The 288,358-nt window shown below is 38.1% G+C and overlaps 5 protein-coding genes across 16 annotated transcripts in view; 3 read left to right on the top strand and 2 right to left on the bottom strand.

Moving 5' to 3' along the window:
* nectin1b (nectin cell adhesion molecule 1b) overlaps positions 1 to 8,272 on the bottom strand; it is a 162,115-nt gene extending 153,843 nt beyond the window's left edge. For 8 of the 9 annotated variants that reach the window (XM_085183979.1, XM_085183985.1, XM_085183982.1 and 5 more), the window contains exon 1: positions 7,392 to 8,272. In XM_085183979.1, coding sequence (XP_085040105.1) covers positions 7,392 to 7,443 — 52 coding nt within the window. In that variant the 5' untranslated portion in view covers positions 7,444 to 8,272. Of the gene's footprint in view, positions 886 to 7,391 lie in introns of those variants that run through there. The other variant, XM_085183980.1, reaches the window with a different exon arrangement.
* A 70,772-nt stretch (positions 8,273 to 79,044) lies between these two features.
* On the top strand, positions 79,045 to 80,569 carry ttc36 (tetratricopeptide repeat domain 36). Its single transcript, XM_085131319.1, has 3 exons — positions 79,045 to 79,218; positions 79,425 to 79,613; positions 80,227 to 80,569. Exons 1-3 carry the CDS (start codon positions 79,113 to 79,115, stop codon positions 80,493 to 80,495), a joined length of 564 nt encoding a protein of 187 aa, XP_084987445.1. The 5' UTR covers positions 79,045 to 79,112; the 3' UTR covers positions 80,496 to 80,569.
* Positions 80,570 to 80,607: 38 nt separating this feature from the next.
* On the bottom strand, positions 80,608 to 85,366 carry LOC146503711 (F-box only protein 40). Its single transcript, XM_085131320.1, has 4 exons — positions 85,342 to 85,366; positions 85,122 to 85,154; positions 83,144 to 85,009; positions 80,608 to 81,532 (listed from the first exon to the last, which is right to left on the bottom strand). The coding sequence occupies exons 2-4, from the start codon at positions 85,122 to 85,124 to the stop codon at positions 81,350 to 81,352; spliced, it is 2,052 nt and encodes a 683-aa protein (XP_084987446.1). The 5' UTR covers positions 85,125 to 85,154; positions 85,342 to 85,366; the 3' UTR covers positions 80,608 to 81,349.
* A 56,117-nt stretch (positions 85,367 to 141,483) lies between these two features.
* On the top strand, positions 141,484 to 262,331 carry cntn5 (contactin 5). Of its 3 annotated transcripts, none has more exons than XM_085131036.1 (24): positions 141,484 to 142,068; positions 175,834 to 175,951; positions 192,395 to 192,601; positions 202,416 to 202,539; positions 202,650 to 202,825; positions 210,915 to 211,010; positions 214,635 to 214,838; positions 219,883 to 219,985; positions 225,872 to 226,053; positions 230,621 to 230,757; positions 230,918 to 231,047; positions 233,508 to 233,652; positions 237,416 to 237,543; positions 237,924 to 238,099; positions 239,520 to 239,640; positions 242,223 to 242,381; positions 246,051 to 246,200; positions 246,871 to 246,941; positions 253,341 to 253,575; positions 253,660 to 253,769; positions 253,861 to 254,044; positions 254,208 to 254,320; positions 255,007 to 255,175; positions 255,641 to 262,331. In XM_085131036.1, exons 2-24 carry the CDS (start codon positions 175,897 to 175,899, stop codon positions 255,742 to 255,744), a joined length of 3,279 nt encoding a protein of 1,092 aa, XP_084987162.1. In that variant the 5' UTR covers positions 141,484 to 142,068; positions 175,834 to 175,896; the 3' UTR covers positions 255,745 to 262,331. The 3 variants fall into 3 exon arrangements, with proteins under 3 accessions (XP_084987162.1, XP_084987160.1, XP_084987161.1); XM_085131034.1 differs by having other exon boundaries at positions 237,924 to 238,111; positions 255,641 to 262,330; XM_085131035.1 differs by lacking the exon at positions 141,484 to 142,068 and adding an exon at positions 161,047 to 164,045 and having other exon boundaries at positions 237,924 to 238,111; positions 255,641 to 262,330.
* Positions 262,332 to 274,128: 11,797 nt separating this feature from the next.
* Positions 274,129 to 288,358, top strand: part of arhgap42b (Rho GTPase activating protein 42b) — a 78,703-nt gene continuing 64,473 nt past the window's right edge. Inside the window, exon 1 of one of the 2 annotated variants that reach the window (XM_085131039.1) lies at positions 274,129 to 274,493. In XM_085131039.1, coding sequence (XP_084987165.1) covers positions 274,340 to 274,493 — 154 coding nt within the window. In that variant the 5' untranslated portion in view covers positions 274,129 to 274,339. The remainder of the gene's footprint in view (positions 274,494 to 288,358) is intronic. The other variant, XM_085131040.1, reaches the window with a different exon arrangement.

Below are 288,358 nucleotides of genomic sequence, written 5' to 3'. Positions count from 1 at the left end.
TTAATATCATGAATTTCAGTTACAGGAGTAAATGTAGTTCAAGCACAACACAGCTCACAGCTTTGCTTTTAACGCATACAACTCGAGAGTTTAAAAAGGTGCACTGCTGATAAAGACTCGGGCCGTTACAGCTCGAGATAAAGGGATAAACAGAACCCCTTTGCTCGCTCTGGGGTGGGGCGAGTGGTTAGATTACTCACCTACCCACCCGCCCGCTTTTCACACACACATTCAAACACCAAATCTACTGATACCACAGTAGCCTGCATTGCCAGCTTAAAAAGAGAGAGGACATACAGGAAGGAGGCGGCGGAGGCCATTTGGCACACCTGACTTTCTGAAAACAATGCAACACTGGAGTGAAATTCAGCCAGGCTTGAAACTGAGGAATCAATAGCAGACTGCATTAGTTGCTTTGGCATAGACCCTGCTAACAAACTGGAAGGATCAATGCCAAACTGCAGGCCATCTACGTGTTTATCTTCACTGCTCTCAAAACAAAATTGAACTATGTGCAGAAAAATGAAGAATTTCTACCACAAGGTGGACCTCAGTCTTATTAATAATGAGAAGTATTGGGAAATCACGCGTCACCTGTGAGGCCATAGGAGAAATAAGAGACACGCACACATATAAGCTATATAAATCCTTCTGAATTGAGCAATAACCTATAAAATTGATCATAACGGGGAACAGAGCAAAAATAAATGAAAGACAGTGAGAGAAATATGAGGTGACCTGTTATCAGTCATATTCTGACAGTCTGTCAGCACAGGACTAGGGCACTAAGGAGCTTTACGCCAAGCTGCAGCACATTGGGAGCTTAACTATATGTCAGCGAGAATAAATAAACCTGTGTTTGTATTTTCTATGCAGCCCCCCTTTCTTATAGCACCACCACCACGGTTGCTGGTCCCCCCGCCCCACCCCATTTACAACCACGCTGTTGCTTTGAAGCACAGTCAGCTCCCAGAGAGATATCAGTGCGGAATATTAAATGAGCGAACACCATCACTCATTAAATAGGGAAACATTTCATGAAACAAACCCCCTTTTGTATCAAGTGCTAACCAAGCCGACTCTCAGCACGCACCGCTCTCAAAGGCAAAGCGAGGAAACAGGAGAGAGAGAAAAGGGGAGAATAAAGATAGAGGGGGGTACACCCAAGTTTGCAGAAAGTAAAAAGATAAAAATGTAAAGTTCTGGCAGGAGATCAACTCTGAGCCTCGCGAAAGCTTCTGCTGTGTCACAATGACGGAAATTCCTCACTACTTTACGAACCTATAAAGACTAGAAACACTGCTAAATATTAGAAATCCTCTATATTTTCATTTGAATGTGCTCTGCAAGCCAATATTCCATTTCAGCCTGACCCCTGGAGGTATTTATCAGCGGATGGCATGTGCAGTGGGTGAGCTGGAAGGCTTGTAATGAGATTGACAGATATGGTTTTTCAAGGCAGTTTTTAGTCAGACGTTGGAGGCAGCTTGTGCAGACATTCACTGTGTTAAAAGTTGACCTGTCTGAGTTCACGATTTTCATCCCAATTTGCTTTCAGCGGGATGGAAAACCCATCTATTCAGCCGCAAGTGTTTCAAAAACAAAAGACATCTCTAACGACACAAAAAAGCTTTTTTTTCCACCACTATATTTAGCGCTGTGATGTCAACTCCAACCCTAGCCCCAAACCCCAACCCCAAATATAGAATTTATTTTTGTTATTAATTTTTCTGTGAGAACAAATAAAAAAGAAATCCATATTTTGATAGAATAGGGTCAGGCTTACTGTTCATCGCTGATGGTGACTTTAACCTTACAAGTTAAGGTAGGAAACTGTGGCAACTGAAAAATGTACAAACCCCCCCCCCCCCCCCCACATTACACTTAAGATAAATAGAGAAATACAATTTTAGTATTTATTAGTGACATTATCAAGCTGAGGCAAAAAAAAAAACAAAAACCCAACATCATCAGAACGCCACCGTTTCCAGGGAAGAACTTGTAGCTAATATTTAATTTATAGCCTCCACTTGTCTAATGTGTCAGCCAACTGATATGTCGGTTTGACCCAAGACAGTAAGAGGCAGAGCTGCAGGCCAGCTCTTGTCAACAGAGCACACAAGTCAGCACAAAATTCAACTGAGTGGAACAGCAGAAGACATGGCAACAGTATCAACTACTCCATCAACTTTTAAAACGAGTCCAGCTGGTATAATTCACAAAGCAGGCTTGTGAGTAAAATACAAAAGTGTCTGGCTTACAGAGCTGGACAATATGAGCTCACAGCCAATGAAACAAAACCTAAAAGCTGATCAAGTCAAGTGGGTAACAGAACAGACTGTGTGCACTGTGACACTGTCTGTGCGTCCACCTGTAGCACTCTAATCATGTGTAAATTTGGGAACCTCTAAGCATCAGTTTTCCCCTTTTTTCTTCAAACTCAGCAGGTTGTTCACCGACTGGTTTCCAGTAGTACTCTGCACCCTAATGGAGGCACACCATCAGCCCAGGTGCCTGTTGTAAATTGACTTCTTCAGGCAGTCACACTGGGGGGGCTGGGAGCTGTGCTGATCAGATCTGCTTTATTTACAAGTATACAGCCTTAGTGAAAAGATCAGGAATTATCCACACTCTCAATCCCTGATCAGCCCACGACTAAATGCTCTAGTTGTAAACCCAGTTGCAATGAGCAATGAATGGTACTTCCATATGGCATCTTCTTTAAAACCAATGAAGCAGAAAATACAAGAAAGGAAAAAGAAAAAAAACAAAAAAGACCCATTAAAAGGCTGCACTCCCTTCACAACAATTTTGAAAAACAGAAATGGATGCAGATCCTGTAGAGAAATAAATACAATTTTCTTTTAACAAAAATGACAGATTACAGGTAGTAACTATAGTAACGGAGCACTGAAGGGAAAAAACGGTTCAGAGAAAATCTACAAGCTATTGGCAAGCCAAGACGGTGTCTCGTGAAAACAGCACAGACTGTCAGAATCCTTCCAGCATCTGAGATTATTTACTTTTTCGTCTGTGAAGATTTACATCTAGTCAGCAACCATAATAAGCCTATCCTAAGATGCTGCAACAGCAATCTGACAAAGAGTAAAGAAAATATGGAACAAGTATAGTTAGTCAATTCTCATTCTCAAGATCAGAACTGGAGTTTAACCATTTAATCCCTTGACAAGGTTCAGCTAAACAGAAAGAAAACGACTGAACAGATTAATGCCAAATCAGAAAAGCTGAGGGCTAGATTTGATCCCTTTTATTGATTTCCCTTTCCTTCACTTTGCTGATACTGCGATCCGACTTGAAACAGAGAAGCATTTCAATGATTTAAAGCATAAAATTGCAGCTGCAGCTTGCTGATAAATGTGTTTTCCATCCTGTTTCTATATGGTGACTGTCTGGTGTTAAGACAGCAAAGGATGCAGATAGGACACCTGACAGACACTATACACCAAAATAAAGACCAAATAAAACATTATATATGATACTGAACTGCATGTTCTTACAAAACAGGCTATCTGGTAACTTTAAACTGCTGTTGTCTGGGACAAACGCTACTTGTGATATTTGAATAAACGCCTCCTAAAATAGCTTCATTCAGTGACTGGAGCGCAGCTCCAAACTATTTCTTTATCAGAGAAACATGCAAAAGACTGTAACGTCCTAACTTGGGGCCCTGAAACATAACTACAATCCTATATGTATGCTATTAACTCCAAACAATTGGAAAGATGAACTTAATTTAACATTCGTTCAGTCTTTATTAGTATTTGTGCAGTCATCCGCATGCAAGGAACATTCTATTTTGCCATAACCTTTCCATTATTTAGGTTCAGTGCTTATCATCATGTTTTATTCATCAGTTTTGTGACACACAGACTCTATGTGAAGACCACAGGGGCTGGAAATGTGCATCATGAACTAACAAAGAAAAGAGAAAATGTGCCTCTTGTCCTCGGCAGAGGTGTATAGAGCGATACTTTGAAAAAACAAAGAAATATCACTTGTTTGAGAGTACCTCCTGAAATTAATGAAGGGCCATTCAATTTCCATAATGACAGCAGACACACAAAAAGAATCTACCCTTTACAGGGACATTTCATGCAGTGATTTGAGAAGGATTTGCTAAGGAGATGACAGCACAACCCCAATGAGCTAAACACAGTGAGATGAAGTTTGAGTGGCCAAGTGCCTCCATTAGTTCTTCTGGCAAAAGCAAAGCTTAATCTCCTGTCAGCTCCCCTCAAGCTACTCTCCCAGGACTCAGAGTGCTCTCACCCATCCATCACCTCAGCGGGGACCAACGGGAGACTCCCCAAAGGAGCGAGGATCAAAGCAATTTGCATTCACACCGAAACCATCAAGGCCCAACAATCCCACAGTGACACTCTCCATTTCATTATATCACAACTGTCACCCAAATGAAATGCAAAATGTCATGGAGCGGCAATTACGGTTTTCTTCAAAAGAGCATTTTAACTTAGTTAAAAGCTAAAATGCTAATTACAATGTTCCACAGGCTAGCCTGTATACCTACCTCCCATGTCATAAAAAAGGAATTATCCGCATGGCTGTTTCAACACTCAACATCAAGCAAAGACTTCAAATCCATTTATGAATTTGCCTGAAATGTTCCCTCGACCCCCTGACTCCCCAATCAATCAATCAATCCAACTGAAGTGCATGACATTTCCAAACAAAAGTAGATTTTCAGTGTACTTCAAATGAGTCAAATACAAGCTGCTGCAGCAGCACAGCACATTGCCGTTCGTCACAAGTCAAAATGAAGTCTGGTGTGTCAGGCTTTGATGATGAGCTTGCACATAGAAACCAGGTAGTTAGCTGCTCGACTAATCTGTGACGGATGAAACAAGAAAGCCGTATATCAAGAAAAAGAAAAAGGGCAACATCGAGACTTATTCATGTGTCTCATGGGACATTATGTGAGAATCAAATCAACAAATAAGCACAGTTAAAGGTCACGGACACAAGACGATGCAGCTGTGTAGTGCCATCACAAGAGTAGCTTATGACTGAACACTGTAGACAAACACGGAGAAGAGAGCTGAACAACAGGGGTCTGCAGCAGAATGATTTTAGCTTTCATGCTGCCAAGTTATTACAAAGATTAAGATTCACAGCCACATAATTTCCAATCCTGAATAATAGCACATTCAAACTTGACACTCGTCCACCATTCATAGTTCATTTCCCAAACGTTAAATCCAACTAAGATGAGGAATTAGAGCTCGGAAATCCCCTTATCCCACCACTCAGAGTGATATCTATATGGGTTCCTACTGCACCGGGGCCAAAAGAATGGAGCCAAGCCATAAACAACCACCTGGTTGCTAACTGCATTCACACTCAATTAAATATCAGTCTGGAATACAGGAGAGACTGAGTGCTAATATACGAACACAGGAACAGAGCTGCTGTTATTATGCACAGATCCATTATTCTCAATCTTCCTTTTATTTGATAATCTATTTGGCGAGCGTCTCAGAATATTTCTGTGTTTATGAATTTGGCACTGCTGGGTTTTCCACAAATGGTTATTACCAAGCACAAATGGTTTTCCCTCGTGGATAACTGCAACAGGGGTTGCTGTGACTTGCATTTGTTAGGGCCTTTCCCACTTGTTTGTGCTTTAGTAATGAGGAAAGAGTCTGGAACATGTTGTACATCAATTAGACCATCAAAGCTAGTGGGCATTTATGGCAACGCCCTTTAACCTCAGGGTGAAGGAGCAAATCTTTGTTTTTGCGTGTCAAAAGAAATGGGTCCAAACAGATGCTGAAACACGAACTTTCAAAGCTGTTCTCTTCACGAAGATGTCGAAACACATTAATAATGTATTCACTTTGGTTTTAAATAAATTACAGCAATAAAAAAAGAGATAGGAGCAAAGCATTTTCATATATTTCTGATTACGCTTAGAAAACCTTTCTTGCTTTGCTCAAATAAGACATTTCCAGGACGCTTTAGGTGCACTTTTCGAGACATTTTTCCACTCCCTCCATTGAACAGCTTCAAAAGATTTCTACCGTGAATCCCAAGGGAACCAGTTAATCCTGATCTTCTCCACAAGCAAAGGGATCATCTCAATATAAATCAGACAGGGCTTTTGATCAAAGTATTCAATCAGTCTTAAATGCATGGAGCCACACGGAGCCTCACTGCGAACAAGGTCAACATCTTGGTTGTTCTCAAGCTCAAAGGAGTTGAAGAAAACAGGATGTGCCAGAATATTTCTCTAGTAAAGACTTATTAAGAGCTATTAGGCTCAAAGGGGATAACCAAAGTAAGAGCTCCAATATATTACATCGAGTAAACACGTACAACCTGAAGAATGAGGGTATTAGTGCCCATCGAAACTCTGGTGTGACCTTTTTTAGACCACACTTGACCTTCTTCCATTGTTTACTTAAATTGGGGGCCCTTACAGAGTTTATCAGTCTAGGATGTAAACAGTTTGGTAAATCTTCAGCTAGGCCTTAAAGCCCTCTCTGCATAATTAACCAAAAACATGAACACACATGCACAAATATGCGTTCCAACTAAAAGATTGTTAATAATGACACACCTTAAAAATGAGTCAAATACAGTTCTTAGGTATTTGCTTAATGATCAGCCCCACTTTGGGGAAGCTTTAATGCCAGGGTGATCAATGTCAGAGTATTGCTTCAATTATTCACATGTTAATTCGCTCAGCACCACCACCCACTCCAAAACACAAACTCCCAGAAGAATTGGTTTCAGTGTGACAGAGAGTTAAACGTCACCACGAGTCATTCTTCTGAAAATATGATTATTGGACAAGGAAACTACAAAACAAAGCCCCCAATGTGTCATTCGGAGATTAAAATGTGGGAATTAAAATTGATCCTAATTATATTTAATTATTGTAAGTACTAATTATTTACTATTTTAATAAATCAGCTAACAGGCAGGCGCAGAGGATAATATGTTTCAATTATCATTCCAGTGCACTCTGTGTCTCTGCACTCTGCCATTACGATGAAATATTGGAAAAACTTAAAGGGCTGCTGGCCTACATGGCTCGCATTTATCGCCATCTGCCTGCTGCCGGGGTAAGTTCATTTTTTGGCAACTAAATAAGTATTCTGCAGCCGTTTTGGATTCAAAGGCAGACACCACTTTACATTATTTTCCTCACTCCTGTCGCACATTTTGTTGCAAAACATAAGCCATGCAGTCTTATCAATCCACACATTCGTGCATTTGTCTAATCAAGTCTGTGATTACGGGAACATCATGCATCTCTCTCTCTCTCTCACACACACACAGAGAAAGCAGGGAGCTAATGATAAAATAAGGCAGACGATTCACTGCTGAAGTCTATTTCTACGGCTTACCTTGAATGTTCAGCGCCAACAGGAGCGCCCATATCCCCACATACACCGCCATGGCACCTCAACTATCCGGATCTGGTCTGATAACCTGAGAGTAGATGGATAGTGCTCACTCGACACAACACAGACCCCGCATGCAACTTCTGGAAATCCCACTTCGGTCCAAACTAGTCTACCTCCCTTACACAGCAGTAGGAGACTTTCGCAAAACTAGAGGATTGGTGGTGCGCTTCTCCGTGCCAAAGCATCAATTTCTCGTCTGCGGCGATTCCCTGTCTGCCAGAGAGAGTTTGCACTAAGGAGAACCTGGCTTGGTCCCCAAAGCGAGATCCAAGCAGCTGTAGAATTGCTGTTTAGGCGAAGAAGTGCTTTACAAAATAGCAGGCAAGAACAGAAAGGAGCGCTGGGTTCTTATCAAAGAAGCTCTTCCAGTTTAACCATATAGCCTTTGTTGCTCCATCCACCGCAGCGCCTGCTGAACTCTCTCTCCCCCCCCCCCTCCAGTATTGTGGAACTGAGGTAAAGTGGGCGGGAGGTCCTCGATCGATGCTCTACTGGGAAGTTTCCAACACTTAAGAGTTCCTCCGAGGCAATGTTGTTTCTCTTTCCACTTCCTTTGCAAAACTAGCACAACACCTTGCAGATTAGTGGGAATGGTCCCTGTTTTAGTTCCGTATGTCCCGGTTCTCCCGGTGTGCAGCCACGGCCAGCTTTCAGAAATCAGCACACCAGGCCGGCGAAGTTGTTGCAACTCCAGAAATGGTGGGATGCGCCCCCTTTTCTGGTTCTTTTTTTGGATGAAATACAGTGTGGCTTTATCCTGCTGCGCGTACCGCCCCGCTGATCTGCCACCACAGTATGTTGCTGACTATCGCTGACGCTTTGGGAGAGAGATCGGGATCGGATGACGTTGTGCAAGGGAGGAGCTTGGATTGTCCTGCGAAAAGCATCGCCTGGCATACTGCAGCAGGCAAGTAGCCCCTACTCGGGGTGCTCTCAACTTTTTTTTGCATGCCATGTGGTCTCATATATGGCACGATTGGAGCAGGCTTTAAAAATGTTCGCAGAGGAGTAAAAAATACAACTGCTGGAGGATAGATCTGTCGAAAAGACTGAGTGGGGATGTGGGAAGACAATGGCACAACCCGTATAAGTATACAAAAGTGGAATAATCCAGTGCACGCACTACTCATATTGGAATCCCCTTAGGGCCAACGGAGCCACTGAAACTATTGACACTTGGCGAGGCGTCTGACAGGAAAAGAGAAATGCGAATCAAAATAAAAACTTTCAGTGAATACATGGCTTACATATTAAAACTATTTCTTAGCTCATAGTATCGAGGGAGCCAGAGAATTCATCCAGTGAAATTAACAGCCAAATGAATCCTATTTCTGTCTTTGTTATTGTCTGTTTTGCGTGGTCTAGCAGACTGAAACAAACCAGTATCAAAATCAAATTTGATTTATTTCCAGTGGCCAAAGGTGAAGCACATATTTTGAGGCTCATCTCATAAGGCAAAGCCCAATAAGACTTACCCGTCAATTATTACACTTTCAACTTCAAATTAATTAAATAATTGAGAACGTATATTATTTTTACAAGTGGGGAATACCCATGAATCTCCTCAGTGACGCCCACAGAAACCCCAGACCTCAAGTAAACCACAATTTTAAAAAATAAGCTGGGGCAGTGAAAGCTGAATTATGATCCAAAGTTATCCATGCATACACTGCTAGTGATGTAATGGCTCCTAAATTAAAAACAGAGGAAGTGACACTAGAGGAATCTGATTTTACTGCAAAAAATGACTCACCATGACTCTGTGTGTGTCTGGTGGGGTGGGGCTAGAGAGCTAGTTTATATCATGAAGCAACTGTGAGAGCTGACTAACCACACTCAGTAAACCTTTTCCTTTCCGTGTTCCATACTTTCTCATCCCACTCTCAGGAGCAACCAAACAGGAAGGTACTGGCTGTAAATGATTTTGGGGATGAATGTGATAACACTTCCCTCTTGTGGACAGAAAGTCTTTAGATAATTACAACAGATCAGGAGTAACATGGTTAGAATTGCAGATTCGACTGTGTTGTTTGAAGGGTGCTGGTTTGCATGTGGTCCAAATCCTGTCTTTGATCATGATCTAAGATCAGCTCCACAGAATAATCTGCAGAACAGCAAGAGAAATTGTCTGGCATGACAAAAGAATACCGAGCCAACTGCTTATTAGGGTCAGAGTGGTGGCGACATTATTCATTCTGTATAAAATGGAAAACTACAAACAACAAAAACTATTCTCTCTAGGTGTACAGTGTGCAGTTTATATGCCTGCAGTTCTGTTAAATGTAATAAGAGTAAGACAAGGCATTTCCACAGGGAGCATGCAGATAAACTAAAAAGTTGACATTCTGTTTCGTCAAATAGAAAGAAAAACAAAAGACTCGCTGCTAAAAATTCTGCACACATTTCCTGTGGTAATGGTTTTTACAAAATGTAATCATGCCATCAGAATGTACTGTGTAGTTCGCAGCTAAAATGTTTCGCTGACTATTGATGAGGTGCATACTGAAGGTGGAAATTCATGGGTATCACACGAGATAGCAGGAGTATTTTCCAGGGTTATGAATAAAACATGCAATATGAATTAACAATGTCAATTTAACATTACATTTTACCATTGGGAAGATAATCATTTAACTTAATATACCTTGAAAGGTCAGAGCAGCAGCAGAAGCCTGGAGGTATATTGTAGGAATTAGTCTAAATCTGATAGACCTGGAAAATCTGGATTTGGAAGGGAACATAAAATCCTTCCCTTCAAGGCCAACTACCTTAACTTTGCCCTTGAGCAAGGCATTTCATTACTGCAGGTGGCTAAACTTGCCAGCTTGAGTGTTTGTAGCTGTGTGAGTCGAAACTCAGCTGTCAGAAAGCTTCCACACTTGGAACTTCCTACAAGAGATAACAGTTTAAAAAAAAGCAACAAAAAAACCTCCGGATTTGCCCCTTGCCTTTGGTGCATTAACTCCGATGCCCCCTTCATCGAGCGGCCGAGGTGATTGATTTACAGGCAAGCTGATGAAATTTGATACGCTTATTCTGAACTACTGCTTGTGTCAGAGCTCAAGGCGAGGTTTGAGCTGCTGTCGAGACTTAGGAACTGCCCTGCATAATAATTTATGTATGGAGCTGAATCAGAAAAAGTAGCGATGGCTAAAGTACTGAGTAGGTTCAATAAAGGTAACATGGAAAAAGTTTCTCCACCAAATAAATGGTGATTCTTTTTGACTACAGAGACAAAATAATTGACATTATCACAGAATTTTAAAATTGGATATATATTGAGAGGCAGTGATTAATTCAGCTGGACTTTCCAATAATTTTTTCAGATTTAAATTTCACAAGAGTATATAAATGGACAATAGTTCTTAAAACTTGCATGTAAACAATGTAGGTAGTTGGTCCTATATAGGAGTGTGCATTCTGTGAATTTTGGGCTGATACCAACAGCCAGTCTGGCCACTAGAAGATGCTGATAGTGGTAGTTTTCAACCATAGATGTTAGTCAGTTCAATCGTAGTTGCCAATATGTCAGAGCAGTCAATACCAGTGTTCAGTATTGGTGCGTCCCTAAGGTTTTGTTTCTTTTATGTGTTTTTTCTCAGTATCTTTGTTATCCTTTTTCATTGTTTACCGTTATTTAAAAGTTTTTAGAAATGACTTAAAGACCCCAAAATTCGTATTCATAATGTTATGGATCAAAATATGAGGTAAAAACATTCATTTAACTCATAACCACCTAATGATATTCAATTTGCCCCAATTTCACATTTAAAACCATTGAAAAACAAATCATTCACTTACATTGTGCCACAGATCAGTACACTATGCACAGGGTGTGTTGCGTTTATTTAATGCTCCAATCCCAAATACTGTCGGCACCTCAGGAAGTGATGCAAACACTGATTTATACAGCAAGACATGTGCCGTATTCGTGACCTAATGTAGGCTGTCACAAACTTGCAATTGTGAGCACAAAAAATATGGCAGCGCATTGGCAATGTGCTGATGAGCAAAACAGAATCCAGGTTTTCTGCAGTCCGTAATAGCATGAAATCTGCATTGGGTCCGACCCAAGTCGGCTTCCCTGGAGAGCAGACAAGTCTTTTGATCCAAAGCTGTTAGTTTGCCTGGCCTGAAAAAACCATCTGATGGAGACATTTTTGCCTAGAAGCAGTCTGAACAAAGGCAAATCTACAGTGCTGCTTTAACATGTGGAAAACTTACATTATATTGTAAAGTAGGATCCGCATGCAGCCACACAGGCAGGTATTCAGGCTGAATACAGCATACTGACATCTGGAAATAAAAAACGCACCTGCTAGGCATCCGTTAACTGATTTCCGTCAAGATTTAATACTGTTCAATTATATAAAAAAGAAGCTTATTGATGCATTACATGATAAAATACTTGAGGGGACGATGACTTCAAATCGACATTCTCTAAGCAGAGATGTCCAGGAGGGTATGTTGATAGACAGGTCATAGTGATTATAAATCATTTGTATGTATGTGTATAAGGACAAAAAAGGCAACTTCCAGAAATCTGTGCTACAAATAGAAAGAAAATACACATAGAACAACTCACTAGTTGAACTTACTTAAAATATAATTCATACATGACCGTAATAGAAAGTTTATATTCATGTGCTCTAAAAATGTCACACACCAACACAACATGAAAAAAAACATAAGAGGAGAAAAGCTAGCAATGGACATATGAGGCAGCTTATATGTTTTAGAAAAGGTGGGTCAATCTTATAATGTCTTTATTGACAATGCTTCATCTAGTTCTTCAAATATAAACCAATGGGAGGAGAAAAAGCATTCTCTGGTATGACAAGCATGTAATCCAAATCACTGGGAAAAAAAGACTTGGAGACTTTAGTTCTCAGCTGAGAAGCCCAGAGAATATCAAACAAGTTTTCTGATATGAAATATGAAGTTAAAGCTGAGATATTTACTAATATGTTTTATGGAGGTCAAAGAAAATGGGGCAAAATAAAATCCCAATAGAGAGAAAAGGGGGCATTACAAGATTTTTCAGAGGAATAGAAACTACAGCTCCTAATACCAACCAAAGTTTTCATTCCTATGAAAAATATGGTGAGTTTTCTTTGTCAAGCTAAACTCAGTATTCTTCCATGAGGTTGTAAATGTGGCAAGCTTTACCGAAATTCATTTCAAGCATTTCATATTGTGTGTGCCGAGCAGGTATTCAGCCTTTTATTTATGAATCGCGATGTCTTCCATTTACTAGACAAGAAAGGCTGATGTAATTGTGCACGTGAATTTGCCAATGTGTCCACAGAAAATATAGACTTTGGATTATTCTTTCCTTCAGGGAACATTTAGGAAAATGCCAGCGTTTCCAGCTTAAAGAAGAAATCAATCTCGAACAAAGAAGGCAAATTCATATCCTCTCGCTCACCTAGGATGAGTGAATAGTTGGCAAATGGTAAATGGCAAAACAATGTATCCTGTCACAGACACAAAGTAGAGTGGAAATTATACTTTCAATTGGGTTTCCGAAGCAAACACTTGATTTTTAATACTAATATCCTACATATTACTTACTCTAAAATAGGGCTGCACGATTAATCGTTAGAAAATCGCGATCTCGATTCATACTTATGTGTGATCTCATTTCCAAATGACAACGATTTAAAGGAGAAAATCCGTCCCCGTCAACCACCCAAACATTAATAACGGGAACCTTAAACAGCGCTTCCCTATACCCGTCGACCTCCCGCAGGCACAAAGAAATTACGGAGGCTATTACTTATAACCTGGCTAAAGATATGGCTCCCATCAACACTGTGCAAAACGAGGGATTTAGGAAAATGATCAACATCCTGGACAAACGCTACACAGTGCCGTCCCGCAACTGTTTTAAAAATGTTGCACTACCTGCTCTACACACGCAGTGTCGAGCAACGATGGAGACGGAATTACAAGCAGTACAACATTTTGCGGCAACGACAAAATGTGAGACATTTATTGTTTTTATGTTTATTTATTGTTTTTATGTTCAGTCTCAACTGTTACGAAGTTGATGTGCAGTTAATAAGTGCAATAAATATTTATATTGGAAAAGAAAATCGTGAGAGACTCGTGATCTCAATTCTAAGCAAAAAAAATCGTGATTCTCATTTTATTCAAAATAGTGCAGCCCTACTCTAAAACAATATATATATATATATATATATATATATATATATATATATATATATATATAAATAAAATGATTCTAACTTTAAACAACCACAATCTGCTCCACATTTGTCCCTTAACATTTCTTATTGTCTATTTATTCTAATACTAAAAGCTATACTAATCCATTTACGGCTGACTTTTCTGTCTCTGAGCACTAGATGAAGCTATGTAGAAGTGTTGTGGGTTGCATTATCTTTGGGAATGTGGATCCAACGGCTACGTCTCAGCACGAAGGCGCTTTTGCAGTGGCAGCAGGATAAAATCTCTCTGCTCTGAGGATAATGAGATGGATCACATGCATGGCAGCACTTGCTAAGTTACATGGCTTTAACTATCTATCAGCACACTCATTTTCAAGCCACTTCTGCCTCCTATAGCTTAGATAGGATGTTTCCACTTTGACTGTCTGCCTTGTTAAAATGTGGCTCTTTCTGCACTTATACACAAGCGACCTGACTTCCCCCGACATGAAAACTAAATTATCATACTAAGGGTGCTATCAAGCGTCCCTAAATCACTTGTGGTTCCATAATCACGGCACCTTCCTGATGGCAATAAGCCACATTTATTTCCCTCATCAGTACTAAAAATAGGCGAGGTTTAGCATAACTGTTTCATCTAAAGCTGTGGAAGGCAGGTTACTGTCAATGATGTCCATGTGCGCCAGACAGGGATGATTTGCTTTCAATCCAATCATTTCAAATTGTAAATAGAAACGGCCTCATTTGCTAATGGCCGAGCATTCATTTTGATATCCCCTGGTTCTGTATGACAACCTTTTCATGCCAAAAGCTTTTCAATTTTTTGAATTTTGAAGAATACCCATTTCCCTGAATTGATTGCTGAGTGGAGAACGAATTGAATCCAGCCTTTGTGGCAGCATTTAAAGCCGCGGTTTAGCACATGTGCTTTACAAATTTGCAGAAAATGCTCCGGGCCTGTCCTGTCTGATAAAAAGACCTAATATAATTGACATCCTTCTTGCTCCTATACAACAAGGATTTGCTGTGTTGGGAAAGAAAAAACAGCCCCTGTTGTGCTTTAAAATTCCGTGTAGAAAATGGTCTCCATTAGACGCAGTATACCACAGAAATATTTAAAGACAATTTAAAACCAGTTACACCCACAAACTACTCTTCTAGACCCATTATCTAGAGAGCAAAGGAATCAAAGTCAAAAAGTGATGTGAAAAACTTTCACAATGTTGTCAAAGTACAGGCTACATCAGCAATTTTACAAAGTGATAATGGAAAGAGAATCTATTTCCGTGAGACTCTGAGGAGGACACCTGAAGGTGACACAGCTGCTCTGTCACCATGCAACTATCACAGTCTCAATCCTCCAGTCGAGATGCTTGATGAATCAGCGTTAACTAAATTTCTTGTTTATGTAATTATATTGTCTATCATCTGCTGTGCCACCTATACTGGGATCATTAAATTAGGCCCCTTGTTGAGTGAATGTTTCCAGAGCATTGGACCTCCAAAGCATAATTCTTAAATAACAAATATCAGCCAGTTTACTTTGCTGTTATATCTTTGACAGGATACCGTTTATGTGTTTTTCACTGAAAGCATCCACATACACATACTTGGGCATAGACTTAATAAACCTATAAAAAAACAGACAAAATTGGGCAATAAGAGAGAAAGAACTGGATTTATAAGAAATATTGTTTTCACTGGACTATGTAAATTAAAGCAGAGTAAATGTACACAAACCTAGATAGGACATTTTGAATGCTGACTGCATCGAGCTCAGGATATTCCCGACTATTGCCTGAGGCGGGTGATTTCATTTTATTTCAAAGGAATACATCATTAAAAGTGTTTGCAGAGAGACATATGCTTTATGCTGGTGCCTATTAACTTCTATTTATATTTCATGATTTATTTACCAGGAACTTATTAGCATAAATTTATCAGGGAGAAATGACACAAAAGACTACTTTTGGTTTTCCACTAATGTAAAAAAAATACCAGCCTAAATAAACTGACACTTCCAAATATAAGAAGTGTATGAAAATGATCTTTTAAGCCAGTCACCATATTAGGTAGGGATCATGAAACAGATACCACAGAGGTAAGAACGGTGTACAATGAATGTTCTACTCTTTTTGTTGTTTTTCAGAACTTTAACACCACGCTGTAGAAATGTAGCCTCAAGCTGTCTTTGCAGCATACTCTTGAGCAAAAGTGATAGAACTTTACTTGAATTATAAATAATCTATCTTCGACACAGAAGCATACCTTAATGTAAAATCAACATGTTATAGCTTTAAAACCGCAAATGCGTTATCACCATGCGTTCACCTTGTGCATATGTTACGACAGACAAACTCGCTGCGAGCAAGGTTTCTATATGTAAAACTTGGGCTGTTCGATATAACGATATATATCAGATATATAAAAACGTCTATCGTTTCATTTTATGCTATCGTTTGTTTCGTGGTGTCGCAAAATAAACTGTTTACGGCAATATTTTTTCATCGTTTTGATGGTCACTGTAGTGGCTATATTAATTTCTTAAAGTTCTCTCTTTCTCTTTTATTTAATATAACCACACTACAGACGGACAAGTGCCCGTTTTTATGCTGTGCCATTAGCAACAACAACGGTAACAGCATCGCGTGTCCGCTTGTTTATGTTCCACATAAACTTTTCACAATAAAGCTCAAGATCCTGTTGATACTTTTCAAAATAAACTGAATCACGTGAAAGAGCAGATTATTTACGGATGAGAAGTAAAAAAGAGCCGTCAGGTGCTAAAAAATAAACCTTAGACTCAAACGTTAGAACAGGCTTTTCCCCGCAGCACGCCGTGTAATAAATACTCACAAAGAAAACGGCGGCCGTTACAACTTATGTCTAAAAAAGTACAGTTTCATGCATCACTTAAAACACTCGACTCCAGGTACAGGACGCACAGCTGGAAACACTTCCCACAAGTCGAGCTGCCCGAGATTCACAGAATTTACAGAAAATGTTACATTTTTGTGATTTATATCGTTATCAGGACGATAGAATTCTTATATCGGGATATGAGATATTGGTCATATCGCACAGCCCTATGTAAAACTACAAAATTATATGTGCATTTTAATGATTATTATTTTCATTTTTCTATATTGTCGTTTCTGCATTTCAAACAGTATCAACGTATTTGGTGTTTGTCGTACAGATATGGGATTTTAAGCAATGCATTTTCATACCAGGGCATCTAATAATGCCATTCTGTCAGTTGCTCATAAAGTGTCTTTTGGCTTGAGTGCTTCGATCCATTAGCTACAGTAATATTAGACATTGAGAGATAATGGTCCTTTTTAAAAGTGTGATAAAATCCACAAATCCACACGAGGAGGTTGGAGGGGTGCCAGTGGAGTAAATCAAGGAAGTCACAGTTTGTGTCCATTTGGGAGCTTTTTTTTTTTTTTCATCTTTGTTCTACTTTCACTTGCTGCTTTGTTATGTTTAAACACTAAAAACTGCTTGATTACATTTTGGAAAAGATTTCAGTTTTGGTTAGTTTTGGTCCAAAACATTAAGACTGCTTTTTGGAAAAATGCCACTTGCCTAGTGCCTTTAAACATGATTCCAAGAGGTGAGAAGTGGATGAATGGAATGAGAAAATAGACTTTCAGTAATCAGATATTTTACATTAATAACAATCTGTTTTTTTGTGCGTGTAGTGCTTTTTAAATCCAGTGTTACAGAATACAAAAACACAGAATACACAAAATCCACTACAATAAAATCATAAGCACAGCAAATGAAGCTTAAAAGATTAAAATTAAGATGAAACTCTAATGATAAGTGATAAAGAGTGTATCAATTTAAGCAAAGCTAGACTATCCACCTCAAGTCCAATTTAAAAATGTCCAAGTCTAAAGGTTATAATAAAAGTTAGAAGAAGAGTCCTAAGGCAGCATGCATCTCCTCGTATATCTGCATGGCATCAAGCCACAGTCTAATCTCTCTCTTTTGCTTGTCTCGTTTTACATTAATAACATCATCAGGTTGGGCAAAGGTAAGGTAAAGGCATAATCTGACTTTTTAGAGGCTGTCATCTTGTAATTCATACACATAATAAGGAAGATAGACAATATCTGCACTCCATAAATACTATTAATGCTTTTAACAGCATGGCAGCAGACAGAAACTAATTTCACTCCTTGTGTTCTTGCAGATTTCAATGTGATTTTCTGCACCGGCATCAATATTAACAATTACAAAAGCCATCAGATGTGCACCCAAATTCAATCAATAGCTCTTATGTTTAGCTTTCAGGAAATGATCTGCATGCAGGAGATATATTTTATTTTGCCATTTCAGTGGTATTATTATCTTGTGTAGGGATGCACCGATACCAGCTTTTTGGAAACGAGTACGAGTACTTGCATTTCAGTACTCGCCGATACCGATACCGAGTACTTAATAAAAACATGATTTAAATTTGCAGATAACAGCTTTAGTCCTATAATTTAACAAAAAACAAACAAACAAGGGACTAGTTTGGAATTAAGAACATTTATTTAAAATGAACAGCATGTTGTATGCAACATATTACAGAATAAATAATTATAAAAAAACACGGTGCCTGTGATTAACCCCTTACATGCCGCTCAAACATAGACAGGTCTCAGACCGTGGTATCGGGGGACTTTTAATGAGTATGAGTACTTTAGAAAATGTGGTATCGAGGCCGATACCCTGCATCTGCATCCCTAATCTTGTGTTAGGGGTTGGAAAGTCAACATATAACAAGGAGAGCAAAAAGTTAGTTTGTGCTCATCTAGCCAAAACTTTTAAATTAAAAAACAACAACATACTTGTAAAAATTAGCATGTGCTGCATAAAACATTTTAGCAGATATTCATTATGCCAACATACACAGTGCGTACTCCAAACACAACCACTCACTTCTGTATTAAAACATGTTTGTAATACAACACGTGAAGTGCTATTTCGCTCTTTGAAAAATGTAAAAAATATTGCAACTTATACTTGTAAATGCTACTGTGCAGAGTGTGTGGAGTTGAAGTGCTAAGTAAGATGGAGAAAAAAAGAGTAAAGTGCTGCAAGGAAAGTATTATATCTGGAGATCTTTAATTTCAGTCTTGTGCTTCAAAGGCCTGCTCTGAGAAAATGAGAGAGTCTGTGAGTGACCAGTAGGCTATCAGCAAATGGGTGGGCAGTGACACAGGGCTCATCATTGGTGCTATTCTGGAGGTGCACACAGGACAAAATTACTCTGTCTGTCTGAATAAATTCTAGCTGTAGGCAACAGGAGTTAAATAATATATTTTATTACAGCTGAACCATCAGAAAGTCATGGAACTTATATAATTATAATTTATAAAATGTAATAAAAACCACCAAATGTAACACATTTATCTATTTATTTTATAAAAGATCAGGAAAAGCACATTTTATTTAAGAGAAGGGGGGAGAAGGCTGTTTATACCTCAAGTACTAAAGTGCATCTTGTTTATTTTCATATTATCACAGAGGGGGCAAGGAATCAGCTCAAGATCAATCCCGTTTAATGCTTATGTGAGAGAAACATCTGGTTTTCAATTAGATATTTAGCAAGCCCCGCAATAGGGAGTTACCTCAAAGTAGCTGTAATGTCACCGGGCCTGCAATAATGATGTGGCTAATGAGCCTATCGAACAACACGTGGATGGAGAGCTGAGCCTGCTGCAGTATCTTAAGATAACTCTGCACAGTCTGTTTCTCCTGATAAGGTGCAATCTGATTCAAAGAGATCAAGCGTGCTGCAGGAATATAAGTCATCTAACAGAAAATAAACCCCAGTCAACAGCCCCAGATTAATAAATCCACCTCCCCCAATCACAAAAACATCATCCTGTCATGTTGGTCTCATATTCCTGTTTGAAACCTCAACAGTTCAGGAGCCTATCTCTGTTGCTTTTTGCCTGCATGAGTTTGAATAATACCCTCTGAGCATGCCAGGGGGTTATCAGCATTCACCTCCTGGTAACAACCTGTCTTATAAAGTTGTTGTGTAAAAAAAACAGTTTGTTTGGGGTTTTTTTCAGTCAACGTAGCAACATTTGAGAATACAAAGATAACTGAAATAAAAAAAAATTGGATCTGCTGTAGCTGATAACACTTCAGGATGTGGAAATTGATTATAGCCTGTTTTCCTCTGCATTTGGATTTTGCTGATTTAACTAAAATCTAGGGGAAAATACTGTAGAAACGGATGGATTTTGACCCGATAACATCCTGTATCTGTGATAGTCAAGTAGCTCAGTTCAAGGGCCTCTTTTGGGACAGAATAGGAACTGAAGGCCAGCTGACGAAACTGAAGCATCACAACAAGGCTTTAAAGCGTATACTATAGTTGTTGTTGTTTTTTTATTTTGCCATTTGCCGGAAGAAACTCAATTTCTATGATCAACACAGGACTGCAGCAGAACAAGTAGAATGGTGATGTTTTCACTGACTGATGCTACACTGCATCTCTCTTCAGGCATGCGTTTGACACAGGAGAAGTAAGTGTCCCTCAGGCTTGAAACATCAGGAGCGTAAAATGCGACAGTTTTCACATCAGCCTGATATTATGGCCTGATAATAGCCTATCATAGACATGTGTTGTCTTATTTGCACTGATATGAATACTGGTTTTAAAAGCCCAAAATGGAGAAAAGAGTATAATGCAGAGGAAAAAAATAAACGGTATGAGGATCAGCAGCAAAAAATTTGCAGGCTCTATTTAAAATGCTCATTTTTTCTCACTGCATTGATCTTGATTTGTCTGAAATAATCAACTCTTGAGATAACAGCGAGATCCAAAATAAATTTTGTTTGGCTTATAAATGAGCTTGCACATAATCAGAAATTTGTTTCAGTGATCAAATTCAAGTCTCAGCTCCTAGTATTTTATCTCCTGCTTTTCTCGAGTTTTTCTTGCTTTTCTCAAAGTGGACAAGATAATTTGTCTTATATTGATTTATTCTATGGCTCCTTATTTCTCCTAAAGGGGCGAGGAGGGTGTTCAGAGAAACAGGGAAGAATCCAGTAATCACCTAATAAGAATATCATTTATTTCTGATGGAACAAAGAAAATACCATTGTGAGCAGCAAAATTTTCCTCTGGGTACTAGGCTCACTCATCCCAATTTACAGTTGTTTTTTCCCCACAAGCATTCTTTTTTTCTCTTGACTCTTTCTAAAAAGTTGAAAGTTGCATGACCCATATTTTCACAACAGCCACGTTTATGAGGACAATAAATAGATTCTCCCGTTAACTTATTTCTACATTAGCAAGTCCTCCTTCTGCTTTGCCCGACAGCAACCTATCCCACTGAGCTGCCCATCACTGGCAACTTGCTAACCACACAGGCGGTAATAGGGCTGCTGATTATCTTGATGTAGAGGTGAGTGGCTAAAACCTCTTTCCTGTTAGAGAAGTTGCCACTACCTTTTTAAAACAGACTCTACTTCTTAGTAAAAACAATGTTTTAGACCCTGTATGATAAACGCAGGCATCCTGTCTGTGATAATTGATTGAATAATTTGCAATGCATCATGCTGTGTTTCCAACTTGTTGAACAGAAATGTGCATTTAATGCCTGGTACTGGCATAAAGGGAAATTGGACCATTTTTCTGTAAACACAGAGAACTGTGTTCCCTGATGGACGATGAACATTTTGTCCTAATGCTTGGATGAAATCTAAAAAATAACACTATTTTATCATTCTTGTAAAATGAGAAATATTGGAATTTATCTGAAATGATTTGAGAAAAAAAGAGAGAAATAGAAGAAAATATTTGTAAATGTAATTTCAGTGCATTTCAATTCAGGGCCTAAAGCAATGTATGAGGTAATACACTGCATATACATTACATAAATGCTTATAGTGTATAAAAGGCAATAGTAATTGTGTAAGTGAAAAATACTGCATAACGTCTAGCAAAGTCCTGTAAGTAAAATAAAACCGTGCTGATTAATGAAGCAGTAATTTTAGCTGCTTGTGTGTCTGCAGCAACAATCTATGTGGGTACGACTATATATCTTCTCAAAAATGGCAGGGTCTTTTATTTGGAAAAAGTAAGGCCCATGTAGAATACTAAAGATTTTATACAGATGTCTAAAGGGAACAGTAGACACCGTTTACCTCTAACGATAATAAAAAGTAAAGTGGGAGAGATTCTAGTTTGAGAAACAGACAACAGTCAATAATAGCTTCATTAAACGGTACATGTAAAACACCAGCATCCATGTCAGCAATGAAGACATCGCTCCTTGATGCTAGCACTTGTGCAAAGAAAAGACCTATGTCAAACTGACCGATAAAGGAAAAAACAATAACATAAGCAGAAGAACAGACAGTGTACAGAGGATGATCCAAAGAAAGTGACAGGCAAATCTAGGATATTTTTGAAGTGTTTGGATAAAAATCTAAGAACATTTGTGAGTCACAGAACACCAAAAAGATGCTGGAAGAGTGCTTGATGCCATCTTTCAAACAGGGCGGAGGAAATGTGATAGATGCTTTGGCTGCAGTAAAGTGGGAGATTTATAAAGGATGAAAGAGATCTTGAACAAGGCTGTAACTTCTTTTTTTTCTATGCCATCCCATGGAAACCTTTTAACTGAACCATTTTCCTCTCATAATAGAGCAACAACAACCATTTAAGCTAGAAGAAGTGTTTGATTGCTTGATGAATATGGTTGTCATAGCAAACAGAAAGCTGAAATAGCTACAGGGGTCCTACAAGCCTGCCACACTCTGGTCTGAGGTTCTTTTTGATGATAAGCCAACCTGACAATATTTTTACTGCCCCCATAGAAAAAGGAAGAAGCCATCACACTGACTTGATCAAACAAGATCTCAAACATCATTTCACTGCTGGAGACAGGATGGCTTACATTTGGAAACAAAATCTGCTTCGTGACCTTTAAAACCACAAAGAAACTAAAACAGGTATGAGTAAAGTTAAAATTCGCATTATACGAACCAACAGGAAATAATAAATGCTGATAGCTTGGAAAACAACAAATAAAACAAACATAATTGCAAGATAGAAAAGTGCAGTTATTTTTGAAAATATGAGAGAATATTATTGAAACACGTCAGTGCTAATGTATCAGTCTAAGGATCAACATGTACAATTAAATGGGCATATTCTTAAAAATATATATCTATAAATAAATACAACTGATTACAATTTTCATGTTTTATCCTAATTTCAATTATCAGCTTTAGTTGCTAGTGAAGCTTGAAATACCATCTTTTACTGAACAATTATTCTAATCACAATTTATAACAATATTTAAGTAAATTGCAGCAATGTTTGTAAAAGCTTTGCAAAGTGCTGTACATTTCACTGCAGCAATGCTTTGATGAGTACACACCGTGTGCTTATGTGACATGCTATTTGAAGGAGAGGGAACCTGAGGAATCGAAGAAGGTGATGAGCTGCTGTCTGAGTTAAAGCCAGCTTTTGGATGTCTAGGCTATATTATCTATTTGGCCACCAGAGCACAGGGCTGTGCTTGTGGTGTGATAACACACGACCCACGCATAAAACAGGCTTAGTCTCCTAGAAAAGTTCTTTAATCAGCCTGATGCGCTTAGTGAGCAAAGACTGTGGGAATTGAAGTGAAGAAACTCAGGTCAGATAATGAGACTTACATCTGTAACATAGAGAATGTGATTTCCTTGAATCCAGCAGAGGGAGAAGAAAAGCTCATTATCCTTATCACTTGTCAGAGAGGCGAGATATCGATATTATGCATATTTTGTGAGGCTCTTGTCGGAAATTAGCTAAATCCCTCTTTTTTTTTCTCCACAGTTTGCATTTTATGTGTCCATTTTCATATTTCACGCCTTCAGATGCACGAGGCCACTGTTTCAATTTGTCTCTTGACTTCGTCAGTGTTCTTCATTTTTGCAGCCTGTTCATTCATTTCTGAGAAAGCTGATAGTTAATTGAACAGCTGGATGATAATCATGTGTGTTGCAAATTCTCCCTGGAGACCATCCTCTCCCTCTGGAAGGGAACGGCCCAGTATTTTGTGTCCTCCCAAGCAACAGACAAAATAAAATGTGATGGATGTGGGGGAAGATAGGAAAACAGTTTATCAAACCACGAACACACATTGCAACATGTAATTATAGCTGACATTGATTAGTGCTTAGATTAATCATTGCAACAGTCTGAAGCGATTTCCACATTCTCACAGAAACCTTTTCATATTTGAGAAAGATTCCCTTCCATGAATTGAGCTTGGTTGCAGACTTTTCTGTATATTTTGTATTTTATTCATGTATTATAATAGGAAAGCTGTCACAGTTTGAATTTTCTTTATGCATGAGAGGCTACGGATTCTTGAATAGGAAACTATCTTTTTATTCTTTTCTTTTTTTCTTTTTTTTTTTTTACAGAGGTCAGACTGTGGCTCCAGCTACAAAACAGCATGCCTGGAGCAGTTACAGTGTATGCTCAAGGACACCTCAGTATCTCACATGCTTGCTATTATAGGGGCTTGAAACTATTGCAGGGGTGTTCTCCTAACTTGCTATTATGCAAATTTGCCGAGAGACAATGTCATGGTCACTAGAGTCACATCATCAACGCTTGCTGTAAACAAAATGCAAATAAATCTTATGTGTATGCAATTGGGTAATCGGACTTTTAGTGATGCAAGAATGGAGGGCGTCATAAAGGGTCAATCAGCAGCATAATAACAGTTCATGTACCATAATTTAAGCCCCCTTCTCGCTGATTGGAGCGTACCTTTTAACAAGTACGGGATTTAAAGTTTTACACCAAAGAGTTTCAAAGTAATTTCTGGTTGTTAGTATGTGATTAATGTTATGTTACATTCACAGGCACAGTTAGAGAGCCTGGAACTTCAGATAACAGCTTAACAACAGCACTCGCACAATACTTTATAAATCCATTGACACAGGGTGTAATTATAAACTACGTTTCTGATTGTTTGTCTCACCTCTTTGGGGTGGAAGTCACCTTTATTAAACAAAATAAAAAGGCTCTTTTTGTTTTTATTTACTTCAAAAAGAAAATTGGGTGGATATATAGTATATCATCAGTGCTGGTTGCCCTACAGTTTTGTTGAGTTCAAACCTCCATTTGGCTTTTGAATGAATCTTTTGAATGAATGCATTACAACCCACACTCCTGCAGTGCAACACTCAAACACAACCTGCAGTCTTTAAAGAAAATGCCTACTGCGAAACCTGATTTGGGAAAGTGCCAAAGAATTCGCTTAATTTTTTTTTTAGAAGTTTAAGAAAATATAATCACTGTTCCAGTAATGTTCCAGCTCAGGAACTGAACCAAATGATGCTTAGCATGCTGGTCTGAGAGAAATCAAAGCCTCTACACTGTGAAATGTTATTTTTCATCTGTTCCTGCTTTTATTAATTCATGAAAGGCACCATAATGAAACAGTCTGAGAAAGCTACAAAAAGTGCTTAGTGTCTGCTTTAGCTGGGGTTTTGTTTGCCAGTAAAAATACAGTTCTTTTTACAACACAGTCAACACCTAAGGCTCTTCACAATGCAAATGCAGCTTAAAATCAATGATGCATGTGTAATGGATTTCCTACATTCGAAATAACTGACTGAGCAATGAGCACTATGTGCATCTGGTGCAAAGGAGGCGATGCGTTTAAGTCCATTTGGGACACGGGTCGTTCATTTTATTTATGCAAAAAAAAAAGAATAATAAAAGAAATACAGACAATGCAGAATTACCGGGGAGTGGAGCTGGAATATTCTTTATTGAAATAGCTGTGCCCGAGACTGGTTAGACGCCAACGTAGCGCTCCCTTTTAGCATTATATAAGAGATGTCAAGGCTGGCTTAGCTAACACTCCTCCTGATGCTGCGAGCTACTCATGCTTGTTTTACATCCTGTTATGCTGCTGTGAGATTGGTCTTTAGAATCTCTGGAGACCAAGTGACTTTTCTTGTAGAGGTCAGTGCCTTTGCTCTACATAAAAAATTATATAATGTATACAATCACTTGCTTGTCAGCATGTGTTTCTGTGCCAGTGGTTGCAAATAGCTTTTGTTTTAAGTACTTAGCAAATGAAAATGACATGCAGCATTTGCTATTTCTCTCAACTGGAGCCTCAATGTTGCTCTCAGAGAAACTGAACTGCTTGTAACAAAGACTCTTTCCTTGTGTAGGCTTTGTGGAGTGTTCCAGTTACAGTCATGTCTGCTGCTTTGACATGAAAGAAATGAAGATTATGAGACTAGAGCATATGGGGCAGCAAATATGTCATTTCGAATAAAGACGGCTCTAGTGGGGAGATCATATATATTTATGTAAGTGTATGTGTATGTATGTACATATAAGTGTGTGTGTAGGTGTGTGTTAATTCAGTAATGCTGTCAGATTCATGCAGTTTGAAAAGAATCCTGCACTCAGAGCCTGTCACAGACTCCTGGTGTGTTTTTATATATGAAAGTGATATCAGAAATGGCAAATGCTGCTAAAGACCTTCTCATCTACTCTACGCATCCTCAGTGTATGTGCAGATACTGTGGATAATGTATTACCTTCAGCCAGAGTGGCCACTTGAAGTCTTTGTTCTTAGTTTTAACATTTTGAACCATTTCTTGAACAACATGCTGAATAACATTTTAGGAGAAACAGCAGATGTATCATTAAATATTAAGGGCAGCAGAGTTTTTGAAGTTTGATTTAAGTTTTTAGGTAACTGGGTGAAAGCCTGAAAGGATCAAAATGAAAATGATTCCCAAATCCAGTTTAGGCACTAAAGTCTCTCTCTCTTTCTTGCTCACCTCACTTAATAAGAGACAATCTTTCTGCAAACAATTGCAGTCTGACTTGCATTGACTGCAATCCCTCTAAAATTTTTTGCAAACGATTGTTGTCTGGTTTATAAATGCAGACAGACTGACAACATGTTGCCATCACTCTGAATGAGTCTTTGTCAGTGAGTGCAACTTGAATTGACTCGATCCAACTGGCTGCCAGCTGGTTTTATTCTGGCTATATGACTAAATGTTAGATTTTTGTTAAATGTGAGTTTCTGTCTATGTAGACAGCAACAGATATGTGATTTTATATGATATATCCCATTTAATTGCTATGTTATCACAAACAGATTGCATGTAATTACCAAATTGAAACCATTCAGACTGATATCAAACTGATAGCAGACCTACTCCGGCTTGTGGGAAGATTTATGGCAGGTTTTAATGACAGTGTTGGTATTTGATAATCTTATTTTGTAGCAAAAAATTATAAAAAAAAAAAAAAATCACAAAATGTTAAAAATCACAATGATATCACAGTGTGAGTGAAGTATCGTCAGAATATCGTGTTGTGGAATGTCTGGTGATTCCCACTGCAAATATATATTAAAAAATATAGTTTGGATAAATTTCAGGTGACTTTTTTGCCTGTTTATAATTGAAAAAAAAAAACTACACTATAGCTTACCTAGATGAGAAATTTCTAGATTCCAGAGTAAGGATGATTTTCTGGCTGCAGATGGCATCAAAATTAATCACGTTATTATTATTATTTATTTATTTATTTTCTAATTCTGCAGCATGCAATCCTGTCCTCACAACTTCGCATGTTTGGATTTCAAGCTCTTGGTACCGAATGGATTAATACATAAAAGTCAACTCCCACATCAGCCTGAAAAAACACAACTTCTTTGATGCCAGTGAGCTTTTACACTGAACATTTTCAGAGTCTGTGGGAAGCAAAATATCTCTTTTGTTGACATCTGCTCTGGGTGAGGAAAAGGATAGTGCTTAATGTCATGTGTGTGTCCACCGCTTCCTCCCCGTAGAGAGCTAAGTAATTTTATGCTCTAATTCTTTCCTTTAAATTAGGCAGGAGGCATAAAATATGAAAAAGACAGAGATATTTTAAGAGGCCATGTGATTTGTGGCATAAATACTTAACATCCACTTCAAATGAAACATTTTATTATGTCACGTGGGCAAATAATGTTCAGCTCTGACTTGATTAAATACGATAGTAGTCTCTAATGTGTTCTTGATCCTTTATTTACCCGTGAAATAAGATGTGATGCAGCCATTGGATAATCTGCCAACTGGTTTTGCATTAATCTGGATGTAATGCAATATTCAATCCCCTAACCATTTCTGACAAAAATGAAACCAACATAAAAAATTAAGGGCTCGTCTTATTACAACAACACCTTTAGTAGAAGGGTGTTGTCATTTTAGTTCTCATACATGTTTCTGTTTAATTATGACACTGGGAAATTACAGTACTGCTATTTCTAGACGAGTAAAACCACATTTTTTAATTACTGTTTATCTTTGTTTTGGAGATGTTTTCACTTATTATTGACCTCATTATCTGTTTTTACAGTTGATGGTGTGTTTATTTATCTAAAGGTGTCATATCCAACATCTTCTCTCTTTATTTTGCCTCTTATTTTTTCCCGTTGCGACATGATACACTTGAAAAAGCCTGTTTCACACCTTCTTTCTGTATCATAAGCAACGCGTTGTCGGGAATAAATTAATCGTTGTCAAATATACACTGTCTTCACCTTACCTACCGACATTTATGAGGTGTTATTTCTCCCATGTATTAATAAATTGCGTGCATGCAATTCATTTCCCCTAAGGCACCTTGTCGTTTTTCTCATCTGAACGAAGTGACTAGGGCAGTGAGCTATATAGGAGATATATTAGTGTCCAGGAGCAAAGCACCGAGAGGGTAACGCCTGTCTTGGTGATTTATTCCAAATCCGAAAGCCCTGCAGGAACGTGTTGTCAATCCCACTGGCATCACCTTAGGGTCACATCAAAGCACTGAGATGGAAAAAACAGAGACAGTTGTTTACAAATTCCATCGCCTGTTTTGTTCTTGGTTGGAAAAAGGAATTAAAAAGTAAATTGGGCTGCTAGTATTAAATATGAAAAGGAGATTGCATGTCTGAGAATCACAGAGCTTTACAATTAAATCAATCAGTAATGTTTGATATTTTTTTTACATTTACATTTTACAGCTAGAATTTCTTAATGCTTTATGGTGATTTACTGAAGAGTATTTTCACGCATATAATGGATGTGTGCTAGATTAGGCAGGATATAGTGATTTGCAGAGATGAGCAATTTAAAGGATGGCATGCTTAAACACATATTATAAACTAACAATGCAAACAGGATATTCAGTTCACCCTTAGAGTCACAGTATGCCCTTATTCATCATGCTTGAATGCTTGAGTCATCACATTTTTTTTTCACACAATGATACCTAGGGGTCAATGGGCTTATTAATCACCACAAACAATACAACAGTGCCTCAGCATTACTTTTGCTTAAGTCACCACAGCTTAGTTTAGAGTCAAAACAAAATGCTTCAATACAAAGTGCAACTTTAAATAAGGGTTTGGCTGACACAGAGCTTTCAAAGGCAGATAGAAATCGTTACTATGTTTGGGCCCTTTTAGTCGAATTGTTGACTCGCAACATTCTTTGGATGTTATATGTTAATGTGATAACAGGAAACCCTATAAAATACTGTTATTGCTGGCAGAGGATTTCTTCTATTGCATCACGCTTTGCAGAGGACTCCCCTTTGAGTCTGTCTGCTCTGTGGGAGACAGACTCGCATAGAACAGGTCAGAGAGTTGGCATACAGAGTGCTCATACAGAGGTGTGGCAGGTAGCTGGAATCCAATTTTCAAGTTATCCAATTAATTCTCAGACTTTTCTGTTGTAAAGTATAAAACAGACACAAAACCCCACAAATTCTTACTTGGCCAAATAATAGAGTTACATTTATACAGTAATGAGCAACTTTATGATAGGCTACTTTCAATTTATTTAAAAAAAATAATGAGGATGAGGAATATCTTTATTATATTTTATTTTTTTGGCAAATATATTTATAAATAACCTTTTGTCACCTCGAAAGATGAGACCAGTTGATTCCCATAGCTTTTTGGGGGGATGGTCTACGGGGAAGTTAGCCAGCAAACTATCCTGTTAGTAAATGCAAAATAAGGAAAATTTAACTTACAGTGGAGGTGCACTGTTCCATTCAGTTACACTTACATAGTGAAAATTTACAACAACAGTCTCTTCAAAGCATTTTATATTGTAAGGTAAAGACCCTACAATTCTAGACATAAATACCAAGGGTCAAGAAGAGTCAGTTATTTATGTGGGGATGAGGAGAAAGCGAAGACAGAAGAGAGACAAGACAAATTGTAGAAAAAGCCCATGTTTTATGATTATTAATGATTAAATACAATAGTGGTATAAACACACAGGAAGTGAAAAGGGGCTGAGGGAAGAAGAACTCCTCAGTACTTCATGGGAAGCCCCCAGCAGCCTAAGCTGGTTCCACAGAAGAGGAGCCTGAAAGCTAAAGGCTCTGCTTCCCATTCTACTTTTAAAAGTCTTAAGAACCACAACTTCACCCCAGCTCTATATTTCGAGAGCTGGTGTGATTATGATACTAACAATAATTAATTTACAATATTACAGCCTACAAGTAAGATTCCTCACAGTGAACTAGGGGCCAATGCAATGTCATATAAAGTAAATGTCTAGTTAGACACACTGATTTTTAGGATCAAGTCCACTAACCTCAGTTTCGTGTGAATTTAGAAGTAGGAAATTAGAGGTCAAGGATGTTGCATTTTCTAAACCCCATCTCATCTTTCTCATCTATTTTTCAGTGGTTTGCTGTTTGTCTTACCACTGAAGTCACACAAAACTAATTCATGAACAATTTCATTGAACATTAATGTTGACTGTCTTTTATTGGAACAAAGTGTATTATACTGGAGCCTGGATACAAGATGTCACATCATGTCACACAAAATCTTATCTACCCTTAATTGGAAAAACTAACAGCTGGACAGGGCAGGTTTAAAAAAAAGTGCCTCTTTTTTCTGTTTTTGTGCTTATTCTGCCACTACAAAATTCTGGAAATGTGAGGTGATGTTGGTCATAAAGATTAAAACCTCTTTTTTTAATCATAAAAATTCATCACAACTGTGTGTGGTGTTTATGGCAACTGCACATATATATTAACAGCAGTGGGATCCTGCTTAAGCATTCCCCTTTTTGTCATCTCTGGCTCACAAATATGGAGTGCAGTATTGATTAAGTTTTACTTAGGACATATAACCAATCTGAAAATGCTGTGAGCAGGACACAATACCAGACTGCAAGCAGTAACCAGTGAAAGTCAAAGCTCAGTTGGCTTGGGAGGATAATTGATGAATTAGTCTATGCTGAGGAAAGCTGGTCCTGCTATATAAGTTTTAGGATAAAGTCTTAAAACAAGACATATGTATAAGATAAAAATACAATGTGATGTATTATTTTATTTATATGCCGTTACATGTAATCATACATGAATTTCAGCATTTAGAGACATGGCCTAATGTGGGAAAAATAAACCCAGTGCACAAAGTAGTGTAGCGAGGCAAAGGAGTCAGCGTTATGCAACCCTTGAAGACCCCCTGGTCACACACAATGTTATGGAGACAGTGAACAGTGCAAAGCTTTGGTGAGCTTGCAGTTACAGAATCAACATACAGAGTTTTCACATGCTGTAAATCATGGTAATAAGATTAAAAAAGAAAAAAAAGGGAACCGCATACAGTTTGTTTTAAATATGAAATAATAAACCTTGTTTATGTTTTAAGTCATCAATAACTGATCCACTTGCAAACCACCAAAGGAAGGGTACATGCCCCACCAATTTTCCACCTAAAACACCAGCTGATATTATCCTCCCATTCATTCCCATACTGTAATCCCAGTGGGAAGCATTCATTCCAGTGCAGTTTATTCATAAGGACAGGCAAGTGCCCCATGCATTATAAATAGAACTGAGCTCTCAGCCCTCTCAGGATCTGTCTGCATTTCGCCGGTCACTACAGGTTTGCACTCTAAAATGTAGCAATATTGCGAACACATTAACACATCTTAATAAAACAGAAAACAATGAGTTTTGTTTACTGTTTTTCTCAATTACAGATTAGTGATGCTTGATTCGACAATTTGCTCGCTGTCTGTGGATTTCCAAATTTCAGTCAATATACAAGTAGTGACATTCACAGTCTCGAAATTATGTTTGCTTTGCTCACATAAAAGGAGATTTACTATCGGCCCTGTTTATGTTTGAACTACCTCTGTTGGTAATATTTTCTAGTTTTGCTCCAATGATATGATGAAGAACATTAAAAAAATAAAATAAACTCATCCAGAATTCTATTAGCATTTTATCAGGCAACACTCCAACATTACAGCCTTCAGTATAAGTGACTGCCTTTGATGCACACTATCTCAATCTCTAATTTTCCCGCGCTGCTAAAGAAAAGAGAGAGAAAAAAAGGTTCAACTCCAATCTGAAGCAAAACACCGGGCTTTTCAGAAAAGCCCCTTTGATTATTTAAATTCCACCCTGTTTCTTTTAAATGCCAAAAGCTGGTTTTAATCTTCAAGCATATTTTATTCAAATGGTCGTGTCACCAGGACCCTCCTTCTCTATCAGACCTTCAGACCTCTGAAAGACTCCTTTGTGCTGCGTTCTGTGATTTAAACTTTGATACTGAGTCAAACTGATTGCACCATGAGAAACCAAAGGTGATTATCCTGATGGACTAGATAGAAAAATGTGGCCTATTATGTGTGGTGAGAAAAGGTTGATTAAAATGAGTTTCGAGTGAACTCTGCTTTTTTTTCCGAACCTCTCTTTGCCTGATCGCGTATAGCCTAACGCCTTCTAAGACTTGAATAGCTCAGACACACTTTATATTTCCAGATTATTCACCAAACTGGACAATAATTGAAGTATGTACAACTTGATCAGTCATTTAAACTATTCAGCATGCCTTCTGGCAATGTTCTTGTAGATGATTTTTTTTATATCACAAATGAATTCTGCAATGTTAGTGAAAATACCACTAACCTCCTGAAATGCAGAAAGAAATTTGTTATCATTTTGTGATCATTCCTAAAAAATGTGTGGATGTAGTGCTATTTTTGCCACTGGACATTCACGATGGAAAGGGACCACTTTTTTGTAATGATTACAATATTTGTAGTCTATGCATTGTACTTACAAGTTCCTGTACATATCGTTGGCGGATGTCCGACCTTGAGCATTTGAAACTATCCTACACAAAGCCCCTGTGTCCACAAATAACTAATATTCAAGTGACTGCTGGTCCTCATCGACTTGAAATCCGATTTTGACATGAACTTGTGTTAGTTAGTCATGGTATCTTACTTTTTGCTGTACTATTTTCTAGTTTCTGAAACAAAACTCCTGTGTCATGTATTTCTTATTGTTTTGATTTGGTAGTATATAATTAGGTATATGATTTATTCCAAGTGGTGATGAATGTTGACAAAATAATTCAATTTCTCACTTGCTTCCTCATTAAAGCTTTGCAATTCAGCTAAATGATTTATTTACTCTACACTATCAATTTTGTTGCTGCAAAATACATTTTACTCCCTTTCACTTCTCAGAATTTTATTTCATATTTTTTATTTATTTTTTCCTTCCTGAGATAAATAACGGCCAAAATGCATTAGTGAGATTTTCTATCATGAGTAATACAGAGGAAGTGCTGCCCCTAGCAATGTCAGAGTAAGTTACAGTCATCCAGAAATAGGTACTGCGGATAGGAGGTGAACATGTCATCCCGACTTAGGTCAAGCCAACAGGAGCTCTGCAGAAAGAACAAAAGCAGCCTAACTGCTTCCCACAGCCAAAGAAAACCTTTGTTTTATGTAGAAGTCTATAATCGCAGCTCATGTGATCTCCAAGCTGATCAAGGTTTCAAATGTCTTATCATTCCCAGACCACGTTTCAAGGGGCATCAATATTTCTCAGACTGGTAAAAAAAATGGTGACATTACATTCAGACATTTTACAATTACTTTTCCTTATAGGTGTGAAAAGTTACAAAAAAAAATGTAAGCCAAATGATATATTCACTCTCATTTATAAAATGGCTGTGCGATTGCATCATAAATCTCCCGACATCTGCGACTGACAACATCATGACGGTCCACTGGAAAACTGTCCAAACAGCCAGATTAGATAAAGATACCCAAAACAGAATTATGCCATGTAGAATTTCTATCAACTACTAAAACATGCAAAATAGCTAAAATTTTCCTCAAATATCACGAGACATATAGGACTCAACTGAAATTGGTTTTCCTTGCCTTTAAAATGCATTACGTTACAGTTACATTTACACAACTCTTGCAGTTTATTTATTGCTTTTAAATGTAAAAAATGCCAAATAGGTGTTACACATCATTGTAGCAGTCTCGAAAAACATTCGAAGATCAACTTACAAACTGTAACTTACCAAAAGCTAGTCATGAATTGACTCATTGACTGTGCTTTTGTGCTATACAATGACAGCGATGTCTCCACTTTTTTAAAATGTGTATTTTGCTCAAACATTACAGCAGTCACATAAAAATATGCTGCAGGTAGTTATTATAGTTATTATAGTTTTATGACGTAAAAATGTATCGATAATTCAAAATTACACGTCGAAGCACTGTGCGATGTGTTTTCTGATTCAGGGGATATAAAGTTCCTGCTTTTAAACACTGCCAAAACATATCGCTGCCATCCATCATGATCAGAGTGATGCACAGGTCTAGACCACTAAAGCTAGTTAGCTGCTACAGGACCAATCAAAACAAGTATTCAAAAGTAACTTTGTTAATATAATTACATATTTCCATCCATCGTTATCTTAGGAGGGGCTGGAGCCTATCCTAGGGCGAGAGGCTTTACTCTGTACAGATCATCAATCATATTATTGTTTCTATTGTTTCTTTCATTTTGGTAGTAGTAATAATGGACATTTGTATTGCTTGGTTGAATGAGTTGCACTTACGTCACACTAGATGTGATATTTACATTGTTTGATGCTGTGGATGCGATACATCCACATGGACTACTGTTAAACTTGTGCCTTTCTGAAAATAAATTAGATTCTTGTTTTTCCTTTCCAAGACACTGAAGCATATTCCCCGGCCAGCAACCCATGTGTGGGCTGCCTAACTCATCTAGTGTGAAAATCTGATGTGTTAAAACTGACACAGTGATGGTTAGAGTAGTATGTTTCTCTAGCAAATAAGCTCATGTCAACTTAAAAGCAAAATCAGATGTATTTGTGCTAAAGTAGTCCCATGTCTAATAAATTTAGTTGAGACAACAACGTTGTCACTTTGTTTAGAAATACAATTAGGTGTTAAAATCCACTGAAGCTAGGATCTGAGTGCTTCCAATATGGCTGCCAGAAGTGCATTAAATCACCTGACACTAGAGCACAGCAACAAAAACGAAGAAATGCCAACCTTACTTTATTCTCTCATACTGTTGTCGAATATAATCTTCCAGCTGTAAGTTATTCAGCTAGAAAATAACAGCCACATGATCACAAAACCAGACCCCCTTTCTCCCCTCTCTGTCTCTGACAGCACAGATGCTCAGATGGGCTGGGCCCGGTCATAGAGTGTCACTCACAATCAGCCTGTGAGTGCCAAAGTGCATTCATCCAGAAAATGCCAGATTCCACTATAATCATTTTTTCTTATTCTATCTCCATCTCTTCATACCTTGGCTACCTCAAATTCTGAAGACAGGCTATTGAAAATCTTGACCTTCAGGATGACAGTTATCACTGCTCAGAAATTTGTGTGCGCTATGAGTTTGTGAAGTACAAATCCTGAAACACAGTTTACTGAAGCTTGCAGATATGTTCGGCATTATTTGACTTAATGTTGATGTTTGCCCTCAATATTTACATTATGAAAACAACCCCTGGCAATACTTCTCTGTGACGTTTGTCTTTATTTTGTTGTTCGCTTTTATTTATAGTGCCATATAAGTGTAGTGCAGATCCCTCGATCAAAGTCACGATAGCATCATTAGTTTGAGAAGTCATTCAGTGGAAGTTTACTTATAAGCTATTCCTCTATGTCATTATATCTAAGGTCACAAATCTGTTTGTTGAAAAAGTCCACTTTTACCACTTTATTTGAAATAGGTTGTCATGAAAAACCACAGAATGGGCATACATTTATACAGAGATTCCTCATTTTTAATGCAATATTAGTACATGTAACCAATTTCATGGGATGGGGGATCATATTTAAAACCAGTTTGGCATCACTGGCAAACCTTCTTTCAGAGAATTCTTGCAAGGAATGGCAGCTGAGAGGACATTTTTAATGTGATTATGGGTATGACAGTGATGCTATGAGGCAAGGTTTGCCTGTTCTGACTACATCTAAAGTACTCCCTGAACATATATACTCTGTATATTCCAATTTTTCCTTACAGGGTTACTTTGTGTACCTTTTATCCAAACCTCCTTCAGAAAAGCACTGTGTCTTAGCAATGATCTCATTAACTCTAGCTGTATGAGCTAAACATTCTGCATTGTACTGATACACTATTTGAAAACAAAGGACATTAGGAGGGCAGGGTCTTTCATGTTTTTGCATGGATAAATTATTGGAGAACAGTGTGTTAAGCATTCTTCCAAGGTCATTTCCTTAAAAAAAAAAGGGGGGGGGGCATTTAAAATGCATAAGTCTTGAAACCAAACAGATTGCAATGATCTCTGCAGCCAGGCGTTGCCATGAGTGCTATCCATTCATGTTTAAATGGCCAGTGAAGATGCATGCTTCTTTATGTGATGTCAGGAAGTAACCCCCAGCAGTTACAGTGTGCTTAAGACTAAACCGATGATGCTCCTGCATATTTGATGTTGAATATCTGATGGGAAATGTGAGGATAAAAAAACATGTCTATGCCTGTAACCCAGAATTTGATCAGCATATTAATGCAGGAAAGTCATTATATTTTGTTGGCAATACCTCAAGGCTGGACATCTAATGAAAGAAAGCAACTGACCTTCCAGCCAGGCAGAATCATGTTTTACCAAAACTGGGGAGTTCACTATCAGCATTAAATCTTAAAATAAAATTATGTTCATTTACATAATTAGAATCTGGATCACCGGAGGAGTCTATCCGTGCAATTTCCTGTTTAGTAATATGTGCTGAGGGACATCAGAAACCTCCACAGAGGACAAGTAAGAGGTATTTTAAAAGGGAGATGAGGCACCATGCTGCAAAGGCTTACACACAAGTTCAAACTGAGGAGACACCTTTCTGTCGAGAGGATGCGATTTAATGCAGCTGCTGGGGAGAAATATACTGCCTGCCACTTGCAGTATATAACTGCTGTGTAATTTACCACTTCTTATCTACCCATGTCGCACATGCTGATCGGGGATAATGGCAATGTTTGATGAGGCAGCCAAGAGAGCAGACTGCAGAGTCATAAGATAATGTACATCCTTCACACAGGCCCCATGTGGGGACTGTTTGTTTTTGTTATTTATTTATTTATTTTAAAATCAGACAACAACACAAGAGGAAACGCCATTTAATATCGCTATTCACTGATTGCTTTGAGTTATCGGCGATATTTTTTACAGATTTATAGACTTGCCTCAATCTTAAACTACATTTTTGAGTGGCTAGGATAAAAGAACATGTTCTTTTCTCTACCCCGAGGAATACTGTGCAGCGGAACGAATCCCGTATCAAATCACGAACAAGGTTTGAATAGTGATTGTGTTTGTAACCTTAAAATGTATGTAAATATATTTTCACAGGCAGGAAATAGTAGAACAGGAAGTCCGCTGAGTTATTGTGGAATAAGAACAGGAGGGTGAACTAAAAGCCTTTCTGTGCTGCATTTTGATGACAGTTTATGTGAATTAGAGTAGGCCCACCTTTTCAAATATATAAATGAAATTAATTAATTCCTGAGAGACAGCCATATGGCTCTTAAAATAACAAGCCAGTGCACAATTTATCATCCCATTAAAAGTGGGCAGATTCAGGGCAGATGTTATTAAATACATTATTTAATAGTGCTCATCAACCTGGACTGACTTGCTTTGTCCCATATAGTGGGGAACTATATAAAGTCATCCAACTGGTTTATGTTAGCATTGTCAGGCGAATGAGATTATATGCCACTGTTATAAGCATGACTAAAAAGCAAGAAAGGTGTTAAAACCAGTGAAAAATCACAGTCCAAAGACATGCAGTTAGTGGCATTAGGTTAATTGGTGAATCTAAATTGCCCATAGGCAGTGTTGGGGAGTAACGGAATACATGTACCGCCGTTACGTATTTAAAATACAAAATATGAGTAACTGTATTCCGTTACAGTTACCATTTAAAAAGGTGGTATTTAGAATACAGTTACTTTGTTGAAATAAATGGATTACACGGGGGTACTTTCCTGTTTCATATTGTCAGGGGTCAGGACTGTTTGGGTTTTGTTTGACAGCTACATTCTGTTGTTCCAGGTGGCAGCGTTACGGTTGCCATGGTTACAGGGTGACACGCTCTCTCTCTCTCTCTGTGTTTCCTGGGTGAGAGAGCGCCTTTTTGTTGTTGTTGTTGTGCTAAGCTAATAGGCAGAAGGCTACAGGTATAGCTCTAAAGAATGTAGCCTCATTGTCCGTGCTGCTGGGAGAATGGACGGCCATACTCATTGTGTGTCTGTTAGCGCGAGGGGGGAGAAAAAGGTGAGTGAAAAAGTATGAGCAGTCATTGAGCAGAAACGGGAGCTGGAAGCATGTAAATATAATAATAACCACTGCAGCCAAGAAGAGTGCCTGATGAGCCCAGTTGTAAGTAAGCTATTAACCCTTTAAAGCGGTAGGAGCAGGCACGCTCTGTTTTGTGTAACTATTTTTAAATCCCGGTAGCTCTACAACCACATAAGCTAGCTAATTGTTTTTGCATATGAAACCCGAGGAGTTGTACTTACATCTTATGCCATCAGCTTGCCCTCGGTCACAGTTTCCTTCCACATATAGCTTTGCAAAAACTGCATAAAAAGCGCTTGCAGCAACAACAACATAATATTCCAGAAACACGCTTTGCTGATCTGATCAGCTGTTCATAACACTTCCTACATTGGAATAGACTTTTGCATGTCCGCCATTACCTGCCCGAAACCGGAAGTGACGTCATTTTCGCGGAAATGTAGTTTTTTTTACCATCAGGGCCTCATGAACCTATACTGGTGTTTTTAAAAGTTATGTTTGACTTTATGACTTTCTGTGTCGTTTCTGGGATGCTTAGAACTCAAATTGCACTGCTGGAAATAGTTTATTTTGATGCATATGGTGTTATTTTGCAAATTTGCAATATAATATTTATTTTCGTTTTTCCTGCAGTATATAAAAATTGGTGTATTTCAAAAATAAAATGATGAAGACACTCAAAATAAATTTCCTGTGGTAGGAAACTATTTTGTGCAACTTTTTTGTATTTACAGTTTTGAGGGATAAGCCTCTTAAATTTCTCTAACTAGAAATATGTGTTAAAAAAGCAAAAACGATTTTCAATTTTTTTGTAGTTTATTGCACTTTTTTGCACTTTATGTAATTACTATGCACTTAATGCATACATATTATTAAAATCTGGGCTATAATGGTTGTATTGATGTATAGCAACTTGAAATGCTCCCAAAAATGGCTCTACAGCATGTAAAAATATAATATAAGCTCTGGCGGACTTGGTTCTATGGTAGGTCTTAAAGGATTAAAACTTGACTGTACACCGTGTTCGTGTTTTCCTCCGAATCAATAAGTTCCGTTGGAGCAGCCTTTCAATGCCTCTCTTTGCCGCTTGCAAGCAAAGTTGACCCACACAACAAAGTAAAGCTATTTTTCGGCTACGAGCCCGACATGGAACCCGCCGTATTTGTCAGAGGTCCCTTTACTACGGGTTCGGAGCCGCGGGCCTTCAGTAATAGTAATAAATCACAGCAATAGTACATTCACGTAGTGAATGTACTATTGTTAGCATGATAATATATTAAGTAATCCAAAGTATTCAGAATACGTTACTCTCATTGAGTAACGTAACGGAATACGTTACAGAATACATTTTGGGGCATGTATTCTGTAATCTGTAATGGAATACATTTTAAAAGTAACCTTCCCAACACTGCCCATAGGTGCAAATGGTTGTCTGTCTGTTTGTTTTAGCCCTGGAAAGACTGATAATCTGTCCAAGGGTGTATCCCACATCTTGCCCTGTGGTAGCTGGGACAGGCTCCAGCCTTAGCAACCCTGATTACCCAGATTGTTTGCAGACAAGTCATTTTTTGTCATATTTTTATAATATCATAAAGTATAAGTAAAAGTATACCTTAGAAAACACATTCAAATGATTATGCCGTACACGTTCAATGTATTGCTGTTCTGCTGAACTACAATGATGAAAAAACTATTGAGATCCTTGTACACGGTGTGGTATGGAGGTGAAGATAGAATTGTATTGTAATCATTTGGAAACCAGGAATCAGAAACTACAACAATACACTACAAAGGAATTACAGCTGCTTTCCAATATTCCAGAGCAGAGCCAAGAACAGAAAATATCACACTGACAGCGGGGTGGGTACTGGTGCGATATAAAAGGAATTTTTAAAACTGGGTACAACATTTCCAATTCCATTCCATCACTGTTATCACAGGTTTGTCATATTTGTATATCATGTCCCAATACTCTTTAATCCCTTGTGACAAGGTCTGCAAAATGTACTTTTTTACATTCCCTCTTATTTCTTCAAAGAGGCACACAGTCAGAGTAAGAAGCAGAAACTCTGACTCTCATGTATTGATATTAGACATGTTTTGTTTTGGTTTTTTTTTTTCATTTCTATACTGCAGTCGAGAAACTAAGAAGACAAATCTTGAAGTTTGTTTCTCATTTTATGTGTAGTGACAGAAATCATGGTTTCAGGAAAGTTTTACACTTTGGTTGGACTATACTGGGCAAACCTTCCTATGGGCTGTCACAACCGCTTGCTTTATACCTTTTTATAAGTTCCTCTGCAATGCAGGACAACAACAGAACAGTCTACCCGACAGCAAAAGCCTTCTAAAGGAAAAGAACAAGGAAGAAATTGAGTGAGCGCTCTTACCGGCTAATTTGACGGACACTTGATGGTTTAACTCACTTCAGGCATGTACGTTGTTGCTCCTCTATTTTCAAACATCATTTTCCTCTGGTACTTCTTTGGAAGGGCACTCTTACCATTTCACTGGCTTTATGCCAGCAATTATGGTGATGACTAAATAACATCATTTGTTTTTTTAACATGATCAAGTCACAAAAGTGAGTTCTCCAAATTACTCTTCTATGCCGGTACAGTGAACATTAAGTTAATACAGGTTAATACTATAGACGCATTGGACTGGTCCCTCATTTTCCAAGCATACACCACAGCAGATAGAGTCACATATTTGATTTGGCACAGGCTTTATATACCAGATGCCTTCCCTGACGTAATCCTCGGGTTTAAGTGATCCTGGTTTTGCGTCTCCTCCCCTCCCAAAACGGATCCAGGGCTCTTTTGCAAGTTAGGTAAAAATGTTAACGTCATGGAGTAACTACATCATTGCTATTTCACATAGCAAAATGGGTACAAATAAACACACAAGAATCAACTTAACAAATGCGTATATATGCTCAATTTACTGTGCAAAATGTTTTCAAACCTGAAAAGGTGCAGGCAGTTACCACGGGAGCAGAAACACTTCATGTGCTAAAAAAAAGCAGAAGTGGTTTTCTTCAGGGCTGAGAAGATGAATCTGTTTTATCCACTTTTATCCTGGCTGTATACTAAGCAACAAAATTGCGCCCAGATATGTTATGTGTTTGGGTTCCACTATTCATCACTTCAAACACATCCTCAGCTCACTGCCAATATAGTACCTCATCCATGATGCAGCTCAACAGTGTGACTGCCCCCAGGAGCCAAAGCCAGTGATTTACTATCTAGCTGTATTTTGTCTCACTTGGGTGCACTCCGCTAGCCTCACTGTTGCCCTGTCACAAGCTGCCTCACCATATTTGTAATTCTGTGTAAACCTGTACCTGTGAGGTGATATCTCCGACGCATTCATCAGAGGACAGTCTAATCTGCTTCTGTCCTGTCTTGCTCTCCACAACAATGAACAATATGAGTGTGATGAAGCAGAACCAACAGAAAGTTGTTTTTTTTTCTTCTTCTTTTTTTAATATGTGATTTAGTTTTACCATTAGCTGAACGGCTGAGCAGAATAGTCAGGACTACGCTAAATGTCCTGCTGACAAGTCGAAAACTGTGATTATCCCTTTTAACACTTCTGAAAACGTAATGGGTTTAACTATTTATGAAAAGTGTTGAGTGGCTTGAATGCCATTAACTGGCAGCACAGACGCTTTTTCTCATTTCACCCTTTGCTTTTGTCTCCCTGCCTTTTATGCTAACTGGAAACCCAAATGAAAACATGAATGAAAGTGTAATAGGGGTTCTGCCATCTGTACCTGCTGGCCAAATGGTCTTTGCAAAGGGCATTCTGTACTCAAAATGAGAGATGCACGTTTGAAAAAGCCATTTCATAATTTTACACGTGGACTTTGTTTAATAGCATTTGTAAGTAGCCCCTTTCATTCTTACTTCAAGGGGCCAATTTAAAATTTGATGTAAAGATAGACGTTTTTAGGAAATCCATTTCTGAATAAATTAAACTTGAATGTTGCAAAATACTTGGTAAACTGCACACAGTCTGCTCATGTTTACCAACCTGAATGGTCTCTGATCACTTTATACCAAAAGATGCCACAAGGCCTCAAGAGGGAAAGAAACTGACAACGTCTAAAGTAATCGCTCTAGGCAGCAGTTTTGGATTTCACTCTTTAGTTTTGATTTATTTATTCCTGTGCTTGGAGAAGAGTTCGAGCTTCTGAAGCTTCTCGTGTTCCTTATTCCTGATGTTGTTATCACTTGGTACACCCTGGTGCATTTGTCACTACGGCCGTCTTTCTCTGCTTGTCCACCATTACTCTGTCTGGCTGGTTAGTGAACACCAGCTTGTCTGTCTGTATCTGGAAGTCTCACAGGATCTTAGCTCGGTCACCCTAGGAGGTGTATCCCATATTGACTTTGGGATTTCTAGGCCATAGTTGGGACAGGTGTTCCTATAGACCAGGGGTGTCAAACTCAAATACACAGTGGGCCAAAATTCAAAACTGGAACAAAGTCGCGGGCTAACGTTAATATTTATTGAAATATATTTATTGAAATATATTTATTCCTCCAGATATAAGAATGAATCTTTTCTTATGGACTCAAACACGTTTTGCTGAAAAACTGAATATGGAACAAGCAAAGCTTAATACTAAACAATATATATATTAGCTGTATAATACCAGTAGGCCAGCTCTGATAGTAATTTGGTATGGCTTCGCGGGCCAAATGTAATTAGGCTGCGGGCCAAATTTGGCCCGCGGGCCAGAGTTTGACACCTATGCTATAGACTATTCTAGCTGCTTGGTTATGGCATGCCATGTATGCCCTGCCTGCTAGCATCTTGCAACCTGGTGTTATGTGATAGACTGTCTCAGGGGCATCCTTGCTCCTGTGTGGTTCCTGTGCTGCCATGATTGTTGATTTTGTGCTGTCTTTCAGCCCAGCTCTGTCCAGCTATTGGTAGAATTTCTCAGTATCATCCCCTTCTTCTATCTGCTGGTGGTACACGGCATGCAGGTATCCATCCTCTGTAATGGTGCCTCTTCTTCTTCCTTTTCTTTTTTTGGGTTTCTGTTGCCTGAGGTATTCACAAAACATGAGCCAGTCGTGGCCCTCTTCCTGATGTACTCATGGATCTTTGTTGTTTTTTATCTTGGATTATGATTCTTATGTCTCATCCATGCATGGTAAGGAGCCTCCTTGTCTTGCGTGTGTGTAAGGTGTAACTATGAATTTTGCTTTATTTGTTGTTCAGTACTGTAGAACTTTTCATTGCTTGCTATGTTCAGTTCTAATAGAGACATAAAGTTTGTCAGGTCTTGTACATCAAGCGTGATATGAGTCAAACACTTGACTTTTTTCTTTTAAAAGCCTCACATTATGTCCAGCACTCTCTTTCTAGTTTCACACCTGTATACTAACATATTAGGCCATGAACTGTTGAGTCATAAAAACCCAGGTAATAAATTAAATTGTGTTACTGGTTTCTGAATAACTGAAATGGATATTCAATCTGCAGTTCCTACAAAACAGAGCAAACACGATTTATCCTGCCATTTAGATCTCAGTGTTTTTAATCAGTCAGACTGCAGCCTCCCCACATAAGATGACGTCCGATACATCTCAGGGCAAGCAACTTACATGGATAAAGTTTTGCACCAATAAAAGATAAATAACATCAATATTTTTCCTTTGCCATTAGCTTTGCATCTGGCAAAACTGCTGGCGCAGATAAACAGATTTTCATATTTCAAATGAAAAACAAAATACATTATTTCATGATTTCCTCAGCCCAAAGTGCAGTGCATCATAAATCATGTCAAATTACTAAACTATAGATTGTGCTCAAATCAATGAGGCAGCTGCATTTACACTGCATATTCAGTTCTTAATATGCCTTTGTCCTATTCAAAACTAAAATGAAGATGCACTGTGTTCAGAGGCAACAAATAAATGGAGATATAGTGTTATGAAGAAACATCCACTGACCGGTATCCAAAAATATACCAGTATCCATTGTTCAATCAATAATATTCTTTTTAACAGGGTCAAAACAAGCTGAATGATGTGAAATTAAACAGTTGTTAAATATTCTCTTTCCTTCTTCATGAGCTCAACAGCATGGATGATTTTTCAGGAGTTTGGAGTAATGCTAAGATATCGGTAGCTTTGAAATGTGGTTTTAAAAAAAGAAATAATCATATCACTAATCACTCAATATTCAGACACTTTGTACATAAAGTAGGAGATAATGGAATAGTTAGAAATATCACTGTGTTTCTCTTGGATGACCTAAGGTTTACTGTCATAAATGCTTCATTAAATCTTTTTTTTCCCTTTGTATCATAAAAAGATAAACCTTGTAGAAGCATGCTGTAAGTCTGAAAATGGTACAAACTCTGTGAATTCAAAACACTAAAGGTCCAAAATGTTGACTACCCTTGGCTCTTCACACAGAGGACAATCTGAGTAATAACAATAATAGCAGTAAGATATGTAATAACAGTAATACCAGTATTTATATGGTAAAAGCCAACATGTTAGAATATGAGAAGCCTGTGGAAAGAAAATTGCGTGTTCCTGTGGAGCATTTTAAAGTTTCATAATGCCCTTTTCTTTGAGGCTGTATGCAAACTTCGACCCCATCTTCACTACCAAATTTTATTTTCAGATTTAAGAAGATATTTCTTGATGACAGGTTCTGGTATCATGGATCAGTGCTATTCAGACTTTGAGTGGCTTCCTGTGAATAACCAGTGCACAATAGAAATAATGGAAAACAACATCTCTCCTTGCAAACTGTATAAGGGGATAGTAGCCTGCCACATGCTGTGCTACCTATACACACACACACACACACGCACACATACACACACACACACACACACACAACCCCGTTCAGCTATCTTAGTGAGGACCTTCATTGACATAATGGTTTCCCTAGCCCCTTACCCTAATCCTAACCATTAAAAATGAATGCTTGTAACCCTGACACTAAAACCACATTTTGAGCCTCAAAAATGGCTTTAAATGCCTTCAAATTTGAGAGGACCAGGTTGTGTTTCCTCACAAGTGACTGCTGGTTCTCACAAGTATAGTAGAATGCAGATTTCGGTCCTCACAAAGATAGCTAGACAGGGACACACAACCCACACACATAAATAAATGCAGATATTTTTTTTTTTAAAAAGCCTAAAACATGCTCGTTCTTATTGTCCTATAGCCAGTGAGTGTAGTTGTTATTCCAGTGACAACATGTCCCATATGCAAAGCTTTTCTTTTGAGTTCTATTTTAATAATTAAGTCTAGCTGAAATGTGCATCAAATACAGGGACTTCAAAAGCTTCACATAGCTGAGATTTTAAATCATTTTTTGCTGAAGTGCTAAACTTCAACTACAAAGGAAACACAATGAGAAGGCAAACAAATTATTTCTCCACAGATAATGTCTTTTGATGGAGTTCAGAAAAACTCAGCTAAAAGCTCAAATTTGAGCAAAACTGCATACACATCTCCCGATTATATGACGACCACTGATTCATGCTGACAATCAAATGTTAAACTTGTTCCTCTACAAAATCTAAAGCCAACATCTCTGTGGGAGGTGACAGGAGCAGAAAATTGATAAACAGTGTTGTTATATGATTGCGACTGACTATATTAAATAGCTGTCTATCACACATGGGTTATGTTTACACGTTAGTTTCATTTAAGCTGTACTGACACCCGCATAATGACTTTATTTTGTGTTCTACTTATCTGGAAGCTTGGCGAAACAACGTAATGATCCTTCCTCACAAATGGGGAAAAAAACCTCCAAACAAACAAAATTTTAAAAAAAAAAACCCAACCACATAAGGCAGTTTTACTGGGTAGCAAATATTTCAATATAAAGTATAAATAAATAACTGTTACACAAATGTTTTATTTTGATGTTAATCTTGCTTACTGACTTTGTAAGGCTTTATCTTCAATAAAAAATAAAATAAATTTATGGGACGAACAAGGCAAAGAGTACTGGTTTTCTCTGTAGTTACCTTTCAAATTCTCCTGGGCCAACTGCTGATGGGTAAACAAGCAATGAAAATGATCAAAGAATCAAACGTATCATCCCATATGAATCAAGCTTTAGAGAGTTGTATTTTGAGCGTGAACAACTCCTCTTCATATTCTCCTGGAAGCCAATAATTCTTCATTTTTAAAGAGCTGAATAGAAGCTCTTGCTCTCGCGGTTATAAGTGGCCTGGGATGTTAAAATGAAGACCTTCATCCTAAAAATCAATTTACTGTATGCTGATGTGAAAGAATCTCAAAAGTAAAATAAATGCATTGCTTGTCTCTTATAATGAAGAGTCTGGTCTTTCAGTTAGTCCTTTTCAGGTAAAAGTTCAACCAGGTTCCTTCAGCCAGCATGATTTTTATGGTGGTTATTACATTAACTTGGTTCGGCTAGAACGATGTCAATGCAGACACCAAGAGTCACATTTATACATTCATATTGTAGCAGCACACAAATAAGCTACTTCCAGTCCTTGCTCACAGGGGCTTGTGCGATTGTTGGGGTTTACCTTACAATATAAAGCATCATGAGGTCTCTGTTGTTATGATTTGGCACTATATAAATAACATTTCATTGAAAACTGAATTGAATTGAACCTTTAAAGCATTTTTTTTTAATTGCATTCAAATAAATATACCCAAAATAAATATATAGACTGGTGCTTCTCAATCTATGGGTTTGCAACAATCTATCATTATCTATTACCACCTAGCTATTATTAAATCCTTGGATTTTGTGTTTAAATTGCACAATAAAATTATGACTTTTTATTATTGTTGGGAAGTTTACACACTGTGAATCAGAGACAGACATCCAAAGGGAAGACCTTCAATGAAAGCAAAATCCAATGAGGACTCTCACATGGAACTGATATGAAAAGATTTCCAGTGATAAAATAATCATTAGCTTTATTTTTTCCATAGCAGAGATTACAATAACAATGTGTTAACTTTATTTAAACATTGTTAATCACACTGCAGCCAATTCAGACTGCACACAATTAATTTGACTTGAACCGAGCAGCATTCAGACAACCTATATGATTATAAGTGTTAATATTTGAGGCAGATTAGGTGCAGATTAAAGGAGAAAAGAAACTAATATTGAACTAATCTAGTGGTTTATGTGGCCTTGGCAGAGCTACGATCTATGCTTTCCAGTTTTCTTCTTTTGCAGGGCTTCGGGGTTTTGTCAAAACACTCAGTGGAGTCGCTTTGAAAGACATACTGCTATATTGTTCCTTTTTTCCCCTCTTCCAACCACTGCATCTTGGCTCTTGGTTCCTACAAGGTTACTTCATATAATTGCCTGACTACAGGCAAGTCTTCTAGATATCTCTGAGGGTTACATGTGTCAGCAAGTTCATTCTCTTTTCTGTCACATTTAACAGCCTTCACCACATTCTCGGATATCACTGACAAGTTGGGGGCCACACAAATTAGTGACCTAAATGCCATCTTTTTCTGAAAGTAACCTGATTTATAGGATTAGTGTTTACTTTGTCTGGAACAGTATTCCATCTTTTAGTTACCTCTGTCAGTTAAAACATACTATACATCTGCTAGTATAATATTTAAAGGGCGTGTAAATATTTGCGCTGCTCAAAGAAAGTATGTGTTAAATAAGGTTAGTGTATGACTAATTAAATTCCCTTGTCATGTTTTAATTAAGGGGAATGCAGCAGCTTTAGTAGACCTAAAGTATATATGCAATGTCATGAGAGGACTGCCCCTCTCAAAGATAAAAAGGCATAATTAAAAAAATATACTGAAATAAAATGTAATACTTTTTTGTTGTTAAAAAGATATATAAAACATATAAAAAATAGATGAAAGGAAATATAAATAGGTCAAACAAAATGACAGGCATTCAGCAAATGTGTACAGCTGTCCCTGCCTTCATGATATTCCTGTTTCGTATGCTAAATGTATATAAGAGAGACTACTTAAGGACAGATTAATTAAAGATGAATCTAGTCCTAGATATTTTAAAAGAGCACTTTTGCTTTGATTTTTTGTGACCTTTTTTCCATTCAGATGAATAGAGGCCAACACAATAATAGTACGTCTAAATCACAGTCACACTTGAAGACCCCCCATCATAAAACTCAATTAGTCAAATTCAGTGAGTCTCCCACTGTTTCCATCATAAAAGTACTTCAGTATTTCAGCACATCTAACAACAGTGTATTTTCCGCCATACTTTCTTGATCACATCCAGACATTCAAATTTGCCACACCAACACAATCCTGACAACGGGAGCTGACAGCGCTAAGAATGAAACAGGTGAAAATTAGCAGAACATCTAAGCATGCACTTTCATCACAGAAACAGTGCTTTAATCTCAGCGCAGATGATGTTTATGCTAGCTTTGCCTCAAACCACTTTTCATCTTATTAGCTTAGATGGAATTTTTTTTGAAAGTGAGATCTCAAAAAGGGCTCCCGCAGGAAAACGACAAAACACTGCACATCAAAAGAAGGAAAACGACAACTTATTTGACACATCATTCAGGTAAAAGCTTGCTGCACTCAGGTTTTGGGAAAAAATAGTTGGCATAAAAAGTGTACGCACTTTCAGGCTTCAGTCACAACCATTGGAAGAGCACATTTTATCTGTGAGCCAAGTTACTGCTGTGAAACCCATCTTTATGGAAGATGACCACTCGTATATTTATTTTGATTTATACCTTTGAAATAGAGAGATGGAAGATAGATTTCTGGCCAAAGTTAGATGAGATAGCCTCATACAAACGTGTAGCAAAATTTACCCCCCCCCCCCTTTTTTTTTTCTTTTGAGATATATATCATTCAATAAATCTAGATCTTTTGTTCTTGGCAGCTCCTGCACCATCTTTCATTTTCAACAGCAAATCCCAGACCCTAATCTTCTCTCCACATTTGTCATTCTTTTTAATAAGAATCACACATACACATTGTCTGTTTGATGTGCCACACAGCCTTTGTGGGGTTTCGCAGGACGTGACAAATGAAAGAGAAAGTTAAGCATCACAAATGAGGACATACTATTGTTCAATTTTGCAAATTTCTTACAAGAGCGCTCCAATAAGCTTTCCAAAAAATATACATATATACGGCTGAGATAATACAGGACCAATAAGGGCTTCTTGGATTGGAAACTATAAAGGGAAAAATGTATTTCAAATAACCTTTATCTTTCACTGTCAAAACTGAGACACAGTCAATCCTTTGAAGTGTAAAATTTCCCTTAGAGTGTAAACAACTCTCTCCCATCCATGACGTTTACCTCTCCTCTTTGTGCTTGCAATTTTCTACATGAATAAAGAAGCTGTGCCTTTCTCCCACTGGCTAGACCCTGACTGGAGTGCAATCTGTTATAATATCAACTCAAGCCCCTATTGGCAAGCACCATTAGCCACCGCTCTCATTTGCATATTTAGTACCATGGTACCATTCATGTACCAATGGATGGCATTGCAATCAATTGTGTAGCAAGACGATTAGTGTTGCTGCTGTTCTTTACATAAAAATTTAACTCTTAACTGACCCTTACAATCATCCCGTAAGTTTAGTTATCACTGAAAGGATCTTTTCTAAATGTGAAACTGAATCAAATCCCCAACTCTTTATTTTATTATTGCCAGGGCTCATCCTTAGCTTGTTTTGACACAACTTTGCTCATAAAAGATAGCTTATTCCTTTTTAACAATCTTGCAGGCTGTAAGTGAAGAAAGCTGTGACAGCGTGTAAAAAGGAAATGCCTCTTCCTCTGCCAGTCAGCTTACTACCCTGATAGCTCTACTGCACTATAGGTAGGGAGGCTGGCTTAAGAATTCACACACATCCCTGTCATGAAAGATTGAGCATGTGGGAGTCATTGAAATGTATTCATGCTCACAATGTAGAAGAAGCACGGGGCCACAGTAATGGTTGTCAGGGGCTGGTATGCCTCAGTGAACTGAAGACGACATTTTCTATCTCACTGGCTTCAGGGATGTTTGAGTTATATAACCCTGCAGGAAGGCACAGATGAGAATATCACATGTGAGTCTAATAAAATGCAGCATTTAGTCTGCGTGTCGTGAAGAGACTCAAATAGTCCGAATGATTAAAAAAGATGTTTTGTTGCTGCATCTGTAAGAATACGCTAATTTCATACAGAATCACAAGGATTATTCCACGTGTCTCTGTTTGCTTCTAGTTGAGAAACTAAATTGACTGACCGATGTTAAAACACAGAAGCATCTGGGAACTTTTGCTATATTATTACTGTAAACCTTACCTTAAGCTTGGGGTATGTTTTGGCCATATGTGGTTTAGACTTTGTGGACCAGCACAAACCTGTTTAGCAGTCAGAGTTAAAGAGATCTCAGATAACGGCTAATTTATCCTTTGCAAGAGTCAACAAATTCTCGGCTGAGGGTTGCTTGTCATTTTCAGAGATGCAAATGTTGCAAAAATGTGATTAATAATCCACTTTTATTAATGAGGTTTAAGGAAGCACATAATATCAGTGATGTATTTTGAAATGAAATAGTCGAATATGTTACTGAAGGTCATTTTTTGTTTTGGAAGGGCTAAAAAAAACCCTATATTATTATAAAGATATTGACAATCAGTTTACAATTTCCCAAGCACAATATCACTGTGTCCTCTAACTGATGAGAGCTAATGAGTCCTTGTTTATTCAACACCTAAAACTGTGAGTCCTTGGAGTTGTCCTGACAATTGTCCTTCTGTTTTCCTACATGAAACATCCAAATATAGTTTGCTTTAGACTGCTAAGCATGTTATTAAGCCAAATAAAAAAATATATATATTCTTACTTTTGGACTGAAATAATTAGCCAATCATTTGAGTAGTCAACAGAAATCTGATTATTATCCGAGTCCGACAAGCCAGCGGAGATGTCTTGTGAAACTTACTGAGAAGTATTATTACAATATGGCTTCCCCACGGCTAACATAGTAATTGTACTCGCTTCTGTTCCTGTGTTACATATTTGGAGAAGTTTATTAACAGATAAACCAACTACGTTTGCAATACTGGATTGGATTTAGCTACAACTGCCGGTGGTGATGGCTTTAGATTAAATTTCTGCAGTTTAGTTCTTCTCTCACAAATTAAGGTTTTCAGATATTCCCAGCATCTCCCACTGTTGGAATATGGGAGCGGCTAACAGTGGATCTTAATCCTAGCTTGAAGAGAGCGCACGGCTTTAATAAACTGTTGAAACATTAAACTCATTGTTGCTTTATGAAGATGTGCTGTTAAATATTTAAACCTTAAAAGTTAAACTGTGTGCTTGGATGTTTCCCTGCTACTTGTCTCTTCTGTGCTGCTACAGTCTGAATCTCCCTGAATGGCTTTGTCAGTGCAAACATTACCCTGCCTGGTGCTGCCGTGCATTTCCTTAAGTACACATTTAGTCACCTGAGTTTCTCTGAACATTTCCATTGCCCCATCCCTGAACCTCCAGGGCAGCTCTTCAGATGTTACATGTTTTGCATAACCTTTGCTCGTTTAAATAAAACTAAAGTAGTTTCACTTTGGCTTACTGAAAAGGCAGAAGACCTTTTTCTTCTATTTGATTCTGTCCTGTTCCTTTGAATCAGAGTACTCCAGACCTTCGTCCATTTTTTCCCTTTCTCATGTGAAATGTCTCATTATGCTAACCTATATAACTCTCATGAGTTATATAGGTTAGCATAATGAGCAGGGCTGCTGACAAATGAAGGCATAATCCTACAGTTAAGGGAATCCCCGCCTGAGTGTTACAGCTTAATGTTGCTCCTATCAGGAGGACAAACAATCTAACATAAAATGACCTACGCACACACTTGCAACAATAAATTACTCTTATTATTGTTGTTTAATGTAGTAATTAGAAGCAGTATCACTATTCATTCTTCCTCCAATTGCATCATGTAAATGCACCATGTGTAAATCCTCATCAAATCTAATACTGTAATAGGCTAGGCAGCTGGGTAGTGCTGATGGCCAGAATGAGGTCAACTGAAAAAAAAAAGGAAAAATGAAGAAGACAATTGAACCAATCAGAATCAGAATCAGATTACTTTATTAATCCCGAAGGAAATTAGGGTTACAGCAGGCAGCACGCTAATGGCGCATGCGCACTTACAAAGGAACCTCTGACCAACTTTACACAAACATCACATTGGGGAGACATGTCAGAAAGGTAGGCTGATAGGAAAAAAACAACAAAAATACATAACATGAGGTAAGAGGAGGAGAAAAAAAACTCCACTCAGACCGAGCTCCTAGTGGGAGAACAGTTTGATAACAGAAAAAACACCTCAGCACAAAAAGCACAGGACTATCAATACACCATAGAAACACAAGACAAGCAACAGGGGCGGGTAAAGGGTAAGAGAGAGCCGGTGTAGACAATGCATCCGGTCCTGCAGCATGTCTGCGCTGGTCCAGTTGACTGCCATCTTCCCCAGTAGGGCACAAAAATCGAAGGCGTTTGGAAAGGGAGGGGGGATCAGTGTGTGCATATCAGTGTATGTGTGTGTGTGTGTGTCCAGAGTTCGGCTGAGACAGTGTCCTTCACCCTGCTAGGCTAAGTAAACAGTCTTCCAGCCAACCCAGGTGGCCTTGCATGGAATGGGGGGAACAGTCTAAACACAGTCGTTATCAGGGTGTTTTGTTCAGCTCCAGCCTTGAGACCGCAGCTGACGCCGAAGGGGTCTCCGCATCAAGTGATGATGGTTTTTACTTTAGTGCGAACAACTCATATGAATTTCAAAGCTGTTCTAACAGTCCAACACTGGTCTCTCAATCTCCCGTTGGAGAGCCGTGAGCTTTCTATGATGTTATCCAAACTTACGTTCCGTGATGTTGTCATTCTTTTTGCTCAAAGAGCAGGTTCTGAGAACTCACGATCGCAGTGCACTTCCCCAGGATGTGATCGAATTTGCGCTCAAAGGTGTTATTCGAGCTAGCCCCTCCAGATGTAATCCAGTTTTTCACTCAGAGGTCTTGTTCTGAGTATTCACGGCAGCCGTGCGTTCTCCAAGATCTTCTCCGTGCTGCACTCAATGAGCCCATTTTGAGAAACTCATGCCTCGTCCCATCATTTCAATCTCAGCGGGCAGCCTTGTGGGGGTTTGAACAGCCGGTTCCGCTTCCTTAATTCTTCGATAAGCCAGGGCCAAGCCAGCTCCGATCAGCAAAAACCCTGTTATCATGGTTCCAAATAGGTAGATATCTTCAGCAGTCAGGCTCACCCGAGCCCAGACTTCTCGTTGAGAAGGGGTGTCAATTGCATTCAGAGACCAGTTGATCAAATCCATAATTCCTCTTTTAGGTTTTAGAGAACAGACTGTGAGAGAGTGTTCAGGGAAAATGTGGAAGACCTTTACTGGGTTGGGGTCCTAGGCTCCTACACCTCACACCAACTTTAGGTTAAAGCAACCCTAAAGCAAACCTTAAAGCAAGGAACTGCAAGAAATCATGAATTTTGAAAAATATAACATGAAAACAGCACAAGAGAGCGATCAGACGGGAATATTACGAATGTATGAACGTCCCAGCTTCTAAGTGCAAGAGTGCAAGATGCACAGGGAACATGATGTTTTTTTCTCATTGCTTTGCAACTATAGCCTGCAAGCACTGTGGCTGATCTAACAATGATACTAAAGTCACTGACAAGGACGTAGACAAGGGACGTCATGATTGTTGTGCCTTTTCTCATGAACAGCGTGTTAAAGTTTGATTGTCTCATTCAAAAGCCAAATGGGGCAATCTGCTCTAAATAAGACGTAAATAATTAATAGCCAAGTACATCCACTGAAACCAGGGGCCTGAAAACACCAGATAAAAGTTCACATTCATTCAGGTCATCTATTATAGGTGAGTGTGTTCTTAGAGTGGGTTTCTGACAGTAGGTTTCTGCATGAACACTTGATGAACAGGACAAATTAAACTTTGGGAACACCCTGAACTGTCAGCTCTTTTAGGGAGAGATAGCTTCTAAAAGCTTGAGAAGGTAACTCCAAATCGCATAGAATCTTTCTTTTGATATCAAAATTCAGTGATGTATTTCAGGATATTTATTTATTTATTTTGCTCTACATCACCTTTTTTTGGATTCCAGTTGATCAACTGTAGCATTTATGAACATTCTGCTTCTACAGTCAGGTTTCCAACATTTCTTTTTTTTTTTTATCTACACAGTGCCATCATTTCATGCTACACAGCTCACAGAAAGTTTATTTTAAATTCTCTGCAGACAGTAGGAGAACTCAAGTTTCTGAATCTTCCTGTTATTCACTTTGCCTGAAATAGCCCAGAGATTAATTGCAATCATGAAGAAATCTCTCCCATAGCAGGAAATAGAGCACTTTTGTGTGAGTCAAACCTGTGATGCCATCAGGCTTTAACAGCATAGTTGCTCATTAGAGACAAAAATGCCAAACATTTTTAAAGTGACTGCAAGAATGCCAAGGGCAGAGTCTGGGAATAAAGGAATATTCATTTGATACAATAAAACAGTCAAACCTGCAGACTCATAATACACACCACAAAACTGTGGCAACCCAGCAAAGCATCCACAAAATGCTAATTATTGGGCCATGACCACAATTACCACAATGCTAACTAGCTTTTATAGATTTTGATTAAAATGAATTTTAAGGACTGTGAGAAATATGTATGAAGGGAGAAGTAATGGAGTAAAAATTGACTTTGCTTGACTCCAAGTTAAAATGCATTGCCTGCAAGCTTTCAGGCATCAATGGATGAATCATCAGATTAGCCTTGTACACTAAAATGTTCCACATGGATAAGACCCAAAACAGGAGAAGAGTTGAACCTCTGTGATGAAAATGATTATTCACTATTCATTTCGACAACCGAACAGTGGGACATCGACACATCTAAACTCACATCACGTTGCTTTTACAGATTTTTTTGACATTTCTTTTTAGGGTTTTTAGCTGTTCTGATTTCCAATTCTTTTTATGAAGGAAGTTATTATTTTCTGGGATGATGAAGTACAAATTAATTGCATCAAATCTTGAAATCTTGGCGCAAATATCCAATAATGTGCAAAGCACGTGCACAGCACAGTCCAAATCAGTGCAACAACTGTTGAAGTCAAACTGATTCACTCACACTGTAATTGTTAAGAATGCGGTGCAGAGATGGTACAAATAGGTCAGCATGCTCGGGAATCTTAAACTAATGCTCTGAGAGTAGAGCTGAAGTGAAACAATTCTCAGGTGAAAGTGCGACAATATGGAATCTAATGGCATCCACATAACTGCTGGACACATACTTGACATTAATTTACCAGGAAACATATTTGTAGCTCATCATGGAAGACCTTCAGACAAATGGAGGCGATGCATCATGTATGCCATCAAAATTTTCTACATTATTATAGAAAATGAATCATCATTTCCCATAAAATTCTAAAATAGTATTAGTAGTATAGTGTTGCATTTTGAGTGATGGTGAAATCAGTGAATGAAAGGTCCCACTATTACACAACAGAAAACTAGACATGTGAACTCTGGGCCTTCCTTTCAAGGATTAGCTGTCTGAATCCTGTGCTTTATGATCAAACCATCAGTTGAATCCACTACTTTGAACACCTGAAGCACTTTTGCATGTTCTTTTTAATATTGCAATAAAATATTGCCATCTTAAAAAAATATATAGACTCACTACAGTTTAAAAGCCTGCACCCTACGATTATCTGCCACAATGCCTGATCTCCAGAGGACTACTCTACCCCTCACTCCTCACCTAATGATGCTTGGCATATATTCACTGAATTGGATATATTGCATGTTACTTGAACTTTTCAGGTTATCTGTATTCCAGTGAACCAATGATGTTCTTCAGTCTCGCTTACTTTTACATTCATCATGCACATCTCAAACCTTGAGTTCATGAACACTTCACCAAGCAGCAACTTTATTTCTATCCTTTCTCTAATCTGAATCTGCTAGGGTTTTCAGGTGCTTCATTGCGATCAACACGGGCAAAAAGGCAAAAAGGCCAGACAGGGCAACAGGCAGACCCTCCCTGCTTCTAAGAGGACAGGGAGAGTTGTTCATTATAAGTCTATAAAACTCTATCCTATTTCTCAACTCCTCCAAAGACCTTCATAGACTTTGAGGGGATTTCAAGAGATGATGGGAAGTGCCTGGGCAGACACTTCACATCATCTTAAACATGGTTATTTGTCATTTACAGGACCTTTACAGCACTCTTCACCATTGCAATGACTGCTACAAAATAAAATATTACATATTAAACAGGAATTGAAGGGCACAATGTGAATAAATGATCAGTGAATCAATAAAAGACCAATTCCACCTAAATTCATGACTTTAAGTTGTGAGATTTTACATCTGACATTTCCTTCACTAACAAAATGCAAGACACTAGATTTAACTCATCATTACTGCATTATGCACGATGCTTGTGCAACCAGGAAATCAGATGTATCAGAGGAAGCAGGGAAGCAATTTTCAAATGGCACAAGCCTAAGTCACTGCAACGGCTTCTTAAACCAACTTGTGTGTTAAACTTTGCAACTGATGACTCCACTAAAGTGTCTAAAGAGAAGAACTATTGATTTGTGTTCACTATCCAAACAAATTTAAATCTTTAATTAGCTCAGCGGCACGAGGCCAAATGTAAATTAGACATTTGACTTGTGATTGTGTCAAGATGTTGATGAAAGGTTCCAATGTTAGCTTCTGGCGGAAACAGCATGGTCTATGGTGAAAATAAATCTGATTACTGAAATTGAATTGCAGGTTTCGTGTGTGTGTGTGTGTGTGTGTGTGTGTGTGTGTGCGTAAGAGAGCGTAAGGGGAAAGAAGGGAGAGCAACCCAATGCAATCTAATGCACTAATGCAAATCTAATGTCACTAAAAGCTAAGTCATTGCTTATCTTGACTGTAATATTTCAAGTTTAAGTACAGGAAATACATTTGATCCAGTCTGGGGTTTAATCTCAGATAATCTCAAATAAATAATGTTTCCTACAAAGTAATCTACCACTGGCTGCTACACTCCCATTTTGGCTCATTTGCTGTGTTAATGTTATTTTTGATTGGCTGACTAAAGACTGTTAACTTGAATATCTTACATGCCACCTTTGTAGGCATGTGCAGTCATGTGCCTATAAAAACACTGACTTATCAAATATTTAACTCCATTTTTAAAATATGTAATAAAGGTTTTTTGTTTTGTTTTTTACCGTGGCATGATAGTCCAGAATGTGATGAATACAGACATTGCTCACTCCACATCACATAGTTACTACAAAAAAAGCGTGCTTTGTTTATTAAATATAGATATTAGATATTAACTTTATTCATTGTCATTGTACAGCAAAATTAGCTAGCAAGACCACAAAGGTGCACAATGTGCAAGTTACAAGAAACATTGAGGGGGTGCATACAAAGGCATCATAAAATGAAGAGACTGCTTCTGTGTTTAGAAAACTGTGCAACTTTTGTAAATCCCCCATAATATACCTATGAATGCTAGTGGAGGATTGTGGTGACATGTTATTTTACCCCATTTAGTAAATCTGCCCCTAACTTTTAGTAGGTTATCTAAATGTAACCAATTACCTAAAATCCAACCAAGTATTTCTGAAGTGCTTGCGTAGCCATACATTTTTTTGCCAGAACTTTACCAGTGAGTAAAAGCCAAAGTAAAATTACAAGGCGAAGTTTTGAATATACTGTTTGGTGCTGTTTGAAGTCCTTAGCTTTACAGAGAAAATCTGGCTGCTTCTATTTTTTTTAATAATCTGTTTTTCTATTGAAATATTAATCCACTTTTGGGACGTTTTTAACAAAGGACTGGGAACTTCCTGTATGAACCTGCGTGATAGAGAAGTCTAAGGAGAAAAAGCTTACTGTGCATTTATGAGGTCACCAGCCTGATGGATGCACCTAGGACTAGAGGAAGAGATTGAGAGTTGCACTCCTAGGCCCTAGCCTGGAGACTTCAATGGATTTTATACTTTTTGTGTCTGTGAGTCTGCTAGGGTCCACTTGGGTCGCTGTGATATAAATTTCATCATCAAACAGTGAGCGTGAGGGTCCACGTGCCTGCCTAGGGGATCTCCTTGGGCAATGGACTGCAGGCAAGAATCACAATCCCGGCCCACTAGGTTGCTTTGAAAAAAAAAAAAAAGTAGTGTAGTGCTCCCTATTACCAGACCACGTGTCATGATTTTCTCCTGGACACTATTAGAATTTATTTGCTTCTTATACCGAGGCAATTCTCACCCTCTTTTTAACATTGAAAAAAAGCACACAAAAAAAAGGTGCTTTTACATAAAAGTAATCTTATTGGTGCATGACTCATCAACCAGACAATCTGGTCCTAAAAGGGCACATGTATAGGCAAACCAGTGAGACTGAGTAAACCTAACTGAGCAGCATGTCACATTAAAGGCAAACGGGGACTAAAGAGAAGAGCAAGTTTAAATATAAGAAAAAGGTGAGACTATAAGTAGAATGTGAAATGACTGTACCACACAAGAAACACAAACAAACCGAAAAACTAAAGCTGAATGAAAAATATTACAAAACCAAAACTTAAAATAACACAAAAATAGTAAAGCTACAACAATCTTCTTGTCCTAAGATGGAAGGCAAACAATAAGAGAGAAATATGACCATCTGCAAAGACACAGATACTCATGGCCAACTGATAAGTGTCAGTTTGGCAAACAGTAGCTTCAGATTCAAACAAAGAGGAATGAGATTGAAATGGTCTTTCTGTTTGGACAGGATTTCACAAACATCAACACTCTGAATGCAACTGGAGGGCATAAATCTGGGGGTCAACAAAACCGAGTAAAAAGCTAAATATCCTCATGAACGAGAATCAAACTAAAATATAAGACAAAGAACAATATTTATATACATATAAAAATCCTGTAAATAAATCTATTTATACCATGAGATACCATGACAACACTACCCTAACTTGCCATTTTGGATTGCCCCAAGCAGCTGACTGAGCTAATTTCACTCCTTTGCTTCATGTCCTGCTGAGAAGAAAGGTGAGAACTGATAATATCTATATCAACACACACTTTTAGTAAACTACTATATGAAACCCAGTATTACAGTCTACAAGACAAGTAATTGCAAGTTGTGAACAATTCTGATTGAGGTTTTCTTTCTGACAGTCGTCCTCTCTGCTATTTTTACCTTCCATAAACTGCCACTTAAATAATACTCTCAAAATAAACAATAAATAATAGCCCTAAATAAAATGTTTGGCCTTATATATTTAGCTTTCAGGATCAGTCCATCAATCATCAATGAATGAGTAAAATATAGGAACCCTGCGTCTCCATTACAATAAAAGTAAGCAAAAAACCCCAAAACACACAAGCATGTCACAGTTTTAGAACCCTCGCTGTGAAAACGACGTGTTTTGTGTTGTTTGCAATCCTAGCTATTACACATTTTAATGTGAGGCAAAGTTACTGCTTTACACCCTTCATGGAGCCAACACCTGTCCACAAATGACAATATACAACCGGCAAGTAAATGTTATCTGACACACTATTAAAGCACTTTACAACTAAGTGCTGTTTTGACATGAAAACAACCAGACCCAGCCACTCAGCCCATTTAATCAAACCCCAAACCCTCAGAGGTTTAATAAATGTCCCTGCCAAGTTTCATAAATGGGGGGATCAATTATAATTGATTCCACAGTCTGATACATTTATTAAAGTGACATACATTTATTCATGTGCTTACCTGTTTTGCCATCAGCCCCTGTTTGCGGGGCATGAGCTGACTACCTCATACTTTATTCAAAGTATCACTTTCAGATTTTTGTTACACTAAAATAATTTCTACAGCGCCAAGGTGGATTCAGCAACATGCAGAGGAGCACTTAATTTCTCACACTGGTCAGCCAATGAGACGTCTCTATAATTTGCTAACTACATGATATGTACTGCTGCATGTGTCACAGACAGATGAGAAATGGAATTTCTCTTAAGAGCAGAATAAATTAGTTCCAGGGTGTCACCTCCTGTCACATTAGGTGGCATCCCACGCAGATGAAACCTGCCACTCAGCTGAGAAGGGCACAATCAGAGATTATCTCATCTTATCTCACCAAGGATGCCACCAACAAACTGAAATAACGCCTGAGTAAAAAGCCTCTCGGGGGCTGACTAGTAGATGTTTCTTTTCTTAACAACTTCAAAATTCTGCTCATTGCATCATGTCAGAAAATGTTACCACATATGCTTGTTTGTCCTTTTTTATGGTTTTGTGTGTGACAAAAGTCTTGCTACAAGTGAGTCAAGCTACTTGCATCTCAAGGACACCCAGTCTAAGGTTTGTTAAAGAGGGTTGATTTAGAGTAAAGTAAAATCACTCAAAAAACACTTTTTGACAAAGGGGATACCTACCTAAATACCTAAAGCGACATGACACAGACCATTCTCTCCTACAGTACGACCCTCATTTTTATTAAAATGTGTGCTAATTCAGTCTCTAATCGACCAGCCAGAAGCTAGTTTTCCACAGCAGTGGAAATAATGAAAAAAACTACTCATTATCATAATTACAAAATAATGTACAGATAAGCTACAGTGATAGAATTCCAAAGTTAATGGAGTCGCAAAGGCCCAAGCCACAATAAATGAAAAACTGCAAGCTGACCTGTTGGTCAGATAAAACCTGGCAATGTAGCATCAGTGGTGGCACAGAGATTGAACTTTCCTCACACTTTCTATGAAAGAGAACTGGCTGCGTTTGACTACAGGGAAATAATTCCAATAGTGCTGTGCAGTGATCACATTTACATTTGTTGTCCTTGATGCCTCACCTTCTCTGATTCATTGTACATAGTCCTCTAACTTTTATGTTGCTTTTTCTGCAACCGTAGTCCTCTGGCTCTTATTGCAGGGTCACTTGCTGCTATGCCCATTAACATTGTTAATTGTTTTTAAATGCGTGTCTGAACGTATGTTGCAGAAGTTGTTTCTGCCAAATCCAAGTGGTCCTTCATTAGTGTTTCAACACTATGCCATCATCAGGAGCTTTAAGTTAATTATGCCAATATTAAAATGTAACTTAATGTAACTTAATTATGTGCATAAGTCTATTTTTGCAAAAGTACTGTATCCAAAGGTCTCCCAGATAGGCCCACCTAAATTTCCCTTTTACTGATTACTGCTACAATGGTGGTATTTGCAGTCAAGCTCTGAGAACTCTGAAAGAGAATCAGACGATGGATTTTCATTGTTGGAAACCTAATTTGAATCAGGTCTGCTGCATAAGCATTGACTTCCATTACAGATAAAAAGCAAAATGACAAGAATTTAATGAAGAAAAAGTATCAGCTTGAAATTCAGAAATATAAAACTATCCCTTTCTTTATTAAATAACTTCAGAATGTTATGTTTTAGCATTGCTGTGTGATTCATTTCTGAAAGTATTCAGTAGTTATAATAACTATGTGCTTACATATTCTGTTCCTTAAGTAAACTTTGATGTGCAATATATGATTTACTATTAGTAAAGACCAATTATATAATCAGTTACTACACACTGCCAAATATGGAAAACAGTGAGTCGTTTTTTTATTTTAAAAAATGCGAAGTAGAGCACAAGGTGATGCTTGGCTGATTTTCAGTTTCTTCTTCCTTCTTCTTTTTTTTCTTGCACTTGACAGTGTACCTTTTTTTCCCTTTTTTTTTTTTGCTGTGCACATGGCAAGTTGTATTTTCTCTATTTTCACATCTCCAAACAGAGTACACAAGACAACTGTGAAACAGATGGTTATTTCTCCGGGAGATTCGCTGACCTTTGAAAAACAGACTTGTGACTGGAAGGACTACAGTTTGAATTTAAAAGAAGATTGGAAACTAAATAAGGAAATGTCCTCCTCTCCTGCATAAGTAATGCCTAGGTGCTCATGGGAAAGACAAAAAGTATCCAGTGCAACTTCTGGAGCTGCTTGTTGGCAGATTAAAGGGTTGAAGATGTGCACCTAATTACATGAAAGTTAAATCATCTTCAGTGTTGCCCTCAGTCATGCCTAAATGACAAAATAGTTTGTCGTTGTGTTTAAAAATGACTTATGCGAGTATTCTGCTAATGTGGCAAGTCACACCAAATGACTTGATAAATGTTGAGAAAAGTTTGTGGTTTGGCAACCAAAACTAAATGATTAGGGTTAGAAAAAAAAAAAAATCACAGTTAAAATAAATCAACAGTGTAAAGCCCACTGTTCTGCTCTGTCCCTTAAAGCTTGCATCATGCTTTAAGGGAACATGCTGGAGCATTTTATACACTGATCATGAATTATTTCTCAGACTACCTTGTGACATACATTAAAAAATATATTTTAATGTTAAGTAAAGCATAATATATTGATATATAACATCCATTCGAAACATCTTTTGTAAACAATTTAAAATCATTGGAGACTGTCCCTGTTGTCATAGCAACAGAGGTGGAGGTACACCTTCGACAGTCTGCCAATCCATTAGAAAACAGATTGGAAGAAGCTGGAGTGCCTGGAGAAAACCCATGCAGGGACAAGGACCCTCCTGCTGTGAGGTAACGTGGCTAACCACTGCACCACTGTGCTGCTGCCCACATAACACCATTTTTTTTTTGTTTTGTTTAACTGTTAACTAAACAAGACGTAAAAGCATTTTTGTTTATGACTATTTAAGCAAACTGCTTTTGAGAGTACAGTCTCCAATGTAAAACAAAAAACAGCCTAAACAGGACAAGTTGCTCGCTGGAAACTTACTCTGATGTAACAGTTGAACCAACAGTAGCAGCAGAGGCTGAGTTTGTAAAATCACTGGGCTTTATCGCACAGGTCTGGCTTGTGCCTTTTATGATCGTCTCACTCCTAAAAAAGGTTAATGGTGTGGGACGTGGCACTGCTCTGATGATTAATTAGAGTTGGACTGAGGTCAGTGCCTCAAACCTGCAGCAAGAACTATAGCTCATAACAAACAACTGTATTTACATGGGAACTGCAAGTGGGCGGACAGCTCCAAAAAGACCTGCGCCACATGAAAACAGAGCAGCCTCCAGATACAACTGTTATGAGTCACTAAAGAAGAGACCAGCAAATTTGCCATTAATGCTTTTCCTTTTTTGTTTCTATTAATACCTTGTTGACTTATAATAATGGAAACTACCTTGGAGCTTTCAATTACCACAATAAAACCTGAGATCTTGCTCTGAGTGATAAGCCCTTGGAATACTCTAATGTGGAAAAAAGAAATCAAATGCAGCTTCAGCTAGACGGTGATGAAATGAAGGCTCAGTGCTGTTGTATTGCTGAAGGTGTAAGAGAGGCATCATGTTTTATTCAGTCTCCGTGCATGAACCTCACAGACTGTATCCCTTCAAGTGACCAGCAGCAGGCCCAGGAAGCTCTGTCTTTGGGCTCCATCCTTTGGTCAATATGCATAACTGCATCAGCACACAGGCTTGTTAAGGCTTTCCATAGCACTGAGTAGTCTCGGTGGGAAATAGCAATGAATATGATCTATTTCACAGTTACTACTTTTATGTATATTGTGTATTTATTGCAAGTTTCTGAGGATAACATAGATTGAACAATATTGCTTTGAAATGAAATGTTTCTCTGAGTTCTATACAGCTATGCCCAGTTTTTCAAACAATCCAGCCTGACACATTAACTAACCGTTTTTGCACCCGGTGAACTGGCTGACAAGAAGTAATCTACAAACCATACAATATTGCGCCCGATTAGATCTCACACATCATTCCAAGGGACTTTTCATTTTCCAAATGAGTTATCCCGCCTGCACAAATGGTGTAGCCGCATGACATCAAGTGTTAAATAAGCTTTGGACCAAGGCTATCCATTCTACTTTGTGGCTAAACTGTAATGTCTACTCCACCATAAAAATCTTATTTTCTATGCAATTCAGGTAAATGATCTCCAGGGATATTCATGTGCCTGTTTAACTTTCTAAAAGGGTACTTTAAAGACATGCAGATGGCACCTTACAAAGATCAACTAGACCTTCTCAAGTGCATCCTGGCATGAGAGCAGTTGACTCTAAAAAATGCATGAGAAATGTGATGGTAGGATGATGTGTGCTTTCCAGGGAAAACTGCAAGTGGAGCACTTTGTATTTATTTTCTGCCTCTGATGTTAAAGGTACAATGTAATACATTGTAGATAAACACTGGAATCAAACTGCAATATTCAGTATCACCAATCTTACCTTAGACAGCAACAGAAAATATTTGCTTGCATACATCTTCTAGCAATCTCGTTCTGTTGTTACTCAATTACAGTAATTTAGGAATGACAGAAGCTTCCGCTTACGTGTTTTGATTCTTAAAGGTGCGTTGCCCCTTAGATTAGATCTTTCAGAATATTTCTGTCCTTTCCTTTTTCAAAATAAGCACCTATATAAGTATCTGCACTGTTACCAAATTCAAGCAAAATCATGAACTGACAAAATATCTAATTGTGATGTAACTGTTTAATATAACACTGTTTATTTCACTGTTCCACAGTGAGAACCACAGAATATTACTCTTTCTGCTAAAGAAACCCTCAGCACCAATCAAAATGAAGCGAGTCTTCAGAGTGCAGTGAAAAACTCTTACTCATGTTTATAAACCCAGACAGAGCTGTCAGATGAGCAGAGGAGTAACACTGATTGAATAGTGTTATATGTGTTCATTGTCAATGCGGTGGAGCGAGCATAATACCTGTTTTATAGAGGAATACATTTAATAGCAAAATGTAATTTTCTTCACGAATGCAGTTGATATTTTATCATTAATGTGTAATATGAAAAAAGAAAGAAACGCAAACACAGTATAAAAGAGAATACACCCCAAATATACTGAAAATATTACAGTACAAAAGGAAAATAAAGACAAAGCATCTTTGTTGCCAAATTTCGAGACTAGAAGTGAATTTGTGGATTATGTGTTCATCTATCATTTATATTTTTCATGGACAAACTGTAATGATATTCCTCTTTGAGACACTGCCTCTAACTATGATATAGTGTTTAATTCCCTGCAGATATCAGACTCACATGCATCAGCTGGAATTGATGTTACCAACTTATCAAGGTTTATTGTTGCCAAAGAAAATGCAGCTACAGAGCTTAACACACTTAACACACATCTCTGTCTTTCTAAGAAGCAGAGTGGTTTGGGTATTGTTTTTGTCACTGATTTAAACAGGGCTTGGACTTTTGGAACAAAAGGTGGCATTTCCCTCGCTCCCAGTGGATGAATTTCCTCACTTCCCTTTGAGCTAAATACCTTGGTTTGAAAAGAAGAAGCCAATATTACTTAGTGAACCTCAGTGGAAACCATTTTTAAGCAACCAAAACAGCAGACTGCAATGCATATGGTACTGCATTACCGATTTCCAAGGTAAGTAGTTAAACTATCCCCTTCCTTAGCATTATTGGCAGTGGACCTTTGGGTCACATGAAGAGTACCTCTATGACTCAGTATCCCAAATGGCTGTGCTTCTAGTTCCCTGACTTAGTCACACAATTTTGTATTTTGGTGATTTGTACAAAAGCCTGAAATGTTCTAAAATATTGTAATCTAAAACCTTGTAACCATGAATTTGGATAGATGGATGGATGAGTGGATACTGATTGGTTGTTTTGACTTTATTTATATTCATACATGCATTGGAATGATTTGCAAATACATGCACTAGCAAATACTAGTGCATGTATTTGCTCTTTTGTACTAGCACGTACAAAAGAGCTCTGTGCACTAATCTAACATTAGACATCAATAGAAAAAAAAATTGAATACATCATTAAGCACTGGTATGTTTGTCTCTCAATAAAGTTAATTATTTAGTGACAAAAGCTTCCACTCATGTTCTTTGTTTACTGTCCCTTCTATATTCTAGATAGATTACACTTTTAAATTGCATGCTAACACTGTACTAATTCAAGTGCATGCATTCACATGTGTTAAATTTCACCTTAAAGACACACATCTGTGCGCATGCACTATGACTCCAAACCGAGATCAAATTTCACTCAACATCTGCAAAACAATCCCAGAAGGGTTGAAATGTGCATTAGCCTGGGGAAATCTGTTGGAATGGCTCACCTCACTAGTTTTAGTTCTGTCCTAAAGTTTCAGTGTGTTGTTTTGTATCAACAGCTGAGATGTACACAACAACTCTCTAACAAAGCAACCTGTTCCTCTTAAATCCCACTGTTTTTTCCCCTAGTAAAAACCATAAATCATCCTTGGTTCGTTATGACAGTTCCGGCCACGCTCCACCACTTTACTTTGGGAAAACATTACAGTTACATGTCCAGATATCCCGAATCCTAAAATTGCTATTTGGATTTAGTTTTTCCTCTGTGCCTCAGTTGATGCAATCATGATTTTAATCATAGTTGGTTGGTTGGTTGGAAGCATGAGGGAATGTGTATGCCCAAGTGAATCTAATTTTGTTTTAAAACTCAAAAGATAGAGTTGCATTTAAAACACAAACCATGATGGTTCTTACAGTTAGTGTATGCCTTGTCCAGCATTATATTACAATGTCAATTCTACCATTTAAAAATATATAGTCTGCCTATTTTACAGTCAATAATGAATTAGGCCTGGCAGTTTAAAAGTCGAACGTGTGATATACGCTAATAAGCCACAATATTAAAACCACCCCTGTATACTGTCAAAACATCTCCGACCTGTTTGTGTATAGATATTTGACTTCAAATGATGTCTTGTGGTGTGTGACAGACAGCATTATTCAAAAGGCAACTTCTGTGGATTGTGGGAATATCACACTTGTTCCAGCAGTCTTTGAATGCCCATGGTCTGCAGGATCTGGAGAGTTCGATCGCTGCCTTGAACTCTTTGTCGTGTTCCAGTTTTGTAGTGGGATGGGACATGTTGCTAGTTGAGGAAGCAAGTATTCTGGAGGGACATAAAGCAGTGTGCTTGGACTACAACAACTTTCAGGTAGCTGTTCCATTTCAAAGTACATTCATATAAGTGTCAGGCCCCAAGATTGTTACAGCACACTACAACAAGGTGATCAATGTTCACATCATCAGTTTGGGGTTTTAATGTTTTTACTAGCCCATTTATAAATGACATGTATCTCATACAAGAATCACTTGGATGGTAAATGTAATGCATCTCAGCCTGATGGAACCAGTGCAGTGACAGTTCCAAATATATTAATTTGCATAGTGGAGATGATGTTAACAAGAACCTGGCTAACTAATGCATATGCTTAAGGATTAAAATTTGCATTCAAAATTACTATTGTGTGCCATTTTTGTCAAGTTGCAGCAATTGCAGTAAAGATCTGTCTGCATCACACGTCAGTCAGAGAATAAATATATGTCCACGAGTCCATTGACATTTGCCTATGAAATACAGCATTGCAATATTTAAATCTAAACATGCAAATGGTTTGTTTTCTTAGAATCACCCTGATGGTAGAGAGACACAGTCTATGGTTACTTTTCAAGGCGAGGAGTCACATCAGTCACACAAAGAGCCATCAGGGTCATACTATTTTATCCATTTCCTTATCCATCCACATTCTTAACAGCTTATCCAACTTGCTTTGCAAGAATGCTTAAGCTTATCCTAGCTGTCAGTGGCCATGACGCAGGTTACAATCTGGACAAGTTGACACTTTATCCACATCTTCAGCATATTTAGAAATCACCATTTAATCTAACACATAAGTCTTTGGATTCATCAGTTTGGGGTTTGAAAGTTTTGAAACTAGAGCACTCTGAGTAGCCTCTTTGAATAGAAAAACCAAACCACAACATCAATATGAGCTGGTAATAAATTATAATGAGCTTGAATATGGATTCCCATACTTGCAGCACGTTTCACACGTTGTGGGAGACATCAGTGGCGCCTGACAGTGTTTCCACATTGAGCCTGGCTGAAACATGAGGCAAACAGAAGGAATTTCCACATCGGAGCATGTTTATTGGAGTTTTTTTACAAATTCACAAAAGGTCGTAGAGTACACAAAGAAGAGTGGGTAACTTGATTGAGAACATGGACAACCCATTATAATGTTCAACAAAAGGGCTTTAAGCTGTGAAGTGTTTTCATATTGGTGTTCAGTATTTTGTGCAATTTACAAATTTAAAAAAAATGACAAAGGTGGTGGCTAAATTGGGTAGCCATCCATTTTTAGCTTTAAATTAAGCATACAGGATTCAGAAATAATGGATAATATTTTCCCAGCAATTCTGAGACAAGACGATGTAGTACTTATTGTGCTGCAAAGATTTCCCATAAAAGGCGTACATTGTTTATTTACCTAACCCGTGGTACCACTGCATTTATTCCCTAACTCTCCACAGAGCAGATTATTTTGTTTTAATCCAGCTCAGAATGCCCCTGCACAGCACGCAACAGCCCTTCGTCATCATAACAGGCCAGGTATCGACACAGAGGCCCCTGTTTACCTCCATAGGGCAGAAGGATTATGAGCACAAGCTTTGATGTCAGATTTACAGACGGTAGTGGAGCAAAGCTAAAGCCTCTCACAGTTATTAGGTTATCCAAGTCAATTTCTCTACCAGACATTAAAAATGAAAAAAAGCAGAAGAAAAGAAACATTTCTTACACAATTTTAATCATCTGTATTTAGCTGCTCAGCTAAACTCAGTGGATATCTTGTAAAAAACAAAATCTCACTGGTGGTGGAAATTTCCATTTCACTAACAATTAATGAGCATTCGCTTTAATTCCCTGTTAGCGCACCAGTTAATGCTGCTCCATTATTTATTCTCTGCTTTTACAGTCAGATTTAATCTACTGTCCTTGCAACTGCTCAGAAGAAATACAAAGAATGCACCCACTGCTGTTTATGTGTGGATTTTACCGCAGTGCTGCCACTGTTGGTCAATGCATTTAGATTATCTGGCAATTTCCCTGTTGGCCTATGCCAAAGACACCACCATCCTCTGTCTGGTAATACTGTCAATGTGTTTCTCTATTGACATAATCAGGCTAAGTGGTGCTGATGCAATGACATTTGTGGTAATAGGAGACCGATAATCTGCACACAATTGCCTTTCTGCTTTTGCGCTATAAGGGAGACCATGGGGAACACACCATGGGTCTGCAGAAAATCTACTTCTTACTGAGTGACCGTGGACATGATAGCCCAGCCCTTACTCTTTAACTTGTATTACCCTGTGGAAAATGGGAGTCCTGCAGGATCAAGCTATGTGTGCTGACTTGGTGGAAGGAGAGCAGGAGGCCCAGCTGAAATAAAAGCAGCAAGAGCTCTCTCAAGTGGTTAAAAATGAAACTTCTCTCAGTTCAGCAATCAAGCCTTTATTTCTCACAGATTCCCCTCATCTAAGAAAGTAACCATTCTGCCTAAAGGATTTAACTTCAGAAAAAAATGCGGAAGTATAACAGACGTTTAAATCCAGAGCCCCAACTGTAAGTATTTGAATGATTGCTTTTCTTTCTTTCTTCAGGGTATGTGCTACAGCCATTCTAACTGAATTAAAATGATAGATATTAAGTACCAAATCTAACCTTTAATTTAAGCATATTTAAATCAACATTCAAAGAAGTGGGAGACAGATCGTTTTGTCCAAAATGTGGAAAAACCATTATATAATCTGCAAACTCTTTGCAGCCAATGCCCTAAATGTTTAAAGCATAAACAGTATATGCTTAAAAATTTTCTCCCAGTCACTGCAGCCACTTTAATCAATGACATTCCACCTCTTTACCCTAAAACAATCTTTAGTCACTTTAAAAACAGGAAAAAAACTCCCTAATAATATAATGTTATCAGAGAGTTTCTGGAATCTGTGCACATACAAAGCTCTTATATACTTCTGCATGCATCCCATTTCCTTGATCAGCAGTGAATTGAAAATGCTAGTGTGCCAGTTCTACTGGCAGCTTTTTAAGCTCAAGCTATCGTGAGATATTCTTGCTTTCGATTTTATTTCATCAGTCTACAGAACTTTGTTCCAGAACTCTAATTCTGTATTTTTTGGTATTTTTTAAATAAACCTTAGCCTGACCTTTCTGTTGTGAGGTCTCCCAGAGGTAGTCTGCCTCTTTGGCTCAGGTCATGAGGTCTTTTCTTGATCACTAATAAATAGGCAAATACGTACGCCTACATCATGTAGAGCCTACAGTAGCTCTTGCCTTGCAGCCACAATAGTTCACACCATGCATGATTTTGTACATTTCATTTCATTTTTAATACATTAGCTAAAGGGTAAAACTTGTGGATATTCTTTGAATAGAAGCATGCAGCAAAATCCTATACTCCTAGTTGATTATAAATATGTCAGCATAATGCACCACAACAAGAATATCAGAAAGAAGTGTTTAGCTACAGACCTCAACTCTGAATGCCACAGGATCTGTGTGCCAATTGAAACAGCCACATCATTTGAGTAAAGTAAGATTCACAAAGCTAAAAATGAACCAAAAATGCAGTTCATAATAACCGAGGACCCCCTATCAAGACAAACATTGTGTTTCAACTACTACAGTTCAATGTCAGATCTGCCTTATCCTTTTAAAGGTACCAGAAACTCATACCTCCACAATCTCCCTCTTGTTCCAGATCACTGCTGTCAGTAATTGGAAACCACTGGAAAAGGCTTTGAGCTGGAACCATTTTCATCTCTGGGACTCACTTACAGATATTTGTGGAGATACTTGCAGTTACTTTCTAAGCCAATGAGAACCTTGACAAGCCACAGTGTTTCCATGTTTGATCATCTGGGTATTCCCTGCTGCCGTTATCACCCATTTGTAACACAACGGCACCTCTATTTGAAGCTATTACTTTCGGTCTCCCTATACCCGAGTTTGCTCGGTGCTCTTCATTTCACCAATGACAGCAGCAGTGACATTCTTTTGATACTGTAATCGTTTTCCTGCAGGATGGGTATAACCGTTGGTGAACAAGGATGTGCACTACATATTTTTTCCACTTTTAAGAGCTGAGTGTCCCTGATCTGATTTTAGACCAAATGAAAAATGTGCGTCTTATGCTTGATTATCACCTTTTTTATTTTGCTTTTATTCTGGCTAAACAGCCAGCCCATAGTGATCACAGGTTGTTTAGATGTCACAGGTAAATTACTCATTTACAGGAATTCAGATAGAAAAACAGAGACATCAACTCTGTGACATTTCCAAAGTTAAATTCAAAATCAAAGAGCATACAACTGGCATTGAGAGTATTTGTAACTGAATCGATCATTTGGTGGTAGCCCTAACCTTAGATTTTGTCTTTAAAAAAAGGTGAATAGTTTGTGATGTGCCAGTTAACTATTTTTTTTGTTCCTTTTGCGAAGAACTGAGAAAACAGCTGTGACATTCAGTACTCTTTAAGGCTGTAGTACAATTTTATGAACACGCTACAAACTAGAGTTCACTCTTATCAGCTGTGCATCTCAAACTGTGGTGAATTCCAGTTTCACTTCAGCAGTAAGTTCAACTACACCACTCAGTGCTCCTGTCTAGCAGATGTACTGGAGCAGCACACAAAATAGCAATAAAAGATCAAGATCAAGTTAGTTTTATGTGTTCAAAGCTTATTCATGTTTATCAATAACAGATACAGTTTGGCTTTAATTTTCATCTGTACACTTTTTGAATTAGCTAAGTTTCAACAAAGGGGTTTGATCATAGCTGATGAAGCTTCACTATCCTCTTTGCAACTTTGTATTTGTAAGACTGACTATAACAGTTAACATATCACTTCATGACACCTCTTTAAGATAATTACTGTTATCAGCCCTGATAAATCCACTGAATCTATTGGGAGAGTGGGTAAATGGCCATGACCTTAGATCAATATGACAGTCAAAAACAGAACTGAGCATGCAAAATAAAGTTTACATTGCACATTTTAAACAACTGCACCACCTTTCACCCCCCCCCCCCCCCCCCTAACATTTCTATTTCTGTAGAGTGCGCCAATATCTCCCACACAGCGGCTCCATTGAGCATGTCAGTAGAAAACAATTCAACAGCAGAAATATTGCACTTTCAAATAAGAGGTTCTCTGTTATCACATATCCATAATAATTATATACATCTTATACATCGTATAGGTTTCAAATATTTGTATTTGTCTTCTTTATTATCAGTAATATAGTAATCAGCCCCAGATGGTGCATATCAAGCCCTAGTGTATAGTTTTACTTTCCCAGTCTTGTTTCTGCAGTCAGTTTCAGCCGTGTTCCCGGGTGTTTGCATATATGATTTCTCATTAGCACAAATAAACTGCTTGTCTTTTTAAATTCAATCTGCATCTCTGCATTTTGGGCCTCACTCGTTAACACTTGATAATTCCTCTTTCTATAAATGCTCTAAGAAGACAAATATTAAACTGAATACTTATACTTACTAAATACTTACTGAATTACTAGACAATTTATAGCATTATTAAAACTCGGAAAAAATAAACTATATGAAGTAAAATAATAAAGTATATTATCTGTCATATCAGTATGATATAAACTAATAAGGTCATAAAAAGGAGCAAAATCCCACCTTTCACTATTTATTGCTTGAAAATGTCCAAAAATTTGTTACATTTCTCATTTCATCACTGTCCTACAGTTTATCTCTAAGTATGGCTTAATAGATGCACTATATGTTGAAAATGGGCCTACCATCATTTGCTGTAGTTATAGGTAAACAGGGCATACGATCAAATATGGTGGCGCCATTTTTCATTCCTCAAATTTCACCAATTTCTAGGAATCCTATGCAAACAAAACCTATTTCAACTTTTAGAAGAACTATTTAACCATGTAATGTGTTAGTTTCATCAACTTACCACAGTTAGTTTTGATATTATGACCTTAGGTGTAGGAGTAGTGGAAAAAGAAGACATTTTCTGACACCCAGAAAAGGTTTGCAATGCTTTGGGCAACTGTTGATGAGCCAGATGCATACTGCTACTTTATTTCACATAGTCTGAATTTTTCTGATTGGCTTTTGCTGATTGTAGAACTACATTGATTTTTCCATTTAGTTCTACAGCCACAGACAGACGCGTGATGGAGGCCAATTTTGATGTCTAGTTACCAAATTGTTCCTGTATGCTGCAAATTGAGATTTATATATTATCTTGACTATTTTGGAGAAAAATGTACAATATCATTATTTGAAATTTGGATAACTTTAATTGGACTTCTATGATAAAAAGGGGTTAAACTGTGCTGTACTAAATATTGCAATCAAGGGAGTTTTTCCATTTTTTGATTTATTTTATTCACATTAAGTGTATACAAAATATAAAATATTTAGCAGGATAGAAAAAAATCCATCAGGGTTGCATAAAGTTATGGTAATTTATTACTGTGCAGAATGAATATTTTCCTTTTATCTCTGCTGCTTCTCTTTGTGAAACATTGAAAAATGTATTCACATGAAACTCTGAGCAGGCAAAATCTCCCATTGGTTACACTGTTCATACTGCGACAAAGGTTTTCAAAAAGGTATTGCTTTGATCGAAGGGGGTCACAAACCACTAATGTTTTTTTTTTATTTGCTATGTTTTATTTACAGTATTGGAAATGATAGTTTATATTGCAAAGTACAGCAAATTTCTGCTATTGATGTTAAACGATACTATAGGGCAGGGGTCACAGTTGGCACGCGAAGGGTTAACTGATGGCACGACCGTAGCTGGACTGGCCATCAGGCATACGGGCATTTGCTTGGTGGCCCAGTGACTTTTTTTTCAACTTTGTAACGGTATAAACAATGAAAGGTGGTGGATTGGCCAGATGCTGGCCGGTGTGTAAAAATAACTCAGTTGTTTGGTGGTTTCTATGGCAGAGCTTCCACAGATTTAGTAAAATTAACAAGTGGTGGAGGCCAGCAGGTGGATAAGGGAAAGGGGAGGCAGGAGGAGGAGAGACCGAGGCAGCCGCCGGTCCGAGTGTCAGGTGAACTGAACTTCAGGTAAGAAGTTATGACCTGCAGTCTATCTGGGTCAGATATAAACCAAGTTTAGGTGTAGTTTATTTTTTTGTTGCTCTGACTTTTTACAGTCAGTTACAATAACTTGTACTGCGTACTAGCTAGCATGACGGAGTTTCTATAGAGCTGGGCGGGTGCTATGATGTGACTGAAAGTGAACTTTATTTTATTCATAAGGTTCGTTAGTAGAGTTGCCAACCGTCCCGTAAAAAACGGAATCGTCCCACATTCAGAGAAATTATTATGCGTTTCATGTTGAGCTGAGAAGGGCCGCAGTTTGTCTAGGATGGAAAAAGACACAAAGGTGGATTTATTCTGTCGTTACGCTGCATAGCTGCCTCTTCTTCATTCTCCCCCCTCTCTCTCCTGTTGCTACAATGCATTTTTTGGGACTTTCAGGTGTATGGACCAATGTTTTATTTTCTGATCAAACCAGAAATCTTTAATGAGCAGCTAGATTTGTCTCGCATTAACTGGCTGAGTTAATGCCAGTTAATGCAGCATCGAAGCAGCTGGAATCCATAGCTGTGCGTGTTCATGGAGCTTGCATTTTCACCTGCTGGACATCACTACCTGACAAGTTTAACTGTCTTCAGAACATTGCAGAGGCCTTATTGACAGTATTTGGCTCCACATATCTGTGTGAGCAGATTTTCTCTCACATCAGTGTCCTCAGGTAGCCGTCTGAATGCTGGACACTCGGAGACCTGTGTCTCTGAGTGGGAGACCAGAGATCAGATTAACATGTGTGTCTCTGTATTAACAAACATGCCATATTGGCTTAGTTTATTTTTCTTATCTTTGTTGTGAGGAGACCATAAATAGCATTTGTATTTTCTGTTGTACAGTTTATTTGCTGTTATGGAGTTCTTGTTATGGATTTGTTTCAAAATAGCTGATAACTCTTTGCTGATAGCTGCCAACATCTGCAAACAAATATAATTCTATAAAGTGGTTCTATATATTGTGTAACTGTTCATATAGAGCGTTATTAAATTTATTGCTAATGCAATCATATGGCACACTGACTTCTGAGGAAATTTTAAATGGCACTCGCCATCAGAAAGGTTGCCTACCCCTGCACTAAACATATGGAACCACTAACAGAAAAATAAAATAAGAAGTCACTAACACAGAGATGAGGACTGAACACAAGACAGAGGAGACAGGAAGGAAAGAGAGACTAACAAACCTGAAGAGTAGAGGTGCAAATAATAAAACAACAGGAAAACATGATCAATCAAAGTGGTAATGAAATTCATGAACACAAGGAAACACAAAAAACTATTTAACTATTAAAACAAACAAACAACAAATATAATCCACTTTCAAAACTAAAAGAAATTATAAACCAACCAAAACTCCAAACTCTGTGTCACTGGCCCACACTGCTCTTTTGCCAGTACATTAAGTACCATAGATTAGCAGAGCTTGTATTGCTCAATTTAGTATTTCTGAAAGCCCTTTGATGACAATTATAAATGTTGAGAAGGTCAGAACTGTAGTAAAACTTTTGTGCCCCAATGTGGGTACATGTGGTTAAAGGATCATTACTGTGGTACCAGCCTGTACTACAACTGAAGGTTCTGGGAAACTTTCGGTTGTACCACTTTACAGCAACTTTACCAAGTACCTAGACTGGATTGGTACGTATATAGTACTTTTGTTACTCTAATTAAACACTGAAAGTTCTTTTTACCTTATCATCTACACATTCATAGGGCTTCAATTCTATGCCTAAGCATCTTGTTTAACATGTATAGACTAGAGATAGCACAATACCACTTTTTTATGTCCGATACCGATATCATATATTTGGATATCGGCCGATACCGATATGAATCCGATATAGTGTGTTTTTTAATCAATAAAACAGTTTTTTTTAATATCTTGCTGCATTTTGTATAAGTTCAAACTCAAGTTTAAAAACAAACAAACACTAAAGCTATTCTGTTATACCTGTATGTAAAATACTTTGAACAATACTGATCAATCTAATAAATTAAACCTACTCCATCTTTCCTATTCTGGTATTTTAAAGAGTAAGCAACCTAACTAATAGGGCTGCAAACTCCCAGCAAAAAATAAAAATAAAAAATAGGGAACCACCCCCCACCTCATGATGCTTGACCGATGTAATCAACTTTAATTTGATGCAGTGTGAAAAAAATGCACAGAAATCAATAATTTTTCAAGAATAATTAAATAGATTCAACATCCTTCTTCAACAGAACTGCAGACTGCACAGATCATACCTTCCAAAAGGAAAAAGTACTATAGCTTACTAGGGTATATTAGACTTAATAGTCACTATATACAGTAATGGACTTCTATACATTTTACATCAGATTAAAACTTTGGGTGTAAGATTCAGATAATTATTTATTAAAAGCTAGACATTTTAAATAAAAGAAAAGTGTGTCTTTGTGCCCCCCTTTTCCCTGTTCATGCCCTATCGGCCCCCCTGGCTAAACTTTGCTAGATCCGCCCCTGCACAGTTACCAGCGGTCAGCGACATAGAAAAAGATCCTGGTGTAGAAAGTAATATTAAATAAATTCTAACAACAGCTTATCAAGCTTAAACGTGCTGCTGTTGTTCAGCCGCTGGTTTCCTCTTTCTGGCGCGAAGTGGGCCAAATACAAAGAAGAGAGACGGACTCGCGACAGAAAAGCCGATCAGCTGATCATTAATCAGTTTCACGATTGAAGTAGCAGCAGGAGGAGAGGGAGGGAAAGAGGCAGTTGCTCCATATATCGGTTGCTAAGCTTAACGCTGGAACGCTTTACAAACATTCAGAGATGAACTTACACACTTGCTTTACTTCTCTCTGGGATAACTTCCTCGGAGATGAAACGCCGGTTGGGTAGCGAGGCTCAAAATGCTGAACCAGACCCCGACAGGTCTTGCACCCCACAGCTGCTCTATCACGTGATGCATACTGCTCCGAGTGCTACGGTTATGAGCTGAGTTATGCCATGTTGCAAGTTTTGTGAGGTGCTTTTTTGATATTTAATGGATCGGATTACATTTTTTATTTCTCTCTGATATCCGATCCAGTAATTTAGGTCAGTATCGGACCGATACTAATATCGGATTAGTCCGTCTATAGTATAGACTAGCATAAATGCATCAGGGGCTATTCGGGGTATATTATCTTTTGCAAGGATGCTTCAATATGCAAACTGGAAGAGATGGGATCAAAACACCAACCTTATGATTAACAGACAACCCACTGTACTTCTTGAGTTACACTCACCACAAACATGTATCGGAACTTGTTGAAATTGCACTAAATGCAAACGTTTACATAGCTTCTTTACATCAAAAATGAGTTATTATGCAATTGTTTTATTTCTCTACGCAGTAATTTGAGATATACTAAGAGAAGTACTAAAATAAAGTATAAATGATATGATAAAAGCAGCACAAAGGAGCAGCAATGATATTAATAATCACATACAATAAAGCAACATTTTTTCTTTAGAGGTATAAGAGCTCAGTTACCTGTAGAGAGCACAAGGAGAGTGATTAACAGAACCATCATAGATATTTTTACTGATGGTTCTCAGTTTTCAAATACGCAAGTTGATCAATGTGTATATATACTTTGGTGCAGACATTGCTAAGTGCAGGAACATCTGCAAGCAGTAGGGATGATAGGCAACTATAGCTTCTGATCTGTGTGGTTGCGGCATCATCTTCCTTCCTTCCTGTATTACTGTGTTTTTAGTACCACAAACAACTTACTAGAGCTTTCTGAGAAACAACCTCTTGCACAAAATCCACAAACACCCAAATGTGTCTACGCAAGGGTCTCATGTTTTTTACATGAGTTTTTTTCTGTGTTTTTGAGACTAAAATCAAATTATCAGTGGGATTTGATTTTCCTGGAAAAATTGAATAAATTGAATAAAATGAACAGTAAATTTTGGGGCGATAAATTGTTCAAAAATTTAGCAAACCAAAGGAAAATAAAAGCACTCAGTATTTGTTGTAATGGTTATTATTTTATGATAAAGTCCTATGGCCAGCCACTTTATTAACTAAATCCTGGTCACTTAATTTGGCACACCTGTGTGCATTCACCTGTGGCCACTTTATTGGGTACACCTACAGTCTTATAAAGTAGCCACTTTGCCACTCGTGGCAACAGTTTGTGTGGTTAATAAAATGGCCCACCATGGATAGAGTATGCTTATGGGCAAATCAAACAAGCAAACAAAAACTATCATATAAAACATTTCTAGGGTTATTCTGTCTCCTTCTACCAAAACAACAAGAGTCAAATGAAGCCAGGCCAACTGTAGAGTGTTTTATAGAGGGGTTGAAAGAGACACTAAACATATGTGAACGTGTCATGATATAAAGCAAACACATACAATCATGATAAAAATGAATCTTGATAATATACGAACTGTAATAAAAGTGAACAATAAGAGTTTTTCCAATGTTCACAGACCTCCAGTTTATTTTGGTGTACTTTTGTCTGTGCTGTGCGGTATGCAGTTTTTACTGGCCTGCATTTTTTAGTTAACAGGATGCAGATGTATTTAGTGCCAGAAAATCTCAAAGTCCACCTCTGCTTCCGCCCCCTTCTCTGATTGGCTGATAGAAATGGCAAAGGTTAGGGGAAGAAGAAATCTCTGTCCTGCTGTAATTTTGGTGCAATGATTTTTTCTTCCTGTCTTTCTCTCCTTGTTTTGCAGACACCAGTAAGACAGTAAGATGGCCTCGGCACATGACAGAGCTGTACTCCAGGCTATATTCAACCCCACCACCCCCTTTGGAGACATTCCCGGCGTAAACCAAGAGGAGGAATTAATTGATGATGGTGAGAATGAGCTTCTGACTGGTGTGTCTCAACATATCATGTCACAGTATATTTAATTCATTTGAACACATTCCTTTTCTGGGCTGCGAAAAACATGACATTGTAATCCAAACTGATTTCCGAGTGACATTTCTCTGTTTTCCTTTCCACGGTACCTGTCAATTGAGTTTGAGTCCTTTTTCAACCTGTTTATCTCCTCCTGCCAGACAGTGGCTTTGACAGAGAGTTGCTGAAGCAAGTGAAAGAGCTGGAGATGCGGGGTGTCTCAGCAGCAGAGACTGGGGATTTACAAACTGCGCTTCAGCTGTTCAGCCAGGCAATCCAGATCCTTCCTCAGCGAGCCTCTGCCTATAACAACCGGGCACAGGCCCTGCGACTGAAGGGGGACACAGCAGGTATGTGCAACAAATTCAATAATAACCCTTTCCAGAGATGCCACGGTGTGCCAACTTATCAGACTGCCGAGTCTAAGGCCAGCGTGAATACCGGAGCTTTGTCTAGCTGATGCACTTTGTCAACAGCGATGGTGCTCTGAGAGTGTGTTGTTTGGTTGCTTTTACCTGCTGCCTGACATAAGAAGGGCAGGTTTGTAGGCAAAAATAACAGTCCTTGACTCACTAACAAAACTGACTAGCACTAATGACTAGCATGTCACTAGCAAAACTAACTGCATATTTCTAAAAGAACGTCTATTCATCTGAAAGTCATTGTTAAGTGTTGTTGAACCAGTAGAACAAGGATATTACTAATACATATAAAGCTTTTGAATGGATAACGTTCGGTTATGAGCAGTTTACTTGAGTATGACTTTTTGTTTTTTCCTCATTATTTGATTTCCACAGTACTTGAGAGAAAAGTAGTTCAAGCACATTTCAGCTGTGTTTATCAGAATGAATTTCTCAGTAGCCTGACCCAAAGCCAAAGCTGAGTATCTTAGAACATCATGGCCTAAAAAAAAATTCAACTTTCCAGACATGTGTTTGGTTCACGGTGTTGTTCTCTTCGCAGGAGCCCTGGGGGATCTGGACCAAGCGATTGCTCTGAGCGGCAGCACTGGGCGTACTGCCTGCCAGGCGCTGGTGCAGCGAGGCCTTTTACATAGACTAGCACGCCAGAATGATGAAGCCAGAGCAGATTTTGAAAAAGCAGCTGCACTTGGAAGTGAATTTGCTCGACAACAGGCTGTGGTCCTTAATCCATATGCTGCCCTGTGTAACAAAATGCTGTCAGAGGTGATCAGCAAACTGCGCAACCCTGAAACATCTGACATGCAGTGATGTAAAACATTAGGTGTTCGTCTTCTCTGAAAGTCTGAAATCAATAAATTAACCTTTTTATGATGTTCTTTAAATTCTGTTCATTGTGCTGCTTTAAAAAAAAAGTCCAGAATCCAGCTAAAAATCACATTTATTCACACATGCAGATCACACTTATTTCAAACAGAGTTGTTCTCATCACAAAGCAGGCACTGTTGTATTTTATTAAATATGACACATGCAGCATGTGATGTAATCTCCAGCATTAAAATGCCAAATCATACCATTTGATACAGATGGGATACTTAAGTTTTTATCCACTAGATGTCAGTCTTGTCATACTGAAACAGTCATCAGCGTTTCCTCTTCCTCGATTTTTCTTTCAAACATTGCCTTTCACCATAAGAATGAAATATGCTGGAACAAACAGCACTTGTCATCTCAGTCATGCCAAATGGTTCATCTAATATCAAGAGGATGTTCCCCAGGCAAAACATGCCGAAATGCGAAAATTCGAAATGTGAAAAAGTCTTTTAGCATTCATGTTTCTCTCCACACTACACTGCATGACAAGATCCATCTCAGAGAATTTTGCACACCAACGAGAAAAATGATCTGAGTAAATGCTTAAAAAAAAAAAAAGATGATTACATCACCAAGATATCCTGTTACACTAAATTATTCTTATTTCTAATATACGACAGATTGTCTTTCTGCAGGGCTTTAACACACTGCAGCTCTGTTTTTATACAGCAGCTCTACATGCGGAGGCTTTTTCCACTTTTCAGATGAGTGCATACATGTTACGTCTCAGTGATTTCAAACAAGGCATAACTCGTGTTGTGGTCGGCCCGCTGTGCTCTGAAACGTGAGCATTATCTTTTATGCTTCAGTTTCCCATGTTTGTCTCTGACCTCTCCCAGGCAGGGTAAAGCCACCGGCTCAGTGCGATCTTCTCTCTGGTAGAAGGAGCAGGTTCCCAGGTGATTTGACATGGAAGGAATATCGCTGAAGCTCCATCTGTCCACAGAGGAAAACTGAGAGCTGAATTTCCAAACCTGTAAAACAAAGAGGCAGAATTGAAGGAGGTGTGGGAGGCTGTCATGGCATCTATCAACTGTTTTGCAGCTACAGTATACTGCGATGAGGAGGAATGTATTTTTAAATACCATGGAATCTAGATCACATAATACTTTTATCCCATGTTAGGGCATGGTGTTATTTCTGCTTTGATCCGTGACAAATGTATACAAATTATGCAATTCATCTGAGAGCAAATACCCAGCTGTTGCTTACACAGTCTTATTAACATCCAATGTTTCCATGAATGATCACATATCTGACTTGTTATGGTAGCACTCTGTTTACTGGCAGCAAAGCCTCAGGCCATTCCACATCACTGATGTCATCGGCATGCTCTTTGTCTCATGATCACTGCAGTACAGAGATAGTCAATGCAAAAATATACACACGTGTATTGATAGTGTTTTTTGCTTCATTAGCTCCAGCAGAGGGGCTTTGATCACACGTTTGTTAGCAGGAAAACTACTTAGTGTAGCTAAAAAATTATGAAAGCAAGTACAACCAAATTACAACTGAAAAATAGATGTCTTATCTATCCCACCTTCATTTTCACTGCTCACCAACAACAAGTCTTTTTTTTTTACCAGCGTATTTAATTTGATCTTCAACAAATCTGGGACATTATAGTTGTGTTCTCAGTCAAACGATTTTAATTATTTCATGTTGTTAGAACTCCCTAGCTGCCAAATTCAGGTATTTCTGTAAACTACCAAAATTCTTTAATAATAATGATAAGCAGGCATCTACAGAGCCTGAAAAAGTTCTGCACAGCTCAACGTTTGTCCTGAAGAGATGGCACTTTAATGAAACATGCATTTAAATTTCCACAGCTCAGTGTTCATAAATCTGAACCACTTAAAATGTGAACCCTTTACTCAGTTCTAATAATTCCAGAGAGGATTTAGTTAATTTCCGGCTCCAGTACCAACAGGCATCCTTGTGGGGTAGTGGCCTGAGCCACCAAGCTAGCTAACTGTGTGACTTTAACCGGGGTTCAATTCTAGTTGTCGTAGGTGAACCTCTAATAATGCCCAATTACAATCGCCTTATTTTTCTTTATATGCTATGTAGTGCTATTTTTTTGTTGTTTCTTCTGTTGCTGTTAATTACCAAACCATTGCTTGGACACCAACGTCAGGAAAGAAAACTAAATTTCATTTCCTTGTGGTTCCTGACCTTAGAAGAAGCTGATATTTTGCAAGGACACAGACAAAGGCAGTAAATCTCCAGGGTCTGATTCAGTGGGAACTCAATAACTGTTGCCAACACAACTGCGGCTCAGTTTGTAATATTGTTAGAGAGGACTATTGAGAGTCAGGAGTGTTTACAGTGCAGCTGCTGTCATACTGTATGAATGACTCAGATTTTCCAGTGAAAGTTAATAGAATGATGCCAGGTACTAAAGGGAAACTGATAGAGAAGTTTGACATGATGTAAATAAATAGAAATGGTAAAACAATATGGTGCACACACTTATCTGTGAATGCAATCAAATTTACAGGTCAGGGAATAAAGTGACTATAACAAAAAAAAAAGCCACATTTGCAAAAGAAAACCAATATATCTAGATAAATAAGAATACTTGCTTTCTTTTGGCAAATCCAGGAACTTCCTTCACTGGAGTGTTTCTTTTTCTCCCACTTGAGGGAAACCATCCCTCTCTCCTGCAGCAATGTGGCACACACCTCTCTCAATAGATGGGAGACTTGGGACAACTGAGACAATGTAAAACTGTCAAGGTAACCAGCAATATGCTGAATGATCTCCAAAGGAAGGCTGCTTAGGGGATCCAGATTTCGTGCATCATTCCTTTGAGGACTGAAGGTTTTCCCACCTGCACAGAGTGATGAATTGGCTTTTGGTTGGAGTACCAGAGTGCTGCCATCTTTGGAGAACTTAACTATTGCTTCCTGACCTGTTGGGTGAAACCTCATCTGGGTGAAAGTACAACCAAGGTATGCTAAAGGGCAACGCTGCTGAAACCAGCCGTTTAGAGAGGCTTGTATGTCAGAATGCACGTTCTTGAAGTGAAAGCAGTATTCATCACGGCGAAAGTAGTGGCCACACATGTAGCTGAAGGCTGAACTTGTTTTGTTGTGTCTTCTAGTGACAGATTCTGCTTCGATGTATAAATAAAGACGACAAGGTTTACCTGCTACGACATCAGCTAAGGAATCATCTTGCTTGAAGGGAGCAGAAGAAAAGATGTACGTTTGTGTTCCTATATCTGTGTAAAGACCATCTGTCGACACACTCTCTGAGATCGAATGTCCCTTCAGTTCCTTTTCCAGGGAGCACAGAAGTGTTGTGCTAACCTCTTCACACTTTGGAAGATTCTCAATTGAAATGCCCAGATCTGAAGTGTCAACACTCTGGTGTGTGGTTTGGGCCTTGCGCGAGGGGTCTTTCAAGTGATTGCGCTTTGCTCGATAGCTGGTAGGCACATTAAATGTTCGGACGCTTTTCACCTCAATAGGCTCCAGACTCCCATAGACAAAATCCTTTTCTCTTGGTGTGCAAGCAGCAAGTTGCCCAAAGTTAATCAGCATTACCCCATTGTGCACCAGATACATATTATATTCTGCAATGTTGACTTCTTTGCCTAAACGCTCAAGGACCCCATCTTGCCATGGTGCAAGGCCAGTGGCACCGTCCATGGTTCTGGCAGTTACAGGACATTCTCCACCCTGGTGTATTTCTTTCTGACTCTTTGATGATTCTTGGTCCTCCTTTTCTTTTCCTTTTTCCCCCTTATTCAGGTTTTTGATGGTTTGCTTGCATCCCTCCTTCTCCTTATTGAATATTTTCTCCCAAGAGCTATAATTTTGAATACTTGTCACATCCGTGCACTTTGCCAAAGTATCTCTCTCCTCTTGACTCAGTTCTTCGTCCAACTTGCCGTTTTCTGTATATTCACCACCATCTAAAGAACAGCAAGCGTTATCTGCAGGACTGTTGATCCCAGCAGCAATGTTTTGCACGGCAGAATCCTCCAATATCAACTCGGGAAAAATGTTCTTCATTTTGATTGATTGAAACAGCTGCTCTTGGTCCCTATGAGCCATAGCAACATCAAGATTTTCCTCAGTGTTTACCACAGGGTTTTCAGAAACATTTCTATAAAAGGTCAGGTCAGTTTCTGAAATAGGCCAGCGGTTCCACTCCTGAGAGCAACAGACCAAGCTGGCAGGACAGACCTCTAAGTGTTTGGCCAGCCTGTGGCGCAGCATGGTGAGAGGACAGCCATAATAAACATTAAGGCAAGGGACTAGCTCATTAGGACAGAGAAGCTGGTGTTCTTCTTGCTTGCACATGTGGAGGCTTGCACCACAGTTTTTGTGACATTTTACGACTATGCATGAAACAGAGGTCTGCGCAGGGACTTGACAGTGGACATTGTAACACTTGTCACAATGCTTATGATAGCCCATTGGCATCTTCATGCTTTTTACCTAATGAGAGAAATAACCCAGCACAGAAGGTAGTAACAGTAGTAACAGTTTCAAGTAGAGTAAGACTTAAAAATTTCTAATAGTTTTAAAAAGTGAAAATTACTTTACATACCATTTTGGCTTAAGAACACAGCAGTGTGATCATCTAAGAACAAGTTAAACCAGAAACATGTTTACAGTCACATGCTGACCAAAAAACTGAAATTCACAACTGATAAGTTGAATTATATGTTCAGGTTAAAAAGAAAAAAAAATATGAAAACCACAAATCTCAAAGTTTTTCTTTGAAAAAAAGCAATAAGAGTGGAGACAATAAGAGAAATATTTCTCACCCTTTGTTCCTTTGTTCACTGGCACCTCTGAATAACCTCTGCACTGTGTCTGGACAATATAAATAGACACAACAAAGGGGCAGACAGGCCAGTGGGACGGGGCACCATTGTCGCACAGCCATTAAGAGCCAAGGTCAAGTTACAGTCTCTACCACTGCTTCACACTGAGAGGGTGATAATAAAAGCAGGTCCTGCACATTCTTAAAAAAAAGTTACCCTGTGCTTAAAAACATAAACATTTCAACTTGTCTGATTTACTGAGTTTCTAACACTCTAATGTTAAAACTTTATAATTCTATTCCCACTGATTGAACTTATTTGTTTTGATTTCCTTTCAAAATAACATATTCCATAACTGAATGAGTAAATGACTTAATAAATATTTTTTAGTTGATTTTATAGATGGGTGGCATCTAAAATACCAAATCAGTTTTTAGATTCATTAAAGTTTTTTTTTCAGTGATTATTTAATTAATCAAAATTTGAACAATGCAGTGTGTTGGGTTAGGTTAGGCTCATGTCATGTCTTCCACTAGGTGTCACTCACACACTTTCAGAAACTCTACCAATGTTTCGCCAGCCAATTCTTACTACATATTAGTTGCATTTACAAAGAGAACAGAACATACTGTGTAGAGGTTTTCTGTCCCATCTCAACAGAAGGAGATAAAACAGGAAGCCAAGGCCGTCACTTAGGCGCCGTAAGATAGAAAGAATATGGTTTAGGCTTTATGGCCCTGGGAAGAAGCTATAAGAGTAACTGTTAGATACTTCGAGATGTTGCCAGACACCCTCCTGTGCACATCTCCTGTCTCTCCTCCATGCTCAAAGTGTTGTATGGAATAATGAGAATCGTATGGAATAAAGAGATTGTTGATTGAGCATTTATACACCGAGTGTTACTCTTCCTTCAGCCCAAAGATCAAAGAATTGGGGTATTTAACACTATACAAATTTTATTGATGTTTTTCGAGGCTTTTTGAACTGGAAACTGATGCAGTTGTGGGAAACATGGTTCTGTCGGGAATCATCTTCATGAAACAAAACACTGGTTTAATAAATCAAAACTAATCCACTCTAAAAGTCTAGTAAGCAGTAGATCCAAATAGTGCATATTTGAAAATGTTTACATTGTTGACATACATGGCAGCTCTTATTAAAAAAAGTAAAGATCTGGTTTTCTGTGTCACCTCCCCCATTCTCTTTCAGAAATACTGTGCTATGGTACAAATTGGGGGACATTAATCTTGTTAACTAACTCTAACTAATTACACTCATTCAAAATGAGACTGGTGGAACTACCCTTTTTTATTTAACAGCATCATCCTATAAACATCTACTGACACCTGTTTTCCACCCTTTATTAAATGTGCTGTAGACTGAATTTCACAACTGGCATCTGGAAGTTTGGAAGTTTATTTTTTCTTTCCACCTGGCACAGATTACAATGCACAGCTTATCAGAGGCAGCTGGTTCACTCTCTATAGGCTCTGCAATCAGCATACATTACATCGAGCAAGAGACAGAAAGAAAAAGAGAGAAAGAAAGCCTACTCTAAGTAAAATTACTTTTTGCAACAGAACAGCAGCACAGCTCAGACTGGAGTTAGATTAGTTGATTCATGTCTGAAAATTGCTTCCAGTTGAGTGCAGAAATGATTTATCAGCTTTGTAAAATTGCTTGAAAATTTACTAAAACTCTTTTAAATAAAATTCAATCAAATTAAAACTTTGATCGTTGCATTGTTCCCCAGCATTTAGAGTAAGAAAATGCTTTTTATTTTGTCTCTGCACATTGCTGGTGATGTGATTTTCTGTGCTGCACCGTGGAACGACCGGAAACTGTAATTTGAAGGTTAAAAAAAATAATTTGCATAATCCAGTCTGTGTTTTCAGTCACATCTGTGTTTTTAAAAACAAACACCAGGTTTAGATATTTTGATTTCTGGCATAAAGTTGGTGGAAAAAATAATAAATCAACACCTTCCTCATTAGTGTTTATTTAATATATGCCCGAAGCCAGCAGCTGGTTATGGTAATTTAGCATAAAGACTGAAATAGAAAGACTGGCTCTGTCACAATATCTAGCTATTGGCACCTGCAATTTTCAATAATTGCCACACTCTCTTCACTATCTTGTTCTTAGTTGAATTTTTTCCCTTCTTGATTTTTTTTGCACAGATTTTCACACATGTGTAAGATAAATGAATTTTAATTTTAGACAAAGATAACCTGAGTAAATGAACTTTTTAAACAGTGAGTTCATATATTAACTGAAAGACACCCAAACCTACCTGGACCCAGGTGAAAAAGTAATTGCCCTTAAATCTAATAACTAGTTGGGCATCCAGACTTTGACTAGACCACTAATTAACACTTTTTCAAGGCTTTGTAGTGTCTTTGTTTGTTTGTTTCATTTTTTGTTTTGTTCGTTAGTTTTTAAAGTTTTTATGTGACCAATGGGAAAATTAAAAACAACATCCCAATCATGTTTTCAAAAAATGTAATTTTCATAGTCTCATCAGTCTCTTCTTTACTAATGGATGTGGTCACTGTCAAAGATATAATTTCCAATGACGCAGCTGGAAGGCAGCTGTAGAATGGGCCCAGTCAACATAATTATCAAAATTGCATTACATGGCATGCATATGTATTCATTACATTTAATATTGGAAGTATTTTAAAAATGTCACTATATGTTTAAGTCATGGTTCTGCCTTGTGAACCAAAGCCTAATTTATGCAGTTAAGTTTTTCTTATGAACTGAATTTTAGCTGCACATGCTAAGTCAGTTTGAACTGTGCTCATTAAAGGTTTTCTAAAACGTTTTGGTAGTGTTTGGCATACCAGTGTATTGTACTTCCTAACTGTGCTGTCATTTATGAAAAATGAGCACAAACCGCACAAACTATGTCACAGTTTGATGTTTGACATGCAGCACAGCACTATAAATTGAGTTAACCAAGCCAAGCAAAAAATAAAACAAAACATGGTGCTTCAAAGTAGAAGAAGGAGAGAAGACAAAACGATGAGAATATTTCCAGGACTTTGGACCTCAACAGCATTATCAATACTTTGTTCAGTAAGAAATGTTGAAAAATATACACTAATATGTGACCTTATAGTATCACCCCATTGGAGCGCTTCGCTCTCACACTGCAGGCTTACCTGTTGTTCCTAGAGTATTGAAATGTAGAATGCGAGGCAGAGCCATCAGTTTTCAGCCCCCTCTTCTATGGAACCAGCTTCCGGTTTGGATTTGGGAGACAGACACTATCTCTACTTTTAAGATTACGCTTAAAACATTACCTTTTGCTAAAGCATATAGTTAGGGCTGGACCAGGTGACCCTGAATCCTCCCTTAGTTATGCTGCAATAGGCGTAGGCTGCCGGGGGATTCCCATGATGCATTGAGTTTTCCTTTCCAGTCACCTTTCTCACTCACTATGTGTTAATAGATGTCTCTGCATTTAATCATACATGTTATTAATCTCTGTCTCTCTTCCACAGCATGTCTTTTATCCTTTCTTCCTTCTCTCTCCCCAACCGGTTGCAGCAGATGGCCCCGCCCCTCCCTGAGCCTGGTTCTGCCAGAGGTTTCTTCCTGTTTAAAGGGAGTTTTTCCTTCCCACTGTCACCAAAGTGCTTGCTCATAGGGGGTCATATGATTGCTGGATTTTTCTCTGTATGAATTATTGTTGGGTCTACCTTACAATAAAAAGTGCAATGAGGCAACTGTTGTTGTGATTTTCAGCACTATATAAATAAAATTGAATTGAACTGAACGTTTAGACATCTTTGTGAGGACAGAAAATTGGCACATCACTATACTTGAATTTGAAGGCATTTTTGAGGCTCAATATCTGGTTTTAGTGTCAGGGTTACAATTAGGTTATGGTTAGGTTTAGGCTAAGGGATAGAGCTGGGCCTTCATTTTCGATGGTTAGGGCAAGCAGCTTGAGAAAGCATTATGTCAATTAGATGTCTGATTAAGATATGAAAATAAGTGTGTGTGTTTGAGAGATATATCTAGAAGCTAGTCCTTTGGAAATAATTGTTGAATAAGTAATTTTGTAAATGAGTGTGCTTGTTTGGCACGGTGACCCATCCAGTCTGTCTGTGAGGATCTGTTGTTAATTGGAGTCTTGAGCATGGAACTCTTCTGTTCCATGCTTATAGGCTTTACAGTTGTCTTCATATTACTTTAGTTACACTAAATCTGTTTTAGGCTTGTGGTAGACAAGTTGAAGAAGATGATCCATGTTTATAGCATAAGCTTTAATAAATGTGTCCATCACCCAACTCCTGTATGTTGTCCATCATGCAGATGAAAAGCTGTGATGATGATACTGATATTGCTTTGTGATCTTATTTTTGCACTCACACAATGTGTATAAAAGAGAGATTGAGCAAGTAAGTGAGTTAGTAAGTAAGAGAGAGGGGTGAGAAGATGATAAGAGTGCACACCCTGCAGCCCAACACTCCCACTAGATCGCCTCAATGTAGAGATCAGGGATTCAGGAATGTCTAAGGATTTCCTCTGTTCAGTTGAAATATAGATGCCACTCAATAATATGCAATTTTGTGATAAATATTTTTCTTATTAACTAAAAGTTTTACTAAAGGTTTGCAAAACAATAAAATGTTTAACAGAACACTGAAGTCCCATTTAATGAAACTCATCTGAATACTCAGTTTGAGCTCTTATGCAACCTGGCAGCTCAAGAAGAAGATAATTGCAGCTTGTTCATTTTCTGTGGCATGGATTTGAACAATTCTGAGGCTGTGAGGTTAATGATTCATGGAAGCTCCATGTCATTTAACTCTAATTTAATGTTCTGAAATGTGACTGGACAGGTTTAAATGTTGAAAGCAAAAAAAAGTCAAACTTGATTAATATTGAAGACATTCAAAATCTGACAGCACACAGCAGGACTGCTGGAAGTATCGCAGGTTTCATGTTTTAAAATGAACGTTTGCTTGTTTTCACCAGCACATAAAACAGTGCAAACTTCTACTCTCTGTAGAACTTCCTATAAATCCCATCCATTGTTTGGACATTTTCACTTTTATTACCATTCTTCTTAAAGAATGACCCAATTCCGGGACCTCCATCTAGCTTATTATACCTGGTAAAACATATTAATGAGCCTAAACAACTGGGAATGCAGAAAGATGAATGTATTACTGTTGAAATTTCAAAGGCTCGGGAAACTGTTGGTACTGTTGGTGATTGTTACAGAGCGTGGCCTGGCATAAATAAGCTCTATGCTTTTTTGAAAATCAACTAAAGTGAAAACATGAGGTCTGTATTTAACTGTATTTTAACTTTTAGGCTGATAAACCCAAGACTTTTTGCAATGTCTGGAACTTACGGAAATATTCGGTTTCTCTTATGAATCTCTTAGTTAATTAGTTAAAGAGTGAATAAATTTTGTTTATTCTGTGATTCAGCGCTGAAGGAACATTCAAACTACACAAAGAAGGCACTTCTGTCTTTGAGGTGGCAGTGCTAACCACTACATTACAGTGCTGCATTACATTGCTTATATGAACAGATTTTTAGGTACACCTCAAATCATGTGTAAAATGCTATTTGAGATAAACTGCATTCATCACATGTGATAAAGCAGCACTTGTTCCCCTTCTGTGCCTGTCCAAGAAAGTATATTTCTTCATATATATATATATATATATACATACATACATACATATATATAGCTATGCTTTTTTTTTCAATTCAAAAAGTCTATTCAGTCTATTCAACTCATTAAACCATCTCCATCATTTTAATGTACTATAGTCTTTTTAACCTGACACTGCAAATTAGCTTGCAGCTGGAGGATACATTTAATAGTATGTGCCTTTGGGTGTGTATTATACTACGAAGCCCTTCTGGACGGCATATTGTAGCATATGGTCATCCCAAAATAGAAGAGAAAATGTCTATACTCAACTTCACACCTAGTTTTTACTTTCTCATTATACAGCCCCCCTACTCCCTTCCCACTTAATTAAGAAGGTGTCATACACATTTTCTTTTAAATCCCTCTCCAGTTCAGCTCTCCAGCCTCTTGTCGGATCTGACTGAGTAACGAGATGGTTTGCTAACCCTGACCAATGAACATGCAAATGTTTATAGCCATATCAATTTAGCTTCCGGCCTTTCTGCACCCAATATTCTGCTTTTAATTACGAAGACTAATTAAAAGTACCTTGTAATGAAGTCTGTGTAGGTTCCCCCCGGGGCAGGGTACTTTGTGTCATTTTGCATCATTAATGCAGAATAGGCTGAAGAATGACGAATTTTTAAAAGTTGTAAATGAGACATTTTACTCCACTTGTTCTCCTAATGTCTGGAGCTAATAACTGCAAAGAGAGGGAGGACACAGTGTAGAAGAAGTTTTCAGTACCAAGTCATTTCATGCCCAACATACAGCCATAATAAATGACAGATCATATACAGCAAAATTCATGAAAGAAGTAAAACAGTTGTTGTAGACAAGTTAAATAATAAAGTTCACTGAAGCCATTTATCACTTTGTCTCTTCCACAGATCTAAAATTTTCACACTATTGTATGCAGAGTTGTTAAAAATGACACACGGGGGGGGGGGGGGGGGGGGGTGTTCTTTGTTTGGCTTGTGTGTGTGTGTTACATCAAGTGACAATATGACAGAGGAACAGTTCGCGCTTGCATGATTGACTTAATGCACATGGAACAACTTATGTAGCTGTGATGCATATCAGCATCATAGCTATTAAACAGTTATTGTTGGGTCCATTGAGGTGATTTACCATGCATTAATTGATTTTTTTGGGCCATATATCCGATTGTATTTCCTTAAAACATTTTAATGGGTGATTGTAATTTTGTGATTCCATCCAACTAATGGCCCGTTCCAACTGAACACATCATTTATCATACGAAATTGTGGGCAAATTAAAAACTACTCCAAGCCAGAAATGTCCATATGTAAAAATCTAGGATTCACCCTCTTTGGAATTGAAATCGCATTTCAATGACCCTTGAGGTCAATAAAACAATGAATAGCCAATTAACTTGTGTGAAGTGTAGCATCAGCAATTTTGCATTTAATGTGCATTCCCCATTCTGTGTATATTTTTCTATACTTGCATTGCCATTAAACTGAAAGCACAACAGTTGAACTGTTTTTAAATATGCTGTTTGAATAAAAGTGCTTTGACATGATCTATCTAGCCCTGCGCTGCTCTCCAAAGCTGCATTTAAGTTAAATGGTAAATAGCCTGTATTTGTATAGCGCTTTACTAGTCCCTAAGGACCCCAAACCGCATTCATACACTGGTGATGGCAAGCTACATTGTAGCCACAGCCACCCTGGGGCGCACTGACAGAGCCGAGGCTGCCGGACACTGGCGCCACCGGGCCCTCTGACCACTACCAGTAGGCAATGGGTAAAGTGTCTTGCCCAAGGACACAACGACCAAGACTATCAGAGCCGGGGTTCAAACCGGCAACCTTCCGATTACAAAGATAAGATAAGATAAGATAAAACTTTATTAATCCCTCGGGTAGGTTCCTCTGGGAAATTTGTTTTCCAAAAAGCACAGCACCGACAGAAGTTACAGAGTCAAGAATATTATATATATATATATATATATATATATATATACACACACACACACACACATATATAAATACAAAGACATATATAGATAAAATATACAAAGGGGATAAATAGAATAAATAGGAATAAAAATAAAAATAAAAATACAAGTGAATAAAAATACAAGTGAATTGCACATTTCAAGTATGATTATTAACAAAAAGTATTGCACAAAGGTATTACACAGTGAAGTGGAGAGGCACTACAGCTTAGTTGTTCCCCCCTCCTTTGTCCTCCTGTTTCCCCTCCCTCTCCCCTCCAGAGAGGAGTTAAACAGTTTGATGGCGTGTGGGACAAAGGAGTTTTTAAGTCTGTTGGTTCTTGTCTTTGGGAGAAGCAACCTGTCACTGAACAGACTCTTCTGGTTGTTTATGGCCGTGTGCAGAGGATGCCCAGCATTGTCCATAATATCCAGCAGCTTCTTTAGTGTCCTTTTCTCTGCCACTGTCACCAGAGTGTCCAGCTTCATGCCAACCACAGAGCCAGCCTTCCTGATCAGTTTTTCCAGCCTGGATGAGTCCTTCTTTGCTGTGCTGCTCCCCCAGCACACCACAGCATAGAAAAGTACAGAACAAGTACAAGACGACCTGCCAACTCTTGAGCCACAATCGCCCATAGTTAACTTAATTACATGTGTACCTTTAGGTTTTGGGGAAGACTTACGTAGGGTTGATGATAGCAAATTTGCTGCAATACCATAATGAGCTAACTGTGGTGAAAAGTTCCCATAGAACTGAATGTGATTATAAATAAGTTTTGCATCTATGTTAATCCTTTCTACACAATTAGGCATTGTTAAAAAGGTCCATTGACGGCTCTAAACACTTTCAGTCTCAAAATTTTTGAAGTATATCATAGCTCCAGCTGGTAACATGCATTCATATTTCTTTGGTTTATTTATATTCAGCTAAATGGTGATCAACATGTTGAAGCTATTATTAAAACAAAAATCAGCTTAAAACACAATCACAAAATGAACGGAAGCGTAATGGTGGTTCTGAGTGAAAGAGCCTCTGACTGTTGGTGCCGTGTGTGAAAGTATCAAATAATTTTCACTTATCGTCTCCCCATTTCTGCTGTTTGTTTGCACTGAATAATTTCATCTGTGATCCATAGGGAAAAAAAACACAAGAGAATGTCACGCTATAGACAGTGATAAAGATAATTTCTTGTCAGGTGCAGGTAGAACAGTCTCTGTGTGTTTCAGCTGCTGTGGGGCTGAGTGATAAGCAGCAGACACTGATAAGAGACCTCAACAGACTCACAGGATGTGACTCCCATTGCTAACCTTTTACTTTTCCAACAATTTTAGTAATGCACTGCAATAGTGTGTTTAAATACACATGTTTCAATTGCAATTATTCTAAAAGCAAGGAAGCTACGTACGATGAGCGTGCAGCATTTTTCTGTGACCGCTGTGCTTTTAAAACAGCAGTTGGGCATATTTACATAGATACATTTTTGTGTTCTTTTGTCTTCTGCTAACAACTCCACTGTACAACATGCAAATCGTTTTTTTTTTTTTTTTTAAATAACAGCAAAAGTTATTACTGGGAAGTTACACCTGTGTGTCATAAAGTGCATTCTGAATCCTGGAAAATCCAGCTTTCAGAGCTATTTTATATCATGCTTTCATAATTTTAAGGTGTTCATTTCATCTAATGTTTACACTTCTGCCTATAGTTCCTCTACAACCAAGACAGGATTAGGAATTAATGCAAAAAGAAAGCAGCAGACACAGACGGATTGATTGAAAAGGAGTTCTTTAAACAAACGTAATGAAAAGACTAATGATATTGATTCAATACAAATACAGCACTAATAGCTCCATTGGAGCTCCTCTAAATTAGAAAAACTGATGGACAGCTACAGCTTAGTGTGTCTTTTCTTTGTCTAAACTTCTATTCACATGTAGAGTCACTGTATGAAAACGTACTCTGCGCCTCTGAATTTTGTACTCATTCAATCAATGAAATCTTGACCTATAAAACATGGATCATACATCATGGGGGGGAGGTTCACAAGTTTACGTGCAAAAACTGGGAAACACCTTCGAGCAAACAAACAATCACCTCTTTTCACCCCAAAAAGACCACACTCAGTAGATAGTCCATGAAGCCACATGGATCAGAAATGTATGAAATACCCTGCTGTGCTCTTCTCCAATTACTGCCATCGATGTTTACCCCCGAATTGGCCCAGACTCTCACAGCATGCCCTGTTGGTCTCAGTCTCCTACAACTGCTGCCTGCAGCTCCTCTCCAAACGGGGGCGTGACTCAGCTACACAACTCCAGGGGAAATGCCACTCTCATGCTCCATTAGTCTCTGCGTCCCCAGTGGATGAAGAAAAATGTATTCACTACTGGGATATTGCTGCCACAGACATCTAAATAGCAACCATTCGTCCTTTCTGCTGTATCCTCAACGCATGCAATGACCTCATAACTGGAAGCATGCTTGTGGACAAATCAGTAGAGGAGAAACTAAGTTTATAATCACAGCATGCAAAGATCAGGAGGTTGACAGCAATTATTTTACCCTGAAATTGCGCTAGAAGATGAATATGGGTTATTTTCATGCAAAAATGAGCAACTGAAAAGAAGTTGAAGCTGAAAAGAATTTTGTGAGCATCCAGCTGACTATACAACAAAGCAGCACAATGACCTTCAGACAAGGTTTTTCAAAGGTTTGCTGCAGGAGGATAATGATGGCTTTAGGTATCAGCACATATGTACATCTACAAGTCACCATGTTTTTTTTCCATTTGGAAATCATGATTTTGTGAATATTTGTCAGTCAGCCAGCCCTGTAGCTCTAAATGGGAGGAATCACGGAGCAAATGCTCAGGTCACTGCTGCAGTATTGATTACCAATGGAAGATGTCTGATTCTCTTTCTCAAGTCTCACTCTTTACCCTGCCACAAACACTCTGGCACACAGAGGCGCACAACTAAATTATACTTTACTCTTAGTCTGAACTCATTTGCAGTCAAACTACATGCTGGAAATGTTTATGCACAAGCTGTACAACTTACCAAGCAAACAGCACATACTGTACATGGTGTTTGCTTCAAAACCAATTTACAGTTGAAGTGTTGTGCTGCGGGTGTTTGTCGAACATACAGTATCATTCATTTAGCAGACATTAAATCTGAAAGCTTGGTGGGGTGTTTATTGAAGTCCTGACCCCGTCCTCCGCTCATTAAATTGATTCATGGATTCAATAAGTGGGGCACGGGCAGCAGGTGCGCATGTCGGTGCACACACAAGGCTTATAGGCATCCATCACACTGATCAGGTATCTTCAGCTTCTTCGCCATGCAGCACTCTCGCACAACCCCTGCAGATGTTGCTGGCTCACAGCCCAGTCAGACCACAGGCTAAAGTGTCTACTGTGGCCTACACATACACATTCTTTAAAAAGCTAATAGAGATATAAGAAGATGCAAAAACACGCCCAGAGGAAACAGGTGCGGACGTCTTCATTCTCCAAAACGTTGTGCTTGATGAAAATAGCTGTGTCATTTAGGTCAAATGCCAAATGAAGTTAAATTGTCTTCTGGAAAAAGATCATTCACGCTTCACTGGACATTTAGAGCCTGATTCTAATCCGCACATCTAAAAATAGATGCACATCTTTAAACTCCACCTCAGTGATGCTGGTGATTTTTTTGAGGTTTGGTGAAACTATCACATCATCTACGGTATGTAACAGCCTGAGGTTAAACGCCATCTGATTTTGTCATGGGTAATGTATCTGAACTTGCAAAACTGTGCTATTTTACCTCACTATAACAAACATCTGACTTAATTATACTCTGGAATGAGATAAAAGACTAAGCTAGACAAGATCTTTAAGAATAGTTTATTATTTGACCAATGATAATGATAAAGTGAACATGAATAGATAGCGGGTGAATCTCTCTCTTGCTTAAGAAAGCCTTTGAACTGATGTTTGAATTAATAGTAGGACCATCAAACCCATTTATGACCTTTAGATTCCTTTTAACTAGTTTCAAGTTTTGATGAGCAAAGGGTGAGAAAGAACAAAGAAACCCTTGCATGTTTCCTGAGAACACACGCTGGACAGGGAGTGTTCTTGTGTGTGAGAGAGAGGAAACTGGGACACACTTTGCTCTATACAAAAAAAAATCAACAGAAACCAAACATTTATGGGGACACACACAGCACACACACACATTTAGACTAAGCCTGATTCTATATTCATCTCTTTCCCGCCTACGGCTCACCGAGTTCTAACGCCTTCCATCGTTAGTGTGTATGGATACCTTCAAATGAATTATACTGAATCTGATTTTCAATGTTTATGAAGGAACTTTTAAGGTTTCCACCAGTGACTTCTGATGGGCCTGATTTCCTTCTGTAATTTGAATTAAATAAATAAAAAGTTACAGTGAATTCAAATAGATGCATTCCTATTTAGCCAGCTTTTTTGCTTAGGAAATATCATTACTATGAACTCTCAAGATAAAGATAAATAGCACTTAGGATTTAATTCAGTGGTGTATATATCTTCAAAAATGTGGATCTTGTTTAACCTCATTGCATATAGTGTTTACAGTGTCTTTCACTTTTCATTGAAATGTGGTCACAATGAATGGGAAGAATGTGATTTGAGCATATAAACCAGTCCATAGAAAAGTGAGTGAAAGTTCCTCTTAAAAGTTTAGTGTAAAATTATCTGAGTAACCAGAACTTTGTATTATTCAGTCCCTGCAGCCCAAGTAATAAAAGAGAGTTCTGGGTCATCACTTGGAGTGCTCTGTTTGGGTGTTGCCACCATGGGTCAATCATTGGTTTGTGGACTACCATTTTAAAACCTTGTGTTTGACATTTTGGAAAGCACCGTCTTTATTTTTTTAATTTTATTTTTAAATGAAACGATGCATGATTTATTTGCTTCCAGAAAATTATGATCCTGACCTTAATCTCTTCGCTGAAAGCTTATTTTGTCTGTCAGACATTCACCTTTTCTAAACCATTAAAAAATATTGGTGACAGGGAACAGATGGCTATACTCTACACTGTTATTGCTTAAATTTGTAGCTGTAGATTTGATATATTTAATAAAGTGCTGATAATAGAAGATTATAAGAGATGCAGAGCTTGGGCCTCAGTTCTGTTCAAACATTACAGCATGCAGTGGAGACTTGGATCCAGACAGTGTATCATTGCAACACTGACACATCACATTTTAACAAGTACATGCTGCCAAAGCAAATTATTCTATTCCAGCATATTTTTCTATAGTCAAATTCTTGATCAAGTGTTCATTATAGTGGACAAGGTTCACGTTTCACAGTGAAAACATGCACTGGTGAGAAACCAAATAAATAGCTTCATACCTGGAACACTATCATTTCCCCACGGACTGACTAATGACATACCGAGAGAATTTGCTTGTTATGACCTCATTAGCTTTGCAAAATAATAAGTTTTTGCTAAGACATTTTGTTTACCCAAGATTTGAACTTATACCTGTGAGAAGAGATAAAATCACCTCCCATTCCCCTTAAAAAAAGCATGAAATAAACAAAATAAATAAATAACTAGCACATGATTAATGTTGGATAATGGTACCATTACGTGGTGTTGGTAAACAGGATGAGCCTCATTAACAGGCTGCCATCAAATATGTTTATCATATCTAGCAGAACAGGACTTTTTTTTAAGACAAGAGGACACTATTTTGAGTTCCACAAAAACATTTACACAAAACCATTAACATCACACTTGGATCCATTAAATCATTCAAACAGAATGAGGAAAGAATGACAGCAACAAATGCACAGTGAAAAAGAAACTGTTTTAGATGTGAAAACTGAACAGGAGGAAATAAAAAGAAACTCTGAGCCATGGCTTTCAGGTGGAAAGTTTATTGCTCGCAAACTTTTAATTTTATTTAACTAATTACTCAATGTTTTTGTTTTTTGTTAAATTGAATTCTAAATAGAAAAAGTAGTTCTAATTAACCCACACACTGAGCAGTTCTCTTCCTGACATGAACACTTATTACCACACAATTTCTATTTGTGGCGAAGCTGTGCGCTGTCTTTCTTGTTTTGCTGTAGCCATTGTTTAGAGTTCAGCCTGTGCTGAGGTGACAGTCTGTACAATTGTCCAGAGAAAATGTACTGTGCCAAGACTTGGACCTCAAACAAAGCAGTGCGAGATTTCCTTTCTTCTCCGGTGCCCCAAGTACAAATTCACTCTGAGTCAGTTTAATGTCTCTGAGGTAGAAGTTTATTTATAGTTCAGGAGCAATGACATCAAAAGAGAAAAGGGGGAAGTTAAGAGTACTACTCAACCTTAACCCTGAAAGGATATTTGAAATCCAGGTTTAAGAGTCTCATCTGGCTTACTGTATGCTGGACCACTGCTGTCACTGCAGTTCACATTCAGAATGCCAAAAGCTCTCAACTCTGCTTAAGGAGGCACGGTTGTAGATGTGGGGGGAAGCCACTAGTGTCCTCATCAACACACAAATACTCCCTGCAACTGCAGCCATGGGCATGAAGCCACAATTAATGGGAAGTGCACATCCTCTGGTCTCCTCTGAGCATTACATCTCTCACTCGTGCCTTCCTACAGCCTTTCCAAGTTGGTGCTTTATGGCCAAACATTGGCATAGCACTCTGCTTAGAGCTGTGTGCACTCAGTGTGACTGACTCTTTTTCTCCTAGTTAGAGGTAAAAAGCACGTCATGCTTCTGACTGTCCCCACATGCACTTCCAAAATTGACAGTTTTCCTCCTTCCACAATCAAACTTCAGTAAAGATGATGAAGCGGGCAGCTGACAGGTTTTTGTTGCTATGCAGTGTAAATGTCACTGACTGGCCAGGTCATGTAAATATAGATATATATATTTTAAGTGATGAAAACTGGAAAGAAGCATCTCATTTTAGGCATACAGCCCTTCCCACCAGCTCTTTAAAACTTCTGTTTGTAGCAGGCACCCAATCAGAAGAAAGCTCATTTACGGGCAGGGTTTCCTTAAAGAAATCAAAGCTAAAGCTTGTTTGACATAATGAATGAACAGTGAGCGGATACACAAAGGCGTGGGATAAAATTCAGAATTCAAAAGAATTACTGTGAATCACACAAAGCTGCTGCAGCAGACTACAAGGATAAAAATATGGAGCTGGAAATAAATGTTTTAAGCAGAATAATTTACGCTTTTCATCTTAGTTTCCACATCCATAATATTAAGACTACCATATACTATAATGTGCATATGCAAATTTTAAAGATTGCAAAAATAAATATTCGGTTCATTTGAATACCCCTCGTATGTTTCATAACATCATATTACTCTAATTTTTATGACATCTTCTAATTAAACTTTGGAGATGATGTTCTCAACTTGTGATTAACATCAGCGCATGATAATTATAGAGGAGATCCTTAATATGAGAAAATGTATGCAGTACATGTATTCACTTTGAACTGACTGGCTGCAAAAATAAGTATGAAGCAGCAGAGGCCTAAACATATGTTGTTTATTTCTTTTCTACACCAAATTGTATGATGCAGTCTGTGTGTTTGATTGACAACTAAGAAGGTCTAAAAAAATATGTAAGGAAAATGCACAACCACATAAACAGCATACAAGTAATCACAGCACTGGCCTAGTATCAGTCTCCCAGCTATCATCACTGATGGCACTGTGGTCAAAATCTATCTGACAAGTCTGTACCTGCTGACTCCTCCGTGGCAGATAAAAAGAAGATAGATTTGAAGCTTGCATCAGTTCTTGAAGCCCTATATTTTTGGGGCTGACAAATTTTAAAACTGCACTGTGAGAAAAGATACACCACATCTACTTGATACCAGTGCTTGGACACGATGGCAATGCTATGCAGGAAGACACCAAAAAACCCTCCAGTTAAGCAAAAGGCAAGCTGCCACTGGTCTGCTTTCGCTGCTCTGAGGTCAGTTCAAAATCGGCACTTTGTGTGGAACCACAGCTAGCATTAGCAAGTAAATGAGCTTCAGTGATTTAGCATTGTAAGAGATGAGCTTCTTCTTGCTAACCACCTTGGCCAACTTGTGTGATGCAGAGAAGATGGAGCATAAAAAAAGTGTTAATAACTTTATTAGTTCATCAGCAAAGAAATCTTTTATGATGGAGACGGGACAGCAGCTCTGACCATGTGCAGTGTGTGACAATACAGCCAGATGCAGGCTCAGCATCAGATTAGCATCTATGAGAATGTCTGAATGTAATAAGTCTAACCAGCTGTTTTACCAACACACCACCTAACATTTTTCATTCATATTTTTAATCCCTCCTGTAGATATTGACAGTTCGCCATGTCTACTTAAGCCTTTGACCTCAGTTGTTTTTTGTTTTGTTTTATTTCTCATTATCAATACACTTAAATATACTTTAAAAAAACGTGGAAAACATGGAAAGGGATGGAAATGGCCCATATTCCATTCTGTCTGGGAGTGCAGAAAAAATTAAATATTTCAGGTGGATGTGCAGGATGTAGTTGAAATTTTAGCTCCCGACAGACCCTAAAATTTTTCCTTCTTGGTTTGAATGTGTACGGGGACCATTTCTGGACAGGATATGGACTTATCTGAAGAGAATGTGGACAACATACTGTTAAAAAAGGCAGTCCACAAACACGGCATGTCAGTGATGCGAAAGTTTTTTGTTGTTGTTTGTGTTGGTTTTTTGTTTGTCTGTTTTGTATGTTATGATTAGATTGATTTTCTTCTTTTTTGATGAATAAAAAACTCAATGAAGACATTTTTTTAAAAATAAAACCTTTCACTCTATATTGAGCAGATATTGATCTGGTTAGTTAAGTAGCAGAGAGGGTTGTTAATTTCAGCTGCTTTGGTGTGTTAATGGAACTAACAACAGATGCACTAGATGGGCAACAATGAGAAACCTGCAAAACAGGAATAGTTTTGTAAAGCAGAGGCCACTGACATTGTTTCCCTCCCCATCATTTCTGTCTGGTTTTTTTTTTCACTTAATTTGCTTTTTGTTAGGGTCCATGTTGCAGCAGTGCCTACCCTACAGAGGTTGCACAGGTGTTCCAACTCATCAAGGACAGCAGATCAATATGTGCCATTACCATAAGATTCTCAAGATAATGGACGAGATTCTGGGAGACAGGCAGTTACCCTAAGAGAGCCAGACAGGGAAGTAGAAGCCCCTTAACCCGTCAGCAGGACTGCTATCTGTTCCTTTGTGTATTGAGAAACAGGGTGAGCATTGCCAGAGCCCTACATAACAATTTCCAGCAGGCCACTTGTTTGAATCTCTCTGAACATACAAACAGTAACAGATTTCACGAGAATGGCCTGAGGGCTTGACATCCTAGTGGGCTCTATGTCCACTCCCCGGCACCGTGGTGCCTGAATGGCATTTGACATAGAATACCAAGTCCACCACTAGCACCCTGTGTTTTTCACAGATGAGAGCAGGTTTCCCCTGAGCACATGAGACAAACATGAAAAGGTTTGGAGAAGCTGAATGTTATACTTCCTGTAACATCGCATAGCCTCATCAGTCTGGTGGTGGGGCTTCTATGGATGTACAGAGACCTCTGCAGACAAGAGAATGGCACCCTGACTGTGATTAGGAATCGGGATGCAATCCTTTGACCCATTGTCAGACCCTATGCTGTTTTCACAATGTCCAGGAGCTTAGTGATACCCTGATCCAGATCTGGGAGGCAGCCCTCCCATTCATTGTCTCATTAGGAGGATGCCCTGATGCTGTCAGGCATGCATACATATAAAAGACAATTCTGGCTTTTGTAAAAAGGACTAGCTTGCCTCATAATTGTTTTTTTCACTTCGATTTTTGGGGGTTGTATCATTCTCGGTAGATTGATCATTTTCATTTTCATCAAATGATGTGGCATCCTGTTGTTAATACCACATTACCCAGTTTATATCAGTATAGATATCCAAAATGGTTTTTTGTTTGTTTGTTTTTTCCAATTGCAAATTGAAGCATTTTCAAAGTGTTTGTTTATTTTTTCGAGCAGTACATATATATTTCCCTTCAGCGAGTCATCATGCCAAACATCGGATTCAATTAATTGTTATTTATATAGCACCAAATCACAACAGCAGTCGCCTTAAGGCACTTTGCATTTTAAGGTAGAGACCCTATAATAATACAGAGAAAACCCAAACAATCAAAAACCCCTTTGAGCAAGCGCTTGGAGATGATCTGTACTTGCCTGTGGCAGTCATGACATAAGGGTCAGGGTTGGATTAGAGGCTACGGACTTGTATCAGCATACCAGTTGTGCCAGGAAGATACAGCAACTCGGTCTTCAAAGACTACTCAGGCAATAATAATCCCTTTTTCATTTCTGTAAATTGTTTTTGTTATATTTATTTGCATGGACAATTTTACATTTTAGTTTTTACTTAAAAAGATCCTCTGTTTGTTCAAGGAAGAGGATTTATCCTTTAAGGAAAAAAAGCAGCTAAACTGTGTAACAGTGCCCCAGTGATCCTCTATTGTTTTGTTAAGCGAAGAAGATCCTCTCGAGGGAAATCTAGGTACATGATTTGTTTGTTGAATAAAGAGGGACTGGGCCGGGTCATTTTTCATTTCGCCAGTTGAACTGAACTGGATTGGATTGAATTGAATTCATTGAATTGGCATGGATCGAATTGAAACGCAGGTGTTTTTGTATTTCTTTTTCTTCACTGCTTTTGGTGCTTATTTATCAAATTTTTCCGAGAAAGACATTTTTATTTTGATGGGCTTGTGTTTATAATACACATGTTTATAGTAATTGCGTGGACATCTGTTTTGAAATGTGCTTCAAAATGTGAGTGCTTTTGAGTTAACGGAGTTCAAGGGGCCACGAGATCCTAATTCATAAATCCAGGTGGGGAATTAACCCAAAACATCTCTCTGAGTGGCGTCTGAAAATAAAAGGACAAAAGAAAGGTCATTTTTGGAAAGGACTGAATCCAGTGTCCCCTAATAGATAGGATATTCTTTATCTACCAAGATGTGTCTATTAAGCAGCAACCTTACAGAGTCCATGCAAGAAATTGAGATCACTGACAAAATGTTTGGAATGGATATCATCAAACCTTTATCCTCTGCATGGTTCTCTCCGTTGGTCCTTATTCCCTGGATAAACAGAAAATGTTTGTCAATTACACAAAATTGTACACTATAGATTGCACAGATGTTTACCTACTGTTTAAAAAAAAAATTGGACTCCCTTCTCCAACACTGACAGTGGTTGTTGGCAATGCTAGACACACATGTACAGCACTGGGGCCAAGAGGAGAGTTTTCCCTGTCCTTTTGGCCTTTTCCAACTCAAAGGTATGACTTTTGGTATTAACAATGTTCCATCTACTTTGCAGAAGGTGATGGATGTGACCATAGGTGATCTCAGAGGCTGGATCTGTATCTTCTGCTTGGATGATAAAACCGATACTATATATATATTTTTTCCCTCCAAGCTATACTGGACATAAATGAGGTATGCCAAACTCACTTTCAAACTCTTCCAAATGGTCATTCCAGGGCCTCTAGTGACACTGTTGATGGAAAAAAAAATGTGTACAAAATTGTCTGTCAAAATTACAAATCTGGGGGCAAAAATGGAGCAATCATTTTAGGCAGATGCTTGACACATCTGTCCTAAATATATTTGTCCACCTCTTTAGAGATTTTGGGATATCTAGAAGATGTGCTTTTTAGTTGTTTTTATTTTTCCCTATCCATTAAATTTCATTAAATTAAATTCATGGATTACTACTCGCATTGGGTTCAATTGTACACACTGCAGAAAACCACAGCTGGGGTCCAACACAGATACAAATTTTGGTTCCAGATGCACTGCAGTTATTTTCTGAAATTCTGCAGTGATCTAAAATAATATAAAGGCAACAAAACAGGTAAAAGGTATCACGTGAGTTGTTAGATATTTGATAGGAAAAAGATTTAAGACACGAACGTTCAATAATTTTTGATACTGTTGAAATACTTGGTCTGAAAGGAGCCTGCTTTCCCAGGTAAACGTCCCAACCCAAAGAGGACATTTCCCTAAGCGTGTCTAACCTTAATATGAATCCCAATATGGATCTCTCAACACAGGAAATATGACAGGAGTAATGCTAATCCAAAAAAAAGAATTTTTTTCAATCTTTAAAATGCTCTGTTCATACAGTGTAACATTATAAATATTCATGTATGTTCCCATCTTAAGGATGTTTGTGCCGTGTATGTAAATGGTCAAAAAGTGTCACAAAACCAAGGACATATATTTATTGATTTGTTTTTAACTTTTTGTCACCGATTCTGTTCATAATTTAGCCAAGTGGCGGAAGGCTTTCACTTCGGTGGCCTCAGGATCTCATCTCTGCTTTTTGCAGGTGATGTGGTCCTGTTGGCTTCATCAGGTGATGGCCTCCAGCTCGCCTTGGAACGGTTCACAGCTGAGTGTGAAGCGGTGGGAATGAGAATCAGCACCTCCAAATCTGAGGCCATGGTCCTCTGCCGGAAAAAGGTGGAGTGCCCACTTTGGGGACGAGACCCTGCCCCAAGTGGAGGAGTTTAAGCATCTCGGGGTCTTGCTCACGAGTGATGGGAGAAGGGAGGGGGACATTGACAGATGGATTGGTGCAGCAGTTGCAGTGATGCAGACGCTGTACAGGTCTGTTGTGTTGAAGAGAGAGCTGAGTGTAAAAGCAAAGCTCTCAATTTACCGGTCGATCTACGCCCCTACACTCACCTATGGTCACGAGCTGTGGGTAGTGACCGAAAGAACGAGATCACGAATACAAGCGGCGGAAATGAGCTTCCTCCGAAGGGTGGCTGGCATCTCCCTCAGAGATAGGGTGAGAAGTTCAGCCATTCGGGAGGTGCTCAGAGTAGAGCCGCTGCTCCTCCACATCGAAAGGAGCCAGTTGAGGTGGTTCGGGCATCTGACAAGGATGCCCCCTGGGCGCCTCCTGGGCGAGGTTTTCCGGGCATGTCCCAATGGTAGGAGGCCTGGAGAGATTATATATTTCAGCTAGCCTGGGAACGCCCCCGGATAAGCTAGAGGAGGTAGCTGGGGAGAGGGAGGTCTGGGCTTCTCTGCCTGGGCTGCTGCCCCCGCGACCCGGCCCTGGGTAACCGGAAGAAAATGGATGGATGGATGGATGGATGGATGTAGAATCTTTTTACACTTTGAATTAACAGATCTGTCTAAAATGCCATGCTAATGTCATGCAAAAGTATTTATTTGTATGATTTTCTGATTCTAGATGTTAAGCAAATTGTTTCTTTCTTTCTTTCTTTCTTTCTTTCTTTTATTTTTTTGGACTGTAAATAAGCATGGAAATTGGCATAAACCTCACCTCATTTTTTAACCCTAACCCAAATATTTTGCAGGTCAATACCTTTATTTTAAAAGCCAGTGCACTTTACAAGGACAAGAGTGAAAAATTAATGAACTGATAGTGACAAATAACATCTCCACATGAATATGATAAACATGAAATCTATAACAAGTTGTTTAATTTAAAAAGTAAAAAATAAATAAATAAGAGGAGGAATCAAAGAGGAATCTAATTTCTTTTTATTAAGAGTAGAAAGCAGCTTCACACAAATCTATATCTTAAAAAATTCAGATGCATAAGATTTAAAACTCCATTTCTGTGCATACATATATGTTATGATCAAAGAGGAATCAATTAAAAATTTATTTATTTTACTGAGAGCGAGCTGTGGAGCTGAACTCTTGGACTGTATTAAAAACTATTTTGAATTTACAATGATCCCATTACTTTTTGTTGAGTAGAGAGAGATGTAATCAAGTTAGTTTTTAGCTAGTTTTTAGCCATGAAAGTAGCTTTTTTTCTTTAGTGAAATTATTAGTTTTTCTTTTTAGATGAAAAGGTAAGGAACCTATTAAACTCAGTGGCAATGCCAAGAAAAAAGTTCCTTGAGGCTCTTCTGTTTCTTAGACTGTATGTTAAATTTAATTTTTTATTTTATTCATCACATACACAATTATACACAGTACAACATGCAGTGAAATGCTTGTGTCAGGCTTCAGACCATCTCAGGGCTTGGTTTAGCAAGGGGAGGGTCTAGCAAGGACCCTTACTGGATACCACCCCCAGGGGGGAATCTAACTTTCAAAGGTGTGTAGTCGTACCACTATGCTATCCAGCTGTTAAAAAAAACATCTTAAAAAAACGGTAATAGTCCGGCAGCTGGGGCACCAAAATACTACCATAAAATAACAGAAAATAACTTTCTCATGAAAATACGGGTATTTTCAGTAATGAAAATAGAGTTTATCGCGCTAATTTTACATGGGATTCTGCTTTTTCCAAGTGCTTTTAAACATTAAATTAGGAACATTTTAACGTGATCAAACAATGAAATTACCTATAAACAAGGTCAATGAATGTGGCAATATGAATAATAATACTTAAATGTACAGTTAGTTTAACTAATAATGGATTACATGCCCTGGGACAGAGGCGAGGCTGCCACATCGCACCATCTGGCCATCACCAGTAGGTGAAGAGGACACAATACCGAGAGTGTCCGAGCCGGGGCTCGAACCGGCAACCTTCTGATCACAAGGCGAACTGCCAACTCTTGAGCCACGATCGCCCTAGATAGCAATGATAATAATACTTATGTGATGTAACACAAGCTTATAGGAATCATGTTATATACTTTTCCATAGCATTACATTTGAATTCAACAGTTCAATCTTTCAAATAAGGGACAGATATTTGAAATCATGATACATTTGTGAATGTATTTTAACAATTTAAATATGCACATGTACAAAAAAATATATTTAAAAAACAAGTAAATTGTGTTTTACTATATTTACAGTGATGTTATGTTATTTTACCTTTGACATGTAAAATCACAGTCTACTTATGTAAATTTAATGATATTCTAGAAAGACAGTACAAAACTGTAAAATATACAGTAAGATACTTTGATATTACTATTTTTTGGAACAGTGTAGTTGGATAGCGGGTTTGTTTATTTCAGACAATATTATTGCTATGACAAGTTTGTCTTTTTATCAATTCATACTTTACTAATTTATAAATTATCATTTTGATACAATTAGACAAGATCATTCCTGGTCTTTACCCATCATTTAGTATTTCATTAACAAAATCAAAAACAAAGCCGAGCAGGACCTTTTTAAAACCAGTTTGCAAAGGTTGCCCTCTGACTTAAATGCCTCATTCCTCATCCTTGTAACTGTAACATAAATGTCTGGGTGAACATAATGGTTATTGATGGCTCTGATGGCAGTCATTACACATGCTGTGGGCAGCATATGCTCTTCCAGTGCTCTTGAAAGTCCTGCGGGGTTTAAAGAAGGGCGCTCGTCTCAACCTGAGTGTTTACACCAAACCAATTAAAGTATGTGCCACTACGTTTAAGGCAATCGCGTGTGCATTCATAGTCGATAAATCTGTTGCCATTTTTGCTCATTATTGTGATGTTAAATTCACTTAAGGAAACAGAGCATGAAGAGGTCTCAAAATATCAATAATGTTACCCTTCCTTAGAAAGTGTGTAGCTACCATACATAGTTTACAGTAGCATTAAGCAATAGTATACTAACAGCACAGCTGAGTAATGTATGAATGTGAAATTTAGTTGAAACATTTCACCTTTGTTGTTTCATGACATGCATCACTATAACACTTTGTGGAGGTGTGATATCACTGCTTCTCTGTAACATCTCTATGACGAACATCTCACTGTTAAAGGTTACTTATTGATTCAGCCTGAGTTATAAATGCCATGTCTGTAAAGTGTACTTACGCTTCACAGAAACACCAAAGTGAAAGAAAGAGTCAAGTATGACATCAGAGCAGTAGCTCTCTAAATAAACATGCAGTCCGGATAATTGTTCCAATCTTAAACAATGAAAAAAAGAACAACAATAAGTTTTGAACGTTGTTGTTACGGCCTGATCTTAATCACATGCAAATCTAAGTGTCCAGGTGCTCCTCCGGGATTGGTGCGTCCGGGTGGATGGCTGGCACCGATTGGCTGCGGACCGGGAGGCAGCAGATAAGAGGAGACCGCCGGCGACTTCTATGTGATTCATCCTCGGCCCAACCCGACTGGCAGACCATTCACTGCGTCACTGTGTTATGTTACTTGATGTAAGAGCACGTAGGGGTGGACCGCCTTTTCTTTTGATCAGTTTTCTCCTGTTTTTGTTAGGCAGGGAGGGAAGTGGGTGTCATTTGGTTTAGTTCTTTTGGGTAGGTAAGTTGTTTATTTTTGAGATAGGTTACCCTTTTGTTTGTTGTTTTGGCTTTGGGTTCACCCTGATGTTAAGATGTGCTCCCTTCCTTGGTTTAACACACTTTGTAAATAAACCACTGTCACGAAAATATCAAGTGTGTGGACGTGCTGCTTGGGGTTGGACGGGGATGGATCACCCTTTATGTTTTGGCCTGGCCGCGCCTAGCCGGGCCATAACATAATTGGGGGCTCGTTCCGTCTCTTTTCTCGCTTGTTGGTGTGTTGGGGTTGGCGTGTCTTGTTCTGGTTGGCAGTTTTGTTTTTTTGTGTGGGGGTGTGTGTGAGAATGGATTTTTCACTTGAAGATTTTGTGGCGGCACCTTCATGGGAAAAAATTGACAAATGTAAGAAAGCGGACCTGCTCATTGTGGCTAACTCTTATGATGTGGAAGTGTCTTACAGTGCTCGTAAGGCAGAGTTGAAGGAAACCCTGGCTGAAAAGCTAGTGGGAAAAGGTGTGCTACTACCACGAGGGGATGCGGAAAGCAAGCCAGTGAAAGGGGCAGATGGCACTGCATCTGAAGCGGATGCTAACGCAGTTGATGCGTCTGCTGCTGGCACCGAGGCTGATCGGATTTCTGAATCCAGTGAAGGTACGTCCACTGAGGATCTGCGCCTCACGCTCCGCATAAGAGAGGTGGAGACCCGCAACAGGGAGCTGGAAGTGCAAGCTATGCATCTCCGTATCAGGGCTCTTGAGCTTGAAAAGGGCTCAGCGAATGTTTCCCCAACTTCATCAAGCACAAATGCTTCTTCTTCTGCTAGTTTTGATATAAGTAAGCACATCAAGTTGGTTCCCCCGTTTCGCGAGTCTGAAGTAGACTCCTATTTTAGTGCATTCGAGCGCATAGCCGCTGCTTTGAAGTGGCCGAAAGAGTTTTGGTCCCTCTTACTCCAATGTAAGCTTGTGGGAAAAGCCCAAGAAGTGTGTTCAAGCCTGTCTATTGAGCAGAGTCTAGATTATGAAATTCTTAAGAAAACTGTGCTGCAGGCGTATGAACTTGTCCCTGAAGCATATCGGCAGAAATTTAGGAATCTTAATAAAACTGCTAACCAGACTTTTGTTGAGTTTGCGCGAGAAAAGAATGTGTTGTTTGAGAAGTGGTGTTGTTCATGTAAAGTTAAAACTGTGGAAGAGTTGAAAACTCTTATTTTGCTGGAGGAGTTTAAAAAGTGTTTGCCGGAACGCATCGTGACTTATTTAAACGAACAAAAGGTGTCGTCTCTCACTAACGCGGCACTCCTGGCTGACGAGTTTGTTTTAACGCACAAAAGTGTGTTCTGTGCACAGAATTCGTTTCAGGAAAATTTCTCTGAACGAAAAAAGTCACCAAAAGCAGTGCGTAGAAATGTCTCAGCGTTCATTGCTAGATCAAACGGTCGGGAATGTTTCTATTGTCACGACTCAGGACATTTGATTGCTGCTTGTCCAGTATTAAAAAGAAAAGAAGCGAGGGGCACTAAATTCCCCGCAGGCGTGGGTTTGATTAAAACCGCTGAACAAAACCCGAAAACTGACATTGATCCGCAGTTCCTACCATTTGTGTCACGCGGCTTTGTTTCGTTGACGGGTGAAGAAAACGATAAAGTGCCAGTCACGATTCTTAGAGATACGGGTGCGTACCACTCATTCTTACTAGAGTCTGTGCTGCCTTTGTCTGAAAAAACAGCCTGTGGTTCCGACATACTAGTGTGGGGAATAAAAATGAGTGTCACCAAAGCCCCTCTGCATATGGTACACCTGCATTCGCCGTTGGTGTCGGGCTACGTTAAAGTCGCTGTGCGCCAGCGATTACCCATCGAAGGAGTTTCCTTCATTCTTGGTAATGATCTAGCTGGTGGGCATGTTTTTCCCCCGCCAGAAGTTGTTGATGTTCCTGCCCTTGCTGCTGACTCAGGCTCCCCTGCTTCAGAGGTGTTTCCTGCGTGCGCAATTACTCGCGCGCAGGCTCGTAAAATGGGTGAGATTGTGGATTTGTCGGGGTCGTTTATGGCTACGCTTGATGAAAACGACTCTTTCGTGTCACCCATTGATTCTGTAAGAATCTCCACATGTGACGTTCCTGAAATGATTCCTGAGGACATTAATCAGAGCTTGAATATGACCAGAGAAATGTTGATCACAGCACAGCAGGGTGATCCTTCACTGGTGCCTTGTTTTACCTCTGTTGTGGACAGAGAGAGATCTAAAGCTCCAGTAAAATATTTCCTTGAGAACGGTGTGCTGTTGCGATCTTGGTCTCCTGACTCAACTGATTTACATAGAGTAAATCAGGTTCTGGTGCCAAAGGAATATAGACGCCAGATTCTCAGTCTGGCGCATGATGCCAGCTTAGCTGGACATCTTGGGGTCAAAAAGACGTATCACCGTGTACTCCGTAACTTCTTTTGGCCTGGACTAAAATCAGATGTGGTGAAATATTGTCGCTCATGTCATACATGCCAGGTAGTGGGAAAGCCAAATAAACCGATTCCGCCAGCGCCTCTTCACCCGATTCCAGCGCTGGGTGAGCCGTTTGAGAGAGTTCTGTTGGACTGTGTGGGCCCGTTGCCAAAAACAAAATCAGGCCACCAGTACATGTTAACAGTAATGTGCGCCGCCACTCGTTTTCCAGAGGCAATTCCATTACGTACATTAAAGGCAAAGACCGTTGTGAAAGCCCTCACAAAATTCTTTTCAACTTTTGGGTTACCCAGAGTTGTTCAAACTGATCAGGGAACAAACTTTATGTCAAAGGTGTTTGCCCAGGTTTTGAAGGAGTTAAAAATTAAACATCAAACGTCCAGCCCTTATCACCCAGAGAGTCAAGGTGCACTGGAACGATTTCATCAAACCCTAAAAACCATGTTGCGCAAATACTGCCTTGAATCAGGTAAAGACTGGGATGAGGGACTTCCGCTTTTGCTTTTTGCTGTTAGAGAAGCCACTCAGGAATCCCTTGGATTTAGTCCGGCTGACTTAGTTTTTGGACACACTGTGCGCGGCCCCCTGCGACTACTTAAAGAAAAGTGGTTATCTGAGTCACATCAAGCCGATCACAATGTGTTAGATTATGTTTGCAGTTTTAGAGAGCGTCTTTTCCGTGCATGTCAGCTGGCCCGTGAAAATTTGGAACAAACTCAAGGCAACATGAAAGCCCGGTATGACAAAAAGACGGTGGTCCGACATTTTGCTCCTGGTGAAAAAGTTCTGGTGTTGCTTCCTTTAGTTGGGTCTAGCCTCCATGCTCAGTTTTCCGGACCCTATGAGGTGGACAAAAAGATAAGTGACACTAGCTATGTAGTAAAAACTCCTGATCGAAAGAGAAAACTGAGGGTTTGCCACGTTAACATGCTTAAACGCTATGTTTCTAGAGAGGACGCGGCAGCTGAAAAAACCTCTCCCATAGCGCCTGTCTCTGTGTGTTCGGCACCACCATTGTATGTTTTGCAAGATGATGACTTGATTGACAAGAGCAGTTGTATGCCTGTGGCCCGTTTGCGAAACTCAGAAGTGTTAGAGGACGTAGAATCCTTTCTGTCGCATTTGTCAGATTCCGCCCGCAAAGACGTCCTTGATCTGATTGAGGCTAATTTGCTGCTTTTCTCTGACCATCCTCGGCAGACGTCTGTGCTGTTTCATGATATTGTGGTGGAAGTTGATAAGCCGATAAAACAACATGCTTATAGACTAAATCCAACCAAGCGGATTTTAATGCAACAGGAAGTTGAATACCTGGTTAAACATGGGTTAGCTGAGCCCAGTAACAGTGCGTGGAGTTCACCCTGTATTTTGGTGCCTAAACCAGATAACACCCCACGTTTCTGTACCGATTTCAGAAAGGTTAATGCAGTCACAAAACCTGATTCTTTTCCTCTCCCCAGAATGGAGGACTGCATTGATCGTGTCGGCTCAGCTACATTTGTCACGAAATTAGACCTGTTAAAAGGGTATTGGCAAGTCCCGTTAACCCCCAGAGCTTCTGAAGTCTCTGCTTTTGTAACTCCAGATCATTTCCTCCAATACACTGTAATGCCCTTCGGGTTGCGAAACGCACCTGCAACGTTTCAACGTCTGATGCAGAAGGTATTGTTTGGAGTGAAAAACTGTGAGGCATACTTGGATGACATTGTCATTTATTCTCCAACGTGGTCAGAACATCTGGGAACGCTTTCTGAGGTGTTCAGACGTTTTTGTGAATCTTCTCTCACATTAAACCTCTCTAAGTGTGAGTTTGGTAAAGCCACCATTACTTATTTGGGGAAACAGGTCGGACAGGGGCAAGTGCGCCCTGTGGCTGCGAAGGTACAGGCCATTGTAGATTTTCCTGTCCCGCAGACGAAAAGAGCTCTGCGTCGTTTTTTAGGAATGGCCGGTTTTTATCGAGGGTTTTGCAGAAATTTTTCTGATGTGGTTAGTCCCCTGACTGATCTTGTTAGCCCTTTAAAGCCTTTTATTTGGTCTCCAGTGTGTCAGGTGGCATTCGAGTCCGCCAAAGCATTGTTGTGCAGTGCACCAGTGCTAGCAGCGCCGAATTTTGAGCGCCCTTTTAAATTAGAAGTTGATGCCAGCTCGTGTGGCGCGGGCGCTGTTCTGTTACAGGAAGATGGTCACGGTGTAGATCATCCCGTCTGCTACTTTTCAAAAAAGTTTAACAGACACCAGACCCATTATAGTACCATCGAAAAAGAGGCTCTTGCCCTACTCCTTGCGTTACAGCATTTTGAGGTCTATGTCGGGTCAACTGTGCTGCCTGTGCAGGTGTTTACTGATCACAACCCACTAGTGTTTCTTTCCCAAATGCGCAACTCCAATCAAAGACTTATGCGCTGGTCCTTGTTATTGCAAGACTTTAACTTGGAGATTCATTACAAGAAAGGGAAAGAGAATGTGTTGGCTGATACTCTGTCTAGAGCACTTTCTCCTTGAATTAAACATTCTGGGGGTAATGTTAATTCTTGGGAAAGGGGGTGTTACGGCCTGATCTTAATCACATGCAAATCTAAGTGTCCAGGTGCTCCTCCGGGATTGGTGCGTCCGGGTGGATGGCTGGCACCGATTGGCTGCGGACCGGGAGGCAGCAGATAAGAGGAGACCGCCGGCGACTTCTATGTGATTCATCCTCGGCCCAACCCGACTGGCAGACCATTCACTGCGTCACTGTGTTATGTTACTTGATGTAAGAGCACGTAGGGGTGGACCGCCTTTTCTTTTGATCAGTTTTCTCCTGTTTTTGTTAGGCAGGGAGGGAAGTGGGTGTCATTTGGTTTAGTTCTTTTGGGTAGGTAAGTTGTTTATTTTTGAGATAGGTTACCCTTTTGTTTGTTGTTTTGGCTTTGGGTTCACCCTGATGTTAAGATGTGCTCCCTTCCTTGGTTTAACACACTTTGTAAATAAACCACTGTCACGAAAATATCAAGTGTGTGGACGTGCTGCTTGGGGTTGGACGGGGATGGATCACCCTTTATGTTTTGGCCTGGCCGCGCCTAGCCGGGCCATAACAGTTGTCATATATTGGTGAATGACATGTGTGACTGCTTTCATGGTTTCTGATTTGCCAACACTTGTTCCATTGGGGTGGGGGGCAGTGAATTCAAGCTACATTTATCGCCTTGAACTTAAAAAGAAAAGCTGTGATGTTGCCATGAGGGATGACTGTTTAAGCTAAGATGTGCCACGAGCATGTGTTTCACTCATCTTTCAGAGTAATATCTGAAATTCTGAATTAGATGTCAGAGGTGAGCAGTCGACTGTGGACTAATGGACATAGCTGGAGTGAAGATTCGGAGGGGTATTTTAATCTGACGTCCAGTAGGAGAGACAAAAAAGCCAAGCTCAGTTTAAAGTTTGCAGATAATGGGCTGCCCCATTACAGAGTGAGCCACATGCAGTTCTTGTTTTAGTATACATTTATTCATAGGCCTCTTCACAAAAACATAGGCTTTATGAAAAAAACATTTTGGAGGGATTTTAATTCTCTTTTTTTCTGAACCTTAGAACAGGGGTTTTCTTTGTTTTTACTTTCAATTTCCACTGTAACATGCAATGTAAACATACAAAGTCATAATTGATCTATATATCTATATATATATATATATATATATATATATCTATATATCTATATATATATATATATACACGTCGGCAGGCACAGACTGAATGGAAAATACAATAACTAAATAAGAAGAACATTAAAAATTGTCCAAATTTTGCATGGCTGGGCTTTGAATATTTGAAATTCAGTTGTTATTATTGAGCACATCACATCTCAAATCTTGACATTCAGCCAAAGGTTTCACATGGGTTTTGGTGAGCATTACTGAAACATATTCTAAATAGAAATTCAAATCAAATATACAGACAAAAAAGGACACGTTATTCTACTTGGGTTGAGTGTATGATGAGGTCAGATAGACTTTCATTATGGAATCCAGGCTTTGTCCCCATCTAAGAAAAGAAAACACAATGTGTGTATAGTTGTCAAAACTCACACCCACACAGGCCACCTGCTCTCTGCTGTCAGGCCAGTCTTTGAGCTCATCAACCGCCCCCAATGATCAGCTTGAGATGGCGATATAAAAAAAAGTGTGAGCACAGAGTGTGTATAAGAGAAAGACATAGCCTCCAGGTCTGAAAAGTGAATCCAGTGTTAAACATGCATTTTTTGTACTGCCAGACTGATCGTATTACTTTTGTTTTTTGTATTGTATTTATTTACAAAAGTTATTTTTTGTATTTTCCACATATTCTGACATATTTGGCTCCTGGTCGTTGACGTTGGTTTGTTAATGCCCTGACAGTGTGTCTATGACTTTAGCCTGTTGACTAAAGATTTGGATCAATTCCTTTGGAGATTGCTTAACATTTTTTCACAAGTCTGGTTGAAACAAAAAACTGCCAAATGTGTTGCCATGACATTTGTTTTATCATGGTCCCTTCAGAACAATGTCTAATAATCCCTTAACTTGTCATCTAGTGCCATTAATAGGTCACAATTAATTTGTCTGCACAACTATTCACAACTAATCCTTTATGCAATGCTTTAGTTTAAATGTTATTTATTCAAAGCTGTCATTGAATACATTTTAAAACAACAGTAATAGATGTGACCTCATTGGAAGGTTTTACCTACTAGCTCCTCTTATGTTTATGTGTTTCTAGAGTTTTCAATAACCTGTTTATGTCCACATATATTTCTGTCGCCAGGTAACATCAACTCAGTACAACATAATACAATGTTATAATCAAAGCTGCACTATGGGTTTAAAGTATCCAGTATCTCTGTGAGAGTTTCATAAGCTTCAAGGTTTTATTTAAAGTTGATTTCATTTTTTTCCTTCAGCAAATATAAAATGCTAAATGCAGCTACTAAATCCTAGAGTGAAAACAGCACAGGTACCTCGATTTCATAGATGCAACAGCTTGCGTTATTAAAGTTAATGCTGTTTATGTTGGTCATTATTGGTTTATACACATGCATTCCTTTCCTTAATTGCCATATTGAAACAGAGGGAGTCCAGCGTGATTAATTGTTTTCTGAAAGAAAAAAGGACCTAATGCTTAAGAGCCTGCATAGTTTAAACACACTTTGATCCAGTGAGCCACTTTTATGCAGCACCATTAAACATTAGCAGTGAGAGTCCAAAATGTTAATAAATTCACCAAAGTGCACATATTAACAATCATAACTGCATGTTTTAACATAATTTTACAGCACATCAGTGGCTTCCAAATGAGTGAAAAACATTTTAATTTCAGAACATTTTGTCAGCTTTGACCAAACAACGCTGTTTAACACTTGTTATTTTTGTGATTCGCTTAAGATGTTTTCTAACTGAATGAGAAGAGTCTTTTTATATTATATTTACAGAAGGCACTATTCCTCCATTTGTTCAGCAGCTCTCGTCTGCTGTGTTCATGTGTTGGGAGTCCATGCAAAACAACCACTGCAACATTAAACATATCCCTCAGAAGACAATGAATGCCTTTTTTTTAACCACATTCCACACAAAGTATAATGTTACAGGCTTGCAAGATCAAAAATTATGTTTCTTCCTACTGGTATTTAACACATCAAACAGCAGAACATCTCAGTTAAATGTATTTGTTATTACCTTTTCTGGTCTTGCCCCACACTCAGGAGTTTCTGGGCAGAGATATTTAATATATATAACCGGATTTATGACTTAAAATTAGAGCCGGATGGTGTACTTGCAGTGCTAGGCTGCTCCCTAACCTCATTGGCACTCAGACGTCCTCTTCATAAAGCCTTAATGTTTGGCATGATTGTAGCTAAAAGACTTATTCTTAGAGCCTGGAAATCACCATCTGTTCAGGGTTTGGCTACGTGAGATGATTGCTTGTTTGTATATTGAAGAGGTTCGTTATCGTTTGGCTGACACCCATTTTAAGTTTGTCGAAATCTGGGTCCCTTTTCTCAATCATATTAATGGGAATTTAACATAAACTTTAACCCATTTGACTGCACTTTGTGTTTGTGTGAAACTGCACCTCTGCCAGACCCTGATTCCTTCCTAGACATGTTTCCCACATCTTCTAGACTTGGTGAACTCTCTGTTGCCCTGTCTAACCTCACACAGAAGATCATCTTCTTTGGACAATGGTGTTTCTTTTGAACTGATTTGTACTGGCTAACTGGTGTGTTTTTATTTATTTGTTTATTTTGTTTTTATTTATTTTTTCCTTTTCTTTCCTGTTTTCCTGTTTGGGTTTTTTTTGTTGTGTTTGGTTTCTGTTTTTTCTTTTTTTTTTCTGTGCTTAAATATTATTGTTTTTGAATCTTATGTCCTTTGTCTGGTGTGCCGTTATGTAACTTTGACCTTAAAATCTTATAAATAAACATTTAAAAAAAAAATGTATTTGTCATTAAAATGACTTAAAGGTCCTTACACCACAGTAGAAAATTATACATCTCTTTGAGATTTCTTGTTTAAAAAAATATGACAAACAAATGTAGAAGCAAGAGACACAGAACTTTCATCTAGATAAAAGCAGAAGATAATAACCGATTAAATGTTGCTTACAGTTTTATAAATATGAGCTCATTAATCCTGGACATAAGGAAAGAAAATTCCTTCAAGGCCATCTTCAGTGAGGCTCCATGACTAGCCTCATATTCTATGTAAAGTTACATTTATTGAGGTAGCAGTAGCTGGTAATATCTATGGTGTCTAAATGCTTGTACATCAAAGTTCCATGATGATATGGAGATGATAAACGAAGAGAAGAAGCTTAAATTTTGTTTGAGACAAAAAAATTATTGATACTTATGATATTTTTCATGATGCTAATAAAATAAAATAACAAAATAAACAGAGACAGCAAATAATATCCGCTTCTTTTCATTGGGTAAATTATTATCTTTTATTCAGTCTTGACTTTTGTTGCTGACCTCCCGTTTGAGCCATGGGGTTGTAAGATATTGTCCCGTGGCACAGGGCTTGAAATTTTACTCTTGCTTTGATGGCTCTATTTTGCTGGTGCATCCACACAATAGGCTCACCTTCATCTACCGTAGCCGAGAAAAAAATGTGTGACTTTGCATGTCCGTGAACATACGGTCCAAATAGTGGCAGTTGTTTGTTCAGCTAACAGCTCTTTGAAAGTAGTTATTAGTCATAAAATGCTCCTTTGATATTTGCATGTGTGGTAACATTTTCAGTCCAATAGAGGTGTGATGGTTCCCAAGGAATGGCAGATTTATCCTCCCCTGCCAACATAACAGAGGCCCTATTTTCTTGTTCAGTGAAGTGGAAGTGGGTGGTTCAGCGCTGTTTGCCAATGTAATACCAAACAGATCTTATACAAACGCAATTAGAGCAGTGTTTGGTTCTGTTGTGCATAAAATTGATTGACAATTGGGAAGTAGCATTAGTCAGATGAATTTTGCAGTCTTCTGAGCGATTGTTTTCTTCGGAGGAGAGAGAAGAGGTATTCTTCCTGTGAAGGTGAAGACTTATCCTCGGAGCTGCAGGTTATGATGCTGAAAAATAATCTGCGAGTCCCCAGGGGTTTTAGATTTACAGGGCTGTTTGAGCCAATCCAAATATCCAACTTTTGCTCAATCATCTCACCCGGAAACCCAAAGAGAAAGACATTAGAATATGGTGACTTCATTTGTGAAAAATACATGCAAAATTATACATATTCTTAAAGACTAAAATACACATGAGCACACTGTAATGCAGAGCATTTTTATCTCAGTGCTCTCTGCTGCCCATCTCCCTGCTTTCCACCATTCTTCACTGCATGATTTGCATTGCGTGAGGCTAGAAGCCCCCTGCAGTGGGTCTCTTTGATGTCGGTCGGCAGATGGAAGTAGCGCATATACGTATAGTGATCGCTGTGAACCACAAGTGTACCCCCCGCTGCTCTGCTTTTCTTTTTTTTTTCTGAGCTTAATCTCTGTATTATGTTAGATAAAAACAATCTGTGCTGCAAATAGCAAAGACTGCAAAATAAAAAGCCAGATTTGTTAGAGAATTGTGTTTTCTTGGAGATTTTGAAAGCTTTGTTTGCCAAACATGAATGGATGGAGGATTAAATGTGGCTTTCTTTGTATTTAAAATTTGGAACCGATATCATCAATTTACCGTCAACGTGTTTTTGATGTTCTGGGGACCTGTTTATTCCGCCAACGATGGCTTTTTGGGAAGTTATTTTTCATGTCAAATTCATATTAATAAGCTATTAAGCCTTGTCAGAACTTAAACTTCTCTTCCCCAAACAACCTTGGGCTTCATTAACACTTTGAACCTTGGGTGTGTTTTCTTCTCGCTTCAGTGATTCTGCTTCAGTGGCATTTCAAACTTTTTTCATTGTCCCTTTTGAGGCTCAATAAGATGACTAACCACTGAGAGTTGTGTAGGTTTAGTAAGAATAGTTCTGCTTGAATGACTGAGTGAGACATTATGTGTAATTCACATGCTAAAATGGGTTTTAATGATCTTTTTAAATCAGAATTTGTCTAATGCGGTGTTCACAGCAGTAGAGGACATACACCACAAAGTCTACAAAACAGTGATCAGTAAAATCTCATAATCGCACATAAAAGTGTGATGGTCACTTTGCCGGTGACACTTGGATGCTTCAGCTCAGTTTCAGCTCCCCAAAGAAGATGGTGGTCATACTATTTCTGCCAACAAATTTAGATCTCCTGGTAATGTGAAACTTATCTCAAGTCAAATATTTGCCCTTAGATGCTGTCAAGGAGAGTAAAGAGCCAGGGGATGACGGGAGACAGCTCTCTCCAGCCCCTTCTGTTTGCTCAATACTCATGGGAAGTCCTGATACAGACAAGTCAATAATGGAGGAAGCGCCAAAGCAAATGTCTCCTCGGTGGATGAGGCTGGCCTGGCCAATGTCTGTTAGGGATCAGTATTTAGACATATATCTTAAAGGGCTTTTTTTTCTTCAATTCAGTTTGAATCAGTTTCCTTGTATTTTTTGATTTCAACTTTTATCCAGTGTTTGAGTGCTCCTTAATCAATTGCACTGACTCTCTTAATGCCTGGAAACACAATTAGTGTGAGGCTTTCAATAAATGCAAAATCTGCATCTATTTGTTTGAGAGTTTTGAATGTAATTTTCACACAGTCTTATGCCACAGAGCCTCGGAGTTACACTGCTGGTCAGACAAAAAGGATGCACTCCCGGACTGAGCTCTTATCCCTCCACACGTACTGCACCTTAACCCTGTTTGTGCCACTCTTGACAACCAACTTATTCTCATTCCCAGTTTGTTAAAATAATTGGTTTGGTCTAAGATGTTGGCCTTACTGAGATATATGCACAATGTCTGTTGGCGCTCTGACAACTGTCCATGACAATGTTGGATGCAGAAAGTAAAAAGTCTCCAGATAGGTGGCATGTGGGTTTTTTTTTTTTCAGTTTTGATGAGACAATCCTTTATCTACTAGAAAAATACCTTTCTTGGAGCAAAACATGTTTATACTAGCATACAGAGACAGTCATTTCATTCTGACTCCCTCCACATAAATGTGTATTTTTTTTGTCTCGACAATGGCAGTCCCAAAAGGTGTTGCAGACAGTGTATTTATTCAGCAATATGCTATTGTAAAGAGGAATGCTGAATGGGGATGGGTGATCTCAAGTCTCGGCCCAGGAGACACAACAGCTCTAAAATGATCTACAAAGCATTTGATAAATCATTCATTGAGTCGGACCAGTGCATTTATTGATAGAGCACTCAGTCCTATAACACCCCAGACCAGATGATGACTTCATTTGTTGTGGCTGCTTTTAGGGAAAAGCTGTGATATTCTGCACAAAGAGCTATTTAGGCAGCAAAAGGCAGAATGGCTAACAGTTGCCCAGAGGTCGGGTTAAGGGATATAACTCTGTTAGTTCAGGGTGTTCCTCCATCATCTTTAAAATAAGACAGGACAAGAAGACGTGTATGGGAGTATCCACCTTAAAAGAGAGAATAGAAGAAGAGATATTGATTTATGGCCTCCTGCAGCTTTCCTCCCTCATTCATCATGCTGTCTGTGTGCACGCCGCCATCACTCCCCTGTAGGGAGCTTCTCTTCCTCAGCCAGCCACTCATCCACATGTCTGGGTAACAAGCAGTGTGCTCCACTCAGACCCCCAGCAACCCCCTCCAACCCCTTTTCCTCCACCGCTTCACTGTCACACACCCAGAGACGAACCGTGACAGGATTACTCACAACACGCAGGGTTCTGAAACATGGCAGAGCTAGATATGTGCGGACGAATACCTCCTGTCACAGCACATCAAACAGCTTTTTGATTCCAAATTCATGAACAGAATTCTCTGTTTGTCAGCGAACATGTTTGAGATAACGTTTCTCTTTGACAGACATTAATAGATGATGGAATTATTTTTTTTTATGTTGTTATTCCGTCTGAAATAGTAGCTGGGGGGGGGGGGGGGTGTCGTACGTAATGCTGCTTCATCATCACTAATTGACACTGATTGTGGGTGGTTGTGCATGAGTGATTATTCAGTCAAAATTAACACAGCATAGAGGAGCGAGCATGACTAGAAGTCAACAAAGTTGTAAAATTTGTAGCATTTAATCAAACATTTTGTTGCCATGAACTTTTGACACAGTCTTCACACTCAGCAGCCTAACAGCGTGTCTCTTATGTTGCTTGTATCATTTTTGTCATTTTGCCACTCCTGAATGAAAGGCCAGCACATTCTCGAACTGGCAGGAAATTGGAGAGCCTCATAATTAGTCATGTTTTTACTTAGTCAAATTAAACTATGATCCACTATGAAGAAGGTGGGCCACTTTGCCACCAGTACAAAATGTGTCTCAGCCTCTTCCACTTATTCATAAATGGGAAATCCTGGTCTGCCTGCACTGTGAGTGCATGATGTAGAAAGAATTTCCATTTGGTGTGAACCAATGACTGCAAGGCACTCACTATATGCAAGTATGCTCCTACATCTGTGTATATATATGCAGTAGAAACTACTATATCTGTTTACAGGTGTGAAATTAAACTGAACATCGGTGCACTGAAATTAAAGATGTATGTATTTGAAGGCCAAGTTTTCTGTTTGCACTGAGATCTGAAGAAAGGGACTTGCATGGCCTGTCCATGGTTGTACTTCAGAAAAGACATCAGACAACCAGTAGCGGTTTTAGATACGGGCGACACGGGCGGTTGCCCGGGGCGGCATCACGGGCATCGGCAAAAAAGAAAAAAAAAACGCTCGTACTCATGCTGCCCCGACGTCAGCCAGCGCATATTGGGAACGGCATAGGCAGTATGGGAGTAAGGGCGCCCTTCGTTTGCGAGGTGCGCCTGCTGCTGCTTCGAAATTCTATACACGAAAAGTGAGCGCGAGATCCCTCGGTGCGCCTGCTTGCTGGTGAAGTCAAAGTAAACTTTATTGTCATCTCCGCTACATACAGTCCAGTATATAGAGAGACGAGACGACGAGGCTCCAGTTACAGCAGTGCAAGTAAACAAACAATATATATAAGAAGAGTAAGAAAATAAATATACACTTTAGGACTCGGGGTAAAGGGATTAATAACAATTTAAAATTTACAGTTTGATGATTTAAAGTCTCACACACAAGCCGTCGAAAGGGGATGGGGGCCGGCTGCTTCCAAATAGAGCGCATTTCATTTATAATGTTGTAAATCCAAGCCCATTATCTATTCATGATTTGAATCCTGGGTTGTGTGAAATCTCAGAAATGCACCCTAGACAAAGTGAATCTGTGAACTAAGGTGTAGGTGTGTTAGATCATGTTGTGGTGATCCTTGGGTTGAGGGATGGGTGTTCATACTGGAGTGCAAAATTAAAACCAATGGAAGATGGACAAGAAAAGTTCAAAGCCATCAGGTCCTCAGTTTAGAAAAAAGAGAAAAGAAGAGGAAAAGAAATCAGCAAAAGATGCAGGTAAGCAGATGTGTCATTGGATAATGGCAGGTCATCCTGAAACAATCAGAATCAGAATCAGAATACTTTATTAATCCCTAAGGAAATTATGTGCGTTACAGTTGCTCCAAGAAGAAATGGTAAAAATAGTAACAGTAACAGACTAAACTCCAAACAATACATTATGTTACAGATTTTAATATTAATTAGTCATTGTCAATTGTTGATTTGTCCTGTTCCCATTGTATGACGAATTATGATGGCTGTTTGGTAGCTGTTTGCATACTATGCATACTCTCTCTCTCTTCATATGTGTGTGTGTGTACAACAGCTTTATGTTAATGTACAATCCTTAATATGTTTTGTCTGTGTGCGTGTGGGGGGGGGGGGGGGGGAGCGCCATAGGGAGTGTTCGCCCAGGGCACCAAACAGGCTAGGACCGCCACTGCAGACAACATGTCTACAGACATGGAACAATCATACGGTTGCACAGCAGACCACTGGCCTTGGAAAAGTGGAGCGGCACCGAGCGGCTGGGTTATTTTGACTTCCTTTTTGATTGAAGTATTGACCTTTTTAAGTTGTTTCAAAATAGTTATGATATTAAAATACCACTAACAGCCCCAGATATTATCTCTTGAATATAAAAATAAACTAAATACTCAAAGCTTTTTGATTTTTGTTTTTTTGCTTCTTTCTGTTGTATTGGGTATTTTGCTGATATTTGCACATGTGGCCTTTCACAGAGCAAGTTTGACTTCTGTGCACAGATCTTAACAAGCCCTTGAAACAAGTGTCAGCTCCTTCATTATTCAACAAAACAAAGTGACAATTGCACCTGTGTGATACTGGCTCATCTCATCATGCTGAAGTAGTCCAATGCTAATTAGCACCATTTCTCGCTGTGGGAGGTCTAAATAATTTAATTGCTCAACTCCGTTGCTACATTCAGAATGCTATTTTTCTAAAAGGATGTGTTATTGTCTTGAATTTTAATGACCTCCTTCAGAAAGTCATACACTCTTATTGCTTTTTACTGCTGCGTGCTTTTAAAAAAACATTTTGTGTGTCATTAATGCATTCAAAAACAGAGGTCTACAAAATGAGCTGTTTATGAATATTCAATAGAGGCTTTGCCCTTTTGAGAGAAAAAAAAGATGGCCTTTAGTGATGTACTGCCACGGAAAAAAAGAGGGAGATTTCTCCAGGAATCTTATAACACTGGGCTACGTGGTGGGGGTTTTTGGACTTATTTTCTTTGTCAAGATCTTGTTTTGAATCTAGAAAAGACAACATAATGATATGAAGCCAGAAACTACATTACAGTATGGTATTATTTTTTTCTCTCTAGTCACTGACAGAAACAAGAGTGTCATCTCAATTTGATCTTTCAGGTTGAGCAAGATCTTCCTTCACAGCAATGCCATTGGCGGCTGGGGTCATCCGTCCTTCACCCATACAAGGGCTTCACGAAGTTGTGCAGCCTACCTCACCTAACATTACCATTGCCTCTCATCTTCCATGAATATTATCCTGCAGCATAGCAACAGCACATTCTCATTCTATTCCCTTTCCCTTCCTTCAAGGCCCTCACAAAGTCAACCCCAATTTATTCGCAAGGGATGGACTCATCATCACTCCGACCTGCCTCGCGAGCCGCTCTCTGCATAGGGATGCTGCTGCTCATTCACATGCAGCTATTCGCACTGTATTTCATATATCTTGACTCTAAGTCAAACCGATCCCTACTCAGTCAGAGAAAATTAAAAACAGCAACTGCATTTAGAGGAATGGGTGTTAAATGCTCACAGTTGAATGGAATATCACATCACTTCAGTATTATTCTTTTTACCGGCTGATCTAATAATCCTGTTCTTCGGAAAACATTCGGAAGTGCTGCGTTTATCAAATTACCCAAATAGCCCAGTCAGCCTAGTTTATCGTTGGATTTTTCTTTCCTAGACTGAATTTGAATGTTTTGTTTTTTGTTTTTTGTTTTTTAATTTCTGAGAGCAAAACAAAGGGAAATTTCCCTGACCCTTGTCATTGCGGGGTGAAGGCACAAATCCAAAAGCCAGATTTTTCAAAACTCTAACTCAGAAATATTTTTCATGGCTACATGCAGCTGGGACTAAGTGAGAAAAATGTGCTGTTTGTGTTTGGTTATATCCATCTCCTGTTTACTTACAATTTGCAATTTGCTGCTGTAGCAGACTTGCCAGAAGAAATAATGGGTCAAAACAAATGTGGATAAAGACAGATCATTTATGTCCAATATAACACAACATCATGTGTTTTGACTTTTAGTAATGCAAAGAAACCAGAGAGTTCAGACTTTGTTGTTTTTCTGTACAGCGTGAATTAACCATATGGGGATGGTGATGAAACCTGAACATCATAACCATCAATAATACACGAGGCTTTCTTGTTTTGCTTTTGTTTTCATTTTTGAACCGCATCCTAATATCTACATAAATATCTAACATTTCCAAGAACTCAATACACACACGAAACTCATCTTTCCAAGAAGGAATAATGTGCTTTGAATGTGAAAACTGAATTATCCTATTCTCTGCTTACTCATGCTGTGAGCATTGTCAGTTTTTGATATTTTACTATGAATGGCATCAACCTGTGCCAGCAGCTGCTGGTTTTGGATTTGCTGTGCTGCCTGACTGATTTCAAAGCAAGAAAGAGATTTTACTACCCTACATCATGTCTGCCTATGTCAGTTTTGAAAGTTTCACGTCCTTCAAGAACAGTTCTAACTAATGAAGCCAAACTGAATCAGAGGCACCCAGGCTGCGCAAATTGAGCAGAGGATCTTTTTCATCCCAGCTCATTCCAGGAACAAGTTCTTGTTAGAAAGTACTTTGAGATTTTCCCTGTGCACTGGATATTCTGCTTGCCATGTTCATATTAATGCCATATTGAATATGTATATATGCGCTTTTAAAAATGAAAATCTTCCAGTGGTTTGGAGCCTATAAAGTTTGGGCTGTATCTTAAAGCTAAACAGATATTGTTGTTAACAAATCATTTTCAAAGGTGTGCTTCGTATTCACCATGTCTTAGTTGTCTCCGAGTGATGGAGAGCATGTGTCTGTGACCACGCGTGCTGTTGCGTGCTCCAGATCACCCGCTGCAGGCGTGACCTTCCCTCTCTTGCTGCTTAACCTAATCAATTATGGTTCAGAACAGAGCCAAGGGAGAGGGGAGACAGAAAGCCCACGACCTTGTCAGAGCCCCGAGGAGACTGTGAATAATTCCCTTTGAGCCCCGTAAGGAAGGTTTTTCTGGCAGGGGGAGAAGAGTAAAGGTAGCTTGTTAAGCAAAGACGAAAAAAACTTAAAAATAAATAACATGATAACAGGTAGAGAGCAAAGATCGGGAGCCACTAGATTATCTGAGGACTTGAGTCAAACAGTGAGAAACATTGAAATTACCCCAAGTATAGTTCCTTCACTTTACAGCAAGCTTCTTTGATCTCCATAAAGAGGATTAAAAAAAATCCAGATATCCCTCATATTTCATTTTTGTTTACAAGCGCAATTGTAAACAAAAATCAAATAATAATAATAGCAATATGTTGATATGGCAGTACAGTTTTTGTGTTTCATTGTTACTGCTGTTTAGTGCTTGTCGTTTTCTGATTGTTGTAACTTGACATAAGAATCTTTTGTATCTCTCTCCAAATTAGAAATTTTCTCATTTCTATTCAGAATATGAGTTCTTACTTGTGACGATGAAAAGCCTTAAGCTGTGCCAGATGTCTGCAACGCAACTCACTGACTTTTTTTATTATTATTATTATGTTGGGCATGTACAACAGAAATATTGCTAACAGCTACTTAGCTTTAGTGGCTGTGCTTCACAAAAATTGATTTGAGGCTTTTATAAACACATAAAGACAGAGACACAGAAAATTGTTTTCATTTATCAATACAGTGACGTTTTGATGTTGATGCGGCTTAAAGCTCAGCAGCTGGGGGTCTCCTCTCATATCTCTGCAGAGGCCTGAAAGTCACCCTGGCTGTCCACTGGGCTGCTGAGCTGCTCTTCAGACAAGTACAGTAATTAGAGAGTGTGTGTAGTAATATGGAAGCTTCCGTAATGATTGATGCTTTCCTGATCAGCAGAGAAAGCCTTGCAATGCTAATAGGCTGAGGGGCTTCAGAAGAAGAAGGTGGGTCTATAAGAATACCAACTTCACTTATTTCTAACTTAGAGGATTTATCTTATCTTTTTTTCCTATTTAGCTTCTTTGCTACCAGGATGCAATATGACAGTTTTTCTTTAACTGTAGCTTCTGTTAACTTTTATTGTTAGTGTAAGTCAATTTAAGCTTTTATAGTCAGTGTAAGTCAATTTCGATGGTATCTATTTTTTCATACTGTCATACCCTCATGAAATTGATCCAATACTGTTTTTAAAACTGCCTTACTTTTAATAGATGCCCAGCTGATATCAATCTGTTTACAGCCTCTCTTTCTTTACTGTATGTACAGAAGGTTAATCACTACTACATGCCCTCCCACTGGTACGGCCTACAATATGATAGTTTGTCTTCACACTGCAAGTGGTAAATAAATCTCTCTGTGTGCGTATCTCGTGTTTCATTAGCAAAACACAGAAAAAGTTTAGCTAAAAGTGTAGTGGTTTATTGTGTTTTTCTTTCTATGCCACACAAGCTGCATTACAACAAGTGGATAGTGCTACATTAGCCAATGGATCTGATCTATACGATCATCGAGTATGTATCTAAATATTTTATTGTAAAATTGCAAATGTATATACACTGACTGGGCACATTATCAGGTACACCGTGCTCGTACTGGATCCCCTTTTGCCTTCGGAACTTTTTTATTTCTTTTTCCATAAATTCAGCAAGGTGTTGAAAACATTCCTCAGAGATTTAGGCCCATATTGATATGATGCCACCATGCAGTTGCTGCAGATTTGTCAGCTGCACATCCAGACATTTCCTCTTCATCTCTGTAAAACCCGAAAGATGGTTGTGCAGGAAAATCGCAGTGTATAACCAGATTCTATAAACCATCTTGTGCGGCAATGTTCAAAGTTCTTCCCAATTCTGATGAACTTCGATGCAAAAATACATTACTGTCATATTATTATTAACATATTATATATATGTGTTAACAATCCATTGGACAGGTGTAAAACAAAGGGACTTGTGAGTGTTGCTCGACAGTCAGATGACACTTGTAACTGCAGCAAGCACATCAGTGGGCTGAATGGAGGTGATGTGATGGCATAGCTAAAAGAAGTTATGTCAAGAAAAAGTAATTGGCAGTTTTTTGTCTCACCTTTGTCCTTTATAACTTAACTGTCTCCCAAACAGTCGCTGAAGCATTTTTCTTTTCCAGCACTCCTGGTACCATCTTTCTGTCTCAGCAGCTACCTGTTCCACCCATAGAGACTGCTGTCTGCTTGCCAATATTGTGTAGTTCACTGCAGTACGTGGTCAGAAAATCCCATCTCTGTATCAGTTTAAGAAATAGTGGTGTATGCATGTTTTTTGACAACACTGGAACTACCACAGCATCAGAATTTTTATAATAATTTATAACTTTTGGATGTTTGGATAATAAATGACAGAGAAAGCACAGGTATCATTTTAAATCAGCAATGAAATCAGAAACGCATTTTATTGTTCATGTTCATGGTAGAGCATGTGGTAGACTAGCCTTGATAAAATGGCTAATTGGGCCCGGCCGAGGCCAATTAGAAAGTGCTGCATGTGCCAGCCTAGGGCCACTAGGATGTTGACAAATCTGGCCACTGGGACATTTATTACTATTTGTATTTGTCTAAAAGCCATTTAGGAATCTTTTTCATTCATTTCTCTGCAGAAACTGTGGGTAATACCAAATTGTTTCAAACAGGGGTGCAGTTGTTGTAATAGGAACTGCTTTACAGTAAAATTTTCAAGACAAAATTCAACTGAATTATAATATCCATGGTTCTGGTTCTTTAGCTGTCAAAACTTCAGTGAGTCATAATATATAACACGTACATGTGAACAGTGAAGATCAGGCAATTATAAATGTTATTTTTATTTTGTTAAAAAAAAAAAAGATTTATTCATTCAGAACATGCAAGCACATTTCCTGCAATTCTTATTTCACACTCGGCCAGTTTCACGCACAGTTACATCTGGAAGCTGCCCAGTGCAGCCACAGTCTGTGCTGAGATTAGTATTCAGGCCTCAAGAGAGTCATTGTAAAGGACACAGTAGTGGTTTATGTTGCACAAATTTGTTTGGGTATTTCAACTTGGAACTTTTAATATCATTAGGCTTCGCCTACATCACCCGGGTTAAACATAATCATCTGTAATGGCTGCAGTGCACTCTACAAGATTTCTGCATTCTATTTCTATGGCACTTTAAAAAGGCTGGGCCAAATTATATGAGGTTATGTTTTACACAGCAGTTATTCATTTGAAATTGTTTTGCTGAAGGGTCGGGTGGTAATGCAACTTAGAGCCATTTCAACAGCTTGTCTCTGCATGAATTCTTGTCTTTAGAGCAGCTTATTACCTTTTCGCTGCTGTATTATAGCCTGGGGAGGGCAAAATGTTGAGTTGGCGTTACTATAAGACATTGGTTCTAGAAGGTTTTTACATCCCCTACAGTCTAGTGGGTATTTCAAATCACCAAAGTGTCTTTTGAATAGACAAATGCAATAGCAAATCATGCAGAGTGACGCCGAATATAAAATTTGTTTTCATACGTGCACAAATATGCTGTCAAAAGATTTGTGTCCTCCCACTGTTCAGCTTTCCTCTTCTGCATTTTTGCTTTGTTTGATAGTATAACGTTCAGGAGCTACAGGCAAAACCTGATCCGAACTCAGATCTTAAACTGAGGCTGAGAGGATAAAGTATGCATGTTCCCCTCCTTACCAGGCTGACCCGAAGAGCTGCAAACTACTGAAAGAATTTCATTAGTAAATGTTTCAGCTGATGATTTAAGCCTCCCATTACATGAATTTCATAAGCTGTCAAAACGCAGCGGAAGCTCAAACTGGTAACTGAGAAAAAGTATCAGAGTAAAACTCTGATGGAGACATATCTCATTATTGTTTCACCTTATTACAGTTCATGCTTCTGTTGTCTCGACTGTTGAGACATCAGTTTGAGCTTCTGTTGGCTGATCAGTGGAGATTCCTACACAATTACTCCACAGAGGGGAACCCTGCTGTATGCTCTGTAGCCAGCTGAGTGAGTAGGACAACCTGCTGCCTTTCATATTAATTGGTGATAGCAGTTATGCCTGACCAGTGAAAGTACCGAATATTTGGTACTTCTGTGAAAGTCGGCTGTTAGAGCTCTAAAACGAATGCTCCACTGAACATCACAGGGGGTCCTTCTTCCTGTGGCTATCCAGTTATACAATTCTTCCTCTTTCTGCTGAATTTGTATATTTTATAAAGCATTTTTGTTACAGAGATTGATGTTTTATTTTGTTGTTTTTTTTATTCTAATTAGCTTCTGCCAAGTCTAAGTATTAGAAACTGATTTTAAAAAAAAATCACAGATAAAGATTAACGTTCTGTGAAGGGCGAATTCACTGAACTGCCACATCCAATGCATAATCCCAAAGTTGCACGAAAGACAACCATGTTTAAATAACAAACCGCATATGAACACTTTGTCATCAGGAAGTCAGTGAACATATGGTGAAATGGATGTGCCCTCTGCAGTTGGTTTACCTGCGATTTGCAGTCGAGCCTCCGCACTGATTCCTGCAGCAGCCGATGGTAGCTTGTTTGTTTCTAAAACATCAATCATTGTCACCTCCTAATGACTTATTCATTAAGTTCTCCAAAACACACATCTAGATGATGAGACTGGAAGGAGCATGTTTCAAGACACACAGTTGCAGAGTCTGCAGTCAGCATTCTGTGGAATTAAAGCCACTATTAATCAATTTTAGCCGAGCTGGAACAGATCCCAGACGCATGATCCTAAGAGCAAAAGACTGAGAAATGTGCTCTGTGAGTTTCTGTGTGTGTGTGTGTTATTGGTGTGTGAACGAGACGGGGTGGAGGGAGTGCAAATTCAAATACTAATGATGACTTGTAAACCACAGATAAACCGTGATGTCAGCACAAAGATCTTTATAAACTGGAGAACAATTAACTCCAAAAACGTATCTCATTTTCTGGTTGAGTGACTTTCTGATGGTTGCACACCTTCACATTGCAAGATAATTATTTTCATAATGGTGATTAGGAGCTTATTCCACTGTTGAGTCCACTGCAAATCACTTGAGATGAAAGAGCCAGTTACACGCCCAAAATATTGTGTGATTGGCACCATAGGAAGCGTCATGCCTTACACTTTATGTTTTCCGGTCGGGTAAGGGAATATTACTGTGATCAAGGGTGAATTCAAAGTGTAGCTCTAGGGTACAGAAAGCCTTTCCTGAGCTTCCTGCAGGGAAAGGACGGCAACGTGGGTCCAGCTGTCAGGCACAGCTGCTGGCCTCTGAAGTGATACCCTGGGAGGGTGCAGTCTGCAGTGGGTGGTTGCAACACAGCTCCTGAGGTGGCCCCATCAATTGGGTTATGACAGTGCTCTACCCCTATTAAAATATCACTGTGTCCTTGGATCGTGCTGCTGTGCTACTATTATTGCTCTTACATAATAGCAACATTATGACTTCGATATTTTCTTCTTTTGAAGTAATCCATGCAATTTGGTGTAGAAATTGCATGCGGCTCCAGCAGAATTGAAATGACCACATTTGGAGGAGGGAAAACAGTTTTTTTATGTTGAGGGAAGCAGATTCAAAGCAGCAATTTTTTGTGCGTTGTATGTTTGTGGATTGTTGGTCGTTTTTTTAACCCTCTTGAAAACACTGACCAGTTTTCTCATTGGCACTGAAATGTTTGTTTTTTTCATCGACAGGAACACATTTTTCATAGTCCAGAATTTTGCCACAGGATCAATTCTGCATTGCGTTCAAGACTCAAAAACACAGCTGGGACATCTTGACTGATATATGATACTTTGCTTTGTGAAAAACTCACACTGGCTGCCACATATTCCTTTGCGTATGCTTGGTTTATCATCTGTGATTTGGAATGAAGACAGGTGGAGTGAGCAGTGATTCTCTCATTTGAGGGGCTCTTGGCTGTGCTATGACACATGGATAATCCAACAAGGAATCAATCATTACATAGTTATTGAGGTAATAGGTGAGCAAATATGTTTCCTGGTGGCTGTCCTTATTATTCTGGGGCTAGTGGGGCCCCAGGAGACTGTAGAGCCAGATGGAATTGAAGTGTTGTCACTACTGACTGAACAGGTAATGAATTACTCCAGGACAAATGGGCCGCCACAAGGGAGATGAAGAATCCTACCACAAAGGGAGAGAGAGTGAGTGGCAGCATCCACCAACACACTTTCCCCCAATTTTATCCCTGTAAAAAATTTTTCAGTCTAACAAAGAAGTAGTGAATGGTTTGGGGGTAAAAGAGTGAATGAATGATTCAATTATGGGGAACCCTTAGAGACAAAAACAAAGGATCAAACTAAATATATTCAGATCCAAGCAAAGAAATTGTGACACAGCATTTTTTTTTTCCAGAATAAAATTACATGATACACGATAGTCAACCTTTCCAATTATAGAGTCCAAACCTTCCCACCCTCTTCTTTTTCTGGCTCCTGTTCTTGAAACCAGCTGATTTGTTATGACATTAGAGTAATGGTATTTCTCTGGTGACAGTCATTGCTAAGGGATATGATTACGCTGTGGTAATTATGATTGTTATTTCCAATCACAGCTGAATGGAGTCGGAGTGTGTTATTTCAGCAGCGCAGAAAGCACCAGAGTGACTATCTGCACTAGATGATTCTGATGGGGGCGATTCAAGATACAAGCGTTCTGCTGGCACAAGCACTGACAAATGCATTCTGTATTTCTGCAGGGAGACAGCAGACAATCTCACATTCTCTGCAGGTGGATCTACTGGTCGCTGAGACAGCTATATGACTTTGACAACACTTCAGTGGCTAGAGCCCAGAGTAGTATGAAAATAAATAGCAAACTCAGAGTGTGATTTCTTTTTTCTTCTTCTTCTTCTTTTTTTAGTCTCTCTCTGTTAAACTAAAAAAAAGCACACTGTAAATAATCTAAGAAAATGTTGCAAATTAGTTTTTACTCAAATCATTTGGAAACAATTTTACACCTGAAGAAACATTTATTATGTTGAAGCAGCACTGGCACTCATTTGAATTGCTATGTCTGCCTGATTAATGCGAAACTATCACTGATTCCATTTACTCTTTTGGGAGGGGAGTTTCTAAAATTTTGGTGTTTAGCTGTTAAATGTTCACAAATCACATTCCTGATGGTCCTGTTCAAACTTTGCTCCAGCGGACACTTATTATGTACTGTAGTTTGTTTACTTTCAATAAGCTACAGTCATGGAAAAAAGTTTTTTGCATAAAGACATACAAATTAATCTGATGCTTAAGAAGTCTTTCAATTAGGTTGACAACAATGCCGGAGATAAAACATAACACTTGACATGTTACACTGTTTCATAATTTATTTAGCAAAAACATTGCCAAAAAACAAGGTGTATGTAGATTTTCACACATTGCTTCTCACTGTTTTCATAGGGATAAAAAGGGAAAGTGACAGCCAGGTGCTCCTAATAAAATCAACTTGATTAATCAGCAAGTAGAAAGGTTTTGGCAGTTTGCTGGTCTTTCTAATTCAGGTGTGTGAGAACACGATGACAAGACAGAAAGACACCCTTAAAGAAGCATTTGCTGCTGCTTATCTGTCTTGGAGGGGCTGTGAGGCCATTTTCAAACAATTTAAAGTCCATCATTCCAGAGCAACAAAGATTAGTCACAAATGGAAAACATTCAAAAGGTTGCCAATCTTTCCAGGAGTGGACATCCCAGAAAACTGATCCCAAGGTCAAACTGTACAATGCTCAGAGAAACTGCAAAAATCCTAGGAGTTGCATATCAGACTCTGAAAGGCTCAGTTAGAATGTTAAATGTGAAAGTTCATGACAGTACAAATAGAAGAAACTGAACAAGTCTGGCTTGCTTGGAAGAATGGCCGTGACAAAGCCTCTTCTCTGGCTATGCTGAGAAAAGGCTTTATGCTCCAAAATGCTGGCAAATCTCAATCAGCTAAAAGAGCAATTTTAAAGAAAAGCCAAAATTCGTCCACAACAATGTGAGAGACTGATACAGGAAAGCATTACTTCACTGACTTGAGACCATTACTTCAATGTACTTGAAGTAAGGGCTACCTACCTTTTACCTCATTTTAAGACCTGCTAAGAACCAGATTATTTTCATTACCTAAAACATAAAACAATAGAACTGAAGAAAGGTGAACCTTTTTTTTTTACCAAAACTTTAAGTGCTTATTGCTGATGAAACACACCACATTTCTACAGTAGGTGACCATGTCACTGTTCCTACGCAGCTCTATAAGTTCTTACCGGTGTTGATTAAGTACCATTAGTTTAGTTTTATGTTCAGTGTGTTTCTAGCTCAAGCTGGAAAAAAACCAGCTCATATCAGCATTACACTAATTGCAAATTAGGCTTTTAATGTTATGCTATGTGAAACATAGTTGTTCCCATTAAACAAAAAAATAAATGGTTATCTGAGGTTAATAGCCCAGCAGCCTTTTTGAAATAGAGCGAACACATTAAGACTGAATCACAGCTGATGTGACAGCTCTGTTGTCCCCACCTCACGAGCGAGTGGAACTGCTAACTAGTGCTTAACAAGTGCTAAATGCCAAACTAGTGATCCGTTCAGTGACAATGGTGATTCGGTCAATAATGAAACTTCACTGGTAAAGATTTTTCCTGCTGGACACGTTTAATGATCACCAGCTAACTTTGCTTATCTGCCATGTAGTCCTTAGCACTGCTGGCAAAAGCACCAGAAAAATAAAATAAGGGCTGCAAAAGTTAACCAACACAAAGATGTTGAAGTTGATGACTAAACATAGAAGAACCACAACTACAACTACTTTGTAGCTCTTTGGGAAACTTTTGGGTAATAACTGTGGCATAATCACAACAAGCAAGTGTTTTCATGTTATTAAACACAGTGACACGCAACGTTGATTCATTTTATAAAGAAACTGATTTAAAATATATTAAAGGATGTTTTTTTTCTAAAAACACATTCTTAAAACATGAATTTATGCATAATACTGTGCAAAAGTTTTGAGCCACTCATCACTTCTTTACATTTTGCTTCCATGGGGCCAGACTTAGTTGTTACTGTTCTCCGGACTAGCAGCTTGTCTGGAAATTTTTCTGTGGACATTGGTTACTTTTTCACTCATTTTCAGCCTGGTCTTGTACAGTAGCAGTAGCAGAATGATGTTGTTGTTGACAGGTGACCTGTTGAGGGTGTCCCCTGCCTGTCGCCCTATGGTAGCTGAGATAGGCTCCAGCCCTCACCCCGCCAACCTGACAAGTAATTGAGCCATTTGCCAAAAATGTTGCATATCTCTGCATGGTGTGCAGTGTGTTCTTAAACTTGAGGAAACTTGTCAAGTGGAGGACAAAAGAAGAAGAATCAGACCAAAAAATGATGAACAGTATCTGAATTTTAAGTCCTTAAAAAACAGAGAAAACCTGAGCGATGCCTCTGGCCTTGACTCATCTACTGTTCACCAAAACTTCAAAAATGGTTTCAATGGAAGTCATCAGTGTCAGGTAGCCATTCATTACGAAGGGTATGACAGATTATGTAAGAACCTAACTAGCATATATCCAAAAATTTTGTTAGTGCGAGGTGTGAAAGATAAATTACAATAGGTGATTTCATACAACAAAAATAATTTATAATTCATTCATTTTTATTTTATTTTACTGTTTTACAAAAACAAAATACTTGAAGACCCGTTTCCCTTTGCAGGAGCTGGAGTGGGCAGTCGGCTGCATGTAAAAGGTCGGAATGGACAAACCTATGAAATGCCTGATGTCCCAGGTCACTCTTTCTTTCCTTATGCTTAGTCTTTGGACATACTTCCAGTTTGACAGAACTGACCACTAACCAGATCTCCACACCTAATCTCATGTTTATTTGTTTAAATAAACAAATTAGCTTTTAAGTGAATGTGTGTGTGTGGACTGCTTCTCTTGTTACAAGCTTAACCATGTTTGTAACAGTACCAGGATACACACTCTGAAACATCCTATACATTCTGTCATCCGTCTGATCAGTGGACCTGACTATGCCTGCATTCTTGCTTGTATAGTTTATGACAAGTCAGTTCAGTCGCATGTGAGATAGGAATGAGAAAGTGTTGTTTTGAAGCCAACGAAGTGTGGCAAAAAGTGAAAGCTGCTTTAATCAGTCTCCATCCTGCTTTTTCTTGCACGATTGAACAAAGTATGAGCACTGCACTTAATATCACTAGCATACATATAGTAATCATAATATAAGAGAAATACAATTCAGTTCATGTAACCCTTTCATGAAACAGTACTCTGTTTATCACAGTACTCTGTTTATAGTAACCATTGTCCTTAATGTAAATATGTAAGAAAAATTGTGTATGTTTCTGTTCTGTGTCCTGTTTGTTTGTATATGTGTCTTTCTGGCTGCTGTTACAACCAAATTTCCCCTTGTGGGATTAAAGGATTATTCTATTCTATTCTATTCTATTCTAAATACTGTGTTACATGAAAAAAGAAAAGTAATCATAAGCTAAGGTGAGCTTGCAGGTTTTTTCAGGCTTACAGCTTCCATGAACAGCTGGCATCAGACATGTGAACTGCCTCCTTGACCTTCTTTCAGGGATCTTCTGGTCTCTGGTCGATGAACTTCAACCCTTCCCACTTTTGGTGATGTGTGCAGATTTGCTCTGGCACTGTCCGTTATAACTGTTCATGCTATTTCTATTCGTTACTCTTATAAGCAGGGAAGCATTCTGAAAACTCAACCAGACCTTGAGTTTAGATTATTGTGACGCTAAAAATGCACTATTTGTCTCTTAAGTTGTAAAATCGCAAATACATTCCATTTGTCATTATGTGCCAGGGTAAAATGGGTAGCATTTTAAAATACGGATGAAAAAAATATTCTTGTTTTTTCAAACTCTTTGGTCTGTTCTCAGCCATAAGGTGCTATTGGTTTTCTTTTGAATACGTAGTGTCTTTTCGCTGTATCTTAAATCATGCTGTGATTATATTTGTAGTTTCATTTCATCTCGTTTACTTTAAACAGACTTTAAATCTTCAGCCTCTCGCTGTGACTTTTTCCAGCCACTTGCATGCATAAAGACTCTACTCAGCAGATGTTGGTGCTACCAGTAATGAAAAGAATCAGTCTACCAACCAAATGATAATTTACCACCTCTATCCAGTCAGCATCTGCTGAGCAATAAATATAAATTGCTTAAATTTGCTAGGCATGTTAATGTAACTCACCATCTGTACTAGTATACCTTTACTTTTTTTCTGCAGTTTCTATGGCTGGCACGTGTGAACAGACAGATGCACGACTTACACTTAGCAAATAAAACACAGACACAGAGAGATGAACATATGTACACAAATACAGTATAAACTATTTAAAAGAAATGCTCACTCCAGCATTTTTGCTAAATTAGAAATACTGTCAAATATTGACCCAACAGAAATATCATGTCAGACATTTCCTCTTTTCTGCACCAAAAATATGTGCTCGCAAAAGTTGCTGCTGAAGATTAAAGCAACGGTGAAGCAGAGAGCAGTGTAGCACAACACAGCTCTCAGAGTGTGTAATGAAGATAAATTAAGACGTTTTGTTCGTGGATACTGCTGTGCTAGTCCAAATGCTGAGGATAGCCATCTCCTTAGCCTTTTCTTGGGAAATTGGGATTCAGTCGGCTGCAACAGCACATACCACCCTACAAACTACAGATGTCACATTCTCGCAATGTTAGAAGTGCGAAAGTGTTCACTCCAGCACTGACAGAAAGAGACAGACTTGAAGGAAGGAAGATTATGTAAAGAACAGGTCCTGCCAAGTGAAATGACTGATCAGAGACGTGTTCCAGCCATGCTGTTGATTTTACAGCTATAGTACTCCGGCATGTGTCTTAATCATAAATGAGAGTGAGTGAAACCCCTCAGGAATCTGCCCAAAACAATTTAAATCCATCATTCACAGCTTAACATGCTTCCAGCAAGTCCACATCAAAGTTAATTATTGTATTTGGAAGAAGAAAGCAATGTGGCGCTATACTCACAGATTTAACCCACCAGTATTAGTTTGGCTTAACAGTTAAGAAAGTTTTCAAACCTGCCATGTAAATCATGGGACATGTGTGTCAGGTTCTAATTTTTAATCCTTTTCTTGCTGCAAAACACCACCTCTCTAATTACATGGCATGGCTGTCTTCTTAGTGCCAACAGCATGTTGTCATGTTGTCCCCCAAAGCTGTAATTACAGTTCATATGAAAATTAGTTGGTTACCACCTAAATGTCTACTCAAGAAAAGAACAGCTCTATTAGACTGGTGCTAATGGGGGACCAAACACAGATTATCAGTAGCTGAGGTTTGTAAAGACTGGCTGAATGTCTCCTTTCTCCTAATCAAACATTCTAATGTTGCGTGTTTGTTCCATAGCTGTAAAGTTGCAACATATACATGCCTCCTTATTGACAAACAAGGCATAAATTTAACTTGGGGTGGTAGAAAGCAGGGTAATAGGTTACACTACAACAAAATAGAAGCTGACATGTGCTCACTGGAAATATGGCAGTGTTTTTTATTTCAAAACCTTGATGTGTATAGTGTGACCAAGCCAGCCATTATGGTCTACTTTATATTCCAAACAATTCTATGATATGATTATGTAAACTGTTAATGTGTGGTTTTGTTATCGTCAGCTACAGGTTCTTTATTCTGTGTTTTTTGGGTAAGATTCAAAAGTAAGGCATTGCTCTTTAAAAAGTTAATTCCTTTTGTGTTACTATCAAACTTTGGATCAAGGGGCCTCCTCTACAACCATAATAGCATATTGTTCATACAACACTGAAAAATACTAACTGATTGATATTTCATATCCTCTCATCGAAAACAATCCGCTGACCGGAGGTAGCGCTCTAAAATGATGATGTGTAAGGTAGTACACACGAAATATAATGGGCTTATCTTCTGACAATTCATAATGTACACTATCAGGAAAGCTCTCTAAACGATGTAAGTGCCAACAAGTAAAGCTGTAAAAAGGACCCTTAAACTACTTCTTCTCAAAAGATGTGATCTAAAAGCTGATAAGAGCTACAAGCAGCAGAATGGATCAATTGTGCAATAGGAAGAGCATTCACTCATGGGTACTGTTTAATTAATGATGGGGGATAGAGATAGGCTGTTAGCTCCATATTGTCAGTCAAACACGCACAGCAGAGGGTGGCAATATGAGCTAAGTAACTGATATGTGAAACAGAAGGCACTAATCTATACTCTCTAGTCTAGAACCATTAATGTTCTGTTGAGAGGGTGGGGATGCTGTCACATGACACACAATTTTTTTTTGTTTTAAATGCAGAAAAACAAACATTATAATAAATAATAAATATATAGAAATAAAGTTCATTTATTAACGACATAATAAAGTCTTCAAAAAGTATAATTTTAGGTTGTGAAAAGAGCATAAAAGAAGCAGTTGCACAGAAATGAACTGAGGACCCATGTTTAATTTTAAATAGAGGACACGTCCCACCTTTTTATCCTGACATAACTCAAACAAACACTCTTTTCCACCAAAGGATTCTCCTGATCTTACTTTGAAGTTCAGTGAGGTAGTAAAGCCTATTGATCCGGGAAGTCTGCATGGATCTGAAGTCAATCATGATCATCAATAAACACTTGTCCTGTCAAACAGTCCCTCGACAAGGAGTCAAACATCACCTTCAGCTCTTTTCTTGGTTTGTTAAATAATTGGCTTTTCATTTTCAGATTCAGTATTAGTTTTACTATTGATATGGTTTTAAAATCTGGCATCAAAGGGTGTGGATCTGAGGGAAAAACCAGGCAACACTACATATCCTTGAACCTGCTTTATCGTCAGTTTGGGCTCTAAATATGACCTGAATTCACAAATGTAAATCGTGGAGTATAAAATAAGACTTGAAAAAATGTGACTGACTTCATAAATTCATCATGAACTCATCAAGATCAAGACAGCATTTTCTATCGACATCTACTAAGACTTCTTTATAGAAGAATCTCCACCTACTGGTCATTACAAAAAATGCAACTTTAAGAGGCTGTGTATTAGTTTTACTTTTCAGACCATAAAGTTAACAGGTAACAAGTTTTCCTGTTTAAATGAATACAGCGGAACACCAGGTGTTTGATGAAGATGGAAAAATAAGCTTCAAGTTAATTTTGTATTTAACCCTGGAGAAATTTGGTCAAATTTGACCCCATGGTTTCCCTAGTAAACCCATGGGGTCGGGTCTGACCCCATGGGTTCTCCAGGGTTAAAACTCTGATCGGCGAAATTGGTGAAACATGCTAAGCCAAAGTTAGCCATTTGCTACATACAGTAGCTGTTTATTGCTTATTACCTTAACAAGGTGAATGTTAAAAATAACGATAAAAAACATTTTTCACAATAGGCTAAAAAACGTGGAGAAAATTCAGCAGCAAGACTCGACTGGAAATGTATATAAAAAATTAGTTTTAATAAATTATCAGTGCCTCACACATGTGTTAATGGGGCTGTAGACGTGTATGTATTAATAAACAAAAAGGGGGGGAAACCCAAGTCAGCATTATATGCGCACTCTTGAAAAGAGGGGGTATATTCAGCCATTTACAAAGCAGTTTTTTTCCACCCCCACTTAATCAACTTTAGCATCAAAGGGACCAGCAGATAGAAAAACATATTCCGACCAAGATCTTTGTACAGTGGCAGAAACCGATGCACTGATGCAATGCCACTCCTTATAACTAACTAAGGGCCACCTTTTTTTTCCTCAGCACCAGGGAGATGGGATGCTGCGCTGCAGACAGAGCCTCAGCCGGCTGCAGCGGTGGAGGCTGACAGAGAAGAGACTAAACCAAAGCTACGTCCAGCACGACGCACGGCACCTCCAGTAAGCTCCCCGAAGTCGAGGACGAGCTTTCACGCTTCTAGGGGGTAAAGAGCTCGAGACCGAAAGAAGTGTACCTGTTTCCTGCTGTTTGTGCTTAAGGATGTGCTGTTTGCGCTGACTAACCACATAGAGCGGCAGAGAGGAGGACCCGGACTTCACTGGATATAACCGCTGCCATTCCGTCGTTTGGGTCAGCTACCACAGCAGCTATCACACGGAGACCGAGGACGACTTTTTTGTATTTCCGTGAGTATTTTAAAGTATTTCACTTTACTCGCATTTCTTTTATTTTTCCCATCGATTGTAGAGCTGGATCTGTAAGAGCGAACGCGGGTTGTCTAAAGAGAGACAAGTTCTGGAGATGACAGCCTGGAGATATCCATGAAAAAAATAAAAATAAAAAAAAAAACAAAAAAAAAATGAAAACCTGTAAGGAGCTGAATAGTTTGTTTTTTTTTGCTTACTTCCAACCACGCTGCTTCAATAACTTCTACCTTTTCCAAAAGAGTGAACAGAGTCAGAATTAAGCATGTGGGCGATGGAGCTGTTTTAAGATGCACAAAACACACAACAAAGTGTCAAATTGAACCATTTCAGCTGCTCATCGCGCCTGGGGGTAGCTGAAATAATGACTTCAGTTTTGAAGTCAAATTAGCGGTGTCCTACAGTAAAGCTTCAGCAGTCTTAAAAGGAAAAAACAATGTGTAGATTTGAGCTCTAGCATCTCAAATGGGTCCATTAAATGTTCTGTGTAAGAAAAAGAGCTGCACTGTGAGGGCAGGAGAAGATCTGTATTTTTGGAGGGAGGATTGCATTTTTAGGTTAGAATAGAACAGGAGGCTTCTAACACACCACTTACCACACAAGTAGACCCATAGGAATTATCCAATCAGAGATATGCAGATTTGCCAAACTCTAATTTTGCAGCTTGGCTGTGTTGAATGCAAAGTGTAATACTATGGTCTAAGTGCACTGGTGACAGTTGGTTGTCCACCGTGGCTTTTAGGCTAACATACTTGTGTTTGGTCTTATTGATGTGTTTGGATGATGCACAGAAACGAAATGGCTATTATTAAGCCATTACTCAATTAGGATATGTTTTCTTTTCTTTTTTTTTCCCCCCTTAGAATTTTGCGTGACTTTCTTCTCAATGACAGTAATTAGCCAAGCAGTGGCAGAAGGAATTAAGTCTGTCAAAGAAAAATGCACCCTTTCAAGGTCTTTCTGCTGTCAGTAACTCCCCTGCAGCTTGGGGTTTTCTTCCTTTTTGCCACTCCGAGGCACTAAGAAACAGCATTGTAATAATTTAAGGGTAATTTCTCATTTAAAGTCACTAAGTATGTCAATACAATATTTATGAGTCATAAAGTTTTAAATGACGAGCCTCTGGAACATTTTTTTTCTAAAAATATAGAAACTAGTTTTGTCTGCATCCTTCAGTGGTTCCCAGAAGCTGACATGTAGTAGCAGATGTTCAGATCTGCTTTGAAGGTGGTAGATGTTCATATGCAGCATGTATTTGTAAAGCTCAAGAAAAAGACAGACATTTTCCAACAGTAAAAAAACAAAAACAATTGTTCTTACTCCATAAATTGTAAAATTGGGAAATATATGGCATTCGCTTTATTGACACCCAGCGTGTTACATACGCAATGGTGTAAGTATAGTTTGTGTATGTGAGAGTGGGATATGCTGAAAGAAAAGTAGCCTTCTCTCTCTGATTTGCCTCATGAATTGTTCTAAACTCTGTGGCCTATGTCACATACAATACACCGTGGCAGGGCTACACTGGTTTAACATGGATGCAGTCAATATGGAGTTTTGCTACAATGTCAAAAAAAATTCAGGCAAATTCAGCAAAACCAATTGTATCTTTGTTTTCTTACAGCAGTGGCTTTCTGTTTTATTTCCCCCTGATTCCAACTGGAATATTTCACTCTCAGCATGAGGACAAGGCTCCACTTTAACAAACATGGAGCATTTATGACTCAAGGAGGCTTTCCATATTACACCATGAAAAAAAGGGTAAAAAACAGAAACCTCACCTAAATATAGGTCACATTTAACACCAATAGCTAAATATCTTTGAATGATATCTCTAAAACTGTATAGTAGTGTTACAATCATATAACCCACATCACAGTGTGGCTCTATGGTTTTCTGTTAGTGTAATAGAGCATCCATTAAGACTTAATGATGGAAGTATAACTTGGAGGCATGCTTGGGATTTCAAATGTCCTATAATTTGCCTTAATATTATTATAGATATATATCTATATTTCATAAGCCCTATGTGCTTAAATGATTGCCATATCAGTTCATTGTACAGCTGGGTTTAATTTCCTAATATTATCTGAAAATGGCTCATCTCACCAAGAGATGTATAGTTCAAGTCACCAGATGCAGTAATCAAAAGGAGATTCACCTGCATATCAGGGGGAAAGGTGGAGGGAACGCACAGCTGGGCTTGTTTCACTTGGCATGAATTAGAGGTTACCCCTATCTTTATCATATGTAAATCAGTTATTTGCTTGCAGCGCATGCTTTAAAATGTTTGTAAATCCACATGGGGGCAGGTGTGAGATGAAATGCAAATTAGTAAATCGGCTAACCTTGATTGAAATGAAAATGTCTTGATGTTACAGCTGCCCCATCCTCCTAAATTAAATGACTATTGACATGGGCCAACAGACACGCATTTAGGGTATGGCTAATTAAAAACGACAACTCTGGTGAAGGCCTTTGGGACACTTGGGGGAATAAAAATGCATATCAGCAGTGACAAGAGAGAGGCTAGGGATAGAAACTGTCTCACCACCCAAGGGAATCATATTTTCACTGACAAATCTGCAACTAATAAAGTGAAAACGGACAAAAATGTCGTGCGGAGCACAAGTGGCGCTCAACATGTCCCTGTAGAGTGTTGTGAGCAAAGCTATTCAAAGGATAATATGGTATCACACTATATCCTGCTTTATTGTATAGAGCAATCTGAAGCTACTTCTATGGTGACAAAAGCGCAGTGAGGCAGTGATAGGAAATTGCTGAGCATCCTCAAATATGTAAACAACATGTTTTTCACTGTCCAGAGAATGCAAGGGCTTAATTTTGTGCTCAAAACATAATCATGACTAACAATGTAGGCCCTGGGAATATTCCATGCAGTGATTTGAGATGACACGCATTTGTTGGATTAAAGAAATTCCTTTTAAGAAGTGTTGGTAATCTTGACAGTGGCAAACTCCTCTTTGGCTGTCTTCCTATCTAGCACTTTGTTTGTAAGGCAGGCTGGTCTAGCACAGCCTGGAAGACAAACATCCCTCATGACCCATCTGACAACTTAATTTATATAATTGCTTAGAAGCATCTGTGTAAGAAAGACTGACTTTCAGCACCCTCATCCACTTGTCACTGTTATGAACGACTTGGATTTGATGTCCAATGAGTCAAACAGACAATCTTAAGTCGCACTGACATTGCAATGCTAAAGCGTGTGTGTGAACAAAATAAGTACCGTTAATTTGAGTGCAGTTTTGCATCCTTCAGCCTCGTATCTTCATCTCGTATGTACGTCGCTGCTTTGATCTGACTCGTGCGCTGCAGCCAGGAGGTTGTACAAAAACACCACGCACCATGACAATTGTGTGAGTTAGCAGTGTGTAATTAGAACAAGTGACATGATTGCATCAACCTGGGGCTTTCCTTTCTTGATTTCTACTGCTTTCAGAATGGCTAAAATAACTTATTTTGGTTTGCTAATACGCCCCACAGCCTCAGGTTGGTTAATTATGCTGCCCTGGTATCATTTGTCTTTGGGCTGTCCTCAGTGTGTTTAATTTGAGCAAGTGATCTGAAGATACCTGCAGGCTTCCTCTGCGCCACAGCTTAAATATGTGCTTTTAAAGTTTTAAAGGTTATTAACTGAAACAAAGCAATGTGTTTATGAAGTAGTAGTTGAAATGAAAACAGGAACACACTTGTAATCAAAATATGGGTGTCTCATTAGTTGAAATAGTAAATCTAATTGATTATCGGGGCAACGAGGCAAACCTTTTGACTTCAATGATGAAATCTGCGCAGTAGCACCCTGTACTCAACATGTTACTTGCGTGCTGAAATAGGTGTAAGGAAGGACTTTGTCAGTGAAGCGAACACCAAGTATTTGCAGAGATGGTATGGAGAGAGTAGTGATGATGGTGGGGAATAGCCCGAGGATGGAGTGTTTTTCAGTAGGCAGCTCCTGATTTTATGTGACAGTAAAGGGCCTTATCTACCAGGGCCATGATGAAGCACAACACTCTTTGATTTTTTATCTTCCAAACGTCTAACAATCTCATGCTCTAGACAGATTAGTGAGATGAAGGTGTAAAAACTAGCTATGCAGTTTCATGGGAGTCAAATACAGGGTCTAAGGCTATATCTGCATCATGCTGATAGTACAAAACGAAAGATTAGCTGAATTTAGTGACACTTTTGACTTTCAGATGAAAGAAAGTAAAATGTGATTATATAAATAAATAAAACATTTAAAATATATATATGTAACTGGTAAACGAGTTTGTGTTTGTCAGATTGGGAATGCATTCAAAAGTGTTATAACGACAGACAAAAAGGGGTTGCTTGCAAGCTATGTGTATTATCTTCAATAGAATTTGAGGCATAATAAGTTATTGTTACCTAAGATTCATAATTTCATTTGCATCCTTTTTTATACTGTTATATATTTAATTTTTGTTTCTCATTACCTCAAGCAGGGCATTGATACGCCAAATGATTCCTAGGAGGCAATTTTTTTATGCCTCACTTAAAATTCATTGGAGCTCACACCAGACTTTACAGCTCCATATCTACTCCTGTGGTATCTTAATAAGTCTTACCTCCAAAGACACGGAGAGCATGAGCAGTGTTTATAGAAATCAAAGGAACACTGAGAAACCAGTGATTTTAATGTAACATTTCACAAGTCCTGAGGCCGCGCCCATAAAAGTAATCCAGCGCCACCCCCATCAAAGTCGTCCCCTTCTACACCACTTGCACCTATTAAATGTGCGTGATGCTCTCAGTTATTGGAAAACTGCAACAGTCTCGGGACTTTTTAATCATGTCTTGAACATAATTAGGTCGAATTACCTTTCACATTTTAATCTTTAACCCCAGTGAAAATGTCTTTAGGCCCTGTTTCTTAACAGCTGTTTTCTAGCTCGTTATTGCATTAACGACTTTTATGTGCTGTGTTTTCTCTTGTAAAAGTTTGATTGGAAATGAGGAATCATCTTGAGAACAGTTTTGTTTGACTTGTGCTGTATTTTTATATGCATGTTTACACCATTAATTCTAATTGCAGGTTACTGTCAGCTCTTTCAGAGTGCAGACATATTCTTTCCAGAACAGTAACCTCAGTAATTCTTGGACACATTTCAAGTCAAGTCCTTCGTAGCGTCTGCTCCTTCATGATCAACCTAATAGTTGGGATTTTTCCAAGGGAATGCTGTCCATTAAAAGAAGAGAGTGTTTTAGGGTCACCTTTCTTGCATCTTGCATGTTGAGTTGTTATATTCCACTCTCATGCCTCTTTCTCCCAAGAGATGAAATGTGTATGGAGGAATCTGTTGGAAAACAACTGAGAAGGCTGTTGTGCTTAGCTGTCTTGTGCAGTACCTCACCATTCGGTCTCCTGTGACAGCAACAGTGAATTTATTCTATCCTTATAAATGCATAAATTCTGAAGTATTGTTTTGTTAGGCTATGATATAATGGTACTCATATGAATGGGCAAGACCTAATCTTGGGTGATTTTCATTTTCTGTACCTAACTTTGAACTTATATAAACACGTTAGTTAAAGTCAATGATCTTGGGATTGTGTGATAAAGGAATTCAATTTAACACACTTCAGTATATAGTATCCATGGTGTTAAAAAAAGGCTTTTTTGTGAGACTTAATAAGAGTAAAATGTCTTCCAGATATTAGGTTGATGTGAAGATTCATTAGGTGTTGGGATAAGACAGACCCACTGATGCATTTTACAGGAAATAAAAGAAAGGATGCTGTTCTGTGAAGCATCTATACAAAGCTGCTGTTGTGTTGTGAATGCTGATGTTTGGGTTTACACCATTCCTTGATATCAGCTGTCAGCTTGCTGTGAGAAGCATTATAATGATACTGAAAAAAATACAAGGGAGATTAAATATTTTATTTTTTTCCTTTTTTGCATTTCTTTCCCGCATTTCACAGCAGCTATACCATTACTTCAATATGTGCAATTAATTTATATGGTTTATATTTTAATTTTCAAGTCAACGTTATCCATTCTTAATATCTCTTTAAATTCTAATGCTTTTATGCTCTTAATAAAACAATAAGATAGGCAACCTCTGAGCACTGGGTGAGAGGCTGCTGAATTGTTTCATTTTCCAGCAGTTTGTTAGAACAATGAATGCTGCAGTTAACATAATGGGAGATTGATGAGAGATGTGACAGAAAGGGAGGGCTACGCAAAAATGAAAATGCCAAAAGTGCAGCCTGTGAAACCTTTTTTGAAAAAGTTCAGAGCATTCACTAAGCTGTACAACTCTACAATTATTGACTGTAATTCTCATTCTAGCTCATCATAAGCAACTCCGATTGTTCGGCAACTGAAGGCTTGTAATTAATCAGCTGCAGTACGTAGAACATCTGCTGTGCAGGAGAGAATCTCTGGTCTGAAACACACACACTTAGATCTACAGTTTCTAGGTAATTAAATTAGTTTAGCTTCAAAGGGAAAACATTTATGGGATGGTTTCAAATGGTTTAAAGGGCCATTCTCTTTTTTTCCCAAGTCTTATTCTACTTACCACAAACTGTTCTGTGGTAAACAGATTAATTTGTAATCAAGCCTCAGAGTGTCTAATCTAATTTTCTGCGTTACCTAAGCATATTTAAAAACATGCAGAGAGCCATTATAGTGAAGGAATTTTCAGCCTGTTACTTTATTTCAAAGAGAAGCCCGAGAAAGAGTCATTGCTTACTGTCGTTTGTTGGAAATCTTTTATTGCTCTTACAATTAGAGAACACACAGTCTTCAATTCGAGCAACATTAAGTTCTAGTAGTATCTCCTTTGTTATTTTCTCAATCTGTGTGGGTGAGGAAAGGATGAACTTTCAACATGGAGTGGAGCACACAATGAAAACAACTGGAGTGGTGAAATCAGAGCAGACGAGAGAAAAGCAACTAGAATCACTGAAAAAATTGAATTGTTATTTTTTTCTTTTTCCTCATTTAATTTCTTTTTTGTATGTATGTGAATCTACTGTCTGTCTGAGTGATCAGAAGATGTTGTAGTAATAAAATCTGGATTTAACACTTCAAAACAGCAGCTTGAATTTGATTTGGATGTGTCTGCTGCTTATTACTATAGTCTCAGTGGATCATGTTTCTTGTACCATTTCATTTTTTTCTATTAGCTGATAAAAAGGAAACATAAATATATGTTAACAATGACCATTTAAAGGGAATATGTACTATATTAAAATATAGTATATGTGAGCAGAGTAATGCAGCAGTCAGAATATTCACCATTCATGTATATTTTAAGACCACTAGCCTTAGCCTTAAAACATTGTGAGCCCAAGATACCTTTGTCAGCAGACAGGTGTTCTCTGTGTTTGACAAAAGTTAAAAACAGACTGCAAAAAGTAAGTGCAATAGGGTGACAGGCACCGTGCACCCTGGACAGGTCTGCAAAAGTCCATACATGGAAAATTTGTGTGAGTTACCTTCTGCAGACTCTCTTGTTTGTGAATGAGCTGACTAAAGGTTTTTTTGCGAGTGCAACAGAACAGTGTTTTAACTACACTTGGAGCTGGATATATTTCTCAGGGATTGTGAGACTTACATTTGTTTCACTTTTCCACTTGGTAAGTAACCAAGAGGACTTAAAGCAACTTAAATGTTACACAATGATACCTCTGAAATAAGATCCTGTAAATGACAAGTAAAATGTATACTTAAACCAAGTTCTGCAACAGCTAAAAGGTATAGTGAACTTTTAATTGTAAAAGTTGTAATGTAATGCAGTGAATGTAAAGTGCCCAGGAGGTTACATCTAAATGAACAGGTTTTCTTTATTTATACTGGCTTTAAGATCAATCACATAGTAGATAAACCATATTAAGCTGAATTCTCCTATACAATAGTTCACGACTGGTTTACAATCAGGTAAAGCCCTTTACACAACAGACGTGTAAAATCAGTGGAAATCAGACTCACCTATGCCTAATGCAGCTGTTCATAGCGGCGGCATGATTTGGCTGGAAAAATATGCAGCATTTGTTTTTTCAAACCATATTCATTTTTTCAGATCCGAATAAAGAGATCTGACAACTGCATGTGGCAATCATCTTTCTACTGTTTTACCTCAGAAACACAGCTGGATGCAGCTCTGTGTCAATCGACTCTCTAAAATTATTTCTATGCAAATCACATGTGGTCCCAGCTGTCCCAAGAAGAGTTCAAACTTCCCCACTGACATTCTGAAAAATGTATAAAAGCGTCCACGATACAGCTTCAACTACTTGATCAAACCATGCAATTCTGCCTGTTGCTGCCTTCCCCTGAGAACTGAATCTTGTTGACTTGGTTTTTTTCCACTGTGCATTTTTTAATATGAATTTTCTGCAAAAATGCAATCATTTGATGTTTATATGCGTTACACGATGAGTTTGGATTCTAAAATTTGGGAAATTTGTGCAGTTTTTTTCATAATGAACTTGGTTTGTAATGGTATTCAAATACAAAATAGGACGCAATAATTAGGACTGAAAAATGAAGTCCACCAAAATACCAGTTTATTAAAAGCATTGCCTCATTTTGAATTTAACATGTCTTTAATAAGTTGGGACCAGGACAGCAGAAGGCTGGAGAAGTAAATGGTTAATATAAGAAGCTGTTACTGCATTTTTGCTACTTACTAAGTTAATTGACAACCGGTGAGTAACATGACTGGACATAAAAAGAGAATCTTAAAGCTGTCTTCCCCAGGTCAAAGCTCATTAACTGGATTGAGACAAAGTGGAAAACTGTTCTTTGGACAGACAAATTGAATTTTTTTCCCTTTTTTGTTTGGAAAACATTAACACTACATTCTCTGGACTAAGGAGGAGAGGAACCATCCCACTAATCATCAGCATGGTTTTGTAAAAACTGCATCTCTGATGATATGGGGGTGCATCAGTGCCTATGGAATTAGCAGCTTGCACAGTGGTGAAAGATATATATGTGATTTAGAGCAACATATACTCCCATCTTGATCTGTTTCAGGGAAACCCTGGCATATTTCGATAAGACAGTGCTTTTTAAACAGCATGGCTTTGTAATAGAAAAGTCAGGGTGCTGAACTGGCCTGTCTGTAGTTCAGATCTTTCACCAACTGAACACATTTAATTCTGGACTGTTGATCAGCTAGAATCGATCCTATATCAGACAAAAATGGGATAACATTTCTCTTCCGGAAGTCCAACAGCCGGTTTCCTCAGTTCCCAGATGTTTACCAACCGTTGGTAAAAGTAGAGGTAATGCTACACAGTGGTAAATGTGGCCTTGTCACAACTAAAAACATATTGAATGTTTAAACTCAGACATTGTACTATTTCACAAAAATATGAGCTCATATTGAATTGAATTCAATTGAAATGAATTCAATAACATGTCTCAGAAATGTTAGCGGCGGTGACAGAGGTATGCTATGAAGATATGAAGCTCCCAGTGCAGTATTTCTGCTGGTGTTAATGCCAGAGGAGGCAGTTATTGAGTCAGCAGAGTGCTGATGACTTTTGTACAGCAGGAACCTTGGTAGGCTCTTTAGAATAACTCAGACTTTCACAAGTGTTTGGAAAACGAGACTGTGTGGTTAGATGCTTGATTTTATACATCTTTAGCAATGTGGTTGAAAAGCCTCGGGTTTTCCTACAATGCAAACCTTTTTTTGAACCACTGTTTCACTGGTGCAACATAATCAAATCTGCCTGAACTATTATCTGTAATTTGTTCATTGCGATTAATGATCCCGCTTTAAAGAAATTATGCCAAATAGAAATTTAGTTGCTTATATGAAGTAGTATATAGCATCACTGTGTTCTCCATAGTAAAAATGAAAGCACTTTATCACTTTAGGATCTGGACTGTTGAGATCAGATTCAAATAAATTGAGTCTTAATTAGGTGTATATATCATTGCCATAAATATTACCATGGGACTGCACTGAGAACTGCACTGGGAATGAATGACGAAGAAATGCGTGGCTATGTTTCAGTAGCTGTTGTTTTTAATTTTTAAGTCACGAATTTTCGAAATTGACCACACATTAAAAAATAGATATTCCTAATCAGACTGTTAATGCAGATTTTTTTTAAAAGCATCTTTACTACCAGCTTCCATTCTGTGGACCACACTATAGTTACCATAGCAACTTGTGCCCCTTGATTTGTGCGAGGAAAATCAGGTCACATTATTGCTATGTTGGAAGCGACCTTTACTTCACATTACAGATCTAATATTTGGATTCCTCTTTCCTGCCCACCATTCACTTTGCATCTCTGCTTAATTGTCTGCATTCAGTCAGAAATCAACATAATCCCTAACATGAATTTTAATCTTGATTAAATGTACTTTGGCTAAATTGCAGAGATTGTACCATCAAAGCAAGATTTTTTAGATAAAAGCTCATCTTAGCGTCTCCTTTTTTTTTTCTTTTTGTCTTTTAGCGTGCGATTAGGAGATAAATCCATTTACACTACTTCTGTTTCAGAGCACCTCTTTTAATTATCCGTGTACCAACAAAGAATTTACAACAAAATGCCTTTGTTTTGTATATTTCTTCTCATACATCTATTAAGAGCTACTAATTTATAGAATAAAACATCATTAACACATTAGTTTAGTTGGTTTTATTCAAATGTACCCTGTTACTTTGTTCTTAGCAATACAAGTGGATGCGTTAATTGAGCAGACCTGAGCTCTAGAGATCCAATAATTAGTTTTGAGACAGTCTCCTTCTGTGCCAGATCACATACTCATTAACTCTCAATTTTCAGTAGAGCTCATTTAAAGCATAATTGTGTGACACATGGAAACTGTGGTTCTGACAGGGAAAATTTAAAGTACAAAGTTTCAGGTCCTCAAAACTGGTGTGTATGTGTGCATTTGTTTGTGTATTTGTGTGTTTATGAAGCAGTCTTGCCCAACTGTATGATACTGCAAAACCGTGTGCAGAGGGTAAACAAATGTAAATGTGGTAATGTTTCCCTCACTATTTACACACATATATATCCACACACAACCTATTTTTAACAAAGCTGTTAAAACAAGTTGTTTTTGTCCAAAAAGCAGAACAATAGAGGGATATTCGAATAGAATATTTCTGGGTGCTGGATTGTTTAGTGCCAGCCAGTGCGTGGAAAGCTGTATTTTTATTGGTGTTTTAAGGCTAGAAGAACTGATTAATTTACATATATTCTCTGATGAAAAAGTAAACATAACCAGATGCTTTAAGAGATTAGGCCCTTTGGTATACCTTGGTATTGCGCTAGAAATGTGTTTAATTTATGGTGAGAGAAAGTATTTTAATTAGAGCAGTTAAACAACTGCAAAATGTAATTTATACCAAGCTATAGTGTATAATCTGCAGATCTGCAGTGCTTAGCATTTTATTGAGCATGGAATGACATGCCCCACAACCCATTTCACATCCAGGAGAGGTGTGACCTCTATGCCCCCCCCTCTAAATCTGCTGGTGGACACTTGTAATGAAACAGAACCAGTGAGCTTTTTCTTTTCTACTTTCCACACTTTGATCAAATATTTCTAGTTATTCATTTGATACAAATACACATGCGCTCATGGCTGTAGGGCGATCGTGGCTCAAGAGTTGGGTGTTCGTCTTGTAATCGGAAGGTTGCCGGTTCGAGCCCCGGATAGTCTCGGTCGTTGTGTCCTTGGGCAAGACAGTTCACCTACCGGTCATGGCCAGAGGGGCCGATGGCGCGATATGGCAGCCTCGCCTCTGTCAGTCTGCCCCAGGGCAACTGTGGCTGCAATGTAGCTTGCCTTCACCCGTGTGTGAATGTGAGAGTGAATGAATAGTGGTATTGTAAAGCGCTTTGAGGGTCTTCAAAAGTGCTATATAAATGCAATCCATTATTATTATTATCATTATTACATGAACTTGAAAATTAATTGGACATATTTTTTGTTCAAGACGTTTTAAAAGTTTTTAGAGTTCAGCTGTCTCCTTGATTGTCTCGAATCAGCAACTCTAAACAAATGAAAGCAGTAATTATAGTTTGGGGTGAGCGACATAGCATGATATCATTTTGAGGCTATTTCAAGGAAATTTGCCAACATCTTATCAGTAATTGCAGCTTCCAGGTAGCAGCATTTATTAGTGCAAATAAAATGAAGGACAATATTCTTGCATTTTTTTTAGTAATGTGCTTTGCAGGAGGTTGTTGAAGTAGCTCCATTTTTACTAAATCATAATGAGAGGCTACCATGTGGCTCTCACTGTCAGATGTGCCTAGACCTGACCGATTATCATGTGTGCTGGGGAACATAAACACATGGTAGCACTATATTATTGATATTGTAATATTACACTTAAATTTAAAGAAATATACCAGTAGGATTGCAGATGATATGATATGGCACAGCGCTAATTAAAACATTCAGGGCTAAAAGGAGTCTTTGACACTATTTCAATATGACCTTTGTTATACTGTCATCTAGATGGATGGTAGAGCTGGAATTCATAGATAAGACACTAGATTTCCAACATTCATTAGAGTTGGTGCATTTTACATCAAAATAGTAACTTTTTCAACTAATATATAGTTGAACACTCATTTTACATTCATCAGGAAATTTTGTGAAGATCCGTTGATGGGTGTCTATGCTGTTCATTCTAAAATGTGTTGACTTTGCAGTTTGATTAGGATTTAAAACTCCCTTTGGGAATGTTTTTTAAAAAACTGGAGATCAAAATGCTGTTAGAGCCATTTACTCATGAAATACATCCTTTACAAGGTTAGACACTGCTGATGTTTTTTTTTTCTTAAATATAATCATTCACACTAACCTCAGCCAAAAAAAAAAAAATCTTTACCTTTATTTTTCAATTGCTTTACTTTCTTAATAGAAGGCCTGAAAAGGCACCACACTGACTGAATTCACAAAGAAAACTTGAATGTTTTTGTATTTTGTTGTTCACCTCGCTGCTAAAAACACAGTGTGAGCTAAAGCAAGACTTTTATCAGTATAACTTACTAGCATAAAAGCAAAAAGATAAACAGGAAAACAGGCTCTCTTTATCTTACTGAACCTTATAAATATGACATGTTCAAAGATCCCTTGAGAAATGTGCACCACTCAGAGAAGTGGGAGACAGGGGAATACATTTCAAATGGCCTAGAATGCGCAGAGAGTATATCTTTTTGGAAAATTGAGTTGAAAATCATTAACATGACAAATTTGTCAAGTCTTACAGTTTAACGATGAAGGGTTTACCCTGCCACTATAACAGTTCTTTCTGAAGCAACAGTCTTATTTGAAGGAAATTAACATATTTATGACTCAGCTTTCATTTTGATCGAGGGAACAAAGGTTTTCACCAGGATGAAGATGACCTTTTTATATAGCAAGGTATAATCTAGCCTACATTAGTTGGTGGACATAACTTAATATGTTTTAGTTGTTGCTACATAAGTAAAAATATATCTTGAAGACAGCTCTTTGTTTACTTTGTCTTTTACTTTGTATTTTTTTTCTCAATTTGTTTATTTATGAGTCAAAATGGCTAACAGGACCAGAAGGCTAATATGGTACATTAGCAACTTTAATGGTCAGGTTTTGCCTAAAACCCTGGCGCTTTGATTGAGGGATGTTAACTTAAGACTGGTCTCCCACTGGGCTTGTAAAACCCACATAACTATTCTTTGTAATGAACTAAATGAGGTGGTTCAGGCCTATGCAGAACAGCAAAAAGAAATCACCAGGTGCTATTTTGATCCAGTCAGCCAAATTAGAGTTGGCTTGATTAGACTCAGGTGTTGGCATTCAGGCTATTGCTGGAGGTTAACACATCATTCACAACATTAAAGGTATTCTGGTGTCCTTACCATTATCACTCTACTCTTGTTTTGCAGTATTACAGATGGAAAATTCATAAAATAGCCTACCAAGCACAAAATGACAAAAACTTTCCACTTTTAGCTGTTGAATTGTTTTAAAGTCTGAACACAAATGTATTTAGAAATGGTGCCTGCTTTAAAGAGGAGATGTCATGAATATGACAATATTTAAATGGTTGTTAACATGCATGTGTGGTTATGTGTTCATGAAGTAAAACTCAGAGTTTCTGTGTGAACCTTGGACAGATTTTTAATGTTTACATGTATTGTTCTGGCCTCTGGATCTCTCAGGGTCTTTTATCCAGACTGCTTTATGTGGAGCGCAACAGCTGGCCTTTTGCTTTGACTCAGTGATGTTCAGCCTGTAGCTGCCATGTTGATCTACCTGGGTCTACAGTCACCTGAGGCTCTCTTTGGCCCCATCTGTACTTGCAGATTTGAAGTTATGGCAGTTCAACAGGGACTGATGGCTGGCCTTGCAGGACAAGCTTTACAGTAAAAAAAACAAAACAAAACGCATAGATAGTGTCTAACTAACTATCACTATTTCCCCCCACTACCTTCCATTATTTCTTTTGTTTTCCACGTATTGTTTTTTCATTTGAATTATATTTAAAGTTTGATGTCATTCCCTTTTAATGATGTTTGTTAACTTCATGAATCATTCATCCATCTATCCATAATGGGGAGGCAGGTGAGTGGGATAAGTCATAGGGTGAGGTGCAAGGTACATCCTGGCCATGTTGCAAGTCCATCACAAAACCCAGACAGACAACCAGTCATGCTCAGATTCACACCTGTGGCCAATTTAAAATCACCAGGGAACTTAACAAGCATGTCTTTGCACTGTGGGAGAGAGCAAAAGTACCTGGGAAAAATCCCACAGTCACAGGAAGAACATGAAAACTCAACACAGAAAGGCCCCAGCCAGCAGGTTGCTTTGAAGCATAACCTTGTTGCTGTGGGGTGACAGTATACTTAAAACTACACTACTGTGCTTATTATGAATACGCATGTTAAATAATCCAGATCAGAAATCCTGATTAGTGTTTTTGCCTTACTTGGCAGGCTTCTTGATGCTACGTGCTTCCTTGCAAATATCTGCTGAAGGTCATTTTAATCTCTAGATGGGCTCTGTAGTAACTCCAACATTAAAATAACATTGAAAACAATGATTATCTGCCACAATACAATATAGGAATAATATGTGATTGTACTGGTTGTATTGCATTAAGTTTAACTTTGTCATACTTTGTCAAATATATTTTCCTTAAACTTAAACTTTTAAAAAAAAAAAATATGTATAATACATTGTCAGTATTCTCCTAAAAAAACCAAAATGGTACTCTTTGCTTCCTGTGTATCACAGCAGCTGCAGAGACGATAACCACTTGCAGCTTACTGCTTTCTCAGTCCAAAAACAGACATTTGAACAGCCTCAGTATGCATCTTCGCACTGATTTTTAAAACAATGGTGGATTTTAACATTCAGTGCATTCATTTCATGATGATGTAAGTTTGTGGAATGTATCACATTTTTACTGTAATCATTATTTGCATAGTTATCACCAGACTGCCAAATTCTAAAAAAAAAAAAAAAAAAAAGCTATTTACTTAATAGGAAGGCAATGTCAAAATGAAAAATGTCTGTATGGTTGATGCCTCTCATGTAAAAGAATTGGCCTGAATTCTTTTACATGTCTTCATATATGTGTGCCACTTTGCTCATTTGGCTTTAAAGTGTCAGTATGTTCTCAGATTCAGTCTTCTCTAAGGACATATAAGTATTTCAGGCACACACTTAATTCTCCCTTTTTCATCACAACAGCCAGGCAGCACATGTAATTTTAACACTGTGAAAGGAGGTAGCTCCATTCAGGTGTGCACTATCTCATGGTGAAGACAATAATTGCCTGTGCTCCTCTTCCCTTTGGTAATTGTCTTTTGATTGAGGTCATCGGGACAATTAAAACCATTGAGGGGTGAATAGTGGCAGCCAGAGACTTTAGAAAGCAATGCTAGGTGGTAGAAAGGATGAACAGAATGTACAGAAGAGATAATTGTGTGTGGGAAGACCTAGTGAAGTCAGGATGAAACTCGGCGTGCTTTATCACAATCTATTAATTCTATGCCTTTTTCAAAAATCTGTTAGGGTAATAGGAGAGTGTTCACAGGAGTGCAGTTTTCTATTTTTAAGAAGTTATACGTCTGTTATGTAAAGTAGTCACTCAGATTTCAGATCAAGTGACAGAAAGCTGTTGCTTTTTTTTTTTTATTAACAACAGACACTTCAGTGCCAAAGGCCAGGATAAAATGAGCTCGAATCTGTTGAAGTCAATTTAACGTGAAGTACCTCTTACCTCGATGTCACTCGGCAGTAATGGAAACATCTACTTTGTTTTTACAGTAGGATTTTAAAACGTCAGTTGAGTATATTAGAACATAAAACTTTATAAATTAGCAAAGCTTGAAGGTTTACCTATAGTTGAATACTTCCATTTCACTATGCATAATAATGCATTATGCACATGTGGGTTTTTTTTAGAAGCAAAATATAAAGAAATAACAGTGAAGAGTTTTATATGTAAGTATTGTATATGCAAGTGTGTGTGTGTGTGTGTGTGTGTGTGTGTGTGTGTGTGTGTGTGTGTGTGTGTATACACACAAATTATATACATATGCATATGTGTATGTGTATTGTGTAGGTCTGAAAAATTAAATTTATTTTAAGAACAAATTTAGATATTTTTCTTTAATTATACAAAATTATAAAAACTGTTTTGATTAAAATTTTATTTTTTCCCCTCTGTGCTCATTTAAAATAACACATTTTAAGTGGTGAGCCTCCAAGCATACTTTGCATTTTTATGTTGAATTAGGCTGGATGATTATTATTAGTTGTTGTTATTGTTATTATCATTATTGGTGGCTTTGAAAGCTGACATTTAAATAAAATAAAGTAAGTGCTTTGAGGCGTGATGAGGCGTTGTGATTTGGTGCTATATAAATAAAATTGAATTGATTAAATATGTGTACAGAACAAATGCAGAGGGACATTTAAATGCTTGAATTTTACTTTTAGAAATTTGTGTTTTTTGTTTTAAAATAACATTTACATGTAACCTAAAGGGTAGACCTAGAGCTGGAGAGGGGCTCAACTGCCATGATTCTTAGACATAAAATTTTAGTTAACTCTAGCTATTCTTTGTAATTGTGCATGAGAAGAAAGTGGGTAGAAATAATATTTTCGTAGTTTGGTAGTCATGATTTCAAGACTGCCAAAATAACTTTAGCTGCATTAATCATGATTTCACATAAACCCGTGGTACCACAAGAGGTAGCAGCTTATTGCGACTTTAGGGCATAGCATAGATATAAAACGGATTAGCAAAAATATTTGTAAATACCAACTTTTGATTTATGGAATTGTGCCAGTATGTTAACAGGGCAAATTACCACATCTTAACTGTAGTTGCTCGCAGCAGACATTATGATGTTGGAAAAAAAGGGTGGGGGGACACCTGGTCATACTTCTGAATTAAGTGAAATAACAAGTGGTTTTGCAAGAAGATTGTGAACTATCATTGAAATCATTTCATTTGCATAGATTTCTGCTTGGATTTCCTCAAGACCACGAAATGAAAATAGAATTTAAAACAAAAGTAAATTATGGTTAGAAATATATATTATTATTACTCAGTGGAGAAAGCTTTGTAATGCGAGCATGTCATCTCTGATCTTTGGGAATGTTCATTAGCACTATTGTTCCATACACATTGCCTGTAGTTCTAATCAAAAACAACAGCACACTGATTGGGAACATTCATGTTGCTTTTGTTAAATTTACACCTTTCTCCATCAACGTGAGATTGAGTTGAAGCTGAGACTGATTAGAGTGGAAAAAATATGCCTTTCTTTAAAAAAAAAAAAAAAAACTACTTCCATTAATTCAATTTCAATTCAGTTTTATTTATACAGTGCCAGATCACAAAAACAGTTGCCTCAAGGCGCTTTATATTGTAGGATAAACCCTACAATGTGTCACTCGATTAGAATTTTTAGTGACAGATTTTTTTCCTTCTAATTTTGCCCTGTATACAGTGGAATCTACAGCAAACAGTGATCTTTTTTAAGTTGAAGATTTAAGATTAATAAACAAGGTTTACTGTCCAGAAATTACAGCTGTTTTTCTAGTCCCCCATTGGCAGAGGCTCAAACGTAAATGGACGGTTGTTTGAATTCAGTGAAGAAGGTAAACGAATGAAACCTCTGGATGTTAGTGCCACATTTATACTTATTGGTAGCTGTTCCCTGGAACTCGCAGTATAACATACATAGAAATGTTGATGCAGTGAAGGAGGCAAAGCAGGTCATCTCTTAATTGGAAGGTTGTTGGTTCGATCCCTGACTGTTCCAGTCTACATCCATGTTTATACAAGACACTAACCCCAAGTTAGGTAACCCCTACAAAGCATAGAATAAAAAGTGTTTATATAACTGGGTGACTGAGGCACGTTGTGAGTACTCAGGTAGAGCTGAAAAGCGTTATATTAGAACCCGATTTACCATATACTGGAGAACTCGGGAATATCAAAAAGACTGAAAGACCACAAAAGACAACTAAAGTTTGTTAAGAAAAACCCCTGCACAACAATTTCACAAGTCAAGAACACTCACTGTCAAGTTCTACAATCTAGAGAGTCCAAAGAAACAGTTTTATAGCAAGGTGAAAACTAGTTTTTACATTAAGAACAAAAAAGTCAGATTAGACTTTGTCAAAAAAAAACATTTAAAAGTACTGCAATCCTGCAAATCTGATCAGGTTACCATGAATAAATAAGCTTACTGCAAAAGCAACCCAAGAGTTTTGCAAAGAGTAACTATAATTTCAGTTACTGAAGACAAAACTGAAGGCAGAAAGACCCACAAACAAGCTGCAACTGCTGCTGGCTGCAGTGACGTGGCCTAGCAGAGCGTCTTTGGGGAAAAAGCAGAATTTGGGGATGTCCATGGGATCTAAACTTCAAGCAGTCATTGACTGCAAGGATTAAAATGCTTTTTTTTAATAATGATATTTATTTAATATTATATAAAATAAAATATGGAATTATTTTATGCATTTAGTGTGTTATATTTCAAACTATCTTTGTCTAATCACTTTTAAACCTCTAAAAATGTCGGTCAGTGGAAAATAAATAGGTGCAACCCCTTGGTTAAAAGCCACATATTCTACCACTTTAAAACATATTAATGTTAGTCTCGTCCGTCCCCAGAATACACAATTGAAGTTTCACATATATTTTTAATATTGCAACAAATAATGATAATGTTATTTTTTCTGAAACATGACTGGTACTGGTTTGCATTTCTAACAGTTCATTTAAGGAAGAACAGCAAGGACCAGCCAAAAGGAACAGTGCTGCTCAAGAGTAGATTACACAGGCCTGAATAAAAAAAAAAGTGTTTATTCTAAATGTGACTGATTGTTTTGCTTTTAAATGTAGCAAATTTCTCAACACGGTTGTTGTTTTAAACATGTGGATAAAGACTTTGTCAGTGTGTCAAAATCCTGATTTCAGCTGTACAGAGTAGCAGCTTGGCAAGTGGCTTGTGTGTTAGCAGTTTTTCCTATGGTTAATGGACTGTGGTAAAGTCCATATTTCATTGTGTTCACAGGATCAGAAAAGAAATATTTATATGACAACAGGTTTAGTGTGAATTCGGCTGTATTAAGGAGAGAAGGAAAGAGCGGAGGAGAGACACAAACAGATGCAAATGAATGAAACAGAAACCCAGCTGAGTTTAGCTGCACTCAAGCACTTAGAATGACATGAAATGAGAGAAACACATACCCCATACTACTATTGGTTATAAACTGGACATTAACATTTTCAAAATTCATTGTTCTCCCTCAGCATTTGATTTCCATCAGACCTAAGAACACTGACGCTAACAGTTATGATTGGTAGCAAATTCTTATTCCTGTGTGGACATGGTTGTTTGAAGTATTCACTACACTTTCAGTTCTTAGACTGATGGAAAAACATGAAAGTGTTAATTTACTAATTTGAAGTCTAAATTTTGAGTATTTTCAGTATAGCTAAAAACTCATCTTTTTAAACTTGCTTTTGGTTGATTTTTATTTTTATGTTTTAGCTTCTGTGAAGCACTTTGTGATTTTTATGTTGAAAGGTGATATATAAATAAACTTTTACTTACTTATTTATTTGCTGTCACTTAACCCTTCTTTGATACACTGATTTTTTTTTTTTTTTAAAATGAAAGGATTTGAGCATCACTAGTGGTCAGTGTTGGGGAGTAACGGAATACATGTACCGCCGTTAAGTATTTAAAATACAAAATATGAGTAACTGTATTCCGTTACAGTTACCGTTTAAAAAGGTGGTCTTTAGAATACAGTTACTTTGTTGAAATAAATGGATTACATGGCGGTACTTTCCTGTTTCATATTGTGGCGGGTCAGGACTGTTTGGGTTTTGTTTGACAGCTATGTTCTGTTGTTCCAGGTGGCAGCGTTACGGTTGCCATGGTTACAGGGTGACGCTCTCTGTTTCCTGGGTGAGAGAGCGCCTTTTTGTTGTTGTGCTAAGCTAATAAGCAGAATGCTACAGGTATAGCTCTAAAGAATGTAGCCTCATGGGCAGTGTAGTCCGTGCTGCAGGGAGAATGGACTGCCATACACGTTATGAGTCTGTGAGCAAGGAGGGAGAAAAAGGAAAAGTACAAGTTGTCATCGAGCAAAAACGGGAGCTGGAAGCATGTAAATATAATAATAACCACTGCAGCCAAGAAGAGTGCCTGATGAGCCCAGCTGTAAGTAAACTATTAAGACTCGACTGTACACCACACCGTGTTCGTGTTTTCCTCCGAAACAATAAGTTCCTTGGAGCAGCCTTTCAACGCCTCTCTCTGTCTCTCACTAGCAAAGTTGACCCAGACAACAAAGTAAAGCTAGTTTTTGGCTACAAGCCTGACACAAACCCGACCTATCAGCCAGAGGTCCCTTTACTACGGTTCGGAGCCGCGAACCTTCAGTAACAGTAATAAATCACAGCAATAGTACATTCAGGTAGTTGTAAAAAGCATGATAATATATTAAGTAATCCAAAGTATTCAGAATACTTGTGAAATGCATAGTGAAATGGAAGTATTCAACTATAGGTAAACCTTCAATATGTTACAAAATACATTTTGGGGCATGTATTCTGTAATGGAATACATTTTAAAAGTAACCTTCCCAACACTGCTAGTGGTATGAGGTGAGCACCTGGACCCTACAGAGGTTGCACAGGTAGTCCAACTCATCCAGGTTTCATTTTGTTTGTTTATTTATTTGGGGCAGGGGCTTCAGTTACTTCAATTACAGCCTCAATTTAAAAATCATAGTGCTTTTTGCTACGAACAGCATCACATCTAACGTGTTTTTACCACACGCTATTATACTCTGCTTAGCACTAATATAGGAAGACCTAAGCAATGAGGAGACTGGACACCTTTTAAGGTCAGCTACCATTAGTTACCTACTTTAGTTTAAGGCTTGAATGTCATAAAAACCTCACAATGCAATGGAATTTTATTCCATTGGAACCTTTAAAGCTGAAATTTAAAATGTAGTTATATCTGGATTGTTTGATTTAAAATCTACTGTAGTGGTGTACAGAGGCAAAAGTAGAAAACTTGTCTTATTCTTCAAATACTTACACACCTAACTGTTAGGGGTGCAACAATACTCTTATCGATATTGAACCGTCCGATACAGTGCTTTAGGTTCGGTATGCATATGTATCGAATAATACAAAATTTTTAATTTATTTGATCAACTTTTCTTCTGACGATGCTGTCTGTGTTGAGCGCTCAGTGGATCTGTGTTCGACTACTCCGCCTAGGCTGCACTGTCAGCGCAGATCCACTGAGCGCAGCACAAGCTAGCAAGACAGAAGCTAAGCTCGTTGCAACATGGCAACTTGAACCTCCCCCACCCTCATTCAGATCTGGCCTTTGGAACTATTTTGATCTTCATGTGACGTATAACCCTGATGGTAAGCGCGTCATGGACAAAAGTAAAACAGTGTGTCGGATGTGCCACGCAATGCTCAATTACATGGGTGGGAACTAGTGCTTTAGCGCAGTTAGCGCGTTATCCGCGGTAGCTCATTAACGGAGATTTGCCGTGTTGTGGCGTTAACGTCATTTCAACGAGATTAACGCTGACAGCACTAGTGGGAACACAACGAATATGACTGCACATTTACTCTGACATCACCCTAGTGCAAAGACAAGTGGAAGCAGACAAAAACAACAAGCACGCATGCTACAAACTTTACCCGAGTCATTTAGACAGCCGTTAGCACATGATTTTCCTTATGGGGACCTGATATGTTTAATATGCTGCTGAGAGTATACCCCAGAAGAAGCTTATAGTATAGCTTTTATTTTGGAAAGAGCCATTTCTCTGTAATAAACTCTCTTTTCCAAAGATGAGTGATTTCTCGATCAAATAGATTTTTTTTTTTTATTACTTTGTTGTTTCAGCAACATTACATTTAAAAACTGTACGTTTGAGTTAAAATATATATTTATAATTTTAATAAATGACAAATTAAAAAAGCATGAACATTTTTTTGTATCGAAAAAATATCGAACCGTGACACCAAAGTATCGAACCGAACCGAACCGTGAATTTTGTGTATCGTTGCACCCCTACTAACTGTATATTAACAAATTCAGTGTCTAATTCAGTTTTGTTTTTTTCTGATGCTGTCATGGTGCACATCAAGACTTGAAACCTGATGTCATGAAGTGACCTTTCTGGATTCATTATCATTCATTCATTCATTATTTAAGCCTTTCTGGAGCCAAACCAGTGAGACTGAAATAATGAATGACAATGCGGGCTCGGATGATGGTATTTTGCATATTGTATCAAAATGAGTCTTATTTTAATGTAGCTCTATGATTCAGGGATTTTCCCCATGTCCCAGTGAAGGCATTGTGGATGCTGTTCATGTGTCAGGAGTAATGTTATGACTATAGCAGCTCCAGGATTTGTCTGTAGATGTCTAACTGTCTGTTCGTTTGTGAACAAGACGGTGATCAGATTTACTTGTTGATGATATTGGTCAGGATTGGCTGATAATAGATGTTATGGTATCAGCATTATAATTTGTATTTGTATCATAATGCAGGAAAAGAATGATAGCGGAGTGTCTATGTGACTGTGGTCTTGATAGTCTTCATCTTAAGTTGCTTACTATTCTAGTTAGTGCAGATACATTTTTAGCAATGTATTCCACAGTCACTCACAACATTAAAATCACAGACTGGTGAATTGTACTATTCTTTTGACAAACCATATATCTTCTTCTTAATACAACTTGTTGGGCTTCATAGCTTTAATGGTAAAAACAGAAGATAAATCAAAATTTTACACTGACTGTGACTCTTGTACAACAAAATCACCAAAAATATGAGTTAAAAATGTCTTTGCTGTGTTTGGCTGTATTTACTTTCAAAATGATCACTATCTGAGGCTTCACTGCTCACTTACCCAAGGCGTGGGGAGTGTGTATGTTTGTTGGCGCAGAGGGGGCATGGTTCCTGTACCATCATGTCATTGGCTGATATCTTTGCTAAGCAGTAGGATACTGTAAAAAAATTTTTTAAAAATCTGCTAAAGTTAGCAACAGTGAGATGAGCTCAAGCATGACGGTCTCTGCTGTAAAAGAGAAGGATGTCAAGTGGGCAAGGTGACCTAGTATCCATTTCAAAAATGCAGGAAAAAAAATCTGATTCCCAGAATAAGCCCCAGAATTGAAAACAAAATACTTACCCAGTAAAAAAAAAAACTAAAACCAAAACCACAAAAAAACTTAACATGAGCACTTAAGCAGCATCAAAAAGAACCCAATCCTTCTAACTGAGTCTCCATCAAGCAACCCACAATCACCCAAAGTTAAGCAGCATGCCCTCTGAAGACACCACAGGATGTCTGCTTGGGTCCTGTGTCCATGCTCTGACTGATCGGATGGGTTATTGCAGGATATGAGGCACTTGCAAAATATTAGGCATCTGCCTAATATTTTATATATGCCTTAAATACTGTTAATGCTCAATAGATTTTGTACCCTAACTGGTTCATACTGACACATTTAGGATTCACTGGTAAACATTCACATACTGTCAACAATATGGGATCAAACATAGAAAGCCTTAAGCTTACTTTATCTAGCAAACACTAGATCCCCATTGTAAATTTGCACAATTCTTTAACTTAATAGTTTTTGCTCTAATTTGCTGTATATAATTATCAAGTTTAATGAGTTTTACATGCTTTTTTCTCTCTTCATTAGCAGAACAGGTTTTGTTTTATTTCACCAAACTTTTTTTTTTTATTCACACTCACCAAAAGGTTAGAATTGGCACATGTAGATGCACTGTTAAATGTTAAATGAGTCACTTATTACACTGCTTCGTGTACTACGTGAGGCAGCTGCAAAAAAAAAAAAAAAAAAATCTTGAAAAATGTTGCTGTTATAATTTGGTGCATGTTCTATAGTAGTGTTTTGCATTAGATTAAGACTTCTGTATGAGTTTATGGTCCTGGTGGAGTTGTGAGTAATATATGCTTTAATAGCTGTCGATGTCGGGGTGCTCCGGTTATAATGAAATAATAATGAATGTAGTTGACATGGAGACTGTGAGATGTTTAATTGATACATTGGTTCACAGTCGGGCGCAAGTAGAACGGGATGGCTTTATTTCTATTGTGGGTGCAGTCAAGGAGTCTGCTTGCCCCTGTTAGAGCAACAGCCTCAGGAAAGGAGAAACTCAGCAAGACTCTGACTGCAATATACTGATAGAATACAGAAAAAATACAGAGCTAAGGTTAAATTTATCAGGAAAAGATGTTTAAATGTAGACCATAACAAAGATCAACCACACCAAGAGAGAAAGCTGGTCAAAAGTAACAAAAACAGGGAGGGTGGACTACCAGCTTTGTCTCAACATGCACTGAAATATAGAGTCTGCCTAGTTGCACCTAAGAACAAGAGGGAAGAGATGAGAAACAAGTGGGGTGGACAAAGAGAAGAGGTACAAAAGGGCATGTAATAGCCACAATGTAGACAACAGTGGTAAAACACTAAAAAACGCAACAGAGCAGAATATGTAAACGTGCAGTTGGCAGGAGGTGTTCTAAAACAACCTGAACACTGACATGGCTCGCAGATTGATTCCTTTTGTTGCATTTGCCACCTGCTTCACCCTTAATAGTGTTATGCATACTGCTTACCTCACCCTGAGGTTCCATGTTATTTCTAAGCAGACATCTCATTGAAACAAGTGGCAGGACCAGGAACTTACCAACTAAGGGGCTCGACAACAGGACAAATAAAACACTGTCTGCCTCAAAGCAATAAAGCAAAAAAGAACCATGCTATAGTTTTGTTTGTTTTTTTAATGCTTTTTTTTTTTTAAACTTCAATCTAGGGGTTTGTTTTCTTAATGCTGCTTACTTTCTAATATAATGCAATTTTGTTCTACTGCACATTATGTGTAGGTCCATAGACACAAATGCAGGCAAAGCAGGTTGCTCAAGGGCACATTCAGTGATATTAGTTGAGGGGATTCATCTGCAATGTATTTAGTATATATTCCAAACATTCCAATTCAGGCACCAAAAATTTAAGTCTAATCAAAAGTTCACTTCTCTAACATTCATCATTATCCGCTCTTGTAAATGGTCCAGCTTATTAGTTGTTTTTAAGAGTTTGCCTCGGCTTTAACGTTTACAAATGTCTTGTCTTGGTCAAAGGAGTGAAACGGTGGCAAGATTAATCCCGGTATTATCATGTTTTAACCTCACCCCCTGCTTTCGGATTAAAACCTCTAGAGTGTGTAACGAGAGTTCTTTTAAAGAGCTTAGTAGTTTGTCTTGGCTGAAATACAAATATATTTCTAAGCAGTGTTTTCTGTTATACTTATCTAGATTTATTTTACCACAGCAAGTGCATGAATATGAACATGTAAAAGAGATAATTTTGCTGAAACATATCTAACTCCAAATTTTTCTGTACATATTATATACTTTTAAGTCCTGTAATGTAGTATCAGAAGAGGAACCAGGATGCATATGGACAACAGATTAATAAATGGGTGAATAAAATACAACTGAGTCATTCGGCTTTTATTATTAAGCTTGTTTTAGTCTGTTTTTGGAGTTGCTTCCAGACCTCTTATAGGAAGAAGATTGTCACTGTCTGCTGTGTGGCAGGCAGGATGAGGACCCAAAAGCAGGGCTCGGAACACAGAAGGGTAAACTAAAGATGGCAGCTTTATTGCTGGAGAACCTCAGTATTTGTACAGGAAACTAGATACATTAAACTCAAACCACAGAACCTAGAACTAGGAAATACTGGGGGTAGGAAGGACACACAGACAGCACATGGGAGTGGTACGACGTGACAACAGATAGAGGAAAACACAGGGCTTAATACACCAGGGAGTAACAAGGGGATGGGAAACAGGAGGGAAGCACAGCTGGGGCTAATCTGACATAATGAGATAAGGAAACAAAGCAGAATACGCTGACATAGGACACAGACTGTCAAAATAAAACAGGAAGCATGAGGCATTCACAAGGACGTGGACTTGACACTGAGACAGACTGGAGAGACAGAGGGAACGTGGAGACAAGAGTGACTAGATGTAGAGCAGGGGTGGGCAACTCCAGGCCTCGAGGGCCGGTGTCCCTGCAGGTTTTAGATGTCCTTGAACCAACACAGCTGATTTAAATGGCTAAATTAGCTCCTTACCATGTCCTAAAGTTCTCCAGAGGCCTGGTAACAAACTAATCATGTGATTCAGGTGTGTTGACCCAAGGTGAGATCTAAAACCTGCAGGACACCGGCCCTCGGGCCCTGGAATTGCCCACCCCTGATGTGGGACACGGGAAAGTACAGCGTAGACATGGGAACCGAGAATAAACACAGGCTAAGAACCATGGTTATGGTAAATCAAATAAATAATGACCTAATCTTACCTTTCATACATTTCCCACTCCAAATCACAATGTGTACATGTAATGTTACAATAAGGTTCAGCATCATCATTCTTTGATAATTACAGGAGCAAATGAATATGAGTATGAGTATGATCAGTTCAGTCCACTAAATATGAGCAAAAGTCTTGCTCATATTTATAAAGTTGTAAAAACTTTATAAAGTGGTCTTAATTTTTAAAAAATAGTTCTACAGGCTTTCTGAAGGTCTTTCAAAGTCTTTCTTTGGACACTGACTACTTTTTGATCACTTGCAGTCCGGTCCTTACACTTGACTACATTCAAAATAATGTTAAGCTACTTAGCACTGACCTATGAATCATTCAAGAATTACAGTAAAAGGCACCTAACTCAAGGCATGAACCACTGTTGTCTCTACACAAAACAGCCAATATAGCAAGCAACCAATTGTAAATCATATAGTTTACTTTTACCTTGCTACTAGCAACATTATTCAAAAACACATTATTGGTTCCCATTTCTTTAGTTGAATCTAAGAAAAATGGGATGGGTGTAAAATAGTATTTTTGCTACAGATTACAGAAAACATACACAAGTATTTTTGTACCTAGCAGCTCTTTGATTCTATTAGCTATTAGCTGAAAACTTGGCATGTTGTGCAGTATGTCCTTAAAAAGTCTGAGGAAACTGGACGAGTAAAGGACAAAAGAAAGTGTTTTTAAAGAAAGATCAATAGCAGATGAATAGGATCTGGAGGTCTTGTCCTTTAAACTGAGGAAAATAGCTTAACTGAGACCTGACAAAGGACCTGCCTGAGAGATACATGTGACCCTAAAGTTGATCTTCCTTCCGTTCACTGAAGCCCCATCAGACATGGTCTCACTGGAAGGGTTCCCTGTCTTATGAAAAACTAAATTATGAACTAAATTTGAATCAAATATTTAATTAACAATATCTTCAACATGTAGAAATGAGGTCAGAAAAGCGGTTGAGTGAAGAAGAAAAGGAGTAAAGGAGTGGAGGCTCTGTCATGTCACACACACACACACACACACACACACACACACACACACACACACACATAATGAACACTCTCAGTCATGGATTGGACTCCCCAGAGCCCAGACCTCAACATTATTGAAACATTGCGGGATCATCTTGATAAAGAGCTGAACAAAAGGCAAAAGGAGCTTTGGGATATCTTTTAAGAAAGCAAGAACAATTGTGTTCTTGTTCTTGAGTTTTGTTGAAGAATAAAGGGGGCCATGCCAAATACTGACTTTGAAGCCTGTTAGAACTGTGCAAAAAAAAGCCGTTATATACTTTTTTATTCATTAAATCTTTGCACTTATTTCCCATTTTCCTTGAAAAATATAAAATAATAAAGGGTGGCTCAAGACTTTTGCATAGTGCTGTATATAATATATAGACACCAAGTGTTTATATGACAGTATCCAAATGAGTGAGCAAGTGCAGCAGAGATGAGCATCATAGACTTGTGAAGTGGCTTCACTCATCACCTCTCAAACATATTTTTAGCATGATTATAGTCAGATGTTTGCAGAGTAGCAGGCAGATGTTTGTGGCTGCCAGTGTCCTGAGTATTTGTGCTTCTGCTGTTGGTATATTCTACTGATGCAGATGCTACTGGATACTACAGCTACAATTTGCTTTGTATATGTACAAAAGATCCAACACCATGTTGCCTAGTTGTTTTATTACTTTATTTATTCAGCGTGTTGACAGACAGAGAGTAAGATGACAAGTTACGCACTGCTTTTTGCAGGGCTGGAGAATGTATCTGATTGCATACATCTGTTAAATTTCAGCAAATAAACATTTTGTGTGTGTGTGTGTGTGTGTGTGTGTGTGTGTGTGTGTGTGTGTGTATTTGAATGTGTTCCTATCAGTGACAAATGCTGTAATATACTATAGTGGCACTGATTACATTTCTGGTCTCAGCATTTGGTACACTTACCTTTCCTGATCCACAAAATGTATGCTAATTGAAACAGGTGACAAGGTGAGGCAAGGGAGCGTGAAAATGATCATTACAACCACAATCTGGATATCTGTGGTAGCACATTTGCCATCATGGCTTTCATTTTCCTGTATGACTCAATATTTGTTGTGCTAATACCTTTGTTAAAAAATACAAAGGTTACATCCAAGACATCATTGTTTTCAAGCATGAATAGAAACATGTCCAAGTTGTTGAATAATCCATAGCAAATTGATGAATTTCAGGGGGGGGGCTTAATATTTCTGGTGACAAAAAAACTACAAGCATACAACAACAACAGGTCCCGTCAAAATACATAAGTGTCACGCTACATTGTAATTGAGTCATCATAATTTATTCCATTTTTAGAAGGCTGTCAGAAGCATCTAAATTATGTGCTTGTCCTTCATTGTCTAAAATTCCACAATATCCTGCAATAAGCAGTTAATGAGAATATAGCTACCTGGGGAATGTTTTCAGGCAATGTTTGCGACTGGTGTTGTTCAGACTCAGCCTGACAAACAATGTCTGCACATATTTAATGGAATACGTCTTGTGAAAACACAAAGTAGAAGCATCACAATGAGGACTGTCAGCGGACATTGTTGTAACCTCTGCACCACCTCATTAATGCTCCTCTAGCTAAGCTGTGATCGGCTGGACAGAAGTGTCGCAGGATTCAGCTCCACAGCCCCCTAATGTATATAAATGAAAAGTTGCAGGCTACTGTGGAGTACTGAATATTCACTCTTTTTGTAGATCACTTTGTCATGTAGAAAACAAAATATTTGTTTTTTAGTAAAATACAAACTCTTAGAATTCTTCAGCATATGATCAGAGTGGCTAAATAAAATCTTTGAGTAAAATTAAGCATACATTAATTTTATGCTTGTGAATTATTTACTTTTTTTGAGCGCAGTTTCTGGTTGTACAATATCCATTGTATTGGCTTGTGAATCAAAGGCTATCTAAAATTGTTTTTCTCCCATGTGAAATTTACAGTTGACTGGAAAATGAAAGCTGATTCAACAAATGGCATGTCTGGCAGAATTTCGTGAAACACAGAGCAGTTGAGTTGGTTAAACCTTAGGTTGTCCAACTACCAACACACTTTACTTGATACATACAAAAAGGACCCGTGATCTCTTAAAATGACAAATACCTGACAAAAAATATATGTATTGACATTCCACTTCCTGTTAATCACAGGTCACAGGTGATGCTAAATACTGTAGATTTCTTTAAAGAACCCTATTCATTCATTAGTATATTTTGATGCCTAAACTAAAGTGATGATCTTTATTTCGTCCCGCAAATATGAATAAGCCATTTATATCTGACTTACAGCAGAACCAGGAAACATTTTAGCTTATATTGCACTTATTGAAGGATTACACTTCAAACTCATTGTGCTATCAGACAGCTGCCTAATCAGAGTCTAAGCCTAGATAAATGTGCTCTGCTGGAATTTAAAACTGGGACATTTATAAAAATGTCCTTCTCATATACTCATACTCTTTAGTTTCTCTGGTACAACATACCAAATATCCCGCTACAGCAATATTATGTCTCCCTCATAAGACATCAGCGCTTTAAGAAATCTTTTAAAATAGGCCATGATGACGTGCTAGCTCTACTCTACTAAATTCTATTAAGGACAAATGAACAACAACTCACACAAGCAATTAAAAAAAATGTAAACAGTTTTCTACTGCAACTGAAAACATAAGATAAAATGACCAGAGACACGTCCTCTCAGCCACAGTAAGATTCCCAGCCATCATCATACAGCAGAAGCTGTCCTATTGAAAGTACACGGGTTTGAGGAAAAGCAACCCAGTGTCTCTCATCAGCTTAAGTGTGCAGTGGACTGATGTGAATTTTACTCCTCAGTGACTCTCACTACAACTGAAGCAGTTTCAGGGCTCACATACCAGACAAGCTATAGCATGAATAGTATTCAAAGGCACCGCACCTTTTTCTAGTAGAATTACTGCACTATATTTTAAATAGTCTTATTACACTACCTGCAAATGTAAGTGTACGCAGTGTGAAATGGTGTGGGATATGAAGTTTACTTAAGACTGCTACTAAGGCAACCTGATACAGAGTATCGTCTTTTTTTCCTCTAATATCCACAAAAAAGAAAGACACTTCTGGTTTCACTTATCACCTGGGGAGTAAGGTGGGAGTAGTTCAGTCCAACGCGTGTCCAGGAGTTTGTGTGTCAATGAGAAACTGCTCGGCTGTCTTAGGTGATTTTCTGTGTTTTAATGTATGCAGAATCCTTCTGCTCATGTTCTCTTACGCTGCTTTTGTATGATCTATTTTTACTCCCTTGTATTCATGTGAGATGCACAAAAGGTCAGAGTGAGGTGAAGGAGGGTGAACACTTTTTTTCCAAAAAGAAGAGAAATTTTCAACAGCCTGTGCAGACAACTGTCTAGACAGCATACAATCAGCTATTTAATTTATTATTATTTTTTATATTACCAAGCGTGGAAAGAAATAAGAAATGGCTAAGAAATAGGAACATAAAAACATATTCCTCATTTTGAGTTTGACATTTTTTTTTCACCTGTAAAGAAAAGAAAAAACTTTACAGGTGCCTTATTTATAGGGAAGCTAGCTGATTGTGTGCAGTGAACAAGCTGCAGACAAAAAAAACCCTGCATATATTACAAGTAAGAATAATCTGTTTACCTTGCTTTCTTCTTTCTCTTTTATTTCCTTATGTTTTTCTCTCTTTCTCTCTCTAAATAACAGCCTAATTTCTGTGTTACTAATTATTTAACCCAGCAGTACTGCTGCTGCATTGTGCATTGCAGGGGAGGGAATGAGGTGAAGCAAAGACAAGGACGGATAAATAATGAATGTGACATAACTTCTGGATCTGGACATGCTTCCCTCAACCCTCAGAGCTGTCTGTGCAGCTGTGTTAATGATCTAAATGACACAGACTTAAATAAAGATAAGAGACACTGTCACTGAGATAAAAGTGGAAAAGAGCAAAATAAAAAAATATATTTTAAATGAATGCACTCCTGTCAGATAACTGGAGAAATACCACTTTTTAATATAGAGATTATTGACAATGAGCATGAATAACAAGGTCAGCAAACCTTATTCTTTTCAAAGCACAGGCACACAAAAACTGTATATTATGCAATATATATCCTGTTAGCACTGTAGACTCATCCGTAAGTTGAGGTGCAGTGGATATTTTATTAGTGTTTGCTACTGTGATCATGTTTTACGCTTAACTTATAACTGATGGTACTGAATGGAAAAAAAATGACTTTTGTGCAGGAATGAAACATACTCCAGTATTTTTATTTTATTTTTTTATGTTTACTGGTTTGCTGAACCACGAATGTTTATTTGTTAAAAAAAATGCATTGGGAATGATATTTTAATAAATCCAGCAAAGCAAGCACTAAGTTTGAACAAGTCTACAGGAGATAACCTTCATGTCACTCCTCATGCAACTATACCACCATTAGTCCAAGACTGGGTTTGTAATTAAAATTTAATTTTCCATTACCACTTTGGCTTCCAACAATTATAAAAACAAGATAACTGAGATTAAACAATTATTGTGTCACATCCCATAATGCAGTAATGCCCCAGTTTGCTCTGCATTATCAATCTATTGTTTGAATATTCACCCACTGAAAAGAGAAAGGTGAGCTTGGGCTTTTACCGTCTTAAGGTAGGTCAGATTTACTCTACTGACGATGTGTTTTGGAGTAGTAAAACGCTCAGTACGAGAGGAACCGCTGGTTCAGACGTTAAGTGGATGTGCTTGGATGAGAAGCCAATGGTGCGAAGCTACCATCTGTGGAATTATGACTCAATGGCTGTAAGTCATAATCCTGGCTAGATGTGATGATATCATAGTGCCATGAAAAGTTGGTGCAGAGAGCTGTTCACAATGCAGCTGGGGCAAAGCGCTGGATGATGGTCAGCTCTCTGCTGTGTTGCGTCACCTGTTTGTGGAGAATCTGGTGTTAAATCACCTGCAGATGACACAATTATTACTATTCACATATTATTGTGTATTTTAGTTAGAAGATTAAAATAGATTTAGCTGGTCTTTGAATTTTGTGTATAAGAATTGGTTTATAAGGTTTGTTTTGTTAACAAAAAAGCCTCTTTTCTCTCTAATATAATAAGCTAAATACAGTTGAAAATAATTACAGACTTATAAAACGCGCTCCTATTAAGCGTTAAGCAAAGGAGTTAAGTAAAAGGCGCATGTAGTGCTTTCAAAGAGTCCTTTATATATTGTAGCTGCAAAACATTCTTTATCGTGAAATTTCAAGGATGTTGTTGCTATTCACAAACTATTCACACTGTGTAACTGCAGCATGCATTTGTCACTTCAGTAGCCAAGTTGGTGTCAGTCAATATCTGATTACATGATGCATGTTGGATTTTTCTCAGTACAAGATGTACAGCAGTTCTGTGGTATAATGGGAATTTAATAGCCGTGATAGACTGCATGCAATTAGAGAGGGTGTGAAGAGCCCAGGATGGGATAGTAGTCTTGCCCACTGTATAAATTTTGCATCAAATTATGGAGTGGGAGCAATCTTGTCATGTGTAACCCCCCTGAAGTCCAGATTGTGTGGTGTGAAACATCCCTGTGATCACGTGATAAGAAAATAAATGCACACTCTATTCAGTGAGATTTTCACAGGGATTTTTGATTGACAGCTGTTGTGTTCTACAGGGTGCTTCTGGTTGTATGTGATAAACAGAGGTACATCCTCCCACCAACTGATTTGTTTCCTAATGTTTGTAGGCGCAGCTTTAATGAAGAAGCAGACCTGCTAACATTCTTGCAGAAGGGACCTCTTCAACAAGTATGGGGTCACCATGGAAACCATTCCTCCTCCTGTCTGTCATCAGTGGCCTTTCAGGTAAGAAATTCAAGAGCTAGTGTTTAGAGACTATTAAAGAGACTATTAAGAAAAGATGTACAGAATAATTTAAAGTATTAATATTGAAAAATAAAATTATACAGTAATATCTAAAATGATAACTTGCCGGGGATAAATGTGCCACATGTAGGAGAATTTATTTATTCATTAATTTATCGGTGTCAAATATGGGGGATATTTATTTCACTTTCACATCTTTAAAAAGACACGTTTTGTATTTAAATCCAAGAAGTTATGTGCCAGGTTCTTCTTGGTTTCTAAAGGAGATAACATTGGGAACACCTTTGCACACCTTCTGTGGTTGCTGTACAAAGTAATTACTCATTACCAAGTTTTTATTTATACATACCTTTCTACCTAATTAATAAAGAAAGAATAAAAGTAAATTTACGTAACACGAATGTATATCCAAGTACCTTTAAAGTATCAGGCAAGCTTAACTGGCTCAGTAGTAATTAGTTTCAACATACCAGTGCTCCGCTTTATCTGTCTGGTATCCATTATCTTCCCATGCTACATCTTCACCAGTGTGTTTAGCAGTGAGCGCAAAATTTCAAGTTACGGATCAAGCGACTCCCTCTGTCAGTCTAGAACATGGATTTGCCGGTCTAATGGATTCTGCCCTTTTAACAGTTCTTTCAACCCACCAGAGAAGGGTTTGTGCACTCTGGGCCTTTCTCTGAGCTTCATTTATGGAAGTCAGAGAAGCTGCACTGACCTCACTGGTCTGCTTGTTAAACCATAATAATAAATGGAAACAACTGTTTCTTGAGTTTTAAACATTGTCTCTTGGGGCTGTTTGCTTCTGAATAAATTGTGGGCATACAAAGGAACAGAGCAAGATATAATTTATTTTTAGCTGCCAAAAAAATTATTTAACTTGTATAGAAGTGACATGAAGCAACAAAGAAAACCCCCCCACAAATCTTTCTTTTCACTTTTCTCATTTTATGGTTCTAATGAAAATTGCTCATCCTGTATAAAACAACCATTGTTGTTCAGGCAACTATTCCTGATTCAGTATCGTGTGTTGTTAGCCCACATTTGCCACAGACAGAATTTAGGGTGGGCCACTCAGATATATTAATGGTCAATTTGGTGACAAATTCAAAAATGTCTAGCTCCAACCCACTTCCTCTCATTTTCCCACCAACGGGCTGGCTGGACAAGTTGCCTCTGTGATGGTCCTTGATATCACTCAGCTCCCTCTCCAGAGAGCCTTTAATCTTGTGGTCAGACAGACTCCCACTCCACTGTCTTGGACTGATTATATTTCTTGGTTAATGATTTTTCACAGGGTACTTTTTAAGTATTTGCATAGGAGCACTAAATATAATTCTGTGGGGGGAAAAAACGTTTGAATTATTATTCAATAAAAAAAATTTAACATTAAAATTCATTTCTTGGGACTGTCACATAGGAAATTTCTTTTATACCTTTGATTGTTGCCCACTTTTTTGCATTCATTAGATTGTGAATATATTTTATTTTATATATTGACATAAATCTATTACACATGGTTTTTTGTAGACAGTACAGTTTGTACCACAGAATGCCAATTATCCACAGTGCTGCATTAACATTACAGCAAACCAGACCTTTACCACAATTTGAAAATGTTAACATCCCTGCAACTACTGTATGCTGTTCAAGAAAGCCAAAGTGTGGGCTCCCAAACCTCTGCTACTGGTATTAGCAAGGAAGCTGCCTAACAAGCCTCCAGTGGTAATGTGAGCTTGAACTCCATCAGCTGACAGGCCTGAGCTTGTATTTCAAAAGCACCATAAGGTTTGATGTAGTCTAATCATAAGCATTTTGAACTGCTGTCTGTAAACTGTAATCATTGCTTCCCCAGGGATTTTGTAAAAGCAATGCATACTGTGGGAATGTGTGAAGGAGATGGTAAAGCTGATGACTGACAATTTTGAGTTAGTTTTTAATCAAGCTGTTTTTCGTCACAAAGTGTCCAATTTTCAACTTTTAAATGCAATGCTTTTACAATACTTTTGAATCCCATTTAAAACCTTTGAAAACAATGGTCTCAGTAAATTCACAAGAAGAATCACTGCAAAGTGCAGTGACTATTGAAAGCTTTTCAGCTCAACATGAGCACTTAAGAAATTTCTCATAAATGGCTTGTGTGTCTCTATGTGGGTGTCTCTTTGCTTTATGTGCGATAACAGAACAGGCCACAGCTGCTATAGAAGATTCTGATTTTTCAAACATGAATAGAGAAATAGGAAAACTGCTTGGAGAGTCAACAGACTGGTTCACTAAGGTCTACTATGGGACTTAACAATGAACCGAATCTTATAGTAGTAGTAGTACATTTGGCACAAATTCCCAATGAAAACAATACTACAAGGTATTGGTGTATGTATGAAGGTGGTAAGAAGATATCAGTACTAACAGAAATTCCACTATTAAGTAACTGTGACTTGGACTTTTTCAAATTAGCTGACAGGAAGTTACTGTGGAAAAGAGAAGAGTTTTTAGTAATTCTTTTTCTGTTTGTCAAGACTTCAACAATTTATCAAGTTTATGAACAGGGACTTAGCGGCTTGTGTAGTTAATTTGTTTCAGTTGAGCCAATTCTGTCCATTGATTTTCGATCTCAGGATTTGGTTTCCTGGTTCCTTAGATGTGTACAGTTGACAGAATTTGCTCTGCTTGCTCATTATGGGTGTCTCATCTCAGTACTACTACAATGACTTCTGTTGTCTTCCTGCTTTGTAAACTAGCTTCCTTTCAGAAAAAAAGAATGCAAGGTTGTTTCTCCTTCTGGATTATAGGTGAACATATGTTCACATATACTGTTAGGTACAACAAACTCAAGTATTTAAATATATATTTTTGCTATATTATTTTTAACTTGGTATTTTTTGCACTACACATATAGCGACATAGAAAGAAGGAAATACAAAGAATGTCATCAATTCTCCTACACTGATGACTGCAGTATTCACTGAACATATCTATGCAATTCAGCTGAAAATTGGATACAGGAAATGCAGTCTGTGTTTCTTTCTTGTGTGATTTAGTTGAATGACAATGCCAGGAGATTTATCACAGTGTAAACAAAAGTATTTTATGATTGCATACAAATCTAAAAATAAGACACCTACTGTTGTGCATGTGCATATTTTTCATTTTCTTTAACCTTTATTTAACAGCATGATATGACTTTAGATTAAATTGTCTTTTGCATGTGTGTATAGGCTACAATAGGCAGCAATACTATCAACAGAGTGGTAGTGCACGCACACACACACACACACACACACACACACACACACACACACGAATAGAAACATCTAAATTACAGAAAACACATATGCCAAATACAAATAGAGAAAAATACAAAAACAACCAAAATGTATGAATTATAGCATCTGTAAAGCATAAACCAGTAAACACATTGTCTTGAGCCAAAATATGGGGGTAGTAATATTGAGTCAAGACATTGTTTTGCAACCTGAATAACATCCTAAAATCACGAATTCAGTTTGTGAGACCAGCTCCATTTAGTTGGGGACTCCAGGAGGACAGAGCTTTAACTCAGAATACCCAAATCCAAATATTTGGGGCAGATATTGTTGTTTGACAATGACAAGTTTTTAAATTTGTTTGCCTTCATTCTTCTTAATCCAAACTTTTCAAGGGACTTCTTTTCATCATTCATCCATCCATACATTAACACAAATTTTTGTCTTGAAGGTAGCTGAAATGAATAGAGTCCAATTGTTGCAAATTTGTTGCAAATTGTTGTTACCTGAAAACTGTGATACCACAAATAGTTTGGCTCATAATGACGTTGAAGTTGAATCTTCCATATGTGGACTCTGAGGAAGAGCTGTTCAATTTATACAACACGTATTTGACTAATGTTGTAATGTATATATATATATATATATATATATATATATATATGGAGAGAGAGAGTTGTAGTTCTCCACTTTAGTCAGAACAGCACTGCGACAACTATCAGAGATGTGTCACATTTTAGTAAGAGTGCCACACTTCAAACTGGTTTTCAATATTATCAGCAGTAGGAGCCGTGAGCAGCTGTTCCCACGGGTGTGATGCTGTCTTTGTCTAGTATAATACTTTTGACACAATGGTTTGTATAATGGATTTTTGACCCACTGTTCTCCATGAGAACAGAAAATACTCAGTTTGAAGACAGTAGTTGCTCCATTCTATTTTACTTTCCCCTGTGCCTCTCTTCGTTGTCCAGTCCTTTTATTCTGTAGATATTTAAATCACATAGAAGGGAGAGGGCACTAACAAAGTGGGTTGGGCAGGCATAATGTCTGAAGCCATTTTTTTTTCTTTTTTTTCCACCTCAGTCCACCAGTGATTGAAATATAATATTTCTTGGAGTGTTAAGTGTGGAATGGTAATTCAGCTTTTCCTTGGTTAACTCAGAGGTATCTCAATATTAAAAGTGGGTTGCAGGGAATATAGATGTGTAGTGCCGTATAAGTGATGCATGAAGTAATTTTCACCAAGGGCAAAAGAGTCAAATGACAGAAATATGGCTGTGTGTGGGGAAACGAATGAGTATTTGCATGCTGTACACAGAGCCGGACCATGCAATGAATATATATTGCTGTAATTGTATACCTTGAAAAATAAACTTTAAAATATGGAGTTGTTATAAAAAGTGACACCCCCATGCCATAACTGCATCTCCCACTAGCCTAGCATTCCAATAATCCAAAAGTCATGGTCTGTTAGTCAGTGTACAGGAAAAGCAGTCATCAGTAATCACAAACTTGTGCTAACCTGGTACATTTAAACCGTGTTGAGTACAAGGAATGTGGATGTCATGTTCCTGTGTTTCCTGTACATTATTTGATCAGTTTAAAATGTTTCAAGATTAATTAATTTCAACATGTTGGACTTCACCATCACACCTTGAACATGTTGTTTTAACTTACTTGTGTTTCCTATTTGTTAATTCCTCTTTTATTTTCAATGTCTCTTGTGCTTTGTATTTCATTTCATTTCCACCTATGTTTCCTTACACTAGCTGTGTTCACTTCTTGTGTATATATATATAATGGTGTCTTTCCCTTAGTTTGTGTCACAGTGTCTGTTTTTGCTCCTTGTGTCATCCCTGCCCGAATCGTCGAGTCCTATATGAACCTTGCTATTTGTATTTTCGGATTTTCCATCAGTTTGAATAAAAGTGTTTCCAGTTTGTTCGATTGTCTACAGAGTCTGCATTTTAAGTTCTGCAAATGCGTGACAGTGGAGTCTATTTTTGGTCCAACCATCAGGATAAAGAAAACGTATAACCTCTGACTTTTTCTCTTTTTTTTTGTCGGATTATTATGCATCGTCAATATGAATTTTATGTTAAGAAAAAAAAAGGAACAAGTACAAGCAGCATACTGAATTTACTCCCACACTTTCCATCAGGAGGTATGACACATTAATACCATAAATCATACAGTACCATTGCGGATTCATTGTTACTGTGGCAAGGTTGAAGCAACTCATACAATCCCCATCGTACGCCAAGGATCATGAAAAAAGACTGGGTTTTAGTAAGTAGTCCACTGTGATATGAGGTGAAGTGAGGTTGCATATGATGTATGGATTGTTCTATCTGTAATGATATTCCACTGAATAAATGGTCTCAAGCATAATCAGCTTCAGTCAATATAATCTTCCTATGAAGGTCTTCATTAATCTTACAGGCTATGGCTAATCATGTCCATCTACTTGAGCACCCACGAATGTCTCACCTACTTACTGTATGTTATTCTAATTAATTTTTCACACCATTGTCCAGAGGCTGCCGACAAAGCCCCACAAGATTTGCATATATTGTGCCCTGCACAGTGTCAGCCCAACAGCCTAATACAAGTGGATAGGTTTTCAGTGTTTCCCCAGTGTTTGTTTCTCCAGATCTCACCTCTGTTAACTCGAAACGTGTCATCCTCCTTTAGCCTCACCTTCACCTCTGTTGTTGTTTTGTTTGCACGTTAAGTCCCTTGTCTCAAATCCATGTACGTGTCCTTTGTAGGCATACTGCATAATAATTTAGAGTAGCTTATTACAGAAAGGTGATCTCCATTAAAGTAAACGTACAGTCTAGTAGTTTAAAACACACGTCATAATAAAGACAAGGTAACAGGAATGTTTGACTTTTTGTTCTTTGTTCAAGTATAGAATGGCTGTGAATGGCCTCCTTTGTTGATGTTATCATGAAGGTGGTGTTAAGACCTGAAACGATCACCGATGGCATTGCTCTGGAGCTCCCTGAAATACAGCAGGTGCAGGCCTTTCAGCAACAATGAGTGTGACTGATTTTGCACTCACTGAAAGATAGGGATCAGCAGGATCTGCAAGGGTCATTGCTTTTATCAGATGAAGGTGACAGCTGACAAGTGCAAGTGCCCATTGGCTTCAGCAGTCAAACAAATAAAAAAAGTTATTTGTCTGACTGCTGTATTTGTCAGGATTTAGGAATGCTATTTTTCCTGAGAAAAGACAGTGATACGTTTTATAACCTCTACCAAACATTGTGTCAATTAAAGCATACATGCAGTTTGTACAACATCCCTTTAATGTTATGTTATGTTTATTATAATAGTAACTTTTTGTTTGTCTGCTTGTCTGGTACCCAGTGTTGGGGAGTAACGGAATACATGTACCGCCGTTACGTATTTAAAATACAAAATATGAGTAACTGTATTCCGTTACAGTTACCGTTTGTTGAAATAAATGGATTACACAGCGGTACTTTCCTGTTTCATATTGTGGTGGGTCAGGATTGTTTGGGTTTTGCTTGACAGCTATGATCTGGTGTTCCAGGTGGCAGCGTTACGGTTGCCATGGTTACAGGGTGATGCTCTCTCTGCGTGTTTTCTGGGTGAGAGAGTGCCTTTTTGTTGTTGTTGTGCTAAGCTAATAGGCAGAATGCTACAGGCATAGCTCTAAAGAATGTAGCCTCATGGGCAGTGTAGTCAGTGCTGCAGGGAGAATGGACTGCCATACCCGTTATGTGTCTGTGGGCGCAAATACGGAGAAAAATGAGAGTGGAAAAGTAGGAGTTATCATCGAGCAAAAACGGGAGCTAGAAGCATGTAAATATAATAATAACCACTGCAGCCAAGAAAAGTGCCTGAGGAGCCCAGTTGTAAGTAAGCTATTAAGACTCGACTGTACACAGTGTTCCTGTTTTCCTCCGAAACAATAAGTTCCGTTGGAGCAGCGTTTCAACGCCTCTCTCTGTCTCTCGCAAGCAAGGTTGACCCAGACAACAAAGTAAAGCTAGTTTTCGGCTACTAGCCAGTGTTGCCAACTTAGCGACTTTGTCGCTATATTTAGCGAGTTTTCAGACCTAAAAAAAGACGTGAAAGCGCATATTGCTTCTACTCTCAACAAGCAGCGGGTGCTGTAACGCAGTCAGTTCTTCTTTTACTGTTATGCTGTTTTGTGGATCAGGTTTAAAACTACTTATAAACACACACACACACACACACACACACAGTAACTCCACCAGAGTGCCTATTTCGGGTCACTTTTGCCGGTCCAAGCCCGGGTAAAGGAGCAGGGTTGGAATTGTGTCATTACAAAAAACAATAATTGCTAAAAGAAATTTAATTTGTAGTTCTAAATAAATTCTAACTGCATTTAGGACGTTTTTTGCTCACTTTGTCTCTTCCACGATGTTATTTCTCTCTCCAGCAGCGTAGGTTACAATTACATTAGCATGACCAATTATGCAAATTAGGTGATGACGTCATTTAGCGACTTCTAGCGACTTTTAGGACAACCAATAGCGATTTTCCTTACTGAGGAGTTGGCAACACTGCTACTAGCCCGACACAGAACCCTACGTATTAGCCAGAGGTCCCTTTACTACGGTTCGGAGCCGCGGACCTTCAGTAACAGTAATAAATCACACAGCAATAGTACATTCACGTAGTTGTAAAAAGCATGATAATATATTAAGTAATCCAAAGTATTCAGAATACGTTACTCTCATTAAGTAACATAACGGAATACGTTACAGAATACATTTTGGGGCATGTATTCTGTAATCTGTAATGGAATACATTTTAAAAGTAACCTTCCCAACACTGCTGGTACCTAGGATACCAGTGTATAATTTTGCATAGTTTTTCCAAACAAGCCAGGGAGCATACATGTCTCTGTTAAAATCAAATATGTATAGTTTTATTTTAGTAGCAGCATCAAGATATCTGGTTATAGGCTCTGCTTTTTTCTGGTTAAAAATTCCTTGGTGGTGCCAGAGGTCAGACAAAAAGGGCTGCACTGCTTCAAGCTGACAGGAAGGCAACAGTAACTCAAATAACAACTTGTTGTCCAAGATATGCAGAAGATCATTTTTGAATGCACAACACATCCTACCTTGAAGCAATGACTGTAGAGCAGATCAGCTATAGGAGGAGAAGACTGCACAGGGTGCCACACAGCCAAGAACAGAAAACTGAGGCCACAGTTCATAAGGAACCACCAAAATGTGACAATTCAAGATTGATAAAATGTTTTCCGGTCGGATGAGTCTCGATTTCTGCTGCGGTATTTGGATGGTAGGGTCACAATGTGGCATAAAAAACATAAAAACACAGATCCATTCTGCCGTGTGTCAACACTTCAGGTTGGTGATGGTGCTGTAGCGAGTATATTTTCTTGGTATACTTTAGGCCCCTTTGTACAAATTGAGCATTATTTATATCCCACAGCCTACCTGAGTGTTGTTGCTGACCGTGTGCATCCCTTTATAACTACAATGTACTCATGCTCTGATGGCTGTTTCCTGAAGGATAAAGCAGCATGCCCCAAAGCTCAAGTAATCTGAGAACGACAATATATATAATAGCATCTTGTTAGATGTGGTTGAATAGGAGTTTCACACTATAGGAGTACAGCAAACAAATCTGCATTAACTGCATTATGCTATTATGTTGATATGGACTAAAATCTCATAGGAATGTTTCAGCACCTTTTATATATAATATAATACCTAAAGAGTGGCTTGTGAGTGTATATCTTTTTTATGAAGTCGGTGGAAATAATAAATAATATTTGGATGGCTGTTACAATATAAATTCATTGAAATGACAGTAGCTTAATCACCACTGTTGTTATGTACTTTACAGGCACTGCAGCTTTACTATTGCATTAAGTGGTAAAGCTGTGTTAGTAATTCACAGTATTTTATTGTACCGTCTTGAACCCCTGGCATAATGAGCAACAACTATGTACTAAGCTCAGGTGTGTCTGCATTACTCATCCATAATGGGTGAAACTATGCTGTTCGTGTGTGACTTAGAACTAGTTTACTGATATGAAGGAGAAAAAGGCTTCATCACTGCTTCTTAGGGCCTCTAAACACCAGATGCATAAAATCCATGCCAGTTGAGTTGAAAATATTTTTCTTACTCATCTACTCTTAATGCAACCGTTCACACCAACCATGTAATTTAACTGGTCAAATTTGTAACATTTATTTATTTTTTTAAATCAAGCTCAATTTTTCAGATTTTTTTAGATCTTGGGGGGGATCTGACTAAACAGATCGGACAAATCAGATCACTGAATTTCTGTGGATGTGTAGTGAATACACAATGAGATGGAAATAGTAAAATATTAGTCTTTCACGTCAGACACAGCGAGATGCTGATCCGGGTCAATCGGCTCTCTGAAATGATTTCTCTGCCTTTTCAGATGTGATCTCAGCCCTGCCAACAAGACCTCAAAATGCCCTACTTACATCCTGCAGTATGTACAAAAGCGTGATACAGTTTCAACTCCTGGATCAAACTACGAAATTCTCCCTACTGCTGCCTTCTCGTGAGAATTGGATGAACCAGAATCTCAGTTTCTTAGTTTTATTGTTAAGAAAAATCAGAACCAGCTCATCATGCCTCTATGTTGACGTAATTTTTTTCATAATGCATTTTTTTGATGACTAATTCGTCACAAAAATGCAACGCGTTCAGTGTCTACATACGTTACACGGCAAATTTCGATTTGGAAATTCGTTTGGGTTTTTTTTCACAGTGCATTCAGTGTGTAACAGTCTCATGCTTGATTCTGCAGGGAATATTTACATCCCAACTCACGTTACCTAAATCATGTAACCAGAAACTCCTTATATCCCTACACTGCAACCTTCCATGATATTCAAAGTCATTGTGGTATGCCTCAACCAAACTGGTAGTACATACAGACATTTCTTGGGAGATGCACTCCAAGTTACACAGAAGGTTGTGGCATTGGGTTAAAACGGGGTTCCCGTTATGGCGAAAGTTACGATGTAGATCTGACGCAGAAGTATAATTCACGTCTATATATGTATTGTAAAAGCTATTAAAACAATTAATAATACAATTAAACCCATAAAAGCAATGACAAGTATTATATTGTTTCACAAAGGTCAAGATAGGATATAAAAAATGCTTTATTTATTCCAACGGTTAGGAAATTACTGTGTTACAGTTATTTAGCTACACAGTAGCTTGTGCCGTTGATTTAACAAAAGTCGCACACAGGATACCCCAAATTCACAAAGCCACCAATCCAAAAGTTTTTCAGAAAATCCTTCAAAAATACCTAGTAACCAGTTTCTTTAGCTTGTCTCAACCTGACTGTCAGGAATTATGACTGTTTTACTGGTTTATTACTTTAGGGACACCAAGGTACATCAAGTATAATATAGGGCGGGGTATCGTCACTGATTTCTAGAATCGATTCGATTCCGATTCACAAGGTCCCGAATCGATTTGATCCACGATTCGATTCGATTCGATTCGATTTAAATCTGGGAAATTTTGCCTCAGACAGTCAGAAATATTATAATTCAGATCAGTACATTTACATATTTTTGTATCTATAAAAAGGAAGCTGACACTCGCAAGACATTATCAAAGGTGTGAGCATCACAGCAGATGCCTTTGTGTCAAAGCAGCTGAAGATAAAACACAGAAAAACATGAAGGTGATTTTCCTGGCCTGGGATTTTATAAAAATATTCTGCAGTGCATCAAAAATGAAAGAAAACCATTAATCAACACATGAACATTACCTCTGAAGTTACAGCGGTTTTATTACAGACACGGCTAAGCGTTTTGCATTTTGCATAATTTTAAAAAGTTTACATTTGTTCAGTAGCCTATTCAACAGCAGAAACTAGGTTTTCTTTTTGGAAGTAAGTAAAAGGCAAAAAACAGCGGCTGACAGCGCTGTAAACAATGGTAGACTTGTGCGTAACAAGCAAGCGAATAATGCAGAAAACAGATTTTTAGACGGGAAACTGTTCTTGAAGTACAGAGAGAGCGAGAGAGAGAGAGAGAGAGCTGTGCATGAAGTGTGATTTTATCGAGGTGGAAGCAAAACAGCAAAAGTCAGAGGGAATTCATGACGATGTTTTTGTGAAGCGTAGTTTGGATCTTCTTTTGCTGCTGGTTCGGTCAATATTGTTTGGAGAGAGATAAAACTAACAGCTTTAGAATCACCGCCAAAAGGGCGTGAACACAAAGCGCGGACCCGCTGAAACATCAGAATCAGCGAGCTGCCGTCAGCTGAGAAAGGTGACATCTCACCGATTCTGATCTGCGGGTCCATGCTTTGTGTTTACACCTTTGTGCAGAATCTGTGTACTTGCTCTCATTTACTGTTTTAGCTGTTTGGTGGTTCTTGAAATGTTGTGAGGTTTAACCTGAGATTCTGGCGTTTCGGGCAAAATAAATTAATATTCAAAAAATCAATTCAGGATTTTAATGAATCGATATCACGTTATCCAAGCCAGAATCAATAAATCGATTCTCAAAACCCACCCCTAGTATAATACAATGTAAAAAAAAATGAAAGCTACTTAGACCTTAATATTTAAAAAACACTAGATTATCATATCTGAGTGTGTCAGAATTGTGATAGTCCTACAATAGCTACAGTATGTTATATATTAAATGAAGCCATAATGTTGCTCAAGCACATGAGTATTCTAAAATCCCATGCTCCCTATAAGTATGACTCATTTTGTACTGTGAAAAACACTTCTGGGCTATGTCTTTATGGTTCCGGCCCAGTCTGAATTTGCATCAAAGGCTTGTGTTAATACTCTTGGGGTAAGCTTTTATTTGATTCACTAGTCCTTTGGTAAAAATTACCCCTCATAGTTTTGTACTTCTTAGGACTGGAAATCTCTCAGGTATCCTAATGATTTAATTCTGATTTTAGGCGCTGTGGTTTGGTTACAAAATGATACATGCATGATACATGATACAGTGTTGTAGTCATTATTATTTATCACTGTTAAAGTCTGATGAATCTAGTAACATTATTATTTATTTCCACTGCAGGAAGTATGCCAACTGGCATTGATGAGATACGGCATGTTTACGTGGAGATGTCCTGTTTAGCGAGAGAAATGAGCTGTATGTCCTGACAGTATTTTAAATCTTGACTAAATGAAGTCATTGCAGCTGTCATCTTTTAACAGGATCAACCTGTTTTATAACAAGCTGTTTCCTTGTAATCATTCAGCATCTTTCAACCATTACATCTTAGCTGTCAGTCAAAGATACTAAGTTGCTTTATACATTTTTGCATCAAATATGCTTAAGACCAGTCTGCTTCTGATAGCTTGGCCTCAGCTCAGTTATATGAAATTCAGTTATATATTATGTTCTGAGCTCTGCTTGAATTGCAAAAAAAAAAAAATCAGTGTGACAAACACGATCATAAGCAGAACTTTGTGTGACTCACTCTGTATTCCTGTGTGACTCTAAATGTTCATTGCAGGGCATGACAGATCTTTCTAGTTTTTCGCCAGGGTTTCTTTACCCTACATCAGGCTTACAGGGTCATGTTGCCAGGCTGCATACCCATCATCTCATACATAAGTAACTACAATATTGTGCAAAACTACACCTCATGTCTTTATATTTTGTCTACTAAAGAGTCAGACTTCTTTGCTATTTTTTTAAAGTGGTCTCAAGCAATTGTCTTCAAGTGCTTTCAAGGTTTTTTTCCAAGGTTTCCAATGATTGGATTTAAAATACACTGACCTGACCACATTCATAGATTTATTGGCACTGACCTGTGAATCCCTGAAGGCACCTAACTCTAAGGATGAGACACTTTTGTGTCCACACATTATAGATAACTTAGCAAAAAATGAAATTTAAATCATATCTTTAGGCACTTTGTTACTAGTAGCCTGCCACAAAGAGAGCATCTTTCATGACTGAGGGCCCTCGTCTATGTGGTAACAACTGGGTTTTCAAAGCTCATTTTCAAGCATGTGGGAGAAGTCCCTAAGTGTAGGAACAAGAATGTTCTGAGGGTGAATGTGTCACTGCTGGAAACTGGACCTAATACCATGGGTCAGTTTCTCAAGCAGCCTTGACACATGAGACCCACATTCCATCTCTACAATTCCTTCCCTCCGTAACTGTGAAAGCATGCTGACCAGTGATCGTACCTTTAGACCATCCTGAAGGTCTTGGTATCTCCTGATATGAGAAGTTGCCTGCCCATTAACTCTGCAATACGCTGAAGGGCCAGCTGTCCATACTGCTGGTTGAGGGCATCCATTGTGTTGGTATAAGGGAACCTAAAGTTGCTACAGGAGTCAGCAATAAGCAGCTTAAGGTGATCCAATAATATCTGGAAACTGAAGCGTTTTGTTGCATTTGCTGGGAGAATATTTTCCTGGGCCATCCACAACCATGCAAACTCCACTGGATTTGGGTATACAAAATCTAGAATGGTAGGTATGGGACCCTGTAGTAGCGCTCCTGACCCCCACTGGACTCTGATGGGGGACCATGGTCAGGTAATGCATGGGATGACAAGATATGGCATTATTTTTGTGCCTCTATTCTGGGCGCACATTTAAAAACAATTGCAAGTGCAAATGTTGCATTTTGAGGAGAAAATTATTTTGAGCAAAGAAAAGCTTAATTTGAGCAAACAAAATTAATTGCTGCGTGCAAGAAATGTATTTCAGTGTTTGCTATTATCCATATACTCACACAATAACAGCCCCTCTCACGCAGTTGTTGCATTTGCTCTTGCTCAGATTTCTGCTCTGTGTGCTGACAGATATCTGCGGACCTGCTCTCAGTGTGTTGCTCAACATCTCTGCACCCTACACGCTCAACTCTTTCTGTACACGTTATAAATGTGCCACAAAACCAACCATTCACAGACTTGGATGCGAAGATTCTGATTGGCTGTTTTGTTCTCCAATCAGCTCACTAGCTACTCTATTTCGGAAGCACTGTCCAAAATGTAGCCAAATCCAGTGGAGTGGTTTGCTTTAAGCTAGATTAAAACCAACAATGGTCTTAAAAAATGATATGTTTTATATATAAGCACAAAAGAATGACTTTGCAGCAAGAGGAAATGCAAATTCTGCAATATCAGTTTGCAAAACCTGTTATGGAATAACAAATGTGACTTTATTCTTATAATACATTACTTGTACGCAGAAAATAATTTTGTTCGCTCGAATGAAACTTTTCCTTGCTCAAAATAATTTTCTCCTCAAAATGCAACACTTGCATTTGCAAAATCTTTTTATGTGCGCTCAGAACAGAGGCACAAAATTAACGCTATAGCAGCGTTATATAGCACTTTTTAACAAATACTGCATTTGAAATATTTATGTTGAACATTACAAACAGTGCTAATATAAATGCATTGCATTATTACAATGCCATTAAGCCATATTACTGAGGCTCTAAAAATTAGCTATAATTTTATTTTGGAATTCTCTCTCAAGTTAATACAATTTGTACCTTTCCAGGTGTGAAAGGCACATTTAATGAAGTACTGAAAGGTACTGTTGCAGGCATCAGCAGTGAGAACATGATTTACACCACAAACTAAGCTAATTTTTGGCTGGATAAATGGTTTAACTAACTACCAACCAACTACTAATTGCTTTGCTTTTCAATGTTCAAACTCACAGTATCTTTAATTTCAAATGGAGTTCCATATCCTGTTTCTCAGCAGAATATGTAATACTGTAATTGCCTGCTCTCCATTTGCAGATTGCTTTTTTTTTTTTTTTTTTGCAGCTGACAAGTCCCCAAGGACACATAATTATTTCTCAGTTTTGTTCAGTTCTTTCACAGTACTTTATCATGTAGGGTAAGAAACTCCCACCCTCCTTTGCAGATATCTGATTAAGTTCTTCTTGAGCTTCAAGATTACAGTCTTATGCATTTTAGTTTGAGCCATATATTTGCACAGGATTGGTTCCATAGTACCAGTAATTTTAGCTATTCCTTAGCTGTATCGTGCAGTTGCTTTGGAACGTGTGAAACGAGGATTAAATTTCAAGCAGAAAAATACACTAATTGTTTATGTTTTCTTGAGTTATATTAATAGTATCACAAAAGTAAAACGAATTGGAACAATACCATTAAAAAAGTGGACTGAATTCTTCAGAAATAAGCTGCAGAAATTTATGGTGACAGCAATGACTAGTGACAGCCTCGACGTCTTTTTTCAGAGAGGATATTATTCTGAACCTCCACGGTCTCTTTGACTTTAAAGGAATCTGTTTCTCTCCTGTTCTGTTACACTTACCATTTTATTCAATTTGAGACTTTGATGACAGTAATCTCCAGAATATGCAGTGTGTCTGTGGTTCCTTTTAAGAACTGCATGTTTTCACCTAAGGCATCATAAGTGCCTTTTTAGTCAGTACATCAAATGGTGGTACGCAGCAGATGCTCCAAAAAAAAAACAAAAAAACAGACTGTATGAGAGCCAAATGGGAAAACAGACTCCTAGATTTAAATTGAAGAATAAAAAAAATGTTTAAAAAAAAGAAATTAGAATCTTTATGGGTAATTTCACACCTTTTTAACAGGTACTGTGGTAGTGATTTTGAAAATGACTTTTATATTAGGTGGATATTGGGACTTTAACAGACAGATATTTAATCTTACACAAATCTCTTAGACCTTGTGGTTACAATTTTACTCAGAAATTAGATCAACTATATCATTTCTATGCATTTTTTAGACATTGTTAGGTGTTTTTTTCTGTTTATTTCACTCTCTGAGTTTTACGACACACCTGCTTTCTCCTTTATCTTTGCCTGTGTGCTATGCCTTATTTGTAAGCACTAGTTTGCTCCAAATTATTCTATTCCTTGCAGAATGAAAACTGACTAGAGTTGTTTTGCTGCTGAGTTTTATACTATACACTACACTGGAGTACTTTTCTCTTTCTTATTTATTAAAAAGGTTAGTGCTTTCGTAATTTGTTCTTTCAATTTGGACATTGACTTGCTGTAACAAATATCCACTAAAACTGAATTTGTTGTTATTGTTGACAAATTTAACTTCAGTTGCAGTTAACATCCTGAACATAAATGATTTATCCTTAAACTGTGTTCCACATTTTTTCCCCCCAGATTTCGCAAGAGCTGTTGCAGCACGGCCTATATCATATGCAGCAGTATTACGAATGAAGCCAGACAGCTCTTCTTCAGTGCTCAACTCACGCGGCAGACCTCAACACTACAGCAGTGGGCTGGTGACTCCTGACTGGCCTGCTTTCTCCAGTCACCCCCTGTCAGCCCTGAGTCTGCATAGCTCTCAGGAGGACTATAGAAGCGAAGGTAAAACTAATGGAGCAGTCAAAATCTCAGTTTGTTTTCTCTCAAAAGTTTTTGATTTGTTAGAGTTTGCGTTCATACTTGCATATATACAAGCAAATGTTTCAATAGGGATACATATATATATATATATATAAACACAAAAGCTTATTAACCCTTTATGACCTACCATAGAGCCAAGTTTGCCAGAGCTTATATTATATTTTTACATGCTGTAGTGCCATTGTTGGGAGCATTTCAAGTTGATATACATCAATACAACCATTACAACCCAAATTTTAATAATATGTATGCATTAAGTGCATAGTAATTAAATAAATTGCAAAAAGGTGCAATAAACTACCAAATAATTGAAAATCGTTTTTGTTTTTTTAACATATATTTCTAGTTATTTAATTTAAGAGGCCTATCCCTCAAAACTGTAAATACAAAAAAGTTGCACAAAATAGTTTCCCACCACAGGAAATTTATTTTAAGTGTCTTCATAGTTTTATTTTTGAAATATACCAATTTTTATATACTGCATGAAAAAAAAATATTATAATGCAAATTTGCAAAAAAAAGCAGCATATGCATCAAAATAAACTATTTCCAGCAGTGCAATATGAGTCCTAAGCATCCCAGAAACGACACAGAAAGTCATAAAGTCAAACATAACTTTTAAAAACACCAGTATATGCTCATAAGGCCCTGATGGTAAGAAAACTACATTTCCGCCATATGATGTCACTTCCGGTTTCAGGCAGGTCATGGCGGACATGCGATAGTTCGCGCTGATGGACATAGGAAGTGGTATGAACAGCTGATCGCATCGGCAAAGCGTGTTTCTGGAATATTATGTTTTTGTTGCTGCAAGTGCTTTTTATGCAGTTTTTGCAAAGCTATATGTGGAAGGAAACTGTGACCTAGAACAAGCTGATGGCATAAAATGTAATTACAACTTCTCCGGTTTCATATGCAAAAAAAAATTATTGCGCTAGCTTACATGGTTGCAGTTCTACCGGGATTTAAAAATAGTTATGCAAAACGGAGCATGCCGCTCCTACCGGCTTTAAAGGGTTAATGGGAGAATTTGGACATTGTTTTTGCTGCATAGAAGTCATCTCCCATTTTAATTTACACTTTATAGTATACATTGTTTAGCAAAGTAGGAAGAGAAAGCTGAGTATGTTTTTTTCTTTTATGGCATAGTATGTCTTACTAGCTATCAATATCAGCTTCTAACTCCTTATAAGTAGAGAGTGGCACTTTTTCACGCTATTTTCTGTTGTTAGTTCTGGATTACATTCTCAGTCGGGGTCAACTACTTTCAAGTCAGCCTATACAGGAGTAAGACCTGAATTGTGAAGTTCAGATGACAGTGTTCTCACCCGCCAAAATGAGCCTAACCAAAAGGGAAGGCACTCCAGAGTTTGACTGAGCTCCTCCAAACGTAATTGGTGTGAATGCACTCTGCTATGTCTGCACTCTGGCAAATGTTTGCCATATTAGGTTAGACTTTATATGTTTCTCTCTGTTTAGGTTTGGTCTGGAAATGAATTGTACCTATCCGTTATCACCGCATTCTCCGGGGAGACCAGGGTCATGCCCTTTGTGAAATTGAAGTGGGATCATTGCAATATTGTGCTCACTGTGCTTCTGCCAGCATAGAAAGAAATAATGGATAGCTATGTCAAAGACAAGATGTAATACCCCAAATGCACAATGGAAACACAACATCATAAATTTACATGGGTCACTTAGTGTCCTGATTTCAAGAATTAATAAGTCTTGAGGATCTAATGACACATTGATGCTTTGATGTGATTAATTATATTATGCTTATTGCATCTGGAAGGCTCATTAATGGAAATCTGAAGCAGTTCCTCTATTGTCAAACCGGATCAGTAGTTCCTAATAAAGTGAGTCATATTAGAAGCAGGCATAAAATTATAATATCTATCCTTTTTTTTCCCCATTTTTTGTTTCCTTTGTTACCTTCTTTTCTGTTCCAGGCGCTTGTCTATTTCTTTCTGCCTATCTTTCTGCCTTTTTTACTTTGTGACAGCATTATCACTAGGTAGCCATAAAATGACTTACATCTATATAACCAAGGTGAGGGTAATGCCTCTCCACTGTCAGTGTTGACAGGACCATTATACCATTGCACTGGATTGATGTTCAGTGGATGAAATGGATGCCAACAAGTAATGTACCGTTGGTGGATTGAAGGGGGTATTGAGTTTTTTGACTCTATGACTGACAGATGGCCATGACACTCGAAATTGAATGACACATATGCTTGTGTATGTGTTTGTATTTTCTACAGACAAACACATAAACAAATACAAATGCACTTAAAGAATGATATGTTGGTTTTTTTTTATCCAACTCTCAAGTGTTTTCAAATTATCACAAACATGTTGGTTGAACAGCTCTTCAGTATTGCTATGAAGAAGTCATTGTCCCATTCCTGATTAGTAATTTGTTTGCATATTTGTCATACTTAAATGTTTCAGACACATCAAACAGATTCTCCTATTAGACTAAGATACCCAGTGTAAATTTTAAAAAATGTAGATTTTAAATGAAAATACCTTTCATTAAGAAAAAAAGCTATCCAAATCTACCTGGCAAAAGTCATTGCCCCCTAAACCTAATAACTGGTTGTGCCACCATTGGCAGCAAACGTGCAATCAAGCATTTGGCTGTTAAGTTAATTGGGATTCCTAAATTGGCTGTAGGTGTAAATGTGAGCACGAGTGGCCATCTGTCTCATGTCTGTTTCTTTGTTAAACCTGTGATGCACTAGCAACCTATCCAGGAGGCTGTCTTTGGAGTGTGACTAGAAGCCTCAGAGGGAACCCACACAGACACAGGGAGAACATACAAACACACTGAAAGGCTCCAGCCAGATGGTGGATTCGAACACAGGACATTCTTCCTGTGAGACAACAGTGTTAACAGCATCACCATGCTGCCCCTAAATAAAAATAAATGCATTTAAAAAGTGTTTAATCACAGTTAATTAATTATTTAACAAGAAGGGTAGTTACTTTTTTCCCTTAATAAGTTAAATCAGCAATTAAAAGATAAGCTAACTTTTATTTGTCCCACGTGTGGGAAATTTGTTACAGCAGAAAGTGGAGAGTACAAAGTTACAGTAGCAAAAATTAAGAAAAAACGTTTGAATAAGATAAGAGAATAAGAATAAGAATAAGATACTATATACAATAGAATAAAAATACTTTATACAACAGAATAAAATACAATGTTGTCAGAACATAATTTTGTATTTACTCAGGTTGTCAGGTTTTTTTTATATAAATTTAATTAAATTGTGTCAAATAATTGAGGAAAAAATTGTCCTTGAAGCGCAGATTCTTTCCCAGAAGCCTTGAAAATTGAGGGAAGTCTGGAGCCTGTTTATTTCTCCTTAATTGAGTATGTGGGTTGCACCCATGAAAAACTTTAGACAAATTGACATTCAACAAATGTATTAATTTAACAAACAGGTACCTCGGTAGCATCTGGAACAACCATGCACAGCTGCAAAAGCCTGGCCTTTCATCCTCATGCTAGTGACCAGCATAGTACCACACTGCTGTGGGATGGCATCTCATTCTTCATCCAGCATTTGCAGCAAGTCAGCCAATGTGGTTGTGTGTTTCTGACATAAACAGCATGCGAAAGCTGATCCCACAAGTGTTCAGTAGGGTTAAGTTCAGCACTGTAGGCAGGCCATTCCAACCTCTACACTCACAAGGGAGTCTGGAGGGAGTCCCTGATAAACCCTGCTCTGTGAGGACGAGTGTTGTCATGTTGGAGGATAGAGTTCAGTCTCAGACTGTGGAGATATGGGATTGCCACTTGTTGCAGATTCTCAAGTTGATCTCTCAGTGTTGAGATTGGCTCCAATGATGACAAACGTTGCCAGTGAGGGATATGCTGCCCAACACCATCACACTGCATCCACCAAAATCCACCAGCTGCCAGTGTACCCTGTCTCTGACATCCCATATTTATGGAACTTGGCCTTGAATTTGGAGAGGGTACTAGGACACATTAAAATAATGCTGCAACCTGGGTTATGCAGAACATTAGCTTGAAGTTGCCCTGTCCAGATCTTTGGAGCAGACACCAACTGAGCACTCTAGCTCTTTCTATCAGTCTATCAATCAATGATTCAATCATTCTTTTTGTAATGTGTCCTGGTGGATTTCTCTGTCGATGTTCTCCCTGTGCTTGTGTACTCCATCAGAGTACTCTGGCTTCTTGTCACACTCCAAAGACAAACTTCTGGATAAGTTGCTAGTGCATCACAGGGTTAACAAAGAGATAGCCGAGAGACAGACAGCCACTCGTGCTCACATGTAGACCTAAAACCAATTTAGAATGTTGTAGGAGGATAGAGTTCAGTCTCAGACTGTTAACAGTCATGCCTTAGACTGTGGGAGGAAACTGGAACGCTTGGAAAAAACTCAAACAATCACCAAAAGAACATTCAAACACCATACAGAAAAGTGCCAGTCATTCAGTGGTTCAAACCCTGAGGCGACTGTACATAGCACTGCCCCACCGTACCCATAGTAAAGTCAGTTAAATCCATATTATGCTTTTGCATTTGAGCGCAAACAGAATGCATATTAATTTTTCCTGTGGCTGTCTGCACAATAATGCATTGTAAATAATATACTTTGTACCAGAATTACAGTGTTGCCAAGAAAGACAGTGATAGTCATTTATTGTTTAGGCTCCAGCACACTGGATTTAAAATTAAACACTAAGTCTGAAGCTTAAGTGTTAATTTTCTGCTTTAATCTGAAGGTGTTTACATCCTCACTGATTGAACACTGTAGGAATTCTCTTCCTTGTTAAACATATTTCCCTCACTTAAGGGGATGAAACTGAATTCAAATATTCAATGCTGCTGGATGTTATTATATATTCTATATTATTATCAGATGTAATAATATATCATTCTTATAATAATATGATTTAGACTGATGAATTAGGTCCACATATGTGTATGCTGATTGACATCAAAATAAAAATGGGTGCTGCTCAGCTCGGTATTATCTAATATCACTTCCTGAGTTTAATTAAGGTTTTTAGCTTGTCTGTCCCTATGTTTTTCTGTTCCTGCAATATATCAATATAAATATAAATATCATATAAATTCCATGTGAATGTATATTAGGATTAAATGATAAGAAGTCAGTTCTGGCATTTCCTGCACCTTTTAGCAACATATATTATATGTTATGACATGGACTCACCTGAAACTTGATTGTGTTTGAAATATAAATATTTTAATAATTTTCAGTGGCCCATTCCCTAAACTAAGCAGGACAGGTGCAGCACACTAATATTGCCGAGTTTATGTCTGAATGTGCAGACAGAGAGCCGTGTAAATAAGATGCAGAAAATGTAAAGACCTGATGGGCTTCTTTTATTTTTAGAACTAGTAACACTGCAAGGACTGACATCAGTTGCTTTATATGCACTGTAAGGTTTGCAACTTAATATTGATTCATTTTCCTCCAGTGATGAGGATATTACTTCAAAAGCTATTTATTTCCCTGTAGAACAATGCATTGCTGACAGTATGAAAGAGATTATATACAGCACGGGAAGAAAAAACAACATGATTCTCGTTTTGTCATTGGATTATTTCTAAATAGTGGCAAATACTCAAGATTGAGTCACTCGTATTGTTGCATTGCTGACATTATGTACCAGATCAAATGCAGTGTCAGCTAGTGATGAATGCCCTAACTGTGTATTAAAATGGGTTCTGGGGATAATTCTCTGATTGTTATTGCCATGTTTATCTTCCGAATGTTATCTCTCCAGCTCTCACACACGATGATGCTCTGCTCTTAATGACAACGGTTAACTGAACTAAATCTATGGTTACAGTTGTGGCCACAAATGTGACAAATATTTTGGATGTCAGAGCCAAAACATGGAGACTGTAAAAACCAATCTTGAGAAAGTGGCTCACATCCAAACTGGGTGCTGCAAGAATTTCAGTTCAGTAGTAGAGAATTCAATTGAGGATTGAGGAAGTTAACTAAATTATAAAAATTAGATTTTACACTAGCAAAGTTGCCATTAACTGAATGTCCTGATAGATTCTGAAACTGTTAGTGTTATCAGGGAAAAAAAAATTTTTTGTGACAAAATAAAGCAGAGTTCTGTTATTTGTTTCTCTTTTCTCTCCTAAACCAATTCAAAAGTATCACATAAATAAACAGTATTGCAAAATAGTATAAAAACCTTCCCTAAGGCCAACTAAAGCAAAATGCTCAGTGTAATTATGCCTGTTAACCAGTTGGTTGTTAAGCTGGCTGTACCATTGGCAGTGTGTGGAGCCACTGCAGGTTGGAAGTTCAATGATTATGAAGTTAACAAAAATAGCTGATATTATCATGCTTAGCTTTGAGTTTTTTAATGTCAATGAAAGGTAGGGAAGGTATGTGTTAGTCTCTGAAGAGGGCATGCTGCCGCTTAAACTACTGATTTAAACAGCAGCATGCATGACTTTTATATATATAAATATATATGTTTTTTTTCAGCTACTATATTCTCCTGTGTCACATGCAAACTTCAAAGAAGCTCTGTTTACAGAGCTTAGAATATCCCTAAATTCATCATCTCACAGAAAAACAATTCTTTTGAAGAACACAAGATTCAGCTGTCTTTTGCAATGTCTGTAAATCTGATGTGTAATGCAACGAGGAAGCCTATCGTACAAGGTGCATCACTTTTCTGTTACCAGCCGAATGAAACAAAGAGCACTCGGAAGAAACAACGCAACTGTAACAGGGACTGTCAAGCAGAAAACTCCAGGGCTGAATGATACTGAAATAAATAAAGAAATTACTGACATTTCGCTTCTGTCTGTTATATATTTCTTTTTTTTTTAAAAAGGCAGGCTTTGTCCCCAGCTGACTTGAGAAGCTCTGTTTAATAATAATTAATTATTCTACAATCTTTGAGGTGATTTTTTTTAGGGATGTGCACCAGTATAGAAAAACTGAAAAATATTTTTCATACAATTCGTATACTTTAATACTATACAATACACCGAACACTAGAGGAGACGCCCCTCTGAAGGCCCATCATTATTGCTCCCTTCCTCAGGAGTGAGACTATTTTCTCCAGCACCATGCTTGTCGCCGAAAGGTGGATGCTCATGGCAGAATGTGTAACCCCTCCTTAGCAGGTCCCATTTTGTGAGAGGGAGGAGTTGCAATCTGTTCAGAGAAAAGCAGAAGACTGGCACATTGAGAGAGGATGTACCCATGTGCCCTGTCCTGCTTGCTGGCAAGAAGGCTGCAAGGACGCCTGCACAGTTTTGTTTGGCCTGCACCCCAAACTCAAATGTTGCCTTTTTGCTAGACGCTCATTTTGCAGTCTGCTGCTCAATAGGTAACAAACTGGATGTTTTGTAAATGGATTTTAAAATCTATGCACCAAAGAACCCTTCAGTCGAAGTAAATCAACTTATATGTGTCATAACAATTTAGTTTTCCTTGTCTGACACATATCCTCTGATGTGATTATTGACACATTACTGTGTCAGTGCTAGAAGGACATTGAAACCTCCAAAAAACATTAATGTCTGGGTAAGTTTTTTGTAACCTGTAGTTCAGTGGCATTTACAACTAAAGTTTTCTCTGTTGTAAAACAATCGTGTCTTGTATATATTGGTAGAGCAAATTGGTTGACAGTTTCATCTTAGCTCTTTCATTAAAATCTGTTTAATGAGGTCACACTGTAGGTACCTCTGGACTCCTATCAACCCATGTGTCCCCCATGTATGCTCCACGCTTTCAACTAAAAGAACAAAAGTATGACAGTTTTCCCTTTGAACTGCGCACATGTATTTGATGACAGTTGTGCTCTGTGCCTTAAAATGAAAGATCAAAAGTGTTCAAAATGTCATATTTCTTTGCTTTTGGGATATCCTATGAGTTAGGAATTCAGTGATGTGGTGACGCATGGCTGGTAATTTTCTAGTGCGAAGTATGCATTTATAAGTTTAATAGTTCATTTACCTACTGCTTACTAATAACAGAGGCTAAAATGATGATCTAAGATAGTTTTTTAACTTGAGGTCACAAAAGTGACAGAGTAGTAAATGCCTCTAAACAATGTGCAGTTATTAATTTGGTGTAAGAAATAAAGATACAAGATAACTGATGTCAATAAAAAATAAACAGAATATAAAATGAACTGTGGAACAATGGTCAGAATTCCCATTGTTCCAGCTTCAAGTCTTCTTCCTAGAAGACTTGAAGCTTTTATAGCTGCAAAGGGCGGGCTGATATTAAACAATGTGGATTAATAACGGATTGTCACTCAAGTTCATATGCATATTAAGGCAGACAAGCAAATACTATTTTCAATACAGTGTATTTGAAATGAGCTTGTGTTCCAATTTAAACACAATGGTCTGTCTTATTACATTTGTTTGTATGTAGCAATTGATTAATACCATATTAAAGCACTTATATTAGAGTTACATACAGTAAATAATTTTGCTGAATATCAGACAAGGTCCTTTTAGTGTGTGTGTGTGTGTTGTTGTTGTTTTTTAATTTTTTTTAATATATTCTTGTGCTTGCCGAGTGTGTTATTTTAAAAAAAGAAAGAAAGAAATAGAGGCCTGGTATCCATCATAGCAAAGAAGGTAAACACTGCAGAAAGATTGACAGAAAAAATAATGCTTGTGTTATAATATTCCCTCCAACAAATAAAAAAATGCCTGTTTTTTGCTCAGTGGTAGCATCTTTAAATTATTCTGTAAAAGGACAGAAACAAATCTGTAAGAAGAGAAGATGGATAACAATATCATACTGTTATCAGTCCCCTAACATGGTTGTTTACCATTTGTTTAGCAAACTGTATGTGCTTGGATATCAAGTGCAAAGCCCAAATAGATAGAAGATGTACACTCCCTGCTTTGCACTCCCAAGCCAGGGCAACAAAAATACTTTAGTGAATAGCAAAGTCAGGACCATCACTTGTCTTTCGTTAATCACTCGCCCATTTAGTCAAACAGCAGTGTGTCCAAAAACGTCTAAAAGAAATGAGATAAAAGCTTAATGGATAATCTTAAAGGTTTAACTTATATCATCATTCATTTTTAACATAAGAAACCTAAAAGATTACCCTGAGGAAAGGATCACTTCTAACTTCAAAAGCTGCTCAAAATTCAGTTTAGAGTGCCATTTTGAGGATTACTCAGTTCTTTGTAATGTTAGAACTAACAGATTAGTTATAAAATATATCGCTCAATCTGGAATGCACTAATTAGCCACAATATTAAAAAACAGACAGGTGAAGGGAATATTTTGTCCATAGTGCAGTGACCTTCCCTCAGGTCCTCACATATATCTAGCTGTTACTTTGACATGGACTAACCAATGGCAGCAACCTCCCTCCACAGGAAAATGTAACCTGATGTCTTAAGAATCACAACAAGGAGTCCATCAACCTAGCCTCCAAGCTCTCTAGATCCCAATCTTGGTGACCATCAAAAATGCACCAAAGCAAGTCCAATCCACAGCGCCCCATCTTATAACCTAAAGTCCCCAAACCCCACAGTGCACCCCAGACTTGTCATGTCCTTGCCCTGACTTGTCAGAGCTGTTTTTACAGAATACGTGATACACAAAATATTAAGCAGGTGCTTTTAATGTTGTGAAAAATTGCAAATTTTCTACTGTTTCATGCACAAATCAAATTCCAGAGTTCATAGAAAGCCCCTTGGCACTTGGTTATGATAATTATAATCATCTTTTCTCCATCTTTTCTTTTGTTGTAGAAAATGAAGAGTTTGGGCCTGTTTTTATCCAGGAGCCAGATGATGTTATTTTTCCTTTGGATTCTGATGAAAAGAAAGTGGTGATGCACTGTGAGGCACGGGGGAATCCACCACCCACATACAGGTGTGGCATTTGTTTGTGTGTGTACTAATTGAAATTTCAGCTTTAATTCTAAATTAGCTGGTCATTCATCACAAATATAACAAAAACCTTATTCCTCTTATGTTTTTCAGTTGGTACATCAATGGGACGCAGGTAGATTCAGAGGCAGATTACCGCTACACATTCATCGACGGAAACTTAATTATTTCCAATGCAAGTGAGATCACTGACTATGGAAAGTACCAGTGCAAAGCAGAGAACAGCATTGGGATTGTCCTCAGTCGAGATGCTTTATTACAGTTTGCATGTGAGTATGATTTCTCTGCTTTATTACACCAACTTTCTACCTAGTAAAGTTCAGATAACCACACTGTAAGTCAGTATTGATTAAAACAAATGGAAAGTGCATTAAATTTTTGTCAGACTAAGAACTTCTATGAAGCAAATACTTAGCTTTAAGCCCTTTTGTCTCTCTGAGTCAAAATAGCCCTGTTTGGTTCTAGGGATATATAAACACTATGCTTTGTTTTGTTTTGTTGCTGCATATAGTTCCCACAAGCTCCATCTGATACTGCTAAAGGGGTATATGCACTCGAGTGCAAGTGTTAAATGAGACCAAACTGCACGTTTCTTCCCACAGTGTAATAAATATCAGAGGGCAAGGCAACAGCACACATGGAATCACCAGGGACACTATGCTTTAGTCAAAATGCATTGTTGGGGTGCTCTACAGTTTCCTCAGGGGCAATGACTATAATACTCTTACCAGTAGTTTACCATTCTCAGTCACTGAGTTGTTGCTAGAAAGAAAGGTACACAGTCTCATCCAGTGTTATGGAGCTTTAGAGTTCCTACAGAATTACTTAAGAGGCATCACTAGATTGGCCTGCAGCTGTGTAGCAGGCAAAATGGATGAACTTCTCTATAAAAACGCAGCATTTCTTGACGCCCAGAGAACCAAGTGCTTTCTTTACTTTTGGTTGCATTCATTCACAAAGTTTCATATATATCAATATGATCCAAGTGAATAAAAATCAAAAGAGGACCAGTCCTAATTTAAGTGTAAGGCAGATTGCTTGGCAGGCTGGAATGCCCAGATGGTAAAGCACAGGCTTCAAAAAAGTTGTGCCTGTTTGTGAGGAACGCAAGATGTACTTCAACATGTACCCTCATCTGTGTTCTCAAAGAGATCCAGATCTTTTTCTCCTCCTTTTTAAACTTAAGGGTCATGTACAAATTTATGCTTGAGTTTTTTACTTCTAAAAAAAACCAAACTAATCTACAACCAATTTATCAGGTTGCATTATCTATACCTAAAATTAGCATTATTTTACTGTTATGCTGTTATTATCCCATTTAAGCACCTAGTGTATTTATTAGTCTAAGCCCAAAGCATAAAGATGGTGAACATGGCAAACATGGGAAAGTATAGAAGGTGTTACCTTTGTGAACTCCCTTATGCCGGGCTCACACTGTGCGATTTTTTCAGTCGCGCGATTCAGCTCCTGCTCAAACTGTACAATTGACTCGCAGGGGTTAGAAGTTCGTAGGTCACGATGCAGATTCTCACACTATACGACCCGAGTGCTCTGATGCGACCCGAGTGCTCACACTGTGCGTCCATAAAATGAAGGTTATAACAGAAATTCTGTCGCTCGCTCTCCCTCTCTGTCTTTCACTCACACAGACACACCACCACCATCAACGGCTAATGAAAAACATTGATCAGGCAGCTGTGATTGAGCAGCAATGTCTATCCAACTATTTTCACGGTTGTTGTGGTCGTGATAATTTTGTGAGACCACATCGAAAAGGCTCGGATGAGCTTTCCAAAGTTCTACAAGTGTCTCCATCGCTTGTGTCCAGATCACACGCTGCACTGCCGTGCTGCGCCGTCTTTTTCGCTGACGTTTGTGTTTGCGCGTGCGCAGTGTGAGCAGCTGCGGCGACACCCTCACGACCAAGTGATTGATGATCGGGAGCTGGTCGTGAGGTGTTAATCGCTTCTCGTTACCCCACGTATACTACACGATGCACGACGTACGATGAAGGCCAAAATCGGGCCGATCGCCAAAACGGTCGCACGACTCAAAAATCGGCTCAAAATGGGCCAAAAATCGCACAGTGTGAGCCCGGCATTAGGTTTCACAGTGGAGGACCCTGATAGCTAATGCTGTTGACTATCTCAAAGTAGTTCTCATATCCGAGGCAATGGGTATAAGAATAGATACACGTGAGTGAAAATTTAAAAGGTAAACATGAACCTTCATCCTTTATAGTCAGGGAATCCAGTGGATATGTTATACTACTGTGGGTATTTTGCTGGCGTTCTCATGATCCACTCGGTTCCTCTTGGAGAAACTGGTGATTTTAAATTAATACAAAGTTCCACTGAAACTTTGTTCAACTAATTACCGTACTTCCCATACTAAGACACTCTGTTAATTCATTTAGGGTTTTTCCCCCTTTTAGGGTATTTGTTTTTACTTAGAAGATGGTTAAGTAGTGTGCTTCTGAAGTTTTAGGCCTTACACAACAACTTCAGACAGCACTGAATGACAGCAAATGTCTGTCATCCCCAGTAAGATTAGGTAGAGTACCAAATCAAACTGTAGAGTCCACCATTGTTTTGATAAATTTAAACTGTCTTGGCCTGACTCTGTATCAACCATCATATTTAAAGAGGCACATTTGTTGTTTTTCAGCATTGTGTTTTAAAGAATCAATTTTCTGTTTTGCAATGGACTCGTTATGTATAACTTTTTTAGTTTTGTGTAAATACTTTTTACGTTTCATTTCTGTTGATCTGAAATCAGTAAAGATGCATTTGTTGGGCAACCTCCAGAGCATATGATTTGTTTAGAAGCAAATAAGGGTTTGTGAGATTTGCAAATCATTCCTTTTTTTATTCACACAGCATTCCAACTTTTTTTGGAACTGGGGTTGTGGATCATATTTTGGTCACTCTTTGTTTACTGTTACAGTTCTTCAAGTGTGTACATTTTGCTTTGGTAATCATCTTAAAAAGCATGTGGGTTGAGCAGATAGTGAGGTTGGGGATATGTTGTGTTGATTGGCAAGTGTGTCAGGTGAGAGTCACACATCAACTTCATCCAAACCACCTTTCCACAAAATTGGATTTTCTAGTTTTAATAACAGGCAGGTCAGCTAGCATCATGTTGTTACAGACAAGACAGGAAGTAATGTGGAAGGAGTCACCACACAGGGACTACACGGAGTACAAGGTATATCACTGGAATTCACTCATAATTGGGATATAACATTTTATATATATGTATATATGTATATATATATATATATATATATATATATATATATATATATATATATATATATATATAGAGAGAGATATAGATAGATAGATAGAAAATTCAATGAGTTTTATTCAATTAATTTCTTTTTCTAATCACATAATTTTCATGCAACAGTTTCCTTGCAAGTGTTGCTGGTATAAAGAGCACACTGCAGGTATTGCTGTTTGATACAATGCTTACACATAGTTCATTATGCTAAACTGTTATACCTGGGAGCAGTAAAAAATCTGTATGCACAGAAAACAAAATATTTCTCACGAGCAGTACTGATAAATTCATATGTTTTGTTATGATGTGATTAAAAACATAAGCTCTAATAAGAGAAAATTTCAAAGATTGTGTACTATGTTTAACAGCTGCCTTGTTGTTTCCTTAATAATGATATTTAACATGGGATTTGTGTGACTGAAGCTGCCTCGGCTAAACCATAAGCAGAAATAGTAGTCCAATCATTTCTTCTCTTCACTCGATTCATGCCAGGGTTTTTTCTACCATGTAAAATAACACATCTGTGTGACTGTTTCTTTTGCTTTGTGCAGTACAAATATTCAGCAGCGTGAATGTGCAGTAGGCTACAATTCTTTAAAGTGCAGCCCTTCAAAAGGCTAGCCACAGAAACAAAGAAAGGTGCCCTGCAGCACACATTTAAATGCAGAACCTTCCTTCGCTCTTTCAGCATATCAAATGGTGGGTATTTATCACTCAGCATGAAGCTCAACTTTTCCTTCCCTTTTCATGTTAGCACTGCACATTTTTATGCAGTAGCACAGTGGTTGATTGCTTTACCTGGTTCAGATTCATATGGGTACTTCTTTTCCATGTAAGCTGAACGTTTTAATGGAGTAATTGATGCTTTATTGAACTAGAAATCAGTGTTCAAGCTATGTGACTTGTGGAATGCATTACATGCATATTAAACAGCATATAGAAAACCTGGCTTCTTGTAACTTTGACTTTAGATTGGAACATGATTACCCCAGTTAGATTGTAGAATTTAAAGCACAGCGGTGTAAATACTAAAGTCCTGCACCTGGTCTGAAAGGTGCACCTGCCTCAAACTTCTATATAGTACCTGCAGCAGGTTGAGTTTGATTCACGCCTACTTAAAATACTAAAGGTTAATGGGCTTGATATTGTTTTGCACAAAAACTTAATAAGTACTATCAGAGAACATCTTGAAAGCCTCATCATAATATCATCATAATAAACATTCACAGCCCTTGTGTGTGTGTCAGTTCACCTAAATGTTTTTGCTACTTTATATGACTCAGGAAACTTTTGTTCTCTATTGTGTGAATAGAGAACAATTGTGTGAATTGTAATGGATAGTGAGTCAGATGAGCTATTGCATCTCTGGTTATGTTATATAATAGTAATAATAATAATAGTAATAATAATTAATATTATTATTCGTTTAAATTTATTTTAAATAAGTACATTTTGTTTAACTTATTGGACTGAATCAATTTGAGTAGGCTGTCAGTGTCCCTCATTTATGGTGGTGGCTCTATGTTAATGCACTGTATTCATTTATCTTGCTATAGATAGCGGCCATACTGATCACAGCCCTGCTTCACTGAGTCATGAGAGAGTAAAGAGTGGACAGAGTGGAAGGCAGAGTGCATGGCGAAAGGTTGAGTCAAGGCTCTATATATTCTATCCACTGGTCGTGTACTCTGTTCGAAAGATGTTTCAGTAGGATGCTTTTTTTCTCTTTGTTTTGAAATTCTGAGCTACTGAACTCACACTTGGGCTGCTTTTCAGCCGTGACTTTGAAGGCAGCAGGCAGAAAGGAGGCGTCTGATCTTTCTCTCCGAAGAGTCCTTCTCCCCCTCTCTCTCTCTTTGCGGACGTGAGGCTGGCCGAGGCTCAAGTCACTCCAAGCTGTACAGTAGTAATGAAATTATCAGGATGCTTTAAATCAAGCACTGGAAGAGCCACACACACCACACTCTGATATGTTCTACATTATCAGATGTAATGCTCATTGACTGAATTCATACTGACCTTGGATTTACATTAAGCACCTGTTCCTTTGCTTGCTGCAGATTTCCTCACTGACTTGGATTTTAAACATTTATATGGACATATGTTGACTTGTAATTTTTCTGGAAGCTTTAATGGCCATGTTGTTTTTTACATTATTGAAAAGGTCATTAATATTAACTCGGGTACATAGCTTTAGCTTGTAAAAGGATGTTATAGGGGTTTCATTTAAAGCATTTTCTTCTGGTTTCATACCATATTTAATGACTGAAGCACCCACTTGGTCTTAATTTGTCCTGTATGTTAAATGATCGTTCTGTCTATATAGCTCTTTGCACTTGTTAATCAAATAGTACTTCAGATTTTTAGTATGTATAGTATAGTATCCCCCTCGTGTCGCTTCTTCCTGTAAAATGTTGAATTTCCTGTGTGCCTGGAGTCGTTTCCCAGGAATTCTCTACCTTTACCGTGTGTTTCCGACACACATCATAGCAAGTGTAGGCCCTTAAAGTAAATATACTGTATTACATACTAAATTGTTATAGAAGTTTTATAAAGCAACAAGATAGAAATACATAAGGTCTGGAATTTCATTCATTATTGACAAATTTAGGCAAGCTGCCCAAGAAAACTCTTCTCTCCACAACATGTAGCCTGGCAGAATTTATTAAAGGGACGGAATATCTACTGAAACGCTCATATCCACATCTGGTTGCTGCCAACTCCCGCAGCCACGTTGTAGGTCTGTAATTACTGTGGCTGTACTCGTGTCTGTGTTATTTACTCACCAATTACTCACTCAGTCATTTCATATTTTATCCTATTTTATCACTAGATTAAAAAAAAATCAATGTAGCTTCCTCATTGTCTGCTTACTAATTAAAGACATTGATCAAAGATAATGCATGAGTTATGTTGGAACAAAAAAGGGAAAAGAGGTAGAACAAAGCTACGCTGACAACAGAAGACAGGGTGGTGACAGCTGCGGGTGAATCAAAGAGCGCAGAGACAATCCCATTCGTGCTCTGGTGGCATGCTGTTTCCAAATGGGCCAAGGTGTTATGACAGAGTATCTCTAGGATAGCTGTCCAAGACAATTAAAACAGGAAAAAATGGCAAGACAGCTAAGGATGGGAATCAGAAATTGGTTTCGGTTCAGGACCTGTTCCAATCTATCGGAACTGTATCACTCCTGCTTTTTCCTTTTATCAGTGCTGGCATGTTTTCTGACATGAGCACATTGCACAACAGTGACATCAAAGTCATAACTGTGAAGCATGTGCAAATGTGCAAACTTTTTTCTTTTTCTTCTTTTAGCAAATTTTATTTAGGCACAGAGAAAATAAAACAGTTGCATTAATTCTAAAACCCCAAGAAAAGAAAATACAAGAATCAATAAGCAGTTGATAAATCATCCGAATTGTAAGTATACTGGCAGTATTCCATCCATTTGCTTCCGCTTGTCCTTTTCAGGGTTGCGGGGGGCGCTGGAGCATATCCCAGCTGTCATAGGGTGAGAGGCGGGGTACACCCTGGACAGGTCGCCAGTCTGTCGCAGGGCTAACACACAGAGACAGACAACCATTCGCATTCACATTCACTCCCGCATTCACACCTATGAGCAATTTAGATTGTTCAATTAACCTATCCCCACAAGCTGCATGTCTTTGGACTGTGGGAGGAAGCCGGAGTACCCGGGGAGAACCCACGCAAACACGGGGAGAACATGCAAACTCCACACAGAAAGACCCCGGCCTGATGGTAGAATTGAACTCAGGACCTTCTTCTTGCTGTGAGGCAACAGTGCTAACCACCGTGCCACCGTGCTGCCCCACTGGCAGTATTATCTGTAAAAATCATAGAAATACCCATCTCTACAATCAACAACAGTGAAAAACATTGAAATGTGGACAAGCCAATTGTCCCCATCTAACACTGAACTGAATGTAAAATGTGACTGGAATCAATTATAGATAAAAGATCAATCACAGTTGTTTGTAAAAGACATTAGACATTAAAACAAGCTATCTTCAGTCATTGGGATTCCAGGATTTTTAATTTTGTGTGGTGTTGTTCCAAGATTGCTCACTGTCAGGAGCTGATAAACTGTCCATTTAGTGCTGGATCTGTCTCTTTCTAGGCACAGGAAATGGTGGGCATAGCAAATTGATTGTGTGGACTGAGTGCTTGCAAATCCGAGTTGTGTGGCAGGTCATTCTTTTGGATGTTTAAATGAAAAAGTGCCGTATATCCAATGTTTTTTCTTTTGTTTTGTGTTTTTTTTCTTAATCTTTCAATGTGGTCACTACCTGAACTATCCTTTAGTTATTTCACCAAGTTCAGTAATCCAGTGAGGGTTTTTTTTTTCAGTTTTTAAAGACACTAACTCTGCTGTGTATATGTAAACATGATATTTAAAGGGCATGGACCACAATTTTCATTAAATGTGCCACAAAGTCGGTTTCACAAGTCACTCTGAGGCATAATTGTAAAGACTATGAAGACCTAATCACCTGCCCCAGGTTAGAGGTCTGTCACTTGATCTCCACACTTTGCCATTGCTTCAGCTAAATGTTAGCAGGCATCATTATGCTCCAAAAAGCTACAATTCTGGAATGAAACATCAATTGTTCTACTCGTGAACAGTAAAAACAGGGTCAAAAAAACATATTTGGACACATAACTCATAAGTTCCATGTAATTTAAATTAGAACTTATTGAAATAGTAAAATAGAAAAGAAAATGCAACTTTCTGGTTTTTACTGGCTTTTAACATTTTCCTGTTGTTGATTTTTACCACTGTAGTGGTTCAAAGTACGTAGTTTCAAAAGAAATACATAAGCTGTCTGTTTGTTCTTTGTCTCTCGCTGAGTACAGCGTGTTTTTGTGGCGGTACTATCACTCGGGGAGAACAAAAGCTTTATTGTTACCTCACCAAATCAAAATTACTTCCCTCATCAAATGATGAAGTCAAAGGCTATCAGCAGAAATAATGATGGTTCTGTATAAATTCATTATATCTTAATGTATTTGTTTTTATTTGCACTGAAAGCTTTCGTTTCCATGCTGTTCTAGATCTTGGTGCTTTCAGTACAAAGGCCCGGGGTGGGGTTTCTGTGCGTGAAGGCCAAGGTGTGGTACTCATGTGTACCCCTCCTCCCCATTCACCAGGTAAGAGTTTAGTTTTTCAATCACAGGCAGAATAAGAAATTCATTTTTGCTTTTATTACCACTCCAGTGTGAGTTATTATGGAGCCCCGCAGGGGACATGGGAGAAAAAAAATTAAGACGGACTCTTAAAAAGTTTTGCGAGATCTCGCAAAACTAACTCGGGATCTCGCAAAAGTTGAATTCCAACAATGGCGGCAGCTACTTCGTTGTAATATTACTCTTTCTGGGTCACAAAATACACTTTTAAGATATTATGAGGCGTGAATGTAGTTGTGTAAATGTCAGATACCTGCTCGGTTTACAAGACATCACATATTTGCAAAAGTGCTCCGACGTTTTCGGAGATCTGACACCCACTAGCTCGAAGCTAACGGGAGGTCGAGACCTACTACAGCCGGGAGGAACACCGCTTTCCCGGCACATCGTGCCTCGACCTCGTCGGCTTCGAGCTGGCGGCCTCCGAAGAATGCGGCTAAAACTTTTGCGAGATCTCGCAAAAGTCCGTCGTAATTTTTTTTTTCTCCCATGTCCCCTGCGGGGCTCCATAAGTTATTGCTCCCACTGTTTATTTTTATTTTATGCATTGTATTTTGATTATTTATATTTCATAGCTGTTCACTGTCCTGTCTATCCATCCATGCTGTTCATATTAGTGTGCCAAGTTACAGTGACCAAAGAGCCAGAACTCCAATTACGAAAGATTAAATTTACTGGATCATTACAACTAGAAAGAAATGTTACACGGCCAATTATTTCACACAGCCACCATCTTTAATGCCATATATTTAATATCCCTCTCTATAGTCGTCCTTAAACATAAGCTCTTATGAGGTTTTCTGTTTGCATCAGCTCTGTCATTCTCCTGCACTGCACCCATGGGAACGTTTGCCAAGTGCTCTTCAGCACCCATACACATTTCTAGATGCCATTTTGCATCTCATGGTAGCAACCAGAGAGTCGGTGACAAATTAGCTGGTTTAAAAGAGACACAGTCAATAATTAATGTTGCGTAATGACTGACAGATGTAAGTGTAGTACAGAGTTTTCTCAACCTTAAAGTTTTTCATCAGTCATAGTGCAGATGTTGCCCTTGCTCAAGGAGTATGTGTGAATATGAATTTTTCACAGGGAATTTGAAAATCAACCCCTCATACATACATGCATTTAATTTTTTGACCAAGGTCTCTTCTTGAATGCTTGGAACTCTGATTGGCATGTGATTGAAATCAAACACTGGCGATGATGTTAGCATGATGACAGCATAATGGAAATAGTGATTTTCTGTCTTTTGAAATTTGTTGCAGTCTTACTACTATAAACTGTAAAATTGACCCAGGTTTCATAATGACATACTTTAAGTCCCCCGTGTTGAATTGCTTGCATTATATTCATTATACGGGCCAAGTGAATCAATACAGAATATATTATACAATCACTCAGCCGTTAAATGCGTAATTCAGGACAACCGCATTAGATTTAAAATTTATTAGTCTAACAGAAAATCAGCATTTAAAGAGTAAATAAGAAAATCCATTAAAAATTTAATCTACAAAATACATTTGTGCTACACAGAATAATTGAAGGACCTTAGCTTGTTGTTTAAGAAATTTCTGGTTCCCTGTACCGGTTCCTTGTATATATGTGGTTAAATGATACAGTAAGATACAAACTGCTTGTCAGGGAACAAGCTTGGATATTGTTGTCTTGATTTCTATTTTATAAGCTTACCTTCCCTCAACTAAAACTATAAACCTAAGCTTCTAAGCTTTTACAGCATTGCTGTGTAGGTTTGGCTGCATTTATCCACAAAAAGCATTGCTACACTAATTATACTTCAGGCCAAAAATGAATAGTACTTGATCTCCCCTTTATGTTGTGATATTAACTTTTAGGTTTAAAGGGGATATGAGAGGCCAGTCTCAACATGTTGTTGAGCCTTTATTTTGATGCTTATTTTTTCATATTTACAGATTATGCTCAAAAACACAATACAGGTAAGATTATGATTTATTTCTTCGGCATTGCTTACATGAAATGAAAAATGATCTCAAAAACACTTAGACGCCTCAGCCATAGAAAATCCTACTGTGATGAATGCTTTGGTGTGTCACAGTTCAAATTCGTATTGAAGAGGGAGTGCTAAAAAATGTTTGGGCTAAAATGGCTGTGGGAGGATTCAAAGACATTAAAATGCCACTTATTTTGCAAAGGCCTTGTGAGTAAAAATAGCTATGAGTCACTGAGATATGAAAAGTTGATCATCTTCCGTTTGATGGTTTTGATAAGTTTCTGTGTGTTTTGGGTAAATGCTGCGTATAAAAAATAGAAAAAGTGTAATGAAACTCAGGGATCTTTGACAATGCTAATTGTCTAGAACAAGGTCTGTTATCTTTTATATCAGCAATGATATTCTGTGTTAAGTTATTCTTTTTAGTTTTATAGGGTCCTGTATGACTTGTGGACCAGAATCTGGATTATCACTATTTTACCTATTCTTCCCTCTTCAGGGAAGAATAGCAACATATGATGCTAACTTTGGACATGAATCTGTTAAAATACAGTATTTAGGAGTCCATTAACACTGAGCTTAAATTGAGTGTTGAATTTAGTCATAAGATCTGTGCACTAATAATGTTGCATCTTTAAAACATCAGTTATTCATTATTTACCAAGAGGACAACAAGCTTATCCTTTCTTTGTCTGTTTCTTTCATGGATTATGGATCCAGATCGAAGAGTTGTAGCACAAACGTTCAACGTTCAATGGAATGCAGCGTTCCATAGATTGAATTTAATTGTGTTTCACACTTTAATACTGATCTTGGCTATGTATAAATGTGTAACACATGGAAATATGTCACAATTTAGCTCTGTATTTACCATATTCATCTATCCATTTATCCATACATTAAACTGTCACTTCTGCCACATTCATAATGTACAAATGGCTAAAATACAATACATCTTACCACTTTATTTCATGGGTCAGGTATTTATATCTTCTGCTCTTACTGCATTTTGTTTGAAATCTAAAAAAGATTGTGATCCATCTACATCGATAATCATTCAGAATTGTTTGCTATAAAAGCCAGCTAAATCTGTTATTAATGACTCTGAATACATTCATAAGCACGTTCATACACATGACCAAGCTTATTGGAATCACTCTGTCCTGGAATAATACCCTATCATATGCTAGTTTTACCTTTCTGATAATCACCGGTTAATTAGATTAACCTCCCTACAAATAACAGGGTCTTTAAAGTCTTTATCTCTGAACTTTAAGCACCTTAATATTATTTTTTTAGATTAATTTAGTCTGTGATGATCAATTGGCTTTGTTGCTATATAAAATCCATACTCATGACTCCTTTAAATCATCACTGTTTCAGTATTGTATTGAGTAGTAAGCAGTGTACTTTAGCAGTACTTTAGACCATTTCCTAACCAGTGTATTTGTAGTATATAAATGTTATATTTCAGTACATTGCAATAGTTTATTTGTTAAAGAGGTTAAGAAGACCTTTTTGTGATTCTCTTACACAGATAAAGAGCTGATCAAAATTCATACAGGTAAAAGTTTTTTTCCTAATGTGTACAGTATCTGTCTTCACTTGTTTTTCAGAGATTATCTACAGCTGGGTGTTTAATGAATTCCCCTCGTTTGTCGCCGAGGATAGTCGACGCTTCATTTCCCAGGACACGGGAAACCTCTATATTTCGAAGGTGCAGCCCTCTGATGTAGGAAGTTACATCTGTCTGGTGAAAAACACAGTGACAAATGCAAGAGTTCTGAGTCCCCCAACACCTCTGACACTGAAAACCGACGGTGAGTGTTTTTTTTGGGTACATAACGCAGAAAATTTTAAAGTTCGATGTTTGTTTGACAGTAACAGAAAGCTAAAACTACATTTTATATTCTGCGTGTGTACAATATTGTGTAGAAATGCATTTGGAGGAAAATTTCAGATCAGATAGGTTAATAAAGTCGGGCGTTCTTCTGCTTTCCACTGAGCCTCATGTTTGTACAGGGCGTTTTGAATTCCATACACACCATAAATAGATAGTGAGCAATGCTTTAACATTAGTGCGAGGAGCCTTCTTAGCTCACAATGTGCTTTGGTGAAACTGGCCATCGGGGAAATCATTTTCCTGCATAAAATTAACTGAATCAATGGCCCTTGCTGTGGATGGGAATTTGCTCTTTTATACTAGCCTCTCAGGAGCCATGGTGTGGAGCTGTTTGTTGGATACAGGTGTGGATTTCACCTACAGGCTTTTTTTACATCCGACTACACAGAGAAACGTCCATCACTTCACGCAGGTGCCTGTCTTTGTCAAGGTTTCAAAGAGCCACTGAGATTACATCCCCAGTGAATCTGTGAAATGGCCTCTGTGCCTCAGAAACACGTTTGTTCCAAATGTTACAACACAAATTTACCTCTTTACAATTACATGCCTTCCGGCAAGATTCTTGCTCTGTATTTGCATAACCTTGTGTGAAGTGGCCCTCTGAGACATACAAAACACTTTGCACATAACAGTGCTAAATTGGTTTGTGTCTCTGTAACTGAGCTGCAAAATGTAGTCATAGGGGCATATGGTCAGTCGGCTATTAGCAGTTTAGTATTTTTCATGGTTGGATAAAGAAACAGAAGATTAGTTGTTGCTGTGTTTTTTTTTTTCAAATAGTGAATGAACGAAGGAAAATCAGTTCTGCACCAACCATGTCCTATTTGGTAATGACACACGGGTTGAAGAACAGCAACCTCCCCTGCAACACAACACGGCCAAATCTAATCACTACACCTGTAGGTCCATTACGCCAAAGAGCGTCTTGGCATCTCTTGCTCAAATCTCATGATGCTTAGCAGCCTCTTATGTTGTGAATTTGGGTGTAAAATTCTAAAAATTACATTGGCGCACCTCACAGCAGTCGCCCAAATGTTGCCGTGCTGTTTCCGCCCTTCAGTCATTGGAGTCTGACCAATTAGACACTGCAATCTGTGCCTCAGTAAAAATGAGTGATTATTACACAGCAGACAGTTCAAGCTGGATCTGTGCGTGGCTCACCACTGTCAGCTCCAGCCCTCACTCTCTTAATCAAAACAAGCATCTGGGTTCCATTATACCCAGCTGGAGGCCATTGATCGTCAGATCACAATCCACCTTCAGCAGAACGGGGCTAAACGCTAAACTCCAGACTAATACACCTTTTAAAAACAGTTCATCTCAGAAACACCTCTTTGATTTTCTGCTTTAGTGAATTTAGAAGCAATTGCACAGTGTTGCCCTACATGGCATTATTTTGCTGTGGTTCTGGATGTGAACCAGTGTAAAGCACGTACAGCGTATACGTACATAGCTGTTTTGTTGTTTTTGCTTTCCCTCTAACATCCTTCTTTTGTTTAACATATAGATATATTATTTCCATTAAATACAACACAAACCTCAAAGCAGTTTTACATTAATCGGCTTTGCATTAGTGGCCTATCATGTTTACTTTACGTGTGCATGCTTTAAGCTGTCACATAATTGCCTTTATTGATACTTGTTATGCATAAAAACATTATAAAGTAAATTGTCACTGATAGTAAACTGATTACAGGTTTAGAAGCTATGGATGCATGCTTTTATATTAAGTCTGTAAGACCCAACCCATCAAAAAATTGCCAGAAAATTCAGATTTTTTGGAACTGAGATGTTTATTAACCCTTATTACAAAATCCACAAAATATTTTGTATAATAATTTTTGCTATATCATGGTGTTTATGATATCACATTTGATACATTGGGCATTTTTGGCAACTTTTTGTTAACAACAACAAAAAAAGAGTTTAGTATTGATCATGTTGATGAGATAGAGGTCTCAGAAACTCATGTATCATATGTGATACAAATGGCATTATAGGGATAAAAAGTAGCTAAATCTGAGGTAATAAAACAAAATTCAAGAAACTGGACTAAAAATTGCAGATATATTCATGTCTTATGGTTAGTGAAAAATAAGGAATTCATCCATCAATAAATCTCATGTAGCTGGGAGAGTACCTTATAAATACAGAAATGCAACCAAAATCTATGGTGTATTTTTATCATTTATACAGATAAGTGCTGCAATTTTTATTTGGGCTTCGCCAGCACCGCTGTTATTAATGTCATAACAGATTTTCTGTCTCACTACTGTGTCAAAAATATCAGTGAAAGACAATGTTTGCAGGCACATCTATGCATGGGCATGTTTTTCTCTGCTTCACTTTACTAAATTATTATTGAAGACCTCTGGTTCATAGATATATTGGATGTCAGAATGATTTTTTTGGCCAACATACTGTAGAGGCATAGTCAAAACAACTCCCTGTCCTTGAATGAATACACATTTGAAAAGGAAAGAAAATAATTGCCATTGTTCTTAATAGCACATTGTATACGTGTGTTCTTTTTGAAGTTTAAAAACATTTAATTTAAAAAGCGTTAAATGTGCTATTTTTAATGAAAACAAATATATAATGTGCATATATAACCCGGGGTTGTCAGTTTATTATTTTATTTTATTTTCAATTAAAGTTTCAGAAGTTTTGATTTTGATCGGCATCATAAAACCTATCTGTTGCTGGGTCAGAGACCTAATAATACATTCTTTTACATTTGTATTAACTTGGATTTTCGGTAAAAGTTAACAGGCATTATACTTTGAAATTGGTTGGCAGAAGAATGAAATACAATGAGAAAATAATCAAATTTTCATGTGATTAATAAATGAAATTGAAACATAAAACATAACGCTACGCTGTAGGGTTGGTAATGTTTTAGCACACCGAGTCTACACATTAGTTCTTCCAATTCTATCAAGTCCAGCCACTGAGACTGAATATGATATTGAATATACTATGGCAAGAGCCAGTGAAATATTGCAAATTCATTATATGTGAAGGGCTGCTTTGGAGCCATAAATGTTGAGAATGAGATTGAAATTGAAAAGTTCTTTGGAACAAATATCATAAAACTCCTTTTCCATGCATAGTGGGCCACAATTCAATAACCCCACTCCCTTTCTTCATTCATTTTATCACATAAAAAGTGTCAGGTGCATGTAGTAGAAGGTGTAATTATGGTTTCTCAAATGTCATGCGGGTCATTTGTCCTGGTGCTCATGTACTTTATAATGCATGTGGAGTCATGCTACACATGCTCTGATATGTTTTGATGTGTATTCAGGTTCAGCTGTGGATGTGTGATGTTCAAATGCAATGATTGTGTATTTAACATTCCCGTATGTCACCGTTCTCTTCACGCTGCTGCTAAGCGGTTCTCTTTGTATGCCTGCAGACTTTCCTGTTGGTTGTTTATATATGTACACAGTGTTAATCTCTGTGTAAAAAGTAGTCGGTATTGCCTTCACTGGCACAATATTTTGCAAATCGTTGCCAGAGTCAGAACAGAGTTTGGAGAAAGAGCTTTGAAGTATGTCACCCCCTTTTTTTCCTGGAATCATTTACAGGAGAACCTGAAATTGGCAGAATAGATTTTCTTTGAGGGGTTTATATAATTTTTTAAGGATCAAAAAATGGTTCTCTTGGTCAGTGTGAATGCTCCTGAGGATGCTTTTGTCCTCATATTATTGCATGTGAACTGGATGCTGTATTTGCTTGCTCGTTGCTTATTGTGTGTCAGTTATATTTGCTAATTTATATTTGTATTTGTCACAAATTCTGCTTCTATCCTGGCCTTGGCTCTTGAAAAAGAGATTTTAATCTCAGTGAGACTTTTATCTGGATAAACAAAGGATTTAAATATAATACATATTTTCCTTTGAGAAAAGTAAAACATTCAGATAATATTCATATTGCAAACACCCATTTAATAAGACAGATAACAGTAAATCCCTTTAAATGATGATGTTTTTCTTTGTTACACTTTTTTTTTCTTTTTTGTTTATTACCATCTCTGACACATCATCCTAGTAAATGAAAATAAATAGCCGGCTTAACATACAGATGAATAAACAAAGGAAACGTCCTCTGGCGATGGCTTAGAACAGAGGTGTTAGTCATAGTGGCACTTAGCAAGACTGATAACATGTTATCACTTGTGTCCTTCACAATGTGTTTGTGAATTGTTGAGCGGATTACTAATTCTTGAGGACAATAGTAGGAGTCATTTTGTGTCTTCTGCTGGAGAATGTTTGTTTTTCGTTTGTACGTCATCTTAATGTGCTGTTTGTGTTTTCGTATAAAGCCAATATGTCACCTACAGACTTTTCCTTACATTCCCACATCTTCCTAGTATCTGCGACATATTAAGACAAATTAAATTGCAATCTACCAAAGTGCTAACCCTAGCTAATCTTACTCATGCTTTAACCAACTGTTTTTGTAGGGATTCAAAATATAATTATTAAGTTGTGTGCTTTACAGCTCTGTTAATTAAATAGTGTTATTAAAATATGACTGTATAAACTTAAGGTTCATGGTTAAAATGATTTTCCAGATGGTGTGCACAATATGCATTCCACACCTAAACACTGCTTTGATTTAACATATTGTTCATTTTAAGAGGTTTAACCAACACAAATCTCTAGGAAGAATACATTTATAGCATATAATTTTATCCTTCAGTTGTTACTCTTATTTTGAAAAAATTGCATGTGAAATAGGAAATGGGTGCCTAAATTATTTTTATTTCTTTGTTTGTCTGTATATGGGCAACAAAGTTGAACAAATCGTCATAACATCATATTGTTAAATCACTGCAGTCTGCTTCTGTGTCCACACTGCAAGAAAACAAAGGAATAATAGCAAACTGGAGACCAACCAGCTATTGCAATACCTGCTTCTAATGTGTACAATTTCTCTTTCTTAACCCTTTTCAGGTGTCATGGGTGAATATGAGCCCAAAATTGAAGTGCATTTCCCTACATCTGTTCTGGTTGCCAAAGGAGTCACTGTCAGACTGGAATGCTTCGCTCTAGGAAAGTAAGTAAACAAGGACATATTGTGCAAATATTGGTAGTTGTTTATTACAGCGCTATCATATTAATCACCAGGAACAGTAAAGTACAGCCTATCGCTGCTCTGTTGCTGAGAGATCCTTTAGATAATCCTGCCTGTGTTTTTTTTTTCTTTCTTCCTTAAATTACATTATTCCATTACCTGAATGGGAAGCAGGCATATCTTGTCTTCAGGCAGTATGTTAAGTGAGTGTAGAGAAGTGCTGCATCGTAGCTTGGCTGTTAGATGGCATGTTAGTGCATGGTGGGGGGAGACTGAATGGGGAATTCAGCCCTAGGGACCCATGTGTTCTTATAATTGAGAGCCCTAATGTAGCTGTGTTTCCTGGGTGCTTTCAGGGTCCGTTATGAATGTAGAAAGCCAAGGTTATGTGTTTGGAGGGAAAAAAAGGGAAATTGGTAATAGTTGTCTGCCAGAAGGGAACACTCTTTATTCCACAGAGACTAAATCCAAACCACTCTCCACAGTTACTAAAGTTAGTGCTACTGGCTTCAATATTGCCTTTTGAAATATTTATTTTCTTTGTCAAAGTTCTGGAATTGGGAAAGACTTAATCTCTAAACACGGGTAGGCTAGATGACGAAAAGGGGAACTTTATTGGTGAAATCAGTCTTATCAGTAAGACTGCAAAACCATTGCAGTGGTGTTTTATGTGACACAAAATAATTCTGGTAATAATTTATCATCCGTGCTCTATTTTATTTAGTATTTATGCAGTATAAATTATTCATTCCTATCTTAAGTGCAAACAGTCTCTAATCTGCGGATGACTAAGGGCCTCATAATTGTTTACTTTGATTTCATTTAATTATCCACATTACGGTGGTCATTTCCTAAATATATAGACACCGTATTATAATCTCACTCCCCTTGGCGTTTTCTATCAAGCAAAGCAGGAGTTTCTGAACAGTCTGCTTGATGGGAAACCCACTGAACAGCCAAACAGCTTGAATTCTTGCCCTGTGCCTCCCTCAATGAAGTAATTTGTGCATGATAGCTTTCAGTCAGACAGTGATCCCAGTGACTTACCCTTTTACGCAGAGATGAATGATTTATCAATGCACCCCATTAAGAAATGCCAGTCTTTATATAGCACTGAAAATGAAGTTAAAATGGGTTTTGTACTCCTGTTGATCAATATGTATGATGGCACTGCTATCTAGTACAGGGCAGAAAAGCTCTTTGTGTGAATGCCAAAGCTCCTTGATGTGATTGTCTGAAGGGCGAAGAGAACAACGAGACAATGAAAACAAAAACAATATGAATACTGCTCTTAACTTGAAGGAATTTTGAACTATGTTCACATCATAAGCTATTTTAGTGATGTCAGTAGGAATTAATCAAGTTTTTTGTTTAACTGCACCATTAAGAGTTAGTAATCACTGTGGTTCCTGAGTTCCTTCATCCATAAAAAAGGTAAATTACAGCTTTGACTAGAAATAATAAGCAAAATACATATTACACAATTATACAGTAATTCCAGAGTCCAGTGACTTTGAAGGAACCTTTGAAAAATAATTAAAAGCAGAAATTTAGATAAAGTAAAAATATAACTAATTAAAAAATACATTTTTGGTTTCAAGCTCCACTCATAAATATTTGGCCTTTTGGAAGTTTTTATCCATGATGTGCTGATTTTAATGTTGCCTCCCTGAAAAGTCTGAGGCCTTTTTGAGGTTCTCTTAGAGAACACTGTGGACTGAGGGAGGCCTTTGGATCATAGTCATGAGTGATGGGAAGGTGGGCTGGCAGATTAGTGCAGGTATAGCAATAGGACTGTTGTGCTGAGGAAAGAGTTGAGACAAAAGGCAAGGCTTTTAGTTTACCAGTCTATCTTTGTTTCATCCTTACCTTTGATCACAAAATCTGTGTAATGGCTGTAAAAATAAGTTCAGAAAAACAAACAGCCAGATAAGATTCCTCCATAGGATGGCTGTGCTGAACTTTAGAGATATGGTGAAAAGCTCAGACATCCAGAAGAAGCTTGGATTAAAGCCTCCGTGTCAAAAGGAGAGTTAGGTAGTTCAGGCACCTAGTTATGTTGCCTCCTGGGTGCTTTCCTCTGGAGGTGTTCCGGGCACACCCAGCTGGGAAGAGATCCCAGGATAAACACAGAACCCACTGACAGATTATACATCTCATCTAGCTCTAGAGCACCTAAGGATCGCCCGGGAGGTACTGGAAAGTGTTGCTAGAGAGAAGAACATGTAAAAACAATGCTCAGCCTGTTATTACTGTGACCTAACTTTGGATAATTGTACATTAGATGGATTGATAATTATAAATGCCAGAACCACGCACCCTCAAGTTGAAATCCTGCCTTCACAGGATCATCTATAAGTAACTCTGGAAAGTGCAATTCTGTTAGCTGCTTTTATTTCAAGGGTTACTAGACTATGAAGTTCATTGTAGTTCAAAAAGCCTTGTACATTCGATGGGTTACACATTCAACCCACTCATTTCCACTTAAAATATAATATGTAGCATGTGTTAGAAGGTTTCATCGAAATTGCTTTAGAGTAGTAGATATACTTTTTAGTTTCAGTGATCCCAGAGGGAATCAAGCTCTTGAAGCCCTGCAGTTAAAGCTGACCACTTAGTCAGCATGAAACTGTACCTCTTAACACAGCACATTTTATACTCTCTGTGCTGTTGTTAATGTTTGTGCTCTGATACAAATGTTAATAAAAACACCTTTGTCTTTCGTTTGGATAATTCTTTTAAAATGGTTTGGAATTTGTTTGTTTTTTTAAGAAGAAATTGAGAGTTAGCAAATTAGCTAAATCGTGAGGCATTATCTACATCTTAATGATGTGAAGGAATCAAGTTCTTTATTATATTTTGGTATTAGATTTAATTTTGCACCTTTATTATGGAACAAGTCCAGATGAGGGCACATCAATTGTGTGGATTGCTAATTAAGATGTAATCTGCAGAGCTTGCCTTTAGGTACATTCTTCAAGTGAAAACAATAACACCTCACATAAACTCCAGTGTGTGACTCATTCAAAATGTTAGGGTATGAAATGCTTACTTTTAGAGTTTGATGAAACAGACCACAATCACCATGGTTTCAGAGTCTACTGTCTACCTGTCTGCAGCTTCAGGAAGATGCTGACAGGAAGACTTCATACAATGAATGAACCTGTTCCCTCCCAGTCAAGCAAACGTGCAGGCCCAGTGCTTATTATTCAGTCTCCAAAGCAAAATCCTTCCATGGACTCAGGAAGTTTTACCCCCATCGTCCAACCTCTCACAGTCCCTATAGATTTCCTTTGTTATCTGACTTGTCAACAGTTTAGTTGGAGCAAAGGTCTCCAGAAAATTGTCCATCAATAACATCCAATGAAGTGCATCACAGCAACTCAATGGCATATTCATGAATACTGATTAAGTCTTTGTGACTCTTTCTAGTAAAGATAGAGTATACTCATGTTCAGAAATCTGGAGTTTTGGTAATTCTAACATGTTCTTTCTGGAAACTATAAACTATTCCTATTCACAAGTCACGAACATCACACGAAGGTTCTGTCCAAAATGAAAAAGAAACATTTGTTTAATAAAACGTGATATGAATCCTAATTTGAGTCCATTGCAGCTCAAGGGTGTAACATTTCTGTCTCGACTAAATGATTGATGGGTTCAGTGGAGCTTTGTATGGTGTCACTTTTCTATCTTTCACAAAACTGTCAAATCTAGTCATATAGTCACTACTGATGCTGTGCTTATACATAGGATGACATTCTCTCTCTGCATGTGCAAGTAATCTGTCAAAGGGATCTTTAGGGGAATACATGAATAAACAGGCGTTGATAATGGTTGCTGGAATATCAATTATTTAAAAGAAAAATACCCTGATCTTGTAATAACCTCATTTGAATAATGTCCCTTTTCCTCTAATGTCTGGTATCTGTTATATCTATTATATATATATTTACTGTAACAAGTGAGACACATCTATCATGGGTGGTCAAAGGGTCATTGTCTGATATGCAGAGCAGAACATTAAATTACTGTCATGGGTTTTCATGACTTATGTGCAAATGAAAGATGACAACCAAAGTTGTCTTTTACCTCAAGATGTTGATAGAAATTATACAGCATGGAACTAATTATTCAATCCCCTGCTGTATTTAGAAACATGCTCAATTAAATGAGTTTGTTCATCAATAAAATAAATAAAATGAGCAGTTTCTAATTTGTATGGTAGTTTAATACAGAGAGACATGATATGAACCAAAAATACAGGAAAAAACATGTAACATGAAAAAGTATTTGATCTGCCACAAACCAGCCAGAATTCTGGCTTCCACAGATTGGAATCATTCAGTCAATTATAAATACTCCTAATCTCAGTGTGTATGAAGCACATCTGTCCACAGAATCAGTTTTTGCCTTTCCAACCTCTCAACCTCACCTCACCTCACCAACCTCTTCACGGCCAAAGGAGCTGTCAAAGGAAAGAAACTGTAGACCTGCACAAGGCTGGAATTAGGGCTGTTCGATATAACAATATATATCGGATGACGATATAAAAACATCTATCATTTCATTTTACGCTATCGTTTGTTTCGTGGTGCAATATTTTTTCATTATTTTGATGGTCACTGTAGTGGCTATATTCATTTCTTAAAGTTCTCTCTTTCTCTTATATTTAATATAACCACACTATGGACAAGCGCCGGTTTTTATGCGTTGTGGTTAGCAACAATGATGGCAACAGCATCGCGTGTCCGCTTGTTTATGTTCCACATAAACCTTTCACAATAAAGCTCAAGATCCTGTTGAGACTTTTCAAAATAAACCGAATCACGTGAAAGAGCAGATTATTTACGGATGAGAATTAAAAAAGAGCCGTCAGGTGCTAGAAAATAAACCTTAGACTCAAACGTTAGAACATGCTTTTCCCCGCAGCACGCCGTGTAATAAATACTCACAAAGAAAACGGCGGCCTTTACAACTTATGTCTAAAAAGGTATCGTTTCATGCATCAGTTAAAACACTCGACTCCAGCTACATGACGCGCAGCTGGAAACACTTCCCGCAAGACGAGCTGCCCGAAATTCACAGAATTTACAGAAAATGTTACATTTTTGTGATTTATATTGTTATCTGACGATAGAATTCTTATATCGGGATATGAGATTTTGGTCATATCGCACAGCCCTAGCTGGAATGGGCTGCAAGAAGGTGATTAATGTTGCTGCAGTTATTTAGAAGTGGAAGAAATATAACATGGTCATAACAGGAGTTTGTTAATAATCAGAAGGCAGTTGGGACGATACCCACCAAGAACAGCAGAGGTAACACAAACTGCGTTGTGATGGATTTTAGTCTTGCAGTGTCCTCAAGGTCCCCCTGCTTAAGCTCTTTACATGAAGTTTGTATTTGTATACATTTTTATGAGTCAAAAAAAAGTTCAATGCAAAAGCACCATAAAGATTCTTACTTCAAACTTTTAAACCACTTGTTTTCATCATCCAAAAGTCAATGATCATTAAAGAGGGATATCAATGATGGAGAGTTGAAGATGCAAAAGGTTTAAATATCTTTTAAAGCTTTCACAGGCTGCATATATTTAAAATTTATTAAAGACAAGTCCTAAATTAATTAGAGCAATTGAAAGTGTCATTACAAGATCTTATTATCTGTGAGTATATGGTGCATGTTATTCTAGTCCCTTTTCTTAAGGAAGCCCTGAGTCTGAATTTCTTTAAATTATTATTTCTGGATTGAATTATGATCGTACTGTATGTAATTCTGCTTGTACACTTTATACTGTAGTTCTGTGTTATTTATGCTACTGTATTACATGCTGTGGTGTGCCATGCTACTTTCTTCTTCTCGCAGCCCAGTACCAACCATCACGTGGAGGAAGATAAATGGCAACATCCCCAAGAAAGCAAGACTCCGTAAATCTCAGGCTGTGCTAGAGATTCCCAATATTCAACTAGAGGACTCAGGAACTTATGAATGCAAAGCTGAGAATCCAAGAGGAAGCACTGCTTTCAAGGGACATCTTCAGGTCTACAGTGAGTCTAAGTATTTTTACATGTTTTTGTTTTCACTGGTTTAGGGGAAAAAATGGCACATTTTGATTATGTGGTGTTGGCAAACACCCCACCACTTCCACATACACATATATATATATATACACACACACACACACACACACACACACATACACACACACACACACACTCTTCATTATTATGCATTATCTAAGAATGTGCTTGTATTAGCACAAGTGTTCATTCATTCCAGGAATGGCAGTCTAACCAGCAGCTCTGCTATTTTGGTCCTTCTGAATTTCTTACTCATTTTTCATAAAGTAATCTTTGCCACTTAGTGTTTTCAAATTGAAGAGTGTTCCTTAGGAATTTGCTGAACAGCCCGTGCTATAATTATGTATTGATCTACCCAAGATAATCCCAGAGCAAGGATTCATCACAGCATGTGATGTGTTGTTTTGTTTGAGCTGAGAGAGAACTTAAGTGTGTCTTCTTCTAAACTACATCCCTGTTCATTTGATGCTTAATAGACTACTGTGTTTGCTCCCAGGTGCATAATTTGATTTTTTTTTTCTGTATTGTTTATATTATTAACAATTATTATTTATTTATTGATGATACATCTCATTTAAAAAAGACTGAAGAACTGCAAAATTTAATCAAGAATTTTCATTATCTGTTTTGTGTTTGTGTATGATTATTCATTTTGGGGTGAATTTCACCTAAGAGCAGTTTTTAGTTTTCTAATAATGAATTACTGCCTAGTTTTTTGCCTTCTGTGATCATAAACTTATCTTTGAGGCTGCATGTCTCCCAGTTCCTCAGTATTTGTGCTAGGCCCAAGATAATGGACTGCTTCAACCTTGGTAGGATACGTTTCCAAGGCCCTGTTCTTCTTGGCAACCTCCATTCTCTTGACATCACAAGGAGAATAGCGAGCCTAAATTGTAGCAGCCTCACACTAAATGTAATTTACACAGGTTAGCTGGTAGTTTGCACTTTTATTGTGAGGGAGACCTTTCTGACCATAATCATTCAATCAAACCACACAAAAAAAGTATTCTACTGAAGGTGCCATATGGAAAGAATAGAACGTGCTTGGCATGTTATTGTGAGAGAAACAGCTCAATAATGTGGGTGTCACACTGTCTGCACACTGCACAAGAAATAAACCACAGTGAAATGTGCACCATTTAAGTTGGGAAGGTGTGTCATAGTATACGCTAATATGGACATTATTTGGAGGATTTAATTTCTTAACGTTAAACAAAAACATGCCAGAAATATATGTATAAGCTTTGGCTAAGCTAAGTAAAATATATTTAAAGTGAGATCTAAAGCCAAAAACATCATCAAAAAGTTGTCACAAGAAGCATTACAACTTTTTGGTTAGACTTACAGTGCTTTCGGTTTGGTACGCATATGTATCGAACAATACAACATTTTTAATTTATTTTTATCAACTTTTCTTCTGACGATGCTGTCTGTGTTGAGCGCTCAGTGGATCTGCGTTCCACTACTCCGCCTAGGCTGCACCAGTGTTGCCAACTTAGCGACTTTGTCGCTATATTTAGCGAGTTTTCAGACCCCCTTAGCGACTTTTTTTTTTTCTAAAAAGCGACTAGCGACAAATTTGGCAACTTTTTCTGGTGTTATTGGAGACTTATTTATGACGACTTTTTGACGTGAAAACGGGTATCGCTTTTACTCTCAACAAGCAGCAGGTGCTGCCGGGGGCACCTCGCCCGTTCCAAAGCGCTCACGGGCGGAGGATAGTCCTCCCCCAGCTGCTATCAGGGCAGAAGATGTTCACACCTGTGCGTCCGAACTGCAAATGAATCGCGCAAGAGCGAAGCCGCTGCTCCCACACTGACTGTAACGCAGTCAGTTCTTCTTTTACTGTTATGTTGTTTTGTGGATCAGGTTTAAAACATTGACTGTAGTCAATGGTTTAAAACTACTTATTAACACACACACACACACACACACACACACAGTAACTCCACCGGAGTGCCTATTTCGGGTCACTTTTGCCGGTCCAAGTCCGGATAAAGGAGCAGGGTTGGAATTGTGACATTACAAAAAACAATAATTGTTAAAATAAATTTAATTTGTAGTTCTAAATAAATTTTAAATGCATTTAGGACATTTTTTACTCACTTTATGTCTCTTCCACATGTTATTTTTCTCTCCAACAACGTAGGTTACAATTATAATAGCATGACCAATTATGCAAATTAGGCGGTGATGTCATTTAGCGACTTCTAGCGACTTTTAGGACAGCCAATAGCGATTTTCCTTACTGAGGAGTTGGCAACACTGGGCTGCACTGTCGAGCGCAGATCCACTGAGTGCAGCACAAGCTAGCGAGACAGAAGCTAAGCTCGTTTCAACGTGGCAAATTGAACCTCCCCCACCCTCATTCAGATCTGGCCTTTGGAACTATTTTGGTCTTCACGTGAAGTATGACCCTGAAGGTAAGCGAGTCATGGACAAAAGTAAAACAGTATGTGCCACGCAATGCTCAATTACATGGGTGGGAACTACTGCGTTAGCACAGTGTGCTCGTTAATGTGTTGACACAGTCCAGCTGAAGCACGGGCGCCACAGTAGCTCGTTAACGAAGATTTGCCGTGTTGTGGCGTTAACGTCATTTCAGATTAACGCTGACAGCACTAGTGGGAACACAATGAATATGACTGCACATTTACACTGACATCACCCTAGTGCAAAGACAAGTGGAAGCAGACAAAAACAACAAGCACGCATGCTACCAACTTTACCGAGTCATTTAGACAGCTGTTAGCACATGATTCTCCTTATGGCGACCTGATATGTTTAATATGCTGCTGAGAATATACCCCAGAAGAAGCTTATAGTATAGCTTTTATTTTGGAAAGAGCCATTTCTCTGTAATAAACTCTTTTTTCCAAAGATGAGTGATTTCTTGAGCAGATATATTTATTTTTTATTACTTTGTTGTTTCAATATGTTGTTTCAATATAAATATGTTAAAAATATATTTATAATTTTAATAAATGACAAATTAAAAAAGCATGAACATTTTTTTTTGTATTGAAAAAATATCGAACTGTGACACCAAAGTATCAAACCAAACCGTGAATTTTGTGTATTGTTGCACCCCTAATATATATATATAGATATAGATAGATAGATAGATAGAGATATAGATAGATAGATAGATAGATAGATATAGATAGAGATATAGAGATATATATCTATATAGATATATATAGATATAGATAGATAGAGATATATATATATATATATAGATGTTTGCCTATAAGGTCTTGTTTGAGAGTGAAAGACATTCAAGCTAAAAGGGATTAAAATAAACTAGAAATACTCTGGATTTGTGACTCGCTGATTATCATTTTCTTTCCCGCACAAGTCTGACAGAATGTTCCTGCCCCAGTAAAAGGTTCTTGTGTATTTTATAATCGTGTAAATGTACAAGAATTTAAAAAGTCACAACCACAGATCAGAACTGCAAGATGGAAAGAGACTAGAAGATAAAAAGAAAAACCTACAGCCTATACAGTGTTAAGATCTTGAGTTGTGAGAGAGATTTTCTGCAGTATCTGGAGTTGAGCAGGAAATGTGGATGGAGCCTTGGGAACACAAGAAAGTAGGCTGTGGAGAAAAAGAGAAAAGTCTGATGGTTAGTCCCCAGGAAGGGCAGTTGCTTATTGCTTAGTTTGCCTTGGCCTTGGACCAGCAGTGAAGTGGAAGGAAAGATAGAAGATTTTGACATACATGATACAAATAAGTGTAGCGAACAAACAAGCAAAATTGCTTCAGTGCTTACTCACTTGGGATTTGATTTGATTCGGTGCAAAAGTGCTCCTGCCTCTTGACGTAAGTTTTAGTTCTTTATTTCCTTCAGTTACTATAACCTCCCTACAGTTTTGAGCATGTTAGCTTGACAATAACACAAAAACATGAAAGTGATCCCTACGAGAGTGGCTTTCTACAAATTGGAGCCCCAATAAAAAGCTAGGCTTGAAATTTTTTTTCTTGCAAAATACATGCAAAAACAATTTGCATGGTCTGTAGTACTAGTTAATATAAAGGTTTAATACACTTACTTCTTGCCCCCAAAATAAGCCATAGATCTGTTGTGCAGTACATGAATCAAAACTTCTCTTTTGCTTTTTCATACTATTCTGTTTCATGTTACCAAAAAACATTAAGGAGTGCCCAGATTTGAGGACTTTTGTGTTAAGTGATAAACATTAAGAGAATGCAAAAACAAAAGGCTTGATGGTTTTAAAGATTAAAATGCTCAAATTAACTAATTAAAACATAAAATATTACTGAGATTAATAAAAGCAACATGTACACAAACATCAAATACATGACACATCTGATTTGAAACTTAATTTATAAATTAGTAATCGTAATAGTTTATTTTTAATCAGTGACTGATTTTATTCAACTCTAATAAAAAATTCAGCCTTTTACATTGTACATTGACGATGTATTCATGCATGCATGTTCTTGTATCTGGTGTGCACTTCAAGGATACATTACTTATTCGTTTTTTGGTTTTTTTTCTATCTTCAAGCCCTCCCGCAGTGGGTCAGAATGATTAATGATACTCAGATGGATAGTGGAGAGAAGCTCCAATGGGAGTGCAAGGCCATTGGGAGGCCCCGGCCCACCTATCGCTGGCTTCGTAATGGTTTGCCCTTGACATCGCAGGTACCCATTTTACTTCACAGTACCCTTTCTTTTGCTCTATGGAACATCTGAATCATCCTTGTGAATCTTCACACCGACTATATGCAGTACAATCCTGCAAATTATCTCCGCATCCAGGAGGGATATTCCTTTATTCTTTTTTTCTTTTTTGTTGTTCCAGGGTCGACTTGAAATAGTGAATGGGGAACTGACCATTCACAAAGTGCAGCAGGCGGACTCGGGAATGTACCAGTGTGTTGCAGAAAACAAATATGCGGCCATCTACTCTAATGCTGAACTCCAGATTTTAGGTATCAACTAAATGGATTTAAGTTGAGCAAAAGAATGCATCAAAAACAGAAAGGATTGGTGTGAATTACTTTAATTATGTTACTTTCCTTTTCTGCATATTGTTTTATTGAATGTCTGCAAAGAATAAATTGCAGACATTCAGTATTGACAGTTGAATAAGGTACTACATGATAGGTAAGGGCGGGTTGCTGAAATGCAAGCGGAGAACACTGAACTGTGAGATGTGCTGATTGCCAATCAATGGTCCCTGATTTAACCCAGGCGGTGGGCGGCATGAATAAAAGAACGCCTCTTATAGTTATATTCAGTGAGGTGTCTGCAAGCATTAAGCTTAGGAGAGTCCTGAATAGTTCTACCTTATTCTGAGAACAAAAACCAATGACTTGTAGGTATAGATTTATACTAATGGGAGCAAACACTAAGAGGAAGACATCAGTGGTTTCTTTGATGGAGTTTAATGACTCCATTAGAATCTTATCTTCGCTCTATCGTTTGTCATCAAAGCCCAGACTACATTACTTCTCCCATTACTTAGGAAAACAAATCTTCGATCCGGACATGACTTTCATCGGCCATTTATTAGTCAGTCATTACTATTATCACTTAATAATCACTTATAACCATTAATATATCGGCCTACATGGTCTATATATTGATGGTGAAGTTTTATCATTATTTCTAATGATATAATATATGAGTATATGTATCTTTTTCTTGTTGCTGGTTTGGTTTTTTTGTACATAACAAAACCTCCATCAGAAGCACTTTAATGACATTAAAGGCCAAAGAAGCTGTGTTCTTTGTTGAGGCTCCTGGGTAAAAAACATAACAGTCATACTGAATAGCTGTCCACTGTTCTGTCTTGATGCACTATTTTCTCCCTGTCATTTTCTATACTGGGACACATCTGTGACACCCATTCCCCTTTCATGTTTCCCTGAGGGACAGTTTGATTTACTGTCTGTATGGTTTGGCCTTTTTTGAAGGCAAGTCTGTGGCATTTTGAAAATCTTACTGCAAGTGGATATGGTTTTTTTGCCCAATATTTAAAAGATTAGTGTAAAACAATCACTGCTCAGTTGATTTAAATTCACAGGCTTGCCTGCAAGAACCAAAAGTGCTGTTTTTTAAAAAAGTTTTATCTGTGCTGACGAGGAGGTGCTTTTTGCCCTCCTTGGAGACAGAGTCACACTTGTGATATTTAGAGACTGTTGACGAATGTTTTCATAAGTATAACCCCCAGGCACATCTTCCTGGTGACCTGTGCTCTGTGGAGATGTCCACAAGCAAACACTATCAGGACAGATTACATGACTAATAACAGCCTGCAGATGAGCGATCACTAGAGGCTATGTGGGGGCAGCGGCTGCCCTCACGTCTGTGATCTTGTCCTCGATCCAGCTCTTATGGGAGCGTAGCGGGTGAAGTAATACGGGTACTGCCACCAGCAGCTGTAGGCCTGCTCTTATTTTGATTAAAACAAATACGCACAGCAACTGCTCTGTTTTCTGCTACTTTCGTGTCTAGAGGGACCTCTGCCACTCAGACAGCTACTGAGGCTCAAAGACACAAGTGTCACAGGGAGAGAGGGGGTCAGCCTGTAGCTACAGATGGGATTGAATTGTCATTGTGTATAATGTCACCTATGAAGCATCATTCAGAATTTGAATAATCACAGTTGACTAAGCCCTGTAGCCTGTAGATGGCCTTGATTTGTAACTAAGCTATATGCTAGCACCACAACGTTAATGCCTGAAGCCTTTTTTTTACAAAATTATTGTTTCATTTGTTTTTGCAAGCCACTTGCATATTAATTGAAATTTCATATATATATATATATATATATATATATGTGTGTGTGTGTGTGATTATAATACATAGCCAAAGTGGCTCATTTCACAGTAAATAAAAGAATACATGTATGCATAAAAGCTCTCCTTGTAATACTTGTTATGAAAATTGTAGTTATTTGCAGTACATTTCGATTAACGCAGTGTTCTGAGTCATGATGTGCCAGCCTGAACCCTTTAGCATTTTTAAAATAATTACTTTGAAATACCACAGCTGAAAAGTCAGAATTGCATTATGCTTTTAACTTTTTTAAATTTCAGCAATCGCACAGTAATTAAAACAGCAATAAGCATCACGTATATTGGGGGGGTTGTTTTGTTTTGTTTATTTAGTTTTATTTCTTAAGTAAGCAGTAAGCAGTTTCAGATGAAATAAAATAAAACAAGAATCCAAATTTCCACTGAACACATTATTCAGCTAGCTTGTGTGGAATTTTGCTGTAAGTGGGGGCTTACATTCTGGTAGAAGATGGTAATACTGCATTTTATTAGAAGTCATTTGATTCATAGATTGTTTTAAAGCCACATCCACGATCAAATGTCCCTTAAAATAAGCACTTAAAGTAGTGAATCTTGGAGTAATATGCGCATCTTGTTTGTCTTACACAGCATCAGCACCCGTTTTTCTCCCCAATCCCATACGGGTCATAGCCACACTTGGAAAAGATGTGTCATTAGATTGCAAACCAAAGGCATCACCCAAACCACGGATAACATGGAAGAGAGGAGACCGGAGGATAATACCAAATAAAAGGTACAAACATGACCACTCTCAAATGAAAGTAACTTTGAACATACTGGATATCTTATTTTGATCTTGTTTATTAGAATGCATGGAGTTTTTAAATTGTTTTTGTGCATTTGTCCCTTTGCATGCAACTTGCAAGAACCTCAGAGCTAATAGTTCTGCTTAGGATATTTGAGTGTGTAATGTGTGTGTCATCATATTAAACTTAGAAATGCGACATATGTTCAACATGGTGTATGGTGTGATATGGTTGTTTTCAAAAACCACTGTAGTGTACAGTGGCTCAATGCTACAGGCGTGTATATCAGTAGGGTAGATCTCTACTCTTAATTAAGATTTTTGCTTTCAAACAGTATATCACCACAAGCCTATAAGATTATGTACAAGTATTTGTGTAAAAACTAGGATAAACATGTAAAACACATAATCTACCTTAAGTAGAGCAACCTGTATAATAATATGTTGTTAGAATTGTTTCAGTGTTTGGAAAGAAATCTTTTAGACCTGACGAAGGATTCATTTCCACTTTTATCACTGGGAGAGGCAGCATACATTTTCTTTGAATAGTCGTAGATTTACAGTGCCGCAGCTCTTTTTTGTAATAGAATCCGATTTTTAGTTCATCTGTACAGTTTAGAGAATAAAATATTATGAGAGAAAGTTAATTGCTCTGTAAAATATGTATGAAGTCATGAAAAGTTTGTCTCCCTCGATATCTTTATATTGTTATTCATCCTAGTTTTACGGCATAAATTCCACTGTTATCATTGGAGCTCAGGCCCTTGAGGAATTGTCTACATGTCTTGTTGTAACACATCACAGTTTCATTACTGTAACTGAAATAAAGTGTCACTGCTAAAATAAAACACCTTAGGTACTGGCAAAGCTCTGGAGGCTCATACTCAACCCCACCTCCTTCTCAAGGATGCTGACAATTTAGACCACACAATTGCATTTGGAATTCACATGCAGTTTGATGCATCATCTTTTATGAGAAACATCTCTCCATTGCACCTAGAGGGGGCTGAGCAAGGCGCGGGTCTATCAATCAAACTGAGCGACGCCGCTGAAATTATCAGTCATGGCTGAGCATCTCAAGTTTTGAGTGAGAGAATGGAACCTTTGTTTATCGGCCAAGATTCAGCAGTCTGTTGAACAGCCTCACAGCAAGGACAGCCAGTTGATAATCAGATCCTCAGTATGTGGCTCCTTCAAACAGGCAGGGACAAATCTTCCTTTCTCTAACAGGTGGAAGAATATTCAGGGATTAGTTTATCAGGACCGTTTCAGAGGTTAGTGGAAGTTTGTGCTATTTATTTCATTTTCGATTATATTTAAAATAGTCTTCATAGGGTTCTTTTTGACATCTTGCAACTGATGGATGGGTCGTGATTAATGGCGCTAAGGTTTTTGTCAAACCTTTGCAGATGTTTTTCATATCACAACACAACCTTAATCTTGTTTAATATCTAACTTCAAATAAACTGTCTGAAATTGCTCATCTCTCCCCTCCTAGTAATATATAATTCACTATAAAGTGCGATCTTTATATTTGTGAGGTGTTGTTGTTGTTTTTCTTTATAAGCTCTACAATCAGCGTTTCACATTTTCGTATAGATTTTCTCTTAAGATATTCAGTGTTTTGATAATCGCAGACTCAGGTCTAATTACAATTCGGCATCTTATGCATTGCAACTTAAGGTCGCTATAGTAGGTTAAGCAGGTAATTGTGTGTTTGTGGGAGGTGCTGTTCAAATGGAGATCAATCTTGTGAGAGGACGATTTCTATCTGAAAAATGCAAAATAGAGACGAGGAGATATGCGTTTGCAGGTCTTGGTCAAAGTGACTCCTGTAAGGATTTTCTGCCATTTCCAATAGTAAAGAGTTTATGGGTGTAGAGACGTCCTATTCATGAAAGACCGGGAGGAATCGAGCGTCACGTTTATCTGGCATTGACAGCTGTGCTGACTTAATGAAGGTTTGTAATTAACATGGATTTCCACTAATGTTCAGGGCTTTTGTCTCTTAAATAGAAAATATTAATCCTATTAGTTTGAAAGTACGTGGCAGACTCATTTGAAATCTACAAACACTTTGTTTGAGAGCCAATCAGGAAGAGCATAATTTCACCATTTTTTATTATTGCAACATGTTTTCCACAAAAAATTTAAATAGGTTACTAATTTCATATGTAAATTAGTATATTGTTGCAATCTGTTTTATTTCACTTCAGAGATCTTTCTTTAGATGAAGTTTTCAAATCCTATATTTTAGCTGTGATCTTCTTATGTTTACATCACATATTTTGTTTACCCAGCATTCCCTATCTTGTCCTTTCTGCCTCAGTGTCCTTGTCAGATGTAAATTTTTTTACGCTAATTTGAAAAATGTCTCCTGGCTGCAGATTGCCACCGAATTGTGTATGTGTGGCAAGATTTTTAAGTCACGCCCTCGTGAAGATCCCCTTGCCAATTTTAATCACCTTGCCCCATGATGAAAGTGCTTAGTGTTGTAAATGTGAATGCCAAATAATGTGAATTAAATTACGGCAAAAGACCGGAAAACCTCACACCCCCTTGTTATTTTTGACGAGTGAAATTAATTTTCTAATTAAAAAGAAAAAGTATGTGGATGCACCTCAGTTGCCAATCCTGCGAGTTCATACACTTTTATATATCCTGCCTCAAAGGCAAGAATCTGAAAAAACAAAACTAACAATAATTTCAAAGTATTAACCACCTCCCCGTTTAAAATTAGACATAACATAAACATCACAAAGGAATCTGTTTGCCCTAGAGAGCAGCGTGACATGATCACAACATGGTCACAATGCCATACTTTAACATGAATCCTGCTCTATAGCCATCTGCTCACACACCTGCTTTCAGGCTTTTTGTATATAGTTACAGCCACAACTATCTTATGTCAACCAATGCATTTTCCAGCTGTTATTTACAACTCAGAGAGAACTGTTAAAACCTAATTACTATTGTCTTTCAACTGGAGATGGGAAAGCTGTGGCTGTTTCTTTTTGTGTCTCCGGTGTGTATTTAAGGAGGGCAGCTTGGTGACATGTACATCTGCATTTGACAGTTTTTGCTTTAGATACATTAAATGAACATTTAAGGTTTCTCTGGCGCTACCATGAGCAGTCTGTAAGATAAATGCACTATTTATGTATACCTAACAAAGAATCTTGTCGTCTATTCTTATTATTTTACTTTGTGTAGTGTTCTCTGCAGATTTTGTACTGAAATGTTTCATCAGTGACTTTTAAATTATTCTGCAATTAGAATAAATTGCCGCTGATTGTGTTCTTTTAAAGATTAAATATAGCAAAGCATTGTAGTGAAATTGAAAGTCAGAGAAATAACTTTCTCTGTTCTTGACATCAAAACCTTGTCCTCATTATCTTTAAAAGCGTTTCCCTTTAATCCTGTGCATGGTGGAGCTATTTAGTGGTATCAAAAAATCAAATTCATTTCACATTTTTACTATGATTAATCTTTATTTCATGTGTTTATTTTCATAGTTTGTTGAAATCGAGTTATATAAACAACTTTGAGATGTTGGATCCAGTGCTACTAACTCCTAGTAGTTAGTATTTCAAGCATATCTCATGAGATTGCATATGCTCTTACCGATAGTGAATGTTACTATTCTTGTAACCCGAACAACCCCAAAACATATAACCTCATGCTTGAACTTGTTGTTTGAATGTGAATTTGTTTCTCATATCAGTATTGATTTTTGTGTCCTTTCTTATAGGATTATGCTGTTACGGAACAACACTCTGAAAATTGTTAACTCCAGCCGAGCGGATGAGGGGAACTATGTGTGCCGGGCAGAGAATCAGTTGGGCTCGGCAGAGATGACTGCCATACTGTGGGTAAAAGGTAAGTGATGCCCTGAAGGCCTTTATTTTCTGCCAAATTAGCACAAGTCGGCCACCAGTAAACAGTCCCCAATGTCATTTTTTCCTCCCCACCTTTGCTCGGGTGCCAGGGAATTTATTGTGCTTGCTCAGCCGTGAAGAAGGCCTCTCACATTCAAGAATCATATTACAAGGGCACACTCTAGCAGTGTAATAGTATGTCTCATAGCTGCACTGCGCACAGTTTAGAACAGAGCTAACCAGGATATTTATCTGACAAAGGTGAGTGTTTTTGCCCAGGTTAGGCTTGGGTTCCCGTGATTGCTCTGCCTCTGATGTCACAGTTAAATGCACTGCCTTCCGTTAGCCTGAGGTGACAGTGCAGCAGCTTTGTGCTTTCAGAGGCCATGCGTGTGGTGCTTAGCCCGAGCAGAGTGGAGGTGACTGTCGGGGAGAGTGTGGTGCTGAGCTGCAAGGCGACACATGACACGTCACTGGATGTGGCTTTCCAGTGGTTCTTCAACCAGAAACCAATCAACTTTCAGTATGACGGTGGCCACTTTGAATACATCCAAACAGTAAGAGCCCGAGTAAGAGCAATAGTACTATTAACAGCAATTTTAACACATTTGCTTTTGTTCCTATCTAACTATTTATCTCTGTCTATCTAATTATCTGCATAACTATGCATATGTTCTGTGTAAACAGAAGGCTTTTTTTTCCTTTTGTTTAATTTGTTCTATTTTTTTCCACATTCATTGAGCCTGTCAACCAACCTATTTAAGTAAATTTTCCTACCAGTATTCTTACTGAACCGAACACTTGTTACACCTGAAAAAGAATCAGGTCCGCCAAAGGTCAGACAGCCTTGTGGTATCATCAAAGCGAGTCAATAAATAACCCATTTATGCATATCAAAGACAGTCCTTTTGTTTTGAATTTCACCTGTGAACTGTGAAAATGAGACACTGACTCATACTGGCTCAGCTTTGAAGGTTTATCAGGGTCACCAGTGATTTAGTATGAGAGGTAAGGCTATTGTCAGCTTTTCTTCAAAGCTGACAAGCTTGGCTTGGTTATGGCAAAGTCTAAGATTCTGCTCACAACAAGTACACGGTAGTTATTCCCATCCAAAGTTAATATAGCACAGTATCTTCTCTTTGACTTTTATCCTCTAGAATTGACCAGGGTATACAGGATCAATGATCCTTTATATGCGATGTACCAGCAAAAGCAGAATATACACAGAAAGAAATGTAACCTTTGGCTTCCCTCAGCTACAGGACTGTTTCGCTAACCTTGTCTTTTCACCTTCTTCATATTTATCTATGTTATTTTTGCTGGACCGGTTCTGACCTCTATGTTTCACTTGTTTGTTTAGGACCAGCAGATCAGTTGATGATCAATAGATCAATATATAATTTTCTGCCTCAAGGTGCAACATTTTTATACAAGTTAATTTAGTTTCGGGTTTTTTTCAGAGGTGCTTTTTCCCTCTTTGCAAAAAAATAATTGGTCACCATAATTGTGACCAACCATAAAATGTTAAAGTTGAAAACAAATCAGCAAGCTACTAGCAGGGAGTCCTGTTTATGTCACTATTCCTTTATCAACAGAGGATGTTAAAATCACATCTGCCCTGATATGTCCTCTGCTACAACCTGTCCTCTAGGGAGGAAGTATTTGCAGTGACAATTCTTTACAGGCACAACAGAAGCCTGGCTGATGCATGGTTTGTAATTTTAATCAGGTTTCCTGCTAAACAGCTGCCTGTAGACTTTGAATTATTCCCAGTCTTGCCTTAGGCATTTCTCATTTCAGCAGAGAGAAAATACGGGTAGCGGAAGAATGTAGCACCAAGCAAGCACCTGAATTAAACAGGAATTTTTCAAGCCACATGAGCCTCTACAAGATGTAAAGGAATCACACTTTTTGTGTCGAGCACATTTAGGCTTGCCTAATACCTAACTTTTTAATGCTTTCCTTTCCCAATTGCAGCAGTCTTCAACAGTGGATCTGATGATTAGGAACATTTTGTTGAAGCATGCTGGGAAATACGGGTGCAGAGCCCAGACCAGCGCTGACACTGTATTTGCAGAGGCAGAACTTCTTGTGCGAGGTAAGCTTGTTATCTGGCAGTACACTGTGACGTCTTGCGCGCTCTTTATTGCTGGCGACTTACTGCTTCTCTTGAACTAATCCACAACTGCAGTACAGAATTACCGTATTGCACAGTCTTGGAGAATTTAGTCCAAGTCACTGTGCCACTTGGCTAGCTTTTAGGTGAACAGGAACATTGACATAATGAAAAACTATCTCGGTGAACATATGGGCACATGTGGGCCCAAGACAGACTTTCAAATTTAGTGAGCCAGTGCTTTAAAGCTGTTAGTAATTCTCTGAAATAATGTTAACAATTTCTGGGAATCTATTAAATTAGCCCAATTTGTTACAAGTGCAGCTCATCTGGGAAGTTGGTTAATTACAGTGATCATTAGAGATTTGCTCCTGCTGGGGACAATTGCGCCAAGACTACTTCCACATTATTGCCCCTTTTTGATCATTTCTACTAATTTTACATTATCATGGTGAATGTCCTCAACAGATGTTGCATCTGCATGAACAGGTTTGCTATGTGCTGTTAAATAGATTGACTGAAATGTCTAATGATCGAATGTGTTGGTTATTTTTTGATTGTTGCTGAAAATTGCCCATGCAAGTTCTGGGCTTTTTGTTTTTTTGACTGTTGTAATGACACATTAACGCATTGTCAGGCTAATCATCATTTTATGAGTGACACTATTTAAGCCTCATTGCCTGAGGAGTTTTCATGGGAGATGGCAGGAATATTTATAATGAAAGCAAATCTATGTAAGTTAAGCTTTGCCTGTTGATTGTGTTATAATCGGGCAATACTTTAATATCAGTGGTTGGTGAGTGACACTGGAATACTGTTGTGCAGGTAGACTCAAACTGTTAGTGTTGGGGTTTAAAGTAAACCTCGAATGTGTTTCATTTTCTCTCATGTATAACAATTACAATGGTTGATGCTCATATTTAATCGTCATAATTTTATGTAATGAAGTCATCTTTTTAACCTTCAGCTAAAAAAACTTTTATATGTAAAGATGTCACTGAGTAGGGATGCTGTGGCATTAATATGGTCATCTCAGGCTTATAACAGTAATTTTCTTTTCTTTTTCATTTTTGACAGCCAGCCAATCAGAGGGGAGATAGGTTGAAAGAAAGTTACTCTTTAAGGGAGAGGAACTATGAACAGAAACTCCACTAAAACTCAGTACAACAAAAATAGTTTTGTTGTTTCATTATTTTACTTCTTTTTTTTTTTTCATTTGATATTGTGGACTTTTCACTTTTATTAGAAAACCTATGGTGAGCAATCAGACAGGTAACTTGGGATGAAAAGTGTGTGTGTGTGGGGGGGGGGGGGATTTGCAACACAGCTCCCTAGAAATGAAATATTATCTGTGCTATTATTAGCAGAGTAAAATAAAATATGCGATTTAATATGCACCCCTAGTTATGAGCCACAGTTTAATATGTTTTCATTACAGCTGACAAAACAAAAAGAAATGCATTAGTTAATAACAAAATATATAAAACATGGTAGAGAAGCACGAATGCATCCCCCGGACATCATTATAGGTGGATATTTGTCTTGCCAACTGCACATCTGCAGAAAGGATGGTATTTATCACTGGCAATGGCTAGCATGTATCGTTCACATTCATTTTGAGTTGATGCAGTTATTTTATATATAATGAAAATATCTTTGTTTCCAAGATAGAAAATATCTACAATTCAAATTGTTATTTTAAGCATCTGCATCATCTGCAGATACAACATTTAAATACCATATACTATTAATAAGAAAGGACATAAAATAAACAGTAAGTTGTCTCCTACCTGTCAAAGCTTAAGCTGCTAACTAGCTGTAGCTAATAGAAATCAACTCATTCACTGCCCAAACACTGGCAAAACATTCCAGATAGACGTCTATGACAGTAATTATTTGGACCCCACAGTGCAAAAAAATGGCCCTTGCAGTGTAGCTTTCTCATGGGCACTTTTGGGGGGACACAGTAGATTGATTTTCACTGAGCGCACCACCTGCCTGCTTTTTCATTTACAGCTGTTCCCTCTAGAGTCCTTAGATGTTTGCTTTAGCTGCAGTATATTTTTACCTCTGAAGACTTAGGTAAACATATGTTCAGCTGTATTAAAACAAAGGAAGGCCTGCCATCCAGTCACGCTGAGCAGAACTGGCAAATTCCCTCCAAAAATCAAAAAAAAGGAAGCGTCACTATCCCTTAATCATCATCAAATCCTTGGCAATGAATCTGTGTCAACCTGCATCCTGCTTCACTCTAGTCAGTTTAGTATGTTGTGTTCTTGTCTGGTGTCTGTTTGTGTAAAGATTACAACAGGGAGCTGGTTTTGTCACCATACGCGCTCAGCTGCATTTCCCTCCTAATGCTTCCGCAGTTGCATCCATTAGTGTATCTAATTGTAACAGCCCATAATGAAAACATCACAATGGGCCAGCTTAAAAATGGATTCAATCAGCAGCAAAGATTGATGATTGTTTGGTTTTTTCCTTTTTTGCGTGGCCATTTCAGAAGCGTTTTTCTTTTAAACTTTCAAACATGTTTTATCTGTGTCTCCTTTTTCTTCCACCAGGCCCCCCCGGACCACCTGGAGTGGTGATAGTGGAGGAGATCACAGACACCACAGCCACTCTGTCGTGGACACGTGGCGTCGACAACCACAGCCCTATCAGCACTTATAATATACAGGCCCGAAGCCCATTTTCATTAGGTTGGCAAACTGTCAAAACAGGTAATCAATAAGGAGCAAATTGCAGCCTGTAGATCTGGGAGGTTAATGTGAGGATATATACAAAGGTCATAATCCTGCCCAATGTTCTATACCAAGATAGAGAATCAATCCAACTAGATCAAGGTTACTGTTTTCAAGAGAAACAAATACAATTTTCTTTGGCAATCTTCTCTTACTTATATTAAAAGTTTGAATTCCTCGTTTTAAACAGTTGCTATAGAAAAAACTATGAAAACAGTGCTCTCTGATGCCCATGTAAACAATCCCTTCCACGTGTGGGAGTTTTAACAGTAGGAATAGAATACAATAGGATAGGATAAATAAGAAGCAAATTGATCGTATTCACTGTTTCATTCATTCAAGTGTTTGAATGAAGGCTATGCCTAACAGAGAATGAAGTCACTCCAGTGCAGTCCGAGTTTATTTTAGTTCTAGTTTATCTGCTTGTCCATGTGAGTCATGAATATGCAGCTGAACTCACCTCTACAACTGTGTATGACTGCTTACTGTCTGTGTTCCAGTTTTATCTCTTCAGGCTTAGTGCTTTTCTCCTTGCACCTTGGAAGTTGGTGAATTTGTTTCTAGATAACCTGGTTAGCACGTGCATTTTTAACTAACTGTAATATTAAATATAGGGCTGCTCAATTAATCAAATTTTAATCTCGATTACGATCTGGGCTTTCAACGATCATTAAAAATGACTGAGCCGATTATTAGCCCCTCCCTCGTGCTGTACTGTCGCGCTGCTCCGTGTGGCAAATCGAGCGCACCTCTGCATTTCGAACACGTGTCACAACAATTAAGAGCAGCGGTCCCCAACCTTTTTTGCGCCACGGACCGGTTTATGCCCGACAATATTTTCATGGACCGGCCTTTAAGGTGTCACGGATAAATACAACAAAATAAAACTAGTACCGGTACCGAAAAAAAGAAAATTTATTCATAGCACACGTGAAAAGACGATAAAAACGATAACAAAATAACGCTGAAACCCGATAAAAACCCTGAAAACTATACATTTCACACCTGAGCCCCAACTCTCGTGGCCCGGTACCAAATGACTCACGTACCGGTCCGAGGCCCGGGGGTTGGGGACCGCTGATTAAGAGGACCCGAGGGAAGCTCGGAAAGCTAAGCAGAAGTTATTTGGAGAGGAGAGTTGGTTGAAAAGAGAGGTGAAAAAAACTTCAGTGGTGTGGAAACATTATGGGTTGGCGGAGTCAGGCGTGGATCAAGTAGACATAGTGTGTAAACTTTGCTACGGTGTCGTAGCTGCACCACAGAGCAACACTGCAAAGTTCACTAAACACAATGTTTACATTTTTTATTTATTTTTTATATTGCAAACATTTGCACTGTTATCAGTATTTGCACACTATTTTATATTATTCTTTGACAATCTTTAAAGTCATTATTCAATAATTGTTATTGTGACATAAATATTGTCAAATAATCTAGATCTCAATTTCAGTGAAAATAATCGTGATTATCATTTTTGCCATAATCGAGCAGCCCTAATTAAATATTTTATTTTTTTAATTTTAGAAGGCTTTAAAAATGCTCTTGTCGTGTATAGTAGTAAAATTAAACAACTCACAAGAAGATATGTTAAAAGTCGATATCTATGAAGTTGTCTTAGGCTAAAATTAACTATGGGGATCATTTATGTCAAGTTGTAAACATGCTTATTTTTCCCAGTAAAGTTAAAATGAGACTCTGTTGGAATTGACTATTTTTTGAAACTGCAGTTTCCAACAAAATAGCACTGTCATATCCCGGCAATGGTTATGGCTTTAAAAAAAATACTGTCTTACCAAGTAGTAGTACAGTAGTACAAGTTTAAATAAGAACACTTATTAACTAATACAACATATTACCCTTCCCTCTTGCACTCATACCACTGTTCTCAAAAGGGTAATTTCATTTTGCTCCTTGCCTTGTGCGTGTTGAGCAAGAGTCACTTCATCTTCCTGCAGACACTAAGCGAAGGAGGAAATGTGGCTGATGCGTCCGTTTGTTTCAGTCTTTGAGGCTGGTGCTGTAGTGCGACAGCTAGTCGGTCTTAATAAAGAACATGAAACACAGTTTTCTGTCATTTTCTAGTTGAATTCGGCTATTGTTCAGAGGTGCTCAGCAGAAAGTCATTTGAGCACATATCAAATGTCACTGGTGTGAATTTTAGTCAGTGTCATGTCAGCAGTAAGTAGGAGATTAACCTTTTGGGCTTGAATTATAAAACCGATCTATGTTCATTTAGTAAAAAACGCACTTTCAGTGCTTAGAAAGAAATCCTTTTCTTCTGTAACTACGCGGAATAGCCATCAATCACTATCACTTAGCATTAAAGAATGAAGGCTTTCTAAGCGTCGTGTGTAATCCATCTTAATATGGCGTGTGATAATTATAGCAGAGTTTAAGGTGTGATAATGATTCATCCCCACAGATATATAAATCATACTTTGTATACCCTCCTCTCACATCATGTCTGTTCAACTACATTTAATTTGATAAAGCACAATTAGGTCTCTCTGATATATTGTCAGTGTTGAACTTGTTAAGATTAGCATGAAGGGGATTGGGTTTTTAGCTCCTGCTCCTTACAAACAGAGTTATCAGCTCATGTTTGGAGAGCAGCCTGCTTGACAGAGTGATCTCATTGTGAGCCGCTGTGAATGATAAGAGTGTAAGCTCCACTGCTTTAGAGACCTCTGGTTCATTTGTGACATGGATATGCTTTCAGTCAATGTTTGTTTGTTATTGCAGGATCAATATTGACAACGCTTGACTATGGCAGTGCTGAAGCAACTAGATTAGTTGCATTATCTCCTTGTAATTCTATTCTAAATACATTCATAAAATCAGATTTTTTTTCCTTTAGTCTGAGGATGTAATTTAATTGCATTGGTTTGTTCTGCTGAAACTGCAAAAAATGGCTGAAATCACCTTCACTCTGTGTAACGTTTTAAGCTGTTGTTCGTGCATCAAAATGCCAAAACATCACCACCTGGTGTGAAAATATAACAAGTCACAGTGAATCTGTGAGGATGATAAATAAGTTGTACAGTCCATAAGAACAAAGGAATCTTTTGTTGGCTTAGTTCACACTATTTTTTAACTGATAACTGATAAAATCTCCCAACATTGACATTTTGCATACAGGCATAAATTGTGACCCTTTTTTATGTCATCCTACAGTTTGACAGGATTAGATTTAAGAAATGTTATGCACAGTATTTTTTCATATGTAGACTTTGTCAACAGACTTTGTAAAAAAAAAAAATTTGTAGGCCACAATCCAGGCTGTGTTGATCTTCCAGATCTGTGCCACTTCTTGCCTGTTTCAGTGGCTTTTCACAGTGAAACACTTATGTAGTTGCATGATTGAAGTCAAAACCTTTGATTGTTTGGCCATAAAAAAACCTCTGGCCTCTCCTGGTTGCATTTTATTTCTGTTTATTGCAAGCTATACTATTCTTTGGAGAGGATTTTATAAAAGGCATATGATACCTTACTGATTTATTCAATGTGCTTTCTGCAAACACCTTTAAAGTGCTAAGCTGGCACTTAGGGTACTTACCTATTATATACTGTACATAAGGAAAACTGAAGTGCTATAACTGCAACGTTGTTCTGAATAAATAAACACACAGGAAATACTCTTGTGTACAGACCCAGAGCCAGTGACAGGAGACATGGAGTCAGCCATGGCTGTGGAGCTCAACCCCTGGGTGGAATATGAATTTAGAGTGGTGGCCACCAATGCAATTGGGACCGGAGATCCTAGTGTACCTTCGAGAGGAGTTAGAACTAAAGAAGCAGGTAATACAGATTTTGACAGACATCAGCTGTAAGAGCACAATTATATTTATTATAGTCAATTCAAAATCCAGTTGTTAACTTATTGCTGTTAGAGAGCTTAGCTGTTGCCCCCATATGCCACTTCAGAACCATGTTGTATTCCCACTGTTTATGTACTCTATTTTAATTGGGGAGGACGTTGAAAGTAAGCTGCTTATGTGAATTTCAGCAAGTCTAGTGTTTCTGTAAAAGCAGCCAGGCTTTTAAAGCCCCAAGGCAACAACACAGCAAAATATAGCATTTACGGTGAGCAAAGATTCACTGTGCTGCTTCACTAACTGCTCATTTTCCGTCTACAAAATGCAATAATTATAAAGGTCAGTGGTCATTTCAAAGTGGCTTATTTAATCTGTCCCATCTCTTCAGCGTAATTAACAGACTAATAGCTGTATCTACGCACAGTTGTGGTAATCCATCCCAAAGTTACAATACGTGATCTAAATGTCAACAAATAGGTTCCAGTTCAAAACACAGCACTAGAAATCTACAATAGCTCTCACTTTGATTGACAGATGTTTCAGTGAAGGCACAGCCACCAAATAAGTTAGTTTTTGCTGTTTTCTGATGCTTTGACTATAGTTTTAAAAAAAGGAGATTTTGTAGTCAGTGCTAACCTCTCTGTTTTCCACAGTCCCATCAGTGGCACCATCAAACGTTAGTGGAGGAAATGGGCGCAGACATGAACTGGTCATCTCGTGGGAGGTAGGTTTTCTGTCCAATTCACTCAAGTTTGACAATGTGCAAAAAACTGTGCTAAAGGCAAATCCCTTAAATTAAAAATAATATTTGTCAGGAGCACAAGATCCAAACATTGGAATTCCTCTGAGACAGTATAGTGATAAGCAGAAATAGCATATAAATAACATATAGAAGGGTTTTTCTTTAAAATTCAAGATGCTAAATATATAAACATACTCTTGTTTTTACAGAATCTTATAAAAAGCTTGTCAGTGTCTTGAGGCCAGATTGAAGATAGAAGAAGGAATAATGACTGCAATAATCAGTCCAAGTCAAAGTTACCCTGATAATAAATGTTACCCCAAAAGGATTTAGAAATATTAATACCATTTTTATTATCTTATCTCCGAGTTTACTTTTATTCTCTGGATTCATAAAATAGTAACTCTCTTTTCTCTTGTGACCCTGTAGAACAAAGCAGTGCCTCTGGTAGTGGAAACCCACATGCATAAAGGCACATCATGATGATTATTTTTAGGATCATTTACATGAGTAAACATAAGAAGACATCTATAGCCTGTAAATATTCATCATTTAACTTGAGGAAGTATTACTCACTAGGATTAAAAATGTGATAATGGGACTCTGTGTAAGGAAATTTATCATCGCCTAGACGCGTCTGAAACAGCATGATGAGAATCAGTAATGTAATCCGAGAGTAAAAACGAGCCCACTGCAAGAAGGTTTATTGTAAACAACTTTATTCACTGTTTAACAGTGACTACTAAAAAGAAAAAAAAATGCATATCATCTAATAATCGTGTAGATGTTGCCGTCACATGGGCTGCATGTGCTGCTCATCCTAAAAAACTTCACTTCCTGGGAATACTTGTCAGACATTATTAAGGAGGATAAAGCATGGTTGATGGATGACGGTAGTCCTTGTGGTTCTAAGCTTGAAGGAAATGGTCTGATGGTTTCACGATACACAGATGATTGCATTCGTTTCCAGTCAGTTGCATTCACTTGAGGTGAGATGCAATGACTAGCTGCAGTAACGCTCGGTGTGTTTTTAGGGACTTGCATTTGATTGTCATGCTATTCCCAGAACCATCAGCATGAGATCTAATTAACACATAGACAAAAGTTTCAGCAGCTCGAAAAAATAAAACGAGATCTTAGAGAAGTTGTGACTCTTGTATAGAACAAATTAATAGCACCGGTGATTATCCTACTAATACAAGGTTTTACATTTCCTTTTCTAAGAACCAAGTTTGGGATACAGCACTGTGCAAAAGTGGAGAGTCACCTCTCATTTCTTTATATTTTCCTTGGAAAAATTGGAAATGTGCTAACGTATGTTGTTTTTGCTACGGAATGTCTAGACACAGAACTGGTTCATCTTTTGATTCAGGTGACTTTTCTGTGCTTGAATATATAAGGTCATATAACACAACATAGGTCAGTGTTAAGTGCTTAACCAAGAAAAGGAAACATTCCTCTTAAAATGTTCAGATACAAGGACTAGGCCAAAAAAAATGATGGAAAAAGCAGCCAATGTCCAAAGGAAAACTTTGAAAGTAAAAACAACTTAACTTTACAAGAAAGTCTGGCTTCTTGAAAGCTAAATGGTAACAAGATGAGGGGTGACTCAGCTTTATCACAGTACTGTAGGTATCAGAGAAAATTATGTAGTGCACAAATATACCTCATTAGACATTTTCTACTCACTTAAAACTTCCAAAATTAAAATGTCTTTAGACAACGTGCAAAGGCCATAGTTCATAAACAGCAGGGCTCTATTTACATGTAGGCATAAGTTGAAGGATGAACTTGAAAACACTGAGGTTACTTCTTCAGTTCTAGCTGTTTGTGACTTCATGTGCACCAAAGTGAAAGGAGACAACTCAATAATGAGTTGGTAATAGTTGGTAGAGTGGCCAACTACCAAGAATGTGTCATGGTGTGCTGTGTGGCAGGCAGGAATTGGACCCAAAATGCTGGACTCACGGAGGCAAAACGTGAACTTGAAGGCAGCTTTATTGCTGACCAAAACAAAACCAAACAGAAAACCTAAACTGGAAAGCTAGAACCAAAATACACAAGAGAACATCAGGAGAGACAGGAGGCAAAGGAATACACAAGCTAAGAAATATAGAACAGAAACCAAAACACCAGTAGTCATAAGCCAAGAACCAAAAGGAAAACAGCCCAATAAACAATAATATAGAATCAAAACACTGGGCCACAGTCAGAAATGAGTGTGTTTTACCCACAATCAAGGCTTACCTGCTGAGAGCGCAAGTGTCGAGTTCACATAAGTTTTTATCGTTTCCTTTTGTGAAATACAAAGCTCCTGAAACCTGAATTATTTATTCATTGTTCATCTGTCCACTTTCAGCACATCACAAAAATAACACATACAGTTTCTTGTCATGGCATTGTTGCTTTTATTGGCCCACTACACCTTCTGTGTACACGTTACACGTTATAAAGTTTCTAACAAGCAGTGTTTCCCAGTGTCAAACCACAAATACAGGCATTCACTCCAAAAGTTATTAATCAAACACCTGACTGTTGCAAAATACCCAAACCTGTTTTTTTTATGTTCACCAACCTTTTCATTTTGATTAATTATTCTACTGTAAGTAATCGGCTGTGTTCTTGACAGATTGTTACGGTTCGCACATTGAAGTCTGTTGAAAAACATGTAGATCCTTTAGAAATTATTTCTCCACTGATAATTTCCTCAAAACAAACCATTCATGTCAGTTTCCCCCTTGTGTCTCCATTCACAACACCGGGCAACCAGGGAAAACAGCTGCACACTCCATCTTCTTCTGAACATGTCTGGCCACAGTAACACCTGGAGGTGTGCAGTTCTAATTACAGTCCAGGTGTGCATAGTCTGTATGCTTGATTGCAGCGATGTTTTGGAAAAAATGTTAAAATATTCCTAAAAACTAAAAAATGAATTTTGATAACCCTAAGTTATATATATTTTTATATAAGAATAAACTTTTATTTCTACTTCCATTCTACATGTGGCACAACAGTGGGAATGATTTGCAAAGCAAATACAATTGTGCACTGTTGCATAGAGAAGACATAACTGTAAGATTATCTATTTTTTTTATTGAGCACGAGAAACAAAGAGGTAAACCATATTTAACTATACTACCGTGACATAAGCTGTAGCACTACAGAATTCTTTCTCATCAGCTGTGTCAGGTGTAGGTGGTCAAAAGCAAACCAAAGTGCACTTTTCACACCCTAAACTCAAAGGTTCTTGAAGCTTGGGCCCTCGGTGTGTTGCTGATTGAAAAGAATTTCTCTACTTCTTTGTTACTGTAACTTACTGCAGCTGTCATTTCCAACAAACACAACAGTTTGCACCACATACTGGAAAGTTCCTCAGCTGTAGAAACAAAGATAAAATAACCCAGGTGGTGATGCACTGAACTCCAAGGCAAGGGAGATGCACATTATCTCCCTTTCCTTTCCTAGGGGGGTTTATCACATAGGATGCCATGTGAGCAGTGAGGGGCTCAGGTGAACATTCATCATTAGGGCAAAGCGACCTTTTTCCATTTAGACACAGAGACGTGGGAGACCCATCTGCTGTGATATACTGGATGATTTTCTCTGACTTTCATTGAATTTATACTCAGATATGGAAAGTCATTGGCCCACTGGGACAGAACAGTTTTCCTCAGGACCAACCGTTGAACTGGCTGTTGTACAAAGGCAGAGCATATACGAGATAACAGACTAAACATCGGTCTACAGTCATTTCCAGCACATGTGCAGATTGTGGTTATAAATGGCTCTGCATTTCAATGTATATATGTATAGTGATGTGTTGGGAGCTGTAGCAAAATTACCAGGTTTATTACAAGCTTATTATTAACAATGGCCAAGGAGTGGCTCAAGATCATAGCTCATTGCATTTTAAACAGGGTTCTAATTTAGCCTATTGAAATTTGCTTATCCCGGATCTTAAAATTAGAGAGCGCAACTTGGTGATAATTGCAAAAATTGCTGACACGGTTCAAAGACGGCCAGCTGGGCCGTTTACTACACAGAGCTACATCAGTCTGGCAAGTGATTAAGATGTACTGAATTTAAAATCTGGTCCCACCAGAGAGGCGCAGTAAAGATTAACCTTGACTCTTAGCGTCATTCTCTCTAAATCCAGAGGTGTTTATGAAAATCTGTTTGTAATCTCAAGCTACAATAGTTGTAGAAAATATAATAAGTTTCACAACAAGTAAGCGGGATATTAGTATGAACCATTTCCAAGTGGACAGCCTGGCTCTCAGCCAGATTCAGGCCAATGCAGCTACTGAATTGCTATGAGCAGAGCTGAGAATTTGCAATTGAGATCAGCTGAAGGATACATTAACAGGGGACCAGTGAACAGATGTAGAGGCAACTGACAGTTATTCTTGTAGTTATTAAGTATGGGAGCCCAACTGCCACTGGGAAGATAACCTTCACATCAGGAGATGTGCACCTCCATGGCACATTATGGGGGATAATGTCCATTCCAGATGGGATGCTGTTTGGTGGTAGACCATTTCCTATTTATAACTCAAGAGTGTCATTAGCTTGGCTAGTATAGCACAATGACATCCATCTTATAAATAACATAGCGCCCCATGTTGAGGGACGCATAAAGCTCATAAAATAACGATTGATGCTTGGTATGACACAAAAGCCTAATAAAGAGCCCTTATGAGTCATGCGTGAATTTAAATAATTACAAACAACAATTTCTTGCTCACGATTCTCCTCATAAGGTTTATAGCTGTGACTTCCGTTCACGCACATCCATGATCTGAAGAATTAGGTTCTTCCACGAGTGGCTCAGCATAAAAGTGAAAGCGAACATTATTCAGTCTCCTCATTTGTTTTCATTCAGATATTTTCTCCAGTCAGATCAAGTCACTTGTGAAGTAGCGAGCCTACAACAGTGAAAAATTTAAGTGCTTCTTCAAGAATTATATTGTCTCTCTGCCAATTTTGAGGTACAAGAATTGGTCACCCATCAGGAAGTGTGTCAGTTTTCGAGAGAATCACAGCACAATGCTGAGACACTTCACTTTGATACAGTAGCCTCCTTCTGGTTCTTGGCATTTTAAGTAGTTTTAGCTCTCCCCTATTTGTTCTTGCTTCTGCTAAATGCTTTTGGAAATAAATCAAGACTCTGTCAGTGATCAATGGAGATGGATATTAGAGGAGATGGAGCAGGAATGTTAGCCCTTTTTGGCAGTCAGGGCATGTGAGCGCATGGCAGTTCCGCCTTTCCAATCATCTGTGGAAAGTTGTCAGAGCCTGGACAGCCATGGTGGGCAGGGTTATTAAGCAGGATGAATGACTAAACAGTCTCTGCAGCTTCATTCAGCCATCTCTTTAGAGGCGACTGCGAGAGACTGCTTTTACACTTGTAGCCAAAGGGAGGACCATTAGTGATGCCTCCATAGTCCCCATCACTGAGCCTTAAGACTTACCTCAGTTCAAACTGTGTCCACACTTATCTGTGACTATCTTGCATCCCAAAGTCTTTCTGAACATAACTAGCTAATTTGTTCACGCTGTTTTGTAAAGACCTGTGTTCCTTGGCATCTCTTTCAAATCACTGCCAGACGTGAGAATAATTTTGATGGAAGCTAATTCATTTCCACTGATCATCCCTGTAATTAGGCAGTCACGGTGATTGGTCATTGTCGAATGAAATGTGAACTACATCTCTATTCCCGCGCAATCCCCCTACAGACTAGATAGCTAATGCGGGTGATGCCTTCAGGGGACTGTATCACTCTGAAGCTTATGCAAATCAACACATTACAGCAAATGCAGCATACTTGCCAAAAACAGGTGTACAGGTGTTTGTCATTTACTAAATTTAGCCAAAGATTTAATCCCTGCAGCTCATATTTTAATTAGATTCTAGGTCACTTAATAAATTGGCACTTGATTTGATTAAGTACAGAGCAGCTGTGGAAGACACTTCCCAGTTTCACCACTACAGGAAAACCACAGATAATCACTGGAAACCCTTGTCCCCAAAATCCTCCTGTCAGACCTGGAAAGATAAATAGCTACATAATGGGCACAACTGAGCCAGATATGATTTGTTTCCATTGCTCAAGACTGACTGCATCTTTATTAATACTGGCAGACAGTCGCAGTAAATGGGAAGGAAATTGAAAGCTGGTTAAACGGGATTACCGCAGAGGAGAAACTTCTTTTTTCATTCAATGAGATCCTTGCTTTCACTGATGAAGCTGTCCAGATTGGAAATTGTGCAAATGATGCACTTTCAGTCAAAGAGTTTAAGTGCTGCTGAGCTGCTTTTGTATTCTTATACCAGTGAAATACACTCCATGGTGAGTGAGTCTCCTCTTTCTGTGTTTTCAGCCTGTATCTGAGGAGTTCCAAAATGGTGAGGGTTTTGGGTATATTGTTGCATTTCGTGCCAACGGGACACGAGGGTGGAAGGAGAAGATGGTGACTTCCGCAGACTCTACGATGTACAAATACAGGGACGAGACCTTCCCTCCTCTTACCCCCTTTGAAGTGAAGGTTGGTGTCTACAACAATAAGGGCGATGGGCCATTTAGCAAAGTTGTCATCATCCACTCTGCTGAGGGGGGTAAGTTAATATTCATGGTTGTATGAATTTTAAAGACAGAGGAGGAGTTGTTTTCTCCATTAGATCTTCACTGTTGTTTTACAGAGCCAAGGGAAGCGCCGTCTGATGTGAAAGCTTACGGCATTTCTTCCTCAGAAATTAGAGTGACTTGGAAATCACCCACGCCTGGTCCTGGAAAACCAAGAGGATATGAGGTTTGTATAAATTATGTCTGCGATTGTTTCTTTGCACACTTTTGGATCGTTCTCCTTCTTGCATTTTTCTGTCCTTAATTTCTATTAACAGGTCAGCTACTGGAAGGACATAGAGCTGGAGGAGTCAGGAAAAAAACAAACTGTAAAAAATGAGACATCGATGGTCTTGACAGGATTAGAGGGGAACAGTGTGTATGCCATTACAGTAAAAGGCTTCAACAGCATTGGCCAAGGTCCTGGCAGTACTGCTGTCACAGCCAAGACCAGGAAACCCCGTGAGTACAGCACTGACACTAATCTCATAATACTATATATGGAATACAGGCTACTTGTTAAGTTTGCTTCCCTGTAGAAAGTGTAGTAATTGACCTAGTTGGCTGAAGCTCTCTTTTAAAGTCTTTTTAAATTTGGACTTTGGGTGTTGTGTTATATCCATAGCTCCTGCTCAGCCACCAGCCAACCTTCACTGGCTTCAGGAGGGCAACAACATGTCCTTAAGCTGGGACCCCGTGAAGGCAAAAGACAATGAGTCTGATGTCATTGGGTACATGGTAATGATCCATCCTTATATTGTTCAGTTACATAAAATCTGGTAAATTGTTAATGCAGGGAGGAAAAGTTCCCAAACAAAGTATTCTATCCTCGATTTTGCTAAAGATTGATCTCAAACTGTCCTCGTCTCCACATGAGTAGCCGTGTTTATAGTTTATACACTGCGGCAAATAATTATTTGATCCCCTGCTGAATGCGTATGTTTGCTAACTCAGAAAGAAATAAACAGTCTTTAATGTTTATGTAATGTAATGGTCGTTTCATTTTAATGGAGAGAGACGGGATATCAACAAAAACAAAAACACATTACATAAAAGTTGAATAATTATTAGGATCAAATAATTATTTCCCCGACTGTATCTTAGAGAAATGGTACCTTTCGAAAACACTGAAAAATGACCTATAATACACAACTATATAAATGCAATAGGTATTATAAGAGTTTCTTGTGTGTAATGAATTAACCATTACCTTCAGCAGGGTTTACATTCAAACTACTACTTTCTAATAAAAAACTGGCTTGCAGCATTTCTACTGACCTAGTCTTGTAACAAATAAGAATATATCTGCAAATACACTTAGCTTATTTGACCATTTTTTCTTTCATAGGGGTCTGAATGCACTTTTAGTGTGATATACGAAAAAAAAAAGGGAAGTAAACCTTCAATGTGCATATGTAATGCAGGTGTTACTGAAACAGGAGGGCAGAGGCCACAACCAGGTGACAAGAACCATTAACCCTTCAACCATGCTCTCACTGCCAGAGGGAGGCACTTATGTCATCGAGGTGCGGGCGCTCAGTGAAGGGGGAGAGGGAGCCGTCAGCTCCCAAGTTCGACTTGTCACTTCCTCTGGTAAGCTGGAAGCTGGTTAGTTGCCTCTCTTCTCACTCACATTACATGACCTCTGAAATCCAATTTCTATGCACAAGCTGTTTTCTCTGTGTAGCAATCTTATGTCCTGCCCTTAATTTAGTCACCACAGCTGTTCAGCGGGCCAAGTTTTCTTTGGCTAATACTGTTTTAATTACCTCGCCCACACAAACCTTCCTACTCCTGCACAGCCAATTAACTTCTAAGCAACAGAATGAACGGAAACTTTGCAGTGTTAAGTGTGACCAGCCAGATTTTAAAGGCAGTTGCAGTTTTCCTCTTTGTCTCTATATTCCACCACTCATTTTCCACCCTTCAGGAAAAAGATTATTCCCATGCAGCTACACACTCCCGATATATAGACCACTATATTGAACACATAATTTAGCATTAAAAAAAGAATTCATCTTTGTATTGACTCTCCTTTCATCCACTTGCTTTCCATAGGTGTCCGAGCAAAAAGCAACCAGTGCTCAGTGCACTGCCTGCCACGGAGCCTAACATGGACTGCAATCCTCCTGGTTCTTCTGGTGCCTTCAGCTTCCTGGTGAGGCCACGGTGGTGTCCTCACTTTCATGAAGGGAGCCCACCAGTCTTCTGCTCCCTTTTTCTCTCTGACTGCCTGCTTGCTTTGGCCTTACCCATCTCAAAGGGCCCGAGGTGTGCTGAAGGGGTTTGATTCTGCCAGTTCACATGCAGCTCTTCAGAGTCCCTCCTTTTCAATTCAGTTTTCTTTGAGGCCCCGGACATTTGAGTTGCGCCATTCTTTCCAACATCACAATAGTGTTGTACTGTAGTATACATTATGTGGAAGGATTTGTTTAATCACTTAATTTAACATTATGTGTTCCTCTCAATGACTGGCATCTAACTACTTCCAGACGGCTCCTACAGCTCCGGGGCTCTACAGAGCATGAACAATTCCTTGAAAGCTGCTGTGGTAGTAATACAGGGATCAGCCGACCTGTTTCTTTTCATTACTTATCTGCATCAATTTACCCCTTGGCTGCCTAACAAGCAATGCAGCAGAGGCTCAGTAGAGATAAGTGCATTGTTTTCTTATTCACACATTGAGGAAAAAAAAGTTTTTTTTATGGAACCAAGAATCTTACTATTTCCAGACTTGCTTTTTTGTACATTGTGTTACCTTTAGAGAAAAACAGTGGTGTGTGTCAGCTATGTCAAACTCTGTTTTTTGGTAGCAATTAAGCAATGCTTGGTGATACAGTTTAACTGTTGGATGTATGGAAGTAGGAAACAGTGGTTTGGGTACATGCTGTGCCCAAACACATTAATAGACAAAGATAGCTCTGTACGGACTCCTGGTGTCAGTACAAATAAATGTGATGTATATTTTTTAAATGATTGTTTTTTGAATTTCTGACTTTCAGAAAAGAATGTCTGTTCGTATAGGTGTGTGTGCGTGTGTGTCCGTGAAATAACTCAAATGTCCAGTAGCTACACCCAAGGTATCCAGAAAACCATCTCTGAACACAAAAATGACACAAAAGCAGACGGACTACAACATCAGGTGCTCATCTTCTGATGACTGCTTCCATCAGGACAACAAGGCCATTCATTCACATGTTTAAACTAAAACTCAAATCATATAGAATCTTGCTGAGCTATCACACAGTTTCACATTTTAAGGAGTCTTGGCCATGTGTCATGTAAGATATGGGTAGATTAAATTTCACATGCGTGGCATTAGAGGCCGCAAAACTTTGTGCGATAAAAGACAGTCTGCAGAGCCAAATAGGACAGCATCAAGAGTATCTCTCCTTCCTCCTGGGCTTCTCTCTTGCCTTTTCTGCAGTAAAAGCTTATCTTACAGGGCCGAAATCCAAATGAATTTGCCTCAAGTGTAATTAATGTTAGTATGGAGATCTATAGTCCTAAAGCCTTCTTGCCTGAACAGACCTTTTGCTTCCTCTGCCTCTAGCTCTGTGGACTCTATAACAGAGTCAGAGTAACCTGGCTCACCCGCGCAGGTTCAGACAAGGGTGCTGGCTCAACCACAAGAGATACGACCACACAGCAGAACAGAGGACGAACACTGCTGCGAGCAGTGTCTATCCCATAGATACTCTTCTTTCGGACCTCTCTGTTTTGGTTACGTTCAAAAGGGGAGGATGGTGAGAGTGGTCTCCTCTTTCTAACTTGTACATCATTTCTGTCTGTAGTGCTAAGCATTAAGCTGTTTAATGTCAATGGAGGGGTTTTGTGGTGCTTTTAGCCTGTTCAATGATGTCGGCTCAAACACATGCCTCCACACAAGTGCTAATGTACCAACCTTTAATTATTCATGCAGCACCTGACTGTGTTGGCGCATCTGATTTATGATAATGGATTATGTATCCAGCAAGGGGACCCATTTGGTTCAGAGAGCCAGAAGCTATAGTGTCAGCAATTAAAACATGAACTCCCCCTAGGTTAATGTCAGTGTGTGTGTGTGCATGCATGTGGATGTGTGCAGGATATACTGTGCATTTTAGTAATCTACAGTATATTCAATGGTATTAGGCCTAAAGCATATTGCTTGAAATTAAAAGAGCAATATTTTTGCTGTTTTTGATGACACTACTTGTAGTTACATTTTGTATGTTAAAAATAGGCTGCTGTTACTGTAGCATTTTAATATTTTTAATGACTTGGCCATAGAAATAGACATAAAAATATTACCTTAGGTACATTTTTCTAACGTGTCTGTAACCTGGCCTACCCGTCTGTAGTGTGACTAAAGGAGTCACGCTACACTTGTTTTGATTGGGTTAGCCGCACACCGACTAAAATGTCAAACCGAAAGCGGAGCAACCTTGCTCCGAAAACAATATTTTTGGAATTTAAATTTCAAAACAGATTGGATGATTTGAAGCTAGCATGCCACGTGTAAAGGTTGTCCCCTTGTCATTCTGAGTCAGCTTTCTCTGACACTTGCATCATACACACAAGGAGGGTGACTCTGCTGTGTGGAAAAACAGCCTTTCAAAAAACAACCTGCCAATATCTTCATACTGCCGCTTCATGCATTCCCTACTGTCCTTCCACTTTATAAAACTTACAGAGTCAAGTATTAAATTGTCTTTGCAGCGTTGTTGTTCAGGGAATCGCTTTGTGATTTAGAACTGAGCGATCCCTGTGACTTTGCTTTTGAGGCAGGTCACAGTTTAACACTCATCCTGAAATTGCCAGAGAAGAACTGCAAAGAAGGGTCCTCCAACAGATGCAGCCGCTAGAGTAAGAGGTAAACTGTAACATCATACAGTAAGAGATTTTTACATGCACTTCCATGTTTTTTCACTTAAAAAAAGGGTCTTAAATCATACAGTTTGGGACAGATTTATCATGGGAATATGTTTGTTTTCTGAATCTTCTTTTAGGACAATTAGCAGATGCTACTAAATTGAAGAAAATATTTGGTTATTTTTACAGTAATATGTTTTTAAAGGCTTATATGTGATATAAATCTGATGCAATATAAAATTGTATATATAAATCGTTTATTAGCTGTTGAGTTTGCTTTACAGGTCACGCTCTATGTTTTGGTATTTAAATGTAAAAATATTACTCTTGGGACTTCTGATTCTGCAAGCTAATTTGAATTTGTTATTCGAGGTTTCTGTGATGTTTGGCTTTTCAGCCTATTGGCCCCCCCGGCAGTGACAGGAATGGCAGAGAATGAGAATTAGGGAAGAATGTGAACAGAAGGATTAAAGGAAGCGCTTTGTAGTGAGAGTCAACAGAAAGCATTGTATTGCATCAGTCCACTAATCATCAAACACAATGTCTTTTGTCCTCTAAAATCATCTTCTTGACCATTTACTCTGAGGAAACCAAAATGCACAGTATGTGCAATATTTTGACCTTTACATGACATAAAATTATTTTCCTATTTTTTTACTTGCATCATAATTTATTTTCAGATTATTATCCTTGCTATTAGCTGTAAATTAATGTCACTTGGTTTGCCAGTTAAGTCTCCAGGTTAAGTAATGTTGTTAAGATATTTGAACAAGTGTTGTTCAATTCAAAATTCAAAAACAAGTGTAGTATATAAAGTATACCCTCTTCAGAACTAAACCCTGCCTGTGTGCTGGCAGATGGTGTACTATTAAAGGGGAACTTCTTGAAATACGACAGTTAATCTGATATACTGTGAATCCTCACTCATAAGAAATTAAAGCAAAAGGGCCCCGCAGTGAGGCCTCATTAGGGAGACACATTTAAGAGTAAATCTAAGAAGCGAGAAGACAAATCTGGTTGATTAAACTTTCTTCTTGTTCTTCACACTTTGTGTTTTTCCTCTGTTTCTACTCTAAACATTTACCACTGAAATATAGTAATGAGATATGGGAAAATGTCTGGCCCTTGCAAAATCACATGATGTCTGCCTGCAAATAGTTTCCAAATATGATGTCTCATGCTGCTCAACAGAGGAAAAAAATCAACATTTCCTAAATTTTTGCCTGCAGGTGTATTTCCTTTCAGGAAGTAAGAGTCACATATGGTGATTTGTTTATACAGATCTTGGAATTCAGCCAAATCCCTGCAGATTGGAGACAGTGGTGATTCAGTTTTGGAGATCCAAGCTACTTTTCTCAAGACCCATTGTGTGAGGAAATATAATGGGATGGATGTGTAAATCTGGGGATAAGGAAGGAGCAGGTTGTATAGGAAGATTTAAAGGTCAAGCAAGAAAGCAGTCAGCTTAGTTTAGACCTCTGCCAAGACCTTATAATCTACCCAGTTAGCAGTTACTTTCACAATTGCACTGTGCAGATAGCTGAATATATAAAAGTAGACTAAATTTGACGCAAAGGTAACACATGCATGAAGGTCAGGGGGTCACCAATTTCATAATATCTGTTTCTGTATTCTTTATCTGAATATAAGAGTAATGCATACACACATACATTGTTGCAATGGTCTAAGGGTAATAGTGTTCATGAGGAGTTTTGTGCAAGTTTTTCAGGACCAGTTGGAAGCTTGGTTCAAGCACCCTGAATAAATATATTCAGCTACACAGTTTTGTTGACCTTAAAGTATCTTAATAAGATTGTATATAATATTATATGCCCTATAGAACTATGTTCAAGTCAATCCAGTAGGCATGCATGAAAGTACTTGACTGCCCAGCAATCATTTTATAAGTTCTTAGTTTAAACCCCAGTTATTTTATTTCTCGTTGCTTAAATAGAAATGAAAAGTAGTTTCAGAAAGACTCTCAAAAATTAGCAGAATGCCATAAACATTTTAAGGCTATAGGGAATGTAGAGTGAATCCACACAATATTATCTAATTGTATCTAAATTGCAGAACAGAAAAAGAGCAGCCATCACTTCCTTTTCAAAGAGGTAACTATTAGTAGTAGTATTTTTTATTTTTTTTCATTGGCCATCAATTGGCCATTCATTAAAACTACACAGGTGACATTTATTGCTGGATCTGTGGGATTTTGCATGTTGAAAGTTCTACCAAAAATGATCTGAAATGTATTATTTCCTTGTAAATTGTATGTAATGTCATTAGTATAACCTTCTGTTTTTTTGTCTAGGTTATGGGTATAATGTGCTACTGTTTTACAATCTTCATAGCAAGTAGATTCAAAGATAATACCTAATGTTTTATTCATTGCTTTTAGAATCAGATGAATCAAAATCCTATCAGTGTCTTTAATGCACTGGCTTCTTTCCTGATTGAACTGTCCTGTCCTGCCACTAAGACCTTGCTGCAGCCCCCATTCTCTATTTTCCATGACAGAAGGAGACAAAGGTAAATGTAGGGTTTATCCTTGGTCTGAAGTCTGGCTGTGCAAGAGAGCATCCAGTTCATCGCTTGGCCTTTTACTGCATCATTGCCTACTTTATAGTAAAGCCAGGTGCAGCGAACCTTTCGTGGAGCTGACATATTGCCTGATTTAAAGATTCCCTGGGTGGCAGGCCACAGTAAAACCTGGATCAGTTGAGGCAATCTGAGGGCTCCTTTAAAGTGAAACTAAGTCACAAAACAGTAAAGAGGTCACACTATTCTGCTTCTTTTTGGTATTCCTCCGTAAATTTAAATTGGCTGGATTATCTCAAAGCTCCATATTTGCTCATTCTGCTGCTGCACTGAAACACGTGTGAATTTCCATGACTGATAGAATAAAGTTGATGCGTGTCTGGCAGCTTCTTTCTTCATCTGGCTTGACTGAAATATATTCATTTTCAAAAGTTTCACAATGTTCAAATCTTCAGTGTACAAATTACTCATATATTCAGTTATGGAACCACTTGGGGAAGGATTTCAAATAATTTCATGTTGCACTTCTTACTTGAGTGACTGTTAATTTCATCTGGATATTTGAAAAATGAAAACCCACTACCCCTTGACTGCACCTAGAAATTCTGTCCATAAAAAAATCAGTCAGAGTTGTGGCAAAGTTAAACACCCACCAGGAACCGGCCTGACTTGTTGTTGGAAATGTGAACTAGCATCTCGATGTTATATGGGGACTGCATAGCCCATAACAATAGCCCATACTCTGAAAGCAACTCCTCAGGACACAGGTCAAATGCCTCCTGCATTCAAGCTTGGACTCTCCAGGTGGACTCTCCTCGTCTGTTCCCTGGCATAGACCTTCACATGGAGGCTGAGGAGTGTGAACTGCTAGAAGTTGGAACACATCCACCAGTCCCCATTCTTAAGGTGAGAACCGATACCGTGGTCCAAATTTCCATGCAATGTTTTAGAGGTGTGTCACAAAAAGAGGGCACATCATCCATCCTGTGGGCTCTGCCACCATGGAGTTCTTTAACTACCTCAGGGACTCTTCCCACATCCCCAGAGTCTGCTTCCTGAACGTGTAAGTGGATTTGAGGAGAACCTCAAAATATTATTTCTAATTCCTGACTTTCCTTTTAATTGCAGTCAGCAGCACATCATCCCAAATGAATATAGTGTGAGTACAGCATAGCTTCACCCTTCTGAATCACCTAACAGTTTCAGAGTCACTACTAGGCTAACCAAAAGTTTTGCTCCATGGCCTCAATGAACTACTCCCACAACAACGTTTTCAGGTTTTGTTTTTTCCTGTTTGCAAGAGTGCAACCTCTGCCACACTTGGCCTGCAGGTACCCACTGTCTAACTCTGAAGTCCCACAAGCCAACTAATTTAAAAAAAAAAAAAAAAAAAAAAAAAGACTTCCACTTCAGCTTAACAGCTCAATTTACCTCTGGTGGGTGTGTCCACCATCTAGTTATTGCCAGGCAGAAAAATTACAGTCACAGCTCAGTGCATCATCCTCAGCAACGGAGGTTCAGAACATGGTTCACTCAGACTGAACATTCACAGCCTCCCTCAGAGTGCTGTCCCTCAGATTTCTGCCAGAAGTTGAAGATATCTTGGACTGGAGTCTCTGCCAGACCCTCTGAGTCTCACTGTATATGTGGGCACACCAGGTCTGTCCAGCATCCTCCCCCACCAGCTGATCCAACTCACCACCAGGTGAGTCAGCGCCTCTTTTCACCCGAGTGTCCAAGACACAGAGTGAGAAAAATCATTTATTAGTTTAAAGTAAGTTTAAGTTCACCCCTCTGATAATTCTGCTTCCACCCAAATGAATTGGATGTCAATACATTTTGTTTGTGGTACTTGCAGTATTCAAAATCTCAGCATCAGTGCTTTAATGACAACAATGTCATGTGCTCTGGATATTTTACAGATTAAAGGTTTTTATGGGAAACAGTGTCTACTAAGAAAAGGACACGCGGTCTAGTGGACAAGAGCTGGCCAGCCAAAGCAACAAATCTGACCCCACTTGATGGTTTTCCAAAGTGTGAAAAGCTGCACATTTTTTATTTTTTTTTTGTCAAAAAAATGAGCTGCTGTTTCTATTTTAATGATAAACATTTAGATGTTTACTGTGTAGAAGCTTTACTTCACAGTAAACATCTAAATGTCCACAAGTTGAATAAATTTCAGTTCAATAAAGTAAAACACTATTGTTTACTTTCAAAGTACCCTACATGCGAATACTTGTGCTGTCGTAGATTCACTGTGATCTAAAATGTACATTTTTAACCTCAGGTAGTATCTGATCTTTATAGCAGCAAAAATTAAATTAAACTAATATAACTACAGCAGTGCGAGAGTTTATTTTAATTTAGTCTACTCTGCAGAATAAAATAGCTATTGACAATCGCTGGTCATTTTGGTGTATACTTCATATGGCCTGCAGGCAATCAACATCTAAAGGGTGGCTACAACAATGATACTTGTAGAATCAATACCTGGATCAATACTGTACATAGTGTCAATACGCTCAGGGCTTTAATCATTCATCTCTGATGTCTTGCACAAGGTTCTGTCAATGCATCTTTCCGGTATAACAGCTTCACACCCTCAAAGCCCAACAGTAACCTGAGGTATAGTCCAACATGAGCGTTGACATCCTCCTAGATTTTTGAGTGAAACCAGACATACACATATGCTACAGAATCAATATACAGGGAGTGCAGCTGTTGTGAGGCCATGATAAATGGGACAGACTTGAGGTGATTGAGCATGTCTGCTCCGATGGTGGTGCATTTAAATTGGGCTGTGCGTGTAAATGTTTTCCCTTAATTGGTAGCCAGAAGAGGTTTATCACCCGAGGTGAATACAGATTTGCAGCATGGCAACTGAAAAGAAATTCAATTCAGATTTAATGAGCTTAAGACTGGATATCTAAGTTCACATTGATAGGCTGAGGAGAAAGAAACTTACTGACAGTTGTATATATACCTTTTCTTCTTAGTTTTTTTTTAAACTCTGGTGATTAATTTTCTAGGTTTGACCAGTTGACTTTAAGCTGAAATTAAGAAATTGCTCTTTACCCTTCATCGTGCTACGTGTTTCCCTGTGTGGTAGGTTTAGCAGACAGATTTTTTCCCCCCCCTTTCTTCAAAACAGGAGCCAAGTTTAATTCTAAAAATGTCCTAAAAGCAGCTGTGGTGGATCATAGATCACGGCAATCGCCATTCAGGTGAACTAGACACAAAGTCTGTAGTGCTGAGGAGTTTTCTTGATTAACGTGTCCTCTCAGACAAATAGGTGCATTAGACAGCTCAGGGACTTTGGTGAGGGAAAGGCAAAATAAACTAAAGGAAACAGCTGCAGGAATCTAGGAAGACAAAGCAGAGACGAGAATTACAAGAAGCCATCAAATAATAGCGGAAGATCTAAGATCTTTGCACATGGCAGTAGGCAAACTTCTCACAGTAAATGATTTTTAAAAAATGGCCATGCACACAATGTCAATACTGCTCATGAGAAGATATTGTTGAGAGAGCATTTGACAGTTTTAACAACTGAAAATTCTTGTCAAGATTAGAAAAACAATTTCACTGCTCAAAGAAAAACGATTCAAGAAATTTCTCGTTATGTTAGAAAAATTGAAATAATCTGATGCTGTGGTGAAATTATTGGGAAGGCACTGCATGGAAGCACCGACATCAAGCTCGTGTACTGATAGATGGCTGCAATAAAGTGCAGCTATTATTGCATTTTTCAGCCTATGTTGATGATTCTGGAGGTAATGGGTAAAAAGGAGATTTTACATGAATGTACTTGGTATCAAGAAGGCCATTTATAGAAAAAACATCCACTGAAATCAATTGAGTCACTGATGTGTTTGCAGTAGCGCATACTGGCATCAAATCAATATAATATGGGCTTCAGAACATCCTGCTGGACGTCTTAACTGGTGCAATTGGTGGATAATCTTCTGAGATTTCCTCTGGGTCTCTGTTTCAGCAGCTGCACAGTTTGTTTTAAAGGGTTCAATTTCGGGGTTTTCCATGCCACCAGAGCAACTGCGTGATTACTGTGTTTTCTTCAGAGGCTCCATGTATAGCCTCCTTGGCTGCTGGAGCTAATCTCAGTTTAGCATTTCCAAACAAAAGCTGTCTTTGTGGTTACTCAAACAATTGTAGACCACTAGAAGCCTCTGATCACGCCGTTTGTGAAAACAAAGACATGCAGTTTTCTGTTTGACTCTTTCTCAAATGGTAGTTTATACATGTAAGCCACATCTCCCAAGTGGTCACCGCTGGCCTGTCCCTAAGACCTAGGAACCTTTGGCATTAACACTTCTGTCTTTATGAGCTAAATGTCTCGCAGACATGCGTTAGAATATGCAAAAGAATGTAAAACTTTGAAGTGTTGTTAGTGCATTTTAACAAAAACAACAACAAAATCTAAAGGAACATTTAATAAAATTCAACTGTTCCCTGACCTCTCTGTCTCTGTCTTCATATCACTACTGTGCTGACTAATTAGACCACAGGATCAGTCTGTCTGTCTCTTATGATATTATATATAAACATATTATGAAAGATTTTATCTACATAGATAGACCTGCTTTCTGTGTCAAAAAAAACCTAAACTGATTAAATATATTTTCACTAAAATTATATTCTAATATTACATACATTGTTACTAGAATTTATTTATAGATGTTAATAACATTTTAAATGTTTTATTTAAAATTATGAATAAAATATTTTTTAATGGAACACATAAACTACAAGCTAATTTACCCATTCTCTGAGAAAGACAAAACTTAGAAGCCACTTTTTTAAAATTCTTTTTAAGGTTGTTTATGATGTCCTGAGAAGGTAAATAATAATAATAATTTAGATCTAAATAACTTTATTGCTTTGTGACATTGAGCAATGTCACATCACAGCCTGTTTACAATCTGCAGATGTTTTATGACAGAGGGATTTGTTACAGCTGAGCATCCAAATATCAGATGTCCCTTTTCCCCTCCTTCCTATAATACCTTGCATTTAACAGGCAGAGATGTTTGGCAAATCACATTGCACATGAAAGCTATGGGTATAATCTGCTTTCAAGAAAAAAAGATAAGTGTGAGATAAAACCAGGCATACATGAGCTGTGTTGGGCTGTGTTGATAGTGTGGTAACTCTGATGCCTTATCTGTGTGCAATATATATAAACATCCAAGTGTTGAAAACAGAAGTTATACCTACCCTTTCTTCTTCGGGGTAGCAATTTTTTTTTTTTTATCTTACTATAAATAAATTTTCTTGTATAGAACTTGACACTATAACAGCAGAAAAGCTGAAGGCAACCATTTAGAATTAGAATAAATCTTTAAAGTGGAAGCTGTCACTCACTTGGTTTGACTGACATAACTTCTGATGTGAGGCAAACGGAAAGTGGTTAGATAAGCCTTTTGTCTTTGTCTGTTAAATGCCTCGACCTTGGATTATTGAGCTTCTGTCAGCTGCAGTCTCCAATCCATGTTGCTTATTTGCCACCATTGTGCTTGTGTAAGGACATTCTGCAGAGGAGATGGATGGCACTTTTAAAAGTGTCTTTACAGACACTCAAGACAGTCATTAGTTGTGACCTCACCTGGCACGCAGGCGTAGGCTGGAAGACTTATTTTGTGATGTTTAGCGTTATGTTTGTGAGTGTGAAAATAATAACTTGACATTTGCAAGCAGCATCTGCTGCACAGTGAGTGCTATAATGAAAAATGTGGGAATGTGGTCTTACTCGTCCATTTTGGGAAAGTGTTTTGGACACATTGAGAAATGACTCGGTCCAAATGTCACTATGGGTAGTTTACTAAAGTTATGCCTGCTTGGATACCAAACTAATTTAACTAATGTACCAAAACATGACTGCGTGCTCATAAATCTGGAGATTGTTGCAGCAGCCTGTTGGTTTCCAAAGCTGTGGAAAAAGTCCATAATCTCCAAATATTAAACACTTCATTTGCACATTGTTATAAATGGCACTACATGACGTTTGTGTTTTAAATGTTCATTTAGATCATTTCTGCCTGGTAATGATTGGGTAATTTCTGCTTACATATTAGGCATTTTATTGTGTTCTACAATTTTGTGTGCGTGTGTGTTTGCTTTTCATTGTGCGTTATAAAAAGATGATGTATATTAATCGCAATAACTCATTGTCAACTATTTTAGGTATGCCGTGTCCAACTCGCTGTCAGACAAAACCTTTCATCTTGAGTGACACGGGGCAATAACCCTTTGAATTAGCAGGTCATTAAGGCCAGACTGTTTAACTTTTGAGAATACACACATCCATCCAGTTTCTTAACTGCTCACCCAACTTAGCAGGACACACACATTACATTTGAATCAATAAGTAATAAAGCATTTTAGCTCAATTATGTGCACTTAGTAATTTGGCCACTGGTGGGTAAACAGAGCAGACTTGACATAGACAATGTTTAGTTTGCTGCGTGTATTATTTGTGCTGCTGTTACACGGCATGCTTACTAATCCAGATTGTCTAATAATGACTTTTTAAAGCAACAGAATCTTTGCTATTCTTGTGTAATTACCATATTTGGCTGGTATTACTGCTATTCTGTAAAGGGTACCTACTCTTTATCTTTATTTGTTTTATTTTTATTTTCCATTTTTCGTTATGAGCATCTCAGTCTCATGTGGCCTTTGTGGCTGTACAGAATATGTTGATTTTGCATCAACACAAACATGTAATATTGGCAGACAAAAGTACAATTCCTTGAAAAGGAATTTCAGTTAGAAGTAGTATAAAGTAGTATAAGCCGTTGTTGTTGACTGCTTGGACAGCATATCTGTCTGCAATTTTTTTTTTCTTCCTGGGTCTCATAAAATGTCCGGAGAAGCTTGATTGAAAGGCGCAGCTGTGATGCAGCATGGTATATTGAATATGGTCTGTGAGGCATGAGTCTATGAGCCCTTGCTGAATTATATAATGGTTGATGAGGCTGGTACTGTTTTGGATATGTTGTCTCTCATGTGTGCCAGTGCTCAGGATTTGGCTTTTCTCTCTGCTCTGTGGCAGCATTTAACCTGTCAAATGATATTCTATGCATCACGCTGATGGACTGTGAAAATCTTAACTTAATCTTAATCCATTATAACCATGGAAACATGGGCTATATTAATATCGTTGCCGAACATAAAAACAGCAATGACTGAACCACTCAACCATACAGTTCTTTTAGTAGTGTGGGATCTTTTTAGGTATGACCCACACAAAGACCCTTTTTTCCCTTTTCAATTACCTGGCACAAAGCTTTAAGGATCCCAGAGAGAGCAAACAAAGCTTCTATCACTCAATCACCGTGTGCTTTTAAAATGGAAAGCCACGCAGTTATTAAGCCTTTCCTTCAAAACACATTCCTCTTCGAGAAAAGTGATTTCTTCTGAGAAAGCTTTTCTCAACTCACTGGTATTTTCCAAACATGAAATTGCCCCAATAACAGTTATTCAGCCTGAACTCTACAGATATTTTTGTTTCATCTCCAATAGACAAAGATTGCCTTTATGCCTTTATACTGAATGTGACATACACCTAGAATGTGTTGTTCGCATTTATATAGAAAATGCCTGACAACTTGGACATCTTAAACAGTGTGTTTCTATGAGGTTGCAGAAGTAGTTTATCTTATGGGGAAGAAAATAAATACTCAGCAGCTCGGTGACACTCAGTGTCACCAGTTGTAACCGCTCACTTATATTTACTCACTTATATACAGTATATTGGTTCACCGAAGAACATAATACTCCTCCTTTGCCTCTGGGATCTTGCCATATCACAGTGAGGCAATTTAAAATTTTCAAAGAATTGTTTGTGTGATTTCTCCTTTATAATACGCTCTGGGAGTTAATCTCTTTGGCCACTTTTTCCGTGTCAGCAGAAGAAATATTGGCTAGATTGAATAGAGAAACTTCAGGTGACATCGGACTAATGGGCTTTAAATTTAACCATGAGAAATGAAGATGATTGGAAAAGTTTTTGAAGGAGGTAAAATTATAATACAGCCTCCCTGAGGATGAGTCAAAAGCATCGGAAGACCTGTGTAATTCTCTCTCTGATGACAACCCTTAATACTGATTTATCTGATCAAGAACGTCTCAACAGCTTTCTCAGTTCTGCTCATGGAATACTAATAAACCATTTAATGAAGGCTAGTACAGCAAGAACTGAACAGGACTGGGGCCTTACATACAGCTGTGACCTCTTTTAATTTTTTTCTCTGCTAAAAATGTGCTTATTTTGTAGTAACTTTAAGCCATAATTATTCCTATAAAAATAATACATACTGTGGTGAATGGTAATACCACCGCTCACATTGCAAACCTTACTTAAATTCCCCTCAATCCACAAAAGTTACTAAAGCCTGGTGTTTGATGAAAAACATATAAGCAGTGGCACCATTTCCAACCAAAATGGCAATCAAACAGGATGTCTGGTCAAAAGCATTGGGTCCAGATGGAATAAGCTACAAAGAGAAAATTATCCAGTTTTACATGCAATCTGTTGTTTTCTGGTGGGACTAGAATATTGATGGGATCCTATGCTGTTTACGCCCAGATGGTTGAAACGAATTGTCTAATAAATTACACCAGTTAGTAGATATGTCTCAGAATTTAACCATAGTTCTTTGAAAGTGCCATTTTTTAAAAGTAATGAACAAGTATTTGTGATACGGGGTTTCATGTTTTGCTACAGAAAAAATGCAGTGGAAGAGTGTGTTTTCATATTGTACCATTATAAAAGCTTCCTCTCATTTTGACTTTAGATTTTTTCCTTGCTACAAATAGATTTGGAGTTTTCCTGGTCAAAGGGTACGTGATAAGAATATAAAGAGCCGCGGATCCTTCATTTTTCAGTGACATATTAGATGCGAACTATTCTTCTTTGAGCTAAAATAGAATCAAAGTCTTTTCTCAGATATGGAGGAAATCAAAAGCAGCTGCCAGCACTTGAAGCTCTAACCTGCATATATCTGGTTTTAAAAATAAGAACAAAGGTTCCTCTTTAGTGTAGTAACACTAAAATCTTTTAAGTACTATTCTCTGCTCCAAAGTTTAGCCACAGATTTTCACATCCACAGTAGTGATTGTCAATGTACCAAAGCATCTTCACAGTGTGGGGGCATGATGAAATTTTTCAAAGGGTAGTTTATTTGGCTCGATGGAGGCATGCTGCGGCTGAGAGGCTTGTTTTTTTTGAATATCTGCTGTTCCAAATTAAAGCCAAAGTCCCAGTGAAGCACACAAACTGTTTGCTTACAAAGCTGATGGAGCAGCTCTTGTAATTTATCACCCAGACTTAAATTTGTGCCTGGGGTCTGCCTGGACAAGTATGACCTTATGAAGGTCAATGAGGTAAAAAATAAAACCGCTTTGCTCCCGAGAACAACCCTTCTTATGTATACTGAGAAGATTTGTAAGTCAAAAGCTACACATGCAGAGACACAGAGGCAGCTTTCATGTGTGCTGGACTGTATTTACTCTTTGGATCTAACATTTTCCAGAAGATATGTCCTTTACCTGACACCAGATTCAACTCATATGCGACTGTGGCATTTCAAAGTTAAAAAAAAGGAAAAAAAGCTTACCATCCTAGTTTTCACTGTGCAGAGAAAAGCAATAAATTGAATCCCTGTAGACACTCCATGCTTTAGAGATGTCTCTTTCTGTAAAGAGGAAGTAATCACGCATAACTGCTCAAACATCATATGGACACAGGAGTCATAAATGAGAGCCTGGCACTTGCCACTTTGGCAGATTGCATTGTCAGGAGGTAAACAATGGAAAGAATGAGGAAGGACTCATCTGATAGGAAATGTCAGAGCATGATTGGATTAAAAAAAAAACCTTCTAAATTAGGCTCATTAATCACGAGCTAGGAAAACAGTGACAGGTCTTGTTCTCAAAAGCTCTCCTCTGGAACTAAGCTGAGTGCCACCCGGAAATTGCGCAATTACCTTAATACTTGATTTAAATGAAGAGTATGCATGGTGGTGTCAATTGTTAATTGAGGAAAACAGCTCATATTATTTAGAGGTAATTGCCATCACAAGAAATCTAGTTATCTAATCCTATCTTTTTTTGCATAATTAACAAGACAGCATTGCCTTGAATTCACTCAGATCAGATCATTTTGTGCAGGAATGTGACTGAATGTTTTCTATAGCATAGTCATAAATGTAAGCTGCATCCCGACCAGTAATACACGTCAAGTGTGACATCTTAAACTCTATCATCTCTGCACTTTCAGACGGAAAATTGAGAGCTGTGTATTGAGCAGATTTTTTTTTTCATAGTCCTTCTCAGTTATCATATTTCACCCAATAACCCAGTTCAGTACTGCAGAGTGCACACAGCAATTAACTTGAAGCAACAGGGTTTCCACTAATGTATCACATCTCTCTGCTCACTGTGTCAATGTAACAAACTGCACCCCCGAGGGCTGCTGCTGCAGAATGATGGCACAAGAGCTGGAATTGACGGGAGCATGTTAGGACCCAAAAACACCCCCCACCTCTCCCACCACAATGAGACCAGACAACTTCTCACAGCAACTGACTATCCCGCTGTGCGATGCAGCAATATTAGAGGAAATCTAATCAGAAGACCCCCGACTTGTGCATAATTTATTGCAGAGATAATTCACGCTTATTCTGCATGGATTAATGATATTTGTTGTGAAATCCAAGTTTTTTTTTTCCCCATTTGAGCTGCCCATTCTCAATCAGACGACATTATTGTAGCCCTGTTTAATGCAGTGAGAAAAAGGATGAGGATGTGGGAAAAGAGCGTCTCACATATAAATTATTTCCCCACTTGTATGATAATGCGAAAGATGTCTCACTCACTAGTGTGTGCAACAAGCTTGTATTGCTCAAGCATGAGTGGCTTGTATATGCGTGTGCAAATGCTCCAAGACTGTCCTTTAATGGGTCATAGTTGGTCTCCTTAGGTGAATTCACGGAAAATGATATGTGCACCGGCTCTCAATAGACTCATGTTGGCATGACTAATATGAATGTGCGAATGCCTTCATGAGTGAGGAGTACAGGGGCACAGTTCTCTATTGAGTCTCATCTTAATTAAACCAAATTTACCTCAAAGACTCTACAGGCGGCTATTTTAGATTGCAATTAGCCATGCTTCATACAGCTAACCACTCGTCCTCAAGTCTCCACTCGTGTGTTGTTAAGGCGGTATTTTTGACCACTTTTTTTTTTTTGCAAGATTTCTACAAATGCAGCATATGGCTGGAAACCAGCACATATTTATCTTTATTTTTGTGGAATTACTTGTTCATTGAACCACTTGCTTTCCTGCAACAATATACCAGAAAACATTATTATAGCTAATCACGTATCCCCAGGGAAACTGGGCTCCCTGGACTTTTATATCACATGCAAATGAAATATTTTAATGCTGGCCACAATGAGTGTTACACCTCTAAATGAATCCCTCCAGGATCCTGTTGAGTTTCATTCCCAGACTTGAGATTTCATCACCGTAAATGCACACGTGTAAGGACACACATGCTCCCACTGTTTTTGATTCCTCAGGTGCAGCCAGAGGCCAGTCCTTGTTCCAGTTTCACATGCTTGCAGCTGTTTGAGTGTAACTCACTTCTGCTATAAGTGAGGCATTTTCATCGGTGAGTTGCAGTCAGAGGAAAGTTAACTGTCAACCCTACAGATAATCACAGCTGAAAGAGTAACCCACAGAGGGTAATAGGGATGGATCTTTTTCAGGTGGTGAAAGCTTGAACTTATAGCGCTCACCTATGGATTGCAGTGCATTGTGCACTTTAGTTTTATGGTTCTCAGTGAAAAACTTTTATATTAAAACACTGCAGCTTGCTCACATCTCAGAAACACTCATATGTATCATTTTGAAATTGAGATTAAGTATTATTTTTTTTATCTTACTGTATTTCAAAATATAGTTTGACTACAGACCTACTGGCCATTGCTGGAATCTGATGGTAACACACAGTAACAATTCAGCTGCAGTCACATGACTTTGCCTGTAAAGGTTATCTGTCTCTGCTGATTTACCTCACTGCTACCTAGAGTAAGATCAGGTGTGTTGTTAGGAACGGTTGCTAGTTAGTTACCAAGGCAGAAATGTACAAGGCCACAGGGTGAAACTTAGAAAAAGCTTGTCTCTACTTACAGAGCTCCAGTCTGCTCTTAATTTTGAATCACTGGGTTGTTATTGCTTTTTCATTTGTGGGTTTTGATTATAGCCATTGCTGCAGTATCTGCATCTTCGTGTAGTTATTATTTTAATCTTTGCTCAGAGATAAAGCCTCTTTCTCTCCCTCTGGCAGTGTAAAGCATCAAAGGTAAAAACAGTCATCCAAAGGGTTTAGTGTGACTGGTGACAAAGCCTGTGCTTCACACCTACCAAGATATCTACCTGGAGTGTAAAATCATTATTGCTAACCTTTAGCATGAAGAGAATGTGACAAATCCCTGACTCCAACTAGGCTCTAGCTTAATTACTTCCATTTACCAAGGTATTAGTTTAGATCCCTCTTCTTAAGCTCTCGATGATGCCAGTGAGATGCCATGGACATCTGCAGAGTTTACAGTTCACAATATTAGAAAGCAGCACCACTGGCATAATTTGACCAAAAAACAGTATATTTGGTGCAGTAGACGCTTTAAGTTTGTGCTAAGATATCGTAAAATAACAAAAGTGACAGAGGTCATTTAAGAAATAAACCTGGATTTTTTAATGCAAAAGATTTCTATAGCATTGCATACTGTGGTTGTATCTGAGGCAAAACAAAAATTAGTTCCAAAATTCTTGCAATTGGCAATTCTTGTTTGTATTTCCACAGAAACTGAATTCAAATTTTAATCTGTCTATATATTTTCTCTTTTCAGTCATTTGTAGTTGATATAGAGATAAGTAGGTTGTTTTTTTTCGCTTCTTCTTCTTCTTCATTATTATTATTATTGTTATTATCATTATTATTATTATTAACGTAATTAGGAGGTTTAGTGTGAAACGCAGAAATCAGCTTAATTTTTCAATATAACTTTTTTCGTTGCATAAGTTAATGATGGACCTACCACATTTGTTGTAATCTGTCCAAAACTAACCAGCAGGAGTCATACGACCACTGTTTTTTAAGGTAGCCGACAAAAAAAGCGAAGAAAATCAAAGCGGAAGTGAGGAACTAAGCGGAGCAGGAAAAGTTTTTAGGGGGAACTTAGAAGTGGCTATTACATCGGAACTACGTGATGAAAAGTAAAAACCTTTGTATGCCTAGTTACAGAGTTTAAAAGCCAGCGTTGTCGTTGAGGGACAATGGGACTCCCCACTTTGGAGTTCAGTGACTCTTTCCTGGACAGTCCGGACTTCAGAGAGCGTCTGAAATGCCATGAAATAGAACTGGAGCGGACAAATAAATTCATCAAAGACCTCATTAAGGATGGGAATATGCTAATCACTGCGCTCAAGAGTAAGTAGCCCAGCATGGCCTTTTTTAAATTCTTTCAGTCCACAAATAAAACTACCTAAAAACCTAGAGGCGACTTTCAGTTAGCGGACACATTCATTATATTTCTTTCAAGACTTTTGTGCTAGTGTTTGAATGATCCCGTCTCTCTTTGAACTGAAGCCACCGGGAGCTGAATAATTGTTGTCCTACTGGGAAACATTTATATTACTAGGGAAAAGCTTAAATCTATACAAAAGCCACATAATTCATTATTAAGGTTGTTGCAATGCAAGGGATTTGTTTGCTTTGTGTCTGCTTCCCTGGCTTCAATGCATGCATGCAGAGGCTTGTCTAACAAATCCCAGTGTCAGAACTGTTAGTGTCATATAAGTGGGTTTCCTCTGCTTTAATATTCAATCATAAAGCCACTTTCTGACATATGGATAACAATACTGGGGGTTAATTCATTGATAGAAAACGTTTTTTCTCCGAAGAGTCACCGCTCAGAAGTAAGGAAAATACATATTGTGGGCTTTAATGTCTGCATGAGGATGTCAGTGAGGATGCCAGCATTCAATTTGAGAGGTCATTGTCCTCTCAAATTCCAAGTTAGGTCTCAGATTCCACCGTGCTGATTAAAGTCGACTTCCTGCTCTTTCCCTGTGGGGAAGGAGTTTGGTCTGTTAACGTCAGAAGTGTGTCTGTGAAATGGAGAAAGATTAGAAATATAGGTCTAATAAAAATGGAAAACAGCTGGGTTGAAATAGAATGGGAAGGGCACAGCATTGTGCCACAGTGTGCACACTAACCCATCACTCACCACTGTATTTTTTTTTCCACAGTTAAACTCAACATGGGTCTGTCAGACTTTGCTGTGAGACGGTATCATTCTTGTCACACTCTTATATTTTTAATCACCATTCCTATATGTTTTGCTTTTTGCTGCTCTTGTGCTTGAGGCAGCGAAGCTGAAATTGCACCTTAAGCAGGGAGTAAGGTTGCACTATCCAACAATTTACACATTTAAGCGGATCTATTATGCACTTTAGCAATTTTTTGTGTATTTCTTCTTGGACTCTTTTAGAGTCCAAGTGTGATTCACAGTTCAGAGTTATCTTGTACTACTTGGTGCAGACCCCAAATTCATAGGGTTTTTTTTGAGGCAAGATTTTCACCCTTCCTTTTAGCAAACTTTCTTCTGACTGGGTGGCCCTGACAAACCAAAGGTTTCAATGGCAAGTGAGCGGTGCTCCTGTGCTCACAGCCATTGACTGTTAATATACCATACCATGGGATAGTAAGTAAAACTAGGCTTGTGTCTGCTGTGTATTGAGCACTGAACTGAATTTTAATAAAGCACAGTCATGGCCTAAATTATAATAGTCCAAAACAAATTAACTTGATCTCACAAATGACACGTGTTGACTTAAATAACTCTTCTGGACTAATCAGCCAATTTGAAAAACAGGACACTGATGCTTATAATAACCACATCTTTGTTTTTTCAGTATCTAGTCTGGCAGAATGAGTATAATGGAAATTTATATTGATTAATGAACACAAAGGCATACAGTGTTTAACAAAGTGACTTTTAAGTTTAAGCTCTTTGCGGTGTTGTGCTGTATTTCTTCCTTCTGGTTTCAGTTCCATATATCTGTACTAAGCGTACATCAGATCAACAAAAGTGAGGAGCACTTAGTATTTGTATCACCCTGCCATACTGTTGTATTGCTGACTCTAGTATTTCTCAGGGCAGCTGAAGGCCAAACCTATTTCATACCTTTTTTGCAGGAAAACTGTTCTGTCAGTGGACAGGGCATCATAGGTGGACAGTAATACCCTTCTCAATGTTTTATTCACAACAGGGAGGATATGTCAAAGGCCTGCGCAAATTGTTTAATACCAAATAAGACCTTAACACTTCAAGATAGACTATGCATGCAAGACAGTGGCAAGTGGTTTGAGACTTTGATTGCCTTTGATGGGTTTATTGATGTAGAAACACTGCATAGTTAAGGTTCTACCACACACTCCTCCATCTAGCTGATCTGTTGCTATATTGAAGTTTGAAATGAGAAATTCTTATTAACCAGTGTTTCGTGTTAGTGCGTCATCTTCCACAGTAAATAATCCTTAAACATGACCACAACATTACCAGTGTTTGAGCTACTTGGAAGGAATTTTCCATTGTGTTTGTCTTTCCTTTGTAGTCATGAGTGTCTCAGTCCTTTAACTGAATGCCCAGTTTCAGTCAGGGGTAGGGAGAGAGTGCAGGAAGTGAAGAGACGGAAGTAAATTATTGATGGTCTTTAACTTGGGACGCCGTAGAGGTTTATGACCCTTTATGACCTGTCATCAGCGGTGACATTACTGGAAGATATTTAATGGATCTTTTTTCCTAATAGTTATCATCTCATGTTTCACAGCTGTAAAGTATCCTATAATGTATCTTTCTTTAAATGCTGTCTGAGTGAATGAGGTCTGTTGAGCCAGGTTGTTAACGTATTACCTGCAAAGTGGTTGGACATGTACTGAAACTGCACTAACTGGCTCCATATAAAGTCAAGCATATGTTTGTTATGGGTAATTAAAGAGGGTGCTTTTCTGGCTTTTAGGATTAGAAAAGAAATTTTGTGACTACCATTGTTGCAGTAGTGAAGGCAACACTTTTGTCTGGAGTCTGTGACGTTTTCACATTTTAGATGCACTCTATTAGTTGGGCCGAAGTTCAAGACATTTTAAATGTTTAAATACTTATCTCACACGATATCTTTAACTTTTTGTCATCAGTTGAAAATTAATTCTGTAATCTGGTAACAAAACCAAACATCCAGCCAAAGTCGTAAAAAACTATTTCTAGTCATATGTAGAACAAGAAGACTAACAGATGGTATGGCTCCCCCAGAGCTCTGGTCTCAACATGGAGGTGGTCTGGGATTACATAAAGAAACAGAAAACAGTGAGACAGAAGGACTTTGACTAGTTCTCAAAGATACTTTAAAGAAAATACCAGCCAAATACCTTGAACTGCTCAACTTGCTACATCTTAATCTCTGTGATGACTGTTAAAATATACCTGTAATGTGCATATGAATGTGCAAATGTTTCCGTATGCTCACGAACCAGCCTTGATCGTGCAGTTACTTTATGCAAATACACAGATAAAAGAAACTGTAGCTTTTCATGAATCAATCACCATTTAGATATTACAAATCTCTGTACCTTTGGTACTTTATATAGGCTCAGTTTCATGAAGATTGGAAAGGCTGTCTAAGCTGAGGTCAGGAACAAACATGACATGCATATATTACGATCATTATGGTATGATATGCAAGATACAATCAAAAGGTTCTTTGACTGTGAATATACAACTCAAAGACCTTACCAATCATCTCTAACTAGTGACTTGTTGCAGGGATACACAGCTCCCAGCACTCCAGCCACTTTTGAAGCTATTCTTGAAGTCCTGTTCGTTAAGCTCATCAAGGACAATTCGTCATAAACCCTGGATCACTTCCAATCTGACAAAATGGCAATACTTCAGCATAAATGTTTTGGGGCAGTCGCTGAAATCTGATGGGATATGACTGCATTGTAGTAGTCAAAAGGTTGCCATCTCACCACAATTCAGATACCTTTAGGTAGAGCAGGGCGATAGGACCAAAAATATTTATCACGATATACATTTGAAAATTTGCGATAACGATATAACTGACGATATAATTGACACTAGACAAAATACTTTACAACTCCACAACTTTATTAGTGCAAAAAAAACCCATCAATGTATTTTCACTTAAACAAGCAGCTGTTTTTTATGTGCATTAAAGTTATATAAAAATGTAACAGTGCAAATGCTAATTCCTTGCTGACGGTTTAACCAAAAGGCATTTCCAGTGGAAATTGGCCGACACATCCTCAGCATAACCATGTATAATATCCACAAAACTTAAAGAGAGGTTATACACACACAATACGGTAATATTATGTTGAAACACAGTACGTATCACTCCGCGAGGCGCCTGCCTACGGCAGCCGTAATGCTCCGACAATCCATCAAGCGGTGCTGGTTCGTAGCTTAGCAAAGTCGTACTAAAACATTTGTCAGATTTTCGAGCGCCGTGTGCCACATAAAATCATTTCGAGGTGAGTAAACACAACCAGAATTCATACATAAGGCCCATTGTCAGTTTTTTTTTTTTTTCATTGTCAGTTTTCAGAAAAATCAAAGGATTGATTTTAAGTGTGCCGTATTTTCCAAAAACACGGTAATAACGATGGCTAGCATGCGCTACCAAAAATAGTGCTTTGTTGTGTATCTGACGGACGAAAGCTAACCCAGTTCCACACGACTGAAGCTGCAGCATTTTTACAAACCAATTCTGGTTCATCCGTTTCATTCAACGATCCGCTTTCGCCGCCATGCTTTTTCCGACGTGTGCGTATGAAAACAAAGGCACTGCGCATGCGCGTTTTACCCATATTCTATCGCGATATTTAATTTTTCTGTCGTTGCCCAAAATTATACCGGTATTACTGTGAACGGTATGATATGGCCCAGCCCTACCTTTAGGAGCCTGAGGACGTTACAGTAAAACTTTCTATTGATAGTTTAACTTTGTAAAACCCTGCTAATGTCCAAGAAAACAAAGTAGATTCTTGTCCTACTCCTAAGCTAATGTGCCTTCAGTTTTAGAGATTGTGACTTCGTCTATTTTTGAGCCCAACTCTCATCACTAGTAATGATTCTTGACGTCAAGGTTGTCTGAGGATCCATGCTCTATTGTGAAAAATTACACAAGTGGTGACATTACATAGAATACATACTGACACATGTTGCTCGCATGTGTCAGTGCTATTCCCAATTTATCACTAAGAGAAAAAAATGTAAACTTCTTTGTCCCCCTTCATATTAATACTAATGATGAAGGTTGTGGTTGAAAGATTTCTGTTTAAACAGTGTTATATATCAACAGTAATTTGGTCAGGTGGATGTAAGTTGCACGGTTTACACCTGTTGTAAATTACTAGTATTTATTATACCCTATACTTAACTGCATTAATTCACTAATTATCACTTTGGTAGAAGGGTGGAAGAACCACAGATACAAGGTAAATTATCATACATTTAACATGTGGTTGGCAAGTTTATTTTAAGAGTATAAGAGCAGAAAGCCACAGAATTGGAGGCTAGTGTCTCTTATATGAAATCTATTTGGTACCTTCTGTAACTTATGTGATGCCAGTGTCTTTACTATGCATCAAATTGTTTGATTAATATTACAGGTTCTACAACATCCTTTAAGAAATTTGGACACAGATACTCTTGCTGTATTTTCTATAGAATGAGTTAAACCATAGTGCATAACAGAAAAAAGTGATAAAGGTAGCATCATGTAACTATTCAACCATGAATAGTTACAGTTACAGAGAACATACTCATGGTTGACAGGCTAGTGACATTTATAAATATGTATGAAGAACGTGTAAAATGATGAGCCATAGCTGGTCTTACTTTGGCAAGGGAATATCTAAAGACCTACGTAGACATGGGCACACATTCTTTTGGGTGACAGCTTGTGTCCATCATACATAATTTGTACGTATTTGTAACACAGTGAACAAACAGTTTGTTCCTTGCACTTCATCAGAATGTACTTTGGTTAATTGTGCATCACCACACATCCTCCAGATATCCACTGTTCTGGCCCGGAGCTTGGGGTTCCCAAAAAATTCAATCCAAAACTCCAGGTGTTCCAGATGCTGTCTAATGTTATCTTCCTGCAAGATAACAAGTTCTAATTGAAAGCAAAAAAGATCTCTAGATCTTTAGTATTAACTTTTGTGACATCTAATGTGTTTCAGTGAGTGGAGACAGATGAGCTTAGTATAAAGTGGAAGACATGGTTTTATTATGCTACCTTATAATATATCTCTGCCACCGCCCCATAGCCATGCCTTTCAGCAGTGACGGAGTGATGCTTCCTCCTTAGGATATACAATAATGAATGGCTGACACGCACGGGGACTGTTATTAAAAAAAATCTGTATTTAAAAAATATGTAAACAGCAATTCTTCCCACTGTGCTTAAATAATTTAATGCTTTTATGTAACTCAATATAGTTATAATTAGTTGCTGGTATTTTATTAAATAAAAAGATGACTTATAGGCTTTTGTCAAAAGTGATTTCACAATAGCTTTCAGCTTTGGGAACTCTAAGTGTTTGTTTGTCTGAGGACAGATGATGCTCCCAAGGCTCAGCCACAGGAAATGTCCTGTAAACATGCTTGTATAACCATCCCCCATCCGCCCTCAGATAGCATTTGGCCTGACATCATTCTGCTTTACTGTGTGGGTGTGTGTATCTGCTTTCTCAGTGTCTGTGTCTGTTGGACTGTGACTAAGGCAGACTGTGTGTTGCCGGATTATGCCATTTATAATATATTGGTGCTACTTTGACTACATTGATGAATTTTAACTCATGTAATGGAAATGAAATATAGAGGTAAATTATGCGACTTGTTTAGCAATAAAGCTGAGAGAAGCGGTAAGCATAGCTGCTGGAGACGTGGATATTATGTGAACGGATTTTGATAAAAGGATTAGACGTTGTATTCCTAAAAGCTGCTTCCCTTCAGACTGTGCAAGAAAATGTGTTAGACTTCATATTGAGGTCTGTTGTGAAGCACTCTGTTGTTAGTCTGTCAGTCAAACTGATTGTCACAAAGAGTACACCGTTCTCAAGCTCACAGTTAGCTGACTTACACTGAATGCCAGGTATTGTGGTTCATATGTATTTCACCTCCATAACATTCAAAATTCAATAATTAATCATTCAATATTTTTTGTGTGCGTCATCCTGCATACAAACTGAAATATATAAATGTATATATAATACTGTGTAAAATGTTTCCGAATCCCCAGGCAAGTTAAGATTTTGCTTGGAAAATTTGAAAGTAGGTGCAGTGATTTATTCAAATGTGTAATACATGGAAATACAGTATAATACAGTGAAAACAGAGTTTGTACAATTCTAGTGAGCTTGAAAGTCAGTATTTGGTAGGGCAACCTTCTCTCCTCAACTCAGCCTGAACTCTCTTAAACAAGGTTTCTAATAATTGCTTTTAGTAGCATTCAGGAAGTGTTCTTGAGGATTCTTGAGGAAATTCAAAGCTTTTCTTTGGATGTTGGCTGCCTTTTGTTCCATTCTGTCAAGAAGGAACCACACTGCTTCGATAATTTGGTGGTTTGGGCTCTTAAAAGGCCAAGAGGCAGTCATGACTAAGTGTTCCATTGGGTGGTTTTCCTATAGCAAGTGCTTTTAATGCATTAGAAGTGTGTTTGAGATCATTGCCACACTGAAAAATGACACCATTTGGTCATAATTTTGTCATTCACACTGTGTCAACTGAATAGCTGGTTTAGGGTTGAAATGCAGTCCTAAACCATTACAAAAACCACCATGATTTACAGATGGCTCTAGATACTCACTGTGGTACCTCTTTTACTGGTGACATTTTGAACCAAAAATGTCATCACATCATAAGACATTTTGCCACGTATAGTCATATGTAGTTTGGTATTCTTCAGCCTTTTACCTATTCCTTTTCTTAAGACTGAGTTCTTGACCGCCACACTTCAAGTGAGGCAGCTTCTGATAGGGCTTTGGTGAACAGTAGATCAGCTGAAGAGAGGGCTACATCTCTTGGGGCCTGTGTCAGATATTTGCTGGGGGATTTTTTCTTAAGAATTTGACTTTCAGATACTGTTCATCTGTTGTAGATAGTTTTTTAGACCTGACATTTCATTTTCTGTCCTGTACTTGTCCAGTTTTCTCAAACTGTTTTGTCATGTTTTGAAGGACTAACTGTTCACCGTGCTGAAATATGCCACTCTTTTGAAATCTCCTTGTTGGTGGAAAAATACTCTTTTTTGCTTGTCAAATTGTGCTTTCGTTGTCCTTTTTCATAGATTGAGCTAAACAAATGGGAACAAATTATGTTTTTGGAATAGGCTGCATTTAACAATTTTTTTAAAAATATAATTTAAAATTGGTGCCTGTTGTGTGTTGACATAACACTGGTTCATCCTTGGAGTTAGGTGTCTTTTATCCGCTTGAATCGTTCATAGGTCAGTGTTTAGTGACAAGGCCTAAACTGAAAATAAGTAAAAAAGCTAAAAAGCTAAATGTCCTTCGGAAAACTTGGAGGACAACTGAAGACCGCTTTAGAAAAATGACAAGAAAGTCTGACTTCTTGGAAGCAAAATGTAAAGAAATGATGGGTGGACTTTTTCACAGCAAATGTATACTAAATGTGTACCAGTATATACTGACTAAAAAGATTTGTCCTTTATATTTGTCCACAGTGGGTTGAAATAAAACATTTAAAAAAAAAGTGATTTTTTGGCCAACTGAATTATCTTTCTTTAAAGTCTGTACTTAGCTGTTCTTTTACTAAATACATGCTTCGTTAAGTCTTATATTGAAAAAGGCCTTTGAGAACTGTTACTACTGTTACTACAAAGTAGTAATCGAGCTGATTTTATCAGAACTTTTTTATTTTTTTGAGAAATAAGTTCATCTCTGTTAGAATTTGTACCAGATGTGTTCTCTATGTGTCTTCTGAAAGAAAATCTCTCACCTCAGTCTAAAGGCAGTAGACCTGGTGATAAATGGTAGGTGCTGGCCTGTCTGCCTTTCATTTTTTTTCAATCCCGCAGAATTGCAGGGGTAATAACTCTGATCTTTTTCTTTGGCGCTAAAGAATAGGCTGTAGCATTGCATCAGCCTCACATCAAAGACTCAGTGTCAGTATCTTACATCTTCTAAGTTGTTTTCAGCAATTTAGATAGCTGGAAATGATGCAGATGTGTATTCTGCATGAATATGTGGGGAAAGATGGTGTTTTTCCTCTTTCATTCTGTGAACCCTAACAAATTTGTTGAAAGAATTAATTAGCTAATGCTTAATAGGCATAAAAGCAGATTTTTGGATATAAGTCATTGTAAATGACAAATTCACTTTAGTGCATAAAATAATTGAAACATAACGATACCTAGCTTCACAATAATGACGTGCAGTTCTTCTAAAAAATACTAAATTGCTGGATTAACTTTCTTTGTTTTGAAATGAGAAAACAACTGTTGTAATTGGAACATGGGGGACTACCACGTAGGATTTTAACTGTGAAGTATTTTGTAGATATGCTGTTGTAAACCCAAGATTTCAAACTGAATCTCTCCCATTAGTGCTTAATACATTCATATTAAGACCTCTCATGAGTTGCTAATTTATTATCCCATCTTAAACCACATTAGGGGGTTGAATCTGCTAAAAATACTAGAGTTACTGTGGACAAAGTTGCCTACTACAAATGCAAGTTACAGTCATTGCTGGATATGTATCGCTGACAATGCCATTAATGGCACATGATGTCAACATTTGAGAGGTATGTTTTTCACCATTCACCAGTAACAACAGACTATCCATGAATCCCATTTATCTCTAATGAACACGTAAAAGTAAACAACAATCTGCTGGAAATTGGTATTACATAGCCATGTGTTTGTGGAAATCCTAAGCTCTCTATTAGTGTGGGGAGTTTTGTTACATAAATAAACTATTACATTTTGGTTACAAAGCTGTATTGTTAGGCAGGGTTTATTCTAAGTAGGCTAAGCTACAGCTGATTACCATGCCATGTTAATGACCTACTCCAAAAAGGCCTGAACAAAAACTAGTAATAAACACTCTAACTGCCGAACTCCAGAATACAGCTGGATATATTAGATGAGGCTTTGTTTCGAACAACAGCTTGCGGTGGGAACGTTTCGGTATGCTCCGTGAGTGCAAAGGACTGTCTGCTGGCTCTGATGCACTATCTCCCCTGCTGGGTGACTGACAGGCAAACGTAATAGTAAGCAGGTGGAAGAGGCCTTACCTGAAGGGCCGCTCTTCCATTACAATCCCTCCAAATGGAATCAAAGTGGCACAATGCACCCCACTGTTGCATCAAAGAGATCTCCCCATCTCTCATTAAGCTTGGTGCACAAAAGCTTTCCCCTTTGAAGACCTTCTCATCTGAAATCAGCAGTGTCTCACTGACAAGATAAAGTAACTACGGTGTTTCTCATTGCAATGTTGATATATAGGCAAAGAGTGATCTGTCTCTACAAAAAAAGAACATTATTGCAGATTGCTTTTTTTTTGTTTGTGTGCCTCAAGGAAGGCAAAGATGTACAGCAAAGTCAAGGAATGTAGCTTGTAAATGTGACACAGAATATCTTAAACTCACTGTGAGTCATTTGGGGGAAGTGAAAACTTGTCGCTATTTAGCACAAACTGGAGATGAGTGCATAGTAAGGCTTTTTAATGGAATACAATTATTCCTGCGACTTAAGGTTTTAAAAGCTTTTCCGCATCAATTTGTGTTAAGGTACTTCATTAAAACCCCAAAGAATTATTTAGAGGAGTGAAAGCACAACAAGGATGCTGCTGTGTAATTAGTGTTATAATGAGTATGTCAGTCACATTGTACGGTGAACCGGGGGTGCAGCAGACAGATGTTGGAATATGCCTGAAATTTAGCAGGTCAATTGGATAGTTTCTAAGATTCTTTCGAGATATGTTTCTTGAGCTTGCAGGGATTTTTGTGTAGAGGAAGTCTGTCAACTTTAAAACTTATTTTGAACTTAGTGAGGGTTTCAGAAATGTAATTGTTTCATAACCACCATCTTTGCGACTAGGGTTTAAAAGGTTGACATACTAGGAGAAAGTTTCTTGTATTAAACTGAAGCCTGGATCAACTAGAAATTGCTAAATGGATTTCAACATAGTATCAGTGCGTTTTACAGAAAATGAAGTAATAATGTTTGATTTCCTGCTGGGGAAATTGTTTCTTTTTCATGCTTTGGATACTAAAACCCAGGAGGGTGTTAATTTACATATAAAAGTGCCATAATCATGATTATGTGGTTCAACCAGGCACAGAAACTATATGTTTTATTGACTGAGATATAGTTGCCACCCCAAAACTAAAAATAACTGAATTGCTCTTGTAGAGTGTATGACTGCTATGACTATCCGTATTAGTCAAGTCCTAATAGTGAAATAAGTATGCAGTGTTTGCAGGAAGACTTTCAGTTTGAAATGTAGTGTTGTCCGTGTTTTGTCAGGCAGATGGAATTTGGTAGTATGTGGTTGCCCTGGAGATGAGCTAAAGGTTGTACCCAGGGGGTTTTGTTGTGCGATGACTGACAGCCATAGTCCTTTCTCATATCTCTCACACTGGGCACTAACTGGCATAGCTTTTCCATCCAGCAATGTCTTGCCTGGGTGGTCAGACCTCTGCTCTTTGATTAAAACCTATACAGGAGGATGGTACACAATACTATTGTTCCTTCAGTTATCTCTTACTGCATTCCCACTCTGAGAAGACTCATTGCTGCAAGTTAAATACTCTAATAGGAAAATTCAGTGCAGACTGAGCTAAAATGTGTGCTGAGTATATAATTAGACAACAATGTTTTAAGGTGTTTAATGTAATGAGTAAAATCAGAAGTGGGTTGCTTCCTTTTTTCACCTCTCTTACTCAGGCATCAGTATTTTTTTTTCTTATACCAGTGTTTCACTTCATGTGGTAACATTTTCAGATTCACGCCTTATACGAGTCCTGTTCCTGACAGAATAGGTGTATAAGAATAAGATGAAATACTGAGGGAACCACAGAGACTATAGTTCCTATATACAATGTGTCCTTTATTCCATATTTTCTTCCTTTCTTACAGAATGAACTACTGATGTTTGGTAACAGTGTTACATGTGATGCATATTATTATATTTTCTTGATATGACCAACACAGAAACTGAATTGCTTTTTGAAGTTGTGAAGACTTTGCATTTATTGTATTTAGTGACAGTCCACTATGCATTGGAGGCTACAACTGCCTTAATTATTCATAGCATGCATTCAACAAAGTGCTGGTAAATGGCCTGTATTTGTATAGCGCTTTACTAGTCCCTAAGGACCCCAAAGCGCTCTACACAACCAGTCATCACACACACATTCCCACCCTGGGGCGCACTGACAGAGGCGAGGCTGCTGGACACTGGCGCCACCGGGCCCTCTGACCACCACCAGTAGGCAACGGGTGAAGTGTCTTGCCCAAGGACACAACGACCGAGACTGTCCAAGCCGGGGCTCGAACCGGCAACCTTCCAATTACAAGACGAACGCCCAACTCTTAAGCCACGATCGCCCCGCTGGTAGCATTCCTTAGAGTTTTTGATACTTATTGATATATGATAGCTTTACAAAATTGTTGCAGATTTGTAACCAACACCTTCATGATGGATCTTGAAATATATGGTAAATGGTTGCTTTTCTACTCTACCTGAGTACTCAAAGTACTTTTTACAACTTGTCTCATTCACCCAAGCACTTCTTTCTGTGCTTTCTAGTACTTTCTATCTAACATTCACACACATTCATACTCAGAGAGCAGCTTGAGGTTAGTATTATGCCGAAGGCATGCAAAGTGGAGCAGCCAGGGATCGGACCACCAAACTTCTGATTAGTATATGACATGCCCTACCTCCTGAGCTACATTCACCCTAATCTAGTAACTGTGGAGGACATTTAAGTTGCAAACTCTGTTTAAGACTATATGAGTTATGTGACATTCACATCCTGCTGAAAGTGCCCATTAGAACATAACAACACTGTAGTTATAAAGGGATGGACACAGTCAGCAACTGCCCAGTTAGGCTGCTGTGTGTAAATGATGTTCATATTGGCCCAAGAGGCTTAAAGTGGACCAGAAAGCAGCCCTTGTCATTATACCATTAGGAGCAGCTCAAACTGTTCAAGGTACATGTTAGGAGAGATTCGTGCTTTCTACCTCCACCATATGAACGTTACAGCACAAATCAACACCGATGTCATTACCCATATTACAAATTAACATGTTTCCAATGTTCTAATACTATAGATATATGTTTATATATATATATATATATATATGTATCCTGGCCAAAATAGAGTCTATTTTGGCCAGCAGCATAGATAGCATGGCTATCTATTTACCAGAATGCCTTACCATTAGCCAGTGGTACTACCCTGCCAATTTTGTGAGCCTGTGCCCACTGTAACCTCAATTTTTCTAATCTTAGGTGACAGCAGCCTATTGGGCACCAGTAGCAATGGAATGTTCATGAAGTTTCTTGACTGGTCTTTTAATTCTTTAGCAGAGTAGATTTTCTTGGCCATGTCTGCATGCCAGATGCATTGAGTTTGCACGGGTGTAACAAACAAACTGTCCAGTGAGTCTGTGCATTTAGATGCAGATTTCCAACAGTAAACATTCACGTTCAAACCAATAAAGCCTGCAATATGTTATGCTGATTACACCTTTACTGTTTCCCTGGGGATAAAACAATTAAGCTGTTCATTTATCTTCCTTTATACTGATCCCCCTGCCATTTATCTTTGCTGCTGCTAGTTTCAGTGGGACGGTTTCTTTGTAAGTGGTTGTGCTATATTTTCTGGAATATACATTTGATGACCAGCGGGTCAAAGTTATTTGCGCTAATCCCTGATCTTAGTAAATAATGCATTTAAATAGAAAACAAATACATAATTGTTGCGCTAGCTCTCGTTTAAACATTGCCCAAAGTAAAATGTGGTACATTTGTTTTCCCATTGAGGTATAGTTATAAGCGAATATTACCAGAAAGACTCAAAAGACTCAAATCTTGTTCTTCTACTTCTTTGAGCTGCTTCCTTTAGCGGTTGCCACAGTGGATCAGTTGCCTCCATCTCACCCTATGCCTAGCATCCACCTCTGTCACACCAACCCACTGCATGTTCTGCTTGTCTATATCCA

This window comes from Neolamprologus multifasciatus, chromosome 14 (assembly GCF_963576455.1).
Source record: "Neolamprologus multifasciatus chromosome 14, fNeoMul1.2, whole genome shotgun sequence".
Lineage (NCBI taxonomy): Eukaryota > Metazoa > Chordata > Actinopteri > Cichliformes > Cichlidae > Neolamprologus > Neolamprologus multifasciatus.
The sequence above is the reverse complement of the archived record's forward strand: the minus strand, read 5'-3'. Positions and strand labels throughout refer to the sequence as shown.

Excerpts from the sequence above, each read along its gene's own strand:
- ttc36 (XM_085131319.1), top strand. The coding sequence starts at position 79,113 with ATGGCCTCGGCACATGACAGAGCTGTACTCCAGGCTATATTCAACCCC. Across the intron at positions 79,219-79,424 it reads GGAGGAATTAATTGATGATG|ACAGTGGCTTTGACAGAGAG; the intron begins GTGAGAATGAGC and ends TCCTCCTGCCAG. Across the intron at positions 79,614-80,226 it reads ACTGAAGGGGGACACAGCAG|GAGCCCTGGGGGATCTGGAC; the intron begins GTATGTGCAACA and ends TTCTCTTCGCAG.
- LOC146503711 (XM_085131320.1), bottom strand. Across the intron at positions 81,533-83,143 it reads CCTGGATTTGCCAAAAGAAA|GTTTGGAAATTCAGCTCTCA; the intron begins GCAAGTATTCTT and ends TTTGTTTTACAG.
- cntn5 (XM_085131034.1), top strand. The coding sequence starts at position 175,897 with ATGGGGTCACCATGGAAACCATTCCTCCTCCTGTCTGTCATCAGTGGC. Across the intron at positions 231,048-233,507 it reads TGCTGAACTCCAGATTTTAG|CATCAGCACCCGTTTTTCTC; the intron begins GTATCAACTAAA and ends TGTCTTACACAG. Across the intron at positions 253,576-253,659 it reads CATCCACTCTGCTGAGGGGG|AGCCAAGGGAAGCGCCGTCT; the intron begins GTAAGTTAATAT and ends GTTGTTTTACAG.